At 40.5% G+C, this 280,113-nt stretch overlaps 1 protein-coding gene across 1 annotated transcript; it reads right to left on the minus strand.

The window, feature by feature from the left end:
* Positions 1 to 15,310: 15,310 nt before the first annotated feature.
* Positions 15,311 to 226,233, minus strand: TRHDE (thyrotropin releasing hormone degrading enzyme; the record flags this gene model as incomplete). The annotated part of the gene is made up of 19 exons (XM_084270637.1): positions 15,311 to 15,834; positions 17,706 to 17,787; positions 22,453 to 22,593; positions 23,151 to 23,318; positions 36,730 to 36,837; positions 37,324 to 37,421; positions 39,600 to 39,747; positions 54,760 to 54,815; positions 54,909 to 55,042; positions 63,887 to 63,975; positions 83,219 to 83,406; positions 85,948 to 86,013; positions 102,511 to 102,576; positions 119,627 to 119,764; positions 131,768 to 131,881; positions 137,029 to 137,183; positions 181,154 to 181,280; positions 218,990 to 219,263; positions 225,410 to 226,233. The coding sequence occupies 19 exons, from the start codon at positions 226,231 to 226,233 to the stop codon at positions 15,691 to 15,693; spliced, it is 3,120 nt and encodes a 1,039-aa protein (XP_084126763.1). The 3' UTR covers positions 15,311 to 15,690.
* Positions 226,234 to 280,113: the final 53,880 nt, after the last annotated feature.

Here is a 280,113-nt window from a genome sequence, read left to right on the forward strand (position 1 = left end):
TGCTCACCCAGTTCTGGTGTTCATTTTCTTAACTTCATCCCAATATTCTTACTAGAGGATTCACCTTTTCCATTTGAGGAAACTGGGGCTATCTAAGCTATGGCGCCTCTTCCTCCCCCTTCCTATTGCCCCTAAAGGCAGGTATTACCATAGCTGATGTAAGCATGCAAGCATTACAACATAAATGATCCAAATAATTCGAATTGACATTGCAAATATGCCCCTTGTAGGTATCAGGTATCCTCTTGTCTTCGGATACAATCATAGAATCTCCCTCTCTTTCACTCCGCTTAGGTTACTCATAAAGTGTTGTAGTCATCAGCCTTTCATTTAAGGTTTGCTCAATTATCTTACACCTATTCAATGTACCTATAAATATATATGCACTTTTTTTCATAATCTCTTTGCCAAGGACTTCCCTTTATTAACAATTAGAGACATTAATTAGAGCAATCAAATACAATGTCCCTAAATCTTGCCTGGTTTCTCGTTTTGAATTCTTTCCTATTTCTCAGGTTCTTTCTGAGAATGAAAAACCATATCCAATCACAATCAAATCAAAACTGGCGGACAAAGCTGGTAACTTCTTGATCTGTAACATTATGCATTACAGTGTAATCCCATACTGGTACTAGCTCGTTTTGCGACTAACTCAGTGCAAACTTGCACCTGCTTTGCTCTGCTAACTCCTCCAGACTAATTTTCACTGGTACTATTGGGTTTTCTCCATTCTGCTAACCGAGTTTGTGAATGATTTTTCCCAAGAGAATTAGCCTGCATTTAGAGGTGAATCTTATTTCCTGCCCACTATTCAATTCCTCAGGTAGGGTCTCGTAAATTTCCCTCATCTTTACAGTTGTTAACAAGTCCCTCACACTGTAAATTTCATTAAGAGTGTGCTTTTTTCCTTCCTTTCAGAGAAATCATTACTGAGGACACTAAAACTTGAGCAAGCCCAGGCATCCACTAGATAGCCGACCCAAGTCTTGCAGATTGCCACTTCTTATTATCTTCTTTTAACAGTTCTTCAGCCCATGTGAAGTTTGTTCCCTGGCCAATTTGAATCAATATTGAAAGCTGCCATCAAACGCTTTATTAAAATCTAAATAAAAGATAGCTGCTGCTCTGAATTCATCCAATAATTTCGCAATTCTATCAAAAAAGCAATCATCGAGTTTGTCTTACAAGATCTGTACCTGGCAAATTCACACCACCTAATGCTGTTGCTTTCAACATTCTCCAGAAGACCAGAAATACTTTTTTTTCCCCATCACTTCTTCTTTCGCGTCCTAATGATCAAAGCTAGACTTACTAAAGGGCAATACTCCGAATGCCTAAGTATACATAATCACTGGGTCTTGCCACCTTCAATTTTCTGAATCCCAGTAGTAGGTAATAATTGTTTAAATCTATTCCTCTATTTCTGTTCTGCCATTTGCCTACTATGTATCCAATAATGGTTTGAAATGTGCGTAGGGGCTGTGAAGCCTAAAGCTGCTTCTTGCTTGGTCAAAGGAAATAGTTTATCTTTATATATAATTTCCAGATTATTGACGCTGTGCTGTACTGTTCCACTTCCATACTTCACTCTCAGTATCTTTCCTCACTAAGTACTCAGTTGTGTGCTGCTCTTTTCCTGTCCCAGATTGAAGTGGTATGTTAATCCATTTCAGCCCAATGCTTTATTCAAGGCCGTGAGCACTTTTGCTATTTTTTTTTTATATTCCTACAATCTACACTTTTTTTTTTCCTGCAGCCACCTTATTCATAACTTATTGCCAATTGCCTTCACTGAGAAGAAAATCATTGCACCACCTTAATATTTGCTGCTACATACAGCTTAGACACTACTTCTATTTTTATGATGGAAGACATTACAAACTGAAAAGGCTCAGCAATATAGAGGATTTTCTCTATCAGACAACATGTCCCCTACCCTAGCATCAAAGAGTCAGGAAGACATATTATTCATGAATAAAACAAATTGGAGCCTTGCTCAGAGAATATATCTGCTCTCTGTCCTTGTAGTGCTTCAGGAGCTAGGCTGGTTTTAGCCAAAAGCACTGCTCTGTGTCTGTTCTTGAGTAATGTCATCAGGAAACAGTCAAACCCTAAATACTAATTAAGTGAACAAAAGCTAATATCCCACATGTGGTGTGGAAGAGAAAAAAAATCTGGGTTTAAATCAGGATATAAGAAAGAATCAATTTATCAACTTTGCATCAACTACCCGTTATCAGAGGACTGTCATCTGTCAGAACAGACAGTGTCTATCCTCAAACATATTTTGACGAGGATATATTGCTTCCCATCTAACACAAGTGACAGAGTTCTATGGAAAAAAGGAAAAAAAAAAAAAAAGAAGCCCCCCTGGGACTCCCTTGGTTTGCTGGTTACTTTTTTACATTCAGGTTCTCACCAACCCCCTGAGCTGGGCTTCAATTAATAATTTCATTTACCATAAATGGAGTCTTTTTTTCCAAGAAGTTAATGATTCAGGTTATGCCTTAAAAATGTCCAATGTATATTATCCCACTGCTAAAATTCCTGATACTCACCTTTTCCATCCACCTCACTGCTTTCATCGCATGTTTTGTGATGTGACTTGCTGGGTTTTCTCACCATGTTGAGTAAGGGATCCTTGATAACTAGCTCAGATGCAGACATCGATCTAGTAGACAACTAAACTTAGCCAGCCTGACACACACTGCAGGAACCAGGCTCTTTGGAAGTAGCATGTTGCACTGCTTTGTCTTGGCTGCTCAAATCTCCTGCTCTGCTAAAATAGGACTGGATAGTACATTAATTGAATCCTTACTAGCAGGACACGTAGAAGTCCCAGTCCCGCTGTGAACTCAGACCAGCAGATACAATTCTTCTGTCACCAATTCTGACACAAATTAGAAGCTGCTATCACAATGTAGGGGAAGTGAGTATATTTACTTACTAGGAGGACAAACTCGATCTTGCCCAGTTGAAAGTGAGTCAGCTCTGTTTATTTGAGTTTACCCACTTGTCTATACATATCTGCAACTTAAATTGCTGGTTTGTAGAGTCAATTCTCATTACCTACGTCCCTTAATCCTTGGTTTTAGCAAATCTCATTAGATACTTTGGTATTTCAAAAGTAGCCCAGTCAGCATTGTGCACCTTTATGCCCTGTCGCTTTGGTATCTAGTTAGCATAAGCTGCAAGTTTAACATATGTAAGAAAGAAGTAGTAGACTTCTGTCCTTTTATAGCCTAAACAAATCAGTTAGGCACTTAAAACGTGTAGCACCATTTTATACCCTATTACAAAGTGCAATTGCTGAACACAAGTGAAATGCTTTTAAAATTGTAATTGCAATTGCACACCTAATTTTAAACCTATGACCTTCATTTTCCCATTTATTATATGTGTAATTACAAGTCCTTAGCCTCCATGGAAATTCTATGCAGCTATATCAATTAAATATTTGCCCATTTTAATTTAGTGTCACACTGTGCACACAAAAATAGTAAAATGCAAACCCCACAAATGCCTTTGAAATGTTGGTATTGGGCAAGGTCACGGGAGAATGAATTATGTAAAGACAGATGCAGAGACAGTTTTTATGAACCATGATCCTGATATTTTGTCCTTAGCTTTTTATTCATCTGACTATTTTTCCCAGGCTGAACCATGAGTTACTGAAAAAATACCCTCAGTGATAAGGAGATTTAAACAGAACAAAAAAATTCCTGAGTCAACCATTTATCTGCTACTGGATTCTGTGAACTATTCTTAGTGCAAGCAAGAGCTCCCCTAAACAGTTCATATATTTTAATATGGTACAAGCACTCTGCATACGTGGTATGGCTTATGGCTTACGCTGGTTTAAAACTAAAGGGAAAAATCTGCAGCTGCATATCACAGAGGGTGAAATCACAATCCAGACTCCTGGCTCACCAGCCCAGGCCAGTCACAAGGCACTAAGGAAATCTTTAACTCTTACTGCTTTTCAAACACACCATGTTTAGGGGTAACCATCACCCAGTGTTTATCTTTAAGCAGAAATAACTTCTCTTAATGGTTGTCGGTAACTGCAGGAGAAATGTTTTAAAATGCATGTGTTTCATGAATCTTAAGGCACTAGATAGTGAAGAACTTGAACATAAAAACCTCTCTCTCCTATCACACAGGTTCTGCCTGAGATTACTGTAGCTGTTTGGCATTAAATTGGACTGGTCAATGTGAAATCACCCTCTGCACGTATTTTCAGTCTTTTAATTCAGCATTTAGCCCAAAGTGCCTTCTCTGTAAACTTTTCTCAGAGCCACAGTCCTGATTCTTGCTTGTGTCTTGGCTTTTGGTTGACTTGCTCCAGCTTCTTTGGTTAGGGTTTTCCTCTGCTTGTGCTTTACAGCAACACAAATGTAATGAAAACTATCAAGAAAGATCTCCTTTTCTCACCCTGAAGTCCCTCTGCTTTACAAGGTGATGTGTTCTCCTTTGGAGTAACTCATCTGCCTTGGCATTACCTACCTGCTTGGGTTACCCTGCTTTTGATACCAACCACCCAAAATCTTACAGGCATTTTGAAAGGGACAGATATGCTCAGATTTCCACTTGTACATATGGAAATAAATGCTGATTTTGTGCTACAACTTCTATTATAACATCATTACCCTAGCTTCCATAGAAATGTATTTGAAATATGTCAATCAGCTATGCAACTGAGTGGGATGGGAAGAAATGGGCTAGATCCTTGATTGTAGAGAGAAAACAATGCACACTTTTTGGTACTAACTGTAAATAGTTAATGTATATAAAAAATGCATCTCTGAAAATAATACCATTTATTAAAATCATATTTGTGAGCTATTTCATCTTTTTAAGGGACAGATTCACATTTGTGCTTGTGCTTATTGCAACCTTTTGACAGTTTTATTGTTGAAAAGTTCAAGGTACATCTCATAATTGTACCAGGAACATGCATTTATCACTGGCAACAGTTCTGTGCCACATGAAATGAATTACTGTAATAGACATGTCATGTAATAGCATCTTATTATCCTCCCCCTCTTCCTCCTCTTTCTTTTTCTTAACCTTCTGCAATGAGCAGGTCAAAAATAATGGTAAGCATAACAGACAAAAGTGATTCCTGAGTAAGTTGAAGAAGCAAAAATATGTTTGCTAAAAGTAATGCTGTAGAAGTGCACTGAGTAATTAACATCATGTTCAACACACTGCTAAATGAATGTGCTATACGGGGGCTTGAGCCCTACTGCTGCTGCTTAGGCCCTACTAGGTTAGAAGGTAGTGAGGCACCTCAGTGAGTCAGGGGCGGGATGGTTAGCAGTATGGAAGACCAAGGCCACTTAGATCCTTCTGCCCTGGTTTCTTCATTGCAGCCCACTACTGCTGAGAGGCAAGATGATACAAAGTCAAACTCATAGAAATTATGCCCAGGTTCCACCTGATGTTCCTGCAGCTGCTGTGGCCTGGGAAGAGTAGAAGGATTAGGATAGAAAGGGGAGGAGGTGACACTCGGGAAGCATACCCGAGGATCAAGTCTCCCCATGGTTTTCCTGATGCAGTTCTCATTCAGCCTCACACCAACTAGTCCAAATTCCAATGGTCTGACTCAGGACAAACTGGCACAGGACAGTATCAGCTGGGTTTGGTACAGTGGAGTTTCTGTAGCTTGACATCAGGATGCAAACAACAAGCACTAGCAGGGTGCCTCCTTCTCTGTTTAATTAGATTTTGGCCACGGTAGATGTGGCTGCTAACTCAAAGACTAAGTTTCAACATAATGAGATTTTAATTTCCCAAGCAGATCCTCATTATTTCACATCATTTCAGCCTTACCTTCGTGACACTATTCTGACAACCAGCTTTGTGCTTATTTTCCCATCCCATCCATAACACAGCCTCAGCCATCAAGTACGCTGTTCTCAACACTGTTCCTCTAATGTGGGGTTTATAGTGTTGACTCTCAGAAAAGCCAGGATTATCACCAGCTCACTGAATCGTTTCTCTCCACTGTGGAGGCCTTGGTCCTTGCAGTATGTGGGAGTCGGAGTGCTGATAGCAGCGGGACTCTGCATGGTGGCTGCTACGCTGAAGGTACAGCTTAAAGGAAGCTAGGTAATTTTTGTCTGGGAATAGGAGGAAGCAGGGAATTAGGCAACAAAAGCTGATTTTCTGTTATTAAGATAGCAAATACTCCTGAGTCAATTTACAAACCAAAGGCTCCAACTTCTCTCCCTTCTACTCCCTCCAGCTCGGCTGCGGAGCTTTCAAAGCAAATGGGTGCCTTTAAAGTTCTGCTCTTACTGAAGACACTGAGCCAAGAGCAAATAAACAGCTCTTCATTTGGTCTTGTATGAAAATGTTCAACTTGAAAGCAGCTCAGACACTGACTGAAGTGCTGCTGATTGCATTGGCCGCGCTGGGGAAGAAACAAGCATGTTCTGTTTGATGTTTGATTAGGAGATGTGCTGCCACGCAGATTTCAGAGGGAAGTGCCATTTCTCCCTCCTCATGTCCTGCCTCCTCTCACAGGAATGCTTCCAAGGTGGCTGCGCACATCGTCTCAGCTGTTTCAACACTCCTAGAGAGGTGCATGCAAGAAGAAAAAGGAGAGAGAAGTGCCCCCCTTCTGGGTGCACTACATACCAGCACATACAGTTCGTCCTACGAACCAGTATCTCCTCCTAATGTGAAAGCTCTCTGCCGGCCCAACCTCCGCAGGCCTCCTTCATTCCTGCTTCAACTCAGGAAAAACAGGCATGAGTGGTATGTCTTCATACTCCAGTGGCACCTGCATATGGGACGGTCAATATTCTAGCCCTATTAAATCAGAATCACAGAATCACAGAATCTCCTGAGCTGGAAGGGCCCCATAAGGATCACTGATTTCAACTCCTGGCTCCACACAGGGCCAGACGCGTCAGAGCATGGCACTGAGTGCATCGTCCAGATGCTTCTTGAACTCAGTCAAGCTCGGTGCTGTGACCGCTTCCCCAGGGAACCTGTTCCAGTTCCCCACCACTCTCTCAGAAAAGAACTTCTTCTTAACATCCAGCCTTAATCTCCTCTGTTGCAGCTTCATGCCGTTCCCTTGGGTTCTGTCACTGATCACCAAAGAAAGGAGATGGACCCTGCCCCTTCACTCCCCCTCATCAGGAAGCCACAGACCGCGATGAGGTCTGCATTCAGCCTCCTTTTCTCCAGGCTGAACAAACCAAGGGACTTCAGCCTCTCCTTGTACAATTCCTCCTCCAGACCCTTCACCATCCTCATTGCCCTCCTCTGGGCACTCTCCAATAGCTTCATGTCCCTCTTGTACTGTAGAGTGAAGCATTTAATGGCAGGATGCTATAAACATATTAATTTAGGCCCCAGCTATGCTTCCAGTGCCCAAAGCATCCATGCTGCCTGTGTGCTCTGCAAAATCAGGACCTAAAAAATTCTCTTTAGCTTTTCAGCAGACTGAGATGTGCAGCAGAGAAGGAAACATCTTTATTGTTAAAAGAAAAAGACATTCTGGCCTTGAAAGGTATATTTTGAAAAATACAGGGTTGGCATTTACTCCCAGTGATGTCAATGTCAAAGCTCCAATTGACTTCAGTGGGAACATGATTGTATCCAATGGGTAAATAATTGCACATATTTCACATCTCATTGTTACTGAAAACTGTTCTTCAAAAAAGGAAAATAATAGGCTGAATTCAAGGACTCTATTAAAAAGTCATTTGAACTGCATTCCACTTGAAATCACTTTTACCAATGAAAAGATCTTTTTGCTTATTCAAAATTTACATAATTAGAAAAGCACAAAAGACAGACTTTGCTCTCTATTTCAGCCTCAGTCCTGGTTAGTCTTGGAGTAGTAAAGAGTACTTCCAAACCCAAATTTTGTATTTTCTAAGGATCTCTGCTTTCTACTAGCCCTGGCATTTTAATCTGTTTTTAAAAATTCCTCATGTCACAACATACTTTTTCTTGCATGTTTTTCATTGTGAAACCTCAGTGTATCTATTCAGCATTATTAAACTGTTATCTCAAGTGAAATGGGAACATAATCAAAAGTCTGGGTATTATTTATCTTAGCCATGTCTCCACGTCAGAAAATTAAGACAGTGATGAATTACACATTACTATACAAAATTTTATTATCAGAGACAAAATTCAAATTTGTTCTGCTTAAAATACAGAAGATAAAGTTTCTCATTTAAAAAAAAAAAATCTATTTAGTCAGTCCTTAGTTAAGAGTGTAAAAAAATTTTATGTTGAATGCATAGTGGTCCCACATTTTTTGAGTAATCTTTAAAGGCGTATCACAGAAAAACACTTTTCTGGTAAACCACAACAGAAATTCATGTATTTTGTTTGGCTAATGGTTTAAAATGCTGATTAGATTCAAGAATTAAAATTCTAATAATAATTCTGCTTTTGTTTTCAACTCCCAGGATGAGAAATGAAAAGCCTTGTTAAATCTGGTGGGTTTAGACATACTGATAATTAGTTATCTGCCCTCCATATGCAAAATATATGCTTTTCTATAAACAAGGAAAGAGAGAAGAGCAGTTTGATTTATAGAGTTGTGATTTTAAATTCAGCCAAACCACACCACCATATCCTGCACTCGGAACCTGCGCAGAAACAGGTTTCAACCTACATCCCTTTCCAGAAAGGCTCTTCCAGCCGGATGCATGATCCAAGGCGTAATCTGAAGCACGTGATGAACCCCACAGACATCAGTGGGAGCACCGCCGCGCCCATACATGCGGCTGAGTGGTGGTCAACGCAGCCTCACACCCTGCCTACGCCCATACATGCAGCTGAGTGGTGGTCAATGCAGCCTCACACCCTCCCTACGCCCATACATGCGGCTGAGTGGTGGTCAATGCAGCCTCACACCCTCTCTACGCCCATACATGCGGCTGAGTGGCAGTCAACGCAGCCTCACACCCTCCCTACGCCCATACATGCAGCTGAGTCGCGTTCAACGCAGCCTCACATCCTCCCTACGCCCATACATGCAGCTGAGTGGCGGTCAATGCAGCCTCACACCTTGCCTATGCCCATACATGCGGCTGAGTGGCGGTCAACGCAGCCTCACACTCTGCCTACGTCCAACTGCCGCACCGCACTGACCCCTCCGAGCGAGGTCTGCGAATACAACCACCCAACGAGAGGTTCCTCAAAGCAAATGGCCCCGAATCAGCAGCTGTACGTGTGTGTACAACAGGGTACGTGGAGGGAGAAGGTTACACACCAAACTGCACTTCCTTTCGGTGGAAGTGGCATTCTCAACCTCATGAACACCTGTTTGTGTGAAACCGCTGGTGAGTCATGTGTAAAGTGAGCCACCTCTCATCTGACAAAGAACAGAGGTCCAAAGGGTACGGATTTGAGAAGTGATGGGAAAATATGTTCTTCTAATTACAGTATTCAGAATTAATCTAAGGTTGAGACAGAATTAATGGAGGGACTCATCCATTATGACCAGCATTAATAGCTGCGGGATTTCTTTCTTCTTAAGGTGTCAAAAGACCTTACATGTGGAGTCTCTTGGGAAAATAATGCAATTTATTATCAAGCCTTTATTTTCAATAGTACGATCCATTTATGTCATCGATGTGTGTGTAGTGGAATAAGATCGTTAGTTTTCAGAGAACTGGTTCACGTTTATCTTCTGCAAAAATAGAGCAACCAAACACCTTTCAGTAAAACATCAGACAGGGAGCTACAATCTTGTTTTTTATAAGGCTATACGTCTCACCCACACCAAAGCCTATTGTCCCTCAAACATAAAAACAACATAGCAAAATTACATTTACACATATAATAAAGCTGTCTTTGTACAGGGTAGTTATACAGTAATTACAATGATGTTTCCATTAGAAACCATGAGAATAGCTTTCTTTTTCTTTTTTTTCACAGAGTGTTGAAGTCCAAGGAAGTCCATCTCTGCTGAAATCTACTGTTTGCAGGAAAAGGAGAGGGTAGTTGCCACACTCTTCACAGTACAGTTTTCTGCAGTTCTCCAAACATATTTTAAAGCTTTGTCACCTTGGAACCGATCGCAAAGTATTACTCTAACAAAAAAGCAGAAGGAAAACAAAAAAACCCCAACATTTGTCATCCAGTATGTGCTACTAAAACATAGATACAAACATGAGAAACATCCTGCACACCGGCCCAGCTGCCACCTCAGGGGGCTGTTCTGAAAGCAATGGGTTAGATCCTCAGCTGCAATTCACATCAGTCACTTCAATGGATCTACCTCACCCTACAGCAGTGGAGGGTCCGCGGCAACACATGTTGTCACCAGTTAGGTGACGGGCTGCTTTGAAGTTACATAAATGAACATATTAAGAGGACTGAAAAGTATTGCAGAGAACTGAGACTGTGTCACGGCCTTGTTCGCCGCACCAAGGCAGATCCAAGCAATGCTGTTTGGGAAGCACTGGGGCACTCTGGCTGGAGCCTCCTGGCTGCAGCACAGCTCCCTCTGCTCTCGCAGCGCTGTGCTCTCTACCCACATCACTCTGACGCCCTTAGGAATCAGTGCACATAAAAAAACCCAAAGCATCCAGAAACACTGCTTGGCAAAGTCACGCTTACTTGGTTAGTTACAAACCAGCCAGATGTAAATGCATTTTTTTTCCAAGAAAGGACACTAGGTCTGACCCACAATTCTCCTTAAATTCATCTCTACAAAAACAGCTCCACACCTGTGTTATAGAATCCAACCTCAACTGTGTTACTGTGTGGGGTTATTCTGATGTCAAGCTACCCTCCACTGTCAGCACAAAGACACGAGATGGAACAAAGTGCAACCAGCACCTTCAAAAAACACTTGATTTTAAAATTCTGTTCCAATTAGGGCACGTGGCCTTGCTTTGGTGAAAGGTCCTTACACTTGGCAGTCCCTTTCTCCCCTTCCTTCTCACTGAAGAGTAACTAACTTGTGTCAGCACAGACTACTTGCTCAAGTCAGAGTGGTTTCACTGGGTCTCACTGTGGTTTTTAAGCTAGGCAGAAATGCAAACAGGGAATTACACAGACACTAGTGCCATACAAGTTTGCACAAGCATCTTAATTTTTTATGGCACCAGTACAGTGAGTACTATTAATCTCATTAGAAAAAGGCCCAGAAAATCACCGCACATTTTTGACATAAACAAAAATACTGTAAATGAGAAGACTGCATTCTTCTGCACTGAAAAAACAAAGTATCTTTTGACCATTTGAAATTACTTCCGAAGAACTTATATTTTAATATTCTTGACCTTTACAAAGATTTCAGACAGCAGTTGGAGTGACCAGACCCCAGGGACTGAGGTTTTTCTATGCAGCGCAGGCTTGCTTAGTTTCCTGCTAGCACAAGGCAATGACACTCATCTCTGAAGATCACCCATAGCCCATCACAGGCAAAGAGACCTTCTGGCACTCCCATCTAGCTGACAGAACCTTGGATGGAGCGTCTGTGCATTTCTGCAGTTCCCAGCTGCCTTCCTGACCCAGGTGGGCTGGCAGCAGTGGTGGTTGATAAAGCCAGCAGGTTTTGGAGAACTCCTCTATCCAGTGCTGTGCAAACAGCCTCTCTTCAGGCTGCTCAGAAGCAGGACAGTCCTTTTACTCCTTCATGCTCATACTGACACTGTGATTATGAATACTGCTTAGGACAGGAAGCCTGATATGGTGAGTACTCATAACAGAAGCAGTGGTAAGCGTATTCAAAGCCATGTCCCTTTTCCTGTTTTCATTGACTTGAGTACTGGCTATGATCACATGGAAACCAAAAAACTTGTCATGCAGGTATCTAAACAAAGGCACACTCATCTGCACATATTTGCTTCACTTTATCCAAGTAATCAGAATTGGTGACATTTTGTGGGAAAAATATCTCCATAGGGGATTTTTCACATGACTCTCTATGTAAATAATATTTTCTTCTTTTATTATTTGCTGCTAAGGATTGAATTGTATGGTTGAGGATCTTTGCTGGGAAAGCACCCTTCTGCATCAGTGGAGATGCTTTCTATGACACTAAAGCTCAGTGAAATACCCACAACAGCCCAAAAGCTACACTAAATTCATCTTCAGCTTCCAACATAGTATCAGAATCCTTGCTATATTCACTGAAAAGATCATCAAAGGTCAAAAATTTGGATGTCCTTTAGGACATATATATTTTTTTTCCATCAAAATCAATCTCCAAGTATGCCCAGCAACAGCAGAAGTGACATTTTATTTCAGAAAAATGTTTTCACATTGTTCTGCCCTAGTCACAATTAGTAGCTACTATGACTTCAACAGCTATTAGCAATTGCTAGGTGAATGAATCTACCAGCTTCAAAGAAACAGGCTGAGATTTTTGTTGTGGGCAACATTACAAAAATACAATAGTTATTTTTGCAATAAGTATGTTGTCATGCTGGCATAAAGTCACGTCTACTCATATGTCTTCCTAGATGTCTTAGTAAACTGTAACAACAACTGAAAAGGATCTTGAGTCACACAAAGGCTGAATTAGAGATGCAGGCCTCATGAAATCTCTATGGGTGAGGTCCATGTCTACAATGGACCTACATTTTGCTGCAACCCCTCTCACCAGAAAGGAGGCAATTCAATCCTGGATTTGAAAATGCTGAAACATTTGGGGTATGCTTCCTAATCACAATCCACATTATAAAAATGGGGCCCATCGTTAGATAAGGACAAAGGAAGAAAAGGACTGGTAAAGGAGAGAGAAAATCAATAAGATAAATAGATTTTTCTAAGCAAACGGTATTAGAGTTTTCCACGAGGTATCAACTATTCTTTAAGATAGAGCTGTGTGGAACTTCTTATTAAAAAAGTTTCTAAAGACACATAATTAAATGCAGCGGGGGTTGAATACTGCAGAAAACAGCTATAGTTTTGCTGGATTTAATCCATTTAAATTTAATCCTGATTCAGTGTGAAACAGCAAAACACAAAATATAAAAGAATAGGGAAGTATAACGGAAAGGCCAGCTCAACCTTAGCTACAGCAGTAATGCCAACATTACTAGAATACAACAAATATAAGCAATACATCACCAGGTATGTATAAAAGATAAATTTAGGGCTTGATATCCATCGTAGACCAGCTGCTCAAGGCCACTAAAATATTAATTTACATCCAACACCAGCTAAATGTGCAAGAATTTCAACTCAAATGAGCAGCAGTGGAAATTTATTTGCACTGTGCAGAACACCAGGCTGAAATAAGCTTTTGACTTTGGAACAAACTGTTAGCCTGCTCTTTAGCAGCAGAAAGACCAGAAGCTTCTATGCACATCCCAAAGGTATGTGGTTTAATCTGTGATGCTGAAAAAGAAGACTCATCAAAGACAATGTTGAACAGAATGGCAAAGGGACAGACCATTACGCATACTCCTTCCCTCCGAAATCCTCAAAGCAATTCACATTTGAGGGCTTGGTTTTCTGCACACTCTTTGGATATCGCAATTTCGGGCTTCATTACAGGGCAGAGGATATATTAAAGAATATTTGGTCTGCTTTTTTATTATAACAAATCTGCATGTGATTTTGTTCAGTAGAAATTAAAAATGTGGCGCTACACACCGGCATTGAGGTTGAGTTTGGTCAACCACATAAAATAATACTTTGCACTTTTAAATGCCTTTCATCAGAGGATATTCAAGTGCTTTGCTAACATTAGTCAAGCCTCACAACACCCCTGTGAGGTAGGTAAAATACATAGGAGGAGGAGGAGGATTTCACTCAACTTGGACCTGATAATGTCTCTGGGCATTAGGTTCACTATAGCACTGCAACATAGCACAAGGATTTCATGCACCCAATCCGCAAACAGCACCCTCTGCACAGTAAAGACACAAAATGACAGGCTCAAGATGGATACAACAGGTGAGTTATGGGATGTGTCTGCCAGTTCTCAAAGAGCAGAGTACCATGGTGATCAGAGCTCAGAGAACTACTCTGACAATACCCAAAGATGCTCGGGTTTGGTTCTTTTTGCGCTACCGTTTCAGTTCACAACTTACTGGGAACAAGTATCAGCGACTGTAACGCATGTTGGTAACTTCCACACACTGTGAAGGAAACAGCTGGATAAAATGGTGGCTCTCTACTTTGGCTGGCCACGTGCTCCCGATGTACAGGGCCATGGTTTGGTCAGATGGTTGCGATAAAGAAACACTGTTGTACATCTACATTCCCCTCCATAACTGCTGCAATCTGCCTCCTGAAAACTCTCTGTAGTTTTGTGGGGATTTTTTTTTCTCCATGGTGCAAACATGGGAGAGTATTTGCCCCCCATCAGTTTAATCCTCAACACTCAGCACCAGTGGTGCAGATGGTCGTTGTACCAGTAGCAGTTCCACTGCATCACTGATCTTTCAAATTAAGGACTGAGAAAAAGGAAACGAACATATAATTAAGAAAAGCGTCAATCACCTAGAACAGTCCATGTGACACACAAGGAAACAGGAAGAAAAGCACGTTCTTGGTATCAGCCAGTACAAACACAGGCACATAGCCCTCTTTCTCCATACTTCACTTTTCTAAGTTGGCACAAATCGTACATCCAATATTCGCAAAGGGATTTGCCCGCATGGAGAATCTGACCCGTCCATCATAGTAAGTCACTACAGAGGCTGGTGTGCCTCATGCAAGACAGCCCTCTTCGTTAATTTTATGATTTTTTCACACAAGGTATTCTCCCTGTTTGCTAATTTCCATCAGAAGCCTACATTTATTTGTAATATTAGTGCACTATCAGCTGCATAACTTACAGCTGCACAGGTTGGGTGACCCATCACGAACACCACTACCTTCGCAACAGCTGAGACGAGGTGGCTCAAGGGTGCTGTGCAGTCAGTGCAAAGCTCCCCTCAAACACTGCATACGTTCACAGATAAATAAAACTGCACTGTTCCACTGATCAGCAGCCAACAAAGGTATATAATGATAATGCATGGATGATGTTCTCCTCTGTCATTCTCTCTTTCTTTCCTCCCCGCCTTGCTCTCTATGCTGCTTATTTCAATATGGGAATACGGAGACTGTAGAAACAACAACTGGCAACTCAAGCAATGAGCTGGCATCTTTGCAATCATTAAGAGACAATCTGAGTGGTAGACTAATTGGCAGCTAGAGGGAACGCTGACTTCAAACTTCATACCACCCCAGGTTGGAAACCTTCTGCGTTTCCTTCGCCTTTCTCTGCTTTTGTTCTTTGCAACACTGCTGATTGTCGTAGATAGTCTTTGTGCTTTGTATAATGCCCATCTTTGATGTAACCGGAACTCACATACAAAATGTGGCTGTTATAGATAAGCATGCTAGAATACAGGCAGGGAAGGTACAAGCATGCACAAAATAGTCTTTGAAGGGGGTTTTGTTAGTTTTTCTTCAACATTTACATGCACCACTTAATATCATGTTTGGCTGTGTACACTGAGGACTGGATTCACAAGCATTCATGATCTTCTCGTCTGAAAAGCTTCTTGACAATTTCACAAGAGCCCAGTGTAAAAAAGAAAAATAAAAATTCCCACAATTAAAAAAAGGAAAAAAAAACCCCAAACCCTTCTTCCTGCAATCTGATCTTGTCTCCATTCTTTTAATGTCCAATGCTTCTAAAATGTCTCCTCTTCCTCTTGCAGAGCTTCGTGTTAAATGGTGGTCTGGAACGGCAGATTAGTGTGTCAAGGATTTTCTTAGCCACTGGAATAGTTCTTCCCTATAAAGTCTTTGCCACCGCACATTGGCTTCCACTGTTTCCACGGCACGAGAGAAAGAGGCAGCAGCTCCCTCTTCGTAACTCTTTATAAAGTTCTTTAGCTGGAAACACAAGTTAACAGGTTAAATTTGCAGGAACTAAAGAAAACAAGTATTTCCAGCGCACACAAACCAGTCAGGCATTTAGGACAAACCTCCCCGATCGCTGCTGAAGTTAATGTGGTATCGTGTCGAAAGATTTAATAGGAAATGTAATAAGACAGCAGACTGTCAATTATTCGTGATGCAATTGCTTCAAATTGCACGGGAAGATATTGACGTGTCAGTGCCGGATCACATTAATATCATTACCTCCTTCTCCCCTGTAGCCCAGCTGCCGCACTGCGCAGACAGCTGGGCTGCTCAACTTTTATTTCTACCGAAGAAACCAAACTGGGATCACTGGAAACGCTTCTAACTCAGATTTATATGCAAACATCAGCAGAAGGCAGCCCTGACATGCTTTCATTTTATCAGCCTTCAAAACAAATTTATTTCAGTTTGATCTGCACAACCCTTTTGATGATATAATGCAGGTCACCTGTTTGGAGAAGGAAGGGATGGCTACAGTGTGAAGAGAATGGCAAAGCACTAAGTGGGCACTCGTCTGATGATCTTTGAATGCCCGGAACAGATTCCTTCCTTTATGAGAAATCTTTGATCTTTTTTCAGCAGACAGAGAAGGCCCCTGCTCTGCTCTTGCATATACTCAAATTACAGTACTATCACCTGGATTATTATAGCTGATGGCACTGGTGTGCTTTGAATTTCTGTTCTTTTAAAGTGAGAACCATGAGGCTGATCTGCACATCAGGTTGCTGGTTATGTTGACTTGTATGAAATTCAGTGGTTTTAGCAACACTTAACCATAACTAGTTAATTTTTGTTTCCTGGTGACACCAAATTCACCTTATTTCTTTAAATCTAACTTCCAGCAACGTCTCTTTGTGCATGGGCTCAAAACTGGAATGGTTGTTCCTGCAACTGCTTCATTCCCACCACAATTAAAAGCGTGTGAAGGACCTAAAAACTACCAAAATCAGCCCTTACCAATCTCTGTGCTTATACAAACATGTTCACAAGTCCAGCTTCTTTCAGGGGAAGTATAAACGAGCCACCTGCCAGTGCTATCATGAAGGTGGAAACTATGAGTACAGAAAGCTTCCTTGTACTATGCAGATACCAAAATCTGGCCAGCACTGTCCTTCCCACCTGGGTAGCTCTGAGGAAACCAGCTGACACTCTTCCCTAAGTTCCTGAGGCCACTAGACTCGAGTGCAGACAAATGGTGGGACACACAGTATCACAGCACAATCAGAGTTCAATTAATGGTGATTATGCTGCATAAGAATAATTTGATCCATTTGGGGTAATGTTGAGCAGCTGCTAAGCAGAGCATAACACAACCTCGCAAATACCTCAGTCAGGGCAGATGTTAAGTTAAAATGAGAAGTCTTTGCAATCTAAGAAGTACTTAGCATTTAGAACAAATTATTGTGGTGTCATTTAGCCAGAGTATCAGGTTAACAGCTTTTCTCACACAAAAATACTGTAGGCAAAAGAAGAACAGAGAGGGCACTGGAAGCTTCTACCTTCCACACTGGGGTTTTCTAGGGCTGCCCTCTGCAGCACAAACTAATGTGGATAGAAAGATTTTACCTTTCATTTCTCAGCCAATAGTCAAGATCAAAAAAGCAATCCTACATATCCAGCCAAGCACAGAGAAGTGCCTGCATTACCAACCTCCTGACACCAACTCTATGCATTCGCCTTTGCGATCAGCTCCTCTTCCTCATGCTGCCCATCTGCGGTACAGCCCTGTGATTCCAGCTAAGCAACCAGAGTTCCTGGACAACCGATACCTCCTTGCTCCTGCCCTGCTCTGTGCTTACAACAAAGACGGCCCCATGTGCCAAAAGTAATTTAAAAATTACCTCTCTTAGCTCTTCTTCAGTATTGAGGAATTCTGTGACCCCACTGATAAGTTTTGAATTCATAAATAAAGCTTCTCCGTACCTGCAAGGATAAGAAGAAGATGCACGGAGAGTTAAGTGCGAGGGCTGGGTCAGCAGAGTATCAGAAAGCAGTCTCCTCATGCTTAAGGAAACAGCTTTCCATGTAATGACACCAAGCAGATCAAAATACAGGTGCTTAAGAAGGAGCAGAGCAGCAAAGCATTCTGAGGAACCCTTCTAGCATTAAAACAGCCTTTTTGAAGTGCTGCAGCCTCCTGTATTCACCCACATTACAAATAGCTTCTCAATAAGCGAATTGAATCAAATTTTGTTCTTCCAGTACCTGATAATTAAAATAAATAATACTGGTAGAGAATAATACTGCTAAAATAATCCCTTGGGTCATGATGCAGCATCTTCAAAGAACCAACCTGGAATGAAAATTTGAAAGCTTGGACAAGGAATATTTAAAAGCCAAGGTATAGCAGGGTAGGATAGTCTGTGGCAACCAGCAATGACCTTCTGCAGGTTATGGCCCTTCAAATCTGTCTGTTTCACTTGCTTTTCCACACTTTTTTTTCAATCCCCAAATGAAGCATCTGTATCACTTGTAAGATTACTCAGGCTGCCTGTGAAGTTTTGCATTTCATGTTGGAATAGTCTGTGGTTTGCTTTGGTTTGTCGGCTGAAAGTCTCTAGTATGAAGAATGCATTTCCATTGGAAACCAAATCTTTTGTTCCAGTTACATGCCATTCAGCATAGCAAAAGGCACTTGACAAACAGTTAATCCTTATCTTTATCTGCACATACATCCAAAGCAGTATCTAGCTAATCTGAACACAGCTGATTCTAAGATAGGGAACCCAGTTCTCCTCTCAGACATGTGTAAGTAATACCAACAGACTTCACTGCAATTAAGTTTATCCAGGGGAACAATTCGGTTCATACCCTGCTTTTACAAACTGATTTAGAGGAGCAATTCAAAATTCAATGTTAAATGAACTAGCATAGTCACAGCTTTTCTGTTCTGCTTCTATTAATCCTAAATTAATTACCCTTAAATACTTAGGTGCTGTAAGCCATAGTCCTCTTAGAAGGGAGGAAGAAAGAGGGAGAGGGATAGAAAGAAGGAGAGGTAAGAGAACTGGGTTTTCTTTGAGAAGATTCTGTTTTAGGGAGGTTGTGCACTGTGTTGCTTGCTACCTTGAGCCTGTGTGAGAGGAAACACAGTTATAGGTATCAAAAATCCTACTCCCTGACCACTAATAACTGAATTATTCATGGATATTTCAGCAAGTACATCTCTTTTTCCAAAACTTCAGTCACACTGACATATACAGACATCCAGAGGCAAACGCCTCCTATGGGAAGTATGGATTTCATGGTCCTTTAAGCACGTTTAGGCTTTCTAACAAAGCCCTTTATTATTACAGTCTCAGCTTAGCTTCATAATTGACTGCTTGGAAAATTGGAAGCTCCTCTTGATGGGGTCTTTTGACAAGGTTACCAATCCACTTTACAGAAGCGACCTCACAAAAACCGCTGCAGGGATTTTATTTTTCTTACAGTCTGTACTGCAGCCACAGTGCAAACAAGAAGCAGCAGAATTCCTTCCACTGAAAATGCTACTGCCATGAATACCTGCACTGATTACTGCCCACTATGCATACTTGGTAGAAAGTCAGCCAGGAACAGCAGTTTCTCATCAGACTCTGGAGTTCTAGACCTCCTAAATAGCACTTTGTGGGCATGAAACAAAAGAATAAATAGAAAAAGTGTTTGGTCTTGTAAGTACCCATCTTCCCACCCTTCACAGGAAAGGCAAACAGCACTGCAGAACCAGGACCTTCCATGCCTGAGCTCCCTGGAAACATCCAGGAGTCACAGACTTTCCACTCGCTCCTCCTGGGGATGGGAACCTCCAGTGCCTCGCATTTGCACAGGCATCGCCCTTGCGCTAGCTCGAGAGGCAGCACAGTCCATTTACTTTGGACAGATGTAAAAGGCTTCCCAAGTCATGTCATATTCCCAACTGCTGACAAATGATTCAGCACTTGAGAATGAAGCAATTCTTATAGGCAGCTCTTGGATTAAGTTTTCATGCACAGACACACACACACACAGACGTGACGAAAATGATTTAGGAGCCAAGGTAGTGCACACGCTCAGGTAACAGGAACTCAAGCACTGTATTTTCAGTTCCCTTTTTCACCATTTTAACAGTCTCAGTCCTGTGGATTTCTTACAAAAGACTTGTTAGGCACCTCAGTTTCTCAGTCAACTCTGTAAATGGGGTGCAAGTGATTTGAAGACCTTATACATTATCAGTATCTTCTGGGCAATGTCAATGCAAACATGCTGTAAAATTGTAAAGAGATAACAACATTTTGCCATCATTTTCACTGTAGCGTGCTGTGTTTTAGAGTTAGAGGAAATAGCATTATAGTCTAATTTAATCACCCTCAGCTATTTCATATTACTATCTCAAACGTCAACACCTTTTATAATAAATTCAATGGGAAATACCATTGAGATATCACCTTATTAAATTAATGTTTCGTATAAAGTATTTTAATGTTAAATAAGATTAAATAATAAATTATAATTGTAGAAAAAAGATGCCTTGGGACAGAGTATACGTGAACTATAATTCTGTAATAAAGCTTCTATTTTAAAAATGTACTCATGTAGCAAGCTTAAATCAAAAGCCTAATTTTGCATTCTATCATGTCACTGTCTCGCTGAACATTAAGGGGCACGGTGTTAGACTAGTTCCACCCTCTCACAGTCTCTTTTAAAAGGTTTTAATTTATAATTAAAAAACTAAGTTCGTTGCAACATACGTTATATATATATATATAGATATATATATATCTCTTGCAGGAATTATTTCGTTCTACTGCATTGCGTTTTTGGCAAATGACAGAAACTTAACTGGATGCCCCTTTCAGAAAAATGCAACTGCTATAATCATTTTTGGTGACACTGACCTGTGTTTGGAGACCAAGCTGAAGGTAGATAACAAAGTCAGTGCTATTTTCTCATTAAGAAAAGGACAATCACAGGGTTTTGATGAGGCTTTGCTGGTTGTTAGGAATTCAGAGAAAACAGTAATGCATTCCAGAGAAGCGAGATAAATAAAATTCAAATTTTAAGTGAAGTTAAGCTATAAAAAACACATTAAAAATTTGGTATGTGGTAGTTTTCTAAATCTTGACCATTTTTCTATGTTGCTTAACCTGGTCGATGTCTAAAATCACAGGGGTTAGCCAGGTTGCCAGATAAACAGACTTACTAAGGCAGGACACAACTTCTGCATATGTGTCTGCAGCAATACAGATTTTGATGGACTTATGCCTAAACTCTCTACAAATCCCCGTAGGAACCTGAAAAATTATTTACTATCCAGGGCATAACTAACTGTTCTGGGTTGCACAACAGTAACAGATCTGCATCCAATTTCTGTGTAAAAGCCCAGCTCCTGGAACACTCATACCAGAAGCAAAGGAGTCTTAATTTTTAAACTCTTCATCACTCTTAAGGCTTTTTGGAAATTGCTTTCAAAAAGTATGCTCCTGCAATAAAAACTTCCAAAACCTATTCCAGCTCAAACGTATTTTCCCAGCTGAACTTCTAAAATCCCACTACTATCAAGTATTATCCAAAACAGCATAAACAACTTTTTGAATCTTTAGCAAAGTTGCACCGTCTTTGAGTTTCCTTGGCTCTTATGATGATGATGCTATGAAACCTAGAGTAAGCTTGTACCTGTTTTCATCAGGCACTAGGATTTAGTTGCTTAAATAAACTATTCCAATTATTCTGTGGTACACAAGATGGCTCCTCACAAGTCCAGAATGGAACAGAGCTCCAATATTTTTTCTGCCAACACCATGGGAGTGGCCTGGCATGGGTTGTCAGATGTTCTTGGGCATCTGCCTTTAAGAACTTGAACCTCATCTGAGTTGTGGTCCCTTCTGATCTGTCAGTATCAGATGAACAGCTGTGAAATATTTCAGACCCTCAGGCTGTCCCTAAAGAACTAAAGAAATTTCTCATTCATTGAGTTAATATCAAAATCTTCATCAAAAAGGATTTAAAAATGTTGACTGGGCTTCTGAGTTGGAGCATGTAGCAGTTGTTCAAAGAGAAAGAGAAATGGTTATAAGAAACAACTCTGTCTCATTCCTGTTCATCTTTTTTTAATTCAAAATGTTGCTCCTCTATTACTTGAAGCTCACCTGAAACAGAGTGAAAGGAAAGGGGATGCCACTACATTAGCATCCTTTTGAAAATGGAAATGTTTCAAAAAGGGTTTGGTGGTTTTTTCCAACAGTTGAAATAATGTTCTTGGAAAGATTTTTTTTTTTCTATCAGACTTAAAATCACGAAAATTCCTTAGGGAACAGCTGCCTTTTTATCTGTGTAAAACTAGAATTGTAGGACTAGACATCTAGCTAGAATTCATTACCATAAGCATAGACATAATACAGTAATAGATATATATACAGATGATCGCTAAGAGATAAATGTTTCTATGCATGTGTGTGATAATCCATGAATAAATGTATTTATGACTAGTATGTATTTCTTAGAGACATCTCTGTTTATGGATTAAAAGAGAATGGACTGGATTCAGCGATTTATATGAATACATACATATACAATACAGAAATTACATCAAAAAAAAGAAAATGAAAATAAATACAGAGTTTTTATCTTTACCTAGCATTTAATATTTTCCATTTTTCTCTGAAAAACTTCCAAGCAAGATCCCTTCCATGTGGATTTCGAGCCACGTGGATTATCACATCAATTGCATCCTGATCCAGGACAACTTCTGAGTTGAGAGACAAGTTCAAAAGTCTAGTGGGAAAAACAGGAAAAAAAAATATCTGATTTTGTTTCACCAACACAATGTAACATCAGAAAAGTTTCAGGAAAAAAAGCGCCAAAAAGCAGTGCCAAATTGCTTCTTTAAGTCAACAAATTAGTTCAGTGGTTTATTTCTATGATTACAAAGACCACACATATTTATGAATCAGAAAAACCTTGATGTAAAAGGATTTCAGTAAAAGTTGAGTGGATGCTTACTGTTATGAAATCGGTAAGATCAGACTGGTCAATACATTTAAATAAAAGACATGCTAACAAAAAAAAAAAAAACCAAACCAAAACCAACCAGCAATTATTACAGGATTTCAAAGATTTTTAATGACCAGAGTAAAATATGGAAATGGAAAGACAGAATGTGTCAATTTTCATATGCTTTAATGCAAAAAAAACATACAACAATTTAAACAGACAGCAAGTCTGTGCTTGAAAAGCAATGTTTTTTTTCATTTAGACCAAAGCTTAAGGGATGATCTATAGATGTTGAAGTGATTACTGATAATAGATACAGAGGCACAATATTTTTGTACCTGTTAAGCAAGTTTCTGTCGTCACTGCAAGTTAAGGCTTCTAACAATATTTTCTTCTCAGACACTGCTGTGGTAGAATGAAATTTCATCCAAATGAACTCCCATACATCCTCATCCATCAGTGAAACTCCTGTACAGTAGACAATGTCTCTCACATTGAGTGGGATTCTAGAAAAAAAATCAGTAACAACCTTGTGGTCACTCCTGATATTGAAAACAAAGGAGGAACATCACTACGTTTATGAGACTCCAAAATCAGAGCGCATCAATAATAATTTTTGTTGCAAATGAGGTTTGTATCTCCTCACTGCCACCAAAATCTTCCAGGTCAGTCCAAAAGGTTTTCTAATGGGCAGCACATGCTTGCTATTCTTTTTATAAGGTTGTCATATTGTCAGGAGACTATCAATTATGGGCCTCCAGTTCATCAACACATAATGTGCCACATAACCTGCAGGACAGGTAACATAAGCTCTCCAAATTAGCACGGGATCTTGTCACTCTGTTGCTGGGCTCTGAGCCAAATCTCCTCTTCTTGTCCTTAGTACTGAGTTGTAGGACAGGAGGTCATCAGCCAGAAACTTCTCCTTGCCTGTGCTGTAAAGTAGTCCATCTTCATACAGCAGCATACAAATAAAAAAGGATGTGCTGAGATGACGCTACTTAAAAATGGTGCTTTCAGGAATGAATAGAAAGAACTGTTCATTTTTTCGGCATATTAACACCAGTACAAAGCCATGGTTGTGAACTGTGACTGCTGCTCAAGTAATATAAACTTAGACTACAGTTAAATGAAAGCTTTTTGAAGCCAGATCCAGACCTAGGATAGAATGGGCCTATGTACCATTTTCTTCTAAAAAGATATCAGCTGGGCTTTCAATTTCCCACCCTGTTGAAGTTTCCTATACAAGCACAGGGGCTGAAACATTTGCAATCTAAAGGGTATTCCCACAGAAAAAGCCAGGCATTTCTCAGAGGAATACGATTCCGACTGGCAGAAAAGAACCCTCCTTGTTGATAACAGTTATTCTAAAATGCAGTTGTTTAGTTACCAATAGCCTGTCTGACATGGCTCAAGATACGCTGGAGATTTTTTAGCAGAGTCCCATGCTGACAGAACCACAAAGGGCTGCCTTGACCAGTGCTGAGGTACTTTGCATTTGATGATGACAAACCCAGACTTTTATTCAAAAGTAAACTCTCCAAAGCAAAACTGAAAGGGTCGGCAAGAGAAATGTAATCCATTTTGAAGCTGCTAGGAATATGAAGCTTTTAACTACACGCAGCTAACCAGCAATATTGCCTTCTGAAGCAAAATCAGCAGCACAATGTTGCATCTCTGCCATGGCTCTCTACCATCTGGCCAGCACAGATCGGTACTACACTGAAGATCCTGCATGGTTAGAGATCTTACTGTTTCTTCTCCTCCAACCACCAAATTGCAGTTTAAGAACACGCCTGTCCTGAGGCATGCCAGGCAACCAGCCTTATGACCACACAGCTCAAGCAATTTCTTCCAGTCACCGACACATAGATGGAATGTCGAAAAAATGCGGGTTCCACAGTTCCTTCCCTTGATCCTTCCTATTGCCTTCTTAAATTTTTCCCTATTCAGCTGCTACTCCAAGACCAAGGGAACCAGAAAATCCTTAAAGCTGAGTGGATACATTAAAATAAATAGCATTTAAATGTACATCATCAGTAAAGGAAAAAAAAAGTTATCATTTTCACCAGCCTTTCCATACTACTGAGTTTCGATTCTCAAAAACTGAGTTAACATTAGTAATATGAGAGTTTGGTTGACATTTACAGAATTATCCATGTGTGCTAGGTGCTGAATTTCCATTTCACTGTAATATAATTTGTACTTCTTACTTGAAAGTCTATCATTAAGCCCTTGCTGCAATATTTCAAACATTAATGAATATCAACAGTTTATTTTTCCCCCATTTAACCTTTCTTTCATAAGTGCATGGAAAGGAAACTGCATATAATTGAATCTATTACAGAAAACTAAGACTGCATATTTAGACATATGAAATCAAGTTATACTAAAATTAACGGAGCCAGTATTTAGGTGCTAGCTTTCTGTTGTTTAACATTAACTCAGGTTGAGATAAAAGTTTTCTAAATAACTACAACTTTCTCAAAACTTCAGGTCAACAATTACAGTAACATACATATTCAGCCATATACACATACCATGCAAAATTCATTAAAGTGAAATCCATTATTATTGTGTCTTGATTTTCTAACATACTAAAGTATTTGTCCTTAAAGCACAACTTCCTTACCAGCTTATGTCTTTTTTTGCTTTTAATTTGGGATTTAATACACTGACAGCAGCCATAAAAACATATGCTAAACCAAAATGTTTAACGGATGCTATCCTGATCGTGGGACAAAACAACCCATTGTCCCAAATCTATCTTACCACACGTTATCTGAAGCTGAGCATGACACCATGCGGCACTCAATATCCATTTGGTCAATTTGGGTCAGCTGTGTCCCCTCCCAACTCCTTGTGCACCCCCAGCTTACTACTGGAGGGATGGTGTGAGGAGCAGAAAAGGCCATGGCTCTGTGTAAGCACTGCTCAGCAGTAAAGAAAGCATCTTTATACTATCAACACTTTCCAGCACAAATCCAAAACACAGCCCCATACTAGCTATTGTGAGGAAAAATTAACTCTATTCCAGCCAGAACCAGCACAATGAAGGACAAGTGAACCCAGTCAAGCCTTATTTCAATGAAGGTAGGCCTTTATATTGACACAGAAACACTGAATCATTTGTTTAGAAGCCCACATAGTTCTTTCTGAGCTTTGCTGGCAGAAATATTATCTTTGGTTTACTGTAAGAGATGCAACTCAGCCAACAGATACTCTAAGGAACTATAAGGCACCTAGAAAAGGTAATACTTTTTTGGTTGATTGCCCCATTAATTCAGGCAGGAAACGTGTGCTGGAAGGACTGTCACTCTGCGTTCGGCCAGTCCAGTCATCAGCAGAGGTACCCAGCCCAGAAAGGTCAGCATTTTTGGCTTGTGAAGTTTAAATTTGTGAAATGTACAGTAAAACATATCAGTTCAATAAGCTTTCCCAGCTACTCTATCTTTTATGTTCCAAGTGCCAGCACTAGCCGCTTCAGCAGCAGTGCAGTCAGTAACTGTGGGATCATTTGCATCCCCTGGGAAGGAAGGAGGACTTCAGACAAGCGACGGCAACTGATCCAATGCTCACAGCCTAGATGTCACCATTTTTCTTGTTAAGAAAACCCTATTGCCACCAAATCAGTAATAGAATACTTGCAGTGCTGCAGATTTACTCAATATCATCCAACCGTTTGCTCCAGGGAAGGTTTCAGGTCTCTATAACCTAAGTCACTAGGACAAGGTGGAAAAAAATTAGCCCCTACCAACCAAGACATCAAAACAAATACTGCCTTCAGAAACTACAGAACTTACAGCTATGAAAAGCTACAAATTACTCCTGTGAGAGGCCTGTAATCGGGGTTGTAGACAGGGGAGTTCTTCTTGTGGAAATGAAAATTGTTTATGAAAATGCAAATATCCCCAAAGTCATTTCTCTTTAACTATTGCCTCAACAGAGAGCCCTCTAATTGAATTTTCTCCATTTGTGAGGATTTTTGCTTTCTCTCTCCTCCAGTCATTATGGGCCCCTATTTCATCATTACCTAAACATGTGAAAACTCCCCAGTCTACAGGGTTTTTTTTTATTTTTATAGCTTCATGGAAAATGTTGTTCTAAAATTGCCATTCCAAGGCACTAGATCAACACATGAAATGTTTGCCCCCTGTATTAACTGAATTAAGCAGATAAAATTACTATTGTTTCAGCACCACCTAGGTGGTAACACTGCAGAACGTATCCCCTTCTCACTTCAAACCTCATCTGGGTCTTCAAAGCCGCTCTCATTTTTAAGAGCTAATATGATTGATGGATACTTCAGAAGAATAAAGATAAACTTTTAAAAGCGTTACTCTAAATGGCTTTTATTTGAATAGTGATCCAATGTATTTAACTTTATTTTTCTTGGTTAAGAGATATGATGGGGAGAATGATATATGTAGCTAGCAGAGCTCATGTTTAAAATTTAAATACTTTGGGAAAAAAGTTAAAAATTAAACAGTTAGAAAAAATTAATTAAAATCGTGCTGTGCCTTTACAGGGATTTTTTTTTTTATTCAAGAGTGAATAATAAAGCTCTACAATGAGCTAAGAATAATCTTCTAAGTTATAATTAATTGGTACATACTCGCTCCTATTTAAAGTATGTTCTAACAATTGGAGATACCCTTATAAAATTGGACCATAATTATTTATCTTCTGGGCAAATTGTGTTCTAATTTTTTTAAAATGTAATTGCACACAGTTTAGACAGTTCTTTGATTAAGTCACAAATTTCAATACCATTAAGGGTACTATTTGACAAAGAAAATTAATCAGAAACATTATTCTTTATTTTTGCAACTATTTAACATTTAACTTAAGCCTATTTTTCTTGATGACTATATTTGTATTCTTGTTTAATAGGTTACAAAGCTTAGATAAGAAATAACAACGATGTAATGGTACTTTGTTGGCAGATCTATAATGCAGATTGTGTTACGAGGAACAGCACCCCACAAAGTTTATTTAAGAGGGCAGTCCCAAAGCTTATATTCCCATTCTCTATTCCAAACACCACGAGCCATGCTGCTGGCACCACTATGCAAAGAGGAGGAGACCATCCTCTATCACAGCACACATCCAGTCTGAAGAGAAAGGGCAGAACTTCCCCCTGAAAACTGATGTAGAGAGCTGTGATGAGCTTGACATTCAGGTGCCTGTCATGCATCAAATTCAGGAGATATTAACAGAGGATGTGGTTACTCAGGGTATCCGTGGCAAAGCAATGCACAGCTCTCCCCAGTGTCAGTCTTATGCTTCCAAGCTTCAGGTATTGCATGAGTCTTGCTGGGCCAGGCAGAGAATACATCATCCCTCAAGTGATGGTGACTGTTATTGCTCCTTTCCCTTTCTAGGGCAGGTATCTCTTAACTGCACACTCAAGCCCTTCAACGTCGATTTTAATGACTGAGTAGTGAGTTAAGCACTTCCTTGTGAGACTAATCTCTGAGTAGATATGCTTTGTTTTGTCCTTTCTGAACAGCTTTTGCCAACAAAATTAGGGTACTTTCCTTTTAATTGTTTGGCAGAGTTGTGGAGAAACCACTCCTGAATGAGAAAACTGGAGAATTTATCCAACTTCTAAGAATTGCAAATTAATTACTGCTAATCCATAATCGCTATATATAGGATAATTTTATTGTGATCGCACACAGAAGTCAGAAGGTAAAGATGCTACCTGAACCAACTGCCCATAAAACCCAGTTTTGTCTTTTACAAGATGAAATCCTCTCTCTTTGCAGACATACTCCCCAGATGGCCTTTCAGAGCACTAACTCCTTGATTAACTCGTGCACTCAACAGTGTTTTCTTCCTCCTTAAAGAGTTTTATTGACTTGAGTGCAAGATTCTACTCAAATGTTGTAACAACCTATTAATTAGTTAAATCACTTCAGCAACATTGGCTGACATTAGCTGGCAAAGCTCCAGTTAACATTTCAAAATGCATGAATAGCTATGCCTGAATTTTTTCAGTAATTAAAACTTTGAGGGGTTGAGAACACAGAAGAAGGGATCCATTTTTACTGTTTTACATTTATCAGACATTCATGTGTGAAAAAAATGAAAATAACTCTCATTTTTTTCATGCTTACTGCTAATGATTTCCAAAAATAGCTTGTGGGCATCAAACCCGTGAAAAAAAAAGCTTGTGCCTCTTCCAAGCAACTAACAAAAATAATTAACCTGTTGGCCACATTCCCACAAATACTTATGTAGGTGGTTAGACTTAAGTACATTAATAAGTTGTTGCAAGACTGTGGCACTAGTGTACCCATGTGAAAACAAAACAACAAAATTATGTATCTGAAGTCATTAGAAAGAGAAATAAGGGAGGAGGACAAGGGAAGAAAAAACACTTTGTTTGGAAAAACAGTTGATTTTCTGTCACATAAGCCAGAATTCATTGAAATTGTCTCAATTAATGACTGGTAATTTGTTATTTACCGCTCAGTCTACAGATAGTTTTGTTTATAGACATGTTACAGTCTCCTGTATGCTCCTGCATGCAATTTGTTTTTCTGGTGGCATTTCCATTGAGTAGTTAAAGGTCCATCCAAGTGAGCCCACTGCCAATTTAGGCAGGTGGATGGACACGAATCCATTGTTCCCTGCAGAGGACACAGAAATTCTGCACAAGTAAGTATGGAGATTCAGTACACCCAAATTAGGCTTGTTGGTTATCACTGTCTTTGCTCAAATCATTCAGTGAGAGTCATCTTACTTCATTACTCCCACCTTTCTTCCAACTGATAAAGAATTAGCTAGTGTTCCTAACAGCCACGGCAATGTGACAAAAGTCTTTGAAATGGCAAAGAGAAGGCCCAGGATAAGCCTGTACCCATATTAGAAGAGGGCTAAGAAGATGATTAAGGGCCTGGAGCATTTCCCCTATGAGGAAAGGCTGAGTGAGCTGGGACTGCTCAGCCTCGAGTAAAGAAGACTAAGGGGGAACCTTATTAATGTTTATAAATATCTTAAGCATGGAATGCAGGCAGAAATGGCCAGCCCCTTTTCAGTGGTCTGTGGAGATACAACAAGGGTCAATGGCTGCAAGTGGGAGCACAGGAAATTCTGCAACAACATGTGGAAGAACTTTTTCACAGTGAGGGTGACAGAGCCCTGGGACAGGCTGCCCAGGGAGGTGGTGGAGTCTCCATCTCTGGAGATATTCAAGACCCATCTGGACGCCGATTTGTGCAATATGAGCCGGGGAGCTGCTTTGGCAGGGGGGTTGGACCTGATGATCTCTCGAGGTCCCTTCCAACCTCTATGATTCTGTGATTATTGCACTTGAAAAGATTAAATGAGGTAATTGAATACTAGAATGCAATCATTCAAGATCCTGATTTCATTTTTTAGTAACCAAAAGTGGTTCATCTGTAGTGTGCAACGAGACACAGATGTGTTCTGAATTGAAACCTACAGACTGACCAGGAAAATTCATGGCAGATTCTCTTTTCACAGATTTCTGCCCCACCTCAGCATCCAAAGGCTTCTCAGAACAACCTGGATGATTAGAGACCAGAACAATTTCAACATCTCTGGATCTGCATTCAAGATTGTCCAGCAGTCTCTACTTCTCGCCAGTTACGAAGACAGAAAAATGCAAACTTTGTTAAACCTTGTGCCACAAATGGGATGCCAAATTCAGTCTAATTCAGTGCAGCAGCCTATACTCCAGTGCAGATACCATCTATTTATCTGAGCATTGTTTTCCTTAAAAAAAAAAGAAAACTTTTCCTATCTCCTATCTCCTGTGTAAGAAAGTGTGGACCAAACGTAGCAATGCAAAAGAAAAGAAAAAAACTGTATTAGAAAGAAGCTAAGTATTGAACATTAACTCCCCTTATCAAATAGCAGAGCGAGCTTAGCTCTGCTGATCAAAGATTAGCAGATTGTTATCAACCATAAGGTCGGCATAACAGAAGCAAGGACAAGAGACATCAAACTGGCAGATATCAGAATACAAACCTCACTTCACACAAGTTTGATGTGGCAGAATACTGGGTTTTCCCAATTTTTTTTCCCAATTGATATCTGCAAGGCATCCAAGTAAACAAAACTGATCAGAGTGCTTGTGACAGAAGAGTAACAGTAAAAACTGCATTAAACCTAAAATCACCCCAAAGTGATATGAAGCCCAGATCGATCAAATGCATTTACTGTAGGTTTTCTAGGGCTATTGAGGCAATTAATTAAGGTACTTTGTTTCCCTTTAAAAGACAGCAACCAAGAAATAGCAGTTGCTACATTGCTAAAGAAGAAGAAAATGAAAAGCAAACTGAAGCGGCTATGACTAGCTAGGGGCCTTCCACCCAGTCCTGCAACATCTTCAAGAAACTTCGCCACATAATTGTGTCTGATGTTATACTACAGAGCATCTCCCGCTGCTCACTGCTGCGTATTAGCCAAAGATGAGCATCGCTGCAGCTCCACTAACAGAGCCAGAATTACAAGCACTCCTTTTTTCTGCTGAAGGCAAAAATCAGCTGTCTTGGTTCAAAGCAGCTCTCCCGCACGTATGTTCACATGCTCACACCATCCTGTCTAACTTTGCCTCAAGCGAGCACACATCCACAGTCCACTTTTGCCAGCAGGAAATGTGTGCGGGGCAACCTGTGACTGATGGATGGTAACAGTAGCTGGAAGCAAAAAATCACGCCTGCACCCACTGAGAGGTTTGCAAACACAGGCTTTATCTGTGGGTAAGTCACGCTTTGAGCCATCCTAACGTGTATTCACACGTTACTGGTTGTTATGGTATCTCCTGTCAGGAGTTCATGGGTTGCAGCTCTCCACACCTTCATTCCTGAACCTCAGAAATACACGTTTACTCACTCTATCCCAGGCAGAAAGTCTGAAAACGCTAATCCTCTTAGAAACACGTCTGTCTTTCAGAACCGATAGGCAGTGAAGGTTAAAGGGGTTAACAAGGCTGATTCTCAAGCTCAGGCAGGCATTGTATGGTAATTTTGTTAATTTTTTAGGCTGAACCACAATGCTGTTATATCTAAGGAGTGTGAATAATGTATTTCTTCACACATGAAAGAGCTTCACAGGGATGAGCTCAGTTAAATGAAGGTAGAAGCAAACATCTTAATTTTCAGCGAGCAGTGGCTCCTCTTGTACAGCGTTCCGCTGTCGACTGAGTCCCAGTAACCTTACATTCTCAAAATACAAGGGAAATTTCAACACGCTCATGTCTTCTAGTAGGTTCGTGTTCTTCTGAACACCCACATGGAAGTTTCAAGGGTTTCCATTGCTCCAATACAGGAGTAGTGTGTATCCAAATTTAAGGGAGTGAAAAGGGTTTGCTTTTATATCGAGGCCAAAGTCAATGCAGACTTTCAAGGAAAATGAGATAGAGCCACCAGCTCTATCTCTTTCTTTTTAAAAAAAGCAAAATTAAATTTATTGATTAAAAAGACAGCAAGACACACCTTGAAGTCTATTTCATCTGAAGGTTTGAGATTAAAGTCACCTTTTTAAACAATTTGCAAGCATTAAAATATTGCACAATTCATTGACCAGTACAACTAGATGTCTCATTACAGCCTCTGCTTCGATCCTTGTAGAGCCAAACCTCCTTTTTAGAGTTAAGTTCCTTCTTTTGGCATCAAGTTTTGCCCTGCTAAACAGGTAGTGAGCAGTACCACCTAAAGCCCCTTGCAGACAAAGTAATCCTGGTATTTCAGGTACTTGAGACTCTGTCCCTCAGACGAATGCTCTCATCTTTAGGCTGGAGAGATCTGTTATTTCTCTTGCTAATGAAGTAAATCCCAGTGGCTGAGCTTCAACTAGAGAAGGATAAAGGGTGTTGCAGTGTCTTCGATCTGTGTGGTGTTTGGGACAGTATCAGGGTGGTCTTCTGCATGTGGCAGCCTTTTCCTGCTTTAGTGACACTATTTTGAAAGGCATATTCTGCAAGCACCCCTAACTCTCTGATTTCCATTTCCATTTTCATTTGATATAGGTAACTTTCTACTGTAGTGCTAAACCCTAAGAGGCCTCATTCTTTGCAATCTCACGTTATGAGGCTCTTGACTCAGCACAGTGGTTGCCACCATCTTCATTCAGAGGTTTGCAAATCCCCCTGTAAGAAAGTGGAATTCCCAGCATCTGATTCTGGCCCTGTGAGTGAGGCATACGAAAATAAAGCACTGCAACACCTAAGTCACTTTGGAAATTCAAACCTTCAGGGTTCTCAGATGAATTCCACTTTCATGCACGGAGTCTAATGCTGTATGTACTCCATGTATGGAGGTTTTTTTTACTAATTCCATATGAAAATCTGCAGCACTACAGTTGAAAATCCAATGGTTTTGGGGTTTTTTTTTTCAAATAGTGCTGGAAACATAAAGAGGACCTCTGGATTTCTGCTAGGAGTGACCATTATTTCACTTGGTGAACAGTGGCAAGTTACTTGCACAGTAAAGAACATGTAATTACAAAGTACAAACAGTAACTGATTATTATGATTATTTCAATCCCCTACAGTGAAGAGTAGATGGTAATTAATTTCTGGACCTACCAGACTAAATATAATTATTAGAAACCACAGCAACTGTAGGCATATGATGGTAAAACAGAGTTAGATGTTACTGTATTTGTTTATTACCCAACCATTTATCCATAATTAAATGCTACAAGTAAAACAGAACTTCTAAAAAGCCATAGATTAAAAATGTAGCTAAAAAGTTATGAATTTTAGCATATATACAGTATTATTCATTGCATATTCTCTGCTATGCTCATTCAAACCTTAACTGCAGTAACTGCCAGGGAATCAAAAACCTCCTCTATGTGATTTACTGCCTGCACATTTTTGTGGTACTTAATGCCACATACTAGTTTAATATTATCCTAATTTTGTATTGATTAAAATCTTGGGATACAAACCTAACTCATTTGGGGGTCTATTGCTTTGAAGAATTTGAGTTCCTTCCCATGTGAACTGCTTGTAAATTAGTTCATTGTATGAAATACCTCATCTTCCAGAATAAGGTTTTTAGGAGAGGATGGGTGGAAAGGTTGCAAATTAGCCTTTGTTTTCACTATCCCAGTCAACTCAAGATATATCTATATAAAAAAAAATCTCTGAGCCCTCTGGAACTGTATCTTCATGTTCTAGCGATGCAAGACGCACTAAGACCAGGCTTTACATAAGGCATCAGTCAATGCCTTTGCTGCTTCAGAAGAAGGAAGGGCATCAACAAGAACTTTCAGAGTAGTTTTCAGCAGACACAACTTTACTCACTGTTGATAAGGAATGGAACAGGCAAGGATGCACATAGTTTCTGTATCTGTCACTGGTCTGCTTCACCAGGAGTTGCCAGAGAAGGCTGGAGAAAGATGAGCAGTACAAGTTTTCCCTTCTTTGTGAGGAAACAAGTGCCAAGGGATTCCCACAGATTGTGAGGTGGCTGTTTGCAGCAAGTTGACAAACAGCTGTTAAGGGCATCAAACTGAGCAAAACACTCGAATGATGAGTAAGAATACAAAATGGCACCTGTTGGATGTGCTCTCCACATGTTTCTTGTACTTACCGGCTTGAACTTTGCACTTGAACAAGCTATTATCTCTGAAGTGCTACAAGAGGCAGCGGCATGACTCAAGCACAATGTTAATTAAATTCTTACTGTGGAATCATCATCATTTCCTTGGTGGAGAAGCAGGGAAAAAAGCCCCTGCTTTATTTTCAGGTTTCAGTCTGAGTTGCTTTAAACTAAGCAAAGGTGATATGGAGCATGGCTCACGCAGTTGGAATCTGAGAGAACACTGACCGACCCCTACAAATGTTACTGTGAAGCACCAGTTGATTTTATGCCGACCGAGCTGCTATTAGTAGTAGCTTTTGCAATGTCTTTTCAGTGTAAGTAGATAGGAAATGAGTCTCCTCATATTACATTCAGTACGTGAGACTGCTCTGAGAATAGCAACTGGTAAATTCTGGGGTGGGAAACTGAACAAATCCCATATTCTTAAGAAAGAAATAAAAACATGTCTTTGACTTCTTTGCAAGTTGTACTCTGTTTATCAGCTGATCATCAGCCTGTTTCTGTAATTATTTGTTGATGCTATTTTTCAAATCTGTGTGGTTCCTTCGGAGAAATGCGCTGCTTTAACTTGGTAGCTATTCTCCTCCTCTGCCCTGCTGTGATGCTTTTATCATAACACTCGTCATACGCTAGCAGCCACAATCTTGTGCTCCCAAGAATGGCCCCACAGAAAGGCTAAGATGAATCTTTAAATGGCTCCTTAAATTTATTCCTTTCCTCTACTGCTATTGTTAGTAAAGCAATAAGCTGCTTTTTTCTTTCTTTCTATTTTTTTTTTCTTTTCTGATGCCTCCTTCAATCCCGTTGGAAAGGATGAAGACACAAAGTAGCAGAAACCTTTGTAGGGTGACTGCTTTTTAACACTGAATAATCTACTGCTGTGCATGCTAATAGATGGTGCTAGGTTTGATTAACTAATTTTGCAAATGAATATCTAAGTAAATTACTTTTGCAGATTGTTTCCAATGATTCTTTCTCTTTAATCTCCTCTTTGAATAGTTTCATACTGATCGTTGCTGCCAACAGTAAGAACTCATATAAAACCCTGGGCTATGTATTTCATAGTAAATATAACTAAAAAAAAATTTGTACAAAAGAACACTCCCCCCACACACACACCTTGTTTAAAGATACACTGTCATAGTTTCAAGATAATTTCAGAAGTTTCAAAGTCATATAAGAATGCAATTTCTGTTAGTGCTCAATTCATGTCTGGTTTTGAAAGATACTCGGGTACTCATGTAACTCGGTATGCCTGTGAAGGATTTTCAGAAATTACAAAGACAGACAGCCATATTTTAATTGGAAACAAACACCTGATTGGCACCAGATGTCTTTGAAAAATGCTACATGCCTATATGTATAGAGAGATCTGGTCCTTTTGTGGAGCTAATACAAGATTGGGACTAAAAATGCAATACTTTTATCTTTTTCTTTTTTACTTGAAAATAAAATACTTTTCCTTCAAACCAAACTACCATGCGATGTGCTTATGCAAATATTCCACATGCACATCCCACATAACCAGAAAATCCATTATTCTTTCTCAAGAAGTTGTGGTCTTAACCTATACTCTGTACTTATTGCCCACATGGAAATGATTGTATTTTCAGTAATTAAACATTTCTCAGATGTTTGCCTTTAAAAAGTAAGCTTCATACACTATCCATGTCCTGTGTTCTTTTGTCTCAGCTGAATAAACTCATGCCTGGACAGTGTAACGTCTACATTTGCTGTCAAACCACTACAGTGCTCCTTGCTGCAAACATTCAGCACATCAGCTATTGTATTATCCCCTCTCTCAAATTTTCCCTGTACTCCCGAATCATATTAATTTTCAAGTCTTCACCCTTAACTACTTCATAACATTTACCTCAAATACAGTGCTTCATCTCCTTTCTTTACCTCTCAGTCCTTCTGCCTCTAACCTCTCTCATTTCTTTAATCACTTGGCACCTTCTGCTCTCTTGCCTCGACACAGGCTCCATGTTCATCTGTCAATGCGGTGTTCACTCATCTTTCTTCCTTTAAACCCCTCCTTAAAACCCATCTTTTTGCCTTCTAGCATGTAATTACCTGACAGCAATTTATCAGGAGTGGGCAGAGGCTACACCGGTGTCCCCTCCACCCACCTACACATGCAAAATCAAATAATTCATTCTGAAGCCCCACAGACACTTTTAAATAACAGCCAGTGACCTCTGCTTCCTCCAGTACCACTCTGCAGAACGGACCACTGCAGATGGGGGCAGGTGAGAGAGGAAGAGCGTGCCAGCTGTATTGCCTCTGAGGAGCAGCCATGGGAAATCCAGGTTTTGGTTCTACTTACCGGTTCCTATTGCTAGAAATCCAATCGGAGATTAACGTCGCAGCCTGCTGGTGACAGTGCTTGTTGCCAAAGCTGCAGGCCAACATGATGACTTCCCGACGCAACTCTCTGCCCAAGTTTAAGAACAAACAAGGGTGCATTAATGAATGTCTTTGAATGTTTGCAAAAAAGCTATTTCTTAGCACAGGAACATATCAAAGATAACCCAGCTATGCAAATCTCAGGGTCTAATTAATGCCTACAGCTGCTGCAACAACTCTAGAGCAACTCTAGATCGTGAAGCAAAGACAACCCCATTTATATTATACTTACGCTCTCTTACTGACCTCTGTGGTCAAAAGAGTATGAGTTTTTAAATATTCAGTGCAGCCAAATTTTAATTTAAGACTTAGGTAATCATGTTCTCTAAATTCAGTAAAGAGGAATTAATCTCACAGCATCTTCCTTCTCTCTCTCTAATCCAGAAAGAAAAAAACAGAAGGAAGACAAAGCTAGGAAAGCATGGCATGCTAAAGATGAAACCGAATTTTAGGCAGTGCATTATTAAAATTATATCATGCAGACAATTAAAAAAAACAAAGAAACAAGCAGTACTCATGTTGGTAGGATGCTTGAACAAGTGATTTGTTTAAATTATTCGTTGGCCATCCAAGCTTGAGATACATTGATGCAACTTGTCTTAAAATATATTCCTGAGGGAGGAAAAACATATATTCAGTGTTATTATTTTTTTAATTTGAAATGGAAATATTATTGACTATTGTGGTTTTGTCTCTTTTTTACCCTCAAATAAGGTCCTACTTTCCAAAGATTTTTATTTGCATTTAGCAAATCAACATGTCCACATAAAGTCCTCCCTCACTGCTACAGTGCAAAGTAGTCTATAGAACAGCTATTCGAATGGATGGCTAGGATAAAGCTATTTATTGCTATATACCTCATCAATTTAAGAAGAGTTTCTTATATGCTATTTTGAACTCTCAATACATGGCTGAAAAGTTGCAAGAGTGTGAACAGCTTAATTTCTACTCTATGGCCAATCTCAACTACACCATGCTTGTTCACTTTTAAAAGAATACTGTTTTAATATCCATAGCCATGGTGAAAGAGTCATATAAGTACAGTCAATTGACTTCAGGATACTGAACAATGCAGCTGCAAATGAGCTTTATAACATTTTATGACACTATGTTTTCAGTTTCGGTTCTTGGTGCACTTAAAGTACAAAACAAGCCCAAGATGTATTTTAGCTTACTTTTAGTTTCTACACTGCAGACATATTTACATATTCTGGCCAGTTGTGAAAAAAACCACTGTCATTGTGTTCAGTATAATCTTCTGCCAGAGAAATTTACCAATTTGAAAAAGAGACCTGAGATATAAAGAACTGCAGAGGAGAACATCTATTTTATTATTGTGGATGCACAGGCATGTATATATGATGTCAAACCCAAAAGGAGATTCATAGTGCAGCTTTCTCTAGCAGATATGTTATTCTGTGACTAAAAAGTCTTTTTATTTCCTCTCGTATCACCTCTGCTTTCAAAGCTCTCATCAGTAGTGATAAAACACAACTCAGCCATGAATTTTACAGGTTTTATTTATTAAAATTGCGTTCACTTTACACAGCCATGTTTAAAAGTGAAATAGCAATGGTAGACTCATAAGAATTCTCCTGTGCAGTTAACAAGAGACTAAACATGCAAGTTATTTCCACATCATTTTATATTATGGCTCTGGTTCGAATGCAGGCCCACACTCTAAGCTCATAAAAAAAGAATCTCAATGTGTCATTATTAATCTGTAGTACATGTTCTACAAAACTAATTTTCCATGTCAGCAGGTAGCTCTGTGTATGTATCTGTAATATATATACATATATATATATACATATATATATATGTATGTATGTATGGGCTTCTACATATATACATACATCCAGCCTCCTCTGGTTTCCTGTTTTCTGAGCATGTGTGTCCCTGAATACACACATACAAACAAATATATGTTTAAGAAGGAAAAAAAAAAAACCACCTTTAAGCATTTCGGGCTTTACAGAGTTCCTTCATTTGAAGGCTCTTCAAAATTGCATAAAATTTCAGTATGTTGGCCATATGTACACTATATAAAAGTCACAGTGAATAAAAAACCCCAACGGTTCCTAAGTGTCACTGGCTTCAATCAAATCCTGTGTACTTCATCAAATGTGTTTCAGTGGAGCTAGGATTTTTTATTTTTCCCTTTATTTTTTAATTTCAGGTAAAATGTTAAAATGTTTGTCATGTCTATCTTAATTATCTACTGCTAGCTGTTACTGCTGTCCCTTCGGACCCAATTATGAATGGGCTTTTGATTCAATGGTGATCTAATCCTTATTAATTAAGGTAACTGCATTGAATTCACTGTGGCTTTTTGGATGAAATAATGACTACAAATCTTTACTTCAGTTGCATGCATTCTGTTCAGTTGTGTCTGCATTCGGTGTCCTTGCTGAGCTTCAGCATCAATCTAAATATCGCCATGGGGCCCCTCAAAAGAGAAAATCTGGAAAACAGATTATTGTGGCTCTTTTAAGTGAAATATTTTATTTGTTATAATATTTTATCGGAGGAATAATTGCCTTTCCGTCTACTAAAATCATATGTGCCTCAAACAACAGTTGTGTCTGTTCAAATGCAAATGAACCAAAAGCTTGACAATTGCTAAGTTTAAATAAAGAGTAATTAGGAAGAAAGCTAATATCCTTAGGTCATTTACAGTATTCAGTTGGGCAACAGTTCAACTCTTGGCTAGGAAAGGAGAGTGAAATAGGGGGCGGGGTGGGGGGAGGCAGTGAGAGGGAGAAAGAGGGAAGAGACCGTATCTCTTACATTGAAGATGTTGTAGCTTTCTGTGCGGTCCAGCAATTTATCCAGAGGATAAAGAGCTCGGCTGGCAGCATGCCAAGGCAGAAAATCCTTCTCCTCTGAAAGATATCTGATAATCTCCAAAGGAATATTCTGAGGCAAATAACCAGCTCTGCAAAATAAAAGAAGTTAGTATTAAATTGTTTTTGCATAAGATACATGATGTCGCAAAAAATAGTTCTTTTTTTTCCCAAATTAAATTTAAAGGCAGAAAAATATGATAAACTTGTCACATTCTAATGACATAAAAGTCAACCTTATAAAAACCAGCAACTCGCAGCCTCTCCCAGCACATGTGCAAGCATACTTACTGGATGAAGGAAGGCATGAAGACACATGAATGAAAGAAAATTACACAACTTATACCTACTTTGTATGGATTCCTGTGGCTATAAAAGACAGAAAGAATGAAGTAACTGACTTAAGGAAAAAAACCCCAAACCCTCAAACAAAAACCCAAACCAAAATGAAGGTGCTGCTTTGCTGTTTTGTAAGGCAGAAAGCTGTCTGCATAAAATCAACAAGCCAAAGCATTTTGCTTCAGAAAACACTTCCACTGGCCACGGGCAATTGGGAAGAACTAATGAAGAAGTTTAAACTAATTTAGTTTCACAGTTCTCCTCCCCACTCTTTTCTCTCTCCTTTAGAGCTGCCTTGTCTTCTATCCACTGTAAGCCATTTCGGAATGACATTATTAAACTGAAGTGGCACTCAGTGACATCACTGGCTAAGGATCTTTCACTACTTTCTACATAAACTATGTTTTTTGCAGGTGTTTACAAATCAGTTAGCTAGGATTTTGCCCTACTTTTTTACAGTCATTAAGGATGTCTCCCTGCAAGGGAAAGAATTCAACAGTGTTTCAGAAATGTTTGGGTTTTTTTTAATTCATAGCTTTACAATACAGATACAAGCATTTCATAGCTGCTTTTAAAAACTGAATACTGGAAACATCAAGCTTTAAGATTTGGACTAATTTTCTTTTTCAGAACAGCATTTTTTTTTAACTATCCAGACCACAGAAATGAAGCGTAACCCTGTGGGTGTGAACTTTCCAGAAACATAGAGGCCTGTTCTTCTCCTGATGCATGCAGTTAAATCCCAAAGGAGTTTTCTACCTGCCTAGAGAGGAGATAATGATTCTGCTTTCATTAAACCTGAAATCAGCAAGTTGGATTCCACAAGCTTCAATTTAACACAGGCTGCAGTATGATGTATCCTCACAGACTAGGTTTCCTCCTTGTCGGCTGCAAATGTTCTCCTTAATTTCCACAACTGTTGGGTGAATAGATGCATGCATATGGCAAACAAAGGAAATTACATGGATTATTATGGAAATGAACCAATACATACATGTTGGTACAAATGTTGATCTCAGTCATACCAGCATATCAAAACTCCTTTTCTATAATATTTGAAATAGATTGTTCTGTTCAGTACGGTCCGAAACTGTAGCTTCCTTGCAAGGTGCACCACATCCATGCAAGACATTGTTTTTCCACACCCTCTCTTGGAAGAATTACACTCTGTTCCTTCAAGCTTTTGGGAAAGAACTGCCTTCATGTAACAGCTTTCAAAAGTATCGATCCCACGTCATCTTTGCCCACATTTTGTCAGCAAGTCTGTTCTCAACTTCGGCTACAGCATATAGCCAAGCAAGAAAAACAAGATCACTTGGGGAGCCTGCTGAATCACTCAGGAACTGAGCAGATATGAAATGAGAATGGTGGAGCTCTTAGAATGGGGTGGCAGACAGAGTTCAATGCATTTGAAGACTGAGAATGTAAGTTAACTACAAATCATTCCATTTCGTAGGTCTTTCTTATTTCTGAAGCAGAATAATATCATCAGGATGAGTTCTAGGACTTAATACTTTGTAAAGATGTGCAAACATAATAAATGAAGCCAGAAGCAAGCTGGATTGACTGCAGCTAAAAATCTGGGAGATAATGTTAGCAAAGAGGTAAACTAGCTTCAAGTTGCACAGATGTAATTAGTTCCTAATGGGATTTGTGATTATTGTTACTGATAATTTGATTGACATGAGAAAGTGTGGAATAAGGAACAAGAGGGATAGCTCCAGGAAACATGCTGCTTAAGGAATAAACAGACGAATGTTTATTATAGCTGCACTAATGGACATTTAGGATCATGCCTCTGAAATTAATTCTCTCTTTGCAAAGCGCAAAAGGGAAATCATCACTGCAAAACAAACAGATTATTTCTTTCTAAGCTTAACTTCTCCACGGAGACACATAACAAGTGAACTCAAGAGAGATCTATCACTCATTCCTGAGCTTTCGGCCGTCCTAATCAATTTGAAAATCATGATTCTTAGCTGGTGATACTCACGCTGCTCTCAGCAGAAACTGTTATTGTTTCTAACTTCCAGATTCTTCAGCCCATTCAATTCTGCCTGCCTCTCCCCCACCCCCACTTTGCCTAATGTTTCTCTAAAGGTCTTGAGGCAACACCTGAGTTTTTCCTGTTTACCCCTAAACTTCCTTCTCTTGCTGTTATAACCTTTGAAAGCTTATGTATAGTATCATCAAAATCAACCCCCCACATCAACAGAATCAGTTCTGTTGCTGATGGGAGGTCCTCATGGATGATATTATTTTATAAATGACAACAAATTCAACACTTTGATTCACAGTTTTGAGGAAAAGTGGTTATGGCTTCTGCGATCCATTTTTACTTGGAGAAAACAGAAGTTTTTCGGGAACTTTGTCTTGGAAGAATGCTCTATATATTCTACACTATTGTATGGATGCCTACAGAAAACCATGATACCCCTATTCTTTCCCCCTCAGCCACTAAACTATCTTTATGAACCTCTTATTCCAAATACACTGCACTCCCAACCTAATTGCCATGAAACAGTTTTTGTCAAAAGGTAGTGATAAATGCATGTTGGTTTTTTTTTTGTGTGTAAAATGTGATATATAATGCCTATGTTGTAAGATATTAATTGTATATTGCAGCCTAAAAAGCTTGAGGAATATTTTAATTCACAAAGAAAGTAAAGAGTTTGATAATGGTAATCCCAAATAGTAAGGTTGCTAATTTTTGGCACTGGTAGGTGAGCAAACAAGATGAAAGGAGAAGATCTTATCCTAAATGGTAGAAGAGAAAAACCATGAAGCGTAAAGCCACATACAAATAAAGTCCTAAAATCCAGATCACAGACCTAGAGGCTGTGTGAATTGTCCTGGGAGGCAGCACTCAGGTCAGCAGAAGCCAGACATGAGCCAATGCAGGGTGTCTGCGTGGTGAACTACGCTCTAGCATTCTGCATCTTCACTGAGCACAATAGCTCATTTCTTAAGCTTTGCATTTTACAATCATACTCTTTTACTTTACACTAACAGCTTGTCGATCACTAAGAGTGACTCCAAGTCTTTTTCCTGGGGGATACTGCATCCAGCAAGATGTGCTGGCTCACTTGAACAGTGGCAATCTCACCCACCAGCCACAGGGTGCTGGCACACTCCTCGGACTCTCCTTTGCTAGCCTGGAAGAACTGGGTTCAAAGACAGTTATGCAGGATCTGGTCAGCAAAAGCAAAATTTTTTACATCCAGAATAGTAGGAAGGAATGGTCAAAGATTCAGGAATTTCACAGGACTTGTGACAAACATACACCACTGACTGGTGACAACTACTAATTGAAATAATTTGTGTCATTTACAGAGCAGGATAATGAGCAAGATGAGGGAAGAACGCAGAACAAAGGACAAGTCCGTTCTGAACATCTCTGTAAACTGAGGGAAAAACACAGACCTGTAGAAGTGCTAAACAGAAAGGCTGAGCAATTATCAGTACAGTAATAAGAAAAGCAACTGTAGCAACCTTGCCATCAAAGGGAAAAATGTAAAATAATTTCCCTGTCACGTAATTGTCAGGTAACATTTATTCAAAGGCACTATAGACTATAACATAAGTTAAGTACATATTCTACACAGGCAGCTTGATTTATCACTCTCCCAGCAATGTCACTGGAAGGTCAGTGACAGAAATCCTTATTTTTCTTGTGTCTTTTTAGCCATCAATCATATTGCTATCCTTAAAGTCCAGCAAAAGTACTATCAGATACTGCCTGCCAAAGTCCAAATGCATGACAGCTAGGGCTGAGACAGGATTCTTTTCCAGCTTAGCCATCTCAGAGGGAAATTGAAATATTGTCTGTCACTCGGGGAATAACTGATTATGGGCTATACTGAAAACAGGTAACAAACATAAACACTGCAGAAATACTGCGATGTCAAATCTTATGTTAGGTCTGAAACAGTCACACTTTGTCTCCAGGTATGACTCCAGGAGCCACAGGAGAATCTTAGCAAGCACGTATCTACAGCAAAAAACCTCTGCAGAGTAATCTGGGATAGTCTTGGCAAGTATTTTAACAGAAAAAATAGACAAATCAAACCATGTTGATTCATCAACAGTGGCTGAATGCCCATCGATGTTTAGGTTAAGCATTTCTCGAGTGCAAGAAGTTCACAAAACACCTATCGCATCTGAAATGAAAAGGCTGGAAGCCACCTTAAGAACTCATCTAGTCCGTCCCCCACCTGAAGCAGATTCACACCAAGGCCATTCCTGACAGAAATTTATCTAGATTTGTTTATATAGACATCTAGCACCAGATATCCTAGAAGCAATAAAATTTCAGTAATGCTTTTCTCAGGGCATGATAATAACAATATTACAACTCTGGTCTTTTGCCCTGTAAATATTCCCAGAAGTGTACCAACAGATCAGTCCATGCCTGCTGTTCATGTAGCTTCAGTATAAACTGCAAAAAGCAGGGGTTCCTCTTCATTGTATTCTAGATTAGAAGGTTTTGATGGGCATCACTGGTCACATTGAAAGGAGCCCAGATTTAAAAAAAGAGCCTCTACAAGCCATCTGTAAGCCAGTCATCTCCATACTGAATCACCGAAGTAAAATGTAACCAAAAAGATCGCATTTGAGACACTTTCTTGTTTTATCTGTTCTTATTTAATCGTCCTTACCTATCAGCTTATCAGCATGTCAGTCCTTCCATAGCCACTGTTACACATGAGAACTTTAGCATGTCTTACAAACATGGAAGCACATAAGGTTGTCTTATCATCTGCATTCCTAATTTCACACTTGCCCGCTGAACTGGAGACTGGAAGAACAGGAGCACAGACTACCAGTTAGATCTGGTTTTAGCTAATAGACAAATTACCTCTACATAAACATCCTCTTCCAGCAGGTTTTTCATGCCTAAAGAGGCTGCTGATGAACTGTGGTGAAAAGGTGATATCCCATTTTTCTGACAAGGGCAGAGGTTGAAAAAGACCTTTCAGAAGTTATATAGGTATTAAGTGGCTTATGACATTATATAATATCACAAGCACCAACCCTTAGCAAGGTACTATCCCACTTACACTGGAGAAATTGCAATGTTGGACATTGCTACCAAGAGGCAACGAACAGGAAAACTGAACGTGGTAATGAAATATCCCTCACAAAGTATTCCCACTAGAAATCTCACAGCAATCAAAAATAATCTTTAAATTACATGAGCTTTTAATGAGTCAGATAAAAGCAGGAGATCTAGATTATATTATGAAACATCACTGTGTATTCAGCTGCATTCTGACCTTGATTTGTTCTTTACACTGAGCCACTGAACTTATGGACAGATCCCAGCACATTCATTTTCCCCTTAGGGACAAAGTACCAAATGGTAGTGTAATTGCCAAGGGAAAATTATTACTCTGCTCTGAATTATTTCTATCATAAATCCAGCACCAGTCAAACAGACTCTGTCACAAAAACGACAGGGTTGCCGTACAGTGATGAGAGCCCCACACACAAGTGCGCCATAAATCCCTTAGTCCCACCGCCCAACAAAGTCATTATAAGTCATGTGTTTAAATCAAAATTAGAAAATCCAAGCTGGCAGCAAACTGGTCTGCATTGTTGAAACAATGGAAATGAGGTGATTTACTTGCTGCTGGTTTAAAACTCACCCTGCATCGTCTGTTTCTTATGAAATATGTAAAACACGACTAGCTTTTTGTCTGGATAATTCTGAAGGGGGCTGGGGAGAAGAAAAGGCAGCTCTTCAGAACATAGGCGTGCAACTCAGATTAGCTTCAGTTCCATCCCTGTGCATGTGCAACACACGAATAATTAGATCCATAAAGGGACAGTTTAAGACAAATTAGGATTTATTAATCGAATCTCTCTTTTAACTTTAAAGTCAAGTGTGTGGATTACAATAATTCACAGAGAAGCCTGGTGGCCACTGTGCTTCACACTGCACTAGATCTGGCTTTTCCTAACCTTATCCATTTATTCTGGACCTACCAAGGACTGGTGTGCCTACTGGTGTGTTCAGGAAATTCTTTCCCACAGTGCTTTAACAGCAGTTCTTTGGCAGCTGAGTCAAAATAGGTACGTTAAACCCTGATACTAAAAAGAAAAGAAAAAAAAGCTTTGAGCAAGGCAGACCGTGCAACAGGGAAACTATCTCCTGTAGTCACAGACTTCACTTGCAATTCCTGCAAGACTGGGAAGTCAAACATTAAAATCTGATGATGACTGGCATCCATGTTCACCAAGGGAAGATGGAAAGAGAACGTTTTCTCATAGAAAGATAATGGGCAAGCTGAAAAAAGCCTGTGATCTCCAGCATTAAAGAATGATCTACCTCATCTTCCGTTCCCAGGGTTGTGCTGACTTACTGTGAGATAAGGAATCTGCTTTACTAAGACAATCAAAGAGGACACATTATGTACTGTACCAGCTAAGGACCTCCACATAAACAGGACACGAATGCACATCTGCTCTTTTACAAGTACTATGGTAGCATTTGGTTTACAAGATCGTTTTCAGTACTAAATTTAATCAGTATTCAACCTCTCAAAGATCAAAGGATTCAGAAAGTATGACAGTTTTAAGTGAAGCCTGCTTATTATGTTTTCTTACATGCAAAATATTTGAGGACTCTTCAAGTGACATTCCACTCCATACAAGAGTATTTGAAGCATCCTACAAAGAACAGTTCAAATTTAACGTAATTATCAGAATATCACGTGGTTTAAATTATCTTGCACCATTTTAAAGTTGCCATAAAAACAAAGGGTAATAGTAATTTGAATTAATCACCTTTGTCAAAAACAGAAAAAAACCCAAAACTTAAAACTCCCCTGTCTTTGTATAAATGCAACAAAAATTCCTTCAAACTGAAGTTCAATAATTCTCCTTTCGTTTACTTCCCCACATGAAAAAATAAAAAATATTTTAAAAACAGTAGTGCAAGATGAAAAGGAATAATTTTACTGATGAAAATTATGCAGTAAGTTAGGTATGTTTTTGAGAAGTATGTCATTCACACACTTAAATTAACTAAAGAAATTTGAATATATTTCAGCAGCTAATAAATGTCAATTTCAGATGATTCAATTACTTAAAGTGTTATTTATTTTCTTTCCGGACTATTTTTTTGGGAAGGGTGGAATGAAACAGCCCTTCTATTCCTTGTCAACAGGCAATGGCATCTGTGACAGCACGTTTGAGCAAATTCAAAATTTAGTTTGTTAGTTGTTATAATGCACAATACTTTTCCGTATCTCTCTTTCCCTTTTCGGAAGTGTCTCATTTGCCTATCAGGCAGCCAAGTGAAATATGTTTTTAAAAGCTGGAAACTTCATGTGGACAGCACAGAAACCTGATCCTGAAAATACACGTACAATTTGAATTTTGTTTTCCAGAGTATCTACAGAATTGGATATTATTTCTGCAAAAGCAATTCCCTATAAACATATTTATAATAAAATACTCCCTGAAATTCTCACAAACCCTCACCTCTTCTCTTATCTCCATTTTACAGAGGGAAAACAGACACAAACAGTTTAAAGTGATTTTACCAAGATCACATAGGAAGCCTATAGCAACACCACCATCCCAGGTTTCTCTACTCTCTGTGCAGTGCCTTAGTCATGACACAGTCCTCCCTGTCATTTATTGTTTGATTTCAGTGTAGAGGAAAACACACACCTAGCCAAATAGGAGGGAGCTAAACCAACAGAACACTGATTACCAATACTTCTCTTAAATTTTATCAAGCAGAGAGACCTGAAACTGCTTTATAAAATCACCGAATGAAAACCAAAAAACTTGAAAGTATATTCTGAACTTTGAATATGCTAGGTAGGAGAGGATAAGGCACCCCAGCATGGCGTAGGTTGAGAGGCTGGACGAAGACTTCTCCCAACCCACCAACATAGAGATTCCTAGAACCATATTTACACTTCTCAGTCCCCCTTTCTAATAGTTAATGTTGCTTAGAAGCCTTCAGCAGGCTCCACTCACACCACTCCTCCTCTTGTTTAACCTCAAACTCCAAGTTAAGTGTTCTCCTGAAGCATAATTCAGACCTGGCTTAACTGATGTTCCCAAAACAAATTTCACAGACTGTTCCCCTCCCCTATCATTATGCAGCAGTCCCTGGCATCTGCACTGGGACACAGACACATCCATACCAAGCTGATTTCAGAACCTCAAGAATTGTTTTGATTCTTCTTGTGCAAACACATGAAAACATCAGCTGAAATGTGCATCTCTACGCAAAGCGGGTATCAAGACTGTGGTATGTCACAGAACATATGGACTGACACACAGCATACAGAATGAATGATGGCTACCTTAAAATATCTGTAGCATCCTATTTCCTTTAAAAAAAGGCACAGCTGCTCTAGCCCATGGAAGAAGTATTTATGTCAAATGAAATCAAACAACTTTTGTAGGAAGCCATACCTAAATCAATTCCTAGTGAATCATCACCAAAATTTGCCTGACAGTGAAAGAGAGTCACCGTGGCATCTGCTGAAATAATTTAGATGAGGCCTCATTTATTAAAATAGCAAATCTATACCAGTATTAATCAAGCGTGATACAAACTATCGATCTAATACTTGTTCCCCTAGCTGGTACTCAGAGGCACTAATTAAGTGAGCTGCTTAACATATCTGTTGTTTGCCTCTGTGTTGAACCATCAGCAAATGCAATCAAGAGTAATAATGAAGGCTGGAGTTAAACTAAGGTTTGTTAATTTAAATGGACCCTATATGATTGTTTATGAATATCCAGGCAAAACAAGGTCAACAACCCTGGATGTGTCTGTTGAAATTTTGAAACCTTTTGAAGTACATTAATTGGGCTAGATGAGAACTTTTACCTTTGTCACCTACTTATTATCCAGCTCCACAATTTTAAATGGGCCCTTAAATGCCTTGACTTTTCCTGACATGCAAGTGTAACATGGAACCAATTAGTCCAGATATTCTGGAAGACTTCAAATGCTACAGTAAATGAAATCTTAATTTCTGGAAAAGAAAAACAACAATGAAGATCACTTCAACTCCATAGCATAGCTCTGTTATGCATGTATTTCCACCAGAAACTTCAAGAAAGCATTCTTACAATTCAGCAGTATTAATTCTGGATTTTATATGGAAGTGTATAACCTAGAGGCTTAGTTACAGGGTTACTCTCAGTTTCCAGAAATAAGATCAACTAATCATTATGGGCAGCAGTGGTGCCTCAGGTAAATGAGTGGATGAGATACTTTTGCCTGAGTAGCAATACTCTACATCCAGGAATTAACTTCAGGAACAAGGAAAGGGGGTTGGCTTTAATTAGTTGGGGGTTTTTTGGAAAGAAAAATATAAGGGGTCCTAAAGACATGATTTTCCAGACCTCAAAGGCTATACTTGGTTAACTGAGACTTTTTTCAATGAATTTTTAAAAGAATTTCTCCTTTCAAGTTGGTGAGAAGATGAGCTGGAGAGAGCATTAGCTTACTTTGGTATTTTTACATCAAGAATCAGCCTTGAAGTCAAGTGCTTCAGCTGTTAAAGATAAATTTGTTTCAAGGGAGAGAATCTGAATTTATATATCAAAAGGTAGATTGGTGCAGCCTTTCCCTTACCCTCAGACTTTGGTTTTCTAGACTCAGAAGATCTCACAGCTTGGAAAGAAGCAAGACAAAAAGACCTGATTAATGACAGGAAAACAATCAGTGTAACTGCACTAGGTACCCGGTTTTGGCCTGGTGAATCGAATTTTGAGAGAGGAACTCTCATGAAGGCCATCTACAGCAGGGAAGTTGCTGAGCTCATGGATAATTCTAAAGGTATATTTCTTCATCGCTGTTAATTTTACACAGCTTCCTATACTTGTGAATTCTACAGAGGAAGGCTTTTCTGGACTAAAAAAAGACTTCATTGGAAGAGACTACAGGCTACCTTCCCCCTAATCTGTGAAAAGACGTGGCCAGCACTCCAACATAGCCATCCATTCCTGAAGCAGAAGAACAATTATTTAACACCACTTCACACTTCCTCATGAATCCAGTGAAGATAAAGCTCCTGATAAACATCAAATGTTGCTAAGACGTATGCTAAAACTACTGTCAAGTTTTATCTTTGGCCTTTGTTAATGTGTAACCAGTTAACATAGGCTTGACATGTATTGTCACTAGGCATATGATCCACCTGAAAAGGAAACATCTGGAAAATCTGAGTATCTGAGGAACTCCACCACTATCTCGTCTCACTGCTATCAATATTGATAGCAAGACAGATTGCCAGCATCAAAAAAAAAATGTTTCCCTGAGCAGCTGGCATACAAACCAAGCACTTGCCACTTTAACACGGTGAGCTGACTACGGTTCAGGCAGGATCAAAGGCGTATGAGACACACATTAGGTTTCAAGAGACAAAACTGATGGATTCTTCCAGAACTTTAAAGAGCAACAACTATTATTAGAGGATTGTACAATTCGTAGCCACAGTCACATCTGATCCAATGCTGATTAACACTAAATACAAACCAGACTATTTCTTTGACATGTATTAGATTAAGTCAACCAGTTAATCAGGGGAAGTGAACATGAAGATTTAGAGCCCAGCAAGGAAGAACTAGGCGTGACACAACACTCCTGACATAAGGAGGGTAATTTATCTTATCCTATGTGGTTAAGTGGATTTAAGAGGTCAGGTGCACATCTTCTCTGACAAGCTCAGATTTACAGGTCTCACTATGGGATGCCTAAAGTAAAGTGGGAGACATCCCACCTCACATGCTCACTAACTGACCCCTTATTCTAAGGAAAGAGAAAGACAGAAGGACCTGACAATATTACTCATACACTCAAGAAACAGGAGCTATCCAGACTGCTCTCTGCTCAGTTTAAACTTAGAAGAGAACCACAGGTCTATTTGTCTTCTCCCAGTTTTCTCAGTCAACACATTCCATTTACTACAATCAAACTATTTTCAAATTGTACAGAAATTTTGTACAAAGCAACCACAGAAGATAAAAGGATCTTCAAGAAGAAGGGAAGAGAAAGTGCCAAGGTGCTATTCTTGCTCAAGAATTTGGGGCATGTATTTCTATAAGCTGTGTTACTGCCAAGGCTACTGCTCTCCAGGTCCTCAAGGTGTGTGCATGTATTACAGCTGAGAGCAGAATTATGTTTAAAAATCTGAAAAGCAAACAAGCTTGCGAGAATTCAGAGATAGTGGGCAAGCAGTAGTTTTCTTTTATTGTTATTATTCAATTCAATTTTGCTTGATTAGTTTTATGAAACCAAAATCCACCAAGAAGGAAGGAGGAGGAATATATTTCCATATAAAATGGGCAAAACTTTATGAAATTAAAGTTACAGAGCTTAAAATATTCCTTGGAGGTATCAATTACTTTACGTTGTTTATTTTTAAGAAATCATTAATGCTGGACAGTGAAAGGATAATAAACATTTTGAAGGAATGGAATCAAACACATCTTTAAAAAAAACACGTAGTGCTCAAAAATAATTTATATGAGCAATGTTTTCATCTTTCTCCAGATATAAATGTTATCAATTTTTACTACAGATAAAACCTTTACTTCTTCCACAAGCAAAATCAATTAGCAGTAAAACTACAGAAATGTCATATTAGGACGTATCATATTAGGGCAGTGGAAAAATTGAGTCATATCCTTCTGATGTGGCCATTGTAGGTATACAGTTCAACAACACACTGGGGAATACTTCAGAAGTTTCTAAGAAGGACAGGGTATTTTGAGGAAATGCAGTCTCTTCAGTACAGTAAAAAGAACTGTTTGCACTAGAAATTCTTTTAGAAAGGACCAGCATGAATTTAAGAAGTTACATTTTCATTTTTGCATTATTTTATCACCAAAAGTAGTAGCTAGGAATTAAAATAGATGTATTCCACATCTCTCTCAAAACGTGGATGTTTTCAGACAAATGCAACTAGGGATCACAACTGAGGACTGAATTAGTCTTAAAACAGCCTGTCTTCTCAGAAGACAGGTCTAGACTATGAATTACTGCCTCCATGGCTGGTCAATAAGGCTACTCACCTTTTCTCATGTCACAGTCAGAGGCAATCGTATACATTTAATCTCCCCATCACGTAACATTATATGGGTAGGGAGAAACACACACTGTGTATCACAGACAAAACTGAATCAGCACTGCATCCACAAGGCACATAATATCCAAACCATGGTACTGCTCCAAAGGAAAGTGAAGCTGCTTTCTGTGCCACACCTTGCAGACAAGGTGGGGAAAGCTAAGCTGCTTTTAGCTGATGGTGGCATTCTGAATACTGGGGTTTTTTTAGGAAATTCAGAGGGTCTGTGTGATTTTGATAGCCCTTGGAGCTTGTTTTAGGAACATGGCTGTGTCACACTGGAGCACCTGACAAAGCAGGGGCAGCTGTGCTGGACTGACACGTCAGGGTGAAATTCCCCTTTACCTGTCCCAGCAAGAACTTTTCCATCCAAGCAGTTCAGCTCTGCCGTCAAGGTCTGACCCCACCACACTCCTAAGTCTCTTAATGCCTCTATAGTCCTACTCATGATAATGAAACAAAGCAAAATTTAGGTCTATTCCTGGTCTTTCTTTGTCTGGGACAGTATAATAGCTTCTTTTTTGTTGTTGTTTTTTTTTTTTTTAATAGGAAAGATGATAGATGAATAAAGTTAAAAAAGATCAACAAAAAGTATACCCTACATGGCAAGTTTAGCCAGGTCCACACCTCTTATGGCTCCTCTTCAAATACAGAGCACAAATCTACTGTTTGTAAACATGCAGATCTTTCCTCCACCCAGACTGGCTTGTAAGGCACATATTCAAAGTAATACAACTGAGAGGAGGCTGTGCAGAGATTTAAAAGAAACAAGAATATAGCTACATATCCCTGTTATAAGAATATTTCCTCATAAGTAGTATCTACATACACACATGTATACACTATAGATATTTAGCTCAACAAGTATTTTTTCCCACGGTGCATGAGTAAGAAAAGCAGTAGCACTCTGCTGAAGCTCACCATGAACAAAAGAAAGTCAAGTTTTTACAGTGTGAAATCTTGTGAAAGACTTCACACTGGTTAAGTAACTGGAGCAGCTACCTCAAAAAACCCCATCGGATTCCAGTATCATCATAAAACTACTTTGGAAAGAAAGTGGGGAATGCATTGCTCATGTAATCTCTGGGTGGTTTTTACACAGACAGAACTTGGACAGACGATGCAGGTTGCGCCCTTCATCAAGACCTTGCCTCTATGCTTCATCAACAAGACATCCTATGGCACTGTCTCAGTACTGACTCAGAAGAATAATACCTACAAGAATCAGCCTAGAAATTAGCTTTTTTCAGTGTCTACATTTTCAGGGACCTCTATCCACATCTGACCGCATTCAGAAGAAAGCGCCACACTGATTCTGCGTCACCGCACACAAGGTTTCTAAGGTGACAAAACCAAATAAAATTGGTACAGACTGTTCTAATAGTCTAGGTATTTCAGAACACTCTGCAATATTCTAATAGTCAGAGTGTACACAAATCACAATCCACTAAGGTCTCAAGTGATGATCTATTTCTAGTCCTTTACCTTGCCAACAGGAAGATACCACAAGGCAAGCATGAAGTGCAAAAGGCAGTGCAAAAAACACATGGATACTCCTCCTCTCCCCATGAAGCCTCCTTCCCTACTATATCATTGTATTGCTAAATGAGGGCTAATGTGTAATTTATGTCATATACACAGTCTAGTGCTGGTAGCAGGAACAGAGTGGTAGGGCACACAGTTGTATTTTACTGCAGTGATGCTGGAACATCACTTTGCCATAATTTCTGTGTGATGCTGTGTCTGAACATCAAACATCTCCAGTGATCGTTTGTAGTGAAATGTACCTCAGTATTACAGATTCCTGTGAGCCCCTGCTCAAACACAGCTATAATCATGCTAGCAAACAGAAGAGTCACTAATATCAGGAACTGACTTCATGCTGCCTTTGACAACACAGAGTATTTACTGATGTAATGCCCCCAGGTACCTCAAGAATTGAGAAGTTTGAAATGTTTCACTACTTTTATTTTACACCTTGGCTACCAACAAATCAGATGTCCCGATTTCAGAAGGGGGGCGATTCCATTCCCTCAATTTGTAAAGACATTACCTAACCAGCACTGTATGTGTTAATTATTAACTCTGATCATAGTAGAACTCGAAATTTTTTATATATTCTAGAAATGCTCAATGGAACTCTGATTTTCCATTCTGTTTGAAAAGCATCATGTAGAAAAAGAGTCTAGCAGATTACAAGAAAAGAAAGATACTGCAGAAATGATACAATTACAAGTCAGGACAAAAAAAATAAATCCTGAAGCTTGAAGGTGCCTTCCATCACAAATTAAATACAGCACAAGGGTCAGTTACAAAAAACAAGGTGGGACGTTAGAGAGAAACAAAAGGAAAAACCCTCCTTCATTAGTGAAAGAGGAAAGAGATTATTTATCTCCTAAGTGTTAAATTGGACTTGCTGCAAAATTGATCAGGCCTCTCCAGACTCGGAAATACCCCACGGCAATTATCGATCAAGAGCAGTGAATGTGCTACAGACCATGTTTATGTGCCCTACATTAAAAAAAAAAAATGGGAGGGGAGAAGTAAAGTGTGTTTAAAACATATTTAACTTCCAACCACACTCAACTGCTCCATTAATGATTGCATGAGTTATTGCAGCAAAGTGTATGAGGATGGATTATCTTCAGGAAAACATACCTGGCTAGATTGAATGCATCATCGATCAAACCTGCTCGATTACTGACAGAGATAACCTGTGAGGGGCAAGCAGAAAAATTGAACCATTTAGGGTGGTGAAACAGGGAAGGTTCACCTATCAAAACAGATTTTAGGGATGAGGAGCTTACCTCGTGGTTCCTTGTTAGCTGATTAATTAGCAGCCTCCAATTCCTAATATCATAATTAACTCTGAAGTAGCCAGTCTGGTTGATGTTCCCCAGCAACCAACTCGCCTCTTCCAAAGCAGGAATTCGGTGGTGTTCTGGAAACAAAGAATAAGATGGGAAGGAGTCTTGGTTTTAAATATAAAAATTCTAAAGTCATCTGTTGAATTATCTCCTTCTTCAAATATCCATAAAGGCAATAAAATTAATTCAAACAAAATATAAACTTTGTGTTTAATTGGTAATTTTCTTTATCTGTTCTGATGCAGAGAGACATCAGCTGACATTCCTATGGGGACCTTTTACCTACACAGAAATCCAAGGGTGGTGGTTTGTTTTATTTCTGGCAAATGGCATTAATATGAGAGGTGCCCGTTTTAAGCCTGGTACCCTGTTTCTGGCTATGCTAAAATAGCTTTCTACAACCTTAACTCAAATAATTCAATGTATATGCTACAGAGAGAAGACTAAACCTGTTCCTAAACCAAAAATAATTCTTAAGTGTTTCTGCATGTAGTTGATGAAGCTTTTATATTGAATTATATTTTATAACCCGTTCTTCCTCTTCCCCTCTTCTTAAGCAATCATTTTTGGGCTGAAAGTCTAAATTTATTCGAGTATTTGTACAGTCAGGCAGTCCCAAACTATTTGCAGAACTAAGGATCTCAAAAAAAAAACCCCACCCTGAACTCACAAGATGTAATTCTTTCACTGTGGAAAGAATCATCATGGAATGAAGTTTCAGGCTTCCATGTCTCTCAAAGAAGCCTTTAATCTACTAAATTATTCTGACAAAACTGATCACAAACCAGGAGTCAGTAAATATTCAGCAACTTTTTTTTTTCTACTATAATAAAATTATTTTGTACACCACTGACAAAAGGAACAGTCTTCTCATGCATTTTTAAAAGTAAAAAAGAAATACATAAATTTTATTTTATATGTAATTCCATCAGGGAACTGTTTGGTGTGTTTGAATTCCCTGAAAGTAACAAATGGGAAAAAAAATTTAACAGTATGGTCTTGACAATTCTCACATACTATCTAGTATCTAGACTTACTAAAGAAATTGATTTGTTTCAGCCTTTCTTACAAAAGAAGTAATTTCTGAGGAAATAATAGATGACTAGGACTACAGATAAAAGTTATGCTTCTGCCTTCACTAAATATCTCTAGCAAACACACAAATAACTATCATTTTAAGGTGCAAAAATTACAATGAGCAGCAAGACCCCAATCCTAAAACCACCTAATTATATGTTTAACTTTAAATTCACAGAGCTGCATTAGGCACACCAATTCAGATAAAAAGCTGCAGGATTAAAAAAAGTCCTCTTCTCACCTGTGTAGTACTGACATTATTAAAATTAATTTGAAGCACAGTTCTTAGTAATACTAACCCCAGAATAACTCAGTTGTTGCCTATTCAATTCAATCCTTACTGCTCTGTTACAGTTTGTCTGACTGACTTGCACAAGTTCCATTTAATAATTCTATATAAACAATTAGTAAAAAGAAAATCAGACCCCTGGTTATAGTTAAAATATTGATTACATCCATTCAGTGGTCTGTGGTAAAGCACCAAGCAGACACATTCTTTAGGAACGATTGTATCATGCAGAAATGGGACTGAGAAAACCAGAATTACATCCTTCAACTCCATGGGCTTCTGAGGCATTAGTACTGCCAAAGCACCTACGCTCCTTTTGACATGCAACCTGATATGGAATGAGGTGTTAAGACTGGGTATCCTTCCTCCCAGAGCGCTCTGTTAAACACTGGGCTATATAGCTCATCCTGAGCAAACTATTTTAGGCTGCTGTACCAAAGCCACTCCTTTATTTAAATCCTGGTTTTGACAGACCTCAAGTCAGAATCACCCAGCTGCTCCAGCCTGCACACAGAAGACTTGGATCCTTGATCACAGAATCACCTGGGTTGGAAGAGACCCTTTAGATCATCAAGTCCAACCACAGTTCCTCTGTAATTCCCTGAATCTTACACAAAGGAAAACATTAAGGTAGAAATACTGTAAAAGATCGTAACAATTTACAGCATAGTGATAAAGGCACTTTATTAAAGATCAAATATCTGCTGTAAAACAGGGAGAGAAGGAATTTGAATCTAGACCTACCCCATCCTATTTAGGTTACGCAGTGTGGCACTGTGAATACAACCTGCCACCCCTAAACCTCAGCCACGTTCCGTATCCACCTAGCAGGTTTCTTAAGAGCAATAGTACAGATACCCACTTTTATATCTGGGGGAAACAAGGAGTTTTAGAGCTTCTCTGGGTCCTCAGGGACATGTTGCCATGAGGGTCAGGAGCGGGCTGCTCACATCTGGCAGAAAATCCAACCACCTTAATGCAGTACTGCTTTCTGCCCATGCCCTTCTCTTGCAAACTAGCCTTCAAGGGCTGCCAGCCATCGCTGAAAGGAGCTACCTGCAAGTGCTTAATCCCTGCACCTCTACCAAATGGGTATGCATTAATCAATATCTGCATAAATAAATGCATTAAGTAGAGATTTTCAAAATCAGATGTAATAAAAAAAAACACATGCATTTTCCTTGATTGAATATTTGTATTAAATTTTGATCTCTGAGGTGAGGAAATTATTTTTGTTGTAAGAGTACAGAATGATACTTGCCAGTCAAATATGACAAGTTCAAAATAACCTATTTCACAAGTAACAGCTGTGCAACACCTCCAACACATACTGCTTTGATGGAGAACAGTATCTTTTCAAAGCTTGACGGCATTATTACTGTTTTGGTCAGTTTAAATCCAACCATAACCCCTTGCTATTATTTTTCAATAAGACCACTCATGTGTTGACCTTTTCCTGAAATACAGGACAGGAATCTTTCACGCCTTTCCAGCTCATATAAGCAGGTGGTTATTTTAAGGGACTGCCTGATGCATGTGCTTCACATAGTTCTCTATAATTTACTGGAATTCGATGTTCGAGTCTGTCGATTCTCCTGCCTTGCTATTAAAGAAATTCTTTCTTTTGGTGATTACAGCACTGAAGATTTCTATGCACCTGGGCAATTTTTCCACTTACCACAAACACATTTATTAGTTTCCTGTTAAAAGTATTACAGTTAGGGAAAAGGCAGTCATTCAGTGTTAAACCCTGTATTAAACCATTCAGGACTTTCTAAACAATGACAAAGATTTCATTTAGGAAGAAATCTATCTGTTATGGTACTAGTTCACCTCTTAAAATTCAAACATATATATATATATATATATATACACACACACACACGGAGTTGTATTTGAGACTAAAGGGATTTTTTTTCAATCTTCTTCCGTCCAAAAATGTTTTTCCATGGTCATGTTTTTTCTGGATACCTCAGAAAATAACACTGCTCTGAAACTCCCAGTTTTGCCACACACATATAAGAGACATTCAGGAGGAAATGGGTAAATTTGATGAAATTTGCTTTTTGAAGTATGAAAATCAGTAAGAGGGTCTGACTCCTTTTCTCTGCTCTGGAAGTGTGAGACAGTCCTCCAGCTGGTGCTAACTGCATGTGGTTTGAAGCTCTAAGCTCTCCCAGCTCTTGATCAACTTCAGCTCCATCCAAACCAGCAGGAATGGTGGGAAGCCTGCTCCTCCTCCGCACAGCAACATGAGCACCTTGTAAGGCATGTCTGGGCAAAGGGCACCCCTCTGCAAGACACTACTCCAATGCTGACGAGAGCGTGGGCTGAACACAGTCCTACTACCGTTTCAAGTGTTCATACTGGCAGTTGTTATTTTAACTCTTCATTCTATACAACCCCTAGCATACTAGGAAATTGGTTTATGCTGGTAGAATCCCTACTGGGAGAACTGATTCCGTTTTCCAGTAAAAATAACTGCACAAGAGTAGCACAATTTCATACCAACAACAAGCAAGCAACATTTTTCTAACAAAGAAAATGTTCCATGAGGAATTTCATCACCATCAAAATATTTTCTGAAAAGTTACTGGCTTTAACTAAGTTCTGCAAATCTTTTTGCAAGAACTTTTCCTACAGAGAGAAGGCAAACCAGAAGAAAACAGGTTTTTTCGACCTCACTTGCCATGTTGCCATAGCTCCACATTGACAAATATGTTTTGGTGTAGTGAACAAAATAATAAATGGAGCACATCAGTAAGTATGATCATGTTCTGTCACACATACTCTTTTCTCAGACTACCCTTCCATCCATTAACATTCTTTTATGATGGATCTGCGAATGTCTATGGTGATAACAGAGCATAAGCAGCAGTATTCTGTTAGGCTCTCTGCTCAGCTGCTGGGATAAGAGAAGTGATTCTACCTCGCTGTCAAAATCACGCCAGGATTGCAGGTCTTACTTCACAGTGTTTCCCTTCCTCCTGCTTTTGAAAGATAAAAGAGTGGAGTCTGGAAGCAACACAGGTCAAGCTCAGCAGCTGAGTCTCAGAAAGGAAAAGAAAGGGTATTTTTCTAATGCTGCACTAATGCTCTATTCCCCAGTGTGCAGCCAGCAAACCCCAGCTCAGAAGCAGCTGTCTTCTACAAAACACTTCATGGAGAAGAATCACACAGTCAAGGGGCTTACAGTTAAAGCAGAGATTATCTAGTAGGAGGTGGCATAATACAGTAAATTGGGACTTGCTGTTTGGAAGGCAACTGCCCTGTTGAACTTTCTTTCCCCTATCTCATGGCCATCCTGCAGAGATACTAGAAGGAGGCTGAATGAGAGCTACTTTACCAGAGGCAAGGAGGTCCCTCAGAGGAGTATTTCCCTGGAACATAACAAACTAGTCAAGGCAGAGGAGGAGGGGATGGGAAGGGCAGGAGTTAGACTGTAAAGCCACATCAGTCAGTTCAGCAGCACTTGCTGAGTCATATGGAGATGTTGTCTACCTGGAGCCTGAGCACCAGAACAATCACACTCCGGGAAGGGCAAGTACGGCTTTGGCCAAAGCCTTGCTCACCTGTTTGAAATGGATGCTAGCTAAACCACTTCAGGTTAAGGTGACTTCTCCTGGATTTGCAGAAACACGACAGCTGAGCCTGTGTTTCCACACTTAGTATGCCTTCAGCAGCAAATGCCTTCCCCCAAGCCCCGCAAGCAGTTGTGGGCATGGCCTGAGTTCAAACCTCGTCCTTGACTTTTTACCTACTACTGATTTTGGGCTGATCCCAAAACACCGTGGACATTGTGTTCCTGCAGCATTACAGCAACTACAAGAGGGAACTATCTAAGAGAAACAGAAGAAACGCCCTGGATCTAGGGGAGAAAAGCAGCTTGTAATGCCGACAGTTCCCACTGCGCGGGTGAGATCTACCATTCAGCAGCCTTCCAAGACTGTTGCACAAAGAGCACTGTGGCCATCTTAGTGTGGTGTCTCTAAGCTCAGCGTGGATAGGGAGGCCCACCATGAGGTCTCCCTTTCTTTGTGACTGGTATGTTTTTTAGAGGTTTGATAGCTGAGACTTGCCTGAAGTGGAACAGCCTCATCCACCACCACAGGGAGTGAACAGGGAGGAAGGTGGTGGCAACATATCTACGCAGCACTCAGACACAAAGAGACAGCTCCATTTTACATGCCAAGACAAAGTGAGCCTGTAAAAGGGTCACCTGATGGCTGGTATATGAACAGATGAGTAGAAAAATGGCTACATAAATACTGTGGCAATTGGGAGAAGACAGACTGACAAAAGTACTTGCAAAATTAAAACCTTCTGAAACTCTGACTACATACTTTCTACAAACAGGTGAGAAGAGCTACATTGAATATGAAACACCTTGGAGATTATGCACCTTGTCAGGCAAGTTGCCAAGGCCTGGCACTGTCCTCTTCACAGGTCCTGTTGCAAAGGACAATTAATTTAATATTTTTTAAAAAAGATATAATTTCCTGTGTGTCTCTTCACCTTGGTGTTGTCAAGAGTGGACAGAGTAAGGTCTGTTGTCAGCATCTGGGATGATCTGCATTTATCTGAACTAATCCTGCTCAGTATATTGAACAAGCAGCTATCTGCCTCATTATCTCGAGCAGGTAACCAGACATGGCCAGGATGATGACAGAGCAGCAACCAGAGCATCCTACATTCAGTGGCTCTCACAAGACTGGACAGTAGCCTTTTACACCTTGTCAATGCAAACATCAATTGGGATCCTATAGTATCCTGATGAGTTCACAGACAGGGTAGCAAAGATGATGCAAAAATCAGTAATTCCCTTTCTTGTCCTTCTGGATGTGCATGAAGGAAAAGCCTATCAATCAGCAACTAACCATCCCTGGTGAACTCTAGTGAAAGGAAGAGGGTGCACTCCCCTGGGAAGCTATTATTTAAACTACTACTACTACTAAAAAAAAAAAAAAGTATTTCTTGATGGCAAGATACATCCAGCTATTTCAAAAGCGCCATGGTTTCATTTGTCTCAGATAACATATACACAAGGTTAATTTTATTGACAAATTTAATTGATAAGCCAAAATATCATGATGGTAGTCACTTACTTGGGACCCTCTTCATTATTAGCAGCTGAAATGAGTTATGTATATTACATGAAAAACAAAAGATGGCTGTTAACCATCTCCTATCCACCATTCAGGCTACACCTGAAGCTTCTTTAGCACTGCAGTTACGTCAACAAGAAGGAAACTTCCACGCCTTCCTAAAGAGGGCATGGAAGCCATCCTCATGAACAGCATTTCCTCTGAATTTGATTGGAGTATCTGTACCCAATTACACTTACTTGAAGAACAATGTTACCACTCCCAATCTTCTGGAGTAATTTGTTTCTCCCTCAGCTGGAGGAGTTGTTCCTAGACTACTTGCTGAGACAACACTGAAACTGTTCTGCACAACAGAAAGTTTTCAGGATTCTTCCTGTCCACAAGAATCAATCCTGGAAACCATCCTTTTCAGTCTCAGAATCCCTCCCACACACCCATGAAAAAGCACACCAGCTGCAGAATATCTCCAAGAGTATCACAAAATCATCTATACCAGCTCCAATACATCACAGCACATACAATTAATCATACATTGAGTACATCCAGGGATGTTCTTACTGACTTTTTTGTGTTGAGGAATTCTTCAGCTGAGCTAGACAAGCAAGAGGACATCCTTGCTGTAGTCATAAGTTTGCAGTCTCATTTTCAATGAGGCACAGCAAGTGAGTGAGTGAGAGAGAAAGTAATGAGGAAGGACAAGGATAATGACAATAGATCACAGTGGCATTGATTCGCTACACAGGAAACTGATGACTCAGAAAGGTTCCTCTTTAATTTCTATATAGCAGCCACCCCAAAATCATTGCTCACACTGGCCATCATTAATTTGTTGATTTCTTGAAGGAATTCCAATAGGAGCAGTAGATCTTAAAAGGGTAGGTAGTGGTTTTATGGACTTGTTCCTCCACAGCACTCTGCAAGTAAAAGGCATTGAGGAAGCAACTGTGCAGATAATAGTGATATACTGAACTTTCAAGGCAGGAGTGAAGGGAAGGAGGCATGCATGTACAACCTAATGACATGAGATGAGATGATCAACTCTCTCTGAAGTCAGTGGGAATCTTTCTATTAACTTCAATGAGAGTTCAATCAAGCCCTAAAGGACAAAAGTAGAGCAGGTCATTAAGGAGACTGTGAAAGTGCAAACAGGTTTTGAAGTATTCCTGTGGTGTTAATATTAAAGAGTATGGCCAACGCGATATATTTCTGCAAAGTGAGGAAGCGTCTGTATGTTCTGACTAGAGTGTTTCCCAGGTATGAGAAGTGCCCTGGCCCCAGGCTCCTTTCTAGATCATTATGTCATGGGAGCAGCAAAAAACATGTTAGCTTTTTGATTGGCTGCAAATGATCAGGGCAAAGAAACACATACCTTATACCACTAGAAAGTTGGGATACTCAGATTTTCACTGATCTTACACCATGCATTTCTAGTCCTGATGGCTGGTAAGTTCTACGTGACTATTGTCTTTTAGTGACTAATAAAAGAGAAAAAAAAAAAAGGGAAAAAAAAGCCCCACAGCTTCACACAGGTTTGACTCTTTCCTCTCTCCAGTTAAACTTCTATCAGAGGGAAATCCCTACACCCTTCTAATTGCACAAGAAGAGGTCAATTCTTTCTATACAGCCCATGTGTCCAGGGGATGCATGGATTCTTCTTTTCCCTTCCATATAATCGTTCTATTCAAGTCTCCACATTTCTTCCCTCACTCTCTTCAATTCCAGTCCAAAACTGTCAGCTGATGTAGCATGAACTGCTAAGGAAATAGAGAAATATTTCATGAAATGTCTACAGTGGGATTCCATTTTTAGGTGATAGTAAAACACTGGTACCTAGCCCTAGCTGTGCTCAGCACAATAACTATTATGATCATACAGGGACTAAGGAGGGAGAAAGTAAGTAGGAAGCAGAATAATGCACTTTTGTGGTCCAACATCTGGTTATCTAATAGAGAGAAGAAATATTTTGATAGATCAATAAGGAAACTTTTAAATGACAGTAAACGTTTCTTAGCCCTGGTTCAGAATATGGATCGGAGTTAAAAATGCCAGAATTCTAAATACTCTGCATATGCTAAGTCATACTCATCAGATGTTTTGCTATACAATTATTACATTTAACTTTTCACCAATCAATAAAGTGAATTGCATTCATCAATGATTTGATATGTGTTGCTAAATATAAACCACTTAGCACTTAGGTATACATTTCTATGTAAAAGCTTTTCATTATACTGTCTAAATTCTGCAATAATTATCTTGCTTGATGCTCATCCTTCATTCCTCCTCCCTCCCCAACTCTCCCTTTTTTTGTAATTCATTTAAATAGCTAAAACTGGGTGCAGAGTAACTAAACCAAACAATTATCTAGGATCAATTCCAAAGAAACAGTTGAGGAAAACACAAGTATGCTTTATGAGATTCCACTGGGAGGAAAGTTTTTTTTTTACCTGATTTGTTAGACACCCATATAATTGCCTCTGATGAGATGTGGCTCGTATTTCCTACTGCAATTGTTAATGGAATCTGCCACAAGTAGCTGCAAGACAAAGGAGGGGGAATCTAAGAACAAAAATACTGAACTGATTCTTCTCACAGCAATCAGGGATCATGTCAAAGAAATCAAAACACAATTTCAGTAGCAGTGTAAAGATGTGGATTCTAACAAGTTACTTTGATTCTGAAATGCATTTGCTATTAGCATTAAAACAATGAAGAATTCATTCACCTTAAAAAAAACCTATGAAAAATATGGTTTGCATTTTTCATACACTATCATCATACGAGGACTTTTTTGCAAGGCTTCCCTAATTTAACAAAATTATTCACAAAAGAGGAAATAATGATTTCCCAAAGAAAGCAGAATACTTTTTTACACTTACTTAGAAAAAGAGAACCTCCAGGTAAAACATGTTTTTATAGGGACTCCAACATCTAAAAATAACATACCCTTCTAGCAACTTCTTAAAAAGCTATCATGAGTTTTCACAGCTGCTTGTTTATAATAAGAAAACAAATAGGATGGATCTCCACTCTTTCTGCCATTTAATATGACTTACATATATGCAAACTGCAAAAAAACATGTTACGTGTAGATTTGGAGATATGTTGGTATAATCCAACCCCGAGTGCCCTATCGGGTACCATGAATTGTTTCTCATTTGGAATAAACTGTATAATTTGCCTAAGACTTTTATATAATATCTCTATCTCAATAAACAGAAATTGACTGTACGATAAAGTCAATCTTTTGGAAGAGAAACAGAAAAGATGAATTCCTGTGTGTCTTCATCATCACCTCTATTCCTGAACTGTCAAAAATATAATTTCACCAGATGGTGAAAGAACAGGCATTTCCTCACAGGCCTGCTATGTCATTTTGTGTACCAGTCAAGGGGAAGCACTCAGTAACAGGACAGGTGCTACCCTTGCCTGTGTGCAGTTAAGCAAAGCAGCACGGCAAGAGCACGTCCCCTACTCAGACATCACTGCACACTACACTTAGATACCAAATATGACTATAGCTTCAGATCAATTTGATTAAAATGGTGCAAGGCTGAGTGTGGGCAATGTTCTTGACCTCCTCCTCAGCTCTTTTCCTGCTGGTACTCAGCACTGCACCACTAGCCTATGCTACCAAAAAATTAGGTTTGTTCCTTCCCGCTTCCCCAGAAGGCTGCTCCACTGAACTGCAACCACCACCCAGAAAATGTGCCCCAACTGCAGCTGACCTGAGGCAGCTGCTTGCATGTGGAACAAGCCTGCTGTTTAGCACTGGAAACCACAGGGATCACAGACCGTGCACCACAGAGTGCCCCCTGTGTGGATTCAGTGAGAAAGAGTGGACTACTGCAGAGACTTCTGCTTCCTGCTCCTCTCAGGACAAGGATTATTTGATTCTATTATTTGAAAGGCCAGATCCAGCAAATGGTTCCAGACATGAGCAACTCCGCACACTTGACGTAAAGGCACCAAGAGCGGCCCCGCAGTAGGAGATGTGGCTGCTGGAGCTCAGGGTCGATATGAGGCCCCAGCCTGGCCACACCACTGTGCACTTGTTTGGGGATGCAGAGTTCAGGCTCAAACCAGCTGCTGCCCCCACCCCTTGTTTGGGGGCTTGGGGAAGGAGAGACCCCCCTGTTCCACCAGCCATGCTGCCACACTTGGTTTCCCACCTCGTTGGAAAGAGCCCACACACACATGGGAGTTTGCAGTGCTCAAGAAAGAACTGCATGTGCTGGGAAATAATTGTCCATACAACAGTGATTCAGCAGAGAGGGGGAGATATTTGGAAAACTGTACGGCTGAAAGAGCTATGAGTGACACTAGAAAGAAAACATGGCATTTATTGCCATATGGGAGAAGAAAAAGTGTCCCATGTGATTTTGGGTTCCCTGAATTTTGGTATCATGACACACTGGGAAAATTATTATATCTACTCGTGTACTGAAGACAGGCTCCACATGAGCACATGCTCTGCCAGACACTTTTTGGATATGTAAGCTATGGCATTTGAAGATGCTACTGCCCTTATCAGTTTGCTGACTCCTTGTGGTGGATGTTACCACTCTCCCTAGTACAGCCAGCAGAGAAGGATTCTCACCAGTGCATTAGCTTCTCCAGTTCTCAGTTGGGTTTTCACACAAAGATACGTTCATTGTTGGCTTAACTAATATTCTGGACTTCAAAGTAATGAGGTGAAAACACATATCGTGTCCTGCTGCTTCTGCTATAGCAGCAGTAACTTCTGGGTTTGACAGGTGAGGGCAGTCAGGAGATGCTGTGAAGTGATGGACTGGAGAATATTTACAACTCTCTTAAATACCTCACAGCTTACTAGGCGCCCATCAGTGTTTCACAGTCTGTCCAAAAAAACCTTATAGGAAAGATACCATCTTGAAAAACACACCCAGTTTTAAATACTCGAGTTCTCCAAAATGAAAAAGATGCTATCAAATTATGTCAAGAAAAATGAGGCACTATTAAGCACAAAGCTTGTACATAATTTGAAAGATCGGGAACTTTGGTATATGAAAAACAATGAAAGAACTGCATTTCCATCATGTTCTTCTGACTCGAGATCAACACCTATTTTAAAAGTTATACTGCAAAGTAAAACATACTGAGAGCTGCCTATTTAGCTTATTAAAACACATATATACACATACACAAAAGTGTACAAACATATACACAGACACTGTTTTGAGAAAGAACTTCATAAAAACATTTCTGTACACTGCAGTATCTATACAGAAAATACTTTTATAATACTTTTTTTTTTTTTTTTTGTTACCTCCAATTAAGGCAAACCCTACTGAAATAAGGACAGATCCCTCCCTGAGAGGTGATCTAGCAGTGGAATACAACTCGTCTAAGTCAGCCATCCTCAGATAACACATGTGGATTTAGTCCAGAAGATAAATACTGGTAAATTTAACCTTTCTCTACCCAAGATGAGAGCTCAAATGATGTTCCCAGTACTCTCCAGAACCTCCAAATCTCATCCCCCTGGTTACTGGTTTACCAGGTAAACCACAGATTTCCTTTTAACAGACTTCCAGAAACCCATTTCTTCCTGCTTGTACTGCTGCCATTCTCTGCATGTTTACCTGCTTTCCCCTTCCAATCCTATTCATTCTCAGTGAAACTTCTGCCTTTGCCACAAAAGCAGCTGTGGATAACCTTTTCATGTGCAAGTGAAGGAGATGTGTGTGGGTCACCTTTCATGAACATTTGTTAGTTTTTTCCACGCAACATCTCTTGAGTGGTCCATGTAGACCGTGTTCTCCGTGTGTGACTAGGAAACAGCTGAGGTCTTGTACTTTTCTAGCACATTTTTCTACTTTACAGAGGAAAGATCAAGAGGGCCCATTTGCCTGTTTTCCTCCTGCTTTGTCTGGCCGTAGTATAGGTCTTTTATTTATTCTTCCTATGTTGGGAGCACCATCAGTGTTCTCTCTCTATGCATTTGACCGGGGAAAAAGTATCCTGCTCTTCCTGGCTACTCAACTGGTTCCAGTGAAAATACGAATATAGCCTTGAGGGCCCAGAGACTAGGGCAGCAGGACTTGAAACAACCCATTTTGTCCTCCTACCTTCAAGAATATGTCTGTAGGAATCTAACGCCTGTTCAGGTAGCACACTCAGCCCCTCAGTGAGATGAAGCTAACAACCCGAGTGTCCAATCTGTCTGAGATGCTGCTGAGCTTCAGACAGATCCGTATGCAATGACCCTCTGGATGCAAACCTGGTCACCTTAAAGAGGAAGCTAAAGGCAGGCCACTAAATTGTGGAGAACTTCAGGAATTTTAGAAACCAACACCGAGGATGAGGAACATTAGAACAGACATGGTAAATACAAATTGCACCAAAAATAACATTGTTGAGTCGTAAATGTCCTGAAGAGATGTGGGAAAGGGGGATTTTACGAAGATGATTAAGGGCCTGGATCATCTCCCCTATGAGGAAAGGCTGAGTGATCTGGGATTCTTCAGTCTAGAGAAAAGAGGACTAAGGCAGGACCTTATTAATGTTTATAAATATCTTAAGTATGGGATGCAAGAGGAAATGGACAGCCCCTTTTCAGTGCACTGTGGAGACAGGACAAGGCGCAATGGGTGCGAGTTAGAGTATAGGAAGTTTTGTACCAATATGTGGAAGAACTTTTCACAGTGAGGGTGACAGAGCACTGGTACAGGCTGCCCAGGGAGGTTGTGGAGTCTCCATCTCTGGATTCAAGACCCATCTGGATACCTATCTGTGCAATATGAGCTAGAGAGCCTGCTTTGGCAGGGGGGTTGGACCTGATGATCTCTTAAGGTACCTTCCAACCCCTATGATTCTGTGATTTTGTGGAAAGGTAGTGTAAATAAGCCTTTTACTGATAATTTACAAGTCAGAAACTGCTAATGTGTGGTAGGATACCATGCACAGTTAAAGGAAATGCATTGGTGCTTTTTTTCCCTCCTGGTAGCATATCAATGCATAATACCAATGCAAGCATCTCCATTCAACTTACAGAATTATCAGAGGGACTTGTTTGAGAGAGTGCTACAATCCTGCATTTGCCAAGGTACATGCAATACTAGAAGCTAATTACGCTCTCCTTAGATTACACGGATTCTTTTTGTCTTGAGCATGACATAATGACTACATAAGCCAGTATTAGTGTACTTTATCTGACCCAGATAATGATCATATTTGTGATGGGTACTTGCTTATACCTTGACTTCCAACTACTAAGAGCGGAGATCCCTTTGTGGGCAAATTCTGAGACCATAAAGTATAAAGCAATCACAATGCCTCACACTGTGATGAACAGTACTGTTGTAATAACACTGGAGTTTCAGTGGAACAGTTGGTTTGCTTTTCTGTAAAGAGCTTTGTAAGGCCAAAAACGGGCAGTAGAGTATTTCCTCTGCTGACGAAACAAAGATCTCCCGTCATAACAAAAGGTGAGGTTCCTGGAGTTTCAGATTTTGCACATCTTTTTAACTACTTTTTCACATTAATGAATGATTTCTCCAGAGATTTTTTCAAGAGTCATCATCCTAGTAACCATAACGTGCCAAGCACCCACCACTGCCTCTAGTGAATGCCATGTTCTTCGAGTGACATTTCTCCTCTCTCACCGGATTCAGATCTAAACACAGAAGTTCATCTACTCCAGGTCACTACTCACAGAAAAAATCAAAGATATCCACTCAGTATTCAGAAGATTACCCTTGACTGCATTATAAAGAGCATGCAGGTAATGCAAACTCTTCCTGTAAAGTGACAGAACTGCCGTACTGAAAATACTGCAGCAGAACTCAGATAACCTGCTTTTTGAATGGGAATGGACGTGAGCAACCCATGTGCCTCTGTATCCTTCTGCTCTTACAGACCTCTGGGTTAAAGACTGTTATCTATCCTGCTGTTCTTTACATGGAACCTACACTTAATCCTTCTTATTGTCCACCTCTGTATTTTTTCTATTATACTCTTTTCCAGGTTAGAGTGCCAGAGCTGCCCTCTGTGCTCCCTCATACTAATCCCCACTGTTCTATTTATTTGCTTGACTGTGTCTGCACACTGAGCTGATGTTTACAGAAAATTACCTACCATAACTTCAAGACCTCCCTCCTGAGAGAGAGTTTCTTCAGAAACCATCACTGTGCATCTAAGTTAGCACTGCCTTTCCCGCATGCATCACCTTTGCATTTACCAACGCTAAGCTTCATCAGTCATTTTATCACCATGTCAACCAGCATTAAGGGATACTTCTGTAATCTTGGTAATTAACTTTTGGTTTTACTACCCTCACAAACCTCCCATTACCAAAAAACTCTGTCACCTCACTCTTCCATGCCCTTTATCACATCATTGAGTAGGAAAAAAATTCAGCACAGGTTTCTCAAGAATGTAATGGGCTATCACCCTCCACTGAGAAAATCAGCCACTTAATTTCTCACTTTTTACTTGTATTTTTTAACTGAGAACACCTCTCTTATCCCAGTACAGATTATTTTATTTAGTAATCATTAAAGAGGATGCTAGACCTCCAAAAATACATAAAGAAGAGTAAAAATTACAAGAGGCTACATACATCTAGATATAGAAGACATCTATTATTAGTCTTTGATTATATACTTAGCTAGAAAAATCAAAAGAGGAGAACCATGACAAGGTAGAGGAACAGAACAATGTGCAGACTTTAGAAAAAAACCCATTATTTTTAGTACTTCTAACAACAGAAGAATAAATGGCAACATTAAAATTCTATGCACAAAAGCAAATTAAGTGACCTGCCTCTTAGCAGGGTAGAAGAAGCATAATTATTTCAAAGTGTAGTGTCCATCGTGAACATATATGATGGAATGGTTTAGGTGGGAAGGGACCTTAGATAACAACCCTCTGCTCAAATGTGCCAACAGCACAGGAACACAGTTTCTCTCCAGGTAGAACACACCATCAGAGGAGGACGCACAGGCTGTATGTACACTGGCATCACACAAAGTCACTAAAGTGAAAGATGGAAAATGATCTGCAATCTGCTTTTTTTCCCTAATCCCTCCCCATGCAACACAACTGCAGAATTACTTTCAGCAAAAGCTGTACGTACCTTCAAACAGCTTACTAGGCTGAGAAATGAAATTGCAAGTTGCCTAAATTATTCCTGGTTGGAAAAACAGGAATAATGTATCTTCCATCAGTTGACACTGGTGAAATCTCAGCCATTACTCTTCTATGACTTAGTTTCCCTGGGCTAAATTCAGCTGTGCAAGGTGATGTTAAATGAGCTGCCATGGGGTATTTGAGACACCTGTCAGGGGCTGAAAGATATGGCCCAGCACCTATGGATACTCCCACCCATGTAGTGGCAGCGCAAGGTCAAGCAACGTACCTGAGGGCAACTCCAATGGCATCAGCCACCTGTGCAAGCAACTAAATGAGCCTCTCCATCTACTCCATGTTGACAACAATTCTCACTGAAACTTTCATTTCTAACTGGAAAAGGCCAATTTTCAAAACCAAGCTGCTCAGAAGAGAGGACTTCAGCACAGATTTTTCAACTGTAATATTTAAAACAGGCATTGCTGAAACATTTTAACTACTATTTAAATAAAAACTTCCAATTTGCTGATTCAAAATGAATTTTGGCTTGAAATACAAGTTAATTGAAGGGAGAAGTTAAAATGAGAGAAATTGAAATGTAAAGTACTGAAATTACAGGATTGAAATGAATGTTCTAAACCATTTTTCCCCCCCCTTTTTTTTTTTTTTTTTTTTGTTGCTTTGATTTTTGTCCTGATTCAGTACAGGGAAATGTTTTGATATGTTGAAAATTTCTGTGGGATGGGAATCCATTTCTTGCTCATCTGTAACACTTACTAATCTTTGTATTTTGAGAACATAACAATCTGAGACTTTGTATCATTGAAGCATATGATTTAAAGCTATTTAACAAAGAGATAAAGAGAGGCATAAAAATAATTTATGAATAAAAAGGATAAAAAGAAAATCCAACCCAAAAACTGACTGGCTGAGACACCTGGCTCCTTGTTTTAACCACCAGAACTTAATAGCCAAAATGGCAACTCTATCTCCTTAGTACATCCAGAGTGGCTGAAGACAAGAAATAAGGATCAAGGACTCCTTGGCATTAGTTTCCCATTCTCAGCTCTCCAGATGGAGAATGCTGAAATCTCATCTACACTGAGACATATGCTTGCGTGAGCAGTGCTGAGTCCGAGGGGAAGACACCTTCCCGGTGTGGCTCTTGCCAACAGTGATGACTCTTTGAGATCAGGTCAGAATGCCGACAAGGACGTTTCTTGCCATGGGGATAACCTTGCTATGAGCCATCCGCATGAACCCATGTTGGGATTTCAGAGACAGAAGAACGCAAAAGCAAAGTAATGAGAAAATGTGACCTTTCAGAAAGCAGGTAAGTCTTCCAGAACAAAATTAAAACTAAGAATTAAAGATTTGTATTTTTTATTTCGCTTGCATACTCAGCTGATCTGTAGAGACACATACAAATAGTAGGCCAGCAAAAGAAACATTAAGTTTCTGGCTAATAACCTCAAAGCCCATTATAAAATAAAGGGCACAGAAGGTTGATAACGTGTGAACCAGCTGAAGGGAGCAGAGATCTCCCATTTCTTCTGCTTGACAAGACAGCTGCAGTTCCTGCGAGCAAGGCAAAAGGCCGCCTTTGTTTTCAGTGCATTTTTAACACGAAGATAGCGGAAGGTTCCAAGATAAATTGTTAACGGAAAACCTGAAAGCGTACTCAACTAATCTACGAAATTACAAGCCTCGTTGCTGTGATACGTGGAAGCATTTATCCCTAGGCTGGGAGCACAAGTAGACATAAGGTGGTGAGTGGGAAACAAGTGGAAGTTGTTGAACAGCACATCAGCTTTAGAGCCTCCCGCTACGGAAAGAGATTAACGTGAAGCGGAACTCAGCAGTAGCAGGATAAAATTTGGCAAGCCACGCTTTCTCAGAGATCGTGTTGGGAAAGATAATTTAAAAGCATCATAGAGATTTTCCCAGGTTATTATATAGTATAGTATCTCATTCAGCAAAAGAGTATGTCAAGTTCCAGGGGAAGCTCATGTGAATATCATAGGAAAGCACATACTTTTATTACACGTGATTCTACAGAGTGTTAGTTCTTTTTAATGGATAAGGAGCAGACGATCTATTTGTGTTGTGAATATCATTCTCACACGAATGAAGAACAGAGATTTCATTAGATTTAATACGTGCCAGTAAAGTGGTTGTAGGCTGTGCCCAGAGGCGCAACACAACAGAAGATACTATTCCTGCTCTCAGAAGTATTACACCTCCTACGCCGAGACAGGCTGTCAAGGGATTCCTCGTACCCTGTCACCACGGAAGATGGCAGATAGGAAGGGAAGATTTCACTACCTTTGCAGCAAAGACAAACACAAGATGAAAACGGATAAAGGAGGACAATTTGAAGTAGCTGAGACCAACTGAGCGGAGTTTTTTGACCAACTGAGCTTTTTGAGAGCTTTTTATGGAAGTGAACTCATTGGATGCTTCATAGAGGAGCAGAAATCAATTTGTAGAGCAGTTTTGCCTTTTAACAGCTATGATTAATCTAGTTTGAGGTTTTTGAAGTCTCTGATCAGATGTGTAGCTGTACTTATATATTTCAGAGGGAAGCAAAACTTGGGGATTTGGAAGGTATTTGGAATTGTGGGCCTATTATAAATTTGAACACCAATTATACTTAGCTGCACACATGGAGGAAACTATGGAAGATCTTTATAGTTTTTAGAATTGTGTGAGAGGGTGACTAGAAGCCATATATTCTAGTCTTGAAAGATGCTAACTAGCAATTCCGAGTTGACTTTCTTCTGACGGTAAACCTCCTTATTTGCAGTCCTGCCTCAATACAGCTGCTAATTTTATAGATCTGTCTACTATGTATGCTTTCATTTAGAAATTTATGTTAAAAAAGCAATCATACTGGTATATTCTAAAACAAGGGTTGATATTTACCTTCTAAGAGCAACAATTATTTCTAGGATAGATTAGGCATCATTTGGGTTTTTTCTGTAAGAGGTCTAAATAGAAAGATATAGATGGGAAAATATTTTCAATGCCAATATGGTATTGCTGGAATGTATTTTAGAGGCATGTATTTTAATATAATCATTGACACTAATTAATCTGTAGCCAAAACAGCATTTAACAAGTTTAACAGCAATGTATTACAGATGTGGATTTTGTGGTTTTCCTTTAATCTGCCATAGTTCTAATTCCTCCTGGATTTCACTGGAATAATTTCAGCAATGACTAAATACTAAAGATGAAACAGGGAAAACAATTTGCATTTCTTTTGAGTCTTATGCCAAATATTATGCCCTTACCAATGCAATGAAACCACAAGTCCCAGATAGAAGAGCCTCAAGTGCTCTTGCAGCAGCACTAGCATGAAAAAGCCCATGTAGGGCTCTGCACTATGGGACTGACTCAAGATGATAGCACATATATACTGTTAAAAAAACCCAGATTCATGACTTTGCCATCCCATATAAAGCACGCTTTCCTTCTCTCTGATTGTTTTTTAAGGGTGGACACAAGGTAATTTAAATGAGTTAATTTGACTGAAATTACCCATTCTTAAAAGAAAAAATCCAATTATAATTTTCTGATTACTAAACTTTCTACAATGTTCTGTGTAATTTTAGCTTAATATTTCATACAAAAAATATAAATCAGGTGATTATAAATATTATGGGGCTCTCTAAAATTGACTTATTTCAATGTCAGTGCTAGCACAGTACCTTACTAAATTTAGAAAAATATTGTGGGCAAAGAACAAACACTACAAATTTTATGATTCTATGATTCTAAACTCTTTGTCAGTACACGCTCTCTTTTCCCTGCCTAACATCACCTCTTTACACTAAAACACAAAAGGATTCATTTTCATAAGTGACAAGCAATTTTGAGTGCTGAGTCAGAGATGGATAGAAAGAAGCTGTGTTTAAGCAGTGCTAATTGTCTATTCTAACAGCCGCCTCCTTAGCCTCCAATAAAGGCTCTTGATCTCTCCAGCATCTTCTGTTCCATCTTGCACCAGTGCAAAACGTCCTTGCAGAACTGCACATGTGGTGCTGATCAGGCAAATCCCATCTTTGTGTTGTCCTTTATCCATGAGCATAGTCCCTTGACTACAGGGTGCAGACCTGAGGCTTCTACTGCACACAGTTGAAGAATTTGTTATGGGCTGAGAGAGGACCCCCTTAGTAGAAAGAAGAGTAGCAATTTAGCTATGCCTACCATTGTCCAATATGTTCTCAGAGACTTAGCACCAAATGTTTTTCAGTGTATTACAATGTTCAGTTCTGACTTTTCCTCAGGATATTTTGAGTTTAAGGAAGATTAAAATTCCTGTAATAGTTTTTCTTTCCTCAGTAAACTTCCCTAAGAGTGCTCCACCAAAGTATCTGTACCATAAAATCTGAGATTCTACTATCGAGCATAAAGGCTCACATACAGAGATAATGAAAATAAACCCATTATCGACAACTTAAGAAAGCAAAAGGAAGAAGAGGTAAAAAAGGGAGCACATAAGTAATTTCATCCTCTGATCTACGGAAAAATCCACATCTCTGATTTTTACGAAGTGAACAAAACATGACATTTATCCACCTTCATGCCTCCCCTTACCCTTGTCACTGACAAATGCTGTTTGGGCTTTCCCCAACCTGCTCCTTACTTCACTAAAGCCCTCATTTTAAGCACCATGGTGGTTCAGCACCAAACAGCAGCTGAGCACCACAGACCCCCTTGCTCACTCCCAGAGGAGAAACAGACAGAGCCTCCCTGGGCTGGGATAAGGACAAGTTACTGACAAAATAACTGTTGAAAGGGAAACAATAACAGCCTGCAGCAAATTTCACTTACACCTAGTGATAACATAGAGCACTGGACTGATGCAAGGACTGACCGGACACCATGGCTGCACTCAGACTGACCTGAAGGCACATAGGAGCACCCCTCCCCAACCAACCCCTCTTATGGGGGAGTGATGTCAGGTGGTGTGGAAACAGCCCGGGCTGACTCAGCTCACCTCTGCTGGCTGCTTGGGGAGGTTGACTCTGGCCTGGCCAGAACCAGGACAAGCATGTTCTCCATTTCCCTGGTTCTCCACATTTGCCTGCTCTGGCTACACAATTTTTTAATGCTCCAAAATTGGGCTTATGTCTTCACCCTGGCATATGGCATTCCCCTTCTCTCCCTCCCCCTACAGCTCCCCACCAGCACTCATTCTTCCCTTCCACTCTCCATCTCACTCTGAATTAAAACATAACACTGTCCTCGAGTATATGCTCCTTCCCTCACCATGAAACTGATTTAATTAATGTGAGTTAATTAACCACTTTAGGTATCTAGCAATTCCTGAGAGTTAATATTAGCAAATAAGATGAGAAAAGTGACACAGTCTGCAGTGATAATAAAATACAGCATCAGGTTTTCCCTATCAGTCTAACTTCTGTCAGGATACAAGTGCTGCCACCACACAGGAAGCAATGACACAAATACACAGTGACACAGCTTTGTCTTATTTAGCATTCTGCAAATTCCAACACTGGAAGTTGCCTGTATCCTGCACACCAGAGAATACTGGAAGTTTGCCGAATGAGAAGTGTGTCTCATAAATAGAAGCTGTGAAATGGTTTTGGAAATAAAGTGTTGAAACAAAATTGGTATTTCTGAGATCTTTGCTAACAGCAAAAGCTTGCTGAAGAGACATCACAGCACAAAAATGTGCAAGAAAAAAGAATTTAAGAGCATTTCCCATTCTGATTTAATAATAATGCAACAATCAGAAGATACTCTAAAGAATAAAGCAAGACAAGACTGGGGACTCTACAGTGGCTTCTATGGCAGAAAAAAACCCCACCTATTGCAGCAGGCAGTGCACAACACAAGTATTGTGCTGGCAAACACCAGCATCCAACAGCAAAGGCACCACTCCGACACGTGCTGGAGGCAGCGGCCTTCCTCCAGGTCCCGCACAGGAGCAGCTCTTCCTCCTGCTCCTTTGGAGGAGCAGCAGGCCACACAGCACAGTCCTCTCTCAGGCTGCTGGGGTTAAGGCCTGGCCCTAAATCCATTGGTGTCATAGAGCTGTCTGCTACTCAACATCAGAGTACACATAAAGGGAAGGAGATCCCCACACTTTTTCTCAGTCTTTTGCAGCAAAAAGTATATTGAAGCCCTCACCTGATCAGCAAAACAACTCGGTTTAAAACAGCATCTGTGTACACACACAGTTCTGTACTTCACTAAGAACTCATTTTCCTGGTAATTCTATTTCTTCTGTGCCTAATACACCAGTACCTTCCTCTCCTGGAGCCCATTCCCTTCATTGTTATTATAGCCAATACAGAGGCACTCAGGTCAGTCAGGATGAACCAGGGTACCACATCTACTCCCCAGGCAGCCACACAGAAGTTGTTTCTAGCAGAAACGCTGATATAAGCGCAGTCTTTCAGGTATAGTAAAGATGAAAGGCATAACAAGAAAACACTCAAAGGACAGGAGAAAATGTGAGATGAGAGGATATTTCTCAGAGACAGGTTGGTAAATGAGTACTTCTTTTTCCATTTATATTTTGTTAGCCCTTTTTCCTCACCTTACAGAACAATATTTGTCCATATAATGGTCCTTTTTGTTATAAAATTAATTCTGTGTATGCTACATTATTCCACAATTGCTCAAAGATACTTATCAGCATTCCCCTTGTGCCCCGAACATTTTGATTTGTGTTTAACCAGCCCCTCAGCTGATAAGTGGACAGAGTAAGTTCCCCATCACTTCTCAAATGATAGTCACATGAGTAAGTAAGAATACACATGGCAATATCCAAACCAAGCTGTGCTTTTACTATTCAAATAAGTATCAGTAAAGGGACAAGCACAACCCTTTTTCCGCAAAGCCTGAATAAATGAGCTTTGTGTAGGAAATTCAGAAGAGACTTGAAGGGAAATAAATTTTGCAGTTAATCATTCATCTTGGAGTGGAGTGACTGCTGAGCAGCTCTGCTGCCTGTTGTAAAGCCTTTCAGTTGTGGTAATTACTACATGGTGTTAGACCCATGAGTCTGCACAGCCCTGGTTTTGCTGGTCATGTCCCTGGCTTGCACCATTTTGACTGAATCTCCCCTAGTCCAGTCACATGGAGAAAGGCACAGAGGATTGCCACCCTACAGCACGTATGAATACCCTATTTATACCCCAATTTGTACTTTTTCCTTTTTTCTCTTTCCTCACAGCTAGCTGTGTTCAATGCCTAGCGAGACATTTCCCTTCAGGATATTATCATGAACAAGCAAAGATTAGCTACAGAAACTGTGTGTATGATAAGAACTCTATACAAGTGAATATTACCTCAGCAACACGAACTTAATTATTTTGATAACACTGGAAAGGTTACTTCTCCAGTTCTGAAGAGACAAGCTCTGTGTATTTTTAAAAGACTAAACTTCTACCAGAAAGCTTTGGTATGCTCTTCGGTACAGCACATAAAAGGTTTATGGTTCTCATCAAAACTGATTAGTTTATTGTCTAGACCACAGATTATTTTTCATAAGATTTCTTGTCATATCTGTGAGCCATTCTTGTAATGATGGATGAGACTGGTGCCTTAAAATCATCATTTTCTCTGTCAGCAGGGGAAACCCACTGAACCCTGTCAGATGGAATATCACCTCATCCCCAGTAGCCTTATAATGTAAGGGCATAATCTGATCTCACAGGAGTCCAGGACTGAACCTACACATAACTAAAGAATTGTTATTCGGGGGAAGGGTATGAATTACACAGTTATTACAGGAGTTTTAAACTTTTGCTTGGATAAGCTGAAATTGCTACTGAAACATTGTACCAACGACAGGCTTCACAGTTCAAATCAAAACTGGTGATTTTGGTCCTTCTGGGGAATGGAATTCCTAGAAATGGTGTCTGTCATTGTTGGGTTTTGTTCTCTCATAAAATAAGAAGTATGGGTCACGTAAAGGCATTAAGTGTCAAGTAAAATCTACGTTCAGATTGCAAGGAAGTGAAATTGTATCCCTTTTATAATTTCAGGCCAAATGTTAAGAGTTTAGCATGCCACATAGTCAGTCGATTCTGTGCGCACAAATAAATCACAGTTTTTATATATATGGCACTTGAAACACATTTTTCCACAGTTATAGAGACAAGGATTCCAACTGTATATGAGATGGGAAAATCAACTATACGTAATCATTCTCTTCTGCAGTAGAATTAAAGACACTTACAGTAATGGACTGGGCAGCAGTAGGAGTAAACCACTGTCAAAGGTATCAACAATTTTCACTTTTACCATTTATCTCTTAGAAAAATCTGCTTGCTGCTTGTATATTCCTCTATATGATTTCAGGGGGGAAAAAAACCCCGTGCTGCTTCAAATTTCATTTTTAACAGTTAATTGCTGCATAAATAGATAGCATAAAGAAAAGCACAGACGTCATAAAACTAGAATGGTTCTGAAATATTCAGTTTCCTCTTAATTTACATTTCTTATGCAGCAGAGACATCTCAAAGACCTACTCTGAAGTGACTCTTTCTAAAGGCAGGCAAAGTTAAATTTGCCTAGAGAGGGTCTGAACTAGGAGTTTAAACTCCTCACCACTTTGAAGGCAACAGAACCGACGTTTATTGTCGAGCCATGCTGAACCACAGCCCCATCTCTGGATAACTAAAGACTATGTGGTGGATGGATGCTTTAAGAGCTTCCCTGGAGCCTTACAGTGCATATTGTGTTGTCTGTTTAGATGACAAACTCCTGGGAAAGCCTGGACCGGTACATTTTTCTGTGCTTTGTGCAGCTCTACTATTTACGGTGTTTAAACTTATCATCATCGTTAATCCATTGATAAACCACCCTAAGGAAGCCAATGTCACCTGCTCTGCAAGAGCAGGGCCTCAAATGTGGCATAAATAGCATTTGCTCTCCATTATTTACAGTGCCTATCATAGTACCCTAGGGAGCCATGCCTTCAGTGCCTAATTCATGGGTCACGTAGGGGTGATGAGCACTGACTTTATTGGACTGTGAATTAGGCCACTGATACATAACACCCCCAAAGCCTGCAGACTGACCCTATATACATTTCTATAAACACACACACATACACACACACTTCTGTGCCTTCCACCCACAACATCAAACTGTGCTATCAGGCCTCACTGAACGTCACTAAACCTTTACCAATTTCCTGACCGAAGCCACCTGCAGAATCAGACAGAATACTGCATTTTGCAGTAGTGCTGAACGTCCACCAGCATGCTGTATCCCACCTGGCTATCACCCCCTTCTGTGTATTTCTAGAAAGAACTGGCCCCTTTGTATCAACTTCAACTCATACAAACTTCAGCTCTTGCAACATTACAGACCAAGGTAATGTGCCATGAATTATCAAATGACATCACATTAATGTGATTTTCCCTGTCTACTGCTTTCACAATAATTGAAGCAATAGTGACTTTTCTAATAGAAAATAAAAACAACCAAACCCCACAAAAAACTCTAAAAAAGATCTAGGTCAAAATGTTACATTTATTTTCAATATGTCAATCTTGGTTTTCCACTTAATTTGATGGCATGAAAGGATATTTAATGACACAGAGCCACTGTGCATACTGAGCCACATGTGCTTGTGGGCAGTGCACCGAGTTGCACAGTCCCTGTTACAACACTCCAGGCATTAATTTTTAAGTAAGCCGTAGGACTTTAATATAAATTGGTGGGTGACTTTTGAAAGGTGAATGGCATAGCTAAGTTTCACCTTTTGCTGAATGTATATGATTCTTTGGTATTTGTATGTGCATAAAAAGACTTTCAAATAACTTCAACTGGGAAGTAGCAAATTAGCTCTGTCATCCGACTGCCTGGAGTAAAGGTCCCATCTGTAAAGCCTTCCTTGGGCAAAGGGCTTCCTTCCCATTTGTGGTTAAAAGGACGTGGATGCACAGAGAAAAACAAATCCAAAGGGGGAAGAGAACAGGAAAGAGACATCCCAAAGAAGATACATGTAATTTGTATTGTACTGCCCGTTATGGCAGTAAATTCCAAGCAGGGCTCATGCAGATATCTTTCTCTGTGCTCTCTCTATGGCACTAAATCTTACTTCCAATGTTTAGAAATTATAATTATTATAAAATCTGCAGACAAAGTCTTCTATGAAACCCAGCATGAGAACTTGCCCTGCTGGTGTAGAACACTGCCCTTCCATGTACTGCAAGATATAGTTTGAATTCTGAATTAATGTCTCATAAGAAAATAAAAATAAGTCTAATTCTCACCTTTATTGGCTTTGTGTGGCAAGGTTTTGGTAGCAGAGGGTCTACAGGGATGGGTTCTGTGAGAAGCTGCTAGGAGCTTCCCCCAAGTCTGATATAGACAATGCCAACCAGCTCCAAGACAGACCCACAACTAGCCACAGGCTGCTCATCAGACATGGTGGTAGTGCTTCTGGGGTAACATATTTAGGAAAGGGAAAAAGATGCTGTGACACAGCAACCAGAAGAGAGGAGTGAGAACATGTGAGGAACAACTGTACACACACAGGTCAGTGAAGGAGGGGGAGGAGACTCTTCAGGCACCAGGGCAGAGATTCCCCTGCAGCCTGTGGAGAAGACCATGTTGAAGCAGGCTGACCCTCTGCAGCCCATGGAAGATGATTGGGAGTAGAGGTTCCACCTGCTGCCCACAGAGGACTCCATGCTGCAGCAAGGTGATGAGCCTGAAGGAGGCTATGACCCTGTGGCATGTGCCCATGCTGGAGCAGGTTTGCTGGCGGGACTTGTGACCCTGTGGGGGATCCATGCTGGAACAGTCTGGTCCTGGAGGTTTGTACCCCATGTAAGAGACCATATACTGGGGCAGCTCATGAAGGACTGTCTCCCATGAGAGCGACCCCATGCTGGAGCAGGTGAAGAGTGTGAGGAGTCCTCCTCCTGAGAAGGAAGGAGTGGCAGACACAACGTGTAATGAACTGACCCACACCCATTTCCCACTTTCTCATTATTTTATTGGTTTTATTTGTCATTATCCTACTCTGATTTTGTTGGTAATAAAAATAAACTTATTTCCCTGAGTTAAGTCTGTTTTACCTGTGATGGTAATTGACGAGTGATCTCCCCCTCTCCTTACCTCAAACCAGGAGCCTATCACTGTATTTTCTCTCCCCTGTCCAACTGAGGAGGAGAGTGATAAGAGCAGCTTCAGTGGACACCTGGCCTTCTGCCAGGGTCAACCAAGCATGTCACCCCTGATATTCCACCTTACAAAGCACACCTTTACAGACCCAGTAGTCTTTAGTCATGAATTATAGCAGCAGTTAGCAATATCGAATACCTATCAAATCTATTGAAGACAGTCTCTAAAATAAAAAAGTTTAACATATCTGTTTTAATCAATCAAAACCCTAATAATCTCCATTTCTCTGAGCAGTAAAACCCACTTACATTACACTTATATACTTCTGCACAAAAGAAATTTTCAAATAAGTAATGGAGAATGTCTCTCATGCTGCACTGAACTGAGAGTCATAAATACTTCCAACAGTCCACATTCACTTGTTTTACCTTTTTTTTTTAACAGAGGAACTAGTTTCAGCCCAGAACTTAAACAGATGCTTAATACCCTTAATACATTGTTACAATACAGACAGAAAAAATAACTATTTACTCTGTGTCATGTTTGAGTTCCAAAATATTAATGTTCCAAAAAAGGATAACAAACTTCTAAACATTTGCCAATAAACATAACTGTATTTTTAGACCTTCCTCAACAAGAATTTTCTGTAAGTTCCAGGTATGTCATTCAAAATTTGGTATAAAATCTTATGTTTTAATGACTTAAATCTAGTGGACAAATGAAGAGTACTCAAAGTTGACAGAGTGCCTTCTTTCCCACTGAGCATGAAGAGGTGAACACACAAGTTTCTAAGGCTACCTTGTAATTCTCCAGCATCAGGTCTATATTTTTGGCCTTCAAATATGATGCCAAAACTGCTTTTAAAAGTAAGACAAGGATTCCCCAGCATCAGCCAGGAATGTCAGTTCATCTCTGGGATGAAGGAAGTGTGTGGAGTCAGCTGCTCAAAACAGAAATGAAACAAACTAAGAAGTGGAAAAAGCGTGGGTACAGAGTACCCACAGAGTGTGTGGATTTCAGCCAACATAACAGTCTCCATAGGACCAGTTCAGCTGGCTTTAAAAACTGAACAGCTGGAAGCCCCTGCCTTGTACAGAGGTCCATTTCAGCTTGTGATGCTTCTTGAGTTGAGCAAAGTATGCATCTGACACATGGCTACATCTGCCTACTCAAATGTATGAGCATAGAGAGGTCCACTCCAAAGAATTACTTAAAAAGAAGTATCAGACCTCTGAACCACATCCCAATTCACTTCATGGAGTGTGACAAAGTCAAACGGAAAGGAGAGGAAACAGATGTGTGATGCAAGACATAACAAAAAGTCACAGAGAAAACTGTCAGGATGCAAATGGACACATTAAAATCTGTATCTTGTTCTACTACTCTAGTGATTTTTTTCCCGATTCTTTTATCTAGCCTCATCTTTACTCTAGGTCAACTGGAAGAGTCACCACATGTTACTGATACCAAGAAAGCTCATAGATTTCTAAAGAGAAATACACACATGAAACACTTAAACAACTACAGACTCTTGAAAGATACTCATTGAGAAATGTAAATACCTGTTGTCTCCAAGGGTAGGATCCTTGGGTTTAGCATCACTATCATAAACAAAACGCTCTTGGGAGATCACTATGACATTGTCTGAAGTTTCATTTCCCAAGATAGTGATCACAGGATAACCCATCTGTAGTGTCCATTGATCCATGACTTCTTGGATATTTACGGATTTTCCAACCCTTTTTAAAGCCTTCAAGAAAAAAGAAAAGTTTCAGTATGTTGAAGCAATATCACCATCCAACACATAAAACTCTTTTTTTATGGTCACAATGACCATAATTAGTTTTAAATGTTTAAACAGTCATCATACATGCACACACACAAATTTACACCCAGTACACACACAATACATAATTTAACAAATACAGTTCCTGTATTTCTTACAAATAATCATTGATCAATTTTGCCAGAGAAGAGAACAGCAGTCAGAAAGTCCTGTTTCCCACATTGTTCAGGAACTTCTGCTCTAACAGAAGAAACTACCTGCTTTACAGGCTTTTAGTAAGAGCCCAGAAATACTGGGTGACTTTCTCCAAAAGATGTTCTTGACTAGATGAAAAGACACAGCGTCACTTGGTTTAGGGTACCTAGGATAAGGCATATTCCAAAGGGCCTGATTTCTAGAAGTACAGAGCTTTTCTTTTCTGAAAATCAAATGACTAGTTATTTGAGAAAACTGTCCCTCGTGTCCAACGTGAGGCCATGTGCACCAAGATATCTCCTGCTCCTTCATAAACTGCACCTGTCATAACACACGGCGCAGAAATATTTTCATACTTGATACTGTATGTCAATAAAAATGCTGTTTTACAAGTGGATTTTTCATCTGAAACAAAAAGAGATACAATGGCATCATGGGGGATGAGACTGGGTATAAGGAAAATGACAGACATCATTTGTTCTTCAGCAATGGAAATGTCCCCAGCTGCCAAACAGTCCTAGATCACAGGCTGAACAACCTGTGATGAATACAAGTAGAACCCAGCAAGACGTCTTTAGAACTGAAGCAGCAATTGCAATGCATTAGGAACAAAGCATCTGGCAACAAACATGCTTACAGGAGAGGCAAATGGAATCACTAGCATACAATAATATAAGCATACAATACTATATAGTGGTCACAGACCAGAACACAGTCTCATTTTCTTAGTTTCTTTTGATTAGCTGTGGGTTCTGCTGTTCTTTTAAGACCTCTCATTGTCCAGAACTGTCCCAAAGGCTTTAACAGAGGAAGACACCAGGTGAGAAGGAAGACAGACTTTTGCAGTGGCATTAAAATTCAGATTAAGACACAGTCTTAAGAGCCTGACTGTATGTTACACATCTCAACTACCATCATCAGGCAGTAGAGACATAGGATTCAGCTCAGTTGCCCACACATAGGTGGTCAATGTTGTTTGACCTTGACCTGCCACTCCACAAGAGTATGGATTTTCCCAAAGATGTTACATTGAACCATTTGTGCTTGAGGACATGGTCTACAGGTGGACTAGGCAGGGTTAGGCTGTGGTTGGACTCAATGATCTTAAAGGTCTCTTCCAACCTAAGTGATTCTATGATTCTATTTAGACTCTGTATGTCTTGAACACCCTACCGCACCTAATCTGGCACTGACTGCCTATATTTGAACAACTCAAGTCCCTAGTCAACAGTCAAAGTTTCACTATAAAGTGCCTAGTCAACTGATTTACTCTCAGTGCTGAGTATACTGACCAGATTTTGAGGACTCCAGTTGTTTCTATTCACCAAATGTCAAATGAGATGCTCTAAAATATTCAACACATTCTTGCAGAACTAGTGGACCTACAGCAGAAATGCTTATCTCATGTGGCAACTGGAAGCCAGACAGGGTAAATTAAGGTAAACCTTGTTAGATCTTTACGAACAGGCAAATTAATCTGGTCCTCACTGACAACAATTGCAGCTTGGACACCTCACTTATGAGTATATACCTGCTTGTCTAGATAAATGCAGATGTCTTGACTTCCAGATGAATCCTAGCTTTGGTGTCAATAGTTACAACTAGATTGTCATGTTTATGTATGGCTGGAATTGGAACTTGTGCCTAAACTCCCCGACTGTTCTCTACACTGACTTGCACTCTGTCATTTTTCAGGAGTGCCCACACGAGCTCTGTAGGTGAGAAATTCAGGTGTCCTTGGATGACTATGAAAATTAAACTCTGGACCTGGGTCTTAGAAACAGGAGCCGAGCTTGGGCACAGCAAACAAAGGGTGCACAGACGTAACAACTCTTAAGTCTGTATGGCGTGTCAAAAGTAACAATAAATACTTATCTGTTTACACCACACTTTAAACCTCTAATAGTTTTGTCCTTCGCTCAAATCATAACTCCACACAAAGCCACAGACACGCCTGATGTAAATGCCCAGGCACGGCGCTTTCATGTGCCTTCCAGCTTACGGGCCTCAGCGTGCCACCACTAAAGTCAATGATAATGGATTCCACAAAGTATCTTTTACTGCGCATCAGTGACACGGCACAAGCAAGGACTATATTTAACATAACAAAGAATAGAAATGCTGCAAAAAAACCCCGTGTTTTAATGTTGCCACTAGGTTAAGTCAAATGGAATTTCTTCGCATCACTTTTTGTATTTCCTCTGGGGTCTGAAGGATCTCAATATGTACTATTCATTCCTAACCTCACCAAGAAAAATAACACAGTAAATTCCTGCTTCTCTCTCAATGCAATAGATTAAAGCGTATTACCTTTGACAACGTGTTCCAGAGATCATTTCTGGCTGCATTGCCATACTTGTGAATGGTTAAATAGTCCTACAGAAATAAAATAAAAATACAAATCAGTATTACTATACACAAGCCAAACAACTAGAGCTGTGCATCACTGCTATTGTAAGTTAAATCATATTAATGTTTGCATTTGTCAGAAATCTAGAAATATACAATATGTTCATCCTAAGGGAGTAAATAAACAGTTTCTTAAGCTCGTTTACAATGCAAAAATTGTAGCTTAAAATTTCATTTACAGCATTCAGTGCTCTTCCTTCTCTGTGTAAGTCACTCAGTAAGCTAAATATTTTGAATATACATTTAAAATACATGTCTAATCTCAGAAGGGGTTCTTTGGTAATTCTTGGCAATGAAAGAAGCTGCTCACAGTTCCAGTAGCTATTTTAGTAGGTCATTAACAAATTTGCTCTCTTGGATGATAGCTAGATTTATTACAAATGATCTAACTGAGCAATAGGCTACATGAACTACAAACTCTCATCTAGGGAAATCCTGGTGCTTCAATGTCAAAATATATCATGCTGGCACTTGGGGCTGTAACAGGTTATCAAAAAGGCTCTCCATGACAGGGGGCGGTGGAAGAGGGGTGACAGGAACTCAGTTCTGTGTTTGTGAACAGGTACGTCCATGTGTGTTTTCACAACATACATGAATCAATGTCTGGAAAGATTATAAACCAAATGCTTTCCTTTATTCAGCCACAGTTTCAGTTTCTGAGGGTCCCTTTTTCTCCCATAGCAACCAGAAAGGTAATACCTGATAAGCCACCATCACATCAAATTAACTTCCCAAATTAATAGTTTAAGCATATGATCAGGTAAGACTGGGCTTTTCAGGCACAAAATGCTTCTCGTGTTTAATGACTTCTGGAGAGTCAACACTGTTTGACTGGAAGAATTAAGTGAAAAAACACATCAGAGGTTATAAATCAATGGGTACCCCTGCATTTGAATTTCTACCATCTTCACTTTACACAATGGCAGGAGACAAACCCTAATTTGCAGCACAATGATAAAACTGGGACAAATCTGCTGACTCTGTTATCCGTGCTTTATGTGAAGTAAGATACTTTGGGAATAATTAGTATTTGGAAAGCAAATTTTCTGATACACAAATTGTAGCACCTGTGACAGATTTAGCTTTTGTCAGCCAACTCCGAGTACAACAGGCAGCGACTCCCATTTAATCACAGGCTAGGAAGGCTAAATGAGAACACTGACTCCGTAAATGCAGTGCCTACTCTAACAATGTCATGAGAAGAACTTAGAAAACAGACAGTATCATATAGGCTGCACCTATAGTACACTGTGCTCCCATTTTGTCTAAAAACACAGAACCATCTGAAGCACAGTATATTTAATAGCTTTCAAAGCTAAGGAAGTTGAACTGCACATTAAAAAGCTAAAATAGGAATAAACAAAAGTGGGAAAAGGGAAGTGCCAACAAATATACACATAGCTCTGAAGTGGTATGAGAAAATGGTGCATATATTGGGCCTTCTGAGAGCTGCTTTCAGAATTGTTACACAGCAAAATAAAATGGGTGCAACACTTGAGGATTTACTCCATCCAGGTGATAATCTTGTTTACCCATCTACCATTAGATATTAGATTTTGCATTCAGAAAGACTGCAAAGAGACCACATGCTTCTGCCCTTTTCATCTTTTCTCCCATATACATATCGAGAGGTTTAGCTGTGGCTCGTCACTCAGTTAAAAATGTATTATCTTCCAATCTAACACATTTATCATACAAAGGAAAACAAAAGGAATCCTAGCTTTTACAATGAAATAAGAAAATACAGTGATGAATACAGCATGAGAACAGTCCTGGTACCATACAACTTGATTGTCCATTCGTTCATTGCTCCATGAGAGCTGCACTGAGTCCACACACACAGCATCAAACAGGAGTCTTATCGAATGTGTAACAAGCACAAAAAGCACAAAAAGCAGTCCTAAATGACAGCATGTATCAAAATACTCTTCCAACAGTAAAGCTACATTGCAATTCAAAATCTGAGTGCACTTTGTATAACCACAAGAGCAGAAAGCTACAGAACCAGGTCCCATTAAATGTCCTCATATATCAATACCTTGTTCTCAATAATAAGCAGTAGCAGACACCTAGAAAGGGTATAAAACAGGGCACACATACAGTGAAACTTTGCTAGCATGCTCTCCCATTATCCAGCACTCCATGGCACAAGGAATCCTGAGCAGATTATGATCTTTTAACTTAGTAGTTATATTCTGTGAATTTGGCCATTTGCTTTTTGAACCCACATAAATATTTAGCATTTGCAACAACTTATTAAAAAGCATTTACCACTTCAATGATCAGCTGTGTGGATATGCCCCTGTTTTGAACGTCTGCCAGTCTGCTCATGTCATCTGTCACTCCCTTGTTCTGGCACTAGAAAAGAGAGTGAACTACCGTTTCCTACTTCTCCCTCCCCATGCTTTTACAGATCTCTATCTTATGTCTCCTCACACCAGAGCTTGCTTTTAAACTGAGGACATCACCAGACCCAAACATTCCCCACTATACTGTAGCTACATCCAACTTGCTGTAAAGATGCCCCATTCAAGCTGATGACTTCAAAGCCAGCGAGAGTTACCATGACCCAGACTAAACTTTCATTACTGAATTAGCAGCCTCTCTTGAACTACCTTTCATTGACAGGGACTCAACTTTAAAAGGAAGATAAAAGGCTTATACCTATCAGCATCAAATATATTCCAAGAAGCACTAAAATACGCGCAAAACATCTATACATATCCTGCTTGTCTGGTCTGAGGACTGAACAAGCAGGAGTAACCCATTTTTCCACCTGGAGACCCATACCTAATTCTTAAGTAGCCTGCAAAGGGGCAAGAGACACACGAGTCACAGAACAGGAAAGGAGGATGTCACTGAAAACACAGCTGCCTGGCTCTAAGCTGTGCTCACAAGGCACAGCTCCAAAGGAGGTAAAGTGACTTAAAGCCACTTCGTCATAAACACATATATATGCCCAGAACCATCTGGCTGCAAGGCTGCTTCCCATCATAAACGTGCAAGTCTGTCACCTTCAAAACCTGTTCCATCAACTGGAGCATGTCAGAGCATGGAGAGATGCTTCAGCCACCCTCCTTACTCTCTGCTGTAACCCTGCAGTATGATTACAGTGTGATTAGAAAAGATGAGATGAAAAGCCCTTTGACAACCGAAGACTACAGTTCCCACTTTCCCTCTCAGTGTATTGCCAGCTCTAAAGTTTTTCTTTGTAGAAAGAAAGTTCACAGGTACTGGCACAATGTCACTCAACATTAAAATTAAACAAACACACAGACACAAAAATTATCATTTGGTTTTACATTCTCAGCAGGCATCCTCTTGTAATAGTCTTCTTAAGGACTTGGCAATAAAACACGAAGCCACTCTTTGCCAAAAAGAATAATGGAATGTGATCCCTTCACCTCTATCAATTACCCCCTCAAAAGTTAAATAATCAGACATGTGGCTTTGAGATGTGTTTTAGTAATTTTTAATACCAAACACTAAATAAATAAATCCAGAATTTGTCATGTCATGAAAACAAAGTCCAATTACTGCACAAACTAAAACTGAAGATCTTGCAAATAATCCCAATATATTTAGGCTGTTATGTCAAATAGTAACCTTAATCTACCCCAAAAAATTAAAAGACTGAGTGCTTGAAGTAGATAGCTTGAAGAGCAGTAGAAACATGAGCACACTGAAAAGTGCTGAAGGAGTTTGAAAGATATTTTTATAGTAATTCTGCACTGACTAAATTTGCAGACCCTTTACTGTATTAGACCCTTTTTAAGAAAATGAGATTATTTATTTAAAAGGAAAAAATCTTTTACCCCTTTTCAATCTTTGTTCTCTCCATACCACTAGGGACTGAGCCTCTTGGTTTGGAAAAAATTAACTACACCACCATGCAAACATGATAACACTCACAGCTAATAAAAGGTAGCAACCAATAAATGCAAAGAGGTTAAACAAGTAAGTCTCCAAACATGTATCTTACTTTCAGAGGAGACTTCAGATCTATAACTGTGAACTGAAACATCAATTCTAGGACCAAACTCCTTTCTCAGTTTATCTGTACTAAGTTGATTGGTTGGCTGAAGGAACAGCTCCCAGTTCATATCAGTGGTGCTGTGATCTGAAACAAATCAGCATTCAGTAACTTACTTTTCCTCCTAAAGATAACTGGGAAATTCCACTATATGAGATGAGTGAGGAAAAAATAGCAAAATATTTCGGCATCAAATTATTGCAGCCACATTCCTCTGAATGGCCTCATTTCTCAGGGTTCAGAAAACAGCAGTCTTGCCTCTGCTTCCCTCTTTCGTCTTTTGTTCCTACTCCTGGGTGCACATCCTCCTCCCTTCAGCCTACAATATGTTCCTGATGAAGAGTTTTATACATGACTACTGTATCTCACTGAGGAATTAAGAGCTACTTATAAAAACATTTAGTTTGGGTGAAAATCGGGCTCTAAGGCTCTGGCTATCAAACTCAGTGTTTGTTTTCCCAGAACTTTGTGTATTTAACCTTTAAGCCACCAGACACCATCTGACAGATGCCAAGTCACTGATGCCATCATTTTCCCCCCTTTCCTTCACAGTGGTAACATCAAAGCTGCTGTCGTATATTATCCTGGCATCACCTAACACTCAAATAAAAAAGTTTGGGGAGGGATCAGAGGGAGGAAGCTACTGCATGTTTGCAATGGTGAGTGACAAACACGAGGGAGTGAGAACCAGTGGCAAAGCACTATCAGAGAGCTACAACATGAAGATCCCTGTAAAAGAAGATAACTACTGAATAGAAAAGCTAAAATAGTCAACTAGGCTTGCGGTATTTTTCAGCTGTACAACAGACCGACCCTTGAGAAAAAGCATTAAGGAAAAGAAGTGACCACCACCCAGACAGGGCAGTCTGACAAGCAGTAGGGTATATGCCCCTTATCAGTCATGGTAAACATTGTGTAAGGCAAATTATATGGGGGTTAACTTTGTTTCCGAATTAATTTATACCTGTGAGTTACGCTGCAGAGCTGGCACCAAACTGAAGGAAGAGCTGTGATCAGACCACTTATCAAAGCAGTACTGCAAAGCCAGCTAAGAAAAACCCCAGAAACAGACTTTTTTCCAGGTCAGGTAAGTCAAGTAACTTCTTCACATCCTACATCAGTTTTACTAAGAGTGCCCAAAACTGCTTCCAGGCAGTCACATCAGAACTACCAACCCAGAGAATACACTAAAGTCGTGGAGTATGTTTTAACTTCCATAAATAAGTTCTCCCAGAGGATCAAAAATGTTGATATCCTTCCTATAATTTAATTTACTATTGCATTAAAATTAAGTTACTCTCTGGCAAACAAGCCAAGAATTAAACCAATAAGAAAGCATTCCAACTTAAGGTAACAAAACTTCAAGGCCAGACTGGATGGGGCTTTTGAGCAACCTGGTCTAGTGGGAATTGTCCTTGCCCATAGCAGGAGGGGTTGGAATAAGATGATCTCTAAGGTGCCTTCCAACCCAAACCATTCTACAACTCTATGAAAGACCAACATCAAAATGGTATTGCAACAGCAAGCATATGAGGAGGAGTGTAAGGCCATGCCTGCAGCGAAGAGAGTTTCCACCTAGTACTAAAATCACATCTGTTTTATATACAGGTACTTAGTCTAGCTCTACCATCAAAATGTCTTCAAGACAAATGATTGAAGACATTTTGATGGTAGAGCTAGACTAAGTACCTTCCACCTTGTCCCCAACCCCCTATTTGCAAGGCTCCTTTGCACACTAGACACCTGAAATGACCTACATAGGAAGTAAATCTATCATTATTCACGAAGGACGCCCCTCCTTCCTTGAACAAGCACACCAAAAAGGAGAAAAGGACTCCAAACTCTTCCAATGGTAAAAATGAAGTGGCACTGGGTGGCCATGCAAGGATGGGAATGAACAGCTGAGGAAAACAGGCGGCCAGTTTCCTAAACCAGTGCTCTCTCAAGCTGAGTTACAAATATTAGGATAGAGACCAGGCAGAAAGAAACACAGTCATGATTTCAGAAGAGAGTTATGAGAAAGATTATCAAGGTATCATGTCTGAGGGAAATAAAATGTTTATTTTGAAGAGTATTTCTTTAAAGGAGATACCTCAGTGTTCGGCTAATGGTGGTCAGTACCATTCCTCACCAATAAGCTAATTTTTACCATGGATTAGTTAACCTTCATGAAACCTTATGTATGGACACTATCATTCAGAAATGAAATAGCCTCAACTCAGTGACTTCAGGTCAGAATGAAAACACTACTGTGAATTTGAGTAAATGACGTAACAGTTAACTTCAGTTTTGAGCATCCACACGGAGCTACAATGAGGTTTAGCTAATGCTAATACAAATACAATTCATATCAGCTATTTTAAAATGAACTTTTGTGTCACCCTGTGTAAACATAGCTTAAATGTCATTTACTTGGCATTCAAAACAGAACTCTGAATTAACATTTTACATAACTTTGAACAATCAAAGCATGTCATTGCAAAGGATAATCTTTATTTTCTTATTATTTTTAATAATTCTTCGCATACTAGTGGAGACACATATTTGAATTTCTTTCAAATAGAAATTTCCTGGCTAACATATTTGAAAGTGAATAGTAATTCTATCTCTTCGTTTTCTAAAAACTATGTCCCAGTAAGATGCTCAGGCCTGGCAGATAGGGTTGTTTATTTATTTAATCTTTGTAAAATCCTTTTTCATTTAAAAACAACACAAAACAATTATTTTATCTGCTCCATATTGCTAATTTACCCAGACTGCATTCACACCATTAGCTGCATTATGCAATTAAAAATACTTAAGAGCAAGTAATACGTTCGATGTTCCAAATAATTCTACTGTGGTACCACAGGGAAGACATGTTTAAAAAGTCCACCTGACACCATCCCACAGATACATCAGGAACTTCTGAGCTAGCTTCTAGTTTCAAACTCAAAAATAGCTTAAAAAAGCTTTTAAAAAGCCTAATGAGAGCTGCGCAACATACTTCGGAGGCATCATGCAAGTCTACACTTCAGCTGCGTTTTGCCTACTCTTTGGACTAGCACGACAGTCAAGGCATAAAATCCTAGAGAAGGAAATCACTGGAATACCATCAATGTACAGCAGCTGAAATTCCAGCCCTATATTTTCAAAAGGTAAATTTAGATTATTTTTTTTTTTCACACACAAAAGTGATACAATGCTCGCAATCATCAGCAACTGGAAAATATCCACTATCAACATGTTATATCTGCAATTAAATCATTACATCCAAGCAGCAAGCTATAACTACTAATCAGGAAGAGTGATACTGGAACCATATATGGAAATAAATCTTAATTCTCTCTAGAGCCAATGATGCTGAAGAGGCCACATAATTATAGTATTTTACTTTGTCCTTTTTCCTTTGTAATTCATAATACTCCCATACGCTCTAACAATAATCAGATCAGCAGAACTGACATTTCTGGTGTTAAATGGGTCAATGGGATTTTCGTCATTGATTTCAATGGGAGAAGAATTAGGGCAATGTTGAAAGCATTTCATCCATGGTTTTGGAAGTGTAACATTCATTTAGAGGATACAGATTGGACCTGTATCCTGCCCCAAACAGCAGGCCATTCAGAATGAGACATAAGAGAAACGAGTAAGAGAAAGGAGGAGGCAAGAGCCATCGTTTAGTCAATGGGACTGCTTTCTTCACTCTACCTGTTTCTTGTTGATAAGAGACCAGTACCATAAATCAGAACTAACCCAACAGAAATCAGTATGGCCCTGTAATTTTCATTCCAATATGAGAAAAGAATCAAACCTCAAACCACTCGAAGAAATGCAATTTTGCAATTAATGCATTCACTGCAACTCAGTGAATCTAACGTGAGTGGGGCACCTAAAACAGATCCAAAATTTGTAAGTTTCCAAAAATATATCCTGCTCTGCTGGGAATCCTTATTAAAAGACCAAAATTCTTAAATGGTGAGGTTTACTTCAGTTGTAAAATTCACCTTCATCTATTAGCTATTAACATGAAGAGGAAGGAGGTTCCATTTTGAAACACAGCAACAGCAATTGCAGAGTTCTGGCAAAGCAGTTTGCATGTGAAGCCCAAAGGGAACAGTTAGAAGGATTGCAGAGTTATTGCCTAGCAGAGTCTGATGGTATCTGCTGCGTGGTAAGACACTTGCTAGTATATTAAGCCTGGCTTTAAAGAAAAATGGTTTTGATGTATTATTTGGTGGTGGTACTAAACTACTGAGCTAAGAACAAATCTTACAGAACTAAGGTACTCTAAAATTGAACTGCATGTATTTTACTGAATTTGAACATTAGTTTTAGTTCTGCCTTGTCTGGTTGTTTAATACATTTGAACTTAAAACAAGATGTTGCTCAATAATTATATTTTTAATACATACCAAAAATGACGGAATCTTTTCAAGAGATGTTTGAATGGCACCTACTAATTGTGACAGGTTGGCTGCTTATTCCTCTGCATTTACTTGAACTATGCCCAAGGATTGCTAACCAGGCAAAAAATCTCTGCTATACTTTTCTGCATTACTTTTTTTTATTGAAAACCCAGAATTAGAATGAAATTAATGATACTTATTATGAAAAGGTCGCCATAAATCACTCGAGAAAGCTTATTACGAGTATGATTTGCATGTCACTGTGTCTAGATCTTAACGATCTGCAACATTTGTACAGGAACAATGAATAACAGATAGGAAAGCAGCAACAGCTTTGGCTTTGCTTATAAGTTATATGCTGCTTGTATCAACTGAGAAAATGTTTCTCATAGTGCAAAAGACTATCATATAATACAGTCACTAGAGTTACATTTTATATTTTAAAATGAAGACACCTTAAAATTCATTAGCATTTACATCTGGCTATGTGATACTGTGTCTACTTAGCTACAGTAACTGAACTTTAAATTTATATAGAGGAAGAAAAAGGAAGAGAAAGTAAAAAAGGAACAGGGGGGAGAAGGAACAGGAGAAGGAAGATGAGAAGGAGGAGGAAGAGAAACAAGGAGGAGGAGAAAGTTTTGATGATGGCCTGTTTTATCCAGCAGGGACTCAGCTTTTTTCTGAATGTCCTCCACTGGGCTGAACAGTAGATTTATTTCATTCCCGACGTGTATTAAGTGTCAACTAGGAGTTGAATCCTGCAATCTCTGAGCTGGAAATATCCCCACTGACTTCCAAAGAGCTAATGGAAATTTTCATTGCGCGGGGACAGCAGAATCGCACACAAAACGCGTACTTCCAGCGCCCTGTAAATTCCATTGTGCTGCTTCATAGCAACAGAGGCGAGGTTGCCACTGAGCCCCATCAGGAGAACCGTGTAATTTTATTCCAAAAGAAAACATTTTCCTAAATAGCTGCTCAGCCCACTGACGTTATCTGCGAATTCATGCCTATCATTCTTTCTCTTAATAATTCATATAACAAAAATGAAGGAGAAAACAGTCATAACTGAATTTCACATGCAACAAAGTAAGAGCTCACCTGAAAGCACACCAAGTGGACTGCGTACACGGTACCTGTAAAATGACTGTTTGTAACATGGACACAAAAGGTAATCCTGTTCTGAGAAAATACACTTAACAAGTTAAGTAAATCGTACATATACTGGTTGTTTTTCTTTTTGTAAGAAGCTTTAGCAGTAGAACAAGAAAGCAACATTTTATCCTAGTTGAAGGACAGCACAACTTCCTCCTAATGATGGCAACAGGGACTTTAACCTTGCTCTGAATGTGGGTACTGGGGACATTGCCAGCTATTGAGGTTCACCTGCCATAACCAATCTTTATAACTACCCCTGCTGGGACCTCTAACGTGGCCAAAATGTAACAGGACTGAAATCTTATCTTCAAAAAAGTTGATCTCAGACTGAATTCCTCTCCAAAATTTCAGTCAAAACCAGAAACTAAGTATGGAAAATATCATATTTTACCTTTTATTTGCACTCTTTCATTTGAAAACCTCTGCTGACCCCATGCACTGGAGCACAAGTATAAAGGTGCAAAGGGAAGTGATCTTGTTTCAGGACCACACTTCTTCCTATCACTGATCAACTTGAGGTGACCCAGCAGACAGAGAGTCCGCCCCTCTCCCCTACTGACGGCTCACAGATGCCAAAGCTTAAAGGGAGGTGACGGCCCTCAAGCAGAAACCAAAGAGCTCATCTCTCCCCTCTCTTGGCAATCCTTGACAGATGAGGAAGAAAAGTGTCTGATCCAAATGCTCCAGGGACAGAAAAGCAGAACAGAAAGGAGGGAAGTGAGTTAATATAACTGCAACAGGAATATTCTGTTAATGCAACATTTTAGGAAAAAGCTCTCTCTCCAGAACACCTACATTACATGAGGCAAAACCCAACAGTAGTCATGATAGGTGGCTGCTACAGTTGTGGGCACAGTATGTATGTATGGCCCCCGTGGTCTGATCTCTAGCCAGTCTGAACACTGTCTGAACCCAATGTGAGCTCTGTTCTGAATACCTGAAATCATTTATAAAGCCAAACGCTTTGACAGAACTTCTTGGGTTTCAAATAGATATCTGTATTTCATGGATCTTTTTTATTTTAATCATTGGTCTATATGTACAGGCACTCACTCTTACTGATTTATTTATAGCAACACTAATTGCATGACTGACATTTTCTGGAGGCCCACCTTGGTGCCCCAGAGGCTGAGCTGCAGCCACGCCAAGTGCTTGCAGCTAATGCTGAGGCCAGTGGAAGCTTTGCTCTGAACAGAGAAACTCTTCTTACCCATAAGTGCTAACACACATGAGAGGGAAAAGTGCTGCACTGGGCAGCACTGGATGGCATTTAAGAAAATTGTATGTGGCAGTTAGAATGAGGCTACAAAGCAAATAAAAATCATACAGAACTATTGAATAGAAGGTCAATTCAGTGAGCATGGACCACTTTGTGTACTGAAACAGACGTTACCGTATGTAGAACACACTAGACAATTGTATAATTAAAAAACCCTGGTTAAGGTGCATACAAAAAAGAAGGAAAAGAATGCAAAGATAAAATTGACTTTAGCATTTCTCAGTAGCTCTACATTTAAATTATGCATCTTCAATTACAACTTTTATTTAAACAGAAGCATTTTACTGTTTACATAGTATACTCAAATCCTCTTGGAGCTAGAGGAAGGACTTCGGTTTTTGGTAGTGATATTCTAGTCTGGCCCTTACCATGCTGTACATCTTTAACACTTTCAAAGAAAAAAAAATACTGTGACACTGCAACTTACAGAACTTTCTTAGGTAAACTTTTACTGACCTACTTAAGCCACGGTGGAAAAAGCTACATAAGAAATCTGTAACACTGAATTAATTTAACAAATGTAAACCTAAAATCCAGAGTGATGTAAATTAGAAACATGAGAAATGCTGAGGGGCCAGAAAAGGTGAAAGATGTTATCAATCTCGTACAATATGCAGTGTGGAAAACAGTGATGTCAGCTCCTATGAGACTTCCTATGACTTCCTATGTCCTGCTTTTAACACGCTCAAGTTATCTTGTTGACAACTGCCAGGAGAAGCGAGGCATTTTGAAAAACAAAGGGATCACTAGCAACTCACTTAAGGACGGGTCATAGCCAGAATGCCCATGGTGATACTTTGATGTTTGCCAAGGTCATACACTCTGTGCTCTTCTAAACCAGAGGACATGGGTGCAGAAATTGGCTGAAAAGTACTTTCTTTACTCATTTTACTAAATGCACCAGCAGACACAACATGAGTAGTCCTCCAGCTGCAAAGATGTTCCTGCCTGGTGGCAAAAGTTACACTCTCCCACTGAACAAAAGAAGACTCCAAGTAGTTCCATGTGCACTGTTGATCCAGGGACAGCACCACAGCTCATTGCTTCACTAAGCCTGACCCTAAGGTGTCTGACTTTTTGTCTTCTAACAGAAGCTCTTTTAAGAAATCTACAATGATGTCTCATTGTAAACAGCATACAACTAACTGCTAATAAAAGAATAATAGATAGGTATGATAAAATGGGTGCACTGAAACCTCTTTAATATACTACGTAAAAAATAGATTATAAAATATTACTGTGGAAACAGTAAAGCTTCTGTTTTTCTTCTACCACTAGATTCTTGGACAGAAGAGGCAAACAATGTGGAAAATAGCACATTAGAACCATATTTCACACCCAGAAAGCTTCTGATAGGGTTTCACACTGACTGCCACAGTTCTAAGGGAACACAGGCATACACAGAGGTGCCTAAAAAGCAGGAAATACTAAGCAGCGCAGATGCAAGAAAGTCTAACTAGGCAGCTTTATGATAGTAAAAAGTGATTGAAATCTGAACCTCGCTGTATTTAACAGCCTGCACGTCACATTTCCCCAGACAGCTCCTCTGAAAGGTTGACCAATTTGTTTCAATACAGTGGCCACTCAATAGCACCAAAAAAAAGACAGCGTATATCCAAAGCACCCTATGGAAATTCTTCTTCCAAATGTACAATGTGAAGCCTAAAGTACAAAAGCAGTTAATTTATCACAGAAGCAGAGATTCCTACAGTAACTAATTCAAACTGCTGATGATGCACTAAATCAGAGTGAGTGATGAACACATGCATAGCAGCAAGTGAAGTTCAAAAGGATACAGATCTATGTGATCAATGAGCTGCCACATGGCAAATGAAATGCAGTGTTGACAAACGTACAGTAACAGAGATGAGGCTCCAAAATAATCTAACCAAGAAAAATTTAAATAAACCAATGCAGAAATGTCTCATTGAAGAGCTGGAGGTGCATCGTTACACATGTGTAAGTACCAGACCTTCAAATCACTGGATATTCTCTCTATATTTAATATGAAAAAAACCAGACCTTGCCACAAAGCAGTAAAACCTTCCAGGAAATGTAATACAGTGACACCGGTCGTGTAAGCAACCACCTATTTCAAGCACATGGACTTGGAACAATGGCCTACAGATGCAAATCTCAAACAAATCTAGTATTATATTGCATATTACTGCCTTGAGAGATGACTGAATGTTAAGGCCAACTTAGAGCTTCTTCCTCTACCAATCTATGCAGTTCAGAAACATAATCAGAGCTGAGCAAGGCTCTTCATACTCTAATCACTGCCCTAGCTGATTAATGCCTTTTTGACTGAAAAGCAACACCACTTTGTACGAGGAGTACTGACATTCTGTGACACGCACCTCTTGAATTTCCCTGGAGCATAAGAAACTTTTCACATCGTGAAAGATGTCAGGGCTTTTAAAAAGAAAGAAATCACCTACTGTGAGAAGGAAAGGTTTATTAGATGTTTTCTACAAAAATAATAGCTGTGACTTTCCTCATGTGCAAGTGTTACCGGCTATGGGTATTACTGTCATTATTCAATTAATCATTACAACCAATATAAATATATTCTCTTTTGGATTTGCCTATGGAGTACTAGGTGAAACAGTGAAAAAGATCTGTCTTTCTTACTAAATCCTGTTTGTAGATGTCACATCATTCAAGACATCATAGGGCTTTGAAGGGATTCCAGAAAATCATACCTTCACTAGGTAGTCTCTGCAGTTTTATTGAGGAGCTTCCACACTACAGTCCAATGGTATTTCACAGTGTATTTACAGTGATAGGAACAGGCCAGTTACTCCTGACAAATACAAATCTCTCCAAAGCCATCTATACTGTAAAAATGAGCATCTTTACTACAATTTTACTTCCTCACAGAGTCCTCAACAGAATGGTTTGCTGAACTGTTAGGAACCATGTGCACCTTTAAAAAATGTTAATTTTTACAGAATATCCAACAAAGAGCCCCACTCTCATTCATCAGCTTTTTTTCTTCAGCTTTTTAACACAATTGATTGTTTTCTTCGACATGTAAGAGATTGTTTTCTCCCCTAGGATATCTTGATCTGCTCTTCAAAAAGTCCACCTGCCATGTGATAGCATGTAATTAGATTTAAGAAAAAAAGTGGTAAGGAACAAAAAAGGAGCTATCTGCTTTGCTTCTTGCTCTAAATCTTACCTTTTCTTCCCTTTAACCCAAAGGTTAGCGCATTTGTCGTAGCTCCTCTTATACAAAAGCTCTAATTCTGTAGCTCTTAATTAGATGATGAATCATACCTTGATTTCAACGAAACCACAAACAACGTGAACACAAATAAAGGGGTACTCATTACCATTTATGCTAGTGCAGTAAGATGAGAGGAATACTCTTTTTCATCATCTGTGAAACCCAAAGGACATACCAAATACACTAAAAAGTACTGAAATAATATTAATGTTATTAACACTGATGTGCTCCATGTACTGGAGGCTAATGAAAAACAAAGCAAATAAGATAAAGTGAAGGTCCTTCAGAACTGAGTTACTCAGAAAGCCATTAGAATGAACCAGGAGGAATGAACCATCGAGTGCACTTTTAGCATATTTGTTATTTGAACAGTTTTATAAATAGCACTAAGACTTGATTTTGCAGCTATCCTAGAGAAAGACCATTTAGCTGAATGTTAGAATTCCATGACAAAATTGGATTCAAAGGAAGACACTGCTAAATCCCAAGTAATGGTACCACAGCTAATGCATGACAGAAGAGGTAACCTAGTCCTTCAGCTCCCCGTACCAACAGCAAAGCTAGTCTCTTAACTTTATATTGCAGGAATATTATTTTCTTAGATCCACAAAACACAAAGAATTAAATAATTGACAGACATTTCTAACTGTATAACTTACAGCTTATGAACAAGCTTATGAACTTCATGCTGTTCAACAAGTGGAAAATCTGTGTCTGGATTTCAAATAGCTTTTCTAGAAGACGCTGGAATAACATCTTCCTACTGAACCGATGCCAAGAGTTTCACTAGTCAGCTATTCACAGTTAGAATTTTCATAGACTTTCATTAGCAAACAGAAGAGTTTCTATTTAGAGCAGAACTGGTGAAAAGCAGAAATAATGGGAAACCACTCAAATCAAAAAACAAAGCTCCATTACAACTTTATGGTAATTATGATTATTTAATCCCTGTGTAGCCTTATTCTTTGATCTTTTTTTCTAAATTTATTTCCGGACAACTTTCATACCGTTGTTTCTCAGACAAAGACGGAAAAAAATATGAGTTTTAAGATCTATGTATTAAAACTTTCCCCTCATGAAACCCTAAGTGAAATCCTTTTTTTTTAAAAAAAAAAAATGCTATTTAATTTCTCTATGAATATATCTGTGCAGGCAGAAGTTTCTGCCTGGAATATGGAATTTGCTGGACTAAGGACAAAAATCTTATTGGCTTCAATGAGATGAGGGTTCTGTCCTCGATGTAAACAATATTTTATGAAGGAACCCTTTGATCTCAAGATTTCTTATCTGGATAAGAAGATTAACTAACTGATCTGACCTGGAGTTACATCTAATAAAATGAGCCAACTGGGTCCTGCAAATAAGTTATCCTGGAAACCCTGAATGTCCTATAAACTCTCCAAAAAGCTGCATTTCCCCCGCAGGTTTCCTTTCTTTGCCTATTGCATGAAACACACCTCTCTGACATAGGCAATGTATTTATTTAACTTTTGTTTTATATTTTACCTTCCAATTCATTTTGGTTGGAGGTAGCATTATTCTGTTAAAAAATGACCTGATCCCAGATGTAGTTTATTTAAATTTCAAAATGAAAAGCTTACTAAGAACAGATAAGATTGATCGCTCTTTCCATCTTAGCATAATTGTATTTCAGGTGAACATCAATTTACTTTAAAGGACACTTCTAAGTAGCAGGCTGCATCATACATAATTCATCAATCACAGCTGCCTGTAACATGATTTACTCAAGCAGATTTCAATGGAATAGAGGGAGTTGCATTGTTTTTTATGCTTTAGCTTGTTTGTTTTTAAATAGTTTACGAAACACTCATTTGTGCTGAATTATTGCTGAAAAGAGTTCATCCTTAGTAATCAGCATGTTGAATTTCTTTGTCTTCATACAGAAATGGTACCTCTTTAAATTTCTTTTAAAAGGCAGAGTGAGTTTTCAAAACATGGTTAAGGCAGAGAGCATTCCATGTTTATCAAAGGTAAAAATAAAGCTCATGGATTTGCTGTGTAGGAAGGGAAGGCAAAATATTTATCTAAAAAGAATTATTAGTTTCAAGGCTGTGCATTTTCTAGCTGGCTTGACATCATTTGTTATTATTTTTTTGGATAAAATGGCTTTTATGTGCCAATCTACACAGAAGAGACACAACGCTGTCTGTAAGTTAAAGTGTAGTCAGTTGACATACCAAGAAATGCAGCATCTTCCACCAAATTCATCTTCAGGGACATGTTTGTGCCTCAACATTGAAGCAAATAAACATTACCACAAATAGACGCAAATATAGTTTAAAAACAAAAAAAAGAGAGAGAAACTGTTAGAAATTCACACCTACACCAGGACAGAAATGCTTTTACTTACTTGTAAGCCCATTTGAAACACAGAGTGACCCATAAAGTTAGCTAACATTCGAATTAGAGCTGCACCCTGTGGGACATAAGAGAGAAAAAAAAAAGTTACTGGTTTTGCACGTCAGGATTATACAATAATAACAACCTGAAGTAGGCATTTCCATCCTACATTATCTTAGAAACTTCTGATTAATACAATCTTTACTTGTGCTAGAATGAAAAGGAAAAAAAAAAAAGAAAAGAGATGCTACTGCAAATGCTTACAAGGACAGGTGAGAAAGTAAGAGTCATCTTGTTACCATCCTGCCCTGTACACTGAATAAGGTGCAGTCATAAAACATGCTCTCTCCACTGCTGGAGCACGGATGTGTCAGCTCCACAGCTGGCTGCCCCCAGCCCTTTTGTGCACTCAGCAGCATGGCACAGTTTTAAATGAGGGCAAAAAATAATGTTCTTGCTAAGTTCTACCACGGTGGTTATTCATAATATTTTTACCTTCGTTATACTACTGTAAATCAGGATTTAGTGATGTTCCTTTCCTTTGTAAAAGCCTTCAAGATCTGATGATCTGGAAGTGGATCCTTTTCCTATGAATTTTATAAACATGTGAACATACACATTTGACTTTTTAAGAGTCAGCTTATTTCCCACACGGTCATGCAAAGGGGTAAGTGGTTTCACAGGTGACATTCTCAGTACCTACACAAGGGAACAGAGACACACTTGCCCAAGCAGCTTCCTTTAAGGCATCCCTTGAAGGCATCTCCTCACTCCCTCTCACAACCACAACTGCTGTGCATTTCATTTTCCCTTTGCTATAGTGCACTTTGAGCAGAAAGTTCTTTGCAGACCTGATTTGACGATTTCCCTATAACATCCAGCTTTGCAATCCAATTTCAAGACAACCAGCCTTCCAATGCCATTTATCAAATGTTATGCTTAGTACAGATCACTGCATGACAGGGAGGACGCTTTTGCTTTAAAGTCAGTGAATCAAAGGCTGGAGGAAAACACGACGCTAGGACTCCACGACCTCACCTACAGATGTAGGCTCAGAAATTAGGCAAATGCTCAATCAGAAAACAACATTAAACAAAAAGAAACATTTCACAGATTCAGAAATTCACAGGTTCTGAAGCCTATTACAATTACAACAACAGAATCTGACTTCCTGCATTAATAGGGGTCAAACAATAATTTAGGCAAAGAACCTATTGCTTCTCTTTACACAATAGCATTTATTTTAGGAAGATTCAAGAACAGAGAAATGTTTTGCAGTACTACGTAACTTGTCACAACTAATATTTACTGTCACAAGGCAAATGTGCACCTTTTCCCTAATTTGAATTTCTCTAACTTCAGCTTTCAGAACAAGATTTTATGTCTTTTCCTGCTAGATTAAAGTTCAAGATAGCTTTGCAATTTAACGGTTTTCCAGTTCTTAGATCATTTTACACATGTTCTTTTTAGGTGGCTATTTCTGAAGTACTGAAGGGTTTATCTGCAATAACCAAGATTTTGAAATAATGACATATATTAAAAAAAGATTTGCAAATTCTTAGTAAACTGTAAGAAAACACTACAAGTTCTTCACAACAACAAATAATATATTGAGTTAGCAAAGTAACTGAGGGAAAAAAAAAGAAAAAAAAAACATTAATTGAGGAGACATTTTAGTTGCTCATAAGAATTGAACAGTGTATAAACCAAAATATGGTGTCTGCATTATTAACACTATGCTATGTCTTTATGGTGGTACATAGTCTTACTGGGAGGTCAATCATGTCTGGAACACACAGCAGCATAGAAAATAATCCCTATTGAAATAGATAATTACTGGAACAGACAAGGCCATAGGTTAGTAAACACTGTTACTCTTATTTTACTACAGGAACTGAATGAGTAAAGTTCTTAGAGATGTTTAAGCAGATAAAGAGCAGATAAATCTGTCAAATCAAATGAACAGAAGACCCCAAAAATTACAACAAATAGATAAGTATTATTTATCCTGTAAGTAACTTGGGCATCTGTAGCAGAACCAGTAATACATAAATCTGCCTAAACCCCTAACAACAAAGACACTTTTCCACTCATCACACATCCCTTTTCCTACTCACGTGTTAGTATTTCAGGGTCCCCCTGTTTCCTTCCCACGGTTTGAATTTCACATCGTAACAATAAACATGTATTTATGTAGGCACCTTAACTCTACTGATTTATGTGAGAAGTAAGGAAATACCTTCATATCATCTTGCCCATAGAGTCCTTTTTGTACCCAGGGACCAGGAACTGTCAGAGACACATTAAAAGATTATTGAATTCCTCTCACAGGTAACATCCAGCCACATGTTGGATGGAACCATGGCCTTTGCACAGCAAACAAAATAAAAGAGCCAGCAGACTGAAAGGGAGATCCAAGGCACAAAGGCAGGACTGCTCTCCTAGGATCAGTCCCTTTTCACAGGTACCTTAGAAGTATTTTCTACCAATTAATTACCTTCAGGAAACCCAGAAGTCCTACTTACAGCTTCCAGAACAATATATTTGTCCCACTTCTGCCATTTTCTCCACATGGGGAAAAGCAAATACTTTCTATACTTAATTTGAGGAAGGGAAAGGGATTCTAACAAAAAAGCAGATAACAGAAAACCAGGGAACCTCAAGAGAAAAAAAGCTGTCGTGGGGAGAAGGGATGAGAAACCGGAGCAAAGGCAGCCCTTGATGTGGAGAGAAAAGATATGGGAGGAAGAAAAGCGGGAATCGCTCATTTCACCCTTCTGGCACTTTGAGACATGGCAGAACTGACAACAGGGATACACTCCTAAGACAGCTCTGGAAAGGAAAGGGAAAAGCAGCAGATGTTGGCACTCTGACTGGAGATCGACAGAAACAGGTTTGCAGGCAGAAGGATAAAAAGCAAGAGGTATGCAGAACAAATGGCACAAGGAAGAGGGGCTTATAAAAAAGAGGAACTTGGTAGATGACCCTAATCAGAGGCTCCTGGGAAGTAAAGATGACACCTGCAGTAAGTTCAGCTGCAGGAGTAATAGAATACATATCCTTGGGGTCATCTGAATGTGCTAGCATTTTCACTACCCTATCCACCTAGCAAGCAGTGAACTGGATGCAGTCCAGAGGACCTGCACCACCATACCTTCTGAAAGCTTCTCTGAGCTAGACCTAAACCTACAGAAAAGTCCTAAATCACAAGACGTCTGTCCTGCCACAGAGGATGCCCTTTGGAACCTGTCACCATGGTTCCCAAATGCCTTGACATGAAACCGATCTGCTCCTCACTTCATTCTCAGGGGCAGTTCTGCTCTGCCAACATTTGTCCAACCAACGAATGACATATGGACTCCTGAGAAGTGAACCTGGCTCTCCTACAGAGCAGAATGGCTATTTATTGACTATTTAAGTACTTTCCTGCAGGCAGTGGATGACTCAATACCAAGAGGTAAACCACACTGGCTTAACAGGTCTCCTGGAAAATAATCCTTTCCTCATCAAAAAATGTACCCGTCTCTGACTCACCTTAAGCCACTGTGCCCCATCTTAATAAAAGCCTACTCAGACAAAGACACTACATATCCAGTCAATGATTAATGGCACTACCTGGCTCTGAGGAAGTACTGTTCATTAGCAGGTCTCTTAAGTGCTTTGTAAGACACTGATATCAATATGCTGCAAAACAAAGGGAAACTGAGGCATGTCATAGAGAAATCATTCACCCAAGACTACCCAGCATGGTCTTCATATAACCTATGACACAGTCAAAGGTTCCTCAGCCTCAGCACTGTGACTCCACAGAAAGAAAGGGGCGACAGAACATGTCAGCTACTCCATGGAAACTAACTGTAGACACAGAGCTTTTCTGCAAAGGGTTCTTTGGAAAAGCCATGCCCATGGGCAATCAGCCAACACAGGTGTAAGCGCTCTAAGTTTATGCTCTTGCTTTCCTTGAAGCAACGTTTGCAAACTCATGCAGTGTTAAAGACCATCCATGACTAAAATTAGGAGTAAAATTCATTTATACGTGAGCTGAACTTGTCTTTGAAATCTACAGAGTTACAGTTAAGGCCTGCAGCCTAATTCTCTCCATTCCAACATAAAACAGCATGATTACAACCTTGATCTCAGATTAAATCAACACTCTTTTTTTAAGACTACCTCCTACATTTTTTGATCCTTTAGCATCATTACAGGTCACAATTATTGTAAATTAATTTATCTGACTTATTGAATGATCTCATTTTATTATATCTAAATCCTCAAACTCTTTCACTTCTAACTTGCATCCTGTAATCATTTCTTGTACAAAAAAAAGAGCACCAAAAGGGGAAAAAAAGTCCTATGTATGAACCCACAAAAATAGAACTATTGCATACAACACAACACAGTTATACAGCCAGAATGGGAGGGGACACGTCTTACTCATACAGCTATCTTTAGCATTTGTGTCTACAATTACTTTACTTGTTTAGACTTCCTCCCCAGTCAGTGGATAGCTCCACTCCTGGATGCACTCTATATCATCCTGAAGTAGACCTCCAAACAGATAGGGAGAACTGTACCCTAAAAGCACCCCCACCTCTTGTAATTAGCTCCGAAAGTAGCTGCGGGTGAGTAGCGCATATGTACTGCAGATAACTCAGGTGAGGTGAGATTAAATCAACTGCAATGTCCAAAAAGGCCACAGAGACTGATTGATTCCCCATTAAGTTACAAAAGTTCTGTACTAGTAAATAGTTCTCAAGAATATCTGAATTGCGGAGACATAAAAGTGGTGTGTTACCACCCACTTCTGTATATACAGTCAAATAACACCTATCTTATCTCACTTTGTGCTACATGTCATACTTCCACATAAGAAACCCAGCAAAGGTAGGTATTCCAGAGAGGTTGTGTGCTTGCTAGCTGAAGGTGGATGTTCTGTACTGAGCAGAGAGCAAAGCAAAGCACTTGAAATAATTAACTGGCGAGGCAGTGGCAGAGAAGGGAATGATATAATAATTGGTAAACCAGCACATAGGATTATGAAGAAACTGGGAGGCAAGGGCCTGTGTGCAAAGAGATACAAATGAGCTGGAAACTCAATCAGCATTATTTATTTAAGGACCAAAAGTTCCGTCAGTATTCGTGCTCACAAGAGAAAAATGTGACCAACACAAAACAGGAACCATGAACTACAGCTGACTCTTGCGAGGGTGAAATAATCTACCGCTTTGTAAATGTGTTGGAGTGAGGGAAAGAAGAGAGACCATGAAAAGCTGACACAGAAAAAGCAGAGCTCTTCCATCCTCCTTCCCACCAAAACTTGTCATTTTTTCCTAGAACATCAACTTTATTTTTTTTTAATTTTTGGTTCTGCTTTTGTGTGGTTTCTGTTTTTGTTTTAACCGTAGGATTGCAATTCATCTGACTGAATGCAGATGCCTACACTGTAGCTATCTGATGCTTACTCAGTTGCATACAGCTGAGCCAGCTGCCTAGACTCCCTTTAAAGGCAACAGAGAGAGAAGCAAGCACTTCAGCTCATCCTGATTCATCTCATCTGAAGGCATGCATCTAAAATAGGACAGATGGATTTCACCCTCAAAGCGCCGGTTCATCTTCACTGATGACACAGAGAGGCTGGGGGACTAGTCAATGGCAGGAGTCTACATAGTGAATATCCCAAGTGGGATGGTATGAATCCCTCTGAAGATATTTTATCCTGCAAAAAATGCAAAGCACTGGAAGGTGTAAAAACACTCCCCTGAGTTAGTGAAGTCTGAGACAGTATTTTTCAGGCTCACCTATACATAACGTAACATCAAATATCAGTAATAATAATTACACAGACCTCAATATATCTCTCCTTCACTGAACATCCATCTTGCCACCCTTGTTTAGGAATGAAAGCTGATTATTTTTACTGAGTTCAGAATGATCCCTTTTGTGACATAAAAACTAAAATCAGGAAGTATCCTGGTAGGAAAAACACCACCGTGGTATCCGAGGTGTAAGCGGGGAGTGAGATGCTGAGGAGAGCAGCATTGGACTACCAACAAAAAAGTACACAACTGAGGTTCTAAAAAAATAAAATGTCTATTTTTCCACAAAATCTCCACCCATTTTTAAAAAAACCCAACAACTCAACATTGAATACAGGTGATTTGTTTACATTCTTCTATTGTGCAGTACTCAGTTCAAAATCAGTCCTGATTAATATGTAATAACACCCCTTGTTTTCAAATACAATGGGACACAGATAGGAGGCATACAGTTATTTTTCTCTATGCTGGTATCTCTGCAATTCAAGATTAGGGTTACTTTCTCTCTAAGGCAAATGTGAGTTACCCTACCCTCTACCTCAATTACTCTAGATTTTATTCGCACTGTTATTAGAGCTACTATTGACAATAATAATATGTAATAATAACCTGCATCTTCATTGATTAAAACAAGGCTCAGAGCACATACAGACACTCACAAAGGCACGATCCATTCATAAAGAGCTCCTGCTTTAACATAGGAATCAATATGCAAAGTTTGATGGCTATTAATAAATCCCTGATATATACTAGTATTCTTTTTACAATGACTCAGCTATCAGTTACATTATGCACACTGTAAATAGTTCCAGCCTTTAACTATTTAGCCTGAGCTCTAGGTAAAGTGCATTGTCAAAGACTTTTTTAATCCAGTGTCTACTGACTCCCCCCAACAACTCCATCTGGTTAGTGAGACAGCAGCTCTCTTTGCAACAGCTACATGCAGGCAAGACCAACACATTTACCCATGTGCCCAGTTATCTTACTCCTCATATCCTTTACAGTCTCTACCATGCCAGAGAAGGAAATCAAACTCAGCCTACAGCTCCCAGGACTTTCCACGGAGCTCTTTCTGTACATTACCCCTTTCTGTACATTACCCCAGTTTGTAAGGAAGGTCTACATTCCTTTGCCAGAAATTCTGCAGCTCCACATCTGATAACCTTCAGAAGGTGCAAGTAAATAACACCCAGCTCTGTAGACCTCCTGACAACTAATTCAGCTCTTTTAGTTAGTGTTTCCCATACACCCACCTTAAATCCATAGTTCCTGCAACCTATCTGTAACAAAGAATGAACTGAGCATGGGGATTAACCCATTCTTCAGCAGGAAAGCTCAATACAAATAAGTCATTTCACTTCTTTGCTGTATTTGTAAAAAAGTGAGTCCCCCTTTCACACTTTGGCCATGACATGGTCCCTCACCCAGCAAGCCAGAGCCATGCCTTCTGCATACAATCAAGTCAGGCATGAACTACCATAGCAGAACCACTAAAGATGACAAAAAGGGCTTTCAAATCTCGGCTAATATGCTTTGAATAATGGTTGAGATGTATGTTTTTCTTCAGCAGTCATGATGAAGACAGACTTTTTAGAACTGTAACGAAAAGCAGCACGCAGATTGGGCTTTTTTCTAAAAAATGTTGAAAATATTTTTACAGTAGTGTGTGAAATACAAGCCTACGGGTATCCACAATCAAATGGGTTCTTAAGTAAATGAGTATAATTTCATTTCAGTTCAAAGTTCCTGAATTGATAAATTGTTCTTTATTTCTCAAAATCTTAGATAATTCTGTCATTCTAAGTTCGTTTCAAATATTAGTAGAGCATGTTACCAAGCTCTCATACAAAGACTGCACATTTGTACATTGTTTTTGTAATGTGAACACTAGCCAACAAGTAATACCCAAGTCACGTTTTCCAAAAACAATCATTCTTTGTTGGCACTAAGCAACCACAGCTGGATGCCCCATGAAATTTAGCTTATTGGGAAAAAACACAGCATGAATTAAAGCGAAAGAACAATGTACATCAAACATGTAGCAAAAATGTGACATTTAAAAAAGAACCCTTTCATAGAATTAAAAAACAAAATGAAATCTGTCAAATCCTGCAGAAATTTAACACACACACAAAAAATAGCTTTGACTTAAGTCACATCTGCACAATTTGTTCAAATGCAGATACAGAATAGTGCATATGTGGGTGAACGAATTATTTAAAAACTTGGTCAACTGAGCTGCAGTGTAACACTGCATGTAGCAGTCCAAATTACCCAAATTGTTACCCTCAGCACATTAAACAGGACCAACAGACAGGAGAAGTCTGTCTGGAACGCCTATTGAGCGACTAGTGTGACCATAAGCAAGTCAATGGACATCCCTTAGTTCTCCTGTAAGACCTGAAAAGCAGGTAACCACTTTCAAATCCAGGTGTTGCATTTAAACCCTGCTACCTTAAGCAAACATATTCTGTACTCTCTTTTTCCCTTTTTCCCCACAAGGACTAAGTCCAACCATTCCTCAGCTCCCACTCAGAAGGTCCAGCTGAAATGCATTTTACCTTCCTACCACTGTAATCAGAAGCATCTCTCATGGCATATGGAGTTACCCCGATAATCGTGGAATGAGAGTGTCCCACTCATGCCACCAGTTACACCACAGGACTGTGGCTGTCTCTCCTGAAAGACCTCTGCTCCGAGTCTGAGAGTCCTTCTACTGAGCTGTAAAAGCGGAGATAATTGCAAAGCTTTCTCTGGAATTCTTCAGCCGTCTCTATCCAAAATATCTCATCTCTGGGAACTGCAGAAGTACTCACTGAAAAGTTCTTTTCAGGGAATTAATTAGACTGTACTGTGAGTCACCAGCACTAAACCTCTTCTTCATTTTCAGAATCTGAGCACTGTAACACACCAGTTTGGCTATTCTCTGAGTGCCACAAGGAAAATCAAGCTTAGTGCATGGGAATTCGATGGGTGTGAATGCTTCTTTATCTGATTAGGATAACATCAGGCACTTGCTTCAACAAATAGAATTTCCTTCCTGTGGCAGAAGTGTAAAATGTTCAAATGAATTCCTAGAGGCTTTCCCTTTGGAAATCCCATGTAAAAGCCATTATAAAAAAGTAAGGAAAGATATATGTGTATGCAGACTATGCAGAATACTAGTAAAAATGTGACAATATGAGACTAACCCCAATGTTGTTTGTCTGGGCCATCATTTAGTGACACAACATACTAAAGTACCTAAAATACATAAGCAACCCAGTCTAAATTCCACATCTTCCTCACAGAAAATTACGCATATAACCAAGTACTTGGCTGAATTTGGATGTCTGGTTTCCCTGCTCTTGGTAATAAAGTGTTAACATGTAAGGGACTATACTCATTAAAAGGAACCCAAAAAACCTATCCCTACTTAATTTTAACAGTACAGACTAAACCAAAAAAAGAACCCAGTCATTTAATTTTTGTCCTTTAGTTTTTAAAGTAACGAAGAGTTTCCAAATTATATTGCTTATCAAGCAGTGCATACCCACAAGTTAATGTGTTGCTGATACTCAGCAATAAAAACAGGATATATTTTAATGAACAAATTAAACTTACACTATTTTTAAAACTTTACATACAGTGCGGATGGGCCAATGTTTTCAAAATCAGCAGATATACCTATAAACCTATAACGTACCATGATAAATCATCAAAGATGCATAAAGGCATCTTACGTTGTTTTTATAGATGGCAAGGTCATGTATCTGATGCCAAAACATCACTGAAAGAGCAACGCTATATTCAAGGAGAGCTTTTCACTGGGAAATCATAATCATTTTCTATTCTGACAAACACAGCTGTTCTGGGGCTGGATAATACCAAAGTGGTCAGATGACGGTAAGATAAGCTTTGGTGAAATGTTTACCTTAGACATAAATTCTGTTGCAAATTTTAGGTACATGACACAATGAACAAAATTCAGGGGCGAATGACCATAACTAATCATGTTCTTCAGGTGGATATTGTCACATCATTTTCCTTGAATAATAAAACGTATCAGACACTGAGACAAAATGATAGCGGGACCCCATTTACAAGAGGAGTTTTATTTGTCCTCGCCACCAAAATCCCTCCTACATGTTCTGACACCACTGACAAGGACAAAAGCACATTACACTTTTTCATTAACTGCTTATATGAGGAAATCTTCAAGGGTGGACAAACACAAGCAGTTGACAACATTATTTACACCACCAGAATTCAAGTAAGTATTGAATAAGCCAGCATACCTTAAAATCCACTGCATTAAGGATCTCTTGTAATAAGGAAACTGGCTCCAAAAATCTGTGCTTTTCATTAGAAGTAACAGACAAAGACTTTCCCTCTGACACTGAATACTTACAGAAGTGTTTACCTGGCCATGATTATTTCATTTTAAAGAGGAAATGCATCACCATTTTATCCACCAGTTCCACAGATAATCCAAAAGCAAATTAAGTAAAATAAAACAAAATTTGTGATGATTCTCCATTGACAACTACCTTGGGGATCAATGTGATCTGACAGCTATCTATTAATCCAGCCAATGTGTTCTGTAGTGATATCATATAGCATTGTTGTTTTTTTAACTAGCGTATGACACCAGAATAAACCAAAGATTTTAAAAGTCTATGTCTCAACACAATTTATCATTAGTAACCACGCATTTAATCTCATCAAAGATTAAAATTAGGTCTGTTTGACTAGGTTTGTTTCCATGAAGCATTAATATTCCTTTCTCTTTTTTTAGTTAACTAAACACCACATAAGAATCTCAATTACTTTGCCTAAGACTGTTTTGCAATTAACTATGGTTAAATATGCTATTCTACTTGTTCTTTTTTAAAACCTCTTTTAAGCTTCAGAACTATCCAGTACTTAAGCATACCTTTGAAGAACAAGAACAACAAAAAAAAAAAGTGTGTCAGAGGTTGTTTCAGAGAGTTTTCTCCTGCAGAGGTCCTGCAGAGTAAGATTTTGATCAAAATATTAGTCAGATTTTTATGTCAAGGCTTTTGTTCCTTTTACTCTTATTTCATTACCTCCAGTTTATTTTCTACTGTCAACTCTTAGTTTGTTCCAGGCTATTTTAACATTTGTAATTGTTGCTCATGTTTTACTCATCTGAACTAGTGTATGTGCCAGCAGAAGTTACCCCATTCCCTTCCCTCTGGAATAGTTGCTTTTTGGACTCCTCCAGGGAAAAACCAGAAACTACCTGTAGAGGCTCAGGAAAGTACTTTCTGATTTGCCCTCTGCTGATACTTTTGTTTACGAAGCAGAGCCAGAGGGGCAGAAAATGCTACTGCACTTCAGGAACCGTTGTGCAGAGGCTGGTACCTCCATGTACACCCACTTTTATTGACATTTTATTTTACACCATGGAAACATCCAAGATATGGGCACGCCATTTTTTTCCCTAGAGACTCCCTGTTGGGGAAAGGAGTATGATAAATGATGGATTGAGACATCATTGCTATTTATGCTTTGATCACCTCCTCCAAGCCTTGGGAGCTGCTGTTTGCTTCTGCTTCTTGCTGGGCAACAGGCAGAAGAGTGTTGTACCACAACAGGCTGTGTCTTCCCAATCACGCCACCTTGTGTTGCCCTGACTGAGCTATCTAATCTAACAAGCTCCTCTTTAAAATGCGATGCTTTTATTAACATTGTGCTCCATTTGTATTATTTCCAATCAAAGCCATGTACAGTTCTGCCCAGCAAGGGGAACGTAACGCTGCTTAAGCACCGTAGGTGCACAGCTGTTTATACACCACACACAGTGGTTTCTACATTTCTTCTTCAGAAAATACTGAGCGCACGATAAGCAACGTGATAAGTTAATGACAGTTTGGTTTGAGTCAGGAAGATGCTCTGATGCCTTATTTAAGGCAGGTAATTGATTCAGTTAATACTAGACACCTGCTTAGTTTTTGGCACTAGCACCCACCGGCTGGAGTGGGTCAGCCTGCAGAGTTCAAGTGAGGCGTTCTTAGGGTGGCTCTGAGCTTGAACCTAAAGTCTGCCAACACTGAGTTTCGATGGCTTGCGTATCAGAAGCAGTAATGACCTACAACCTCTTCAGCTGAATGGAAGGGAATTGTTTTCATGACAAGACACTTGCTCTGTTACAAGGCACTACGAGCAAACTGCCTCTGAAAGCCCCTTCTGTAATCCGGGCACCGACCTGCTGCGCTCGCAAGCCGCGGAACTGGAACCAGCACCACGCAACCGCACACCCAGGACACAGTGGCATTCACAGACAACTTCATGGCTCAGCTAGCTAAGGAGAACAGAAAGCTCTCCCTTTACACTGTGGTAAGGGAGTGGGTTGTAAAGCCACCTGTATTGTACTTGAAGACTTTTAACTACCTCAATACCACCTTATGTTATTGATTCAGTTAAGTTAACAACTAAAAATAAAGCCTATTTTATTATTTATAAGTATCTATCTTGTATTTCTTTCACTGTTAATGACCTGCTCTTATTTCCTGTGGTCATTTCATAGATGCACATTGTCATGATTTCACTGCACTTATGAACTGCGTGGATTTCACTCTGATACTAATCTCAGTTTCACTGGGCAGAATAGATGTTTTGGGTTTGGTTTTTTTTTTGTTTGTTTTATTTTGTTATTATAATGCCAATGTCCTTCTCAGAGCCTGAGGAAGAGAAATAAAAATGCACAAACATTTTTAGAGAGACTTTCCAGTGACTGCAGTTAGCCCTCCTGTTCTTCTGCATTCTTGCAGAACGTTACCTGTAAATATTCAAAGTGAATTTCACTCAAAAGGGTAAAAAGCATGCCAGTACTTTCACTTTTTTAATTCTCCTTTGCCAGAACTGCTATTGCAACATACAGAGAAGCCAAGCTTTTTTCTTTGTGCAAATTTTTAGTTGAACAGATTTCCTGACACAGAACATTGCCTTTGAGGGGAGGCAGGGAGCATGGACTCCCTTTATTGCTATTAGAAATATATCTTCCTTCCATCACCCAACAGAGGAAGCAGGAAAAAGCATTTTTAAAGAAGTGGCATACAGTAAAGAAGGAAATTCTATATACAAAGGCCTTGGAAATAATGACTTGTTTACATAACAAAGTCAGGGCTAGCAACTGATCTCATAGCTGAGGTTAATTTTGCTTACAGGGCTGGGGGATTGGGGGGGGAAGAGGAATATTCTTCCCTATTCCATTCATCCTCTTCTTTGATTACTGTTTGTCACTTGCCAAGACATATTCTACTGGGGTTACTTTTATAGTTACACTCCATCATCCTGGTCTTGCCTGCTCCGATTGCTGCCAGAATCTTCAACCAGCACGCTTCAAAGCGTGCAGCAGGCTGACGGAAATGACTTCAGATATTATCTGGCTCTCTACACTGTCCTCCGTGCCCTTTCATCCCTTCTCTTATCTGCCTGTGACTGCTCATCTATGGCTATGACTCCTTTAGTTCTGTTGGGGATCTCTCTCCCTCACGTCGTTCTGGGTCTGGCTGCTCCCTTTGAGAAGCAGCTGCCTTGTTTCTCCATTTTATTACAGCCGGTTGTTCCTTGCTGATTGTTGCTCCTCGTGTTATTCTTGCTGCACTCTCTCCTCCTCTGTTGATGCAGCTCTCCAGGGCTATGATTCCTGCTGTCAGTTATTTCTGGTATGGAAAGGCTGTCACGCGTTTTGCTTTGATTTAACAATTTTCAGATCCACTCTTGTGTTCAACAGGCTGTATTTCCTGCTGCACTTGGGATACAACCACTTTTCCCGTCATCGTGGGAGGACACTATCGCACTTCCAGCTGCACTAGGAAGACATATCCACTCTCTGATGTAACTTGAGAGACTTGAATCATCTACTAGAACTGTTTATTAATGAACTATCACGATTTCTTATTTTTCTCCATGTATTTGTGGCCCTACTGAAGGATGACACACTCCTACCCGAGAATGACTAGTGTGATGCTTTTGAAAAAGGCAAAACATTACCCTCAACAACTTAAGTGGAAAAACAGTGTGCTGTTTCTCTCTGCTTGTGGGACTACTGAATACCATTCTTCAGGGGTTTATGTCGTGGTATTTCATTACATGCACAATCACCAAGGACAAGAAAGTTAAAATGAAAAATATTTTCAGATAGAAGGCATTTAAACAGCACAGTGTCAATAGTCATCTCTGAAGTGCATAGAAAGAGTAAAAGGCATATCTTTAAAATGACAGCTAAGTGTCTGGCAGAGATGGGCACTTTAATGGTGTCTAATTGACTTACGCCATATTGATGACAGTAAAGACAATAAAATGACAATGACATTCTATGACTGTCATCTCACTGAACAAAAATCAGATAGGAGAAAGTTTCAGCATTTCAGTATCATGCAGTAAATTGTGGAGAGAGAAAAGAGATCATATGGACAATTCAAAGTCCCAAGGAGCACTAGGTAGACTTTTTTTAAAAAAAAAAAAGAGAATGAATACTGTCCCCCCCCACAAAATGCAGGGAAAAAATATTGCCTACTGTGTTACACTATTTAAAAATGAACATTTTATTTAAGTCCATAGAAAAATCCTCACTGATGTTCCTGATCCAAAGTTTACTAGAGGCAATGGGAAAAAATTCCGAGAACTTGATACTTGACAGCAATTTAAAAAATAAGTCACCAAACGAGAAAGCCACCCCAGAAACACCAACAACATCCCTCCAGTATGGGCTTGTTGAGTCAGGAGTGCTTTGAAGCACCTGAAAATATCTGAGCTCATGCCCAACCAGGTAAAAGCCTTCAGTATAACAGTTTGGATTTTACTGATGTCCCGCTCATCACAGTATTTATATTGGCTGACACTAGAGAGCTAGAAGGATAGACAAATCTTCGAGCAATCTAATAAATGAGCTGTTTCCATGCTTGATTTTAAGTGCAAGCTAGGTGTCCATGCATACAGGCTTACACAGGAATGAAAGCATGTAAGATATATGACATGTTAAATTTCCTCTCTTTATTCTCAGAAGGAAACAGTGTCAGGTGTTTGGAGGAAGGTATGGAAATAGCAAAAAGAGCAGCTATCACATCAGTTGGGAAAAGTTTTTCCTATTAGATATTGTTTGCATCTAAAAGAAAAGGATGAGTGGTTACAGAGAATAGCAGACAGACAAACTATCAGACAGGAAAACAGAGACTTCATGGGTGAAAGAGTTGGTCTTTTAATCTCTTCACCTATGAAAGTGTGTAAGCAAATTCTTCCACTGTCATTCGTCACAGTGGTTTGGTAGATCTTGTAACTGGGCACTGAAAAAGGAACCTTTAAACGGACAGGTAGGAGAGAGAGAGATTGCACTCTAATCTGCACTGAAATCAGAGTGATCCTATTAGTCTGCATAAAAGCTAACAGTATACAGATGTGTCCTACTGTCCTGTTTGCTGTTTCAATGTAAATGAAAATTAGTTAATGTTTGCAAAGTGTTCATAAGATGAAAAGATAAGTGTCAAGTGATATTACTATTATCATATTAATTAGAAAAAATAATTAGCTTGAAATAGTAAGATATGGATGTGAGATACGCCTCTGAACCTATCAAGGTTCAGCTATCACCAGCAAACATATGACTGAAGCATTTAAACAATAAGAATACTTCAGCATGCTAAAAGCTGCTGGCTATTACAGCATAATTGGCCAAGAGTAATGTTTTCAAAGCCAGCTAAGGGATTTTTGAAAACGTCACTTGGGTTCCTGAACTACTCCAGCATTTTAAAATATTTTCCTAAGTATTTTGTGTTTGCATATTACATCCTATACCTATTTTATGGAGATAGACACACACACACTTTCACTTGCCCATCCTTAAAGGCCTAAGATCCTTTCATGGAAGAAGAGCAAGTCCAGAGAAGGGCAATGAGGCTGGTGAAGGGGCTGGAGGGAAAATTATATGAGGAGTGGCTGAGGGAGCTGGGGATGTTAAGCCTGGAGAAGAGGAGGCTGAGGGGAGACCTTATCACCACTTACAATTACCTGAAAGGAGGTTATAGAGAGGTGGGCAATGGTCTCTTCAGTCAGGTGATAGGAGACAGGACAAGGGGAAATGCCACAAAGCAGTGCCAGGGCAGGGTCAGATTAGACGTTAGGGAAAAATTTTTCACTGAAAGAGTTGTCAGGGCCTGGAACAGGCTGCCCAGGGAGGGGGTTGAGTCACCATCCATGGATGTGTTTAAAAAAAGGGTAGATCAGGTACTTAGGGATATGGTTTAGCACAGGACAGGAATGGTTGGACTCAATGATCTTAAAGGTCCTTTCCAACCTTGTGATTCTGTGAAGACCAAGTTGAAGCTGTTGCTGACTGGGAATAACTGTTGACTGTAAGAAAGGATAGACTTCAGCCCAGAATGAGCACTGGATAAACTGTAGGCTTGGTAGACAAGTCAGCGCTGTGCTGCTGCTGTCTTGCCACAGCCAGAAGAAACATTATCATGCAGAAGAAAACATTCTCAAATGCAAAGGTGATAGCTGAAAGACTCCTGTAACTGAATCGTCAGCAGACAGCTCCAGTACAACCTCGTAGTGGAAGGCTGCAGGCAGCAGCCTCTGTGTCACACATCAAGCACTTTTGCTCATGATAGTAAGGCATGGTATTACATATTATTCCACGTAGCAGAGAATAATCATGTGGCACGATGAAAACCAACAGCTTTTGGGCCATATACTACCAGCCATTCCAGCCATACGATGGGGAAGGAAGAAGTATGCAGCCCTCTCATCCCTGCACAGAAGCTGTTCATTCACAAAGCTGGACAAAAGGCTTTCTATTCACAGAAATACAATCTGAAATTGACTAAACATATCCCTTCACTACCCCAGAAGGCAGTACCTCCACTATCACTGCTCAACAACGACTTCAGAATTTTCACCAGCTGACAGAAAAATTCTCATGCACAGGAAAAACAGAAAAAAACTTTGGAAGTTTTGACGAGTATTTCAATAGAACAAAGACTATACATCCTTTTGCTTTTTAAAGCATGTTACAAAATTCAGATACTGACACAAAATAAATAGTAACAAAAAACCCCCAATCTTCTTGCTGAATTTTGACAGCCTCCCAAGTTTATTTATAGCATTTAATAACCCTGGATGTGTTGAATGTAATTGGCTAAAATCACTGTAGTATATTCCACACAAATTAAAGTTTCCCAACTAGTAACCACTGTCATGTATGTATTTTTACAATGGTATTTGTTTTACAGACCCAACACGATCTTCTAATACCTACTGACATAGCTATGTATAGAGATAGATAGGCTTAATTAGTCTCACCTTTTTATAGGCAATCCAGTCAAACACTCTGTCAATGTCTGTGGCTTGCTGCACCTCCTGGGATACTGGATGTGAACTGGCCAAACCATCCAGCAACATCACTTCATGTAGGACATCTGTCAGAAATCTCTGCTTTTCCTGAAATACAGCATATGCAGTAGTATTGCAGACAAATACACGTTGACAACAACACAGAATTGATGCAATTATCAGAGGCATATGACTAACATGACAGTTGCCTAAAATCAGACCTTCTGGCTTGAACGTAAGCCACCGTGACCTCCTACGATCTTGAACAGGTATACGGAATAGCTCTGACTTGAAATCTTTCACTGCAATGACACTTAACTGAAATTAAATTAAAACCTATTAAATGAATCAGAATGTAGGTGTAGACTACAAGTCTAATTCTGACTCTTCATTCCCAGTTACGAGGGGCTGGGAGAGAGGCGAAATGGTGTAGTCTTTGATTACAAAAATATATGGGCACTACAAGTTGTTGAAGTCACTGCATGCACAGGTACAGACAACTTCTGACAGAGATGGGCAAATACAATTATTACTGCTTTATGTGGTGAAGTTTAAGTCACTTGGTTCTTAGTGCCAAATTCACACAGTAAGTTGACATGGGACAATGAGCAGAGCCCACAGCAGTGTCACAGCAGATGCCTGCACTGTCTTTCTGGTATAGATCCTTTCTTCTCAAGAGCTGATGAGCTCTACAAACTTTGTAACTTCCATCTGAAGGAAACCATTATTACATCTCTTTAAAAGTAGGAAAATAGCTGCATGTAGAAGTTAAGCGAGATATCCAAAGTCAGAGTTACATCAGAGGCACATTGCAAATCTAAATAACATCCAACATACTAATTTCTTTCCATAGCTTCTATAAATATGGATTGCAGAGGTATGTCAAAACTGCTGCATACTTACTCTGGCAGCAACATTAATTAAATGTTCATGTATACTCCCTGAACTGTACTGCACTCACTTTTACAGTGCAACTAGATGTGAATTTTTCAGCTGAGAAATGACATGCCTTAAATATTCCTCATATTGCATTCATATAGATGCCTCTAATCCAAAAGACTGTGTCAAGAAAGAAGAGCTTCATTTACTTGTTTTTTCAACTCACAAATAAATGCAAAGAGTGAATTAAAAATTATGGAACATTTAAATAAGCTTTTCTCACCCTCAAATGGCATATCTCAAACTTTATCTAAATTACATCAGTTCCTGAATTAATGTCAACCTAGTGCCATAATATAAAGGAAACTCTAGGGAATTCTGCAATTTTTTCAAAAAACACCTTAATGTCCACAGATAAAATAACCACACAATTACATAATAAATTCTACGTTTAATTTCTTGGGTGGCAAGGTTTTGGTATCAACGTGTTAATTTAAATTATATTTATAAGACAGCTGAAAAGCTCTTCCAGTGCTGATCCATCTGGAAATAAACCTTTATGTTAAAATTCATTAGAGCACGAGAAATGTACCTTGAGCTGATTGTATATTCAGGCAATTAAAAACACGGGATGCAGGAAAGCCAATTACCCAACACACTCTTAGTGTTCTCAGCTGGCTGCATGAGGTGAGGTTTGTGAAGGGAAAAGTAATGTCTTGTTCGTATTATTGTTCATTTCCAAATTTTCTCAGGCATACAGAGTCAGAAACTGCCCTTTTTTATGGAGGGGAAAGAAAAAAAAAAAGGTGTAGGGAAACAATTATTATGACAGTCTTACTCAGGGGGAAACTGCTGAGGTGTGAAGGATTGTAGATGCTTTGGTTGCACCTCACTCACATTCTCTATTAGTAGATAACAGAGCCTCAGTTTCATCAGAAGTATGATATGTAATACATATAGGTATGAGCACACAGAGCTATGGATCTCTCCAAATTCAGGTGTGCATATCACAACAGGCACACAGCTGTGGGAGTGAATTGTTACTGTTTGGAATTAACTCATTAAAAGGGCCCTTGTTAATCACAAAGTAATACTTTAAATACAGAACCCCGAATCAAGAAAATCAGCATGTAGGAAACAAGAAGTGAAGCTCTAAGAAAAAGAATATAATAGATATAAAAAGGACAGTCTATATTTTGGTTTTCTGTTTGATTCTTTAGCTATCTCCTGAAGGGCTGAAAAGAAGCACTTAAACTCACGATCGCTTATTCAAATGACCACAGCTGCAAAGTCTTCCTTGAAATTTATGTTTGACTGTCACACTGAGATACAACTGGAACAGCCAGTATGCCTCCACACATGCAAACCTGCATTTCAGTGAGAATTAAGAAGGTTTTTGACCTATAAATCTAAATTTATTGAGCTGAGAGTATTTCCAAAACATACACAACTTTTCCCTTTAGTACAAAGCCTCTGAGTTCAGATTCTAAAAGGAGAGTCAAAAATATAACTCCAGGGAAACCAGAGAGAGGGGGGGAGAGCGAGTTTGCTGGTTGACAGGGGACCTGGAGCTTGAAGAGGCAACAGGATCAGAAATGCAGGAAGAAACTAAAGCTGTCTTATGGTCGAAGAAATCCTACCTCAGCTACTGAAGTCCTAATGGCACATAAAGGGGAAAAGGCCAATGGATGGCACCAACAGTTTATACTGGTGGAAGTGGGGCTTTGCATTCGTTAGTTATTTTACCCTGCGCAGCGCGGTGGGATCGATCGGTTTTAATATGATGCCTACAGGTCTAAAGAAACACCCAGCACAAAAACTGTAAAGAAAATCAATCTTGGAATGCGTTCAACGAGGCCAGTGAGCTGTCAACACGGTAGGTGACAGGTTTGCCGCTAGATGTGAAACAATGAAAACATGTTGTTTTGACTGCAGGAGAAAAGCCAAAGACTGTGATCCGCCTGTAAGGAAAAGAGGGCTCCAGGTGAGTCTTGAGGCTTCGCTTGGGAAGTGTCAGCATCTGCATGTAAGCACAATGCTGTGCAGTGCTAACGCGGGGCTCTCGGTATGAGTTGGGAGGGGAGCAGCACCAGCCCAGTCTGAAATAAGCACAGAGGTGCTTCCACTGAAATTTGTGGCTTTCTTTAAATTCAATCAGGAAGCCCCTCTGCTCCTGATCTTCCTACGGCCCACTTGGAGTCCCATCTCCTCACCTCCTCTCCTCAGAGCCTTTTTTGAACTGTGGATAGTCAAAAGTCTGGGACACCAGACCTGTGCTGAGAAGAAAAGACATGTCAGTTCTTTCTGGTTGCTTTCCCTCTTGCTCTTGAGAATGCTTCCAGGTGCAGGGACTGAAGTGCTGTTATCAGATGAACATGCCTTTCAAAGATCTACATTTTCAGATTACTTCACAAACATCTGTGGTCACAAGATTCAAGTATTTTTGTCTTCACAGAAATGGCTTCTTTTAATGCTCACCAATAAGACCTTACCTTTGGCACAAGGTCTTCCTGAAACATATATGCATTTTCTGTGCTCTCCTCTCCTTAGCCAACATTTATTCATTGTGAAAATTAAAATTTCACTGCTTTGGCTAAAAAAGCAACAGAAATGCTACAAGTAAGTGTCAGAAACTTTCCCCCTATAGCAATTCTTCCACATTATGGAAATAATCTGGAGATTTTTAGATGTGGAACTGTAGTGTAAATCATTCCATAGCAAAAAGAATCAGGAGTAAGAAAGTAGCTAACCAGAAGAAAGCTTTCTAGTTCTGGTTAATTTTCACCACATTCTAGGGAGGAAAGCTTATGGTAAGGTAGCGGTCACACTTTGTGTATTACTCTGCAACAGAATGTCTGCCATTCAGCTAGGCTACCCTGAACAGAAAGCAAGCAATAGTGAAGTAACATTTTTTGGCCCAAAAATGGTACCTTCAAGAGCCATTAAAAATTTATTGTGCATAACAGGTTAACAGCGATGTAATGGAAAAAGGGTTGCTGATGATGAGTTTATAACATCATACTGAGGCATAATATAAGAGTACAAGTTAGCATGATGATAATGTAATACTTGGATTAAAATAATTTCTAAAAATTAATATGAAATACCAGGGAAAAGAATCAAAATGAAAAAAACTGGAAAACATCCAATAGTGGAACAAAAGGAACAGCACAATGAAAGCCAAAACTAGTAATTAGTACGCAGAAGAGATCAAAGGCCTCAATATTAAAGGCATCGCTTTTGTGCTGGAACAGCCATTCAAACAGTTTATGGACTCAGAAATCTACATGAATAAAGCTTAATATTGGTGTGCACAAATCTGCAAATGATTTTCCGGAAAAAATTACTGAAAAATCTTCTCCAAAATACAGAGCTTTACTAGCCATCAGGAATACAAAGGAGATAAGTGATCTCTCATGCCTGACAAAACAAGCATTTGCAAGATGCAATGCTTGGGTTTATAGGGAAAGTGCACACCAGGGAAAAAGAAATAGGGGCAAATTTTGAAAGCAGTCAAAGAACACCAGCCTATACACTACCAGCAGTTCAGTTCTAATACAATATATTGCAGGGTGAAGCTTAACAAACTACAGAGGAATATCATCTATGAGAAAACCTACGGTTCAATAAAATATCTTAAGACCAAAGAAGATCCACTGGGGGACAAAAGCAAGTTCTTTCTGTCTACACGCTTATAAATCCTACACGCTTATAAGTTGTTATGGCATAGGAAGTCTCCTGAGTACTTGCAAATGAAGGCAACATTTCTTCCTCTCTTCCCAACAGTAATTTTTTATAAATAGTTTGAGCAGCTTATAGATTGCTTTTTTAGTATTATTATTATTCATATCCTTGCATGTGTGCTTATGTGCATAGTTTGCTGAAGGAGGTCTGCAACGCATCCCATGTTTATTAGCTGAGAGTATGTCATGGTTCTGCGTCTTCCTTCATAACCTCTTTTCTGCATTTTTGGTCAAAGTTCTTGCAAAACTTCTGTCGCCATGTTTGTGAAACTTTCACACTGACTGAAAATGTTTGCTGTCATCAAGCAACATATATGTTCTGGGAGTTCATAGTGAAGAAAGACCAATAGGCTTGAGCATCAGGAAAGGGAATTAGATATGTATTTTCTTCTCAATGAAGTGCCAAACCAGATTATTCATGACCACCTGCTTAAGTTGCCAAGCAGACGGGTAGTTGATATGGAGTTTTGAAGCAATTTCACTAGCTACTTCAACTGCTGTTTCCTCTCATCACTCTTTTTTTCAGTTATAGCTTTGATTTGTTGTACACGAGATCCACTGCGCTAAATGTACGTCTACAGAATGGGAGGATGAAGTAGGAAAAAATGAGCATTAGGAAAGGAAACAACACATACTGCACACCAGCACTTCAGAAAAAAAGAAAAGGGCAGCTTCACTCCCCGAGATCATGTTTTGTCACCTTGTATGTAGGTGCCTTCATAGAAATAGTCATTAAGCAAGCAGATGAACACAGATCAACCATCATTTGTCTCCAGAGAATTTTAAAACATTAGGCAACGTAGTATGAAGCTTATTCTGTAATTCAAACTTCACAGGGGGAATCTGCAGAGGAAATTCACCTCAATTCATGAAACAGTAAATAATTTTTAAATCAAAAGTGGCTTTGAGATGGGATTGGTATACCGAGTCAACTTCCAGCAACAACTGTCAGAGGTCACCACCAATGAGAATACTTTTTGGGTGCTCCAATATTTGCTGTATGGGTTTTGCATGCCTAGGCTCTGTTTCACCATGAAAGATCACTGAGCTAAGTCCTGAAGGAACAAAAGATGTTTTGCAGGCACACCAAAAATTACTTACCAGCTTATACTCCAAGTAACTGCATACTGCCACAACTTTAAAATGAACAGTTGTAGCATATTTGGGACAGATGAAAGTTTGAGCACCAGAGTCTTTCAATTAAAGATGCCCTCAAACATGTAGCTACAGCTTTGCCATTGTACTTCCCATATCAACTATACTTCCAGATAAAGTCTGTATTCTAGATGCAGTGGGGGTACCCAGCAACAAGTCCTCACCTTGAGCCAAAGCTGCCATTAGGTTTCTTTCTCATTTTTACTGAAGACAAAGTGTTTACTAATTCAAAAGTATGTGAAATTCAGCCAGTTGACTGAAGTTTCTTTCTGAAATCAAAGCCTCACCTAAATCTTGAACTCATGAGATTTGAACTCACACAACCCAAAAGCTCTCATCATAATGTCATTTTAACTGCTGTCTCAAGATGAGCTGATAATGACACAAAGAAAGAAGAGACGCTGACATTCTCCAAACCTGTACTTAATCTCTTGAATAAATGTTTCATCTAAATGTTGATATTCATTTATGTCTGATCTCTAAATGTTAAGAGTTAACTACTTCAAGTTAAGAATTCCATATATTAATCCACCTAAAAAAAAAAAATAACTGTGTTAAGGAAGACCATGTGGAGATGGAAATTTATTTTCTTAGTTATAAGCTAAAATTAATATAAGGATTTCTAAACTGGTATGCTTTAAAAGGACTAGTAATTAGCAACCAGAAGATCTTGCAGCTTACCTTTACAAACCTCTTTTCTCCTGCAAAGGTCAATTATACACGAGATTCTCGTGAATTTTACATTGAAAGCTTCCCCCATAGTTGAGTTAAAACAGAAAATCATACAAGGACTGACTTCACTGAGCAGTTACTGAGGGAAAAAACACTCCATGTGGTATTAATTAAAGGCTTACTTTATATTGGCATGGGGAGTCTTTAGCCAAAAAAGAAGAGATTAAAGCAGTTTTGAAAAACGAGAGGCTGAGTCTCTCCAATGCTGAGCCAGCATGATATTTATGTTGGGTTAGAAGGATCAAGCAGGCTACAGCTCAGGTCTGAAATGCCAAAATAATAATGAAATAAATCAAAAAGGGCCATGTTTTAAGTCTACTTCAAAACTTATAATGATTTTCTGGGTTTTCTGTGAGTCAAACAATGCGTACAAAACTTTAAAGTTGGAGACAAACACTTTAGGAGGCAGTCTGAGTCAAAGCACTTTAAAGATACGCATGTGTTTAATGGTGGGGTGCACTTGTATTCTTTCAGCTGAATCAATGAGAAAGATGGGCAATTAAAATCATTTATTGAGAATCTGGGCAGCATGTTGCATGATGTTCAAAGTATTTAATGAAATGGCTTTCTAGTAACTTTTTTGGCATATGAAAAATGGAAATATTGATCTGCAACCTCATTATTATTTTCAGCTGCCTATAATAATGGCAGAATTGTCCAGGCCTCAGAACCTAGTAGTCTGAAGGAAGCACACCCTGCCATGTAGGCATAAAGTTTTACTCCAAATACTTTAAATCATTTAACACTAAGAAGATTTCTGACAAACATGACCATCCTTAATTATAAAAGTAGTAAGCACACAAGAAAGTGGGAGAACTTACCCCAGGGCTTCAACAGATAGAGAAGGCAACGGATTCAAAGCTATCACTGATGTACTACACCTTGACTCAAACAATAAAGTTGTCAGCAAAGCTAACTTTTATATAATAAAGAAAAGGGAGAAGGCAGCTGGGCTTTGTGAAATGCTTTCTCAGCATCAAGCTGAGTACTGACCGCTAAAGTATTTGACACTCGTTTGATGGATGAAAAAGAAAATTACGTGCCAGTAATTCCTGCTGTCATAGTCCTCAAAACCTACCCCAATACCAGAGACATTCAAGGACAAACATGATGGCTCCTTCTACCAGAAAATACGGAGGCAAAAGATCAGTCAATAAATTCCTCTAAGCCTCAGTTGAATTCCTTCCCTTATAAAACCACATACAAGGGACTTCAGGGTAATGAGAGCAACAAGCAGAGAGGAAGATTGAATATATAGTGGCAAACAGGTCTCTGAAAGGAGGAAGGTGAGCAGGGTAAGATGAGACAACACAGGGCTGTGAAGTAGGAAGTACTAACTAGCAAGTAGTTTTCTGCTGTAATTTTCCGTTTTCCCTGATCCAAAAACTAGCAGAGGCACCTTCCACAGAGGTGAGATTACGTTCTTGTATCAGTCATGAGATCTTTCAGCTCAAGAACTCACACCCAGCAGCTGTTGCTTTTTGATGGCAGTTGGAGAGACAACCAGTTACATGGTAGGACTCTAATACTGAAACTTCATCCTTTCCTAAGTCATGAAATAGCAACAGCCAGGGAATTCTCATGCAGATGACTATCGTGAGAACAAATGATGAATCCAAATTCTCTGCTCTACAGTTTCTAGTGCCAGATTTCTTTTAAAAATCATCCTGACAAGACACAAACTTCCAAGACCTTGAAGAATGAGATTTAAGAATAAGAATTTGAGACATTTCAGAGTAAGAATTTCAAAAAAGACTTCATTTGGGGAAAAGGCAAGCAAGAGGCTAAAATGGGAAGATTGGTGAATTCATTTCCATGGCAAATGTCTAATGTTTGTGTAGTGGAGACGTTTCCTGCAAAATCACAGGTAGCTTCACCTTCAAGAGGTAAAAAGTAACATGCAGGGAACTGTTTTCTGGCTGAAGGAAGGAAGCAAGAATTACTATCTTTGATCTTAAGTAATTTAAATTTTAAAAAGGATATTAAGACCAGTGGTGGAACTGTGAAGGATCTCAGCACAGAAATATCACCTCTCTGTTCTAAAACAAAACTTCATCCACTTCCTCAGGAGAGTTCTGATATATCTTATATTAACTGCAATGGATAAGAGACACTTCCATCAGAGTAACTGTTCATTCTGTTCTTCGCCCAAAATTTTAATAGGAGAATCCAAGGCATAAGAATTAGGTAGATAGGGTTGTGATAAGCAGCACAGAGTCTAATTGGAGGTGGTGTGCCCCAGGGGTCGGTGCTTGGTCCAGTCCTGCTCAACATACTCATCAATGACCTGGACAAGGGGTCAAGAATGAAGTACACACGAGTGTACCTTCAGCAGGTTTACTGATTATACAAAAATGGAACAAGTGGCCAACACACCAAAAGACTGCGCTGCCATTCAGCAAGATTTGGAGAGACTGGAGAGTTGGGAGGAGAGGAACCTAATAAAGTTCAAAAAAGGAAAGTATAGAGTCCTGCAGCTAAGGAGGAATATACCCAAGCACCAGTACAGTTAAGGGCTGACCTTTTGGGAAGCAGCATTGCAGAGAAAGGCCCAAGCATCTTGATGGTCAAGTTAAGTATGAGCCATCAGTGTGCCCTTGTGGCCAAGGTGGCCATTAATATCCTGGGATGCACTGAGAAGAGAGAGGCCAGCAGTTTGAGGAAGGTTATCCTCCTCCTCCTCCACTCTGTCCTAGTGAGGCCACATCTGGAGAACTGTTCAGTCCTGGGGTCCCCAGTTAAAGAAAGGCAAGGAACTACTGGAGACAGTCCAGCAGAGGGCTACAAGGATGATGAGGGGACTGGAGTATCTCTCTCGTGAGGAAAGCCTAAGAGAGCTGAGTCTGTTTAGCCTCGAGAAGAGAAGACTGAGAGGGGATCTCATCAAAGCTTATAAATATCTATAGGATGGGTGGCAAGAGGATGGTGCCAGGCTCTTTTCAGTGGTCCCCAATGACACGACGAGGGGCAAAAGGCTCAAACAGAAGTTCTGTCTGAACTTGACAAGAAAATTTCTTCATTCTGATGGTGAGAGCGCAGGGACAGGCTGCCCAGAGAGACTGTGGAGTCTCCGTCTCTGGAGATATTCAAAATCCACCTGGATGCAGTCCTGTGCAGCCTGTTCTAGGTGATCCTGTTTTAGCAGGAGGGTTGGACTACATGATCTCCAGAGGTCCTTTCTAACACCTACTGTCCTGTGATTCTGTGAATTCAGAACTACAAAAGAAAGAAATTAACTGTCTCATTTTCCAAATTCTTTAGAAAGAATAAGGATTTGGGCATACTGCTCTTTGTTTCCCTGATTCAAAGAGCTCTGGTATCATACTTTAACATCTTTTACTTTTATTTCACAGGTATGAATTACTGCAGCCAAAACACCACTCAGAATGTTGGAATATTACTCCAAGTAACCATCATTACAGAAAGCAAGCTTTGTAGGTTTGTTGGGGGTTCTTTTGTTCTTTTTTTTTTTTTTTTTTTTTGGCATCTGATTCCTGGAGCTTGTACCGTATCCTTCATGTTTTGAAAAAAAATATTCTTTGGAATATCTTTTCTTCATACAAATCCTTGCTTTTTATTTTTTCAAGTTTACAAATGTCAGCACGATCTAAACAGCAAATGTGCTTTATACCAGTAACAAAAATATGCAGCAAGCCAAACTCTAGTAACTGCAACTTTTACTTCCTCTTCCTACAATCTCTGTAATAAGGCTTAAACATCATGGTATTGATTCCTGCTCTATCCTCCAAAAGAATGCAGCATGTTTAAATGATTAACTCATCGAGTATTCCGTCTTGCCACCAATTTTCTAATTATTTAAATATGTCAGTATGGTTATTTTTATTTCAAAGGCCAATGATATCCAAAGCCTTATGAAAAGTTTATGTCTACCTTCTTTTTAACTTAAGGGAAAACTTGACAGATTAATATTTTTTCAGGCACAGCAATATTACTGTAGTTAATTCTAATTTATGCAGCACGTGTCTGATTTCCCAGTTTGACTGTCATACCTTGTTCAACCCATTCGTTTTCCCAGTATTTTGTTAAGACGCCAGAATTTCAAGCGATGGGCATGTCATTTGCATAACAGTGAATATTATATTCATTGCACAGAACTCTCAAGAAAATACCCTATATTCCAAATTTCTTCTAAAGAAAAATTATTCCAGATTTGTTAAACTGATTATATGAAGAACAAATGACTGATGATTTGAAGATAAAATTCAGTGCATAAACGTTGTCATCTATGACATTTCACTGCGAAAATCATAAAGGCCTGCCAGATTTCATTGCATTCATAATTGGAATGATTACATTGTAATTCAGGATGTGTTTTTCATAAAGATGAAGAGAATGAGGTTTAATACAGCAAAGCCAGGTAAACCCAACAAGCCTACCTATGCAAGACAGATGTCAGTTCAGATAAAGTTTATTTTCCTTTTCATAATGCAACTATAAACCAAAATTGACACGTGAAAGAAAAAAATTAAAATACTGCAAAGAATGCAAACTTCACAAGAAGCATATCTATAGCAAGAGCACCTGTATAAAACTATATTTAATAAATTTGCTGTAACTCGTAATTATAGCATCTTCATTTCACGGCGAGCAAAAACTAATGGGACAAGAACGCAAAATAAATCCCCACAAAATGATAAAAAACATTTCAGAAACTAGTGTGCTGGAGTTTAAGGAAAACATTCAAGCTACAACAAACCTCTACCAGGCAATCTGTATTTATAACAAGTATTTTGCAACACAATTAATCTTTTGTAAACACAGAAGGATAGCAAACAGAAAAATTTCTCCAAAGGAAAACAAAGGCTATATAGCAACCTTAAACATGGTCTCACAGATCATGTCCTTGTCCTGAGGTCTTGCTTATATCTCTCATTTTCATTATAAGCATAGTACTTCTAGACTACAGTAGTTTATATAAACTGAGACTTGGCTACATAGGATATAACAAGAAGATTCCAAAATAATGTCTCATCATGGTCTTCACAGTTCGCCCTCAGAAAGCTCCAGCACTTGCCCATCAGATCACAAAGAATGTCCAACTGTGTACAGCTGGAAATCATACTAAACCCTAGATTCTCAATTAATTTACACCAGGTTACCTTAGTATGTACTGCTAAATGGCAAAATGATGGCAAAATAATAGCAGGAAGATTAAAAGAGCAAACAGAGAGAGAAAAGACTAGTGTAAGAAAATATATGCTCACTTTTACAGTATGCATTAGCCAAGTGTTTCTTTCCAATTTACGTTGGGTTTGTGGATAAAAGTCAATATTCTGAATATTTCCAAAAATGGTCCACGCTAAATCACAACTGCCTTAATCCAAAATGTTTCTGAGCAGAGAGAAAGTAGTTATTTTAATGCTGGGTTATGATAGACATGACCTTATTTCTTTTGTAATAAAATGCAGATTATACTTTTGGAATGCTGTCAAATTATTTCACAGCTAGTGATTTTGCTTTATTGGACATCTGATACTTGCATGCATCATTTGGTATTTTTCAGCAGTCCCTTTCTGTAACAAAAGCAAGAGTGTAACAGCAACTTATCTGTAAAATCTCAAAAACAACAAAACTAACTTACCATGTTCCATCCAGGGTAGAGGTAGTCTGTCCCGACAAATTCAAAATAGTGAGCAAAACCTTCTTTCAGCCACACATCCTCCCACCAAACTGGAGTCACAAGGTCACCAAACCACTGCAAAGATCAAATAAACAACCTTTAGAAAACCATGTATGCATACATCTCATTCACACAGGACACATTCTTCACCAGCTTTAATAAAAACAGTAGAACGTGCCACCCACTAAAACTCTGAAAATATTAACTGAGAACACTATTCTCCATACCCAACACCTAAAGTTTAGCACTTCTTCCTCCATGATGTCTGCCCACTAAGATTTACAATACTACAGATGCTCTGTTCATTCACTGGTTTGCTAAGGAACGCAGTTTTACACAATCATGCCATCCCTCTGTGGGTAGGGCTCAGACGTCTAAGAGCGGGTAATTGATACCACAAGTATTTCAGACAGAGCTGGGATGAGTGGCAGAGGAATGAAGACAAAAAATCAGAGGGAATCAAGCATTGTCAATGGATGGCCCTGTGCAACCTGGATCATCATAGCATGAATGGTAAGAGCAGAAACATACATTATTATGAATACTTATTTCATACTGTCTCTAGCATCCTTTTTGCCAAGTATCAAAACTTGGTTTCAGTAAAATCCTCCATCTTTTTTTCTTAATGTGATTAGAAATGAGATTAATTCATAATCACAGAGATAATCTTGAGCTCTCATTGAGTCATAAGATCTGAAAATACACAGAGAGGGAGCAGCAAACAAGTATTCCACAGGGAAACGCTCGTGTCAGAGCAGAGGACTTGCTGCTGACAGTGTAATGAGAGTGTGGAGCAATGAAAGTGGAGCTGGCCTGTAAACGGTTTGCTTTCATGATGGTTGTCTAATTTGAAGGCTTTGTCTGGGACCTGAATGAAAGGTCTCACTTCTGTGCATGTCTTTGTGGAATGAGAATAGCACCAAGGAAGAATCAATGCTTCAACAAGGATCTGTAGTGAAGTGAACACAGGGGCTCCAAAAAACAGACCATGGAAATGAGATCATCGCATTGCCACACAATGTTCAGTAAACAGGATTTGAATGAAAAAATGAAGTGAAAACGTGAAAATTATTATCACTGACAATGAACTTCAGAATTTAGGGAGAAAAGGTAGGGTTGACAAAACTCATATTCACAAGGAAAGTGAAACTAAACTTGATGGACACTCAGTGATCATAATCTAGTTGAAGGCTATCAGTAAACTATCTACAGAACCAACAGAGATATATCCTGGTCTTAGGCACATTTAACTGAAAAGACAAAGGAACGCTGGAAATGCATTCATTTAGGTAATACACTTTTCACAATTTGAAATGTGAAGAGTAGAACACCACCAGAGGAGTATATTTGCACTAGAATAGGTTGATTAAAGGACCTCAAATGGCAAACAGATGAAACACAATAGCACAGAGTTTATTTCTTGAACTAAAAGAGAGACAACTATGAAACCAGCAACAGTCATGATATGCTAAAACTATGCAGAGAGATATAAAAAATAAAAAGGTTGTAGAGTTCATAATACATCCTCCTGTAACTCAGAAGAATAACATTAATTTATGATGTCACAAAAGAGAATTTCTTACACTCATTTGTGAGTTTTTCAGGTTTATTTACTAATGATACAATTAAAAGTACTTGTTCAATCATCCACTTCAAGGAAGAAATGTTTTACTAGCATTAAAACAGCATGTGATGTCAATATGAAAATGTAGGGAATTTTCTTAACTAGCCTTGGAGTACTGTCAGTTATCATTATGAATGTAAGAGAAAGAGCAGTCTCAGAGACTACAATTAATGAAGCCAAATTTTCCAGCAGAAACGTGCTATTATCTTCCTAGGCATTACGCGTCTGAAAGGAAAACATTAAGGCAGGCACTTCATTTATTTAAGTAATTGTTTATTTGTTTCTTTATTTGTATATTTGACTATGGACACCATTTGCCTGGAGTGAAGATCATTACTTCTTTTCATTTTGGAGAAGAAAAATGAATTGAAACGTATTGATCACATAAATTTCTCATCTCCCTCAGGTATTATGTTGAGCCTGACATGCAGAAGGCACTTATTTTACAGACATACCAAAAGGGCTTTCTTTACAGATTATTAAAAAGACATTGATTTAGAAATTTTCAATTTTCCTTCTGCTTTCATGCCTCTTTAACTCAATCCGTCACACCAAGTTCTGTACTCAGGTGGGAAAACTACCACAAAAAATCATGACGCATAAATTCAAACTACTCTTTCTTCAAAGGCTTTAGGTGGGGTTGATCTATGATATGCAAATAAAACTGATTAGTAACTTAATTGAATTATTTTAATAAATTATGGTAATTATTTAGGGCTATCAACTTAAGCTGCTAGAAATACCTGCATTGTGACCAGTATCTCATTTGTGCCTTGGGGCTTGGTGGAGAAGCTTTTATGCCAAAACACTCCTTCTTCCAATTATTTTTTTTTTAATTAAATCTCCAAAAAGTTCTAAAGGACCACTCAAGCTGAAATATCAAGGACTACCAACCTACAAAACAAGTAAACTAAAGTTACCCATGTAACTTTAGTGTGTCACTCCTAAAATACTAACCTTACAAAGTCACTTGTAAAGAAATGGGGCGTAAAACTCTTTCTTGCACACTTTTTCTTCTGTTTTGACAAACACAGGTTTTCTTTGCCCTTCTGCAATGCTGTCCCTTGTTTTCTATCTGTCCTGAACACTGTGTTCAAGCACTAATACCCAACAGGTCTGGGAATGATGAATTTAAATAGTCTTACTATCTATAGGTAACAATCCCAATTCTTTAATGTTCATCTCGGGTTTTTTCTAGTTTTGGGGACAAAATTAGCAAAGTAATTCCGGTGTTACTCTAAGTAACAAGGGGCTCACACAGGTCAGTTTGCTCCCTGCTCAGGTATGTTCTGTAAGTCTCAGTCATGGGTTTAAAATCAAGGGACATAGGACAATAATAGAATTCTGTACAAATAAAGAGAAAAAAAATATTTTAGAAAAATGTGTTCTAGGAGATTTCCCTTTCTTCTTACCCGAAATTTTAAAAAGATCACTAAATAGAAAGTGGAGATGTGGATTCTTCTTTTGGCTGTGACAGGACTGATTTTGGTTAGTCTGTTATTCTACCTGTAAAAAATGAGTGAAGGGGAGGAATATTAATGTGCCACCTCAGGTCAGCAGGTGAGATGATACAAAGCAAAAGAGGATGAAAAAATTCAGTGCATAATTAATAAATAAAGAGTAGAGGCAAGAGATCCTGAACCCAACCTGGTTTCAGTTCAATACATTTTCAGCTAAACCAGCATGGTTTACAGTCCATGCTCCATGTTATCCACAGCTAAAGCCTCCTTGAGGGGCTTCTGAGTATTGTAAGATAAAAGCAGAGAAAAATGTGGCTAAAGACAAGAGTGCAATGGAGGTGCTAGATTGTGTTTTATGGCTTCTATTTTTGGATTGTGTCTTCTTTAAACTTTCTTTGCAGCTGAACAATCTGTATTCTCTGTGACTCAAATCAACATCTGAAAATTAGAAATAATCGTAATACTTCTTCCACCTGAATATTTTCTATTTTGTATTAGCTACCCAGTGAAGCAGCTGCGCAAGGACCTGATCTGCATGGTACTGAAACAGAAACAGCAGCAGAATGAACAGAGGCAGATAGTTTTAATTAAGTGAACAGCACTGGAAATAATATCAATGTGGACATCAAGTAAACTGTCTCATTTGCACTTTTAAGGTCACTTAAAAGCATTCTATGATCTCATCACTACTCTAAAATAAATTCAAATAGTTTTCACTCACTTTGTGATCCTCTGATACTCCCAGAGCAGTGCAAAAAGGTTTCAGTTGCGAAATAAACAAACTTGGCAAGTTACTGATGGGATAATTGCCCACATCGGAAGTATAAATTGCTTTGGAAGTAGGGGAAAATATTGAACCACTGCAAAGAATAACTGGAAGTAATGGAATGACTTCAGAAAACAGAAGATTTAAGCCAAACACCAGGAAAAAACTTACTGGTCATCAGATTTAATCATAAGGTTTTAAGGGAAGAGGCATAACCCTGTAATCAGGAACACTGAACCCGGCACTACAAAACGCACCACACAGAAGAATCTAATACTAAGAGGAGCTGGGATTTGATGACCTAATATATGTTTTCCACACCTGACTCCTAAGGAACTGTAATTTTTCTAGCTGAACAGTGTGCTACTCTATTGTACTGCACAATAAAGAGCATATAACAAAATCAGATGATCGTATTGAGAACAAACCAGCAATAACGTTCAATAAAAATTTCATATTGTAGTTGAGGACTTCATATTCATCGACAGATTTAATGTGAAACATGAATATGAACCAAACATTATTATTTCCAGGTTCATCTACCAGAACTCCATTGGAAAAGCTCCCTTTTATATGGTACTTTTTATTTGTAGAAAGTGTTAAGAATTTGCATTGCCTTTTAAAGAATACTGTGTAAAGTCACAGATGTAAGCCATGCTGATTACACAGTAGGATTTCATTCATTTTAACCTGAAGGCTATGATTATGCCTCTTATGAGTGCAAGAAAGGGTTTCCTGCCCCTGTAGCACATTTCTTCAATAACATTTGCATTCAACTCAATATTATTAACACTCCTAATGTGTTTAGTTTAAGATAAGAAGATGGAAGAAATGTAATATAAATTGTAACATGGGTTTGTTACAAAGTTTTCTCAGTGATGCAAAAGTATCTGTGCACATAATGACTCAATTATCCATCATTAGTGAACAGAGGGTCAATTTCAATTTTTTTAAAAAAAATCAAAAGTGAAAGAAAATGGAAGCATGTGTGTATGTGACAGAAAATGATGACTGTCAGATTGATTTCAGCCAAAACATTTTTTGACACAAACATGAAACTCAGCATGAATCTGCTACTGTTCTGCAATAAATCATTTTCTACAGTTATCAACGTGTTTAGTCTACACAGCAACACACTCACACGCAAACATACAGAATATAATCACACAGAAGATAAGGAAGTTGTTTATTTTCTCTTTTATCCCCATTTTGAGTCTTCCAACTTTCTGCACTGTAGAGCTCTCTATCATCTGGACTACAGTTACAATAAAAGTTGCACCTGTCTATGTGAACAACACTAATTCATTTTCAGTTTTGGAAAGGAACACACAGTTTCTGACATCAGTACCAAATATGTGAACACCTTTAATACCTGATGACATAGCTCATGTACAATGACCATGGTGACATCCAGCAGGTATGATATAGAAGAAATGCTTGGATCTAGCAGTATCCTTTGCTCCACAAAAACACTCAGTCCCCAGTTCTCCATAGCAGCATATGGATGTTTAGGCACAGCTAACAGATCTAGGAATAGGAAAAAAACCAAACAAGTTAACTCCTTGCGGGAGCTACAATGCTGAAGTATGTTGTAAGTAAGGCCATAAATGATCAGTAAAAGCATTTAAATAACATACAAGTAAAAACAAAACTTCATTTTAGTAATGTTTTTTAGGAAACATTAATAAAATACTACTTTTATCTTTTGTCACTAACTGGTCACTGACAATTAGTGTGGTATTGGTGTAACACAGTACTTAGTATTTCTAATTAAAGAAGTTCTGTACAAAATCCAATTTATTCTAAGATACCTTATTATTACTTCTGTGTTTGACATTGCTTTTCATGTTTACTATACGATATCAATATAGTAACACAGACTTTTACCACAAATATGTTTTAGCTTTCACTGACTCCCTGATGAACATCTTGCCCACCAAACTGCACAAAGAGCGCTGGCATTAAGGAGGAGGCTGAAGAAACACTGGTTAATGACAACCAGGAAGGTGGAACATTATTCAAATTCACCAGTTTTTTACAAAACAAGGCATCCTTCAGTGTGCACAGTTGCTAGCCTTCATCCTCTGAGAACAGGATTGCTGACAGCCACCTCTCAGCCCGCAGGCTGGAACAATGGTGCCAGGAGTGTTACTTCAGTTTCGTCTTTATTAAGAAGATTTAAAGGAACTAAAATTGACTATCAGTCTGGAAATAAATCTTAAAATTACAGTAAATTAACACAGGGAATAAACCAATACACAGTAGCGCTTCATGGAGGAATACCTGAAAGAAGCCAGAAACAACTTACATGTCTGCAAGAATCCCAGTGCAACCTGTGTACAGATCAGCTAGAATTTTGGAAGCTTCCCTGTCACATCAGCATGGTGCTCCCTCCAGCCAAACTAATTAGCCTGACTTCTTAATTAATTAGCCTGGCTGCCACGCTCCTCTCGTTTTTCTGTATTACTTCTGGTTCCAAAGCTGGTTTGTTCACCGTTAACACAAGTATATCTAGGTGGTGGGATGAATGGTCACTGGGTTGACTTTCCTAACCGTAAGAACAAAAACACTGACCTGCTTATTCTAAATAATACTCTAAATTATATCCAAGCACAGACATGTCTCCTAAATTTGTCTGTTTTGGCTTGCTGATATATGTGGTGGAACTGACTTGGGAGAACAACATGAAAGAAGAGCTCTACTTCAGGATTCAGATGAAATATCAGGAATAGGGAACTTCAGTATATTCCATCACTCCTAAGAAGGGTCAGCTCCAAGAAGCATAAAAATCCTAACCTTCTGAAGGAAGCACAGAGAGAGTCTAGCAGCTACTTCCAAATACAAGCAAACTGAAAATATCCAAACTGCAAACACAGACAAACTACAAATGGTAAAGAATAAATATTTTCTATAAAGGCAGACACTCGAACAAGAGCCTAATTAAAGAAAATAAAGCAAAAATCCAAAACATGCTGTTCAAGATTAGACATGCGAGTAAATTCAAAATTACATGCTTTCCTTTTCTTCTTCAGTTGAAGCTTGAACTGCACTAATTTTTAGCATACCTACTCGTCTTTTGTAAACAACGTGCAAAATGAAGAATGCCTACCTGCTATACAAAGCATGCATGCAGATAAAAACAGAGGACACAATCACTGCAATTAATAGCAAATCTTCATTACCATTAAACAGGGATCTCTTTCAGTCTCAGCTCCTTAAAGAAAGCTGTAACTTCCCCTGCAGCAATTAAACTTTCCTCCAAAAGGCATCTTCAGAAGAATATAGAGAGACGGACTCTTATCTTATACTAATTAAGTTTTCAGCAATTACCCTCAAATAAGCAAAGCGATATGGAATTAGAACTAACATGAAATGAAATCAGTCCCCTACTCTTCACTGAGCCTTTTGTTTTCTCTCTTTTGTGTTCATTTTTTGTTTGGGGTCTTTCTCACCAGTCATAATGGACAGGTTTTGTCAATGTCAGCCAGAAATAAACTGGAATAACTCTGTGGAACTGGGAAACCAGGGTGAGGTCTCATACTAAACACATTTACAGGCTAATTATAGACTGTCTTTCAGTATCTGTGTCATCGGTATTGGTCTGCTTGTTTAGACCGATACTTTACAGCACTGACACACCAATAAAACCTTCCGATCTGATGGACGGCTAACTGCCTCGCAGGTAGACAACCCCAGAGGGATATTCTAAATCACTTTAATCCAACACGGCCCAGATGCTCTGCAAGGCTGGAAACTCCTCTCATGTACCAGCTAAAGCTTAAAGGGCTTTTCTGAGCAGGCAAAGCAACACGTAATACATAATCGTGTTGTTTTCCAGAATGCTAATCCGTGCATGTGACACGAGCATACCAATAATGCTGAATGAATTAAGAAGTGTTACTACAATGTACAAACACAATCCTACCTTTTCCTAATGCAAGGTCTGATGTACTGCACTTTAATGCCAAAGAGACCTTCTTAATTTCCAGTGACTGGCAGAATACACTCTGAACATATTTATAATCACAAAATGAGAACTACTTTGCTTGTCATTGTCCGTGTCTAAAGTCTAAATGTCCAGTCTTGGTGTTAATTTAGAAATTAGATCCTTCAGGGGCTAGCTCCAATTGCTACACAAATTTCTACTACCCTGAAATAAAATTCGAAACACGCCTAGTTTTGTGGCAAAAGACACAATAATCTATACCCTTCTCTGGGGAGTCATAAACGTTGGATTTCAGAGGAACAATGTTTGATGTTCAAGTCTCAACGTGAGGATTTGTATTTCCCTCTGTTTATCACACCATTAGAGCACAGAGCAAGGTATCCCAGGCTCCTGGAAATGACATCGATTAAGTTTTTAGGATAATTTTTAAGGACAGAGTTACAAAAGGCGATGTGACGCTGCACGTCTTGACAGAAGTATCATTTCACACATTGTGCCACTCAAAAGTGTTCTGCACTAAGTGCAAAATGTGAACCACTGACTATATAACAGCTTGTGTGCACGCTGCATCCAGTTAGTCTGCACACTATTAATTTAAATTCTTTGTAAAGCACTTGTGAATGTTTGATTATGTGGATATTGCTGGGGAAATAGAAATGCGTGTTGTTGCTTGCAGAGAATAATATCCTCATACATCATAAAACTGTTACTTGAGATTTCCTGATAGAGCGGTGCAGAGAGTCCTGCACGCTGCTGGAATAATAGAGGGTTTCCACCTCTTGGCCTTCACAGAGACTAAATTCATGACCAAGAAGTAAAAAACTACACAGCTAAAATAAAATCACCAGAAAAGCCATCAGGACAAAAACGTGTTGGAACTTCACACTAACATACTATACTGGCACAATTATTCGAATACAAGAAAAGTGTTTGGAGGTTTTTTAGATCTTTTTCTGCATGAATCTCATGCAAAGCATTTCAAGTTACAAAAACTGTACATAGCCCAACAGTTTATTTTATTTCCAAATGTTTAATTAAGGCATCATAAATATGTGAGCTTACATCAAAATATAATTGTCTGGAATTATTAGCAAGTATCATCATAGTAGAAATTAGAAATCAGCAATTTAACACCTACATTAGTCTCAAAGAGAATCCCCATTCAATGTTGTTGGTTTGGGTTTTTTTTAATTTTATCTATGAGCTTAATATCTGTGTAATTTCTACAAATGATACTGCTTATCCTTTCCCTCTCTCCCCCCATTGAGTTACAGTATTTTCCAGACACCCTTAAAACTCATTACATTTCCCAAACCACACAACTAGGACCATCACTCCTGCTTTAAATGAGAGTGGGATTAGAACTGACTAAGAATAAATGCAAAGCCAAGATCCAACTCTGCCATGCGGAGTACCCTGACTTTGGGGGTACCTTTCCCACCACCAGCCCTCTTTATCATGGTACTCTTTTATAACCATGAGAGCACCTGTTCACCGTTACCATTCCACTTTGTTTAATCACTTTGGTTTGAAGTCTGATGAGGATACTGGTATGGCAAACATGCAAGCTTACTACTACACATATGAGTGTGTGTATAACACAGGAAGGCAGACACCCACACACATGAACACACTTACCAATATTGAGTGCCGAGACTTTATATGTTTTACGTGCTGGTTGAAATGTAACTGAGGGCTAGATCATGCAAAATATAGGACAGTAGTGAATTTCTAATGCTTAAAGTGGAAGATAAAAAGCATCTACTGGAGGGAGGAGAGAATAAATAAATAAGTCTGTGAACGAATTTTGCAAATCTTCTGTTATCCTACATGATAAGTCTCCTAAAAAAAATCTGAAAGCCCTGAAACACTGCAACCTGTACCATGAGAAACAAGTATTTTCTGCAAAGCAACTGTACACGCATATTTTCCTTAGCAAAACCAGGAGACACACAGATATAACTTGTTTAGTCCATGAACTCCATGCTTTTCCCTTATAATCCCTATTGTTATTACAAAAATGACACTACAGAAATAATATGAATCTTCTCGCGTAATTCTCACAACATTATTTTCATTCATTTCTTCAGAGATTTCCAGTATAGATTTCTTGCTACCAGGTATTTCACTTTTACAAATTAAGAGAAAGCATGGACTAATATCCGTTTATTTTAGACTTGATAAATGAACACCCCAACTATAGTTTTGCCCTTTCCTAATGCTGCATAATGCAATCAATAGCTTTATTAAATCTCTCTAAAGGTCTTGTGCAATTTCCTAAATGAATGTTGTACAAACCCAAGAACTATTTATTAAAAGGGTTTACACTTCTGTCACTCAAGATTCCTTAATCAAAACCATTTATTTTACTAAGAATAAGTAGAGGATGCTTTTCTGCAACAGAACACCATTTAGTGATTTATGCAGATAAACTACTACAAAAAGTGACAGCTCTGGTTAAAAAACATTAAGACATACAGTAATTAGTGTGAGAAATACCCAAATGATCTACTGATAAAGAACTACCGATAACAGTACTTACAAGAAATATCTAAACTGGCTACTGAAAAACTTCCTTTTCTGCACTGTTTGCTTGGTATATGACAGAGAAGTTTGCACTGGAAATCAAAGTTTTCATTGTATATACTTCCATCCCCTTCTTAAAAAGTTCTTCAGTGTAAACAAAAACAACATAAACAACAAAAACCCAAACTAACAAAAACCCAAACAAACCCCACAAAAAAACCCCAGCATCCTAGGCTTGAACAGGAAGGTCTCCAAATTAATTGCACACTAAACAACACTACAGATGGATTTGAATGTTCACCATGAGACGCTTTGAGACGCCTGATTTTTCAGAAAACACTAATTATACGTTTCCTGAAAACAAAACCATTTCAGTATATCACTTTTGGCACTTAGGACCTAGGCACCCTAAGTGAGCTGTCTTTTTAACTATTACTTTTATTTAAACTACTCCATAATAGTATTCTGCTTTCATCTCTCACTACACGCAAAGCATTCGAACACACAGAAGTCACACACATCCTGGATGACAGCCCCACGGGAACTCTTCGACTAACATTGCTGTTTACCCAAATGCTTAGTCTGGTACCCATCGTTTTTTATCTCCACCACCAAAACCCTCCCGTCAGTATGACGCTTACCAACCCACACGGACGTTAGCCTGCAGAGATAATGCAAAGGTCTAAACCCGTTTGCCATTATTTCAGTCAAATCAAATGGCTCGCTGCAGACCCTGAGGAGAAATCACTGACACACAGCAGTTTATTGCTGGGCTTTTTATTACTTCTTATTGCTGTACCAAGTATTACTTAACATTAACCGACATAAACAATGGATGGATTTCCAGAGTGCTTGATACAAATAGCAGATGTTTAATGCAATGTGAATGCTAAAGGATCCAAGAGAGGGGAAAAAAATGTGGGAGAGAAAGCTGGAGGGCAGTAAAGGAAGAGAATAAGTGGTAACATAAGAAAAACTTTGCTATATTTTCAAGCAACTGAGCCTTGACACTGGGTGATGGGTGGTTTGCATTTTAAGAAAATAAAATAGACGTCGTTGATTTTATTTGACATGCATATTATTAAATTGCTTTCAATTTTCATAAGCCAAATCTATGGATCATTGCTTTGTTATTTCAAAGTATATCAAATGATTCAATGTTAAAATGAAAAACGAATGCAATCGCCCATTGAGGCTGAATTATGTATCATCTTGGTCATATCGATCTCAAAACGAACAATGCCTTTCTTTTAAATAATACCTGGACAGATCATTATAAATTGCTGCACAGTAACAAACAAGGGGGGGAAAAAAGTCTTTCATAAAGTGTCTGTATAAATATAAGTCCTTTTTTTCCCAGCCTTCAGTCTAATGCAGACTCTAAACTCTCCTTAGACATACATTAGAACAAAGAGCCACACAAAACAAACGAAGAGACAGTCTGAACTTAACTCAAGCTTCTGTTGCGCCAACTTACAGGGCTAGTGCTGTTATGTGCATCCTTTACAGGATATACAGAATAGATCAACAGAGAAAACACATTTCAACTCTCAACACCAGAAGATATGGAGAGAGGAAAAAACAAAAAAGGCTTTTGTTGCCTTCATAAATACTATTTTCTAACGTAAATACTAAGAGCACTGACATGATGGAAAATTGCCAAGAGCCATTTTCCTACCACCACAGTTAATAGAGCATGAGCATTCTATGGCTGAAAACAACACACCACTGATTACTGAGCACTTCCAGTATGAATACTGCTGCAAAGAAAATGATCAAGTGCTACTACTGTATTGCTTCCCATCGCTGCAAAACCGAGGTGCAAGTACACAGAAAACTCCAGAAATCCATACCATTTACAAATTGTAACAATGAGGTAAAATAAATCTTTTCATCTGGCATGCATAAACCTGATTTGCATCATAGTAATAGAGACAGGAATGTTTATATTGGTACAACACTATACATACCATAATTTACCTCTTTTGTATTTGTCTTAAAGTGAGATTGCATTCAGAGGTGATAGGAACAGTAGAGCAGTGAAATTTTGGGAAGAGGGGCAGGTGTTTCACATTACCAGTATCTCAAGTATAGGTATCATATTATTCCACCTGGAGATAAAATTACAATATAGCTAATCATATACACTGCATCTGAAGGCAATGGTTTTTGTGCAGACCATATCTGTTCCTCTTCTCCTCTCCTCCAGAGTAAGATGGAGAAATATGAACAGACTGTCTAGATAGCTCCTGAGTAGGTCTTGCTGCTTATGCTAAGCTCTGAAAGAAAGTTTGACTTACATTCTTATGCAAATTCTTTAGATAATATTATATTAGGATACATTTTTACTATATTAATAAAAATATTTGCCTTCCTGTTGTTGATTTTTTATTTCAAGAATTAAAGAAGTTATGAGTACACTTTTTCTGATAAAAGACAGTGTGTATCTATTAATTTAATACACTAAGAATCAATAACTTTTTATGACATCTCAGAAAAGGCCATCACTCTGAATTCCAAAGAAACACGAATAACAGACGACTCATCCTGTTTCTGTGCAAACTCTCGCCTCCCCTCGTGTGCCTGAGGATGTAAGCACTTAAAGGAAGCCTGGCCACAGAATCCATATTCAACCTTACAAGAGGCTCACAGGAACGCCCTGGTGGATCAGTGGGACCGACGTGAAAGTCAAAGCTGAACTTCTTGGTGCATTTATATAGCTTGGAGAGATTGATCCAAGTGAATTCATTCCTTCATTCTGTTCCAGGTCAACATGGGCAGCTGCCAGCAATGTGCTATGCAGTTACCCACCATGGGTGAAAAATCACAGTTAAAAAGCAGCTGTGCAAGACTGTGACACAATCACAGAATCACAGAATCATAGGGACCCCGAGAGATCATTGGGTCCAACCCCCTTGCCAAAGCAGCTCCCCAGCTCATATTGCACAGGGAGGCATCCAGATGGGTCTTGAATATCTCCAGAGAAGGAGACTCCACCACCTCCCTGGGCAGCCTGTCCCAGGGCTCTGTCACCCTCACTGGGAAAAAGTTCTTCCGCATGTTGGTGCGGAACTTCCTGTGCTCCAACTTGCAGCCATTGCCCCTTGTCCTATCTCCACAGACCACTGAAAAGGGGCTGGCCAATTCCCCCTGCATCCCATACTTAAGATATTTATAAACATTCATTAGCTCCCCCCTTAGTCTTCTTTTCTCTAGACTGAACAGTCCCAGCTCACTCAGCCTTTCCTCATATGGGAGATGCTCCAGGCCCCTAATCATCTTCGTAGCCCTTCTCTGGACTCTCTCAAGGAGGTCTCTGTCTTTTTTATACCAGGGAGCCCAGCAAAAATACCCAGGGAGACAGGGAAAAAAAAAAAAAAAAAGCCTTCTCTAGGCATTCGCTCCAGATTTGCCACAGTAAAAAGCAGAGCCAGGACCTGAACCTCTATGAAGCTTCACTTGCCTGAAGCCAGACAGCTGAGCATTGGGCTCCACTCAGCACACATCCTGGTAGACTGAGGCAGGCAGTACTACTACATCTATGAATAAAGAGCATAATAAAGTCTTTTTTAAAGCATCTTCCAGAGTTACTACTGAACCCCATATCATTATCAGCGGGGGTGGGGGGTGGGGGAATAAAATAAAAAAGGAATTAAATAAGCAGGATAGAAAAGTAGAGTAGCTGAAACCTCCACCAGAGCTGAGAACCGCTCTGAGCATGGAAAACAATGGGAAGAGATGGACGTGGTGCTTCGTTCTGCACCTGGAAGCAATAGGTACTAGTGAAGAGAAAGACAACAATTAGAAAGTATCCTTATTTCTGACAGTTATGGCTTCAGACATACTTGAAGTGTTTAATAGTTTCAATTAACTTAGAGAGTAGAACCCAGTCACGAAAATGTGTTACAAAAATGGAAGACTACTGCAATCCATATAAAACTAAAACTCTAGAAAGAAATGCTTTTAGTCTGAAGTTACAAAAGAAAAGTGACACACTAGAGAGAAACTGATGACTGATAAAAACTGAACTGCACTCCTGAAGTTTGGCAAGGAGCTAACAAGAGCTGAGAACAGAAGAGGTTGTGACAGACCTGGGACAAGCACTTCAATGAAAGACTACCAGGAGACTCAGAGAGAAGGAAAAGCAGAGCCTGACAAACAACAGGAGTCATCCAGTCTAGAAGAAAGTTTATAGATACCAGACAGATCTCTGACACAATGAATAAGATTGATAATCCAATACTCCACCAGAAAAGAAACCTGAGACAGAAAATCATGCAGAGCTCAGAGAATATGCGGAGCTGCACACACAGTGACAGTCTGGACAGGCGAGACTGCTCTTCAGTGTGGGGTAAGAAATATTGGAAAGGTGATGGATTAGATCTCTTCTCTCCACCAAAAGAGTATATGTTGTTGTCAAAGGGGACGATGACAGCAACACCAACTCCTATTAGTATTTCCTGGATACTTGGGTGATACACAAATGCCCTAGGGTATGTAACTGCTACACTTTTACATAAAATATGCCTTGTTAGTTCCCTTAAATCATATTTAAGCCAAATTAAGGTCAAAAATAAGTAACAGATTTTATCAATAACTTTTAAAACAGGCAACACTGTTAACAAATGCTTATGAAAGTTACCATCAAATAGACAAAATCTATGTTTAATGTGTTTACACCGATCCATACTTCCATCCATCTTGAGTTGTCACTAACAAGTGGGTAATCACAGCTCCAGTCCTTGTGAACACCTTATGTTTCATGTTTTCCCTATCATTGAAAAATTAGTCAGAAGTTCTGGTCTGAGAATTCATCTGCAAGAGATGAACTTCTCCCGGAGCACTTCCAGGTGCACTCCTCCACTCCCTCTCAGATCTTCATATTCCTGCACATCCCTTGGTAAAACCACAACAGGCTTTTACCAGTCTCACCTTTGAAACATTCCCAGGATCTAAACACAATCTTTCATCCTGATTCATTCTGTTTCCCCCATTTTTGAGACACAGTCTGTCCGCTTTTCTTGATAGTGCTTGTTCGCTCCCTTAGATATGCAAATATCTGTTTGTTAGACTAGAAATTATCTTCCATACTAAACTGGCTGGTAAGCAGCTTCTTACTTCAATGACTTCAACGAGGGGATAAAAAACAGTTCTCCCTCCCTTTGGTAGTTCATTTGCATTTTGCAGTGTGTAATGTGACCTCCTCGGAAGCTTACATTCTGTACCTATCTTTACCTGCACTATACAAACATCTAAATAGAATAGAATATATGCTGCTCATTACTGGCGACTACCTGAGAATGGTAATGCTACCACACCAGTAATGAACCACTCTGGGATAGCAGAGGGCCTGCAGCAGCTGATCCCCATTGCAGCCTCGCTGCTCTGTAAGTCAGAGAGCAGAGTAAGGCAACGTAAAGAACGTGCGCCTTCCCTTACTTTTGCACAAGCAAGAACCCACATAAAATGGGCACCTTTTTTTTTAATCACCTACAGGGGGAGATATTTTGAGAGACCACTGATGTAAAATATTTTTATGTTAGGTGAATACACAAAATGGTGGCAGATGCCATTTGAAAAGGTTATGCTTTAACCTTGCGACGGCACGGAGAGAGTATCAAGTTTTACACAGTAATACCTCACCTGGGAAAAAACAGGAAGGGGGAGGCAAGAGGCTTTGGACAGCTTTGGAAAGACAGAAAAAAAAAAAAGCCAAGCTAAAACTAAGCAGAAGAAAAGAGTAACATAAAAGGCGTACAATGGAAGTAATGTACTGGAAGTATGGAGAGCTGTTAATGCAAACCACGAGGACAGCATTGTCATCATGCACAGACAACAGAAAAGATACTGAGTTTCCTTGGAATAATGGATTATGCAATCAAATTTGTGCCAAATACTGTTTTCTTTAATCAGCAACTTCTCTTAAGGACTACTGAGAAATCCCATTTACAGACATCAAAAAAGTCCATGAGAAGGCAACAAGAACTGAGTTAGACAAAGAGATCTCCCTGTAGTTCCACAGACAATTCAGAAACAGCATGACAGGAAACAAAGCTAAATTCTTCAAGTATCTTTAAGGTGACATCAGTGAAGTGCTCTAACATAATCACTGAACAGTTGAGGTTGGAAGGTACTTCTACACATTATCTCGTCCAACTCCTCTGCTCAAGCAGGGCCACTAAAATACAGTATTTTGTATATTTTTACTAATATATTTATACTAATTTATTCAAATATATTTATACTAATATATTTTACTAATATATTTGTTGTAAAGCATCTTCTGTTAACGTGCATGTTTTACTCAGAATGCAATTCTCAAGTAAACACAGAACTCTTGTTATGTCCCAACAATTTTTTTTTCTGTATTCAACAACCATAAGAACTGCAGAGAAACAAAGAGGGTATTCCTACTTCTCCAGATATTTTGTGTTTCAGAAATTTCAGGGTGATGACCAAAATGCTACAAAGGTAGCCTGGAACACCAGAAATGCACTATCTTGAGCTGAAAAACACCGGACTACTTCTGACAAAACAAAGATTCAGTGCTAATGGAACTGAAAGGTCCTGTCTCAGAGTACCAAGAAGTGCAGTGGGAAAAGCCGAAAGGTATTGCCAGAAGGCTTGAGAGACACAGTTGAAATAGATGAGAAACACAGACAAACAGAGAAACAACCCAAAGAAATTAAGTTTGTGTGAGACAGCCAGTTAGCAAGGGCCCAGAAGCTGAGGAAATACTGCCGAAGAGACTATGAATACAAATGTGAGAAACATTTTGAGGGGGTGGAGGAAGGAGGGAACAAATGAAAGCAGAAGGAGAATACAAGTTTAATCTTGAATACATGATTTAATTACACTTACTTTAAGACACCTTGTTAGGATACATTTGCAATTCCTCAGGCTCATTGCAACAAGGCTTAGCATATTTTCAATACAAAGAACAAGAAGAAACAAAAATTACAGGAAAAAAAACCCTATCTTTTTCATTGTTCAAGTACAAAGACTTGGGAGGAGTTTAAGGTTCATGAGGTACTGAAATAACTCACTGCAGAGACTGATGGTTATTAAGTGGAGATGTCCACACTTTAGACACTCATGCACTCTGCCCTTCTGAAGAACTTTACATAGCCGAGCGGGCTGCTGAAGTGTCAGGAGCTATGAAATTAATAAAACCTGGGAAGAGCTATAGGTGGAGGATTACTGATAGAGCAGCTTTACATGGTGAAGTTGTATTTGAGAGCAAAGTATATAGACAAAAGGCAGTGACAAAGAGAATTCAATGACCACATGAGCATCAAAGATGCTGAAGGAAAAAACAGCAGTTTAAGCTGAACTAGCAAAAGAAGCCATAAAAAAGAAATGGAAGTTAAGTGCACATAAAGCAGATAAAAATTCAGTACGACCAATTGCACCTACCAGGTAACAGAAGCTGAGAACCTTCCCCATCAGCACTTTTATTGGCAACAAGAAGGAGATGTAGCAAGAAAACCTCTCCCAAAACCCAGATGTAGCACATTCTTCTAAAAAGGCACTACTTGTCCATGTACAATCTTGTCTATAGTCTATGTTATACTGTGGCATTACAAAGCCATGGAGATAAATGTCTGCTCCCAATACTACTAGCCTACTGAATACATAAACTTTTCCAATTATGCAGCGATCAGAATGGCTTTCCTGAGTAGAATTTCATTCCCTGCATCATAGATTTAAACATTAAAGTTATATTAAAGAACCATAACAAAGTTAGGTTCAGAAACCTCATCTAAACTTGATAACCTATGAATAATTTACATAAAATAATATAGTTTTCATTTTAAAGTGTTTCTATTATGACAACTTTTCTCTTTTCGAGACGTAATTTTTCCATACCATCTTGCTTCATTATTATTTACAGAAAAAACAATTTCTGATCATTCCACTTAAAAGGAAAAGAATCCAATTAAAGATTTTGCTGCATCAGTAATGCTTGATGAAGACCATGAAAGAGCATGCAGTCTTTTCTTTTCAGAAAATGTAAAAATAACTTGCACAAAATAAGTACTGCAAAGTCTATTAGGAGAAAAAGAATAACCTGCTAGATCTTCAGTGTAATGAAAGGCCAAAAAAGAACTGGTGTGGGATCAGGATCTAATACTCCTTGAATTTAGAAAGGTTCGTTTTCGCTCCTATTAACGCAGTTCAGACTAGACAGATAACTCAATGTGCACCATGGAAGTGTTCTTAAAAATCTGAACAATACCATACAGAGGACCATCAACGCCCTGTAGTGACTTAGTAAGCGAGCACTCTAAGTCATCAAATCATCTCCACTGAAAATATGCAAGATTCACATTGAAGTCTATGAAGCAAGTTCTTTACACTGAAGGCATCATCTTCTGTAAGAGGCTATAAAATAGCCTGAATGAAACAGTTTTTTTCATGTAGTTCCTGGTCTCTTTTCAGTGCTGGAACAATGTGTAACAGTATTGGTTCAAATGTAAATCAGATTCAAAATGACTAAGGACTTGCTTAAAGCAAACGATTAAGTATGTGGAAGATCAAAGCGTAGCACTTCACTGACATCTGAGAATGAAATGAGAGATGCAGAGGGGGAATGAAGAAACACAAAGAACTGGGGGACTCTTCCTTGGTGTAAGCATTAAAAATCTGCCTGTTTGAATCAAACAATGACAACTGCGTTAGTGGAGGAACCGTCTCCTTATCTCATGGCATTACTTGATGAAAGGCACGTTACAGTATTTCTATGAGAGGACAGTTTGCTTTGTTTTTTCACGCTATTATTTTGATGCTCCCCAAGAAGATATTTTATTCTTAAAGCCAATTTTGTTCTCTCTCATTTAGCAAACATTGATTATTTTTTTTTTTTTTACCCGTCTGCATTTCAAATACAGCTAAAACAAGCAAGGCTGGTTTTGTTTAATACCTTCAAAGGTGCTGAACCTCCTCTGGCTATCTGAAATAAAAATCCACAGCTGTGACTAGTTCTGTATGGATATTCCAATGCCAATTTTCTTCTTTTTCAAAGCTCCAATGGCTGTTTTAAAGATGTACAATGCATCCTTCTTCAAAGATGACAGGAAAGGTACTGCACTTTGCATTACCATATATGATCTCAGTACATTCCTTGCTGCCTGCTCTGCCTGTGAGTTCAGCTTGATGTCAGCTTGCAGGTATTACAGTAATGACCAAAAATAGTCATCCACAGAGACAAATTACTAGGGACTTCAAAAATACCAGCTACCCTGCCAGCAAGAAAAAAATGAAACACATGTTTATCCAAAGGCACTTTTGTCTCTTGCCATAGCTATACACAACACAAGGAACTACTATTTCACTTATAAGTGAACTGGGGACAGTTCTCTTTAACATTATCTGTATAAAAGGACAGAGGGCACCCTCAGTAGCTTTGCAGATGACACCAGGATAGGTAGGAGTATTGATCTGCTTGAGAGGGATCGGGACAGGCCAGAGAGATGAGCCAAGGCCAACTGCATGAGGTTCCAGAAGGCTCAGTGTTGGGTCCTGTACTTGGGTCACACCCAACCCCATGCAACACTGCAGGCTTGTGGAAGAGTGGCTGGAAAGCTGCCCAATGGAAAAGGACCTGGCGGTGCTGGTCAACAGCCAGCTGTAGATTTCAGCAATGAAGTAACATTTATAAGCAAGTCTGAATATCATGTTCAGTTTTGGGCCCCTCACTGAAGGAAAGACATTGAGGTGCTGGAGTACGTCTGAAGAAGGGCAACGAAGCTGGTGAAGGATCTAGAGCACGAGTTTGATGAGGAACAGCTGAAGGAACTGGGATTGTTTAGCCTGGAGAAAAGGAGGGTGAGGGGAGACCATATTGCTCTCTACAACTACCTGAAAGGAGGTTGTAGCCATGTGGGTGTCAGTCTCCTCTTGAAAGTAACAAGCATTAGGACAAGAGGAATCAGCGTCAAATTTTGCCAGAGGAGGTTTAGATTGGAGACTAGGAAAAACTACTTCACCGAAAAGGTTGTCAAGCTCTGGAACAGGCTGCCCAGGGAAGTGGTTGAGTCATGGTTCAGTGGTGGACCTGGCACTCCTAGGCCAGTTGTGATGATCTTAAAGGTCTTTTCCAACCTAAAGGATTCTGTGATTCAGTGCTGCTGTGGTAACACAAACTTCACGGAGAAACACACTTGATAGAATTTGCTGAATCGCTAGATTATAATCTGCCTTTTCAAACTTCAGCACTTGAATTAACCAATGGAAAACTTTAAACTTGAGAAGCATCAGACAAAAGATTAATAATAATTTCTCCACATACATTCTCTCATAATTTCATATTAACTGTTTTGTGTAATCAATGCATGAGTTACCTTCATTTAAAAACTAATGTCCAAACACAATTAATTAATTGCATGCAATCTATAATACAGCAAAATGCAAGGATCATGTGAAAATATTCTAGCAACTAATGAAGAAAGGAAAAGAACATTCATGACAAAGTTTTCACAGAACATTACTATTTAGTTTTTACAGTAGTAATCCCTCTGACACCAGCTAAGGCTGTCACTCCTAGGAATGCACCTCTTAAAGTGCTTTTTTCAGAATCAGAGAAATGTCTTGACTTATATCAGGATGCAATCTGAACACAACAATACTAATTAAATCATAGTTAAGGGAGCATGTCTCCAGGCATCTGAATCTCTGTTATGACTTCTCCTCTTGGACTGAAGAAAATCCAAGTTTCATCAGACATTCTGGCCTCTCACAACTCTCATTATCAATTCTAGAGTGTCTCTCCCAGCTCATATTATTTAACTCCTCCCCTCTTCTAGCACTTTAATGATGACTCCCTCTTGATCAAAATCCTTCATGCCCATACCAGACTACTGCCTTTCACAGCCTTAGATGTAGTCCCATTACCACAATTTACTTTGTTCGGATGCTGGAAGAGACTAAAGAGATAACTGAAGAGAGAACTGAACCTTGTATGACTCCACAAGAAAGAAAAGTGGTGGTGTCATCAATCCTCAAGACCCCTTTGGGTGTATGTAATCACAGACACAAAGGAATCAGCCATGTAACAGCTTTATCAGCCTTTCTTATGCAGCATCAGCAGTTGCATCTTTTTGCTGCCCTGTTAAAGTACCCCACTGACATGCCAGTAACTTTCCTCGAGGTCACACTTGCACAGGTCAGTAGTATTTTTTCTCTCCTCATCTATTGAATGAGCTCTGATCATCTTACCAGGCTCATATGGGAAATTATATTTAACTCATTTCCAAATACCTCTTGGTCTCCCTTGCTTTCTTTACAACTTTTCAGGCTTTTACTGTTTATACTGAAGGTTTTAAGTACTCTGCAAGCAGTTGGGAAGCATTTGGGGGTTTGTTTGGAACTAAGTTAAGTATTAAGTAGTCACCTGCAACTGAAGGCAACTAGATTCATTTATTTGATTGGTTTCTTGAAGGTCTGATAAATTTTCTGTCTCTTTTCCTCCAGCACAAGATATCAGGAAACCACAAATATATATGTGATCAGGTTTAAGGCTACACACTGATGTTGAAGTAAAACTGTGGTTACCTACCACTTCCTAGATTTCATATTCTGTTGAGGTCTGCTTTTTCAGCAGCTATTGAATTTGCAGGAGTCTGTGTGTTATTTTGGTTGAAGCAGGACCACTGATCCTTCTTCTTCTTTGTAATTAAAGAGTGGTCCTGTTGCAATGTGCTTCCCTTGACTTGTTATGTGAGGTTTCCATATGAACAAAGCTAGTGCTGGTTGAGTAGAGAGGATTAAGCGTGAGCACTCAGGAAAAATATCAACTTAGCACATCCTCGGAGCAGCAGTTGTCTGCGCTGTTCCAGGCTACATCTATCTTCCCTTGTCAGGGAAGCCACCTGATGCAGAGCTGCATCGCCCAACCCACATAGGAAATACGTTGGAGGTGATTGAATGGCTCACCCAAATATGCTGAACTGGCAGGCATTGCCATCTCCTTGTAATTTTGCATCAATAAATCAACAGTTAAAAGGCATATAATACGAGGTGACTTGAAGTGGCTGTCATTAATTATGTTCTATCTTTTGCTTAGTAACCACCACAACACAGTCTTCAATAAAACTAATCCTAATTACAGTTTGACAAGTTTCCCAAATTATGCTTATGATTTATTTTAGCATGACGGTTTTGGAAACAACAAGAGTTGTTCATTTCCTTTTTATTTCAGAAGTATATCAAGAGGAGGTTACAGCCACAGATAAACAAGCACATAAAGTGTCATTTGCACCTCCAGGAACAAGCAAAGCCAGTGGTAGAAGACACTAGTCTACCATGCTAATATTAAAAATTAAATTTGTAGTAACTGCACTACCAATTTCAGAAACAGAGAAAAAGGTGGCAACTTCCTTCTGAATTCTTGGAACAAATTCATCAAATATTCTCTTCTGTACTTCACTAGCGAGTCTGTAAAAAGTATTTTGTTTTATATGTTCTAAGCCAGTCTCCTACCACTTCCAGTGAGTGTCACACATAGTATCATCCCTTGCAGGATTTGACAAACCGTAGTTCATCATGAAATCATTTACAGTTTTATTTTTCCCTTTAATAAACTGTCTGAGAAGAACATCCTTAATAATATATTTCATACTCTCAAAAGTCTAACTAGTTTTGGGCACAAACAGGGAAGACTAGAAAGAAGGGAGAAAGAGAGTTACAAGTATTTTTTAATTTTAAATTCCATCTCTCAGAATATCACTTCAACATTGCGAATATGCTTTTCTTTGTTGCTAGCCTCATTTTTGGGAATAAAAAAGGATGTTACTGGGTTTGTACAGGTTACAAAAAATATTACAACAGGGGCAAAATTCACTCTTCATTGCTGAAAGTTATAACCAAATTTGGAGAGCTGTGTTATGTACTATAGCTTAATGTACTCTTAAGAATTATCAACTAGCTCTCTAAACTCCTATGAACAGGATTGGAACCTTCATTCTCCAAAGCAGTTTTTCTGCAAAAATAGCAGTCAGAATGAAATAAACCCTTTAAACTCATGTGCTCTGAGAAGAATTTCACAGTCACACTTCAAAAATCATGACCATGAAGCTAATGAAGGAAGAGCCACATCTCCTGTATTCTCTGGTCACCCATAGCTGGCACTGGTTCCTGCAAAAGGCAGAATCCTTGAACTGGCTCACACCTGCCCACTATTCTGCTCTCAGCTTTGGTAGAAAATGGTTTAATTATTAAAAAATTACAGATAAAATATTATTTCTGCTTTCAGTTTGAAGCTTACGCACACCAGCTTTTTCTCTACTCTTTTGCCTTTAGTTCACATTACTCCTAGTGTGGCATACGCTGGATAAAACCATATATATAGTACTGGCTGTATAACTTTTACCCTAAGACTTATTCCTGAGAGGTACCAGTCTCATAAAAAAAAAACCCTAATGCTCTTACTGCCTTACAAGGAGATTGCAAGAATCTTGCAGGACCAGGCTTCCTTTCTCAGCAACCCGCTCACACGAGTGCAAAGGCTCTGAGCATCGCTCCCTGCTATGTTTGCATCGATCCTCAGCTGCGACCCGGGACACTGTAGATAATCCCAATTAGAACGGCCTCAGACTCCGGAAGCATTTGCTGAGGAGCCTCTGCTTGATCTCACTCCCAGCACAAGGAGGCTGGCATACCTCAGGATACAGAGGGAAGCAACAGATGGGAAGGAGGGGAGAAGAAACAGAATCAAAGCTGTTCCACGCTGTTTGCTCGGAGGCTGCCAAAACAGGCACCGACAGCAAGTAGCCATAGGGAACTGAGGATGGAAGTCCTAATTTCTCAGCAGGTGGAAAGCATGGAGATAGCATTTTAAAACAATCCCCTAGGAAACCCTCCATTTTTTACCCTCTCCACACCTTTCTTCTTTCTTTTTTCTTAAATTGTTCCATCCCCTAACAAACAAAATTGCCAGTGGCTTTCAACTTACAGCAACAACCCGGAGGCAACTTACCAGTACTCTGTCAACAACACTAATCTGTGAGCCAAAGAAAAAATACTTCCATTTACAGGGTTTTTTTTTTAAAAAAAAAAATAACTGTTTTCTCTGCAAAACAGGCTTAGGAAAGGTAAACTGATGCAATTGGGTCCCTAGGGCCTGCAACAACTTAAGAGTTCTGCTTCTGTTCCAGCACTGCAGATCTTTCTTTGTCATATTCTGTCCCCCTCTCCTACATGTACACATTGCTATTATGGTTCACTTATATTTGGTGTGTATCTCACAGGGAGCAACTCTGTACGCTCTGGTGTGCAGATGTCCCCTTAACACACACATTACCGACCACACAGTAAAGACTTTCCCTCATCATCACTGATCTCTGGGGGACACCTGTCCCAGATCAATGAATCAAAAACTATCCAATGCGATTTAAGGGGGAAAGCAGGGCTTTTTTTATACCCTTGAATCTGGGGGCTTGATACTGTACTGATAGGGTACTCCAGTACCTACCATTACAAGCAAAATTTCTAAATCCAAGCACCAGTTTGCGCAGTTTAAGAATAAAAAATGTAATAGGTATAATGATGTTTTAAAGAGAAGAAAGAAGCAGGCACACGTCTACTTTGCACTTCAACCAGCTTTAGAAGTTTCTCCCACACTGTATGGTCTAGTTACTAAGCCAGTAGTTTTTTTCTGGCTGAGGATTGTGATTTTCACACATGGCCTACCTCCTAGCATAGCCTTCACCAGAGAAGATCCCAAATAACAAGATGCATTCTTTCTCCTGTAATCCAAATCTATCATTGGAATCCTTCCCATTCCAGTCTCTTCTCTCATTTCTTCATCTTCTGCCAGAAAAATTCTTATTTGCATACTTCAACCAAGGCAGCAAGAAATCTTGTATCTCCACCGATCATCTTGCCAAGACCTGCTTTGGAAGTGCTAACAAGGGAGGTGATACCCAAACAGTCTTATCTGCCTGGGCTTATGAATGAACCCTTGAGTCATTTCCCACAAGGTATGAGATTCCTTCCATCATTGCAGGAACCATTCCACAGTCATATCCTGACAGTGACTGAAACACATTCAACTCTCTTGTTTTACAGAGAGGTACACAGGGGATGTGTGTCACCCACAAAAAAGCAACACTGACTTTTTACTGAGAGCAGCTATGGCAGTAACAATTCTCTTTGGGATGATAAGAAGTTTGATAGGAACCAATCTTAATCTTGTCTGGAAGGGTACAGTGATACCCTAACAAATATCTTAAACTGTCTTTGCACCCTGAATTAAAAAATTCAACACCTCACCCCCTTTGGTGATCAGGTAAATCCTGTATCTTGCTTTACCCAAATGCTTCTGTGAGCAGCACTGAATGAACAGTAGAACTGGAAATGAACAGTTGTAAAAACCCCACAGCACAAGATTGTCCCTTTTTTCATTTCTTAGACTCTCTCTCTCCCTTCTGCCTTTCCATCCCTGTCAATCAGTCGCTGTATTGTATGCTGAAGCAAGAGGGTTTACATCACTTACAAAGTCTCAGATAATCTACCATAAATGAATGCTTTTATTCATCTGACTTTTTTCTTTTTCACAATACCTGCAAGGTTCTAACCTTGGTGAGAACTGGAAGCACCAGGTTTTACAAATGAATCTGCCTCCTCAGCTACAGCGTTGATTTTCTACAACCCAGCTCTGGGAAAGAACTGCCTGTAGTAAAGTGTAGTAAAGCTGACCACAGCCTATATCAATACATGAAAGAGAAAGAAACTGAATGGATTTGGGGAAGGTGCGGAACTGACATAGTCTGAAAAGGAAAATCATATATTGCCTAGTGAATATACACTTAAATCAGTATTCTAGTATCCCACAAAATAGAAACAACGTGACCAATAGTAACAGCTACTGTTACTTCTGGACCTGAGTTGTGGCATCTAATCTAAGTGCCAAAAGTAAGACACTTGTATTTTGTCTTTAATGTTTTTTGAATAGCTAGTGGTCCTAGATGGAAATAGGTTATCATGTCATGCCTAAATTGTCACACTTTCCCTTGATTACCAAGGGGCATTTTTCTCTGACTTGTTCCTCCCTTTGGCTCCAAACCCAAGGTCTGGCACGAAATCAGAAAGTTTCACTCCAAGCCAGTGAACTACCACATAAGGTCTCCAGGTTCAGCCTTTCCTGCTTGCACATCTCCTTCCTGCCCACTCCTTACACATCAACAATAGCTATTGAGTCTAAGTACCTAACAGCTCTTTGTGTACAGACAGCTCACCCACTCCTCTACCAGTCAGGATACATTATGTATGGAAGAAAAATCAAAACTGCATACACAATACTTTATAAATAGCATGCTTTAGAAGAAATGTCTTCATTTAATGAAAAATTAAACACTCAAGGTGACAATGAACTTTGAGAAACATAAAGAATCCTATCGGTCACCGGAGCTAGAATTCAGACTCCACGTGATTCGCTTCTGTCAAGAAACTATGAATCGACATTTTCTGGTAGGAATACCAGAAGCAGAAGACTCTAACCTCATTCAAACTGGAGGCTGATGAGTTGCTGCTATGGCTTGAAGTCAAAGACAAAATGCAATGGCCCAGGAGGTCCCTTTCCAGGCTGTTCCCCAACTACATGGTGCATTCCCCAACTTGGCCCTAACAAACTCTGCATCTCCTCCTAGTCCGGGTGCTTCCCATAGCAAGTCTATTTCTACAACTGTGAAAATACTTATTTATAGCAAGTGTACAACTAATCTTTCTGGAGATGTTACCCAACAGCATTTAGAAGAAATCTCAATTTTGGGAAAGAGAAGCAGCCTAGTGGTACTCAGTGACACAGTTTGTGCTTGCTTCTCAGTCACTTAGTTGAAGGCTGCCAAAATAACCCAGGTGCCAAGAATAGTTAACTGAAGACATTCTTGGCTCTTTTGGAAACTTGACACCAAAAGGACAGTTCTGAATGTTTTCTTCAACACACAGAACAAAAAGCAACAGCTTTGACTCTGGAGAGCCTGATCTGTACAGCAAACAGCATTCGTAAGCTGCATGCATGCTGTGGAAGCACACATATGTACATGGGAAGCAGAGAGAAATAGTACTAAAAAATGTTTTTGTCACTTGACTTTTCCCAGAATTAATATGGGGAAGAAATGCTGTCCCCCCATCCTTGAGAGAGGGCTTGGGATGCTTATGCAAGCACAGAAGTGTGATGTTACTAACTAAAGTGGTCTACTTCTGCCTTTTTAAATTCCTTTCTTTGACATCTTCTGAAAGGAAAAAGCTCTTTAGTGTTCAGAGGGAAGGGATAGATGGGAGGAAGCACTCACTCACTCAGCATTTCCCCAGATAACACAATCTTTGACCAAATAATCTACTTCTAGAAATACTGGTACACGACTTGTATGACTGCATGGGATAACTTAGCAGCAGTAATGTACACGTGACACGGGCTTTGTTTCCCACAGTTCAGGGGACACAAAAGGTTACCCGAGGCCACACTGTTGTAGAATAATATTACCTTTGTCCTTATTTCCTCAGAACAAGCTGCTGCCAAAACATGCAGGTGCTGCTGTGAAAGAACAGGCAGTGATGCTGATCTACCTGAAACAAAGGGAACCTTTGCTGACAGGCTCCTACAGAATTTCAGTCGACTTCTCCTGAAGCAGTGAGAAGATTCTTGCCTGTTTGGCACCCAAAAACTTGAGAACAGCACCCATTCAGCAAAAAGTCTGTCTAGCAGACAATTTCGATGTATATACTCCACAGTCCATGCAGAAATCCTTAAGTCACTTCTCCAGTCCAGAAGGGAATTCAAATCCACAGCTACCATTACAAACTTAAAGCTGGAGCCAGATTTGCAGCCAACTGGGATTCAATGAAGTGGGTTTTTTGCCATGTGCTGCACGGACCCTCCATGTTCCACAATTCTGCCTCCAAAAATATTTACAAGAACAATATAAATCTCTCAGTAGCCGACCAGGCACCCCAGTTTTTCAACGCCCAGCAGCTCACCTAAAACACAAAGGCACAGTAGACCTATTTCACATGAACATGACCTGTTTAGGAGGCCCATCTACTGGAGGGTGGATCTGCTCTCACAAAAGGACATACATTCAGCTATTGCACAGAGACGCTGCTGTCTTGAGAATCTTGTTCCCCAGTCTGACACAGGAAAAGGCAATCACTAATTATGTATATGGAGACAGCTTCTTTCTGGGGATTTGTGTAGTGTTTCTCTGCAATAAAGAATGTTTCTAGCCATAGAAGCAAGCAACAAAGGTCAGACAACATTCTTTGGTTCTGAGCCCAGCTTTAAGAGATGGATTACAGAGTGTGAAGAAATTCTGAATTTATGAAATTGCTTGATGGAAACAGAGTGGAGCTTTTTTTCACACAGAACAGTTGCAAGAAATTGGCTTGCTCCTTCTGCCAGCTCAAAGCTTTGAATCGATGTCTGTGGACACCATTTCAGGTTTTTCCCATTGACTCCACTGGGCACGGAATCACACTTCAAACAGCCTATATGGCTAAAGCTCTAATTATCTCACTGTACCTGAAGATTATCCCTTGGGCTTTTCTGTGCCATTATTTCCTCTGGATGCTTTTATTCTACCCAAGAAATCGTTTAACAAAATGGCGTAAATTCTCCACAACACTATAAAAAAAGACAATTTGCTTTCTCAGACAGTAAAAAGTCCATGGCAAATGATTCTCCCTTTTTACATAATTTACTTGGTAAATACTATGTCAGTGTTCAGGTGGCTGTACTAGCTCTTCAAGGGACCACAGCCATATCCTTCTCAACAACCATTTTCACTGCTATCTCGTCAACATGAGCTTGAAGAAAAATCTCACAGAAAGAGATGAGAACATTTCTCAGCTGATTAACAACTTTTCCAGCAATAATAACAATCTGTCCCTTTACTTCTCCAGCTACCTTAACATTATCTCAGACACACTGAAAAGCGGTGATTCATTTCAGGCTCATTTGCAAATGGAAACTGAAATTTCAATTATTTATGCTTTTGCACAGAAATGGCAAGTGTGCATAGAGAAACATCTGAAAGGTAATAAAATATCAGTTTGTTGGAAGAAATTTTAAAAAACACAGGAAAAATGTGACTCTCCGAAAAGGGTCTGACAAAGACCTACATGATGTTTATAAATCCTGTTTAGTGAAACGCTGACTTCAGTCTGTTGCTTTTGCATTTTGAGCAAGTGATTCCAGACACTCCTTCATGAAATACTGTCTTATATTAATACACAAGTGGTGAGATATTTGCTGAAAAGTTTTTATTTCCGCATGTATTTTTAAAAAAGAAAATGTCTAGGTGTATCTGTAAAAAAATTGAAACAACCAGCAGAATCTTTCCGGGCAGCTTATTTTAACCTGTGTCATTTCAATAGGCTGATTTACAGCAGTATTCAGTGAGCAGTTTTAATGGCCCATGTGTGGGGGAAGTGGGAACGTGCAATAATGGGAAGAACAGCTTCAAAAACCAGACTTCTCCTGAAGCCAATATATGGTACAACCAAAACCCAAAATACAGTCTGAGAAGACCCCACATGGGAGATTTCCCAGACCTGCAGACTCAAAAAGAGACCATGGATTCAAAAGTTCAAGTGAAGAGTTCTTAACAGTCTGCAAAGCAAACTGATTTTTCATTTAACTAAGATTTGGTCCTTAAACCAGTAATTTCAAAGAAATTCAAGTGGTGATGGAAAAACTTACTGTTCTCTTACTCTTGCTACTAGTATTTCTATTTCCAGGATGGAAAAATCCTGATGGAGGGAGTGTTGTACAGGGCTGTGCTATGTTGAAGTGCTCTCCGTAAGAGGCAGAAATTCCTCAGGCTGGTGTTAGTTGAAAAGGTGAACCCCAAGCAGTTGTACCATACACCAAAAACATTACTACTTCTGGATCTCTAACAGTATGACAAAACAATTAGCAGATCAGCTTCTTATGAACTACACATGGAACTTTAGTATAAAGTTTACTTGTAATGTATGCAACGACATGCAAATGAGGAGTCAGCTAACAATTTTAGAGGAAAGGATTACTGAAAATCCATGTCAGAAATCACAGGTGAAAAGTAAACTCTGTCTGAAGCACCTTCCATTAACTGAAATGCTCTAGAAAACTCTTCTTTTGTAAAGATTATTGAAGGAAATTTGGAAATTGGTTTCTTCTGCAACCATAGATACCCTGGAAAAGCTGTTAAAAACTCTCATAAATATCGGCCTTATTTTTACAATGAAAAGTTATTATAGTCAGCTGCAAAACATTACTTATCACCTATTTTTTTCCTTTCTTATGAATTATAAACCTCAGCAGAGTCAAAGCCAAAAAAGGTACACATACACATTTATTCAAAAATGAAAGCAAATAGGGGTCTTACATCTACTTCAACTTTTTAATTTCTATTTTCTTAGATGAATTTTAAACATTTCTTCTGTAAGCACATTGATATGAACATCTGTTAGCTACCAAGCATTCTGTATATTTAATACTGCTGCAGATAGAAATCACCTGTTGGCACCTCCCATCTACCTATTTAGAAGTTCAGGGCACTGAAGTGCTTAAGCATGTTAGGTTTGAGACAGTAAAAATACTCATGTACTTAAATTCAGTCAAATACATGAATTGTTGAAATAGCTCCTGAATTGAAATCTCAATTGGCAAATTATTCATTTGAAAGTATGGGGCCTGCATAACTCTTTCTTTTCTGTCATGTTCTTACTGACAAAAGTAGCTATTTTCTATGTCCATTGAGGGTATGCCAACTAACAGGCTTTAAAAAAAACCCAAAACAGTGGGTACATTTTAAAACTGCCTTTCTTCCAAAAATGTCTACTGCTATTTGAAAACCAAAAATTGATAGCATTTAACCATAAAATACAAGAATGTTTTTCCAATTGTTATTCACCAGAGTTGTTTTTAACATATTTAGATATCACTCTACACTCCAATGTTATTGATTCCAGAAAATCACTTCGGCAACACCGTTAATCTTTTTATAAATCAAATTTGGAAGCTGTAAAGACCTACAAAACCTGCAACCTCATAGTCATCACCTTTTATATCGTCAAGTATTTCTGATCACAAATACGTTCTTCCAGCCTGACCTATCACCATATGAAAATATATATGGTATGTAATTTATTCTGACATTTTAGTACAACATAAGACTTTCTTTTCATAATCTGTTCTCTATATATATTCAATAAACAATATATAGAATCAATATCAGGGCATCAAAAATATAATTTCATTAAAGCATAAACAATAGTACAAACTATATTCCAGGTGAAATATGCAATTTAGGTTGGGTACCAGCTGACAGATTTTATAGCACTTCAATGCTGACAATCATTTCACATTATTCTGAAGTGATTTTGGATTAATGAGGTTTTAGACGTTGAGGATTCATTTATATACAAACACAATTTACACTATGCAGAAATTTCACAATATGTGAGCATCCGTATTTGGTCCCTCCCAAAACACACAACTATTTTAAGGCATGATGTGGTGAAGGGTTTCTTTGGTTTGTATTTTATTCTATTGCAAAAGAAGAATGGAGTTGGCCGGAAGCAGAACATCACCAACTCAATTAAAAGACTGTTTAACCAACAGGACAGCTTCCATGCAAATTCTGATTGTGCCTAGACATGTTAGATTTATGATAGCTGATGGGATTACAGCATAGCTGTGGCAACCCACAATACACAGAGGTGCTATTAGTAGCCAGGGTACATTAATCAATAGTGATGAGTGTAAAAAAAAAAAGTCTCAAGTAGTCAGATCTCAGTATGTTCCGGTTTTGCTCGGTTTTAGTGCACAGTAATGGGAAATTTAAGCACAAATCCATGTGTGCTGATCACACGCTAAATCTTAATTGTACATTCAGCAACGCAGTTGTTCAGAACTCCGTTTTAAAATGCTCAGTGTCTACATAAATACAGAATATGAATGATCCCCAATCTCATCTTCTACAATTGCACAACGTTTTTCCTTTGGATAGTAAATAAAACAGTATAGTAAGAAATTAACTTTTGTTAATTACATCAAGATTTAAAAGAAGCATAAAGGAAGTGAATAAAGCCTGATGCAATTGAATAAAATCTCTTAACTGAAAACATTCTAAATCAGGTTTATGATTATTCAAAGGCTTAAAAGGGACATCGCCTTTTCAAGATCAAGCAGACAGGCCATTATCTTCACGTCAGAAATCATCCTCTTTAAGTTCCTGTTTTGGTGCAATCCCAATTAAAACTGAGGACCAAGGACAACCAGCTGGCATTCCATGAGTCAGAAGGTTCATATTGGTTCTCAAAACTGCAACTCATACCAGCCCCTGGCAGCTCTCCAACCATGTGCTGAATTTCAGGTCTAACCAACCACAACCGGGATTGCTAATCGCACTGCTCATCACAGTGCATAAAAACATAAAGGGGAGATGTCAAGCAAAGACTGATGTAATAAAAAAGTGCCATATATTCAGGTTTGCCCTGGTTTCAGCTGGGATAGAGTTAATTTTCTTTATAGTAGCTGGCAGCGATGCATTTTGGATTTAGGATGAGAAAAACATTGCTGATGCTCAGTAGTTGTAGTGTTTATACCAGGTTGAAGACTTCCCAGCTTCTCAGGCCCTGCTTGGTACACAAGGAGCTGGGAGAGCACAGCCAGGACAGCTGGCCCAGACGGGACAGAAGAATATTCCTTACCATATAGCATCATGCTCCATATGTAAGTGGGGAGGACCACTGCTTTCAAACAGTCTGGGCATTGGGTTGTTTTCCTTTCATATGTGGTGAGCAATTGCATTTGTGCATCACTTGTATTACTGCTGTTATTGCTATTCTTTTCCTTTGTTGTCCTATTAAACTGTCTTTATCTCAACACAGGAAGTGCTTTTTTTTTCCCTTCTCCTCCCCATATCTGTGAGGGGAGGGGTGAGCAAGCGTCTGCGGGGTGTTTAGTTACTGGCTGGGGTTAAACCATGGCAAGGTTTAAAGATGGAGAGCTGGGTTCAATGTTAGAACAGCTCCAATGGACATAAAAATAACATCGAGGGCAGAGAAAGTAAACAAAAAGGTTATTTATATGCTGTTGAGTTCTACAACTATACTACCTTCACAATCATGTTGGCAGGAATGCAGAACTTAAGGCAACAAAGAAATCAGCATTATCCACAGACTCAACTCTTTGGTCTATCTAGCAAACCAAACACTCAAGGTTAGATCCACTAAGTCCGTAATCCAAAATGTCATAAGGGACTTCAGGTAAGAAAAATAAAGAAAAAAAAATTTTTTTTCCTCTCCATTTTAACTGCTAAAGAAAAATTATTTTTAAAAGAATACAAATCTTAGCGTGCTACTAAATCTAACCCATCAAAACCTCATTATATTTTGAGTACACAGAATTTAAATCTCAAATGAATCCCAGGCAATAGTTTTAAACAATCAGGTACAGGATTCAGCTCCAGCCTCCTGTTGGGTGAGTCTGAAAACCACAGTACACCACAGAAAAGTATCACGAATAAATGAGATTTTGAAGTAAAACTCAGTGATTGGAATAAAGAAAAATGTAAGCCCAGGTTCCAGTATTTCTTTATTACAAAACCCAGTCTGTGCATCTACTGTTCTATTTCCACTACCTCTGCTACGGAAAGACAGAATTTTTACAGGTACAATTTTGTAACATAGATGATACCAAAAATACAACCGATTCACTCTGAAAGAAATGCAGCATGCTCTATTCCTTTGAGAAGGTATCCCCTCTTGAGAGACTTGAGAGATGACGAAGAGGATGCCCTTCCTTTACTAGGCCACTCCACCCATCCACCAACCCTACCCCCCCCACCGAAAAGTATCGGTCATGAGACAAGAAACGCATCCACACTGAGCACACATTGCAATGCCTCTAGCTGAAGAGGAGACACGAAGCTCCTGACAAAATGATTAGAAACTTTGCATAATGAGGGAAAACCACCAATAAATCAAAACTCACTGCCTTTCTACAGTGCATACATTTCACTAGGATGCTCAGTTTCAGGAAGAACATGGTCCTAGAGTATTAGGACAGAGAAAAGATATCTTACTGAAGAGACCCACCCACCTGTGGGTGTTTATCTAAATCCAGCTTTATAAAGGCCTACATCAGAGATGAGGCTTTAGCAGCTTGAAGAAAGAAAAGTATTATCCTATATAATGATGACAGATGGATAAAGACATCCAAAAAAGCTTTTAAACATACCTACATGAATGGGTTTGTATTTTAATACCATGAACCAATACAGACATTATCAATAATTTTCCATCTTCATACAAAGAAAGAGCAACACTACAGCACCTGGACTTGTCCATAATCTTCAGGTCAAAGTGCCTCGGATCCTGGATGTGCAGGTGAAGCCAAATTCCTAGCTAGGAGTGTTAAAATGAGTTTCAGTGAAGCTCACCAGTCTTACAGATCAAAGAATATGCTGTCACAAGACTGGTTCTGCATGGAATTACCTTCCAAAATATAAAATAGCTTGCTTGTCAAGTCAAAAGTTTTGATATGGAGAGAGACATTTATATTATCTCCAGTCCTATTATCTCTCTGTGAGAACCCTCTTCCTAAATATGATTATTGAAGTGAAACAATGTTACAGCTTCTGTGTCTGTCAACTTTTACTTATAGGCTTCTTGAATAATGGAAACAAGCCACTGGCGGCAAGAGTATGAGAGCGCTTTTCTCTCTAGGTGAGTTGACTACCACCTGTATTTTCCTAACCGGGTAGCAACCAGGGGGCTTTTTGATGCTGAGGTCCCTGATAACACAGATACAACACACATTAAAATCTTTGCATATGAATCTTAATAATTATTTTGGAAGTACACTTAACTTTCCCTTGCTGTATCATCTGTGACTATAATCTTCCTGAGGTTATAGTTTCATGAATACAGGCAAGCAGAGCTGCCTTGAGAAGTTCTGGATTTCACCTGCAGTCCAGCTACTACCAGTCCCCATCTCCACTGCTCAGCAGTGCAACTGAACTGTAGGACCAGCCTGAAAAACATACCTCTGGAAAGAAGTAGTTAAAAATAATCTTCCAAAAATCAAAGGCAAGAAGATGACTTTACACCGATGAAGTTAATGTCTTATGAAATCACATGTAGAATGGATGGAGGCTGCTTGCCCCATCTTTCTTGGGTCTGATGAGAGAATACTGCAATGAGGATAAGTGCAGTGGGCAGCTAGAGAAAGGTCAGAAGATGTGTGAAACAAGGGAAGTCTAGCCTCCAACCACTAAACAGGACCTATCTTTCCCAGGGCGCCTTCAGATAAAGGCCCAAAAGCAAGTACATTGCCCCAGTTCTCTAATTATCCACAGACTCAAACTCAGCTGATGCCTGGAAGTGAACCTCCTTGTTCCCAGACTCCCAATCCCATAGTGCAAACACTTCGTGGTTCCATGGTCAGACTTGGACCCATTACACGTGACAGCAGAAAGGTGGAACTACAGCCTGGGAGAGCCTCCGTGAAAAGTCTGTGGCACCTGCTGGCCATAATTTTATCCACAGCAAAATAGCTATATAAGCTTAATTGATAGGATTGAAGTTATGTGCACATAAATTACAACCAGGATGATATATATATAGGTCTGCATGTATCTATGTGTACACATGTACGGTTGGAAAGATAGATTAATATTAAAGAAGCCTTCACCGACAAATACATGTAAAGTTCTGAAAGGCTAGAACTACTTGTAGGAAGATTTGCTCTTCTTATTTAAAATTTCATTATATTCACTTGTACTGTTTTATTTTTCCACTTCACCATTGCAACATTAAATTATCCTGCAGCTGAGTACTTGGATTTGACGATTTTATATTCCATATCCACAAATATCAATGTTACTACATAGCAATGGTATTCTGATTGCAAGTAAACATTTTTTCTTTTTCTTTTTTTTTTTAGAGAAATACACTAGTAAAGATAAAAGACAGTGAATTCTAGGGCTGGACTTCCATCCAGTTGCCCCCAAATGCAATATAAGCATTAGAGAAAGATGTCTGTTCATTATTAACCCCGAATGACCAAAGGCAATTCCTGAATAGCCTTTGGTGTTATCTGACAACATTCTTATCTTTAGGTTTTATTAAAAACTACATTACTTCATTCCATTATCACTGCAGCTTGTACAATTTGGATCATTTTAATCACTTGGAAACTGTTGTACAGTTTCTACAGAAATACCTGAAGAGATGGCATGCAGCATAAAACCGCCTTTCTAATGCATCTGTTTGTTACTGAGTAACACCCATGCCCCTTCATAAAATTCAATTGTCTGTGATTGCCTTAAGACAGAACCAACACGTAAAACATTTCAAGAATATGGAGAAAAGATGCATTTTATATTAGCAGTGAAAAGACACATAATGCGTTTTTCTATGCATCTAAGTTACAGCTGACAGTTTTGTGAAGCTTTATGTATTTCCACGCCTGAGAATTAGCACCCTAGGAAGAACAACCCTCAGATTGGTAGGAAATAGTGGAGCCACCTGCATGACCCTCATATGAGACTGAATCATCAATATTTAATTAGGAAAGGATGCAAGATCCAACGGCCTTCTGTTTCAATACATACTCAAATTTTATCAGACAAGTGAACATTTTATACGGGTCTAATCAGCAAAGCATCTGCCCGCCTTCACCTCTCAGGCACTCTGACTGTCAGCTGTGCCTTTAAAATAGGACAACAAAACTGTGGTGCTTCTCCAAGATACACTGTGTGTAAACAGCAAGCAGTGATTATAAAATGCTTAGATACTATGATGAAATGTCTCACATAGTTTCATATGAGGAAATCAACCACTGACTTTTATTATATGAATCCTAAAGCAAGAACAAACAGGCCAAGTGTAAGTGTTCTGTCAAAATACCTGTTGCTTTTACGTCATGACTCTCAAAGGAAATCTCTCTGTAGCTAATGGCATAGTGTTGGTGACAGAGCAAACCCCCTGCTGAGTAGGAGCTCCCTTGCCATCATCAGCCCCACTGGCAAGTCCCCTATCATTTCAGAGCTGAGGAGTCCATGGCAAAGCCACAGACTTGGCTGTTCTGAAAAGTTTTCCAAAGGTTTATCTAAGCCACCCAGAGAGACAGCAATAGGTGCAGAAACTTATGACAAGGGTCTCCAGAATACATGTCTAAGGTCTTTGCACATCTTCGTGCATCTTCCCCCTCTCACTCGCCCTCGGAATCAACTGCCCAGTAACACACAACAGGAGAACTATGCTTAGACAAGCCAAAGCTGAACACACCAGGAGAAAAAGGACTCAATTTCTCTAGACTAAAATATTGCCTGAGTTTAATTTCAGTGAGAAGTAGCATATGACAAGGAACATATTTTTGAGTTGAACAGTGGGAGTTGGTTTAGCTTAATACACTTTCTGAAGTGTGCTATCACTATGACAAATATATATCTTCATGAGGGCAGCTTTGTTAAAAGTGTTACTGACAAGAATCAGAGCGAGCGAAGGAAAATGCAGCCTTCACAGAGCTGATCCTGAATCTGGAAATGCTATGTTTTAAATACACAAGCAGATGGCATTTAAATAAATTAGATGCAAAGAAAAGAAGAATTATACACAGCGAGGGAGAACAGGGGAAGCAAGTTTAGCAGTATCTACCAGAGATCTCCACAGCATTTTTATTAAGTGATTCTTTTAATGTCCATATACCATTTAAAGAAGCTTGCCAGCATGCAGGAGGGAAAAAAAAAATCTACACTGATAATTCACTTGTTTTAATGAAAGTTGTTCAGCCATCTTAATATTTTCATCTTTACACTGAAAATCACTGGTTTCCTTAATGCAAAAATGAAGTTGCTCTAGGCATGGTGCTGCAAACGTAGCATAATTCATTGTGTTAGGATATCTTTTCAGTTACAATATCCTTAGCAAAAGCAATAAAAGGTGAGCACATACATCCTTTTGAATTTCAGTAGCTTACAGAAACTAGCTAGTACAGGTGGAAGGTTTATAACTAAGCCAGCAAAATCTAGGCAGCAGCAATAGGTTTATTCAGCTCTGTAGTTATATACTTCTTCACGTCTTTTGTATGTACAGAAATCTCTGGCCTATTTAAACCCCACTTTAATGTGCTATAATCTTTTTCAAGACACTGTCATAATCTCCTGAAAAAAATCCTCATGTTCTTTGATGATATATGAAAATGTATCTTCTTTACGTCTGTATCTAGGGGTGGTGGGGTGGTTTACAGCACAGAGGAAAGATATGAAAGCTCATTTTATACATCTACATGCAGACTTTGAACTATTTCTAATATTCAAGCATTATCAGTAAATGATTACTTTTTTGTAACTCACTGCACCAGTAATGCAAAACTCTTTAGATCTATCAGAAAATAAGAATATTAATTGTGTATTTCTGTGTATATGTGCATGTACTTTCCTCATCTTCTTCCTGGAACAAAGGATCCATAGTGAGGAATGATCTTGATAGGGAGAACTAAGCTGTCGTCTTGATCTTGGTATTAACAGTAACCATGAATAAAGTAATTTTATTTAAAATGTATACAAGCATATTTCAAGACAAACATAAGAAAATAAAAGTAAATGCAAGTCAATTTAAGTGAGTCAGTAGACAAAGTGCTTTCTCATCAGTTTTGCCTAGTAAAACTTCTGTTTCTCAAAGTAATATATTTAGTGCCCTCAAATCATCATCTAATGGAAAACAAACTTTGTCACAATACCATCTGGAGAGCATAACAAAGTACCCCAAAGCAGCACAATCCTTCTAAAACTGAAAACATGGAGAGTTAACAGGAACACTTCTCCAGTGCTGCAGAGAAAAAAAACCCACAATAAAAAACCCAAAAAAATCCTTGTTACCCAACTTGCTTTCCAATCTAATTTAAGTTTAGCAACAATACCAATACGAAAAATAATATAACACATACTTAAAAGTCCTAATTGGTACGAAAATTATGTCAGTGTTTTCAAAATTGCTGTAAAAACATTTGCTGACTCTGAAACAAAAAACACAATGCAAGTGCTGTTGAAATATCTTCTTGTTCTTATCTTTTAAACCTTCCTGCATGGCAAGTTGTCATCCCAGCCATTCAGAGACTCTGAATAAGTGGTAGAAGTTATAGGTCAGCTCTGAAACTATAGCCGAGCACCCGAAAACACTTAGCTAACAACTCTTCCAATATCAGGCCTACCCTAAGAGGAGGCAGGCAGGGAGCCTGGCAAAGCCTAACAGCTCTAAGTGCCTGGAGCGCGGGGAAGAGGCAGGAGAAAAGCCTTTTAAGGCTTTCTAGCTTGCTTCAACCACGAAAATACACTATACTGGTGCTGCTCTGCAAGTTTCAAGCTAAATAAAATTACACTTCTGAAGTAAGAGCCTGAACAGGCTTTGTCGTGACTGTAGCTCTTCCAGGGCTGGACAGCCAGCGCCTCAGCTACAGGGTTCACAAGCGTAACATGAGGCAGAGCTGAAACTAGTTCAGAACACATTTTTATAGACAGGACTGGAAGAAAGAGACCACTGTAATCATTTATAGCTCCTATTACACTCATTTGAACTTGTTTCTGAGTCTGGGCTGAAACTGCATCTTCATCACATTTCAACTGAAACGCAGCAAACCAAAACCCTTTACCATGATGGTGAATGAAAATACTACAGAAACATAGTGCTGCTGCTCCAGTATGTAAAACTATTTCAATCAATTAACAATAAAAATTCCTAGTAAAGAATAAAATTGACCTGTACTCAAACTGCAAATATAAAAAGTAAGTCTGAGTGTACTATGTTGGTGTTTGACATGGACAGCACTCTAATCTGTCACTTTTTTTCTCCTCATCAGCACAATATCTTGATATTGCTGAGTGTCATGGTTTAATCCAGCAACTAAACACCATTCAGCAGCTCCCTCACCCCAAGTGGGGTGAGGGAGAGAATTGGAAGGGTAAAAGTGAGAAAACTCATAGCCTGAGATAAGAACAGTTTAAAAATTGACTTAAGATTTATAATAAAATAAATAAATTCTATTTTAATAAAAAGGAAAATAATTTTAAAAGAGAGATAAATAAAACCCAAGACAGACAAGTGATGCAAATGCAAAAACAGTTTCTCATCACCAACCGACTGATGCCCAACCTGTCCCCAAACAGCGGTACCCTGGCCAGCTTTCCCCCTAGTTCATACACTGAGCATGACATATCGAATGGTATGGAATATCCCTTTGGTCAGTTGGGGTCAGCTGTCCCAGCTGTGTCCCCTCCCAACTCCTTGTCACTTGGTGGGGTGATGAGCAGAAAAGGCCTTGGCTCTATGGAAGCCCTGCTCAGCAGTAGAGAAAACATCCCTTTGTTAACAACACTTTTCCCAGCACAAATCTAAAACACAGCCCCATACCAACTACTGTGAAGAACAGTAACTCGGTGCTAGCCAAAACCAGCACACTGAGCTTCATTCTTCGGGCAGGAAAGCCTCTACTTCACATGTAAGTCAAAAGAACAGAAGTCACCATAGTGTCCTTTTCTTTCCCCACACTTGGAACTGCAAAGTTAAATGAAAACTGGAACCTTCATGAATTCAATTCAAAATTATCTTTATTTAAAATGTCGTATCATCATGTATATGAACCAGATACAAGAAAAATTACAGAAAATCAAGTAAATCCTCCATAAACTCTCATATTTACTCAAATGATGTCACTCTGAGCATGTTACTATTATTGTTAGCTCTGCCTGTGGATATACAGCTATCTTGAATGTGCTGTTTAAACACCACTCACTCTACAAGACTGCATGGGTGGACCATATGTTTCATTAGGTCAACAACAGTAATTTCCCTTTCATATCAAAGGACAATATACTTTAAGAGATTGTATAACACCTCTGTACTGTTTCAAATACAGAGTGTCTGGTTTCTACCTCAGTTCTGAGAGAAAAGGTCATTACTTTCTTCACAGCATTCTAGTTACTTGATATAGGCCAACCATGTTACCTATTTTCATTCAACCTAAACATTACAGGTACAATTTTTAAGAGGCAAAACTTCTTGTTTGCACACCCTACTGAAATCCAATCTTCCCACACACTGGCCAAGCTTACCCACACACTTCTCTTCATGAACACCATCTAAATCTATTACAGTATCCTCAATAATGTAATTTCTCTTTCTTCCAAACGGTTCTACATTTGTTTTTCTACAGCTCTGATCTCCACATGTTGACTTTCATAGTGAGTGACACAAAATCTCTCCCAATATCCTAGCAACACTTAGCCCCTATTCCATAATAAAAAACACAGTTCCCAATGCCTACACAAACATGAAGCTCATCATGGGGCCAAGCTTTATGCTTTTTTCCTATGCACCTTTAAGACTAAGCTACAAGTGCTGGTGTAAAAGGTTTCAGCTGCTGGTCAAAGTCTCTGATGAACCCTCTGAACAGCCAGATCTAACAGGTTACTAACAATCTTCAGTAGCCTTTAAAAAAAAAAGAAATTTTCAAAGGCTGCACATGGTCAAGAGGATCCTGGTTCCAACAATACTATTTTGCAGCACAAAATCAGTACTACCCTTCAAAAATCTCATATTCATAAGTGAACATTTCTGGTCAAGAACAGTATGATTAAGCTAACAAAAAGACAATCACTACCAGCCCTGGAGAAGACAATCAGGGATGAGAGCTCTGCTCAAGCAGAGTGAAAAGAGCTATAATGAAAACTACTTTAGCCATGGCTATCTAAAAAGTATTTTGGATTCACGTACTTTTAGACTTTTAACCATCTCATACCAGGTAAAAGTTCACACAGCTTCTTGGTTATTTCCCTAATTTCTTTGAAGTTTCTATGTCTGCCTAAAATCTTATTCTATTTTATAAATTCTGCAGAAGAATTCACCTAATCTTTTAGACATTTGAAAACCAGAGATCAAGCTTAAAACAGACAGATTAGTTTACTCTCTGTATTTAGCAAAGAGACCTTCATTGGTACCTCCTAACTTAGGATAATATGCATCGTTTTCTGAAGGCATATATGCTTTCCAAAAGGTAAAGAATTTAGAGTAGGCACTGCTTTTAGATGGCTAAAATTCAGTGCACCCCCTTCTACATTCATGCTAACTGCTCAAATGACTTACGAGCAACTCAGAAGAACATCTACTTACGTTCAGATGAAGGATCCTCACTGTTCTAAAAAGCCCTGACATTTCCATCAAGTCTCCTTCAATCCCACACCCTGTTACACTTTCATAGCAACAGCACCACTCTCTTCTTTCCCCTTTTTTTTTCTTTTAATTAATCATTTAAAAGCCAAGTTGATTTAGCTCAGTAGCCAGTAGGGATGTAATCAGATTTAGTCAGCCTCTTACTATGAGCTGGCTGAACTACTACAGGCAACAGTGCTACTGTCTAAACATTTTCCTTGTTTGAGATGTTTAGATTTTACTCATGTCACAATTAAGAAGGGAGAGAAATTGCTTCATAATGAAAACATTTCACTTAGAAGAAGATTATTTCCACCAGGGCCCGTTCACCTTTACTCTATATAAAGCTGCTTTATTTCTGTATGTAACTTTTCCTCTCTTCTGCAAACAGTATCAGACTTCTTGTGCCAAGCAACTAGCAAGATCATGTTCCTGTTAATAAACTTCCAAATCCAGTTACAATGCCCATTATGAGCTGTATTATAATATTGGAATGAACTGGCTTACCATCTAACATAGTATAGAGCAATACAGTAAGAAAAAGTCCAAAGTGAAGATTTTTTTTTCTTGTTTATTAACATCCTAATAAGGACTGATTTCCTATGAACTATTTTCTACAGACTGATTTCGGTTTGCTTCAGTTTAGTAACTCACAGATCCTTTTCATATTTCAAAGCACTGCTCTGAGAAGAAAACACTGCTTTTTCCTATGGCCGTAGCTGAAGTTTTTCCCTCCGGAGCCCTGAAGTGCACACAGATGAGAATTTTTAAAAGAAAAAAGTCAACCCCACAACCTCAAAATAGAGGCTTCAAAGGTCAGGGTAAAAGTGACATAGTTCATTATGTGTACGAATGCCCTGTATCAATAAAGAGTTCTCTGTGCAGAGGCATTAGCCTTGTTTCAAGTACCTGGTCAAAGAAAATAGTAGGTTTCAATTCTGCTGACTTAATATGGGTGATAGCCCCAACTGAGATGCTCAAAGTTATTTAAAAAATCCACGTGGAGCTGTCAGGCATGGACCAGCCATAGGCCAACAGGATCTTATCTGGAGGTCAGCAGGAGCAACAGCTAGTAACCTTCAGGATAACCCACGGCATTTTAAACGGTACCAGATAATTATGTTTAAGCACATGAATCAAGTCTGTAGTGCCTCTACTCCCAGAGCACCTCCCTATGCTTCCTTCTCACTTCAGACCATATAACTAACAACTCATTCAGATTTAACAGAGTCTAATGTTCCTTTCCCTCTCTCCTAGAGGGTTGTCATGGATTTTCTCTGTGGAACAGACTGGAGATCTTTCAGAAAAGCTGTGTTCAGAGAGACACTGCAGCTATCATGTCATATGAACATTATGAAACTAAAAACCTTGCCACGCTGGAGGTCAGATCAGACCACCATTTCTTCAGTTTTCAGACTGGCAACCTCTTAATCACGAGGCAACCAAACTGACAATCATTTTCAATTTCTGTAAAAACAAGACCAAAAAAATACTTTTTTGTTGTTGGGTTTCTTGGGTTGTTTGTTTGGTTTTTTTTCATTTTACAAGTGGAGAAAGCAAAATTAGCTGTCTTGCTTGATGTAATACAGTAATTCCAGGTTGAAATTGGGCATGTGGCAGGAAGAGGCCACCTTGCTGGGGAGAAAGAAAAAGCATGAGGGCAGAAATTAGCAACACTGAGGTTCATCACAGAAGAAGCAACAGAGACAAGAAGGAGGACAAATGAAGGGGATGTAAGAAAGCAGGAGCAGCATAAAGAATGCTGATGAAGATGATGGAAGATCAAGCATGGTAGAAGGCACTATGGCAATGAGCAGTTTAGGAGCATGTCAAAATTTCAAGCTAAAAGCAAAACAATTAAATCAAAACAAATACTTCATCACTAGTGTTCACAGAAAGTCACTTGGCCATCCTACAACAGCACTTCATGCTTTTATTCTGGGCCTGCAATGTCTCAGCAATAGGCAGCAGCACTCTCACAACAAAATACTCATGGTCAACAATCGGGGAATGGAGCAGAGGGACATGAGTTTCCTTTAAAAATCAGAACAGTTCCCTGTTAAACTTTTTCTTAACATGGCTATTTTTTGCATCATAAGGAAGAGTCTAAATTCTTCCATGACACACTTTAAAAACTGAATCCTGTTCTCCAAAAACATTCAAAGAGCAAATGTTAATGGTCCAATCTTGTCTTTTATTATGTAGCACATACACTAAATCCTGTGGAAAATCATTTTCTGAGACTCTGCATTCACAACTTTAAAGTGTTTTATGCTGCACAATGAAAAAAATATCATATAATTTTTGCATGAATCAGGTAATTAGTACCTTGAACATACCTTTAAGGAAAAAACCCAGCACATTAAATATAACAGATGTAACCCCAAAGTTTGATGTACAGTGAATCTACAGAAAAAAACCTCCTAAAGTTGGGAGGGAGGAAGAGAAGAATTCTTTTAAACATCTATTTTAACACTGTAGTGCTCATAAAAATTGCAGTATTTATAAATTAAATATTGATTCATATCCACTGACCTCAAGCTAAAACATCATGGGCATTTACTTTAACCCAGCCTTTCTGTAACATACACAACCATGTCCCAAGGTGAATTCTTCAGCTGTTCATATTTCTACCTTTCAGGACACTTTCAACGGGGAATTAAAAGCTTTCCGAGAAGTCCAAGTTCTTCCCAACCCTATTCACAGCTCTTCATAACTAAACTGCCTTAGGTAAGTCTCCTTCCCATGCCTACACACAGTGAAAATGGTAAAAATGACAAACTAAGCTCAGATTTTAAAATTAGGATAGGATCATTTCAGATGGAGGGCACCTAAACCAACCATCTATTCCAACTGTTAAAGCATGTTATTAAGGGCATTGTCCAAAGGCCTCTTACACACCAACAGGCTTGGGGCATCACCCACCTCTCTAGCAAGATGTCCCAGCATTTGACCACCCTCTCTGTACAGAAATGCTTCCTCATGTCCAGTCTGAACATTCCCTGAGGCAGCTTTGAACCATTCCCATGTGTCCTGTCACTGGATGCCAGGGACAAGAGCTCAGCATCTCCCTCTCCACTTCCCCTCCTCAGGAAGCTGCAGAGAGCAGTGAGGTTGGCCCTCAGCGTCCTTTTCTCCAGGCTAGTCAAGCCCAAAGTCCTTATCTGCTCCTCACAGAACATGCCTGCCAGCCCCTTCACCAGCTTTACTGCTGTCCTCTGGATGCATCCAAGGACCTTCAGACCCTTCTTAAACTGAGGGACGCAGAACTGGACACAAGGTGAGGCTGCACCAACACTAAATGCAGCAGGGTAACCTCCTCTTTTGGCCGGCTCATTATGCTGTTTGATGCCCCCAGGGTGCAGTTTGCTCTCTGGGCTGCCAGGGCACACTGCTGGCCCACACTGAGCTGCTGCCACCCAGCACCCCCAGGTGCTGCTCCCAGGCTGCTCTCCAGCCACTACTTTCCCAGTTTCTACTTGTGCCTGGTATTACTCCAATCAAGGTATCAGGCATTTGGACTTGTTAAATTTCATGCCACTGATCACTGTCCAGTGCTGCGATCTATCCAGATCCCTCTTCAAGGCATCTTGTCCCTCAACAGACAATAGTACCTCTCAGTTTGGTATCATCAGCAAACTTGCTAATGGTTAATAAAACATTTTTTTCTGTTATCTGGGCAGTTCCAGTGGGAGACTGCCCATGTGAGATTCGAACCATCCCAGGAAGATCTCCTCTCCAGTAAAGAAATAAGGAACCTGGGGCAAGCAGCTTGCTAATTTAGACATGACAGTTGAGTGCCTAAAGTTGAATGAATCCCAGCAAAGTGTCTTTGAGTTAGTGACCCTTGAGACACCCAAATTAATTTATACAATCCATAGTGGTTATGCTAATTACAAGGGTGTGTAAGAACAGTACTCAGAATTTCAAAAAAATGAGTTGTAAAATGAGTTTTCAGAGAAGCAATAAATGCATCCAAATAACACTGTGTTAATCACAGAATTGTAGGGGTTGGAAGGGACCTCAAGAGATCATCGGGTACAACCCCTCTGCCAAAGCAGGTTCCTTAGGACATAAAAATTATTAGTTTAAAACCCTACACAACCACCTTCCAGTTCAGGGTATGATATGGGGGGAAAAAAGCAAATATCTACAAGCTATGTAAAACTTTTAACTACAGCAACTTTTTATTCAAATGAGAAAAATCCCCAAATCCCATTCATTACCAGAATTCAGGTAAACTGGCAAACAAATCTACTGTTCCAGTACATTCAGAAGTCAGTAGAGGCCAAATAAGACCTACAAAATCTTAGTCACTGGGTGACAGAAATATTCTTCTGGATTCTCCACAGGTCCCAACAGCAATAGAGGCTGCTGCCAAAAAGTCAGAGGAGCCCATAACTGGCACCAGCAACCGCAAGTATCTTACTACATGCATAAGTACAATACAACAGTCTGGTCAAAAACACTCAAGTAGTCAAGAGCATCAGGAGAAAACAGTTCCTTTAGAGAACACTAGCTGATTTATTACAAATTCAGATGAGGAGCACTAGTTTCAAATGCCAAGGATTTGCAGATATGGACCTCAATGACATAAGAAGTGAACACAGGTCCCTCTGATATAGCAACACATCTGAAGCACTTGAGTGTACTCAGCTACTCCTACCATATAGAGAATTCAAATGGATGACCACATAGATGATGGAAGCACTCTGCCAAGGGTTGCAGGTCCCTTGTCCCCACACACATACCCCAGCATACAGCACTGTCACCAACATATTGCTCAGCTGCTCATACAGCACCTGCGTACTAAGCTGGTCAATATTTCAACAACAAAATTCTTCTGGAAGGAAAAAAAATATATACTTTTCAACCAACATAATTGCATTTGGTTTAGGTCACTCTTCTTAGAACCAGATTATATATGAAACAAAATTTTTCATTTTCTAAACATCCACATTTGAAATAGAACATTTTCTACAAACCTGATGCTGTCATTACAAAGCTTTTTAAAGCACATTCTTCAATTTTCACTCCCACTTAAAGGCATTTCACATTTCATTTATAAATAAAATTAAAAGCTCTTACAGTGAGCCACTCAGAAAATTTTGATTTTTCTTAAAACCTTAATGAAGTACACAATCCTCTGCAGTGGTGGCAGCAGTGTATCAGGTGATAACCTCAAGGTTTCAGAGAACACAGGCATATTTTCTGTAACAACACATCCTCCTGATGTAGACTCCTTCCACTGCTGTCGTTAGTACTGGTATAAATGCAAATCAAATTTTCAAAAGTATTTATATCATAGAGAGTTTTGAAATTTTCCTTACTACATTTACATCAAAGAAATTTAAGATTATAGCATAAAAAAACCTTTACAAACTGTTTCTTGCATATCATTACAGAATAACTAAGTTTTCCATCCGTCTTTAATTCAACAACTCAACAATTATACTACCAATCCTCAGTCAAAAAAAATATACTCCTGCTGTTGCCTTCCAAATTGAATCAAACTGAAACATACTCATTTCCAACGAGTTACTTTTAAAAGATATGCCACTGCATAATGATGCACGTTGAGTTGAAGGATCGTATGTTGCAATTGTACAAGATATTCTGAAGCAGATACAGTCCCTACTGCCTGCTGCTATCTGGCATCCTCAGTAAACTACCTGACGTAGTGACTGGAGTCCCACTCTGTCTGTCCTTTATATTCAGTGAGAAGGTTTTGCTTATTGTCATCCTTCTAAACTTTTGGCACCATAAGTCTACAACTTCCCTTACGAAATCATCATTACATACCTGAAGCCAGGTATGAAAGGACACGCACAAAGTCTGATGCGTGTGCCATGGCATATTTCTCCAGGAGAACACTGCTTGAAATCCATCATTTAAAGATGCAAGAAACAAATGCCAGAACATGCTTATGAAAAAATTCGTGCAACGCCCTCATCTAGCAACATCAATTAAATTATCTCCTATACTGTTGGCTGTAAGACTAATAAAGCTCCACATCAGGCAAGGGATTCAATGAAACATCTCCTGAGTTCCTGAGAGATTCACCTGTGGTTCCAACTCTTAATACTTCTGATCAAATACAAGCTCTCTTCCTACTGCTGAGCAATGGGCTTTTCTGGATCTTGATCAAACATGCTCCAAAGGAGGGAGGGTGTCTTAATACGGTGTAAAGTATTCAAGTGTGTAGAAGAACAATTGTTGCGGTAAAAGAGAGGAGGAGAGTTATTTTAAAAATACTAGAAATTGTTAGCTTTTACATTTGGGTAAAATACATTTGCCCACTTGAGCAGCAAAACAAGTTCACAGCAATTCTTTCAATAAGCAACAAGATAATTAGGCTGAGGTACTAAATATCATTAATAAACCTCATAAGCCAGTATAAAAAAATACCGAATTGCACTGTTACAGGGTCCCAGATTCCACAAATATTTTCAATTCTGTTCCCCATCTAAGGCTGAGGCATCGCAATACAAATATTACAGAACAAGCATCTCCCAGTGACTATCTAATGAAAGTAAGGACCACAAACTGCACCAAAAAAACCCAACCCACTTAGCAACGAAAGGTCTCAAGTCCTCTTCCTGAAGTTCCACTGCCTAACAAATTTAAGTACTGCCTGCTTCCAAGGCTGGAAAGGGGACAACTGAACTTCCCTTCCTCTGTAAGGAAGAAATAATCAATTCCTTACTGATCCTTCTTAACCCAAACATTTCTTACCTTGAAATCTAGTACATTTGAGTTTAAATTTTCCTTTAAAAAAGCAGGCTTAATCTCCTGTTTCTGGGTAAACTTAATGTTCTAGAGAAAATCTTACCTAGTTTTGGCAGGGAATAGGGCACTTTAAAATATTCTTCATAAAATTCAATGAGTCTCCTTGTAATATTTAGAGCATAGTCCCCTGATCCTCTTCGGATTGCATCCGGCCTGGCATACAACCGTACCTGTTAGAAAACAAAGCAAAAGACTGATCATTTCAGCATCTACATTTTAAAGCTATCCCACCTGCAGAGGTGAATTATTCTAAGGCTGCTGTGAGGTGGCAGGATTACTCTCTTAAAGACAAATCCAACTGTTTTATGTTTGTCAAAACATGCCGTGGCTGAAAACCAGAACTTCCAGGTTACAAAGTTGAGAAGTCACAATCTCCCACTTGTTTGTGTTGCCAAATGAAAGACTTAACACTCCATCAAAATAAATACTCAAAGAAAAACACTTACATGTGTTTGCTAGAGATACGATGGGAGAGTGGATTAGTATAATGGTTCTCTGCCTACACTGAATGTAGGCAGGATGCAGTGGCTCAGTAGGAGAGAAGTTCACGGTTTGTTAAAGGCACATTATATTGAGCCCTGAAAGTATTAGTAGACTGTGGAGAGAAAAAAAATAAAAATATATTGTTCTCTCCTTTTCTCTGGCAGTGACACAGTTACCCTCCATGAGCTATGGAAGACGGCAAAACCAACCATTTATAAGCTCATTCATGTACACAATTAACGTTCCTGAAACCCCCATGGCTGCTTCAGGCCTCTGTTTTCAGGAAGGAGTAAGGTAAAGCTGCTGATGCAGGCCACAGCCTCCATGCTCAGGATGAAACACATCCGACCACACGGAGCACCCGAGCGAACAGAACGCACCTCCCTAACCCAGAACTGTAGTGACTGGCGTCCCTCCCCATACACAAGGCAGTGGAAAGCATCGCCAAATTATTCGTTATTCCCTGTCCTCACAGTCCTTAATGCTTCCTTGGTGTGAAGATGACATACAGCTAATGAGCACTGTTAACTAAGAAAGGGGTAGCAAGGAGAGACACTTTTCACTCTCCCTCCTCATAGCAGTCTGATGGGCGTAGCCACGGGGAAGCAGCGCGTGGCTGTGCCAGAAGGTCTCTCCCTGAAGCACGTAATGACCTGATACAAACGAGACTCAACTAAATGTCAGCCCTAATAACTCATTAATACTTTCTGTGGTAGGATGAAATCCCAGCCAGGGTTCCAAGGAAAGCAGCAGGGCAGAAATCAGAAAATATCAATGCAAACGCGAGGCAGAAATATCAATTTTGAAATGTTTCTAAATGCTCTACTCTGGACCAAGAAAAGCCAATGGGATTTTCAGCTTCAGTGAAAGCATTACCAAGTATTGCTTTACTGCTCTTTTCCTCAACCAGTTCAGTTACCCAAGTGGAAACCAGATATCAGAGCTCAGCACGCTGTACCTGTCAGCTCGGTTCTAACCCACTCTTTGTTTCAGTATTCAGAGACATTATTCCACTTCGTTGCTACGTCCATCTTTATATTTTTATCTTTGAGTCGTATTAGACTCACTGCACAATCAACCCCACAAAGTTATCATTTGTAATGTAAAACAGATAATAACACTGGAGCCTAATGGGACATGTAATAAAGCTGACTTCTCATAATCACCACCTGAAAGCATATAAACCATTATCTCAACACTTCCAAGTCACTATTTTTGTTTATGGCTTCCTTCCAAAGTTAAGTGACATCTACATTAAATGTTCCTTTATCTACTAAACTAAATATGGGGTTTTTTTAACAAAATAGATATTAACCACACAGATCCTAATTCAAACATCTGAGAACCTTTAGTTTACGGAAGGATGGTAAGAATCACAATTAGATTTGTGATGAACACTGTTTTGTATCATTAAACCTTTATACACAATTTTGCATAATTGCTTTACTGGCACAGTTGACTGTATCAGCAAATTAGGAAAAAAAAGAGTCAGCCAACCAAGTATGCAAAAAATCATTCAATTTGACAGTGGCCAAATGTGTCCATAGTAAGGAACAGGACAACAGAATGGAAATTTTAAAAAGGTACAGAGAAGAAAAATCAAGGTTCAACTTGCTGCATTACACCGTCTGTCTTTTGACAAATGCAGAAACGGTGTCTGGGGGGAGCCCAGGTACCAAAGCTCAAGAACCGCAACGCTGCTGACTTTTATTTGCCACCTGCCTACTGCTGAGTACAGTTTTATTTTGCCTGTAAAGTTTCCCTATGTGTCACTCTGCCTGCCTAGAACAGCTCTGGACTGCCAGGACTGCTTGGCTCACACCAAGGTCACCCTTAAACTGGAATAGTCCAGTGCTTGGTCCAGAGCTTGGTCCAGAGTTCACTCTGAAGGCTGGCATCTATAAGCTTGAAATTGAATCATAGAATGTGTTGGGTTGGAAGGGACCTTTAAAAGTCATCTAGTCCAACCCCACTGCAGTAAGCAGGGACACCTTCACTAGAGAAGGTTGCTCAGAGCCCCATCAAGCCTGGCCTTGAATATCTCCAGGGATGGGGCCTCCACTACCTCTCTGGGCAACCTATTCCAGTGATCCACCACCCTCATATTGAAGAACTTTTTCCTAAAATCCAATCTAAATCACCCCCTTTCCAGTTTAAAACCACCACCCCTTGTCTTATTGCTACATGTCCTTGTGAACAGCTCTTCCCCAGTTTGTGTATAGAAATTGGAAGTATTGGAAGGCTGCTATAAGGTCTCCCCAGGGCTTTCTCTTCTCCAAGCTGAACAAGCCCAACTCTCTCAGCCTGTCTTCACAGGAGAGGCACTCCAGCCCTTTAATCATTTTTGTGGCCCTCCTCTGGGTGGGCTCCAACAGGTCCATGTCCTTTTTGTGTTGAGGACTCCAAAGTTGGACAGAGTTCTCCAGATGAGGTGTCACCAGAGCAGAGGGGCAGAATCACCTCTCTCCATCTGCTGGCCAGACTTCTTTTGATGCAGCTCAGGATGAGTTGGCCTTCTGAGCTGCAGATGTACATTGGTGGCTCATGTCCAGCTTCTCAACCATGAGTACTCTCAAGTCCTTTTCCTCAGGGCTGCTTTACAGCATAATATCTCCTAACCTGTATAGATAACAGGGATTGTCCTGACCCAGGTGCAAGATCCTGCACTTGGCTTCATTCAGTTTCTCTAGCCTGTCCAGATCCCTCTGGATGGCATTTTGTCCCTCTGGCACATTAACCTAACCACTCAGCTTTGTGCCATCAGCAAACTGAAGCCCCTAGCTTCCACAGTCCAATGTCCTTTAACGTGTATGGGCTTACCTTGACCATGTTTTACATCTGAAAATGGGGTTTACATGATTTCCTTCTGGAAAGGTTCTGAGCTGTACAGTAATAAAGACTGTAAATTGGCAGACGCTGCTCCAAAGAGGAGCTTAAATAAATAAAAGTAGAACAAAGATTAAGACATAAGATTTGTTTAGCATAATTTTGTTGTTTGTTTATTGCTTTCATTTCAAAAGGCAGATCGGTTGTGTTACTTTGTAGCTATGTTGGACTGAACAATAACACATAATTATTATATACGTTCCCACAGGGTGTTTGATCACTGTACTAAGAACTTGATTTTACATTAATTTAAATAACAGAAAGAACAGAAAATCTGCGGGGTCAGACTTAAATATAAATAAAACTAGTATGTGTTCTCCTACAGAAGATAAATAGGTTTCTAGCTTAGGTGCATAATTCATCACTCACTGCGATGGCAACTACTGCCCCACGAATATTACTGAAGCTCTTTCTCACAATTTTTGCAAGATTAGGTTATATTATTATTTTAATGTAAGAAAGTGGAGAACAAAGAGAGACTGAGACTAATTCTGATATTAAGAACACTCAAACAGTTTTACTGCACCCACTCAAAGCACTGTTCCCCCATTATATCTTACTGCAGCGGTGAACACTTCAATACAGCTTTAAGCCTGGTCACAGGTGCCTTAGTTTGAGTATTATGAAAATTAGTGACACACAATTAGTGACTAAATGAGACTCCATCAGTTTATGTGATTTTCTCGGCATCTCCCAGCAACTCTGGTGGTAGATGCAGGGAGGGAATTCAAAGATGGCCTTCGGCCCCACAGCCACCTGACAACCTGCGCCAAGCACCTTCCATATTTGGGAATTAATAAAGTTGGGCTTGTTCAGACAACAGGTATACCCACAGCACACTGGTGCTGTCCTGATGCAGGATAGTTACCTGTGTATCTGAATTACAAAAATACCAGAAAAGTATTATGAAGGATCATATTATTAACATCACTGTCATAATACCTGTGAATATAAAAAAGTTTATATTGTCAACCTAAAACCTGCAGTTTTTTCTTAAGTCTCAGAATCACAAAATGATTGGGTTGGAAGGGACCTCAAAAGGTTAGCTAGTTCCAACCCCCTGGAATGGGCAGAGACACCCTCCAACAGACCTGGTTGCCCAAAGGCCCATCCAACCCAGTCCTGAGCACTGCCAGGGACAGGGAAGCCACAGCTTCTCCAGGAAACTTGTTCCAGTGCCTCAACACTCTCATCATAAAAAAATTCTTCCTAATATTTAATCTAACTCCCCCTCCCTTCAGTTTAAGGCCATTACCCACTGTCCTATCACTACACCCCCTGATAAAGAGCCCCTCTCCATCTTTCCTGTAGGCCCCTTCAGGTGTGGAAGGCTGCTCTATGGTCTACCCTGAGCCTTCTCTTCTCCAGGCTGAACAACCCCAACTCTCTCAGCCTGTCTCCATAAGAGAGGTGCTCCAGCCCTCTGATCAACTCCAACAGCTCCAGGTCCTTCTAAAGGTGGGGTCCCAGAGCTGGACACTGTACTCCAGGTGGGGTCTCACCAGAGCAGAGGGGCAGAATCACCTCCCTTGACCCGCCGGTCATTCTCCTTTTGTTGCAGCCCAGGATACAGCTGGCTTTGTGAGCTGTGAGCACACAACTCCTCTGCACCTACATCTGCAACCACTGCCAGCCTTTCAACAGAAGTTCTGACCACAAATTAAAAAAAGCCAAACCTCTCATTTCTCTCTACTGGAACCATGTGGATTGTCTCTTCTCTACCACAAGCCAAGTAACCAGGTTTGCACCTTCGGCCCCACAACCCAGGCTTCCACTTGAACGCTGTTTGTTACACAGCCACTGAGGATATCAGATACACTTTGATAGAAACTTTTTATACTCTTTTGTTTACAGCAGAGCAAGAAGTTATTAGATCCTAAACAAAACTGCTGCAATGTATATTTTCTTATTGTTTTCTAAAGTGAGCAAAAATGTGAGTTGTTTCCCCTTGTTTCCTCTCCAGAAGCCCTGGGCTATTTTCATTCTACGTTTAAATAAAACCAAAGCAATAGCCACACTCAGATACCACTACAGAAAAATCATTCTGAAGGATTAATTTTAAAATAGCAATAATCCAACTCAAGTTCTTAGAATGATTTTGGCAGCATTGTCACATAAAATACTAAAAATATTCCTGGAACTTGTATGGCAAAGTCCTTATATTTGTGATCAATAGTCTACTTCTCTATAGTTAGTCAAAAGTATTTGCTGTACAAAAAGTGTACTTACACAAATAATTTGTACACTTTGCTATATTTTCTGTAGTCTCTCCTAATATTTAAGCATTTGTTACATAATCAAATTGATTTTAAAAATATTTTTAATACCAGGTCACCAGAACAGATGAATATGATTGCAAAATGTGAGCTGCTTCCCATAGTGAGCGACACTTGTGATACACACTAAGGAATATGCAACAGATTTAGAACAAATCACATCTAACTAAAGTCAGGTCATTAACTATGATGCATGACAAAATCTTCCTGTCCACAGCAGCTAAAAATTATTCATCAAAAGGAAAGTTAGCCCTTAAAAAGAAATAAAAAAGTCAGCCTCATTATTTCAGAGTGTTTAAAAAAATATGAATTAGTAACTATATACACAGTACAATGGGTAAATTCCAACAAGCACAAACTGTAAATAGCAATAAACATCTTAATTTCTGGTGAATAGTTTGTTGACTAAAAATGTTTCCACTGTGCCAAACACTAGTGATAATAGCCCATAATAAAAAGAGGACTGCATTCAGAAAAAGTAGAACTGCTCTATTTTGACATTTTAAAATCATGACAGGAGGGTAGAGAGGGGCACTAAAATTGACATATGTGGGGGGAAAAAAGAAAAGGATGAAAAGGATGAAGAATGCCAAGGAAAAACCTGTGGCCATTTTTTCACATTCTGTGAAATATTTCAGGTCAAACTGAATGCTTTCCTCAGTTCTCCTTTGCAGGTTGGAGGAACATGGAATACATTCCGCGTTTTGACTGTGGAAATACAGAGCAAAAATGTGGAAATAAAAAATGCTAAATTACTTGCGTATCTAATTGAAAAGAGACTGCTGCCAGACCTTCTCCCTCTGCAGGACTACGCCAAAGGTGAGGAAGAGAGAGGGAACCACGCTATGTTCTCCCTTTGGCCCTAGAGGAAGACACCAATAACTTTACTAGAGGTTCCATAAGCCTGCTGACCTGCTTCTCCAGGGAATTAAGGACGCTGGCAACCTGGCAGCAATCACAATGTTACAGCAGGAGTGAAGCATGCCAGACACCAAAGCCCTCCTGGTACTTTGGAATTAAATATCCACTTCCACATTTGAAGCCTGTTCTTGAAGACATTATTCTCTAGGCCACCTTCTATTTTATGTGCACCTTCCCTTCAAAACCTTTATTTTTAGAGTGTTGTTATCTTTTTAGGGGAGTGTCACCTAGCTGAATACCAAGACATATTTTTATTCTTTTATTTATTGTAACAGTAAAGTTTTCTGATCATAGTAACTCCATGTAATACCGTGCCTTGATTTTGCAAGGTACCTTTTCTTTAAATGTTTAGCCTTTTTTTCTTATTCCACATTTTAAGACCACTCCAATTGCAATCACTGCCTTCCCTGATGCCTTAGGGGGGAAAATCACAGCTCACTGGATGAGAAACACTGCTCCAAGGGAATAAAGTGCACCTCTGTTGCAGGAAAGGCAAGCTTGTGAGAGCAGATGGCTCATTGGGCTCCAATGACCTAACACAACACCCGCTGACTTCAACTGAATGACTCCTGTCACCTACGGGGGCTTTAAATCAGACTGCCAGAGAAGGCATGGCCCATCCAGCCCTCGGGCAAGGGACACTTCTGCCAAGGCAACCTTCACTAACAGCATCTGCCATGTCTAGAGTCCGTGTTTTTAGATCACCACTGGAGCAGACTTTGTTAGGCACAGGAAAGAACAGAAAGAAAAATAAGTTCTTCATCTGATAGCACTCTGGTCATGACCACTGATAGTTTGGATCATGATAAGCAGGATCACTGACTGTACTTTAACTTTACATCCCATGTGCTATGGGGGAAAGTAGATCTCTGCTTCTTGAAAGCATCCTGACATAGAACTTGCACAGCAGTAATCACAGCTGTATCTCTGCCATAGCACGGGGTACAAGAAAGCCAGCTGTGTAGCTGAGAAGAGGGGAAGATACATCTGTAACCCCTGTCCTTGCTTCATGCTATCCAATTCTGTGGGCTTTACCACACACGTGACAACACATAACCACTCTGAAGGTAACCCCATCCACTGAGAGCTTTTTGACCAGCCCTGAATGTCACCCCATCACACAGGCCTGTTGGACCACAAGACACATGAATACCTCTTTCCTTTATCTTGACACTACTACAGCATCTTTGGAACAGGCTGCCCAGAGAGGTTGTGGGGTCTCCTTCTCTGGTGACATTCAAAACTCACCTGGATGTGTTCCTGTGTGATTTCGTCTAGGTGACCCTGCTCTGGCAGAGGGGTTGGACTAGATGGTCTTTCAAGGTCCCTTCCAACTCCTCATGTTCTGTGATTCTGTGACCTCTCCACACAAACGTAGCTAATGTTCCAAGGATGGCATCTACCTACTATGCTGTTGTCTAGATTTCCCCTCCCACTTTTTTCTACCTTTGGTCCATTTCACTGCACGTACTTAAGTTTGAACAAACTGGGAACAAACAGGTGTATGGGAAATGAGCAAAAGTCTGACCACAACCTGAGATCTTCTTGTTTTCTCCAGCAAGCATTTGTTAGGTAACCTTGTATCATCAACACAGGAATCCACAATTAAGGATAGTTTCCCCTCCCACCTACTTCAAGTAGAATTAAAAGTAACTTTGTCAGGTGTTTTAAAGCAGCTCAGAGTGCTTTCCCATTACGAAACAGATGTTTCTGCACATCCATTGATGCCACCCTGGGAACAATGCTTGTTCTTTAATCCCTTCCTCAGAACCAGCAGACTCCACATAAAGCACTGTTCTGGAGAGGCCCCTCCAAACTAGCTCCTGCCCAGTAGTCGTACATCTGGGGTCTCACCCATGTTGATTTAAAAATCTCAGTTCAGGAAAGCATTTGCGCATGTATTTAAGTATGTGTTTAACCTCAAACATGCACTTACATGTTTCAGAAGACCTTAACATGTCAGCAGAGCAGCTGCATACAAGTTCTACAAATGGGGAGGAAATAGTCTTATGGACTTTATTTCCAGATCCGTAATACTTCTGCAGCAAGTGACACTCAGCTAAAAAACACATGCATTGCCTCTGTACTTAAAAATCTTCAATTTACTTAGAGATCTGAGATCTCTTCCATCTTTCTTCTGCTCACTGTTTTAGGCTCAAGCATTGGTTTTGTTCTTGTTACAGAGATAAATATATGTTCACATTACACATTTAATATAGCAGACAGATGTCTGAATGCAACAGTCTTGGCTGTGACCTCCATGGGTCACTTCTGCAAACAAGACACTGCATCTCAAGTGAGTTCCTAAATCTGATAAATTCAAAACAAACAACACCTCACTACATACATGCACAAGCTACAAGCCAAGTTCCACCAAGAAACCATATGAGTCACTTCACGTGTGGGCCAAACTCCACGAGCTTCGTGTGCTCAAAGGGAATGAGTTTTACAAGCGAGTGAGGACACGCTGGTGAGTGAATGAGAAAGAGAGAGGGGTTGCTGTCGTGAAATATCAATTCAACTGTAGTGAACATAGTTAAACTTGATAATGGGAAGAAATGACAGAAAAAAAATGCCTTGTTTCAATCTCCTATTCATTATTCATCACGGACAATACCCAAAAGAGACTGTATGGTAATGAAATGCGCTTACTGAATACCGAAGGGACAACTCATCTCTATAAGGAGATGACTCTTCTCCAAACTGAGCAGTCACACACAGCACAGCACCGAGACTTTTTCAGATATAATTATAACCAAAAATGTTTTTTAAAAATTCCTAAATTTATTTAAAGACAGCTGGAAACTGTGAGCTCAGTGACCTGATACTTTTTGAGGAAACATATCAGGTTTGTGCTGGAGATCAGATGGAACTTTTTTCAAAGTAAACAAACATTATCTTTGCATCCTCATTCAAAACAGCTTTACCTAGTTTAATAAGCCAGCTAAAACAAGAGAAGACATCACTAAAAATGAAGTTTATATGAAAGAAATGTTGGGATGGAGTTTTACTGGTCGAGAGGTTTCTCAGAAAACTAAATGCAAGCACAGAGGTGCCTGAACGTCATTGAGGGCAAGGGGAAGAGGCTTCGAACAGACATAGCAGATGTTTCTGGATAAAAATTCATAGCATGTCCCTGAAGGAGAAAGAAGTGAAAGAAACTTCTGGGGTTCCAGCTGACAGTGGGAAAATGAAGCATATTAAGCAATGGGATTGCCATGCGTTTTCAGTTGTGATGGGGGGGGGCAGTTCTGTACATCTCCTTTCTAAATAAACACGACTGCACGGGGGAAGCATCTGGTTGCTTCATCAATTTCTCATCTGACCAAAACACAAATGCAAGGGTTTGCTCTCTGCTCCAGATGAAGGTGCAACAGTACATTCCACCAGGAAGCAAAACTGTAGTGCAGACTTGCTATAGTTTCTAACTTGAGAAGAGATCATAAAATACTTGGGAAAGTTAATGAGCTGCTCTCACATATAAATCTGACCAATGCTCAGCTGGCATAAAATAAAATACTGGCTATGTCACTGACCACAGTGCCATTAAGATTAATTTAGAGCACTCAAGATCTGTATCATCTTGTTGAAATGGCTCAGGGACAGAAAGTGAACATGTTAACAACTAATGTACAGCAAATGTAATTACGGACACCATTTCATAGCCATGAAGACTGACACAGTCCCACCACTGCACACTCTTCCTCGACTCTTCCCTGACATCAGCACTAGACCTCATCTCGACTTAGAAGAAGCTTTCAGCCAGAGGGAGGGGCTAACTACGCCAGCCGGGTGGGCAGCGTGTAGGCAGCCCAGCTTCCTCACCTGGCCGCTGCCCTCAACCTAGAAGGAAAAAACTATGTGGACAAGGCAGCTTCTACATTGCTGAGATTTCCAACAGTTAAAGCTCCTTCCAGTTCTTTGTAGAAGGTGAATAATGCACATAGCTTTAAGAAACAAAGCACAAAGATTTACATTGTTTACCCATTACACATAGAAGTTCTGTATCACCACACCAGTAGCAAAATTATGTGAGAATGGCTTTTTCCTTCAGGAAAAATCTGTAGTTGATGCCTCCCACGGGCTAACAGCGTTTTCCATTTCCTTTGGTTAGACTGGATGGGACTGACATTGAAAAGAATTCTCTTATTCAGAGTATTTTTCACTGGCTGTTTTATAGGCAAGGCATTCACACCACACATCATTCATAAATAATATTTCACCTATTCTTGGATAAAAAACAGAGCTACACAAGCACACAAGTTTAGAGAAAGTGCTAATAAGTGACCTACCACATTCAGCAGCCCTACAGCAAGACCGATTTCACCTGGCTTGAGACTGCTCTGTCACCAGCACACAGATGTTACCTCAGAGTGATTCCATTTGAAATGATAATCTGCAACTGTTGGAGCTGCTGATTTGTATTTTGGTATTGTCTACAGACTGTCAATATGACAATGAGGTTTCCCTGTGCTCAGCTGGCTACATAAATGGGAGCAAGAGCTGACTGTTACTCTCAGATCTCTCAGTCTAAACTAAGACAGGCAAAAGGCACGTGTGTGTGTGTGTGTGTGTGTAATGAACCATCATTATCTCTATAATAGATGCAGAAAGATGGGCTTCATATCAACAAGAACATCTGAAAAACAGCTGGAAACAGAGATTGAATTTCTTCACTGCCCTAAAGTGATATATCCTCTTTTAATCATCAAAATAACCCCCAAATTGCTATTCCTAAAACACATTTTCTGGAAAACAGCCTCTTCTTAAAAATTTAAAAAAAAAAAAATTAAAATCCTATGTTCAGGTCCTATATCGCCACATGTTTTTCAAAAGACAGACCTAAACTGCTTTCCAAACCGAAGACCAGGATCCTTGAAATTGCTCAACTTCAGAAGACATTGGGACCATCTCAGTTCCCCACATTCACACATTTGTAAGAGTAACCATCCCATTCCGGTAACATCTTTCTGTCAAGTGGCTACCATGCTGGGACTATTTAGCTTTGTTTAAAGGGAAATGGTGTTTTGTTATTCACTTAAAAGAAATTACTTTAAAAGATTTCAACAAAGTGGTCCCCTACAAAATAGCTGCTAAGTAAGGTAATGCTCTTGTCCAGAGTATAATAAAAACCCGGGAGGTGGTAGAGGCAGACTGTGCATGCCAACCCAATGTAGACGACTACAAGTGTACCTTGGTCCTCCAGGTTTCACATATATTCTACACAGCCATAGTGGAAACCATAGTAGAGATACATTTCACCATACTCATCATATGTTAGCAGTGAACCTTGATTGGTATTAGGGGAAAAAAATAAATAAATCTGTGGTAAATAAATGCATAATTATAATAGCATCAACAAGCAAAAGGAACACAGGAAATTATCTTGTGAGCTACATGTAAACTTAATAGAACAACTGTTTGCAAGGTAAACAGATTAGCACTGTAAGATGCTCTGTTTTAAAGCACCCTTTAAAGCTTGCTGGCATAGAGGGAACTCAGCACTTCACAGAAACGCCCGCATTGCTTGAGCTGGATACTTTTTGACAAACTGTACCTAGTCCTTAGGAGTGAGAAAAATATGCACGTGGGAAATTTTGTGCTCTGACTGGTATAAAATCCATGACAAAAATAAAAACGGGTTACATCAATAACAGCAGCAACCATATTAACAGTGAGAGTTCCTTCAGGCTAAAAACTTGTCGGAGCAAAGAGACAAACAATTTGGCCAGTAAAAGAAAAATCCATAAACCTTGAAATAGGGAAACAAGAAATCAAATTTTTCTTATAGACACACACTAAAATCCACTAAAAAAAGTTCATTAAATGCTCTCTTTCTACCTCACCACTAATATTTTAAATGTTTTTTTAAAAGCTTCCCAATCCACAGAACAATATAAAAAGTAAAACAAAAAAGCTCAAAGTGCTAATAGTATCCAAACACTTTTGCACAACTAACCCTCTGACAAAACCATAGTCAGAATGAGCACTCCAGCTAGAGAAGATAGATTAGGGAAGAGGCAGTTATTTATCAATAACACCTCCAACCCATGGCTGGAAGTATGGTGTGCACAGAAGGGGGCCAGAAATCTCAAGTGTAAAACACAAGAATTACTGGGAAAAGAAAAAATCCAAAGGCAAATTCCAATTATAAAGAAAGCAAAATACAAGGGTTGAATCAATTAGAACATTATTTCTATCATCTCAGTCTTCCCATCTGAGAAAAATCAAGGCCACAACCAGGGATCAAAGTGATTAACCACCTAACCAGCAGCCAGCAGAGACACAGATGAGAAGTGGCACATCATATATTCACAAAGAATCTGAACTGGCAAACAGAGGCTTTTTCCACCTTAAGACAGAAGAAGCTGCAAAATTCAAGTACTGTGACATACACAAGCTTAGACAATGGTGGTAAGACTCTGAGGCATGTTGGTTTTAATCTACAGAAGACATAAATGTAACATGAATTGTTTAAATTAAAATAAAATACTATAAAATGTTTAACTGCAAGGTTATTAATCAAATCCCTTTCAATATATGAAATGCTCAGGTGTTTATAAAAGGTTATTTTGTAATGGCTGCAAGTTGGAGCACAGGAAGTTCCGCACCAACATGCGGAAGAACTTTTTCACAGTGAGGGTGACAGAGCCCTGGGACAGGCTGCCCAGGGAGGTGGTGGAGTCTCCTTCTCTGGAGATATTCAAGACCTGTCTGGACACCTCCCTGTGTGACATGTCCTAGGGAACCTGCTTTGGCAGGGGGGTTGGACCCGATCTCTGGAGGTCCCTTCCAACCCCTACAATTCTGGGATTCTGTGATTTTTGCACATTTTATCATTCAAATTACATACCTCATCTTAAAACCTCCACTACTCAGGACATATTTTCTATTAGGAAGAAGTGAGTAAATCAGTGAAATCCTCTGCATGCCTATGGAAAAGGCTGTTTGGTACCACGTTCTGATCCGCCACAGCTAAAACACCACATCTGGTTCACATCTGGAGAGCTAGCCAGTCAGCTAACCAGCTGGGATTAAACTAAATCTGGATTATTATCACACAGGTTTCTCAAACAATCTGGTGAGAGCTCACCTCTTCATTCATACCCATGTGCTGGTTACCATTAGATAAAAATAGTTTGTTTACAACAGGATCATGTCTAAAATGAAACAGGACTCAAATCCTTTCTTGTAAATCAGTTGGGGAAATTCCTTCCCCAGGAAGCACCAGCACAAAATACAACAGCAAGGTCCAATGGACTGTGAGAAGATGGGAAGAAGAGAAATATTTCTGAAACCCGGGCTTCCCAAACTTTTAGCTGCTGCAAGCATGTCAGTCATACTGCAGGCAAAAGTGAACACACTCTAAAGGCTTGTCTTAAATAACCAATCAATCAGGTAAACAGAAGCATTTTGCCACAATCATTTGTTTAATTCCAAGCACAATATAACAGACTCCACAGATATATTCCTTTGCTGACAGTGGAGAAGATCAGTGCTGTTTGAACAGTCCTTCCTTCCCTTTTCTTATCTGATCAAGAAAGCTATTCCCCTGCCTAGCTTCCAGCTGACATCCATGTCAATAGAACAGCTTCATTAGTCTTTGTCGTTTTTAACACTTTCTTAGAGCCTAAGATAAGATTCCTCTCTTGAGACGTACCCTGACTGCACAGTGCAAGGTAAACCTTTAAAAACCACAGGCTTTATTTGCTCTCATCATATCTGTACCCACAGCATAAACTGTGTCTGCAACCGAAGGATTTGCAGATTAACAAACATTAAGAACAATTACCAGGGGCAATATCAACAGTGCATGGGCAGCAAGAGCATCTGGGCACTTTAGCAAGTACTGACATGAACAAATACAATATCTTTGGAAGCTTCCATGGGATAAAAACAGTGGAAAGGATAAAAAAGGGACTTTATAAAGGCACTTTCTCCAGCATTTTAAAGCAAGACATCCAGGAGTATTTTTAACTTCAAGTTCCTGATGCTTGGCTGTTGTTGGCAGGACAGTGAATGAGAAGGACAAGCTGCCCAGCCTGCCCCTGCCCCACAATTTGTGTACTCTAATTATTTGCAACAAAGTATCAGTGAGGAGCATCCCTGTGCTTAAAAATTTGACTCCTACAAGAGGCTAAGTGCAACTAGTGCCACAGGGATGGGGGAAGATTATTAAAAAGAGAAAGGCACTGAAGGAGCTAGTCAGAGGAAGTATAAACTAGTAACAAGTTGAGAATCTTCAGATCAGCGTATGAAGTAAAAGAAACCGTTACCAGAAGCTTCTAAGAAAAACATTTGTATAAATATCACTGAGTAATATTCTGCTGCCAGTTTTGCCTAAAGCTCTGAACTAGCGTTTGCTACCGCCTTTAAAATACGTACTACGCTTTTCCCAAGAGGGTCTTCAAAGCTGCTGTTCCCTATTAAGCAAAGTAAAAAACAAAAACAAAAAAAAAAAAAACAAAAACAAAAAAAAAAAAAAAAAAAAGAGGTAACAAGAAAGAAATCCCAGGGAGCAGCATTGCTGCAGGACTGCACACTCACAGTGCTGATGGACTCCTCCTTAAAACAAAGCTGAAAGTGTTCCCGGGTTCAAGGACCGGTCAGTCTCATCATTAGCACCCCAAAAGATTAAACCTAGGAGAGACAGCCAGCCTCCATCCAACTGCTGTACTTCAGGGACTCCCAAACACTACCTGGCCAGCTCCTGTTCCCAAGTGCCTCCGTGCATCACGCCTGTGAATCCAATCAGTCTTTGTTACTTTAACAGCTGCCCAGCTGATTATTTTTTCCTTGAGCAAGCTGGGCAGTGAAAAAGGTTAGCACTCAGAGGTTATGGTAAACAGTTACTAGGGTACCTCTTGTCTTTCATTCTAACGAAAGGAAAGGGCCTCGTTGCTTGCAAAAAGAAAAAAAAAAGGAGAGAAAAACAACCTAAAGAACAAGCTAAGTGCAAGATCAGTGCAGGTCTGTAGATGCTGAGCTCATTCTCAGAAAATGGTAAGCTTTCACAGAGGAGGGCACATGCAGACATGAGCAACCTCAGCAGCACCATGGACCATGCTTGTGAGGAAAGTGCTCCCCTTGAGATCAGAGCACGCTGCAGAAGAGCCAGCAGCAGCGCTGGCATCGCCGCGCCTTACAACCCAGCATCGCTCCGGCACACGTGTACGGCAGAGGCAGAGCCATGTCTGAGCTAATAAGCCTTGACTTGCAGCACAGTAAATGACCTGGGACACGATGCTCCGCTGACATTGCTATCCCACTCTCCGTTCCAGAGGCAGCTAAATCAGTGCCAATTAAGGGATCTCCATGCTGTACTTGCGTTGTACTCCGCTGAGGATTACTCATATCTCCCTAAAAAGAACAGATGTGCTTCATTCATTTTATGCCAACGCAGGAATGGGGTCATATATAAGCTGTGTGACAGCTGTAAGTCAGCTGAACAGCAATCGCTCCCCACATTCTTCTCCAACATTTTCTGTATCCGGACACCATACCATGCAGACCCTTGAGCAGCAGCAGCAAAGGCTGCTCCGTTGATCTTCTCTGACTCAAGCTTCACCGAAGCACTTGCACGCTCTGCAAAGCACACTTACATAAGACCCTGAGAAATGGCTCTTGTCTGAACACCGATTTTTACTTTGTCATTACTACTGAGATAGAGAAGGGTTTTTCAGACTCTGAAGCAAAAGATGTTCTAAAAGCTCTAGGGTAGCGGGGAATGGAAAGGAAAAAAAAAGCAGTTCAACAGGTGGTGGCCTTTAAGCTCTCAAAAACTAAAGCATTTTTATCACAAGCTAGAATGAGGAGGTATTTTGGAAAAAACTCCAAATCCTAGGTCACCGAGGGCTCGAGAATTACAGAAATAGATCAAGTTACTAGGTCGCTCACATAAGCAAGCCAGCAAGCACAGCAAGGAAAAGATCTGACAGCACTTCACTCCCTTTTGGTCCTGCAGCTTAAAAAGAAAACCGAGCCAAGAAAGCAAGTACAAGATTAAGGGTTTGTCTTCATTGAACACGGCGACGTTTGAAGAGTTGATCTGCGATGCATTTACTCCCACGTTACACAGCATGATCACAACGATACAGTCTCTCATTTAAATTAGTGGCGTCTCTCCACCTGACCTTAGTGGGTATGTTACCTACCCCTGCTAGTTTATATACGGGTAGTTCTCTTGCATTCATAGAGAGCTATTCAAGGATTTAAAATCTACTACAATCAATATCAACACAAATATTCAGAAAGTACAGGAGCGGAAGGAATATTATGACCCTGTGAACAATTCTGTCTCATTTAACTCCCATGATGAGAGAACCAGCAGCAATCTGAGTTCATTCTGTGGACACAAAAACAGGGCTCCCAACAGGTTTGTACATTGTTCTCTTCTAATCTGAAAATAAAAATAAATAGATAAATAAAAGAGCTCTGGTTCAGAAGTTTTCTGTACACTTGTGGATTCTGGGATTCAGTTAATAAAATGAAGAAGGTGGAGAGGAAGAACCCAGAAAACGAACATATTGTCAGCTGTACAAGGTGTTTGGAGGCCATTTGCAGTCATCTGTGAGCCATGATAAACAACCAATAGCACATTAAACTAGTATGAAACACTATCCAGAGCACTGAATTTCAACTGGGAGGGAAAGAATTTTATTATTGCTATTATTATGATTATTATATTATTATATTGCAAATAGGTACTGTGGAGACACAGCATCCATGATTACAGAGTCCATGATTCCACACTCAGCTATTCGAAAAGAAAATTCCAGCTTGCAAACAGTTTGCAGATGTTCAAGACTACATTCATTAAAAATACATTGTCAGATCCAATCAGGAACAAAATGCAAGTTTGCAAAAGTCTTTCAAAGTTGTTGTGGATTCCTTTTTATGTTTTGATTCCAGTATAAGCCTGTTCTAAAATGAATTATGTTTCCATTGTGCAGTTCCCACCAACAGTGCAGCACTGTGCCAATGCATAACAACTTGAAACATTAATATTATTTGAAAAAAGGTACTTTTATTATTTCTTTTGATAGAATGAAATTGATACATTTGTTAAAATTATCTTTATGCTACTTTCAATTACAATGTAACTTGGACATGTAAACACTACCACCACCATCTGTATAACCCTTTCCAGTAACTCTCCTTTCACCAGCCTGCATGCCAAAGTCCAGCTCTGGTATTGCCTTGGCCATGTAACTACTGAGGAGCTATGAGAAAGTCTGGAGGCAAATAAATCCATGAGACATACAGAGATTACAATTAACAAGACAGCACCATTGCTAGCACAGGGATTCAAGAAGAAAATACCCACACAAAGGCATAAAACCATTAAGAGACCTCAGCTGGCCCCACTGGGGATCATCACTTCCAGTCATCACCACCAGCAGCGCCATCAAAGCTGATGGAAAATGGCAGCTCAGCAACATTGAGGCTCTACTGAAAGGACCCTAACAGGACAATCCTTCCCCCCTCAGAACAACACCTGCCAGGCATCAAAGGCTGTCAGTGATGGTGAGCACACTAACACTGAGCCTAGGCATCTTGTGTGTGTATGATCAAACAAATAATTGTTCTGCACCCTTAAGGTGAGCATATCCTGCTTGCAGGATCTTTTTATACCTAGCCCAAACAAACCAAAGAGGAGCTGTAGCAGGACACACCTCGTCAACAACAAAATTCCATTACTGACAAAGCCAATAATCAAACTGCCATGTAAGTCACACTCATTCTCACGCCTTCACAAGAATCCAGACATTTATTTCCTCTGCAATCAACTAATAACAAAGTCATTTATCTTTATATGAATACAAGAATAAAATTCAAAAGGCATGTATTTTACTTAAAACACTGCCTGGTGTTAGCCATACTGGGCAATTGTGCATTGCCAAGCACTGATTTGATTTTCATTATACTGCACTGACAGCAAAGTCATTTATCTTTTTTCAGCTCCCAGTCTCCTTTTATCTTTTTCTTATGCTTCTGTATTTTTCCTCTATCCTGCAGTGTGTCTGAATGCTGATGAGCAGAAAATGGTACAAAACCACAGACAGTCTGTTTCAGATTAAAAGTTCAGGTATAGAAGGTCCAACTTTTTCCCATTTTGGAATTTCCATAGAAGCTGTATATCTGGCATGTCCACCTATACAAAAATCGGTTAAATATTGCACTAGCTGTCCTTCTATAGACTAGACAGACTTTCAAACAATGGCATGATGTTTCTTTCACAGTTCTAATGTGCTCTCTATTAAGAGGAGGAATTATCTTCCTGTCACTGCAGCCTTGGATGCTTTAACAAAAAAATGAAGTGACAAATATAAGAACAGTTTTCCACATACCAGAGCCATGTTTTTTTACTTTTTTTTGCATTCAACTTTTTTCATTTGTAGATTACTAGTATTCCATAAAAATCAGGGAAATTGAAAATATAAGGAAGAACAAAACCTTCACAGTGTTCTAGTAATTCACCTTTAACTGTGTTAGCATCACACCAGATACATGTGAACAACTTTTTCAATTCACTACCTCAACTTGCCATTCTTAGTTTGCTAGCCACCAAAACAAACCCATGGTACTTATTGTCCTGACAGACAGTACATTCTCTTTAAATAAAGCAGAGTGTTTAATTTCCTAAGACTTGTTCAAAAAACAAATGCAACAGAATTACAATCAAAACATTATAGCTTATGTATGATGAGTGAAGCTTCACAAAGCCCACACCTCAGATATCTTTCAGATCCTAAAGGTATTTATGATCACAGAATCCCAGAATTATAGGGGTTGGAAGGGACCTCCAGAGATCGAGTCCAACCCCCCTGCCAAAGCAGGTTCCCTAGGACAGGTCACACAGGAAGGTGTCCAGACAGGTCTTGAGTATCTCCAGAGAAGGAGACTCCACAACCCCCCTGGGCAGCCTGTCCCAGGGCTCTGTCACCCTCACTGTGAAAAAGTTCTTCCGCATGTTGGTGCGGAACTTCCTGTGCTCCAACTTGCAGCCATTGCCCCTTGTCCTGTCCCCACAGACCACTGAAAAGAGTCTGGCTATTGCCCCCTATGTCCCACACTTCAGACATTTATAAACATTTATCAGACCCCCTCTTAGTCTTTTCTCAAGGGTGAACAACCCCAGTTCACTCAGCCTTTAATGATGTACATGTCTGCCCACAAGATGTTAACTGTACATCCTCTCCAGTCAACGGAGATCTGTTCAACAGAGAACAGATACACCTACATCAGACATACTCAACAGATACACTCGAAGTGCTGAAGATGTTGGTCAACTTCAGCATTGCAATTGCTCATGTTACTAGACCTCTCACACAGCAGTGACCTGGATCACAATTACCTATGACTTCTAGCAACAACCTCTATAATCTCCATTCACCTCTTTAGGCATGTTTATTATCACACTGTCAGAATCTTTTTCAGCAAGACTTTTCAGTAAAGTCCCATCAAAGTTTTCTGCCACTAAACAGAGCACGCAACTGCGACATTCTTGCTAGCCATGGGCTCTTCTGCCACACAGCAGGGGCAAACAATAAGGAACGTGTCCCGAACTGACACGAACATACAAGCAAAAAAGTGTGTGGTCTGTACTGAATTATTCAGAACAGTCACATGTACAAAACGCTGCAGGTGAATCTCATGATACCAAGTGGCTGGATGGTAAAACAGCAGATGAAATTCAACATCAATAAGTGCAAAGAAATGCAAATAGCTAAAAATAACCCTAACTATACATACATGGTAAGAGTCTAAATTAGCAATAGCTCAGAGGAAAGAATTTGTGGAGTTGCTGTGGACAGCTCTCTGAAAATGTCAGCTCAGTGCTCAGCAGATATTCAATAGGCAAACACAATGTAACAACTGATTAAGGAAAGAATAAAACACAAAACATTATTATGCCACAGAACAAACTCAAGAATACAAACTCTGAGCACTGCAGGCAGTTGCGGCACCGCCCCTCTCTTCGCTCAGTGTTTCAAAACGTGCACTGTAGGACTTAAAAGGCACAGAGAAAGGTGATAAGAATAAGAAGAGATGGGAAGTGAATCCCATGGAAGGAGAGATTAAGTACTTCTGAGTTCTGAAGGAGGACGGCTAAACCAACTACAAAATCAGGCCCGGTACACAAGAAGCGAATGCAGAACCATTGGCCACTGATCATCACAGCAGAAGAAGGAGGGCAGCCCAGGAAAGTGTGGAATAAATGCATTTAAGTAAATGAGACACGTAAGTAAAATACAGATCTTGTTGCCACCAATTGTCACGGAGAGCAAAGTGCAACAGCTTCCACCACGGATAATGTACATTCACAGAGAGCAGGTCCTTTGGCAGCTATTAAACTAGTGGCCCATGTATAACTCCAGGTCAGGGTCACTGATAGTTGGAATCTAGGAGTAATACTCCATTGGTTGTCGTCTCTAAACTGGTCTCCATACAGGACACAGTAAAATAGTTTCCCTTGTGGCTGTTCTTACAATAACCATGGCGGGTCTTTTAAAAACTGGAAAAAAGTATTTCAGTGTAATCTAACATGACTTGCAGCCCAGCTCTGGTGTCACTCCCTCGCGCAGTGCCTCTTCCTAGCAGGTAATACAGGGAGGTTTTTTTCCTCCAACTGTAGGGACCAACACAGATAGACTCCAAGAAATTGCTGATCATAGGTTCTTAATAATCAGGAAGGTGAGGTACAGATAGAGAAATGTTAAAAACATCTCACCCCTCTGAAGGGTCTCACAGTCTCGCATGTATTTCAGACATACTGAGCAGCCGACATCATTAACTTCTTCACCTGAGTAACGATCAGTGCATTTTGGATGTGAAAGAGTGACGCTTCCACAAGTCAGGGAGTCACAAAATCATTTCACAGACAGTTGTATATTATTCTTACTCCACAGTTACGATGGCATATCACTAAAAAAGACAGTCATCATCCCAAGTTAGATCCACAGACTATCCACACACTGGGTGAGATGATTTGTTTAAAAGGTCATTAGATTTTCTTTGTTAGTTTCCCTTAGAATTACTGCAGCAAACAGGATCACTGTTTAGCCACAGATCACTAGATGTGACAGAAATGGTAACACAAAAGTGTGCAGGCAAGGCAGGGGTGGGGAGATGAACAACTCTGTTCAGTAGCAGCCCTCTGCTATACCATGTTACATACAGTGCTGAACTGCAACCTACAGTTCTGCAGCATTATTTGAACTTGGTCTGCTGAATGACAAACACAGAAGCCCTTGGACCTGAAAGGCAGTGAGTCTGAAGTGACTTGGTGCCACAAACCAGCCACAGAAGAGGAAAGAAAAGGCTATGAAAAGCTGCGGTTAAGGGTTGGTAGTTAGGGGGGAGCTTGGCCAAATTCAGGTGACAAGAGCTCAATAAATAAGGAAAAGCAGTTCACTTTGTACATGTTTATCATACTGTTACAGTAGTTCAGCTTCCTGAAAACACGCCAGCATCAGTAAATCTCCTGTGCATTTGAGAGGAAGCATCTTTCAGAGCACAGAGATTGCAGAGAATTCAGTTCTTTTCTGGACTTCCTCATGTAGGTACTGCAAGGTATCATTGCACTGGTGAGTTCAATTTGGGAACAGACTGTATAATTAAGTGTATTTAAATACTTCAAAACGCTGCTAAAACACATACATATGTACAAAACAGTACTCAGGATATTTCATCTTAGCCATCAATCCCTGAATAACAGAACTATGAAGCCAGGCAACTCTATACTACCAGCTGCACTATGATTCACTGATGCTTTTTATCCTCACAATACTTCATGGTAATATAATCATTCCTAGTCATGTGTGACTCATCAAAGTATTTTGTAGTAAAGACAAATGTTATAATATGCCCTATTGTAACCATGCAAATTACGAATCTTCATTTCCATACTCAAATTATGCTTTCGCTCAACTTTTTCTGCTGCTCAAGCAGCTCTTAGACACAAGCTAGTTCAGCACTTCAAAGTTGTTTCATAGCAAGGTCCCAAGCTTTCTGAGAGGTGGCCTTTCTTCATCCCCTTTCATCTTTTCAAGCCTCTTCATGCTTTCCACATCACCGTTTTGAAAAGGTCTGTGACAGGTCCTTAACTCTACGCAACCACAGCATCACCTCCCTACGTCTCACGGGTTTCCTGTGGCCAGAAGTTAACGTAACTTGACTTGGCAGACAAGTTATACAACACTTCCCTTGGCAAACTCTGAATTACCACTCCTCTGTGGATCATCACAAGCCAAGAGATGAAAAGACATAAGGAAAAGTTTCAAACTTTCATTTTCTACACCAAGATACCACACTCTCAGCGAATTCATCTTTCTCCTCTCTTGGGGGCTATTAACTTTAATATACTCATTGCTATCCATGTCCCCTACAGATGTAATATTTTTAAGTATAAAACTTAATAGAGTCTATTCTATTTCTTAATCCTCTGCATATTAAAACTTTTTAAAAAGTGATTGTCAGGGTCAGTGGGTGACAGCAATGTAATTTCAGAACTGCTCATATTAATTGCCTACATTTCCAGTTCAGACCAAATGGGCTTGGCTCAAGAATAAACATTAAACAGCTCAAAGGAAAATAAAGTATAATCTTGTGGGGGTTTTTTAAATCAAACACAAACAGGAAACACCACTCCAAATTTGTGGGTAAGAGAGCAGATCAAAGTAAAACATAGTAAGAATGACAGCCTCGTGCAGAATCCTAACTAAATCTCAAACTGAGGAAGGTCTCAGGTTGCAAAGAAACCCCTACTACATACTCCTTCAAAAGAAACAAAGGAAATAGAGAAGGAATTATATACATTCCTTTCCCAACAGGAACTAGAATAACAAGAGTTTTTAAAATTCAAGTACAAAGGCAAACACACATTTTATATGCATCACAGATGCATACTCACTGTGCAAGAAGATGGACAAATATTTGCATGATTACAGCTTGAGTATGGGATGATAGGAGGCTTCCAAATAAGGGCAGAATGCAACTACTACCTTTGCTGATGCTTATCACAGAAAAGTGATAGAATAAAAGTACTGTGGACTGAAATATATCAGATATTCCTGTGATCATTCTGTTCTCTTACAGACTGTAAACATACAGAGTTGCTAAGGAATAAAAACCAAAGGTTAATGAAGACAAGAAAACCAAGTTTGGTCATCCCTCCCTTTCCATCACCTGAATTCAGTTAGCAGAGCTTCAGTAAGGTAAGGAGAATATTTTATCTGATGTAGCAGTAGGCAAAAATGTAAGTATTTATTTTATGAATCCCTAGGCATTCATACATATGACTTTAAATAAAGCAGTACACATTAGGACTCATTGACAATCCCACATACAAGCATGGGCTTCTATCTAAATTACTCAGGGGCCCTGTTTCTCTGCTGAGATAGAGTTAATTTACACAAGAAACTGAGAGGGGACATAGCAAGGATAGCTGACCTGAACTAGCCAAAGGGATAGTCAATACCACGATGTCATGCTCAGTATGTAATGGGAGCTGGCTGGGGAAGAGGAGCTGCTACTTGAAGATGGGCTGTGTGCACTGAGCTCCAAGGGCAAACAACCTGGATTGTGTATTACCTGCTTCATATTTCCTTTTGTAAGTATTGTTGATGTTATTTTCCTCTTCCTTTGCTGTGCTTGTAAACCATCCTTATCCCAATGCATGAGTTTTTCTTCCAATTCTTCTCCCCATCCCACCAGGGAATGAAAATGAGTGAGTGGCTGTGTGGTGCTCAGCTGGCAGCTGCGGCTGAACTACAATAGTACTTTTTCACACGCAAGAGGGAGCACAAAGGGTTAAGATAACAACTGATCCAACCAGGGTGTGTTAAAAAAAACCCCAACATTTATTTTATTAGTTCAATAGTCACTGATGACAACAGTGTCTTGTTTGTTCACACAACTGGTGTTACGTAAATCCTCACTTGCTGTATGTTTTCCTCTGGGAGAAGGATCAGGACTCTCATTTTGTTCCACTGTATAATATTGACTTTTGACATAACATCAATGGTCATGATCTTAAACTGGCATTTCTCTGTAGCATTGCTGTCCTGCCTGTACATCTGATGACATCTCTTGGAATTTATTAATAATCACACCCAATCTATGAGGAAGACGGGGGGGGGAAGGAATACTTTCTCCCACTCTTGCAGCTCCCCTTGTTTCTTCAGGCAAGTTACAGCATCTTTCGAGATTTGTGAATACCCTTGGGATGTACATGCCAGCATCTTCCAATTGCTATGACTCCCCAATGTGTTTCAAGTCCTCTTTAGGGTTACAAAAAATTGTTTTAAGACTACCACACAGAGATCTGCCCCAAGGTTGGATAGCCAGGAGTGGCACGGCATGTGGGAGAATATGGGCAACTTCTCAAATCCAATGGTTTGGAACTTCACTCCTGAACAACTACAGGACCCTGGTAAAGTGACAGAGTATTTGAAAGGAATATGATGTAGCTATTCCAAAGAGGCACAACTTAACTGAACTGTGCTGGGCCCTGGCCACTATCTACCAAACACTGCTCAATATTAGGCAGTACCTTCAAGGGGAAGAAAGGGAAAACAGAATAAGCACAGCAGCTATTCCAACTGTAAAAGGATTGGCAGCATATGAACGGGTTCAACCTGCTTTTACAGGTGGCTGGTACTGAAGCCCAGCTCCTCCTGGCACCCCAAATGCCAGTGCTAGGGTGGATGTTCAAAAGGATGGTTACCTCTACCCATCACCCAACTGATGCTAAGTGGAGCAAGTGGGTCACACTGATCACACAGTGGGCTTAAGTAGGAAACCCCAATAACCCAGGAATTCTGGAAGTGATCATGGACTGGACAGAAGGCAAAGATTCTGGAATATCACCAGAGGAGGATGTGATATGCGCTGAAGAAGCCTCACTGTATAAAAAGCTACCAGAAAATTGTAAGTAATATGCCCTGCTTGTGCTGTGGGAAAGCATCAGAGGTGGAAGGCTGCTATATGGGGTCTATACAAGAAGTCACAGAAGCTGCTTTAGGAGAAGAGGTGAATCAAGCCAGTTTGTGGAACTGAAAGCCATCCAGCTGGCTTTAAACATTGCTGAACAAGAAAAGGGGCCAGTGCTCTACCTCTAAACTGACTCACAGGTGGTGGCAAATGTCCTGGGAGGGGGCTGCACCACCAGAAGAACTGACATCAGAGAGTCAAACCCATCTGGGCTGCCACACCAGGGCAAGATACCACTGTCTGGCTAGAGAAGGTGGTTGTTTAAATGTGTGACGTAGATGCCCACACACTCAAAGAGTCTGGCCACTGAGGAACATCAATACAGCCAGTAGCTGTTCCAGGCTTCTAATACTGAAGTAGCTCAGGTGGGTTTGGACTGGCAGCATAAGGGTGAATTACTTATAGCTTGCAGGGGCCGTGACACCTCAGGGCACCAAGGAAATGATGCAACATATAGATGGGCTTGTTATGAAGTAGCGGACTTGATCATGGACGCTATCATGCAGATTATCCACAAGTGAAACATGAGCTGTGATCAAGCAAGCCAAGCAGTTAAAGACTCTGGAATAGATGATGATGGCTGAAAGATAAATAGGAGGAGGCGTAGCAGATTGATTACATCACACTCTCACAAACCTACTAACAAAAGCACCATCTGCTTACAACGGTGGAAGCAACCACTGAGTGGCTGGAGACCTATCCCGTGTCCCATGCCGCTACCTGGAACACCATCCTGAGCCTTGAAAAGCAAGTCCTGTGGTAAGATGGCACCCCAGAAAGAATGGAGTCAGACAACGGGACCTATTTCCAGAACACTCTCATGGACACCAGGGCCAAGGAACACAGCCCTGAGTGGGGGTGTGTCACACCCCGTCACGCACCAGCCTCTGGGAAAATCAAGCAAAACAATGGGCTGCTAAAGACTACACCAAGAGCAATGGGTGGTGACACCCTCAAACACAGGGATGCACATTTAGCAAAGGCCACCTGCTTAGTTAACTCCAAGGGGTCTACCAAGCAAATTGGCCCTGCTCAAAACTTCCCACACACTGTAGATGAGGATAGAGTCCCCATAGTGAACATGAAAAAAACCCATGGTTTAGAAGACACTCTGTGTTATCCCTGCTTCAGGCAAAGCAAATCCATCCACGGGGTTTCTTTTGCTCAAGGACCTAGGTGCAAGGGGTCAGGGCACAGAGGTGAGGGGAAGAAGTGAGTGAGCAGCTGCCTGATATTCAGCAGCCAGCTGGGGCTAAACCATGATATCAGATCACATGAAAAGCTATCAAACTTTCTCACCAGGTATAAATCAGCCTCCATTTTTGTATTGGTATTTAAAGGGTAACAATGAACTTCCTCCAAAACAACACTACCAACTATTAAACATATAGGAACACTTTTCAGGAGATATGAAACAGAGCACGATGGACTCGTGTTCAACCACAAACTGTGATTTAATTAACCAGAGAACTGGAGAACCATAAGACATACATATGCAGTATGTGAACGATTCAGTAGGTATAATTCTTCGAAATTAATCCATAGGAATCCACTTCCCCTATTCCTCCTCCACCTTTTATTAGCTTCTTTTATTAACTAAGGTACTACTTGCTCTCCTGAGAATACAAACTCTAAGTGAGGTTCCAAGCTGCTGTGACTACCAAGCTATCCACTGCTCTCAGAGGGAAGAAGGTGTGGGTACCCCCAGAGGCAACCCCCCAGTGAATGCTAATAACCATCTTTTGCTTCTTACCCCCTCCCCCACTGCAGTCATTTCAAATAAATGAAGTCTTAGTTTTTTCCCCTCTGTCCCACAGCTCCACTGTATGCTGTGAAACAAAACACATCACTAAATATTTTTCAGGATAATCCACTGGGGGATAACTTTTCCTAAATACACTTTAGGTCATCTACCTTCAAAGAGAAAACATAATCTGCTTTCAAATTATGCTGCTCCAAATAAGAAGATAACAGAGTCCATTCTCATCCCTGGCTGCTCTTGCTATGTCTCAATGGCACACAGCAGCCAGAAAGCTGCCAGGCAGGAGCAGTAGAGGATCTCCAGAGGTACTGTTCAGTGGAAGCAGGCCAATGCAACTGGTTCTCTACCACCTGTCCCCAACCCACTGCAAGAGAGAGGTGCCAGGGCACAGGGCCACATGCAGGGCTTGCAAGGTTGTGCCACTGCAGCAGCCACTATGAAACAGAATAAAGCCCAGAACAAAACCACCTCCAGCAAGGTAGTCAAGAGTCATCCTGACTATTCCACAGCTGCAGAGTTTGCCCTCTGCAAGTGGAGTAGCAGGGAAGGATGTGTGAAGCCACTCTGTGTCAGGCCACATCCCAGAAAAGCACAGTTACACTATGACACTGTGCCATTCTGGAATCTTGATAAAAATTATCTTCAGAAGAGGTACCAATATACTGGAACAAAGGCAAAAATAAGATGGCATTTGTGCCACAGAAAAATCTGGCAAGCTTAAAAGGTGAATGTTACAGACATTTGACTGTGAGAAAAGGAGGGGTTGCACTGGCAAGCTGTGAATCTCTGAAAGCTATGAATCTCTGAAATAAGTGGTTACTTTCCCCACCACAGGCCATAAAAACTGGGAACAAACACGCTAAATTTCTTGTCTCTGTGTGAAAAAAAAATATGATTAAAACTTACCTAAACCCTGGAGGAGAGACTGGTCTATAAATAAATAAAAGCGCACATCACTCTCCTCCCTCACGAATACTGTGTCTGTCACTCAACTAGATGTCAACTAAGCCACCTGCCTCAGTAATCCATTTTCACTGCACAGAGCGCAGGTACTACTGTAGCTATACGGGATAACACTGGTTTGACTGACAGATGTTCAGGCTGGTGCAGGGATGTGTTCACCTTTATGTTGTCCCGGGGTGAGATACCTCCTACAGATTATTTGGCACTTCATTTTTTTGCTTTCATAGCAAGAGCGCGACTCTCACAGAAACATGTTAATAGACTCTCGCTACTTCCTTGGATGTCAGAAAGCAGAATTCATGTTGATGCCAAGGACAGAGACCTTAACGAATAAGTTAATGAAGTCAAATGTGACAGCAGAACATAAGAGGCATAAGGAGACATGAAAGAGTGTAGTACAGAAAGCAGAGCACAGCTCCCGCGTTCACCTTCACTATGAGTTACACTGTCACAGTACGTACTACTAAGCATATGCTTATTAGCGCTCGAGAGCCTTTCCCACTCCCTCTCCCTCCTTCCCCTGCTTGCAATGGGGGAAGAGCTGCTTCTAATTTTCAGAGGACCAGCAGGAACTTCACACCACTCTCCCCTGAGCAAAGGGCACGGAAGGAGTGGAAAGTACTGGGAACCCCAGACCTGCCTCTCCTTTCCTCAGCCAGAAGAGACCTGTTTGTTTCACCCTTCATGTTGGTGAAGCAATGTTCGAGAAGGTACAGAACCCCAAAGAAGACCCTGGCCTGACCTTGTCAGAATAGCAATCACAGGTGCTGCCTCTCTCTCTCTCTGCTCCTGGTTACTGCAAGCAAGCAAGAAGCCTGTAGATTAGCCATAAATTAAGAATTTATGTTTTTTGACAGTCTTCTTGCTACTCCATACAAAGTTCAGTATATCACTGCCACCAGATACTTTCAGGTGATCTTCCTAGGCAAAAACAAACCAAAACATAGGTCCCAACTTCAAGTCTTTCAACTCTGTATTATTATTTGCAGAGTACAGCTGAGAGTTTGTTAATAAAATAAATACCACCTTTAAATACTGCATGTACTACAAGTGCTGATGGAGAGTATTTTTTAAAGGAGTAAGCACAATGCATATACAGTGTTTTTCTAGTGCATTCGACTTGCAAATTCAACCAGAAATCAATAACAATGGATTGCAAGTTTGCAATTTATGTTTTTAACAGATTCCCTGGCATATCCAGTTTAGCATGGATGCTGATCACATAGGTTTTTGTTTGTTTGTAGCATATTTTGTAGTTATAGTATTTAAAAATTAATAAACTAAAAGTCATTTTCAATATACAAACCTGAAACAGAATGGGTAAACAAATATTGATGCAGTGAATCTGAGAAAGCTACGATTCCTTTGGATTACTAATGTAATGTTACAGTTTCCCACTTAACTAAAACGATTCACAGTAGTAAACACTAACCCAGATAAACGGTAGTTCCACAACCAGCCTTTCTGTTGTTACCACACAGAAAACCAAAGAAAGCAGAAACACACACTTCCTTGTTCATACGTGTGTGTGCTTTCCTAGCTCAACAGAACTGCACACCTCCCATCACATTCTTTGTAATATTCATTTTATTTTGAGCTGTTTGATGAAAGCTATTTTGGGGAAGGCAAAAGTGGGACATTGTAATTAAAAAAGGAAAAGGAAAAATGAATGAATATCACCATATCACTATCAGAGCAGCATTCCAGGACATACAAAGATTAAACATAACAAACATGCATTACACCAGGCTTCAGAAACATGCCTGGTGCTTCCTGCATTAGCTGCTATCTGTTTATCAGATACACATGTGGCCTCCCAGTGGTAAGCGATGGGCTAACAAAAGTTACTGTTCATGTACAGGTGAGGTTAGGAAGTAGAGTTTAACTCTGGAGCGGGACTAAATTCAGGTTGCAGAAGAAAACTTAATTTTAATTGAGGACTAATTCTACTTTTGATAGCTAAATCATTCTGCTGTAACCAATTTGCTCACCCACAAAGAATTATCTGGTGTATAATTGCTTCAATACTGATTAATAAATAATAACTGATGGAAAGACTTTGCCGGCAGTTAATAACCAGCAGCTGAAGAGAGGGCCTAAGGCAGAGCCTCAGGCCTTTAACCCAAATAGTCATTAACTGACAGAAAATGCCTGGTGCCGAGGTCATTACTGCTATTACATACAAATATTAATACATTTTTCAAATACAGAATAATTTTCTAAAAGCTACAGGCTAAACTGCACAGTAAGTGCAGAGTTATTTTAGAGAGAACTAATGGGTTTGTTTTTTTCTAGTAACTAACAAACAACGCAATCCACTGGGGAAAAAGTTATTCTGAATACTTGTTCAACCTGTTTTGGGTTCTTTTTTTAGACTATTAATGAAAGTAAGCTCTTCAGTCTTCTCAGACTGATCACCCCACTGTAGACAAGGGAATGCCCAGCCCAGCTCTCCAGCACCTCACGAAGGGCTAGAAGCACTACTTCCAGGCATTTTGGTTTAAGGGCTAGTACAAAGCCATGGTCCCATGTGCTGGACCTGAACTAAGATGAGCTGATGAACATGCACCGATTCTGACCTAGGTCTGCTTAAGTGACTCCCCTCACTAAGCCTTCCCAGGCAAAAAGCATTTTTCACCTGTGCAGAATCAGGCAACTATTACCTCAAAAACTGAATTTGTGTAACCACTCCTATTTTTTTTGTGTGACTCTGAGACAAATTGAGTGAGCCCCAGTAAATCCAAGACTAAGAGAATTCAGTGCCAGAACACTTATGCAAGCTCTCTACAAGCCAGAGAGCACTATAAAAACAGTAATTCTCTTTTTCTGATTATTACAGCTCCTCCTTATTAGTTAGGACAAGATTTAACAGTACTGTAAGGTATTGAATTAAGGATTTTTACTAACCAGGAGCTTGTGATCTCTAATTACATCTTAGATAAAGTAATAACAAAACAACAGCAGTGCAATAAAGGTTGGCCTTATTGTGGTAGGACTCTTCTACAATCTTTCTTACCCTCGAGGTCTTTCTCTGTATCATGACAAATTACTGGGCACTGATGACTCTACAGTAACATTTGATGTAACTAAAACCAAGATATAACCTGCTGTAGAGCTCTCTTCTTCATGTAAGGTGCATGGATTCAGCCAGACAGTGGAGGTCCTACCCTGAGCAGCTGACCAAGCTGTGGTCAGGCCCACACACTGCCAGTTCTGCAACATATGCTGCAACAATTTAGGAATAGGAGCAGGAGTAGCTAAAGTAAAACTACGCGAAATCCTTCTTTCAGCACCGCCTTCCATCGGCATTCCTTCTCCCACTTACCACCACCCAGCCAGATAGCCACTTCCTTTCTCTGCCGCTCACTCCCATCTGCTCTGGTGCTGCCTCCACTTGCTCTTCTTACCCCTACGCCTACAAAAGCCTCCTGAACTCCACTCCCATCCAAGCATTTGGGGATTGGTTTTGGGTTTGTTTTTTTTTTTCTTTTTAGCAGATACTCCCCCAACAAGAGCCAAACACTTCAAAGCTGCCAGTTGGCACTGTATTTCCATACCTATCTCCACACCCCATCCACAGCAAAAAAAGAACAGTAGATGATGAACTTCCCCAAAATGTTTCTTTACAGCAACACCACTGATCTATTCTTCATCCCCAAGTGCTCCCTCCTTCCACTAACTGAAAAGAGAAAGAATTAGCAGAAAGAAAAAGAATTAAAATAACTTATGAAACAGCAAGAAGGCATACAGGATATAGTGAGTTTCCATGTCCAACCAACAACAGAATGAGAAACAGAGGGTTTGGAGAATATAAGTACAGCAAAAATAAATCCAGATGGGGAAAAAAAAATAATGATAGCAGGAAAAGGCCTGGTGGATTGAAAGCAGAGATAGAGACAGCAATGAAGGAAAGAAACACAAAGATAACGTGACTGACATTACAATCCAGCAAGCAATATTTTGCTTTTAAGAATTACTGACCAACTTCCAAAACGGGTATGATTAGGAAACACGAGTGGATGTAAGCAGGTATGTGAAGGTAAGTGGAGTTTTCTGGATTGCTGTACTGCAAAGATGACAATACAGAGATACCATGATTTTCACCAACTACCGCTGTGAAAAGTGCTACAGCCACACAAAAGATCAGCTAAGCCTGCTTGTAAAGGCTTCCCCCCTCCCTCAATACAGCATCACCTCAAGCGGCACCCTGGTAGAACTATACTACTCCCTAGCCCACAGCAGCATAGATGACTGCACCACAGTCCCTTCCACAACAATGGAGCCCCTGCCCAAAGGCAGTTGCAGCAATTTCCTGTAATCTCAGGTGAATCTGAATGACAAGTTATATATCTGTAATGCATATAAAAAGTTGACTTTACTTTTAAATTACCTGCTCTGGAAGGGATCTTGATCACACCCATCTGGACTAAAGAGTTATGCTAATGATTCATATCCACTGAGCTGCACTCCTAGAAAACCACTGCTTGTCTTAATCCCCCTTTCCAAATTAATTTCAGTGTATGAAATACAGACCATCTTCATGTCTGCAAGAATTATATAGGATATATCTAAATTACTATTTTCGTTGGCTACCTAAGCTTTCCAAAAGTCAGTTTTTAGTTAAAACTTAATATGTATTTGAATCTCATGCTTAGGCTAAAATTAATTTTAAGGTCAATGTCATTCTTCAACAGAACTGAACAGATAACAGTTAATCATTTGTGAGGTACAAATCTGCTTTTACTCTCACTGTTCCTCCTATTCCTTGGGGAGTTTATCCACCCTTGACCTATCCCAGATTAGGTCCTAGTTATCCACCTAGCACTTTAAGACTGGTCAGCTAGAAGAGAGGGGAGATTTTAATCATTAGTGTGCTGTCAAAATTTTGCAAGGACAATCAGGACCCCTCTGAATATTTTGTGAATCAAAACCAGGTCTGTGAAAATGCCAAAACAAAAGCAAAAGTCTATGCAATCTGAAGTGGTTTAGGTATCTATTATATGTCTAGAAAATCAATAAAATATACATTCACATTAACTGAAGAATGATTCCCTAGTGCAAGAAATTGGCTATTGAGATGCTTCAGTATGAAAGTTCAATTAATTTTCCTGAATGTTCGTTCATTTTTAGAAGCAAACTTATTCTTACCACATATTTACATCCATTGCCATGGATATAGGAGCAACTAAATTTTAGTGAAAAAGTGGCTTCAGAGGAAACTAAGAAGTTTAGAATTACACATGCCGGGAGCCAGATAATTTCAAATTCACCCAGCAGTGTCCATGAACTCCTGGCATCATAATACAAAAGACTCAAAAAGATTGATCACCTCAGCAATTCATCTGCATGAACACAGTTCTGAACTGTTTACCATGAGTTCATACCTTAGGAGACACTCTTTCAACAAAGCTGAAAAACAATTAAAGACGATCAGATCACAAACAGACTGAAAAAGAGCAAGATATATGTGGTGGATCAGCCCCAAGCAGTGGCTGAGCATCACACGCTACTTGCTCACTCCCTGAGGAGAAACAGACAGAGCCTCCGTGGATTGAGATAAGGACAGATTACTGACAAAAGCACCATGAAAAGGGGAACAGTAACAGCCCATCCCAAATTACACTCACACCTGGTTATAGCACAGAGTACTTTACCAACCCAATGGTAACAGAGCACTGCACCACACAAGGACCAACCTGACACCCCAGCCACACTCAGATTGCTCTGGAAGCACCCAGGAGCACCCCTCCCCAACCAGCCCCTTTTCTGGGGAAGTGATGCCAGGTGGTATGGGAACAGCCCAGGCTGACTCAGCTCACCTGCGCTGGCTGCTTGGGGAGGCTAACTCTGGCCTGGCCAGAACTAGGACAATATATTTCATCAATAACTCAGTGTAAACTATTTTGGTATTCCTGGGAATTAATGTACCTCTGTGACAGGGGCATTATAAAAAACAAGACCTCAAACTTCACAATAAACAAAAAAATCTGGGATAGAAGGCTATCTCTATCTATGTTGGCTTTTGATCTTTAAGTGTTTGCAATGATTACTTACTGATTTGTGTAACTGTTGGCAAAATTCTGTATAGCAGTACAGTCAAGCCAGTGTAGTATATGTATGTATGTCCTACACACGCTAAACCAATAGATTCCAGCTATATACCAGGCTCCAGTAGCCACAATTTGCTGGGAAAAAACCAACTTGGATTTTTCTCTTTGGATTCTTGTTAAGCCTGGAGTCTTGAGAACAGTTTTGCCAAACATGAGAACAGCAGAAAGTTACTGGTGATTGTCTATAAGACACAAATGTGCCTCTGTCTTCAGGTTATCAAACTTACTCAAACAGCAAAAGTCTATAGTTCTGAGTAACACTAAAAGAAAATGATGTTCTCCTTGAGTTAAAGAGGAAGTAGACCGTATGTTTCAAATTCATGGTCCAGGTCCATCCCATACATTTCATGTATTTGCTTATATTGATGTTGGAAGGTACTGCTTGCAGCTGTTTCTCTGGCGAATCCAGAACATTTCAAAGTGAGATAACAGGGTGGTATTATATATAACAAGCTTGCAAGTGTTACAGTGCATTAAAGCACAAGGAACACAAGACCTATACACCAAAGAATACACGAAAAACTTCCATCTTTTTAGAGCTAAAGGAGAACTTCAAGTTACCAGTATTTTCTAAAGCTGAAAAATAGCAGACTGTTCTTAGCTTAAGACCAAGTCCCTCAGCAGGAGAAGTACATTACAATGAAAACCATCAACTCCTACCTGGATAGAAGTCTGTTTCAGTACTGGTTTACAGGGAAGTAAGAAATGGCCTGGTATCTCAGCCTGTTCTAAACCAGTGAACATTCACATGACTATTACAACAGCTAAAGGCAACCAATTCCTCATCCCAACAGCAATCCTTCTTGTCCAGATAATTAATCTGCCGGTAGCAACACTAAGAACAAGAAACTCACCTCTCCCTCCTTACGTCTTTGCCCTTGTGAGGTCTTTCTGTAAAGTAACTCAATTCACTGAGCTGACAGAGAAACAACCTGGCCAAAAAAACTCCAAGAAACCACCCAACCAAAAAAACAAAACCAAGCAAGCAGAGAAAAAAACCTACCATCAAACCCAAAGACTTTCAGCCATCACAGGTAGCCATAGGGACAGCAAGCATGGCCTCAGTAGTTCCCATGTCCTTACACGTAGTTCACACATCCCTACACTTTTAAGTTAAAGTGTTTCAGAGAACCACTTCCTAGTCCTCTTCAGTGGAGCCTGAGGTTAGTTTCATTGTCGGGTGACCATGGTATAAAAGGGCTGTAATGGAGTGAAAGGCCCCCAGTGTCCTACCCAGTGACAAAAACCAAGACTTACTTTCTGATCACTTCAGTATGGCCTAAATAAGGGATGCCAATGCAGAAGGACCTCCTGCCTCTACCCTCCCTTATCTCCAGCACAGACTTGAATCTGCACAAAGGCTCTGGCAGTCACACAAAAAAGCTGGACCAGAGAACTGATTTGCTTGAAAAATTACCACATATTAATCTGGTTTTTCATGTCCATTTTCAGCCAGATACGCAAGTGTTGCAGTTTTGCATAGCTGTGCTGCCGAGATGGCTTCTGCAAGCAGCACTTAGAAGCTCTCTGCAGGCCCCAGAGGGGCGGGGAAGAATGAGGCACTCTGTGTGCTGGAGGGAGAGATTCCCCTGCAGTCTATGGAGAAGACCATGGTGGAGTGGGTGTCCTCCTGCAGCCCATGGATAAGGATGGGGAGCAGAGACATCTACAGCCTGTGAAGAGATTGATCCATGCCTCAGCAGGTTTGCCGGGGTACTTGTGACTTTGCAGGGGACCAGGCCAGGGGAGTCTGGGCCCGAATGTCAGCACCCGGGGAACGGAGTCCTGCTGAGAGGCCTGTGGTGAGGAGATGACTCCCCTGTAGAGAGGACTCCCGCTGGAGAAATTTGTGGAGGACTGTCTCCTGTGGGTGGCACCCCACGGTACTGCAGGGGAAGGGGGGGTGTGTGGAATGCCACCCTCCCCCCACCCCCAGCTAAGGAGGAGGACAACTTGGGAGAAATGAACTGAAAAACCCCATTCCCTGTGCCACGATGTGTGGGAAGAATGGAGTGAATTTACGATTAAAGTAAAGTCTGCGAAGAGGGGAGGGATAGGGGGAAGTAGAAGTGTTAAGAACTGGAGAAAGTAGCTTGTAAGGAACCAATCGGAACCCCACTCCCCATTCCCTGCCCCTCACCACGCCATGCTGGGAGGGGAAGAAAGGAGTAAAATCATGAATGAAGTTTAAGTCTGCTAAGAAGGGAGGGGTGGGGGGAAGGTGCTTTAAGACATGGCCACACTTCTCATTACCCAACTCAGTTGTAGTGTAATAAATCACTTTCCTTTATTCTGTGCTGAGTCTGTTTTGTCCATTGCGCTAATTGGAAAGTGATCCCTCTGTCCTTATTTTGAATCCTAAGCCTCCCAATATATATTTTCTCCCCTTTTCGGCTGAAAAGAGGAGTGAGCGAGCGGCTTTGGTGGGCATTTGGCCTCTAGCCAGGGCCAAACCACCACAGCAAGTGTACCAAGCTGAGGGCTGACACAGGGAAGGCAAAGAAAACCTTTGGCTTAGAAAAGGTCAATCCACAGCAGCTCAATGCTTAGGCCAGCTAAAAGTGGTTACGGAGATGTTTCCTGACCTGCTCTGCCATGAAGGGAAGCCTGCAGTCCTTCCTCGTGCCCCCAGGCTACAGCACAGCTAAAGAGCATTTGCACAAGTAAAATCTAAACAGCTTAAACTGCCACCTAGCCCTCTGCTTCCAAAACTAACTGTTCTGTTATTCACAGTAACTAAGAAGGAAGGATTTCTCTGTACTTTCACCTGAAAAAATCAAGATGACAGCACTGTGAAATACTCTATTAAGCTGACAGTGTTTCTCATGTATGTTTTGGCTTGTTATACAGTTCTGAGCTTGATATTTGTAAACAAAAACAAAACTGACATAAATAAAGGATTTTCTCTCTTTTTTTTTCATGGCATAACTCCTGGAATCCTGCCATAATTGGAAACAACAGATCCAGAAATTTAGTGCTTCCATCAACCTGGACCTTCACAGGAAGCTCCTAGGCTGTAAAGTTCCACTCCTGAGCAAGGGATCTAAGACAGAAATTACTTCATCAGCCTCCTGAGCTGACACAACACACCAATGGACATGCCATCGCTGAAGGAAGGAGACAGGAAACCCTGCCAGTACTACTACTTTCTTTTAACAAACAATCCGACAAACACTGGTATAGAAAAAGTTACAGGAAAAACAAGAGAAAACTTCCCAAGAAAATCAAGGGAAGAAAACCAGCACATGTAAAAGTTGAAATGTCATCAGACAGTGATACATACTAACCGAAAGAGTAAAAAAAAGTGTCAAACAAAAAACATTCAACGAACCTTCAGAAAAGATCCCAAACAATGCACACTATTATTAAATAAGCTGGAAAATTTGGGGGAAGCTAACCAATAGAACTTGATGTTACAATCCCTTACAAAAAGTGAGAGTTTTCAAAATAACAGAAGTATTTGATACATTAGAAATACTTACAACTACTCCACTCTTGGTGACAGTTTCCCGGAATGTGAAATTGCACACTGCCCAAGCAAGGTAGTATGTGGACATGAGAGGGGTCTGTGAAAAGTGATCTGTAACCCATCCATCTTCTTCAAAAACAGAAGTTTCAACTGGCATGTTGGACAAAGATAAATAAGTTGCTTGATGCCTGATGCTGATTTTAAAAGTGGCCTTGTAGATGGGCTCATCAAAGCAAGGGAAGGCTTTTCTGGCATGAGTAGGAGAAAACTGCGTAACACCAAGAAACCTAGAAGAGAAGCAAACAAGAAAACAAAGTGATTACTAACTGCACACAGCACTTGATTCACAGATGCACCAAATAAGATGGTTCTTGATTACCGTGGGTTGGAGGGGACGGACACACAACGACAAACAAACGGTAGAAGGCACACAGTGCATTCAGCACTGCTTTATCACTTCCTTACTGCCTGTACTGTAATGCATTTGATATAAAGCAATGATCTACAAGGTTCCTGCAAATTTGCAGGTGCCAAGCTGATGGTAAATAAATAATCCTTTGCCTTCTATCAAACTTTAGGTTCTAACAGCAATTTTGTTCCATCAATATGTGGAAAAAAAATGTTAGTCAATATTGGTGATATGATGTAAAACAAGTAAGTCCTGGTTCAAACTGAGTACTGTACTTAACAGCCTTCAGGGAGTTGACTTTGTCCTGAGACACTGACAGGGCACTTTGCTTTTCTCTGGACTTGAGAACTTCGAGTCTCATAGTGCACTCAAGAGGGTCATTGTTTTCCACTGCTGATTACTTCTACACCAGTTGCATGCAGGTCTGAGACACATTAGAATACAGCACAGCTGTGACTCTGTGAGTCCAAAAAAGCATTCTGCGAGCTCTGCAGAATTACAAATATAAGCAAATGATTAAAGAAGCAGAGAACAGTTCACCATTCTTCTACATGTGCTTTGCTTTTCTGGGGTATTTTAGGGAGAACAAATCGATATTCTCAGTAAATGGGTCAAATTATTACAAGATCTCTGAAGGAGGAAAAGATATTTATTATGTCACTATAGACCATGGGAAGGCTTTAATTTGACAATAAAATCCATAACTTTTCTTTGAAACTAAAGAGATTTTGATCCAGAAAGAGAACAGGAACCTTCCTGAGCAGAGATGTATATTTACACATTCAGAAAAAAGTGTGTGATGATCTCTTTGCACAAACAAAGAGATACACATAAAAGGTTGAATCGTGGGGTTTGATGAGAATATTTTCTGGAGGTACACAGGACAAGAAAATTACTATAAGCCAACTACATAACTGTAAAGGTAGCACATACCTACACTTTCTGAGAGATTATTGACTCATGCCTCGCTTTTCAAGGTTCCATCAGTGGAAATAACCATGCAGGTTTATATACCAGGTAACATTTATCAGAATTTTAGAAGTTAAGTAATAAGCTGTTACTCCTCTGGGGAAAGACGATGGGTGAACATATTTCATACAATGAAAATGGTGGCACCTGTCTGCAATGCAATACTCTCTAACGCCAAAGGAAAACCAAACAGGAAGACTGTAAAGAAAATAAAGTATCTAATTAACTTTTTCTAAAACTTCTTCGGTTTTATATATATCTTGGAGTTTTATTTAAAAAAAAAATAAGAAATGCCCCATAGAAGCATAGAATCTCCTGAGTTGGAAGGGACACATAAGGATCATCAAGTCCAACTCCTGGCTCCATACAGGGCCAGACAAGTCAGAGCATGGGACTGAGTGCATCGTCCAGACGCTTCTTGAACTCAGCCAAGCTCGGTGCTGTGATCACTTCCCTGGGGAGCCTGTGCCAGTCCCTGATCACCCTCTCAGGAAAGAACCTCTTCCTAACATCTAACCTAGACTCCCCTGTCACAGCTTCATGCTGTTCCCTGTGGTTCTGTTACTGGTCACCAGAGAGATCAGCGCCTGCCCCTTCGCTGCCCCTCGTGAGGAAGCCATAGACCCCCATGAGGTCTCCCCTCAGCCTCCTTTTCTCCAGGCTGAACAAACCAAGGGACTTCAGCCTCTCCTCATAAGCCTTCCCCTACAGACCCTTCACCATCCTTATTGCCCTCCTCTGGACACTCTCCGATAGCTTCATGTCCCTCGTACTGTGGCCTGACTAGACCTAGATACACACATTCTGGTGAAATTATCATTCCTTTCAAATAAGGATATTTTAAAAAAAAAAAAAAAAACAGATCAAAAATTATTTCCACCACAGGAGCAGTTACCATTGGTTCTTTGTCTAAAATGAAAGGCCTTATGTGGCTAGTAATTATTGAAGGAATTCAGCATATTGCATTTTTCTTGTCTCATTATGCAACATGAATTACTAAAATCTTAATTCTGCATGAGGTTGCTAAATATAAGGTAAAGAGTTGGTGGCAGGTATTCCAGTGTTAATCCAATGAAATTGCATATTATCGGTGGATCTGCACTAGTGCAAAAAAAAGCCAAATCAGCCAATTATATGAAGCAAAGCAACTTAATTTATATGCAAAGTATTTCAAGTGGACCTGATTCTGCATTCTAGGCACACCGTAAAGAGCCACAGCCATCAACAGAAGCTTCAAGTGAGCATGGAAAACTGTACTGGCCTGTTATTAATAAAGCAAGGATGATGAACTTTCCTCTGCAATTAACAATTTTAATGAGCTCAGACACACATGTAAATGCATACTTAGGGAATATTGTGTACGTTCTGACACTCAAAATAAGGGATCATCTTTTTCCTTACTTCCTAAAGGTCCTATCAGTAGGACCTTTTGAAACTTGTTATGCTTTAGGCCACTGAAACAATCCCTTCCCCAGACTAACAGAAGCTGATGCGCTCTGCATCTTCTGTATTGTCGCAGACAGACAGATGTATCCACATACACGTAAACGGGCAAACACTGGGCAGTCAATATTTCATACTAAAAATACATCAACTACCAATAACAGTGATATTTATAACATGTGCATTACTATCAAACATCGATCTATTTGCTGTGCCATACAGCAACACAAACAAGTTAAAAACTGTTTCCCAAAGACTAAGCCCTTACATGCTTTAAAAAGGAAAAACCCAAAACTGTCTGGGTTTATCTATTTCTCTCTGCATTAGGAGGCAAAAGGAAGAAAAAGTATAGCATGCCAGGAGTGAAGAGCGGGCTGGGGATTTCATCCGTCACTCCACACACCTCTTTGGGCACTGACATTTTTATCTCCGATTCCCCAAAATATCACCATAAAAAGTTGTACTTCTGGGAATGACAGCCTTGCAGCCTGTCTTCTCAGCATACCCACGGTAGTAATTTGCAGGTGTTTTAATTCCACCTCAGCTATTAAAGGAAGACATGTGTTTCCTCAACAACCTATCTATTTTGACATCTTAGTTGTTATAAGATGGAAGAATATGTCTGTTTGTTTTGTCTGCTTGATGTAAGGGTTTTTTTTTTCCTTTTCATTTATGCTAAAGTTTGATGTTCATTTAAATTATGTGTGCATATTCTTATGGTGCTTTACAGTAGCTCTGTATTAAATGTTTGTTCATTACTGCCAGTAAATTCTGGCACATAATGCAAAGTAAATTTGAAGCACATCACTCGCATTTTACATTTCAATTAAAGTAGTGAGGACTTCAGTAAGAAAATAAATACTTTTAAGCGGCTATCAACATTTCAGGTTGCTTTAGGATTTTCACCTGTCGAGATCACAGACAATGAACTAAGTTTATGAAGAAAAAAAAAATTATGAAGTGAAGGCATTACTATGTTTGTGAAGCCTCACAGTTAGCCAGAGTTATTCACTCCTCATGTATAACAAAAGTGAAAAATGATGGCTTAGACCCTTTTATAGCAACCGCTGCTCCAACGATGCTGCTGTATTTTAATCGAATATAAAGATGTCAAAAAGCTAAAGTCCTGCTGGAACATCAAGGTCTCTCCGAGTGTGACAGAAGCCTGTCTATCTATCACAGAAGCCATCTATGTTTAAAGAATACAAATGGTTATATGTATTGCATTTTAAAAAAAATGAGTATTAATCAAAATGCAAATTGCTACACTGCAAGAGCACACTCTGAACAAACAAGTTTTCCCATTTAGAATGTGTGTTATTTACTTTATACTACAGCGAGTTGTTGAGCCTGTGACAGTTGAAAAGGAAAAACAGTACTTCTATTAAACACCTGAAACCATAACTGCACGCTGATTAGAGTTTTAAAAACATTTTTACTGAAAGAAGCAAGTTGGTGTAAAGAAAAAAATGCCCACTGAGTTCAATAGAACACTGCTACCTTACACAAGGTAAGGATCTCACCCAAGATGGCTATATTCAAGTCTATTAAAAATAAAACAACTTGTGTCTGTTACACAAAAGGTACTGGGAAACACATTTTACAGCTGCCTTCCACTCCATCTCTTAAGCTATCTCAATGATTCAAAAAGCAAGTAGGCCTGTTGTTGTTGTTTTAAATCATAACCGGGGCATCGGTATTGAAGTGCAGTACAATAACTTTGGAGAAATGTCACTGTCACACCTATTTGACAGTTCAATTATTCCTATACAAGGTCTAAATGCACAAGCATAATAACTGCTTAAATAATTTCTTGGGTTTGTAAAGTGAATTATACCCCCTACTGTTAAGTATTTTGTTTTCTGATCTGCCCATTTCCAAATGAGGTCTGTAAAGCACTCCCAATTACCCCAGTCAGTCACTGCTCCACGCTAAAAGGCATTATATCCCCATCTTTTCCTACAACCATGCTTCTTCAGATTTCCATTTTACTTCACTGGGGTGACGAACGGCACAAACTTAACTTCAGCCCTGCCTGTGCTCCTTATGTAGGGCTGTTCAAAGCTGTCAGTAATCCCAGTAATGAAAATATGCTTTGATATAAGGGCTGTCGATGTAATTGAGTCGGTGAGCACTCTTCTCCTGCCTGACTTACTATTTTTGGCCGGTTCCAACTACAAACTCTTTCCTTCGCAGTATAAAACAGGAAGATTGAGGAAGAGGAAAAACCTGTCACTGCACAGATGTTCCAAGACAGGGCAGCTTATAAAGAAACTCATACTAAAATGATAAACCATGCCAGAACTACGAAGAAGCCTATCCCATCTATCTTTTCTTTTATTACAAAGCTTGACTGTGGTGAAAAAAAAAAACAAAAACTACTTAAAAAAAGAAAGAAAAAAAGCAGCCTATGTAACTTTCTGAGCACGGTCCCTCCACAGTGACCTCACCTCCCGTAACAAGGGCCTTGACAGCAACCCGAGGGCTGCAATAATACAGATCAAGGTGTAATCTTGTTCTGCAAGGCAACAGCCAACACTGGCCAGGTTGGCCGGGGCACCGGGTGTAAACCGGCGGCGGTTCCGCTGCAGCGGGCGGCGCGACCGCGTATTCGCGTTGTGGGAAGTCACATCCCACCGCCTTTTGCTTCAAGTAGTGGAATAAAAAGCCGAAGGAGCGAAGTTCCCTTCCCTTACGCGCTGCTACTGACAACCTGGCGAGGCTCTGCCACACGAGGGCACGGGGCAGCCGGGCGGAGAAGCGGTGTTAATTAACCATTACCTGGAGCGGTGTTCATTAACCAGCCCCCGCTTCGGGACTGCCCCGGCAGGGACCAAGCGGGCGGTGCGCTTTACTCCTGCCACCTCGGGAAGTTCACTCGTTACCACCGTCCCGTTCCAAGCTGCGCCTGGCCACCTCCTGACGGGCGGCTACAGCCTGCAGCCTTTCCCGCCCTAAGCGAGGCGAGGCGGCGCGCTCCGCTCACCTGGCGGCGGCCCCGGCTGACCCCGGCACGGCCCGAGGCCGCCTCGCAGCCCTGCCCGACCGAGGCAGCTCCGCCCGCCCCCGGCAGCGCCCGGCTTGTCCCCGCGTCCCGCTCACTCTCACACATACACTGTCCCCCCCCTGCCCTGCCCAGCCTTAGCCGCCACTTCCGACCGCCCCCCAGCCGCTCCACCGACCCCGGCCGGCGGGGCGGAGCCGGGAAGGACTCGCGGCCCCCGAGAGCCGCGGCAGCTCCGCCTCCCCAGCGCCAGCCCTCCGGAGCGGCCGGTCGGTAGAGGGGTTCCCCCGGCGACACAAGCGGCGGCTGTAGGCGAGGCCCGGCCTGCGCTCAGCGACCGGCCGGGCGCCCCGTCGCCGTTGGGAGGGGGCTGCCCCGCCGGCGCGCCGCTCCCCTATCCCCCCCGCGGCAACCGGCTCGGGCCCCGCGCCCCGGAGCCGCCGGTGCCGGTCGGCGTGGAGCCCCGCGGCCCTCACCCGCCTGGCGGCGCCGCGGCCCACCGGGTCCTAGCGCCGCCCCGCCCGAAGTTCGGCGCGGGCTGCCGCGGAGCGGCGGGGGCCGCCAACTTCGGCCCGAGTTGAGGTGAGACGACGCGGCCGCTCCGCTACCTTCTCTCGCCGTGGAGGACGTAGGAGCTGCGGAAGAAGCCCAGCAGCTCGTTCTCGATGGGGGCGTTGTAGATGATCTTGAGGTTGTAACTTCTCTGCACCTCCAGGCTACGGTTGAGGACGACGACGAAGACCTGGGTCTGCGGGTAGAAGAAGGAGCGGGCCACCCGCACCCCGCCGGCCAGCTTGTCCTCGGCCACGCGTACCGCCTCGATGTGCATGCGGTGGGCGTGCAGCACGATGTAGCGGCTGGCGTTGCGCACCTCCAGCTGCACGTTCACCTCCCCGCTGAAGGTGAAGTTCTCCATGAAGGCGCTCAGCATCAGGTTGTAGTGCAGCGGCCGAAGGTGCCGCGGTAGCCGCGGCCGGGCCCAGGGTGGCATCTCCCGCCGCCGCTGCCACTCCTCCTCCTCCTTTTCCTCCGTCGCCACCGCCGCCTCGCCGCCCCGCGCCTTCTCCTCCTCCTCCTCCGGCCGGATGGGGGGCTGCCCCGCTCCGGGCGGCTGCCGGGCCGCCCCAGAGAAGCTCCCGTTGCCGCCGGCCCGCGGCGGGCCGTCGGCGGCGGCGCCGCACTCCTCGAAGCGGACGCTGAGTAGCACGGCGATCATGGTCACCGTCAGCAGCGCCAGGATGGAGACGGCGAAGACCAACACCAGGCGCTTGTGCACGGCGATGTGCCGCTCCGTGGTGCGCGGTCTCGGCCCCGCCGCCTCGGCCCAGGGGCCCGGCGGCAGCCCCCGGCTGCCGTTCCGCAGGGCGGCCTCCTCCTCGATCATCATGGGGGTGACGGGCGGGCGCTTCTCCCGCTTCTCCTCCAGGGCCATCACGGCAGCGCCGCCCCCGCCTCCCGCGGGGCCGCCGCCCCCCGAGGGGGCCCCGAAGGCATGGGAGGCTCCGAGGTAGGGGGGCCCTTGGCCCGGGAAGGAAGCGCCGCCGCACTGTCTCTCAGTTCCCGGCGAGCCGCATCAGCCTGGCTGTCGGCAGCCCCGCCGTGAAGCGACCACCGGACGGGGGAACTGGACGGGACGGAGTCGGGCAGGAGCCGGCGACGACGGGCGCTCCCCACCGTCCGGCCGCCGGGGTCGCGCCGCGCAGGCAACTTGTGCGGCTTCTGCGGGGCACTTCAGTACATGCCGCCGAGCGCACCTCGGCGCCAAGGGGGAGGGCTCTGCCGCCCCGGCCCCCCCCCCCCCGCTAGCGCCGCCGCCGGCAGGGAGCTCTCCTCCCCCCGCGCCCCGAGCTGCCGGGGCCGGGGTCGGGCTCCGCGCCCGGCCCCGGCAGAGTCTGAGCCATAAGCGCCCCGCGCCGCCGTGCAGGTCGGGCCGCCCCCGCGGGGCTCGCCCGGCACCGGGGACGGCGGCAGCACCACCGGACAGCGGCGCCGGGCCCGTCCTTCTCCTCCTCCTCCTCCTCCTCCTGGTGGGGCCGGCTCCGGAGAGTCACTCCTCACGGCTCCTCTCTTTTGCCTTTTCTGCTTCTTGCAGGTACAGAGCGCTCTCCCGGCTGGCTCGGGCAGAGGCGGCTATATATAGGCACCGGGGAGAGGCACGGGAAGGGATGGGAAGCGGGGAGAGGCGGGCAAGCCCCGCCGCCCCTTGGCTTCAGCGGCTGCTCCGGCTGCTGGCGGTGACGGCGGCGCCCCGGGGGAGCGGGCGGGGGCGGGAGGCGGGGGCGACGCGGGGACGAGGGAGGCTTCTCTCCGGTGTGTCACACGCGGCGGCTCCGGGGGAGGTCGCTGAGGCGGCGGCGGCGGCGGGAGCCCCGGCCGGGGCGGGCGGAGGGCGAGAGCCGGGCCGCGCCGGGGACCGGCCGGCTGCAGAGCCTGCCAGCCGCAGGACTTCCCGGGATTATACGCATAGGAGTGTGCTCTCCACATAAATATTGAACGCCGGTACTGTGTCGTATTTATATAGAGTTAATAAAGAGCCGCCGACTGCGCGTTTGGGCGACAATAGCGCTGTCATACTAGCATGGGGATGGAGCAGGAGGGGAAAAAAAAAGGGATAAATACTCCCACTTAAATCGATAGGACTAACATGCCGAGAAACAAAGCACTCCCTAAGTGTTGACTGGGACTTTCAGAAACCCGCTTGCCGTTCCTGCGCGGCCCCAGGACAGCCTTCTGTCTCCTGCTTTCCCTCCTGCTGGTGCTGGACCTGGCTTCTCAGTTGGAGGGGTTTCAGGATAGTGCACCGACACGAGGCTCGAGGAGCCCTAGGAGCGAACCCCAGCCTGGAAAACTCAATTACTGAATCTGTAGCCCACTTCTTCCACCTGCCCCCCCCCCCCCCCCCCCCCAAGCCCTACCCCAAACTTTTGCAGATAGGGACTGCAGAAACACAGAATTAATATACACAGCGGGAATCTAGATCAATGTCTGAAAGCATCCCTGTTCCCCTTATTTTGCTGGCATACTTCAAAAACTATCTCTGTTCATTTTCTTTTTTGAAGCTCTTTAGCTCCAATCTTGTAAGCAGTTACAGATGTGTTTATCTACGGCATTCAGTCCCGTGGAATCTACGGGAATATATGCTGTACGTCAAGTTAAATGCGTACATAACAATTTGCAGAATAAGGGCCTTATTTTCCATAGTGAAAGGGGGGGGAGGGGAAGAGGAAAAATCAAACCCTACGCTTCTTTCATAAGCAAAGCAAATCTGCAGAGTTTCATGAAATTTGATATATTAGCCACTTTACTACCCAAAGGAATGCCTGATCTCTGTTTTCCCTGAATCTACTACATCTTCTAGAAATGTTATCTGACTTTGTATGCTGTTGCAGAATACAAATGATCATCTACTGACATGCAAACCAGTTTAAGGAATACCAGAATACATAGGTTTTCCTCCTATGTTCCTTATATGTCCTTACATATTCCTGTATGAGGGTTATATATAGGTCTGATATCCCTGGAAGGAACTGAGCATCTGTTTTTCTTTCTTGCAGCACAGTTTAACAAAGGCTTTTAATCGTAGCTATTCTAAATTATGAGTACGGTGATACACATGCTAACTGTGTTTGTATGTCCTAGGAGGACTACGATTTTGCTCTCTAACTAGCATTCCCACATATTTACTGTGGCATTATTTGCCTGCCCACCTGTTATAACAGGTCAGAGAACAGAAACATTTTATTACCTGAAAATAGCCTTCATTATTTGTTGACTGAAGTTTGAGGCAGAAAGGTAGAAAACTATTGCTATGTGATTTGGAAAAAAAGAAGCAAAAAAAAAAAAACCCAAACTGACACTGCAAAATAACATCCAAAGCTACAGGTTTAAAATGTCAGTTTCTGTATGTTTCATTAAACCCTTTAAAAGTGGGCACAAAAGAAGTGCCTGAGTGCTTTTAAGATTTTGTATACAGGCTGTCAGTATCAGGCATTAGTTAAATAGGCAGTGTTTCCCTCTATCGCTTTCTGCAGCGGTTTTTAAGTTATGTTTGTTCCCATCAGCAGCGTGGGGAGACGTTCAGACAAAGGCGCGCTTCAAGAATCGAGAACAGAAGTAGCCTGAAATACAGTGGAATGGTTTGAGTGTCATTTAAAAATATTTTTAATTTTTAATCACGTTTTTCATTAAATACAGTTGAGTGGTTACAAGTTTCATGGGCAAAGGTTGTTGTGAAGCCTTCAGAGAAGCAGCGAGTGCCCGGTAGTTGGGTTTACCACCTCTGCCACGCTTGCAGAGGAAGGTATGGCTGCGTGTGACAGCACGGGAGCATCATTCTGGCCTCCTCAGTATACAGATAACAAATACTTAATTCTCCAGGCTGAGATCTTCCAAAACCAAGCTGAGGTCCAAGTCATACAACTCGTCTTTGACAATATTGGTCTATAAACTGAATTGAAGGGCCAGTAGCAGAGTGGGTATGTGAAAGATTTAAGGCGCGTGCTAGTAAGAAGCCATGAGGCTAATTCCTTTTAAGCCAAGTTGAAATAGCACAATCAAAATACTGGAGCAAGGCATGAGTGACAGGACTTAAAGCTGTTTATAGTCAACTCAAACTTTGGTCCCATTACTCAAACAAAACGTTCAAGAGGTTTGCAGGCCCCCACCATCACCCTCTCCCGGCTCCCCACCCTCCTTGTCAGTCTGGAGACTTGGAGGATAGGAAGGTGCTGCTAGGTACTGCGTTAAATAGCTCATATGCCTCGACTCATCTATCATTCTAAAACTGCACCTTACTAGATTAACCTCTTCTTCTTACTGGTAATGATGGGTTTCTAAAACGTAGCTTAACCAGATACAGGTCAAGGGAGGTATTACCTTATTAATTTGTTCTCAAACGCTACTCTCTGCAAGTAGTTCTGTGTTCAGATTGTTATATATAGCCATTCTGATGAGAAATTGCAAAGGCACAGGGGTTCAAAGAAACAATTTGTGTACCTCTGGGAAAAATTCTCAGTGTTTCATTTGTCTACAGTTATAAGTGCAGGCATGGATTTCGACGGCATTGCCTCTGAAGCTCACAACTCCTTTGGTCTTTCTGCAAAGACTGTTGGAAAATACATCAGATTGTGGATCATTTTTTCAGCAAAATCCTGATAATGTCTCCCAGTTGTTCAGAACTTCCCCTAGGCCATCAACATCTTGTATGCAATCACATTTTATGAGCTTATAGGATAGGGTTTCAGTTACTCATACAAAATAAAAGAGCATGTCTCACCTTAACTGAATTGCTATGGAGATGGCCCTCCCTAGACAAGTATCAGCAGAAACATGGATAAACTTCAGACAGCAGAGTTTCCAATTCTCTACCAGCTTGCACTGTGGCCAGCAAAGAGCTGATGAGGGACCCCCATAAAGCTGTGGTTTATGTTATGTTAAGACTGCGCGCAAACACCTCTCAGTATTCACACTGGTGCTTTGGAGTCTTGGAAGAAAAGCTCTGTAAATGAGCAACCTTATTGTATATCACGCAGCTGGGTACAGTTCATCCAACCTGGGGATCAGCACGTTGCAGCTTTCTGTGGCTGCCTAACTTTTCCAGCTTTTTAACCCGAGTGACCCATCCTTCCTTCATCAGGGCACATCAGAGGTTTTACTTTATCACGCTGACCCCACTCACACACAAAAAACCCAAACCCCAAATACATGCTAATGGGTTCAGAAAATGTCCTTCTCTGCAAAGCCCAGAAACAACTGGAATACATACAGGGGAGAATTATAATGGAAAAAGAGGGTGGCAGCCTGCATCAGTCAGTGCTCCACTGACCCTTTCAGCCTCGGTCAGGCATTTCTGTGTTCGTAGTTGGATTCTCTTTGCATATTTCAAAGTCAAATATACCCATAGCTGTTAATCCCTTCTGTTTAAGTGCTAAAATGGACTCCACTTCATAACCGACTAACACGTTGGTCCAAACACATCAGTAAGGTGACCTCTCAAAGTATTATGAACACAGATGCAGCTCCCACGTGGCTGTTCCTTTAAAGACCAAGAGGTAGGTGACTGTTTCCAAGCCACAACAGGTTGCCAGAGAAGCAAATAAGAAATTACCAGCCTAACATCCATTGGCTCTGTAAGTAATGACTAATTCCCCCTAAAAGAGTAGCTGCCTAACAGGAGGCAGCGGTGTCCTCTTGAGGCTTGCAGGCCAGGCAATGGAAGTGCATTGGGACAGTGGTCCGACTTTGAGTGTTTCTGGGGTTGATTTTGGGTTGTGGTTGGTTGGTTGGTTTTTTTTTTTCCAGAAGACATTTTCAGTAACATGTCAGGTTTAACATATGGCACTGGGGAATACACCTTCTGTTTAGTTTTAAAATTGTTGCTAAGAAAAATGCTAAGGGAAAGACTTTCTAATTAAAAGCCGAAACAGCCAAAACAGTGGATTGTAAAACAAGCTGACACACAGTGATTTGTGCTGGCTTAAACACACTGAGAATAGGCACTTTCCTTCCATCGTTCTCTGCTCCTTCACCCTCATGTCACTTGTATAAATGACCTTCTTTCTTACTCCAGTCCAGTGGCATTAAGCATTATTTATGTTTAGTTTATAATTAGAGATGGCTGGTTGACTAGATACGGCATCATCTTGGACAAGTTTTATTTTTCCTTTTATAAAGGAGCAGCCATGAGAGGAAAGGGCACGGCGGTACACTACACTGTGGGTAAAGTCCTATCTAATGAGGACTTGGAAGTTTGCCACAGGACAGATCCACTCCCTACTATTCTGCATCCTTCTCCTCCTCCCTCCTTTCTCTCTTATCACAGCCTCTTCTCAGTCGCCTCTCAAGTTGTAAGGAACATCTGAGGAGGCATGAATGCAGCACAGCCTATGTACCATCAGGCCCCACTGTTCACCTGCTGTTTCCCATTCACCCCTTGCTTTGAAGTCCTACCATCCCCATCCTTTGCTGTGGAATTTTCCTTTTTATTTCAATCCTTTTAAAACTATGCAGTACTACCCTACAAAATCATAACACTTTTTTTTTTTTTTTTTTTACTCAAAAGCCAACATTTTATATCTCAAGTTCTAGGCTAAAAATACCTACTTTCATATGAGAATTAAATATTTTAAATTTCCAAATTAGGTGGTTGAGATGCATTGTTTTCCCCAGATGTTCTGTTTTCATATTTATCCACGTCTATTCAGCAACTGATTTTTCTTTTCCTTCCATTCATTTCTTTTTCCTCATTTCAGCAGCAATTAGAAGGAAAACAAGTGTCCTCATTCTCCACTAGCAAGTTTTAGTTAAAGTACATTTCGATTCCTTTACAAAGGGTTTTTTTTCCTTTCTCCTCAGTGTTTTTAAGCACAGCTTCTTGAAGGTTTTTTTTTTCCAAGCATGAGCCATTTCAATTCCACAAGTTCAATAATGCCATGTTGTTAGTAGTGGGGTGCAAAGCATAGATATAATAGTGTTTGTTTCTTTCACTGAATAATTACACTTAAAAACGGCTAATTGGAATCAATTAGTGGTAAGAAGTTAGTCTCAGGGGGAGAACAAGAATTTGTGGGAACTCCAGATTGTGTTAGGAACTAATGTTTCCCCACCTAGACCGCATCTCATCTGCTGGTTCAGCACCTTTTCACTGGAAAATCCAAGGAGAATGATAGTGGGCAAGGCATGGCTTTATTTCCATTAAAATTTGGTTCAAATCACATTAATTTACAAATCTGTGGGTAATTTCTTTGTCCATTTCACTCTAAAGTACATGCTCAGGCTACTGGTACTGGATGTCAACGCAGCGTTTAGAGTGTTTTGTGAAGTATTATAAACATCCCATGATCTTCTGTTCCTCTCAGTATCCCATTTCCCATTTTACAAGGAAAGAATACGAAGTTGCCTCGTGGCTCTCCTGATTTAGCTAAGCTAGACAGTGCCTCTTTATGCAAGAGTGCTTGTCATACTTTTCCATCACCTGCCTCAGCCCCATTTTTGTGTCCAGCAGACGCTATACAAGTATGTGAATGTATTTACTCAGCTCCATCACAACCAGCCGTACCCTCCTACGGACTCCTCAAGTTACCATAAGGTTGTAAGCACTGATTTTCACCTGCCCAATCATAACACCTGTGGAATCCATGCCAAGTGCGCTGGATAAGCATAAGAGAGACCAATTTTTAAAGAAATGTGGTCAGAATTTAACTGCTGAGGGAAAATACAGCCTACAGCAATCCTCCCAAGTAGAATGATTTCTAAAGCCAATAACAAGCTTCTACAAAGAGAATCACTGTGAAATTTCTTGGTCCAAGCTCCGATTGAGCCCAAACTTTCTCTGAATGAGGACTGCAAGGAAGCAGGTCAGTATGTGTTTGTGGTCGCTGCGGTTTTATAATTGATTCCAACAAAGCACTTTGGGATGTGCTGAAGTGTAGCTTTCTTCTGGCTAGCCTTTAAAATGGAGTGAATGCAGAAGACGAGCCCAAAACAGGGGGGCTGAACTGCGAAAGGGAAGAGGAGTTCAGCTGAATGGGAAGGAGGTTTCGCCTCAGTGCTCGCCGTGGCCAAAATCTGCCTGGCTTTGCTTTTACTGGGATCCCAAGGAACAGATACTTTTATTTCCTCACGCAATGAATAATGAGAACCAATCGAACGAGGTCTTTGAATGTAGAATACCAGGTATTGATTTTTTTTTTTTTTAAAGTAACCATTTGCAGTGATAAAACTATTCTGAATGCACCAGCAGCACTTAAACTTCAGCCAATGTTTAAAATACACGAAAATAACCTCCCTAGTAATTCTAGATTCCAGCCTTTCAAGCCACACAGGGGTCACTCTTGATTTCCAGGGTGGTTGCAAAGGTGCAATTTCATTAAGCATCAAAACACATTACTAACCCATCTGATCATTTGGGAGGTCCCAGAGCACACCACCAGCTATTCGGTAATACTGCTCACCTCACAGAAAACAATATTTTAGAATCACTTTAAGGATTCTTTTTCCTTCTTAACGCGTTGGGACTATTTAAGTTTGTCTCTGCAAGTAAACTTCTGCCCCCTATCGCCCTTCATGGTATTGATCCCACAGGCACACATCTCGGGGAAAAAAAGGAAAATGTTATAGCCCCTGCGGTTACAAAGGTCTAGAAATTACTCTGATGCAATTTATTTCCCTCTGTCATAAGCTTCAGGTCAGCAGTCTACAGAACGCCCGTGTTGAGAAAGTGTTAATCTGACCACTCAGTTGTAACCGAGCCTGAAAGGAGTTTTGGTGAGAATTCATACTCATTATCAAAGCAGCGAGATTTAACCCCCATTGGTATAAAATTCTTGATCACAGGACCATATTATTTCAAATAAAGTGTTTATGGAATAATATCAGAGCACTCAACAGCAGAGGCGTAAAAATTAAGCAATCAAAACATTCCAGTAGAAAACTCCCTCACATCACAGGCGCTAATTTCTCGTGTCGTATCTCTTACCAACATGACTAATGACTGAAAAGAAGATTTCAGCTTTTAGTTCATTTGAATTCCTTTATTCCTTAGAGAAGAAAATTAATTAACTCCATTTTGATCACAATTATCCTCCTTGAGATTCTGGAACTGTGATAAGTAGACGACCTACGTCTCGTTCATTCTCCTCAAAACTTAACTTTTGATGTGGGATGGGGGCAATGAGCTATCTTTGCTGCTGGGTAGCTTTAAGGCTTTTCGTGAAATAAAATTTAACTGACAATAAAGGAAGCGTGCTCCTAATTAAAATAATATCGATTCAGCATATGGTATTTTGCCTTTGGTTTTCACTTTTTATTAGCAAAGTTGTCACTTTTCTCTTTAGTGCCACCTTGTGGGTCAGCCAGCTGTAAGAGAAGAAGCAGTCAGGACCAGGAATTCAGAGCATCAGGGCAAAAGAGGGATGTTGTGTGGGGTTTGGGGTTTTTTTGAGGGAGAGGGGGAAGTGGTCTCTAGATAGACTTTTTTTTTAAGGGGGGAGGGGAAAAGAGCAATAACGTATGGAGAAGATATTTGGTGTACATTTATAATAGGTATGCAAGAAGACAGGACAATCTCTCAGGGATAGAAAGTAATGGGATCTACAGGAAAAAAAAAAATCAATGCTCATTTACAGGATAATCATCAAACTTATCTTGGAAAATGTAAGCGGAGAGCTCTGACTTGTGTGATTTTTGCCACAAGAAAAATGCTTCTGTATCTTAGTGCCATTAGTTTTGCAACAGCTTTTCATGAGAAGTAAAGCTAGGTAATTGCCAACTCCCACTAATCCCACTTTCAGAAAAGACGACTGATCTGGTGCAACATCGTGGCGTACTTGCTTGTGAAATTCAGGGTGGATTTGCACACCACAGCTTCAGATTCCCCCAATGATAAAGCACAGACATTTTAAGAAAAAGTATATAAAAAAATTTAAAGTGTCAGGGGATGTATGTGCTGCAAAAGATGTTCAGACTGAGACCTGGTGTGACTATGGTCACAGTGTGTGTTCCCTAAAACCGCACCGATAACTCAGCTGTCCCCTAACCTTACAGAAGTGAACAAACATGTCCTCGTACATTACTGGGAAGAACCGTGAAGAGGGAAATTACCTTCAGTTTGTCTTCTTGAAAGGAGCAAGGAGAATGTTCCTGTTGCTTCTGATTTTTAAAGAGCCTTTATTCTTACTTTTATTAACCCCTTTTGTTGCTTTTCTTAATGTCCACAACATTGAATGCTACAAGAAAGAAGTTTTTGTTTATTCTGCACACACATTTAAAGCAACATACCACTTTAAGCTAACAAATTCTGATTTCCAACTCCTTTGCATTCTTTCTTTCTAAACAGACCTATAAGGGAAAATAAGTCATCCCTGAAAAATCTCTTAAACTAAATCAAGTAGTTCTATATCAGGTAATCATGCTGGTAAGGAGAGGGGTCAGTTTAAATGGTAGCTCTTGGGTTTTACTGAAATTAGATTTCATCCTTAAGACATATGATCAGAACAAGAGACAGAGAATATAAGACAGTGGAAAATGCATTTTCCTGAGATCAGATATAGCTATTGTTTAGATTGAAAGAGACTGAGGAACTGCACAGGAACACACACCACAGCAAGCATTGAAGTTCAGCGAGTTGAGTGAATGCTCCCAAGGATGAAAAGCCCAGTAAACTGCCCTGCACATACACCCTACCAACTTGTAGGTAGGGATCCACCAGTTTCTCTGAGTCTTAGTTAAGTTCAAATACTGTATGTTCAGCTCAAGCAAACAAAATCAAGTAGGAAGGATGGTCCAAGACAGCTCAGTAGTCCAGACTGCAAAAATTTCAGCAACTGACTTCCCAGTACAACCACAGCCTTCTTCCATTTTGCCCCTGCCTTCCTGTACCCCTTTGCTAGCTTCATCCCTCCAAACAGCACAAAAAACCCTTTGAGGAGAAGCCCTGTTAGTGGCTGTGTGGTGTTTGGATGCTACACACCATGGGAATATGGAGATGTCAACGTCTGGCGCAGCCGATCTCATTCCAAAATTTGCTGTGAGCTTAAGAGTCACCCGCTGCAAAGGCTTCTCCAATGAGAAGACAGGAGCAGAGGAAAGTAGTTGCAGGTTGAGTGCAGAATGGCACACAAGTGAGGGAACTCTCACCCTGTGCTCACATCTCAGCAGTGGCTCAGGATACAGCTATAGAGACATCTGCCTCTGCTGTGCATCAGTTATTCTTATCGCTCTTTCCCCACCTCTTCCCACCCAAACCTTCACGTAGACTGGACTATAATCAGTTACTAGGTACTTTTATATATTTACTGGCACCAGAAAACATGCACTGGCAATCTGCCTCTGGAAGTTGCACTTACTGGACAGAGGAATGGCCATGTGCTTAAAAATGGGCTTTGGATATTTGCCTGTGGGTTGTTTGGGGTTGTTTGGGTTGTTTGGGGTTGGTTTTGTTTGTGGGTGGGTTTTTTTTTTTTGGGGGGGGGGGGGGGTGGTTTTTTTTTTTCAAACACTCCTGAAATGCTGCAAATGCATCATAGAATGATAGAGGTTGGAAGGGACCACTGGCGACCATCTAGTCCAACCCCTCTGCCAGAGCAGGATCACCTACAGCCGGCTGCACAGGAAAGCATCCAGTTGGGTTTTGAACGTCTCCATAGGAGGAGACTCCACAACCTCCCCAGGCAGCCTGTGCCAGTGCTATGCCACCCTCACAGTGACGAAGTTCCTCCTCATGTTTAGGTGGAACTTCCTATATTCAAGTTGATGCGTATTGCTTCAGATGAAGTTTAAGTGGGGAGTGGGAGCATAATGGCATAAAACAAATACCTAAAGAAAAAAGTAACAGTGAACCCAGGACTACAATCATTGCTCATACAAAAGATCCTTGTTGTTTGGGTTTTTTTGTAAATACTTCACAGGGTTCTGTTTTCTACAAGGCCTTTTTCCACCTCTGCTGCATCACAAACATCGTACGTGCAGCACAAGCCACGTTTCTGCCATGCTTAGCCTCCTATCAAACGCATCAAGCATGAGGCCCCCCAGCCCCAGCCCGTTGGCAATGCAACCATCTCACTGTCAGCAACGCTGACCGTTAGCTACATGTCTAAGGAGTCATCGGGAGTGTGACCATCTTGCCTGCCCCGCTCCTCAGACAGGCCTCTACCCACACACCTCCCTGCCTGAAGAAGCTGCTCAATTTGCTTTTGAAAACTTCTGCAATTAAATAATTTCACATGTCCACTGGTTTATTCCTATTTGAAATATAAGTTCTCCAGAGCCCTGGAAATTCCAATTTGAACACTATATATACATATGCAGATGGCAAGCTTAATTTTCCTCATCTGCTGGACAGAGAACACTAGCAGTGTCACCCTGCTTCAGTAAACACCAGAGCCTTGCTTTTGCAGTAGTTACACTGAATGGTATCTGTATGTCTATACAGTGTTGCATCACCTGGAAGAGCTGTGATCGGGTTGGGTTGAAGGGGTTTAGCTGCTTTAAACACCAGGCTGTTCAGACTGCTCCAACATGTTTTTCAGCAAGATGATCTGTGCAAGACCAAGGAGCACATAGGTACCATGCAATGTTAGAGGTAGCCTCAAGGTCTCTGCACACCACCAAGCTCTACAACACAGCCAAATCCCACCAATGCAGCAGAAGCCTGCTTGACAATGCTTGCAGGGAAGTCGAGCATGCCCATCCCATGTCTCCCACATCCAGCCATGAGAGTGCCAGTCCCCACAGATAACAAAGAGCTCAGTGTCACACGCTGTAGATGCAGGGGGCTGCAGACTCAGCTCTGAGCCCCTACCCTAACTCCCAATGCTCTAGCCCAGCCTATCCAGGTGGGAACAGGGATGACCAGAGATGCTCTTTCCTGTCAGCTCTAGAACAAGCAACATCAGATCATCATTCCCTATTGCTCCTTTTTCCTTTGCAGATTCCTGGCTCCCTGTATGGCAGTTTTCCTCTCCACACTGCCTTTTCCACCACTCCTGTCAGCCTGTCTCTCTGCAGCCTCTCCAGGGCAGCCTGCAGCCTCACCACCTGCTGCCCCACGATGCCCAGGCAGCCATCTCTTACAGCAGCTGGTTCAAATCTGCAGCTTGATCTCAGCTAGGGGAGGTAATTAAGCCACTCATTAACACTCCCTGAGCTGTGAGCAGGCAGGCTGTACTTACCCCATCCCAGTAACCAAGGGCGGTAATAGCATCTGTGCGTTACCATCCTGCATGGGGACCAGCACTGTGGAGCCCAGGTGCCAATGGGATCTACAGACACATCTTTATCAATGGCAGGAGGAACGTTAGACCTGGGTGAGGTTTTTGGAAGGAGCGTGCTCTTTTTATGGATATCCTTTTGTCCTCCCCTCCTCCCCTGATGCTTTTTGCTTCAGCCACTTCATCCTGCTTTAACTCCCCTGTCAATCCTCAGACGTCTCACCTCGGTTTTAGTCTCTGTTCCCCAGGCTCCTCATTGCAGCATCAATCTCCTGGAACACCTCGGTGCAGAAAATCATGACATGACATTTACAAATAAGATTTTTATATGAGACTCCCAATAAAGTCTCAGATCTCACTATGAGGGCCTAACAGTCTTTGTACAGCTAAAATATAGCAAAGCAAATGATTTTATTTTTTTTTCTGCAGTTCTGATTCTGAAATGCATCACAGCAGAGGACAGTTTAAATATAGGCAGAAAACACTGCTCAGTTGTAAAGCCTCTCAGAATTAACTTCCTCAACAATTATTTTTAAGGCTGACAAATCATGTGCAAGGTCTTTTCCCAAAGGAGAATTTTTCTTGGATTCATTTAGTAGTTGAAGGTTGTGTCATATGTCACTGGAAAGGTAATTTTTCCTAGTTTATGAAAAATGCCTTGAATTTGACTTTGCTGTCACAGGGGAATAATGATATCTATACAGGTAATAAACTGGCACACAGAGATTGTTGTTGGTAGCTTTGCAAGAAGTATACAATTTTATGGACGATGATAGGAAGTAACAGGGTGAATTAATATCAAATATGCAATTTATTTATATAGTGTCTACCTGACTCAGGTTTCCAGCATTTTTAATATTCTTTTAAATGTTAATAGTTAAAGCATAACAAACACAAGATCATTTCAGAGGAGCTAACGTACAGCTCTGTAAACTCAGTATGCGAAGGCTATTAATGTTCTCTTTTGTCTTCCAGACAGAAAATCAAAGCTATTTAAATTAAAGGATGCATATAAAATCAATGTATGTTGATAAGGTGTGCACATTAACAATAATGTTTGAAAACATTCTTCGTAACTGTGTGTATAATCTTCTCTTTCTGGATAGATGGCCACATTAGCTGGCATCATCAAGAGCTCCTTAAATTAAATTTTTCCTTTGTTTTCTTTAAATTGTTAATTTTTAACCCTGTAGAGCAGAAGTCTAGGGTAGGCTGTAGTGGCACAGGTGTTGTGGTGGCACAACTGCTTGCACATTCCAATGGGTGGGATATTCCCTATACAGCCTGTTTGGTCCAGGCTGAGGCTGGGAGCTGAGGAAGACTCCTATTTTGTGGTGCTAAGCCCAAATTTCGACCCTGGCAAGGTCCACAGCTGGGGTTGGCCAGCCCTGGCCATGCTGCCAGGAGGCAACCACTGCCAGCTCCTGGCTGAGATCCCCACCCATCCAGGGGCTACTTCCCACCGTTGCGCACCAAGGAAGGGTGGATCACCAAATTGTCAGAGTGTAGGGTGGCAAGCCAAGCCCCCACAGCTTTTCTGGAGATGGCCATTCATGTGCTGTGCAAGACCTATGGCAAAAGCATCAGAGATCTCATTTCCCAAGCTGGTTTGAGTCCAGGGAGAGGGGAGCCAGGCGCAGGTTGCCGTTTGGGTGGAAAACAGGAAAGTGAAAGCGCGAACATAGGCTGAGACTATGATCAAACATGCAAAGGAGGCTTAGCTTTAGAAAGTGGTTATCAAAATCCTACGTGATATACTGAATGCGGAGCTTGGGCTCATCACAGCTGCAGTCCAGATTTAATGATCAAAAAAGACGCAAGAATATACTGGTTGGTTGGGGATTTTTTTAAATTATCTACCCATTCAGCATGTTCACACTAGTACCCATATTGTCTAATTAAAACTGGTCAGGGAATTATCCACCTAACCACTGATCATTTCACATGGAGTGGTCTATCTAAACCTTGTAGCTGGTTCTGTAACCCTCAGCCTCACTGTTTATCATATTTAGCTGCGGTCTACCCAGGTGTAAAATTACCTGCACACCACCTTGCAACCAGTTCAGAGACCAGAGACTTTCAGTGCAGAACATTTGTCCCTAGGCCCCCTGATATCAAAAATATCCAGGAAAAGGATAAAAATCGAGTGAGATGGCCTTTTGCCCACTGCTAAGTAATTGAATTGGAAGGAATCTTAAATATCTTCGGAAAACACCCTGGCAGAGACAAAACAGAGGGCTGTGATAGCTCCCTAGAGCAGGAAGATCTCAGCAGGTTTTGTGGAGGGCTCCAGACCAAGCATGTAGAAACTATACATGTCAGATAACCTCATTTACATGAAGATCCTGGCGGGTTTTTTCAGCTTCTCCAGGGGCTGAAGCCCCTTTTTCTCCAAAATAATTTTTTCCCAGTTGAAAACCACCAGAACAAATCTCCTGAGAATCTTTTTCCATACGAATAACTCCACCTTAAGAAAACCGTGAAAGGTCTGTTTGTCTGTGGTCTTATGTTGGCAACCGTTACTGGAAATACCTGAAATGTGATATATATTTTTCAGCGAGATGCACAGGAACAAAGACCCGTCTTCCAAGTCATCAGTCATCGCTAAAGCTTAGCAGTTTTATATCCGGGATTACCAGGAATGCTCAATTGTCTCCCAAACTTGAGCCCAGATACACCAGCAAAGCGCCAGATCTCACTTTCAAAGGTGCCACTTTAAAAGAGACCATTTGACAGGGAAGTTGAATCAGCCCTTCTCTCCTTGGCAAGGCGCCTAATGAGGTACAGAAAAAAGGGATACACCTGTTTAGAAGCCAGCTGAGCCAAAAGGCTTTTTACAGAAATAGAAGGGGATGCTCGGTAAGAATGAGAACCTGAATCATTATTGTCAGGAGCTTGACTGGGTGCCAGGAGCTGGGGCACAATGGGAAAGTCGCAGCCGCATAATCAATGCCACATCTAAGGCACGCCACAGACTGCAGTTTGTTTTATTGTCATCTTTTTGTACTACCTCCCCCCAACCCAGGATAAACATAATAATCATCATCAAAAAGAGCATTTTACCCAATGCCAAATAGTGAAAATAATTTCTTGCAGATAGCTTCTTGCTCGATAAAAATTAATTAAGGAAATTATGTAACAGATACCTTCTCAGGAAGAATACACTCAGAACGGTGAAAACAAAGCATCCTTTTGGACAGATGCTGGTGACAATAATCCTGAACACCACTGTTTCCAGCCAATGGAAGACTTGTCACTTACACAGTAGCCACTACATTAAGTTGCAGATTTGTCTGTCATGTGTTAATATGTATTCCTATGGCAGATGAAAAGTTCAAAATCAATTTGAGCTTTGCCAGTGGCTCCAAAATGAACAGTCATGCACACAACTTCATATAATGGCATTTAAAGTGTGCACAGATGCACCCATCTCACACGCACTTTAAATCTTGTATTTAAAAGGAATTGAGCAAAAGTATGAAATATTTCATACATTTTCCCAAGACTGCTGCAGGAAATAGGGGAGAGTTTAAAGTGAAAACAAAATTATTATATGTCTTTCTTCATAAACCAGGAAATGATTCACATTCCATGACACCATGAAGCTCTCCATGGGCAAAGCAAAATTGTTGTAATGATAATTGTATTTAGCATTCAATTTGTGTGCTTCTTACTTTGAGTGGAAAGTTAAACGGGTATTTTCAGGGAGAAGGGAGAAGAAGGGAGAATCAGACTGTGTCAGATTTAGTATATATAAAGGATTTATTATAAAATGGTTCCACTCTTGGTTAGGACTTCTTGGAGCTACTGCATTCATGTATGTAAGTTAATAATACTAAAGAAAAAGAAAGCAAACCAGCAGTACTATTCACTTTTCTCTTCATGAAGTATTTCCTCTCCTATACTTTTGTATTTTGTTCTTCATACATTTTTTTCTGAATATCTGAGTGGATTATCCATTTCCATTAATTTTCTAATTTTATCTGTCAAATATGCTCTCCAATTTCCTTAACTATTTAATAAGCCTGTGCATGAAAATACATCTCACTGGAAATTGCTTCTGGAGGATGCTATAATAGATGCTTGTCAGGTATGTTGCATGAAGAAGGTTTTGTTTATTTCTTCATGTAAATTGACACAATTAGGATGCTACAAATTAGAATGTAACTCGTGTCCTGTGTTTCCTCAGGTCTCCTGAAGGAGCTTGAACGCTGTGCAACTCATTATTTCCCTCTAAATATGGTATATACCATTTTTTTCTGAAGCAAGCTATTATACATTGACTAACAAAAAATGTTTTATAGGACAAGTATTTTCCCCTCAACAGGGTTAAACCTTATTAGCCTTTGGTAATGGTCTTTTCTAAAGGGTAATTAATGTGTGATCAGCAACTGCTCCGAGGAAACCGGACAGTGTTTTTAATGTATAACCAAATTACATAAAATACCCTTTATCTTTGTGAGCGAGTTTCTCATCAGTGCGTGTTTCATTAGCTGTCAGCACCCCAGACACGTCAGCTGGCCATTGATCACCCTCTGGCAAGGGCTATCTGAAGCATTTAAGATGGAGAACTCCTCAACAGAGCTGCTTTTGAAATCCAAAATGGTGATTACACAACTCATAGATTTCAGTAGTAATGAGGCAAAAAATGCCAGAAACGGGGGCCACACCACCTTTGAGTGGTAGACAGGACAAGTGGCCCTAATTAACAAGATTTTTCTGCATAGCTGCTTGGTCCAAAACTCTGTGGGTTGGAGAAGACTTACTGTAAACCCCTCATTGTCACGTTGCCCTGGGAGTTATTTTTGTAGGCTTGGCCTGGCTATAGGTGGGCAAGCATGAACCATCATGCAACTGAGGCCGCCGAACCACACAAGGAGTTCACCCGCTCAGTGCTTAGCCTGGTCAATGAGGGGTGAAGAATGAAACTGTCCTCAGCACAGCTGATTCCCAGGTCAGGTGTTTGGAAAAGGGATGACATCCTGTGGAGCACAACCCTGCTCGTTCATCCAGGCTACCAAACCTTCACATCCCTCTGAACACAATGACAAAGTGTGAGGACTTACTGTCTGCGCTGCTTTTGTGACTCCAATCCACCAACCTGGATGAAAATTAATAGGAAGTTTCCTTTACTTTTCAGGAAAAAGAAGCCTATGTTAATTATGTTGGTATCCTTGAAAAATAATACTTTGGTTTTAGACTATTTCGGGAATCTGAGCCTTTGAGCCAATTCCAATATTGGACTTTCACAACACCCACACCTGCCTACGCTTTCTCTGTGTGACACAGTGGCTGCAAAGCAGTGGAGGAAGATAGAAACAACCGCTATTTACTTTACTTACTCTTAATTGATTTTTTTCCCTTCTTTATTCGCTCTATCTCCTTCAAATGAGTCTTTTATGATTCTGGGATTTGATAAGCCACCTTTACAGCTTTAAACCACCTCACTACTTCATTCTTTCCCCCCCCTTTGTAATGTATATTCTACAAGTAATGTGTATCACAGAATATTGGGCAGGTCTCTGTTTCTTTGCTAGGTTAAAGAATGATATACAATTTCAATTTATTTTCAATGAAAGTTAGATGATGACAGCTATATTTGTTTTTTACTATGTAAAGTGAATGATAATGGCTTGCCAGCTGATTTATTTATTTCTGTTCTTTCCACACTGCTCTGCTTTGGTTGTATAATATTATCTGGTTTAGCTTGGAACTACTATACTGGACTATAGCAACTCCTTCACCTCTGAAATTAAAAAAATATATATATAAATAGATAATGGTGATATTTGGGAGAATCAGCTTCTATAAAAGGCTTGAATCTATATAAAGTTCTGCTAACTATTCCTAACAGAACTCTAAAAGCAGGGATGCAGAGAAAGGAACTCTCTACAGGATTTCCAGGATTGCCAAGACATTGCTTATCTTCCTTTAGATGTGTAGGCATTATTAAAAGGAGCTAAACTGCTTCTTTTATGTTTGAGAAATGGTTTAGGATTTTCTCTGTAATTGCCTTAATTTCAATCAACATTATCTAAAAGGTTTTAGTCATTAAAGGAAAAAATGTCTAAAGTCTCTAAGACAGCTATATTAATAATGTGTGTTAAGAGGGTGTGAGGAGGCTGATGAAGGACAATACAAGTATTTGTCAAAAACTCTTCCTGCAGTTCTATTTCTTCTTCTCATACGACAAGACCAAAAGTTGCTTCTCTTCAATAGCTCCTTCAGAAGAGGCCTTGATGTCAAAGGAGACAGGACAGCTATGCTAAGGTCAAAACCATATTCGTGATAGTGCTACCGTCAGCTTAGTAATACTTTCATCTCTGTACCCATAGCATTCTGTCCTGAGTATCCAAAAGGGAATTTAGGTGCAACCTACATGCTTAAACTCAAAACTGTGATGCTTAAAGCTTCTCTGAAACAGGTGTCTGCTTGAAGAACCTTCAGATCCATACGTCCCAAAATAAATTACAACATAACACTCTCTCCTTGCATATGGAGATATGGCTTTGAATCTCTTGGGAAGAAATGAGGGTTGACCCTATGTTTCCTGCACCTTGCCTGGACACTCTACTCACTGGACTATGAAATGCAGAGGACTTCTGGCCTTCAGAAAAATAGTGATGGAAAGAGCCATGTGATATGAGACATGTGCCATTTGGATTTCCCTGTCCCCCACATTTCCTTACTTGCTAGCTCCACATTCTGACATATTTCTCATGAGGTCTTCTGTCAATTCTGAGATTTTATCCTTGTTATAGTAAGTGTAGCCTGAGCACCTATCCAGACCATTTGTGTACATAGATATTTGCATAGAGGGAGGGAATAACTGTTACGTATTAGATTCATGGCAATTTCAAGGCATATGCTAATACCTTTTTCCTTACCTGTTTCCTACTCATGGCTAAGTGGTTATGCATACATTTATGTCAATTCCTTAGCACTTACATGAATTAAAGGCTGGTGAGCAAAGCTGATCCCCGTTTAGAAGCAGAGTTTTCACTAGTCTTCCCCTCACCCAGCTGGCAATGCAGTTCAGTTTAAAAATGTGAAGAGGGCCCTGTGCTCAGTAACGAATGTAAAGAATAGTCTGAAAAACAAACTCTTGCACAGATATCTCAAACATTTGTTTTCAGGCTTAAATCAAAATCATAGCTAAACACATACTATCATTCTCAAACGTGTAAATAAAGCACAGGGATTACCCTCTAAGTATGAGGTCATGGCAATACTCTTTCAGTGGTGATATATAAGCATCATCCATGTGACGTGATAACAATCAAAGACATATTTTATTAGAAGCAAGGTAGGATCTGAAAAACATACCTGTTATTGAGGCATCACGTGCCACTGCTTGAAGTACAGTTTCTAGCCTAAAAAGTAACTTTTTAGAACTTCTGTCATAAAGGCTTCACAATTGCATCCCACATGCTAACAACTGTCAGATCCAATCTGCTGAAGCCCGAAAGAAAAGTTATCTTCTGCTAATGGGCAATCCTGCAAAGTGGATCTGGGAGCAGAAAGCGGACTCCATGCATCCAACTTCACGCATCACTGGCACGAAGCGTGCTGCAGCCTGAACTCAGGCACTTTTCCTGCTGATGGAGCACAAACCAGAGAGAACCTGACTCACACTTCCACAGTAATGGTGGCTCGTCAGCGGTAACAGAAGGAAAAAGTATCAAACATATATTTTAGTCAGGAGTCATCATTTATGACTGAATAAACAAGGGGAGAAGGTCAGTTGGTTACTTCATCCCCTTTGTTCAGAATGATCTTTCACAGCTGAGGCAAAGCATTTGAAGACTATTAGAGCATTCAAAATACCTCTAAGCCTGCTTACTCAAGTAAGGGCTTCTGCTAGAAAGCCCAGAGCTACACTGTGGGAGGCAGGACTGTCAAGAGCAGGGGGAGGAGGAAAGGAGCAGGCCAGGTCTACACAACAGGAAATGCTGGTCATGGATGGATGCCTCCAAGTCCTTCCTCCCTAGTGCAGATTTACAGAGGCTTTCGTCACTGAGGGTGGTTGTTCCTCTCCCAGAGCATCAGCAAGGCACTTCGGACAGCTGAGGTTTTGGATCCAGACCTACCAGGGGATCTGTGATGAGCTGGGCCTGGCAGGACTGAGTGGCACAGCTGCTGCCTAGAAAGATGGATACTGGTAGTTGCTGATTTTTTTTTTAGGATGTCGTCGTCTCTTTGGTTGTGGTGCAAAAAGATCTGCCTGTGAGAGGAGAGCAGACTCCATGGGTTTCTATTTCTACTGCTGTCATTTTCCTCAGTCAACAGACTGATTTAAACCAAGCGTGGATCTGAGCTAAACAAAAGCCCCAATAGTCTGATTCTCATAAATGTTTAAGGACATTTTGTACCATTCTGTCAGCTTAAAAGGGCCTTGTAGACTTAGTAAACTATTTTTGCATTCACTGTAGTGCTTCTGATATTACTTATAGGGAGCGGAGCAGCATTCATATAAATAAGAGTCAAGACCTAAACCGCAGTCTTTCAGAATTTCTACTGAGAGAAAGCAGAAGTACTTAACAGTGGTCCCATGCCACAAGATAATCCCACAGCTATGCAATTACCTCACTACTTACTATAAAAAATGCTACCATAGTTGCAGTAGGAATTCGGAAGTCAAAGAATAACTGAAGTGTATTAGCACTGAGAGTCGTTAGTGTCAGCTGCAAAGGTTCGCTTGAGTTTGGCTTCATCTTCACTCAGTTTGAAGAGTATGGGATATTTGCCTGCATTCATTTTTTTTTTAAGTAAGAAGCTGTAAACAATGGTGAGAGCTGTAAAGCTACCTGATCTTTCTGGATGAAGGTATTGCACATGCTGGGCAAAGCAAAACCCTAGTTATAACCCTGTTGTGTGCTTCCAAATTTGTGGACGTGTCCTCTGCACTAAGGACACAGAGGGTTTTCCTTTTTTCGCTGGGGAACAGTAGGCAAAACTCAGTCAGACATTATTGACAGTAAGTCAACAATGTCATTTGACTGGTAGGATTCTCACAAAAATATTGGTTGTCAGTCAAGAAATATGTGCTAGAAACTGTGCTACCAAAAACCTTTTTTAATCACCACAGGCTTGATTTGTGTTCTTCCCGGGACATGGCATGAGGTGGGCTACACAGGGAGGGAGATACAACAGGAATGCAAATTTTGGCACATAGCCCTTTCGTGTATCCTTTACAAGCCTACAGTAGAGTAAGAAGGACTTCATGGAGTATATGCAACAGCTGCTGATTCCGTTCTCCCTCCATGGCCTCCTCAGACCTTGCAGAGAAGGGTGTAACCACTGCAAAGACTCATGCCCTCCCTGCAGTTGCCTGTTTCACCCATGGACCTTAAGCAGGAGATGGGGACCATTAGCCTTGGAAGGCTGACAATGATTCCCACAAATCCCCCATAACATAGATAAATCCCAGAGCACAGGATGAAGAGACCAGGAGATCCAAATTCCAGTCATGCTCCCAGCCCAAATTAACCATAGCGGCCACTGCACAGATATAATAATTGAAGAATCGGCTGCATAAATATAAAGGTGTGTGATTTTTATATTTGCCATTTTAAAAGCCAGTGATAGTCACACAGCGAGGAAAATGCTGCATTTTATGAGTCATCAGCCCCCTTTATGAGATACATTTTGGACTGTATATCACTGTATTGCGAGGGAAAGTATTTCAATAAGATTAATTAGCTGATGTTTGTAACACATTTTGAATCTGGAAAGCACCGTATAAATGTGAGCTATTATTATTGTTATTTATTATAAGGGAGATGCAAATCCTCTCTAAATGTTGACTAAAGCCTTGAAATTTTTATGGTCACAACTTTGTCAAAAAGATTTTTATCTTCCTAGCAGCAATGTGCTACCAAAGATGTTGTGCCTTAAATCAACAGCTGTTATACCTCAAGCAAGTTATGAATTTTCCCTGATTTACAGCAGTTGGGTTGGGTTTTTTTTTTATTTTTCTTCTTAGGGGATGGGGGTGCGAAGCGTACGCTCTTGCAAACACGTAACACAAGACCAAGAGTTCCTGAGAGGAAAGCCACATCCACCCCCAGTGAGATTATTAAATTCACATGCAGGCACTCAGCTAAAGACCTGGTTTTCATCACACAGAGGAGGTAGCAATTCCCACCAAACATGCCAGGAGCTGCTCTGGGAGCACGTGCCCTTAACAACATCACTTATTTACCTGTCTAGTTCTGGCTGCGGGATCCTTCGTATAGATACCAGCTAGACTGTTTTTTGCTTGATTTTGTGTGTTTGTTTGCTTTCAATCCTGGTCCATCATACAGTGAAAGCTGTGCAAATACCAAGGGAGTTTGAGTTATTCAACAGAGTCCCCAAAAGGGAAAGGGAGCTCCCTCTCAGCTTCCCCAGAGACCTGCTAATTATCCCATATGTTTAAGAATTTCTGAGGGAATCCCTAAGGGGAGTTTTCAGCAGCATGTTTATACCCTCTTAACCTAATACAGACAATGACGTGCGTGGAAGCCAAGGAGAGGTAGCTTACCTTGGGCTCGAATATGAACAGGATTGGGACCCTCCTTCTCTCAGACTCCCCTTCAGGGTGTCAGCACAAGCAATACATTGACTGGAAGCTGAGGCCACTTGTGTAAATGAAAGCTATTCTTTCCAGCACTATAGAGAAAGCACCTGGAAGAATCATGTGACAAAATTTGCTTGTATTCACCCATTGTTATCACCTGGAGAGGAGTTCTGGGAAGCCCTGACTCTCCAGTAGCTGATGGGAGTGTTGCACATTTCCCTAACAATCGTGTGCCTTGATCAGGAAGGTTCAGAAGCACGGGCTTTTTATGTGCCAGCAGCGTGACATTGCTTCCAGGGGAAGAAGGTGCATATCACTCTTGTTCTGTTCTGTCCTGGCTGGTTCTCTGAACAGCAAGCATTTCTGGCCAGCAGTTCGCTTTAAGGATATCAACAGAGAACTAGTCCAGATTATTGCTGTGACAGGTTTGCTCACTGAGAGGTCACATCTGTTCCAAAAGCCAGCCAATTCTACCATCTTATCACTGAAATGTGTATTCTACTCTTTTACAACATCCAATGTTGAGAGCATGTGTAGAGCTCTCCCTTCCTCCACCAGCCTCCAGAATGCATGAGTCCACCAGGAGGTCTGGCTCCCATAAAAAGGGGTCCTCTAGAGACCCATGGTGACCTTAATCCCAACTCAAAGCTCTCTGAACCCTAAGAAATCCCCTCTTCACAACTAAGCGCAAGTAGCAGTTACCTACTTACATACCGACAGGTTACTGCAGCAATTGTTTTGGGCCAAACCCTGACAATTTCTTCATATGGATGTCTCCAACTCATTGGACAGTGAAGTGCAGTTACAGGGTAGAACAGAAGAGGATTGAAAACCTGCTACTTTTTACATAAGACTCTACAGCTATGTTGAGCCACCAGACACCCCCCTGGGTGAGAGAAAAGGTGGCAATAAGAGACACAGGAACCTCGTGGTGATCGCCCTTGCTTCTCCCACCCCACAGTACAAACTCCTAGTCCACAGAGACCTCCTCTACAAGTTGTTGAATCTGCCAATACATAGGACTTCAAACCACACATGCAATAAACGTGGACTTCAAATTGTGTTTCCTTATTTATTTTGCCTGCGTACTGTAGCACTGGTATTTCAGGACAGATGTATTATTTTTTTGCCAAAAATAGGCATCTTTTAATTAAATCCTGCAGTAAATAATGATATTTGTACTTCAGGGCTGTCAAATATTTCATTTTAAAAATCAACCTAAAATAAATACTTATATTAAAAATGCTGTATTTTTTCCCTCGCTCCAGTTTGTGTCTGCAGCCGTACCGAAAGACATGAATATTTCTCTCTGACACATATTTGGCTGAGAGGGTAATATTTTGCTCTAAGTGTTTCCCACTAAACGTTGTGACAAAGTCATGTTGATGTTGCACAGCAATTGAATGTTTAAACCAGAATTTTAAAACCACTTGTACACGCATCTCTTTATGACTCCACTAGATAGATCGTGCCTTGAAAGCCCCTGTACCTCAGTTAGTATTCTGTGGGGCCCACAACCACCTCAAATTTGTAGACACTGCTATCCCTGTACAAGAATCACCCGTTAAATTGAGATGATTTGAGAACTATTTCTGGGCTTTACAGAGATTAACCAGACTTTACTTCCTACTACCAAAAACGCTCCTGCGACACGCTGTGCATTGGCAACACAACAGCAGATTGGCAGGTGCAAGAAATCCTTGTGCCCCCTCAGATGTTTACTGGGTTTTTACAAGTAGATAAGCCCCCCCCCCCTCCAAAAAAAAGCTGCTGGGTACTGCTCTATTGGAGCAGTTACTGCGAGTAGCAGGAAAGAGTGTTAGCTGAGCAATCTGCAGACACTCGGCTGTGGGAGCTCCAGGGGTATGGATCCACTCCAACACATCTTAAGCAACAGAACACTGAGTTCCCACCTGTCAAACCCAGTTGTGCAGGACAGGGGAAGAGGTGGGAGATAACTGGGATGCTGACCCATTCCCTCTCCATCCCCCTTTACCTCACTGAAGCTCACGGTAGTTTCAGGAATAGGAATGAGTTTGGTAGGATCAAAACCTGACCTTTGAAGCTAAGCTCATCTTACACCATCGGATACTCCGTATTTAACAACACAGTCATGCAGCGGCTGGAAGAGAGGTTTGCTGTGCTGGATGAGGCATGCATGGCTAATTTATCTGTGAAGACAGCCTGCCTGGCTGAATCCAGCCTTGTCAGAGGTGCGCTGAATGAGTCCTTACACCACCACGGCTCATCGCTTCCCTTTGCCTGGTGCGCACTTTGTACCTCTCCCTGTGGACTTTCAGGCAGAAGAATGAAAGAGAAATGTTACAATAAGATCTTTTGAAACTGGCTTCAAATCATTCTAAAAATACCTGTGCTGAACATAAACAGCATCCGCACGTGGTGTGTCACGTGGTCAAAATTTTCATTGCTATCTGCTGTGCTGGGGAGAAGTCTGACACTGAAGGAGACAGGTCTTTTCTCAAAGAGCTTGTGCGACTCTGAGCTGAGGCTCTGGCCCAAGTCAGGATGATCCTTGCCTGTAATCCTTCCTAATCGGTTGCTTCCTATTAAGCATGGGCTTGCAATTTGATTTATTGCGTTCACACACAGGGGCCCAAGAAGCCTGCTTACATCATACCTACCTCAGTAGCCCCTCTCTTCCCTGTTACCCCTGGCCTTCAGCATCAGCACCAATACTTGATCCAAGCACCCGGGATCAGAAGGGGGATTGTCGTGGTTTTACCCCGGCTGAGAGCCGAGATCCACACAGCTGCCTGCTCCTTAAAGGAAAAGAGCAGGGGAAGAGGGGAGGGGGTGTGAGAGGCAAGGGAAGGGAAAAGGAAGGAGCAAATAACCCCAAAACCAAGAAACTAAAAAGCCCGTGGGTTGGAATAAGGATAGTTTACTAAGATAACAGAAAGATAAAATATAACAATGCTAACAGGACTTTAGAGCAAAAATATATGAAGCTGTTGATACACAATGCAGTTTCTCACCGAACCCACAACTCAGGCCGTGCCACCCAAAGCCGTCCCGGAACCCGACTGTCACCCAAGAACCGCGCGTCCCAGAGCCGCCCCTGCTCTTCCTCCCATCAACTCCCTGATATCCTGGGCAGGACGTAATTGGCATGGAATACTCTCTTTGGCCAGTTTGGGTCACCTGTCCTGCCTTCATCCTCTCCTTACTCATGAATAGAGAAATACGAAGAGCAGAGAAAGTCCTTGACTGTCTGACAGCAACTAAAAACATCAGGGTGTTATCAGCACTGCTTTCATTTTAACTCTCAAACACAGCTTTCCATCCACTGCTACAAATGAAGTTAACTCCATCCTGACCAAAACCAGGACAGGGGTGGAAGAGTCCTTGTGCGCTTTGTCCTGGACCTTGTCAGAAAGCTGCCTGGAAGAGAAGGACCTGATTGAACTGCAGGCTGAATATGAACCAGCAATGTGCCCAGGTGGCCAAGAAGGCGGATGGCATCTTGGCTTGTAACAGAAACAGCATGATCAGAAGGTCCAGGGAAGTGATTGAGCCTCTGTACTTGGCATTAGTGAGGCTGCACCTTGAGTACTGTTTTCAGTTTTGAGCCGCCTCACTGTAAGAAAGACATCAAGGTCCTGGAGCGTGTCCAGAGAAGGGCAAGCTGGCTGGTGAAGGGGCTGAAGAGCAAACTTTATGAGGAGTGGCTGAGGGAACTGCATTGTTTAGCTTGGAGAAGAGGAGGATGAGGGGAGACCTTATCACCACCTACAACTACATGAAAGGAGGTTGTAGAGAGATGGGTGTTGTTCTCTTCAGCCAAGCAACAGGTAATAGGACAACGTGGAATGGACTCAAGCTATGCCAGGGCAGATTTATATTAGACATTAGGAAGAAATTCTTCACTGAAATGGTTGTGGGGCATTGGAACAAGCTGCCGAGGTGGTTGAGTCACCGACCCTGGATATATTTAAAAGATGGGTAGATGAAGTGCTCAGGGATATGGTTTAGTAGAGGACGGGTATGGTTGGACTCAATGATCTCAAAGGTTACTTCCAACCTAGTGATTCTGTGAGTCTGTGATTGGCAGGGAACAGGAGGACGCGGTGTACTGGGGCTGGCAGACAGCTGGGTTTATGCAATCTCAAGAGGCTGTTAAAGAGGAATCTTCAGGCTATCTTCAGCTACCTAACAGAAGTGTATAGAGAAAGTAGAGACAGACTTTTCCCCAAGACAGGATGGGAAGCAAGGACACAAGTTGCAACACAGGAAGTTCCAATTAGGAGGAAAAAAAAAAATCACCCTGACGGCAGTCAGACACGGGATCAGTTTGAGGTTGTAGCATCCATCTTCACCAACAGAGATGCTCAAAATTTGCCTGGACAAGATCCTGAGCAATCTGATTTCAGTGGACCTGCTTTGAGCTGGTGGTTGCACCAGATGACCTCCAGAAGTCCCTTCCTCACTCTGCCATTCTGCAGTTCCCAGATTAGCAGTGATTTTGCTGCAGCAAGCAGCAATTTCTTAATACCTTTCTCCTACTTCAGTTCGGAATCAAAGCCAACCACCCTATTGCACTCTGACCTCCAAGGACACTGAGGAAAGGGGTGATGTTGCATATACTGGGGAGTTTTAATGATTTATACAAGTTTCAAGCCTCAGAGATGAGTTCTCTGGTTAAATATCTGGTGAGGATGCGCCTCAGCAAGCACCCCAAGCTCATGCTGATAATGGTTTGCAAGCATTTGTTCTATAGCCATCTATCTATCTGTCTATCAAAAGACTTATGTGGTAATTTAATGCTTTATGGCAAATGGCTGATAGTAAATGAGGCAATCAAAACCTGCCGAATATTCTGCTAGGCAGTAACAGGGGAGAGTTACCAGGGTCTTGTGTGTCATTATCTCCCCCACTGATCCTTTGGGGGTTCTTTCTGACATTTCTCTCCCTGTAGCACAAACACTGGCCTCTTCCTACCATCCACTCCATTAGATACCACTGCGCTGTCACAGCACTTGACTATAACAAAATTAGAAAGGCAACCTTGTTCCCATGAATGTCGCGGTGCTGGTGCAGCCTCCTTCTGCTGAGAACACTGACCTTGCTTCATATTCTTGTGTTTTTAAAGCCAGCAAAGCATGCAGAGACAAGTGACATACCACTGGAACAAAAGACCAAGCGTTTGTTCGTCATAGGATGTACACCGATCCATGATGAAAAAATAGGGATTTGCTCAATGTATTACATGGAATAATAGAAAACCTCAGAACATATGCAAATTTTCCTGGTGTGAAGATCTAGAATTCACATTGCCTCTGGCTACTTCAAATCAATCAGCATCACTTGAAAAACATATACAAAATATCACTTGAGTAAATTCATCCTTCTCCACTAAAATGTGTCAGTCACAAGAATGGTGAATAACGCTGGCCGACTAGATTTTGAATGCTGAGTACATTCTGTACTAATTGTGGTTTTTTTATTATGTCATCAAAAGAAGGAAAACTGTCAGTGTTCTCAATAACTGTGTACACAATAAATGCCTGAGAGATTGTTGCCATGAGTATTATCTGTCAAGCAAATATCAGTGCTTCAATTATTGTTTTCTTTCAGCAAATATAGAATCAACCCACAAAGAGTGACGGTGGAAGCGTGCTAGCATGCTTACAGCTCTGTAACTCTGCCAGGGAATGATTTAGCCAAATACCCAGATGGTGTGACCCATCACATCTCCATGGACTTTCTCTGAATCAGCCCACTTTAGGCCGTCTGAAGACCTGGCCCATGGAAATCACCGGTAGGTCTTCCAGTCACACACACCAGTGCAGGGGTGTCCGCTGCAGCCTTTGCATTACAGCCTCTCTCAGGTCTTCCTCCATCAGATGCTTCTCAGGCAGTGCCAGCACTGAGAAGGAATACCAGCATCCATGTGGGAGAAAAAAACCCATTTAGTTTCAGGTCTAATTGCTGAAGAGAAAAGCCTAACATCAGAAATCTCAAAAATCCAAACCAAACCAAAATAAATCAAAACAAAACAAACAACACAGAAACCCAAAGATTAATAAACTGATCCTGCTGTTGTGTGGGTTTTTAACTAAAAATACTGTCTCCTAATTTCTAAACCACATGTCCTGATTTGTTTTGGTGATAGCCCTGCTACTATGTTTTGATTGGTTGAGATTTAAAGATAAAAAATCAGTGCAGCTTTACCACTTTCCTTCAGAAGCCAACACACACTTTGAACCACTTCATTCTTCAGGACATTTTTTCCTGACACTCTGTCCCGGTTTTGTTGTTCAGGCTGAGAGCAGCATTTCAGGCTTCAGGCACTTGATGATACCTTTTGTTTGGGATTCTGGTTCAGAAGTTGATTGCTGTCCGTTTATTGGAACAAATGGATAAAGAAGGAACTGCACTCAAAGGAAAAACACAGCATCCCGAATTCTGTGGGTCTAAAATACATCATCCGTACAGATATATAACTTAACCCTTGCTCATGAGGACTGCAGTACCTGGGAGAACTGATGTGGCTTTAAATTGTATCCATTTTCAGAATCTCTTTGCCTCTATTTTATGTGCACTATCTCCTTTCACAAAGTCTTCAATTTGGATTGACTTGTGTTTATGGAAAGAGAGATGGCTCCTAAAATCAGAATCCAGCTTTTGCAGTAAATTCCTCTTTCTTTTGTATACACAGACTACTGGAGAATAAGCCAGCCTGACTCCTACTGAAGTACGTAGGAGTGTATGTAAAGCACTGAGAGGGCTTTATGAACCCCTGGTGAATCTGTTGCCCACACATTGGATAAATTTGCAAGACGGCTTTGAAATAGTCTGTCTGAGTAATTATCTGTCTGTTAAAGAAGCATTGTTGTCTATTTCAGTGGCTTTCTGCCATCTTATAATTAATGAATTTTTGTGCTGATTAATTTTTTTCTGTATTCATTAAAATGATACAATCAAGTCATTTGGGCCAAATACTTAATAAAGGTTTTTGATAGGGAATATAGTCTTTAATTTTCTTGCTACTGAATAATTACAGAGAAAAATCAAATAAGAGCTTGTTTACACGAAAAATTAGAATAGCTATTTCACTTTAAATTCATCTCTTTCCTTAATCCTAAATAACTCTCAAAAAGTCCTGATGCAAGGAGTGGGTAGAGCAATGAAGTTATGCCTGCGTAACTTTATTTATACCCAGGACCCAAAGTAAAAGCCTCCATTTGTTTTTCTTGGGTTTAATGAATTGCTACTACAAGTAGTGGTTTTTCTAGGCATGTGCTCCCATCCTGGTGCAGGCTCGTCCCATCAACATTTTGTCAGTCCTATTCTAACACACCGTGTCTGTGTGTGAGGGCATCCCCAGCACCTCCTTATCGCCTCAGACACCTAAAGTTCATGTTATGTAGCTGATCGCTGCTAGATACAGGGCTCCATGCTGTGACAGCTAATGAATTTTTTTCCCTGGTCGAGCAGTTGTGGGCTCTGCTTCTGCAGCAGCGGGTTTTACACTGCGCTTAACACTGCTCACAGCTTGATGAAAGACTCTGTCCGTGTTTCAAGGTATTTCAAGGATTCGTTTGGAATACCTTTGCACATTCTGCCTCTCTTTAATATATTCAAATTTCTGTCCTGAATGATTCAAGAGCAAACTCACAATTCAATTGTATCCTTTCAGTTGTTTCCCATGGTATTTCCAGCCCTGCCTGAGGTCAGGTTCCAATAACAGGCCAACAGGAGCCTTATGAAATTCAACAAGGACAAATGCAATGCTGTGCCCCTGGGAAGAAGAAGCCCATGCAATAAGGCAGGTGGGGTAGCAGATCTGCAGAGGAGATCTTAGGAGTGCTGATGGACAGTGAGCTGAGCACAGGCCAACAATGAGCCCTGGCAGCAACAAAGGCCAAGAGCACCATGGGCTGTGTCAGCGGGAGCAGAGCCAGCAGATAAAGGAAATTGATTATTTCCTTTACTCAGCAGGTGTTGGACTTCATTTAGAGCACTCTGTCCAGTTTGGGGCTTCCCAGTACAAGAAAGGCACTGAAGAGCTGGAATCAGTTCAGGCAAGAGCTACCACGATGTTTGGGCTGAAGCACGTGCCTTGTGAGGGTGGGCAGAGGGACCTGGGCTCTCCAGACCAATCTGGAGAGGGAATGGCTTTGGGGGGACCACACAGAAGCCCCCAGCACCTCTGAGGAGCTTATCAAGGAGATGAGGCCAGGCATTTGCTAGCAGTGCATGTCTGGAGGGTGAAAGGCATCGGGCATAAGGTGAAACCACAGAGGTTCAGGCTGGGCAGAAGACAAGGACAACCAAGCAGTGGAAAAAACTGCCCAGGGAGGCCATGCAGCATCTGGGCCTGGGGGGTTTTGAACCCCGCACTGTGGGTGCAGCCCTGAGCAATCTGTTCTGAACACGTAGCTGGGCCTGCAGCTGGGGTCAGGCTAGTGGCCACCTGAGGCCCCTTGCAGTCTAAATAACGCCATAATCCTATATATGTCAGAGAAGTGCAATATATATATTGCTAAGCATTATATTCCCTTTTTGATTGGGGCAATATGAAATGTCACTGTTGTCTTTCTAACCCTCAAGATGTGTATTGTTGTTTGAAATCTTGCAGGCATGTCATGAAGCTTACCTAAGCAAATCTTGGAAATAAGCTGAAAAAATTCCTCTTTTCTTTGATTCTGAAAATTATGAAACATGAGCTCAGGATGAAATAATGCTTTGCTAAAAGCAGAATAATTTAGAGCAGCATTCAATCAGATAGTTTAGGAGGAAATAAAGCCCTAGTATTAGGTTATGCTAAATATAAAGAGCCAAACCAAGTCTGGATGTAACTCTTTAGGGTTTTGATTAAATTACTTGAGAACTGAATGGAATATGAAAATACTTTTGAGCATTCCTACCACATACCTAATGCACTGCTGGCCTGGAAAAGGAATTAGAAATTGAAGGACATATGGAGAATTGTGCCAGAGCAAGGGTTTGGCTGTGGAGGAACATCACAGCATTTCATAGATGCTTTCACTTAGTGATCCCTCTACAACTAAATGCCTTGTCCAAAGATACAGAACACAGATGACAATGAATTAAACATAAATATATCTGGCTGCCTTGGATATTTAGACTGCAAATTTCAGGTACAGAATTTAGCACAAAGGGGTCAGTGCTTATTGATTAGATTTCTGAAGAATTATAACCAGAAAAAAAAAATTACTTATAGATACTATTAGCACTCTACTATACTACTACTAATTCTTATCAGCCGATCTTTAGCTGTCTCTTACCAGAGTCTAGCAAGAACCCTGAATCTCAACATCACCAGCTATTGAGAAGGTATGGAATCAATAACTGTAGTATAAAATCATGTACTTACTCTCCCAGCAAAATAACCATTCAGTATAAGCTATTGGAAGTAGAGATCCTTTCCTCTTAGCTAATATTAACATTCTCCCTACTTAGAAAAATATTACAACAAACATAAAGGTACCTTAATCTGAAGTAGAAAAAACAAAAAAAAACCCAAACAAACAAACAAAAAACCCCAAAACCCAAAAAACCTCAAACCAATATATAACAAAACTAAATCTTCTTGGGTTCTGGACATGTCAAAAATAGTTAACTGCTCAGCAGTCCCAGCCCTAACTGCTAATGGGATAAATCTAAATCCTCTTCGTCGATTAATTAACTTATCACTGCTTCTCAAATTAAGAAATCAAATAAAGATAAACATGCAATTTTCTTCCCTTCCATGCTTCAATTCCCAAAAGTGCTGCAAGTACATTTTCTATGAACAGCATCAAATGATGCAAATGATGCAAAAGGTACAGTAGATAAATACAGCCAGAAAGAAACCTTTGAAATACCATTCTCTATTTGTTTGAGAGAAGAAAAAGGAAGTGTTGAAGTGTAGAGGTGTACAAGAGAAGGTGAATAAGACTTTGTCCCCGTTAACTGTGACCACGGAATTCCCACTGAAGTTATTTCTGCACAGAGAAGGAGCCAAGTACAGAGGGCACCTTCCAGCACCCATTTAATAAAGTGTCAAACTGTGCTTCTCCTGCCATTTTCTCCTAACATAAAAAGCCACTTGCTATCTGCCTCCTCCAAATCCTTATCATCTCAGGACCTCCTCACCCAGCAGGGACTTGAGCCCACCTCTCCCACCAGAGTCCAAATCAACGGTTTTACAGGAAGGTTGTCAAAGAAATAGTGCAACTGGGCCATTCTCACGTGAAAGGGAGGAGAGTATCAGTGGACTTTCTGCTGCTCTTTCCATAAAGGTCAATCGCAGAGCCACTGGAAAGAAAATCAGGGTACAGCAGTCACAAGGGATGGTGCAGCCCCATGAGGGCTGTAGCCTTGTGCTAAGGACCTTCGATGTGGAGACGAAGCCATGGTGTTTTGTTTGGGGTTTTTTTACACATATATCTCTTATCAGTTCAAAATTTCAAGGGAAGGGAAAGCTGACAGTCCCATTCTTTGATCAAAGGGGTGTCAAGGCCTAGCCAAACACCACAAATTTAGGCTGAGAATGGTAGTGCCTTTCTGTCACTTTGAGGTCAGCCCTGGAACTCCAAATCGGTGTCAAAAAAAAGCAGCTTTGCACTGGTTCCTCTTGAGTAACCCTGAACTAGTTCCTGTTTGGTTTTCCACTCCAGTGAGGGTGCTGCTCTTCCATCACCGCTCTGAGGCACGGGGTGTGGGAGAGATAAGCATTTCACTTGGGGAGCTGGGAACCAGATACCCAAAAAGTTGCAGTATTGCACCTGACTCTGTATCAGTCATGTCCATTGTTGACAAGTAATTTATATCCTCTAGGTTAGTTCCACACCTAAAACTGGAGAACCCTAATTTGTCTCAGGGGAATTGAAATGCTGTGATTTTTTTTTTTTTTTCTGAGAAGCCAGAAAGGAAAATTATGGAAAGAAACAGGACTTATGGGGGAAAATGCATTTGTTTATGAATGAATCGATAATCAAACAGAATGGCTTTAAATGGGAAAAACCATCTGAAGAAAATTAATTCTTAATCTACCTAATTTTTATAAGATGTTGGCAGGTGTTGTAGATTTTTTTCTCTTCAGGGAGCTCATTTGCTATTTCTTCTTCTCACCAGAAGCCTCCATCAACCAGTGGTTGTTCTAGAGCTATCTCCCTGTCTCAGGGAGATCCCTCATTGCCATTTAAGCCATCTTCTTGTCTAACATGCAGGGGACAAATCTGAAGATGAAACTCCACTATTTTTCTGTATAAGATAAATATATAACTAATCTGCATCAGCAGTCACTATATGGAACAGAAACTATTTCCAACTCCATTAGGAATTCTCTAAGCCTATCAGTCCAGCAAGGTATTTGGACATCCTAGCTTAAAGCATATGAGCCACCCTAGGATTTCACATGATTTAGATAACTTGAGTTCACTTACTGAATCCAGTTGGCAGAAAACACTAATCCTTCTCTTGCCTGCCTCCAACATGTATTTCTGCAGGTAACCTCTTTCATAACTGGGCACAGAATTGCAACAGTAGTTGTGGAAAACGGCAAGGAAATGGCATTTGAAAAGATGCTCAGGAACAGTATTAACTGTTGCTGCATTTAAAAATGGTAGGTACCTTAGACCACAGCCTTGCTACCTTTTTCCTATGTGTTTTGGGTTGGGCTTTTCTGTAGCAATTACACACCATCCCTGTACTGATGCCCACAGAAAGAAGCCATGTGGATGGGCGCAGGATGGGTGTGCCAGTAGCTCGGCCGCGGTTTCTGCAGGCACAGCATGCCTGGGGAACTAGGCTGACATCTCAAAGATGCTGCCCTTGGGAGACTGATGCCTCCTCACCTGGCCTGGGTGTCAGACGGGCTCATCTGGGTGCTCAGACTGGGGCAGGCCAGCTGAGCAAAGCTGTGGTTAGGCAGAAATAGAGGCTTTTGCAGGGGTTGATGGCCCTTGCTTATCACTATATTTAAACATCTGTTTCTACACATCATTTTTTGTTTGTGGCCTGTGTCTACCCAAAGGTGTGATCTGTGGGATATTCTTGAGGTCATTAATGATTAGATTTTCATGTGCCCACATATAGCAACTTAGCAGCCCCTGGGTACTACCCTGTTGGTAGAAATCTGGGAGACATGCAAACTACCACTCACCACGTGTGACATTTTTATACTATATTTATGGCAGCATCTGTGTAATAGCTGAAATAATCCTGAGAAAGATGAGGAAAAATCATGGTACACCTGCTCCATCTATATTTGTGCATTAAAGTATTAGTGCAATATCCTTGAAAAGGCAAACTGCCCTTGACAAGTACCACACAGTGCACTGGAGGTAGCAACCTCCAGTCCTTGTGAATGGTCTGTTCTACTGTGACAACTGAATCTGGCCCAAGACCTGGTCCTGTCCTATCTCTTACAGTATTGTTTTGCCAGCCCTACTGCCCTCTTTACCCATAGGCCCACACCATGTCTTCACATGGCCAGAAGGAAGCACCTTCACCATGCTGCACTCCATGGCTAGGACTCCATAGTGTCCTCTTGTCTGTCTGGAATCAAAATGCTCATGTAAGGAGAGGATGTGGGTGAGGTCTGCGGACCTTTGTGTCACATGGGGAGTTGAACACCAATCTGCTCACATGATGGAAACAAGTCCTGGCCTGTGGTGACATGTCACTGCAGTATACCCCCAGAAAACCTTATCTGACCTGCTCCAGTTGAAAAAGTCCTGCCAGTGATGCATATCCTGATGTATTTTTTTCCAATTCTGCTGCCAGCAGCTTCCAACCCACTACTTACCACATACTTAGTGTATGTTCATCAGCTTGACCCTGCGCTCAAAGGCACATTCTTACCATAAACTCCTTGTTTAGCCACATGGGAGTTACTCACATGCTCGGTTCCTTGGGTGAATGAGATCGGTTATTCATAGAATAGCATGACCCAGCCTTACAGAAGCAGATGTCCAAGTCACCCTTTCAAGCCTGCCTTCTCCATCCACTCCTCCATAGACTTGCACTGTTAAGTGGATGGGCACCTCTTCCTCTTCTCATCGATGGACGCAGCGCTTAAGCAGAATCGCATGCAGACAGCACGCTCCATGCCATTCCCTTAACACATGCAGACCACTTAACAGGAGGGTATAAAGGATAGAGTAACTGAAGCGAATTTATTAAGGCAAAGGCACAGAAATTCAAGTTAATGATGGTTGGCATCACACGAATTGCTCCTTTTCTGAAATACACGCTAAAAGGTATCTACAAAGGAATTATTTGACAGTTTCATTTATATGTTTCTGTAATTATACCCCCAGACTTAGCTCTCAACCCTCTTTATTTCCATTCACAAAAAAAAAAAAGAGGAAAAAAAGAGGTTGTAGAGATTTTATTTTCTGCAGAGGAATACGGTTTATATCTCAAAGTTTATTTTGACAGAATAAGAATCAGGGCAAGCCTAGTAAACAGTACAAAAGAGCCTCATTTTTTTGACCCTAGAAGGGTAGGAGGTTCCCTTGCTAAAAAGTAATAATTATGCACCACATGAATATATTGATTCTGGACACACCGTGTCATGTACATCTTGCTTGTCAGATGTGAGTAAGTGCCTGCTTCTTCATGCACAAGAAAATCCTAAAATGTTCACTTTTAGCGAAACAAAGTAATCTTGCTTCCAAAGCAGGTGGGCTGCAGTAGTCTGAAGTAATCTCTAAAGCAGAAAATGTTTCAGTATTCAGTGTTTTGTTATTCCACGCATGTGCACAGTTTACATGTGTACTAAGTGCATAAATATTTACTGTAGTTTCATAATTGTGCTTTTACTCTCTGGTTCACTGACGTGGGGCTTAGAAGCTTTCTCTGTTTCTCAGTTTTGCATTTAATAAAATGTACAGCAAAGTAGAAACCTCAGATGGAACAGTGCCAGATGAACTGAGATGTACAGACACTTACGTCTGGCTCTCCGTGCACTACGTAACATTGCCAAAGTGTATTTACAAGACAGAAAGAGAGCATCTCCAAGGAGCTACTCTCTCATGTCTTCTAAACAACGCTGCAGATTTGTTTCAAGTTAAAAACTTCCTCATTTGATACTTCCTTAAGAACTGTAAAATAGGCAAATAAGTTCAGCAATGGCAAATGTTGCCTTCCAAATTCCGTTCTTAGTTACAGCAATTTGTACCAACAATATCCCACCCCAAAACCCCTCAAACCTGCCACAAACTGCTGGAGTTATTTAGACACTTATCATTTTTAAGGTTTAGAATTACAGACCTGGAGTAAAGCCAGTCACTTGAATTGTGGAGCTGTCCATTCCAAGTATATCTTTTATAGTGATCATTGCTGACTTGTCGTCAGGATCTATTGGCCTTCTCCATTTTCTTTACTGCTAAAAAATAATTTTATTTTTCAGTATTCACCCCGATCCCTTTATAAGCTTTCTGCTTTTGTTCGCAGCATTATTTGACTTGTTCTCTTAAATAAATCTGGAGGAACCTTAGCCTCAAAATCACAAGGCCAATTTTATGTCCTTTATCATCCTTTCAGCTGGAGTAGGTGCTTTCAGACCCAGAGAGTCACATCCCCAGGTTTCTTGTGGCACATTCAACCACAAGTTCTTAGTGAATCTCTTCAGAAAGAAAAAAAAGGACTTTAATGCATTCCACTCTGATACATATTCACAGAACAGTGACTGTGTGCGCTCACTCGGCTCAGAACTGGTCTGAAAAGGGAACCTGAGGTGCATTAAGTAGGTTCCAATCTTATCTGAGTCCGACAGTTGATGATTAACGACCAGTTGCAAAAAGGCCTCCACTTTGCACCTGCACGATGACAGCGGCGGGTAGGGGGGTGTCCAGGAGCCTGGCTGCCGCTGCTGCTGCAGGAAGGCTGCCTTCACATCCCGCTTGTAAATCACTAAGCGGTTAAGTCCCAGAATTACTCAGGGAGTGAGGAAAGGGGTGAGGGAATGCAAGCGGGCACTGAGGCAGAGGATTGATGTAGATTGGGACTCCTGGAATGTGGAGCCCACGTGGATGTTTGAAAACGCGAGGCTTACATTTGCTGCAAGGCAAACCTGCACATGGAAATTGCTGTTTGCCAAATACAGGGAATCTATCTTCCGCCCCTGCCCTGATTTTCTTTTAAATTAATGGAATACATTAAGAAAAATAAGAAAAAGAAAGCGAAGTCTTAGGGGCAAAATGCATCCAGAATGCTCTTAAAAATTAAAGATGTACTAGAAACAAAATCATAACAAAGCAGAGCAAAAAACCCTCTCAATTTGTTTTGACAGTTTCATCGACTGTGGTTTCTCTTTCTATACAAATACATCCACTCCTCCTGAGAGGGGTCCCATCTCAGTGAAGGAACCATCCTTTTTGGTGAGCCAGCTATATTCTTGAACATAACTTCCTCAAGTTTTTAAAACATTTTTATGCACAGATTTACATTTAGGCACCGTGTAGATGGTGCAAATGAATGATTCCTCTGCAGAGAGGTGCTGTGATACTGCTGGAAGCAGTACCTCCTTTTGCTCTGCAGCCCAAAATCCACTGATTTCACTGGAGAGACCTGGGTGTGAAGCAGCAACCAATCCAAAGCACATAGTCATTTGGTATTCTATCAACAAATTCCACCTGGGAAGTTGTTCACAACTCAGAAAAACCTCTGAGAGCAAATGGAGACACTCTGAAGGGCAAACAGTCGCTCTGGGTATTGCAAGGTCTGTTTGGCCAGAGAGAAAGTGTGGGATGGGGTGTGACAGTGAAGCCATGAGACAAGGCTGCTGCAGGAGGGAATTCACAGGTTTCATGGGCTCACACACTTTCACCCTATCTCTTTACATGCTGCACAAACTGTGATCCTCTCCTCTACGTGCATGGGTGGAGAACAGCAAGTGGGCTGAATAACACGTCAGTCAACACCATGTAAAAGGCGGGTACAGGCTTCTCTCTTCAAAAATTTGCAAACTTGGACAATGACTGCGACTCTCTGGGAAATTATTAAATCAGACTACGGCCATTAGTACAGCTTAAATAGACTCCAAGCATGTTCAGGGCAAACAAAAAATACAGGATTGAACCTGAAGATAGAAATTAGACAGCAGGAGTTCGGGTGCCATCAGATAGGAAGAAAGGGAGCTCAGATGTCCCACAGGGAGCACAGCTCTGGCAGTGCCTTTGCTCTGAGGATCTCCTTCTCTCTGGTTATAGCTGACAATGTTTATAAGAGTCTGCTGTACTAATTTCCTACGGGTACACCTGGCTTTTACCAGCTTATATATTCTCTCAGAAAACATTTTTTGTTGTTTTGTTAAACTTCATCTGTTTTACCGACATTATGATTTGCAGCAAGCGGTTTTGTTTTGATCTTGGGATTTCTTACAGGCTTAACTCTTCATGCTTCCTTAAATATAGATTCAGTTCTACAACTGAATAAACATACAGGGAACGCAGCTTATGGTCTGGCAACCGTATTGTCTCAAAACTGTTTTTAAAGAAAACAAGGAATCATTGAAATAATCCTTTCCCTTTGGAACCCGTTATTCTTTCAGCTCTGCTCAACCCAGCAAAGAAAGCTTTTTCTTTATTTAACATGAATGAAGTACATGCAAACAGCACGAACCACCCATGTTACCTATGATTTTCACTGACATGTGACTATGGGGGGTATTTTCGTCCCCTCTTTCTTTACTTAGTGTTCCTGAGCAGTCTTTTTCAGGACTATGTCTAGCTTTACTTCAGTAATACTTACTACATTGGGAAGTAAATGAGAGTCCCACTCCACAGCAGAAAATTGATGTGCAATATCATCTGACATGTTTATAGCAGCATTTAATTATTTAATCAATTTAATAACAGAATATTTAAACCAGCATTTAAAAAAATTAAAAAAAATCACTGGGCATAACCAATTCAGCCCATAAATCAGACATTTTGCTCTCCTATTTTCATTCTTCAATTACATTCTGAGAACTAATCGGCAACACTTGATGGGAATATGGGATGTAGACAGACTATAACAGGTGGAGCAATCAGATCTTCACAAGAAAATTAATTTGTACAGCCGCTATTATTCTCTCATTCACACACATTCAGATTTGCACACACAGCCAAGCAAACAGCTCTGGATATTGCTAATTGTGATTACAGCCAAATGTCATACAACACATTTCACTATATTCAAGGGAATGGTAGCTGTGCTCATTTTTTAAATCTTTTTATTTTCTTTGACATTATCTTTGTAATCTTCAGATATGTTATTGCTTGGTCTTCTTCCTGATTGGAGAACAAAATAATTGTCTTTTATCCCAGTATTCATACTGGGTTTATGTGAACTTCATTAAATCCACCCTGTTAATTCCTGAATTGAATAGAAAGTATGTCAAAATGTCTAACGATGGTTCTCATGAGACACAAAGAGACACTTCAGTGTGAAAAGTAATAATAAAATGTTTATAAGAATATTCCATCAAGACTAAATTTCTCCCATCATGCATCTTCCTTTCAACCAGCTAAAATTCTCACTTTCAGAAAAGGAAGTGATTCTAGCTCTGGGAAACTCCTCTATTAGGGATTCGGATTTCCTCTGTGGGTGGGGTGTTGGTTTTCTGAAGCCCCCGTGTCCTCCTTCACACTCAAGGCAGGTACAACTTGCAGGTCCTCCAGCAGGAGCTGGACCTGATGACTCGACCATGGACCGGATCTCCTTCAGTAGACATCAAAGCCTAGCAGACCATGGCCTGTAAATGTAGCTTGGGAGGGTTCAGGCTCTCAGAAGGAAGCCTCTCCCAAGGCAAAGTGTAATTGAACCTTTTTTAAAGAGCTGTTATAGTCAGTGTACAAACAACAGTACCACAAACAGGTATCCTGCACTGTGCTTGCTGCTCCTAGGGACCTAGACTTCTCAATGAGCTGAAGTGGGGGTTGAAGGATTGTATGGATTACTTAAATTTTAGGGATGACTTCAGAAGCAGAGTGTTTAGTTAAGGCAGCTGGAGCACTTGGTGTAGGCTGGGTCCTCAGAAGTTCAGCATGAGAGGCTGCCAAACAGCTGTTCAGCATGGAATTAACAGGAATGCTTAAATCCCTGTCTCCTGAATAAAAAAATAGATTTCTCCATTGCTCAGTGTCGCTGTGCTGGAGCAGGGCTGCAGCAGAATTCCTCAAGGGAAGAACAGATACAAGGTCTATGATTGCAGCCCAGATGAAGGGAGTGGGAGACATTTGTTATATTCAATGCCCACCATCTCTCGTGCACCCGGCGTCCCTTTTTGGCTCATGCACACTACACATCTCCCACCCACACAGTGACCCTCTGACAGGAGGGGTCTGTGGCACATTCAGACACCCAGAGGGACAAAATCCTCTGCATTCAGTGTTTGGATACTGTCTGGTTCCCTGCATCTCCCAAACACATCTTGTCTTCAATTTATCATTGCTGCACATGAAAGAAGGAAGCACTTACCTTGTCGTTGTCTAATTGGAGAATAAATAATCACACGAGTTTTGCATTCCAGCTTAGTTTGAATAGCAAGACATCACAAGATACTATGGGGCTGACTTTACTGGGGTTTGTTTTTCATTCTTCCTGCCTGTCATTATGAAAAATAAAATGGTGGATGGGGGGGGTGGTGTAGAGAGATATTCTAATATTCTTCAGGTAGAAGGAAAAAAAGAAAAGTACCCAGCACTCCTCTGATGCAACAGGAGGAGCAGAAAATCATTCACAACAGAGCTGGGAAAAAAAAAGAAAAAACCAGCTCCTTGCCATAGGTGTGTGTCTGTCTGAGTTCCCAGCAGAGTAAGGATGTGTCACCAGGAAAGTTGTGTGCAGGGTGCATGTGTTTTCCTCTCAGCTCCAAAAGCTCCACTAGTAGGTAGTGGTAACTCATAGTCAGCCACATATTTGTTATCACGGTAGCTCAGGGAGATGCTCTGACTTCCTCTCTCACAAGCCTCCCATTTTGGCTGACGTGAATGACATTTCCAAAGCAGTCAGAGCTACAGACAGAGCCTGGCTGGTAGTCAGCTCCAGTTCCAAGAAATACCTGCACTGCTGAGCACTGTCTCCCAGAGGGCACTTCCAGCAGGGCTTTCTCAGCATCAAACGTCGCTCTCCCATCATTTGGTGGTCAATAGTTCATTGTTCTCCAAAGCATAAAGCGAAGCCCATATGTCTGCTGTCAGGGGCAGGAAAAAAGAAAAATAAAAGAAAGAAAAAAAAAACCCCAGAGTTCTCTGGTAATGCTGTCCAGATCCCATCCATTCTCGTGGCTATTTTGTAATACATGTAGGTTATTTGTTAAGAAGCAATCGGGTTTTATATACACATTTATAACAAGTGTTGGGGCACCTACAGCAGAGAATCAAGGCTGCCTTTGTTCATTTTGTGAGGGTGCAAATGCAAAGGAATACTTTTGGAACCAAAATTTACAGCAGCTGCAGTAGAGGTCTTTTGTTTGCACTTTCAACGAAGCTCAAAAGGGGATGTAGAACGGCTAACTTACTAAAATAACTTTTGTACTTAATTAATAGCAAACAGAACGGCTGCAAGTGATAAATCATCCAGAGCCAGGAATACAGAGTGAAGTCTGACATGGTGTCTCTGCTTCACACCATTAAGTTTTTGTCACAGCTTTGGGGGTTAGAGGCAGAGCATCAGTCTTAGCTTTAAAATAGGAAATGGGTGTCATCCTTCACATTGTTTCAGTCTAGCCTTTATATTTAATTGTAGATTACCCTTCTTATGCAGAGAGCTTATTACAGTTTTCATTTTCTCTTGTTTACATTTTCGTATCAATTCTTGTCCCACCAATCTGCAATTTAGAGGCTGCTCAATGACACTAATGTTAATGGCATATATTACACTTCTGTTCCACAACAATGTGTGTTTTTGAAAAACATAAAATGCCCATTTTGCAGATGCTCTGACAGTCTCATACTCTTATGCCAGCCTCAGCTCTGCAGTTATATAGAACCTTGACTTGCCCAAAAGGGACGTCAAGAGACCAAAAATATCTAAATTAATTCCATTCAAGGTCTTCACTCACAATCTCACTGCTCAGACAGAGGGTGGTTATCCACAGTCCTGTCAGTGCAAAGAAAGAGCATCCAAAGAGCTGAACATACATGGAAGAGCAGATGTAGGCAAGAGAAATCATTCCTCAGATTACCACTGGGGAACTGTCTGGTGTCAGGAGGTCATTGGAGATTAGAGGGGGGATCATGAAGGGGACGAGATCCAGGCAGGACATGGGTCTTCACAGCTTAACATTCAAGCACGGCCAGCTGGGGAGGGCTGCGGTGTTTTCAAGAATAAGGAGATTCAGGTCTTCCCTACTCACCCCGAGTTGAGTGTTTTTCCTAAACAAGCCTGGGAAAACACACAGCTGGCAATCCCACTGTGCTTTACAGACCAGAGGGAGGGCTTTTGTCAGGCACTCACAAAGCTTTCTGAGAATTTGTAGAAGTCATTTTAGAAAAGATCCTCATTTCACGGGATATTTTTTAAACCTCCACACGAGGCCAACACAAAAGGGTCTACCCGGTGCTCACTACAGACAATAACAAGGACAAACGTTGATCTGTCATGCTAGCAGTAATGGGAGAACTGTTGCTGTTCTTACTGCTGAGCAGCAAGATTGGGTCTGCTCACACTGAGAAAGTATTCAGAACCTGTTCCAAGGAAAATGGATGTTTACCTTTATTGCTCTTTTCCCAGAAAAGTAACTTCTTGCTTTTTCCAGCAGGAATGGTCAAACTTTTTGTTCCTTCATAGAAACCTTCAAGAAAACTCCTCTTAGTTCCTTCATTAAGTTTCCACATAGATGTGTGTGTAAAAGGGAGTGGGAGGGAGATGTTAGGGGCTGTTGTGAAGAAGGATTTGCCAATTTTTTCATAAAACTGGTTTTCATTGCAAACTTAAACTTGTAACATTGAAATATTTTGTATCCAAAACTTGAAAATAAAAAGTCCATTATTCTGCCCAGGTCTTCCAAAATGCCTTTCTTTTTCGTCTTTTCAATACAGAGTCTTTCCCCTTCCTTCCTGGTGCTCATCACAATAAATCATTCTACAAGAGACAGTGTTATTGCTTGGCAGAGGAGATGGGATGGAGTGTTCCTACTGCTGAATCTGGGAAACAGTTTGCCTTATGTCATTTGTGCATGCCACTACTAATATGGTGTACTTTGGCTAATAGTAGCTAATTGCTCTCTCAGAAATACTTCCCCCTTTTTTCCCCCACCCTATGATGAAAACTAGATGGTTATGTCATTGGCTCAGACTGTTATGTACAAAAGTGGGGGGGAAGGGATGCAGAACACATGGACAGACCAGATGTTCTCTGAAGAGTTGGTCCTCACCTCTCATGAATAGAAACATAAGATCCCAGCTGTGTTAGAACTGGCCAGGTCAAGCAGGAGAAATGCTATTTACTGGTTTAATGGTTCAGCTGCAGATTTTTTGAGATGTTGCTTAAAGTATGAATGGCTGCCTACCAACATTCACAGAGGGCTTGACTCTGAGTTGTCATAGCTACCTCCAGCTGTGGAGCATGAAGCTACGGATTTTACTCTAACTTTGCACTAAACCATTCCCTTTCATCCAGACTGGTATTTATTCTTACTTATTTTTTAATTAGTTTTGAGCTTGATGAAGTCTGTGAGAGGCAATAATGAAGACGGGCTTATTTTAAGTTTACTCCAGATACAGGTAAACTGGCAGGATTTTAGTTCTTTTAAAATTACAATTCCATTCCTCATACTACTACAGTTGAAAAAGTGTTCAGCATCCTTTTTTGTCTTTTTTGTTGCAAAACTAGCAAAGGCTGGACTGATACAGTCCAGTCCACCCACTACAGCAAGATACAAACACTTGATTGTGTCCTATCGACAGGGCTATTTTAGGCTTTAATCATAGGAGTTGTCCTTGCTCATTAGCCATACACTACTGAAGTGCAACAAAAGTAAGTGATTCATTGCTGACACATGGTGTTTCATGAGCAGTCATTAATTAGCAAAGTAGCGCTTGGATATAAATTGGTGAAGATCATCAGTGAATGGAACGTTAATCAGGATCTCCCTTAACCCTCCTGTTCTCTTGTGCCTCGGTGGCAGTCAATGACTGAGCTCTTGTGGCCGAGCAGCCCTTTCCCACAGCAACAGAAGGCTCACTATCAGTCTGGGTCAAAAAAATGAGAAATTGGGGAAAGCACACCCAAGCAGGAAACAAGAGACAGGAGGTTTTCTTCTTGAAATTGAGAGAAAAGGAAATTTGTTCCTAGTCTGACACCCTGCAAAAGGGCTTTGCATTGACAGAGTTTGCAGGCTGGGGAGGAGAAGTGCAGCAGGTTGGTCTGCTGCATGCAGCCCTTTGCTCCTCCAAAACCTACCCAAAGACTGCCAAGGGTTTCTGTTCTACAACACTTGATGTATCTGCAGTTTTGAAACCAAATCCATTGGGTTCGATGGGTGAGAAAAAGTAGGAGACCTCTCTAGGTTCTTTGCAACGTATATAAGAGCGCTGTAAAAAAACCTAAGGTGAAACTATGAAAGTGAGAGCATGAGAAGAGGGCTTTCCATGCCGTGGCATGTAACCATTTCTACTAATACAAATGGACTACAGTTTGATAAACTTCACTGCCGTGAGAATCAATGGAATTAATGATTTGTCAATTCCGCCACAAGGCTAGGACAGATCTGTATTTTATTTTCCAGTCCCAAGAAATGGAAAATCAAACTTTAACAACAACAGAGCTTTGTGGTCCCCTCCTGGTTGGTAAATGAAGCATTTATCCACATGACAGATTACAAACCTGGAGCACAGCATATACTTGAAAGCACTACCCTTTAAGGGTAGGTTTTCAGAGCACGTTATAAGTTCACACGGTGATTTCGTGTATTGCTGTAGTGCTAATGCCCTTCTTAGGAGTTGCACTTACAAGAGATACGTGAAGCTTGTGCTGGTTTCGGCATAGGCTGATTATGTATTCAGGATATATTTGCAGATACCAAAGGCTGCTGGCTATTAAACCAGAAGAGTATAAAAATCAAATTCTCTTTTGAAAGTTACTGTTATTTTTCTCAGCTGGAACATCAATTTAACATTTTAGGGGAACTGCTTTCTTTTTAAAGTGATGCTGTGAAGAGAAATTTCCACTGGTAGGTGACTGAGAGCAATTTATTCATACTGTTGTAGCTATGCTAATTTCTATCACAGATAAAGTGTTATTAGACAGAAGATCCAGGTGACCAACTCCCTGGAATGGTCCTTCCATCTCTGCAGGACCACACCTGAAATATTCTACCAACTTCATTCGTGGAGATGTTTTAGAAGCAGGTTACAACATAGAAAATCTCAGGGAGATTTTGGAGATGAGTCGTGAGTTTGGGACGCTCCCTGAGGTTCCACTAAACCAACAACAGAACCAGAAGAAAGCTCCTGATTTGAGTAAGGTCTTTTGGTGATCCCTGCCCTGGGCCTGCCTGTACACAAAACAGTGTTATTCTGGGTTCACAGGGGAGATCATTCACAGGTATTTACAGTATTTACAAGTACCACAGCATACTAAGTCTACGGGGAAAGAAAACTCCTCTTTCTTATTTGAGCATTCGTGGTTGTAATGTTAGGGCCATAAATGTAAGAGACAGGCTGTCGAGCAGGGATACTTACGAAGGAGCTACACGATAAGCAGTGGCTCATGGAGGACAGTAAAGGACACACTCACATGCATCTTGGAGAAGAATGCCAAGTCCAGGAAAGGTCAGAGGTGGTGAGGTCTACCTAGAATAGCTAGATCAATTGGATCCATGGCAAAGTCTAGTATTCACCATGAGATGTGGCCCACTCAGGGCAGGGGCTCAGGGGATCAATAAGCAAATAGAAAACCCTTTACCCTCAGGCAACCAGTTAAATTCTTGTTCCAAATATTGCCATCAGTTGACCTGAGACCTTCATTTGCCTTCTAAGCTGGAATGAGGGTGATTTGAATTCAGCTTCACAGGCAGCTGCAATGTCGTGACTGCAGACCCTGAATGGCAATTGTAAGACCGAGGCCAACGATTTAACAAACGAAAAGACATTTCACCTTCTATAGTGGGTAATGAAGAATAAAGGTGAAGTTTATACAGCTAGGCATGGATTCAAATTGGGCTTCCTTGCACTGTTACCTTTCTTTCCTAAACTGTATTGCAGTACAATTTCTCTTTTATGGATCAAGAGAACAGAGACCTCCGTTGATAACTCTCCAGTATCCCCTACAAAAGCCAAAGCTAGACAGGAAACACCGGTAAGTAACTATGCAAGAGTTTTATTGAAAACAAACTGCCTGAAAAGGGAAATTGGATTGCTGCATGTGCTGCAATGATTCGTCAAATGGTTGCTATTTACTGCTATGCAAGAAAAGAAATCTTCATTTTCTTGTGTATTATCAACTTTTAAAACTAAATGGCATGCAAGTAAAAGAATCTCTTTTTTTTCTCCAAGATGGTGATCAATCCTGTGAAAACCTGGGCGGTGTAATCATTGAAGTCCCACACTAAATGAAAAGTATACTGCCTCTTGATATAGCCTGAGACACATTTAAGACATTAATAACAGAAGACATTATTAGTCTCACCACTAAAATAGACAAGGAGTATGATCAGGTCACTGATTATTTAGATAAATTAGTAAACAATATAGAATTTAGGAGACATCAGAATAGGTCAGTTCTAAATCTGCACTAAAATTTTAACTAACAGCTAAGTTTAAACCCCTGTGTTTTCAGAGAAGGACATAAAGCAGCCTTTGTAAATAAGTAAGAAATACACAACATATTGCGTAAATTTTTGTGCACATACATTACAGTCTGTTAGCTTATGAATCCATCGTTTAAAATCATCCCTAGAATAGCTCTAAGAATATCTCTACCATTCAGACAAACAAATCAATTCCAGACCTTTTAGAGGTGACAACTGTCTCGCTTGCTTCCAGTTTGTATGGGCTTCTAATCCATGCTGCTAAATTGTAATTGTGTTTTGTGGTAGGCTTTATGTATTTCTGTGCCACAAGAACCAGAGGACAGTTTATAAAATAGAGACCAGGGAAATTCAGCATGTCAACCTGCAACTGAGGTGAAGCATGTACCACGGTCTAAAACATACTCTTCTACAGGTATGTAGGAGTGTTATGCTGAACGTACTTCAGGATGAGAAGTCAAATATCCTGCTTTAAGGTCCTGAAGATCTCTATTGGCAACTTGGATGAGGTATCACGTGGGAGCCAAGTCCCACACCTGTTTGCTGCGGAATTGCTTCACCTGCTTTTGAATCACGGGACACAGGACATGGGACATTGGTACATCTGTTCCAATGCTCTTACAATTCTGTGAAAATCTTGAAGCTTCCATAAGCACAGTGGATTATCGTGTCATAAACCATCCTTCAAACACACACAAACGCTAAACTGAAAATATTCTCATATTCTTCTGGCAAAGTCACGCCGGGACAGCGTCTCGTTTAATTATCTCCTGCAGAAGTTCAGTGCAGCTCTAGTTCCTATTGCAAACGTCACATGTGACCTCCGGGAACTCATTTACTCCACCTGAGCTTCACTTCTCTGTTTGTGAGACTGAACACAACATCCCACACCGACAGCTGGAGACTACAGTCACTTAAGTGCTGTGTATATTAAGACCATAAACAAGAGATGGGGAAGGGGTAGATTCCAATCATCCATTGCTCTGAAAAACAGGATATGTTTTAATAAAACACATTATATGTGGGAGGCTTAGGGAAAAGGAGTAGGATACACAGAAACAATTGGTTTGGTTTGTTTTTCTTCTATGGTAAAAGTTATGATTTTAAGATTCAATGAATCTAATTAAATACTGTAACTATTCATTCTATACATTGCAAAATCTTTTTTTTCTTTCTTGACTCCACAGTGACAGCATTGCTGCACTAAAGGCAAGTGTGCCAAGATGGTCATCTGTGTGAGGGTGTAACTGAGCTGCAGCAGCGCTTGGGTAATGCTTGGAAGCGCCTCTAGCCCTGAATGCCGCTGCAGTTTAGGATTTCTTTGCACTTTAGGGCTTGTGGTGTTGTCAAGAAAGGTACTTGGGCAGCCTTAATTCTCAGGTAAAACTGTGTGCACTGCTTGTCTGTCGGCAGCAGCTCAATCACGGAGGAAGTTACAGGTGAACCAGCGCTCAGTCTGCGGTCCTACGGGAGGCATCAGCACACAGAGGGGCTGCTTCTTGGAAGATTGAATGAAAAGAAAAGAAAAGCTGCCTGTATCAAAACACGGCACTTACTTAAGTCCCTAAGCCATTGCAGGCACACTCCTGAAGTTAGCTGACAATAAACACAAACAGGCAGGTGGACAAACATGTCTGCAGGAGCCACACTTTGATTTCTTAGACAAATGGCTTTCGAAGGCGACAACTTCATAAAATTTTGAAAGGTGTCATTGCACATCTTTGCTGAAAAACTGGGCCAAGCTCCTTGGACTCCTCGCCAACGGGTCTCCTCTGGCCCTGTGGAGGTTGAAATGATGTATTAGCTCTGCACTCACCATGTCTCGAACATGGTGAACTCTGCGGTTACTCAGCCGAAGCTCAAGCCAGAAGTCACAGCAGGCAGAGAAGAGAGATTGAAAATGTGAAACGGGATGAAATTACAACACAGGCAAAAATAGTGCCAGGAGTTCTGCCTCTGAAATGTACCTTGTCCTGTGTCTGAGCTAAGGATGGTGAATTTCAAAGGGAAAAGCACATCTACTATGAAATCAAATCAGAGTCAACCCCAAAGAAAGGAAATATGAGACCAGCGCTGATACATTATAGATTTATCTGTTTTATTTCTCTGATGGAAAGCTGTATTCCCTGAATGCATAAAGTATTTTTTAACTCTCTTGTAGACAACCGATTTGGATTATACAGATATCTCATGGGTATATGTATTGTCTCTCTTCTTTATTTTTGATGTTTATATCCTTATTTCCATCTGTGATATAGGAACTTATGTTCTGAGAAACCAGATTTGCCACTAAGGGTCTATATATTCACTGGCCATATCCTAAGAAACTAGCTTATATTCCCCCAGTCTCATATTTAAGAATGATTGAGTATGTGCTGGTTTTCATTGGTCCATTTTGTGGGGGTTTTTTCCTTGTTTGCCTATTTTTATGACATTGTTTTGTTAAAAGAAAAAAAGGATACCACAGTCCCAGCAGTAAATCATCTGTTACCATTTACATATACATAGTATAGCTGCAAATAAGTCTTCCTTTCCCTTCTGGGTCTCAGATTTTATCTTCATATAACATCTGTATGTTCTGAATTCAAGATACAGCATGACCTTTACTTTCTTAGTCTGCTATGACCTCTGGGATAGAACCAATGGTCTTTCTTTATTGTGAAAGCAAATTCAGATGTTAATTGAGCTGGAATCAGCAATTGGCCTGCTCATGTAAGTGAAGTGAAAACACATAGTTCTCAGTCAAGCTCATTTTATGAGTTTACAAAAGGAAAAAAACAATACACATCATCCACTACCAAAACCAGAACTATGCTCAAGCAAATGTGTACAATTAACAGATTGGATCCCAGATTTAGGAAATGTCCAGATCCAGATCCATCGAAGATGGCAGTCTATCTGGAAGCTTACACCACTGGCCCACAAAAAAACTTGACAGATGCTCATCAGAATCATTACAAAATTTTCTGGCTAATCCCTAACAATTTCAAAACAGATGCTAAAGTCCCTACTTTCACTCGCTCTGAATTCAACAACCAAGGACATAATAAAACTGGATCAGGTGGGTATTTTAAAGTATAAATCATAAAATGGGATGTCAAAGTGCTGTTTTCCCAGCGATAAGAGAGTAGAAAAATATAATAGCAGATAAATGAGCTGTGTGGGAAGAAGATACAACACATTGTAGCCAGCTCTCCATAGATGTTAAAAATGAAGGGCATCGAATTTAAAGGAGAGGCAGCAGAAAATACATCTTGAAGGGTTTAAGTGGCACAGTCCAGAGACCATTTTATTAGCAGTTTTGAATTATCCACAGTTCTTTTTGCCAAAATTTATGACTTAAAAAAAAAGACAGCAAAATCATTTATGAAACCGTTATTAAAACATTTCAGATCCTGAAAAATGCTTTTCTAGAGTATATCTTTTTTATTATTATTATTATTTTATTGGACCACAAATATGTCAATACAATTTCATTAAAGGCATAATGAAAGACATTACGGAAACGGTGGGAAATGGGTTCATCTGGGACTTTATCAAAACAAGAACTGTCAGTATTCCTCTGGCTTTTCCAGGTGCCACTTCAGGCTTTGGACTATCTCCCCAGGGGAAAGAGCAGACAAAATGAATAAATGGCTTCCCCCCGAGATGTGAGACATCTATTAAATGGCTCTGCAACTGTGTGCTTTCTAGGAACAGGCGCTCAGTTCAGAGGAAGGCACCAACCCCTTCTGAACTAAACTAGCATTCAGGCTGAAAAAGGGCCTCAGGTTCTGCCTCCTCCCTCAATGCTGCTGTTTGAGGCGTAAACACAAAGACAGGTTTCTGAAGGCACAAAACCCCTCCTGAGTAGGGTCGCCATGTTGGCAGAGGACAGGTGCTTTGGTGAGGGACATTAGCCCCGAAAGGCAGGTGTGCACTGGCAGAGCAGCTCTTGGGGAGGAGCAAGACACCCCGCTGCAGAGGCAGAGTCCCAGGAGCTGTGTGCTGGCATGGGTCCCTCGGGGTTTGCTCAGTTTCTCTTACTCTCTCCCCAGGGACCCGCTGCCAGCCATTAGCAGAGACAGGATTAATTTGGCACTCCTCATTTCTTCCCACACCGTGCCACGGTAAGGCAGGCTGTATTTTTTCTGCCAGAAGCCATACAGTGCTGCAAAAGAGGCACAGAATTGCTAGACAACGCATTTGAAGTCATCTTTATTGAACCTATTGAATTTCGGGGGTCCTGTTTTGATCAAAATGCTCTTTAATTCTTAACATACAACCTCCTTTTCTAAATATACTCCTCCCCACTTCCGCCTCGTCCCGAGGGGCAGCCAGTCTAGGATATTAAACTGCATGGACTGAAGCTACAGTATGGATATACTTTTTACTACCAGCAGAAGGAAATGAGAAGAAAATAGAGGAACACATATTAATTCACAATTCCCTTAGGAGAAATAGCTCCAGCCCAGGCGTCCCCATATATACTATTACTTCAAGGTTTGTCTTCATTAAAGAATGCTCCCAGTGTAAACAAAGAAGTCTGTAGTTCCTCAATATTGAAAAAAAAAAAAACATGTTTTGGCTTTGGTTTAGTTGAATTCTTCTGCTTGCTTCTAAACTATGGAAAATCAAGCAAGAAAACAGAAAACAAAAGATCCTCCGCTGCCTTTTACATTACATATTTTAATCTCTCAATTGCCAAATTTTTGAAACCTGCCACATCATTAAACACCACAACAAGCCACACAGAAAAAAAAACTTCTTGTATTGCTAGAGATACATAACTCAAGTGTAGTTTCCTGAAAGAAATGTTTTCACAGCATTTCCTGAAAAATTCGCATAATTGGATTGTGTCTACACTGGAGCTGCCTCTTTACCTGCTGGGACTGAGCAAACCTCTTCCAGCAAGGAATTACTTGGTGCCTGGCAGTGGGACTAGCAATAGTCTCTCTCTGTGTCGTTATGACTGAGATTGGACACAGCTCTTGTGTTGACACATCTTGGGTTTGAACTCCTGCAGACCGCAGGCAGGCAGTTTTTGTGTTTGAATTCATTCATGGAAAAAGCAGTTTAGGATGGTTTAGGGTTTTCTTTATGAAAGTTTTCAATTACCACTTACTATGAAATATATAGGAATTGCCTCTGTGCTAGTCAGATGGTTAAAGAATTGACTGCTCTTTCTTCATGACCTTAAAAGTGGACCTAGTTTTTGAGAGCTTTTCTAGTCACATGCAGACTGGATATTAAATGAAATTGGAGAGCATATCTGAAGTGCCAGCAAAGAGGGAATGTGAGCACTTAGAAATCTTGAGAGGGGCTTCAGAACTGTTTGAACGTGCTGGCAAAACAAAAATCAGTCAAAAAAATACCACCCTCTGCAGCCCAACACATGCCGGTCAATGCATCTCAAGCTTTTGCTTAATGCAACACAGCCCTTTATGATCAGTCATCCTGACTGCTGGCACACCTGCCCCAGGCTGGAGATGCTGGAAGCTGTGTGGCCCCTCAGCTGGAGTCAGTCTTCTGGTGGATCCCCCCAGAGTCCCATTTGGTGGCAGGCGCCGGCAGCTGCCCAGGCAAATTGGCATCGGTGCCCACGCGTGCTGGAGGTGGCAGCAAAAGTGACAAGAACATCAGTCTCGCTGAGCTGAAATGCCCTGTCCTGGGAGCCCATCACTTGGCACGAATTTCAAAATGAGAAAAATGCTTCTACTCCAAATAAGACTGAGATCAAACCCAGAGAGGGAAGGAAGGGGAGGTTATTTCGTACCACGGGAGCTTGTCTTTTAGGCTAGTGCTCCTCAAGGGTGGGAAATCACTCCACGCGTGCTGGAGGTGGCAGTACCCATGGTTCAACAACACGCGCCTGTGCCCAAAACTGCCACACTGTCTTTCAGTTCCACCTTGCCTCCCTCTGCCAAGGAACCAAGACCTTTCCAATATGTCATAAAGTCAGTCTTGTCACTTTCGGGCTAGTTTGGGCACATTGTTGCATTTCAATTACACAAGGCTTCCAGAAAGGTATTCCAGGGACTTCTGACTGAACTTCTGCAGTGAGTAACAATGGTTGCGGTGAGTGACAGAGATCTAGTTGGGGAATTTGCTTCTGCAAAGGAAACAAATAGAAGGTTGCTAGATGCTTCTGCGCTTATATAATCAGTTTGTGCTGTTAGTATCCCCAGAGAGCGGTGTGTGTGCAGAGGGTGCTGCAGCTGGGATTGTTACTTCCCACCGGCAACAGCTGCAGCAGCGTCTTTCTGACACCAGTTTCCTGCAAGGCACCCAGAGGAAGGAACAGCGGTAGATTAGAAAATTGCCGTGAGCCTAAAGTTACCATCCTCTCCC

The sequence above is a fragment of the Gallinula chloropus genome, assembly GCF_964237585.1.
Source record: "Gallinula chloropus genome assembly, chromosome: 1".
In the NCBI taxonomy this organism is placed as follows: domain Eukaryota; kingdom Metazoa; phylum Chordata; class Aves; order Gruiformes; family Rallidae; genus Gallinula; species Gallinula chloropus.